Source organism: Pseudochaenichthys georgianus, chromosome 13 (assembly GCF_902827115.2).
Source record: "Pseudochaenichthys georgianus chromosome 13, fPseGeo1.2, whole genome shotgun sequence".
NCBI classification, from domain to species: Eukaryota; Metazoa; Chordata; class Actinopteri; order Perciformes; family Channichthyidae; genus Pseudochaenichthys; species Pseudochaenichthys georgianus.
In genome coordinates, this window is record NC_047515.1 from 5,476,943 (window position 1) to 5,737,517 (window position 260,575).

General features: G+C 42.0%; 2 protein-coding genes across 5 annotated transcripts in view; both read left to right on the plus strand.

Moving 5' to 3' along the window:
• The first annotated feature begins 36,498 nt into the window (after window positions 1-36,498).
• Window positions 36,499-240,931, plus strand: fat3a (FAT atypical cadherin 3a). 4 transcript variants are annotated; one of them, XM_034097344.1, is made up of 31 exons: window positions 36,499-36,739; window positions 123,194-126,520; window positions 147,991-148,314; window positions 167,543-167,604; window positions 178,353-178,667; window positions 179,151-179,361; window positions 182,544-182,612; window positions 186,411-186,550; window positions 194,748-195,023; window positions 196,573-196,783; window positions 196,905-199,633; window positions 199,749-201,120; window positions 206,854-207,050; window positions 207,347-207,500; window positions 207,957-208,190; window positions 208,799-209,191; window positions 211,201-211,415; window positions 214,758-214,895; window positions 217,758-217,901; window positions 218,663-218,860; window positions 220,169-220,970; window positions 225,867-226,001; window positions 226,309-226,463; window positions 227,419-227,664; window positions 228,750-228,996; window positions 229,966-230,119; window positions 231,151-231,851; window positions 232,119-232,232; window positions 233,371-233,430; window positions 234,355-234,390; window positions 238,126-240,931. In XM_034097344.1, the coding sequence occupies exons 2-31, from the start codon at window positions 123,211-123,213 to the stop codon at window positions 238,755-238,757; spliced, it is 13,974 nt and encodes a 4,657-aa protein (XP_033953235.1). In that variant the 5' UTR covers window positions 36,499-36,739; window positions 123,194-123,210; the 3' UTR covers window positions 238,758-240,931. The 4 variants fall into 4 exon arrangements, with proteins under 4 accessions (XP_033953235.1, XP_033953236.1, XP_033953237.1 ...); XM_034097345.1 differs by lacking the exon at window positions 182,544-182,612; XM_034097346.1 differs by lacking the exon at window positions 182,544-182,612 and having other exon boundaries at window positions 208,802-209,191.
• A 15,752-nt stretch (window positions 240,932-256,683) lies between these two features.
• The window catches only part of mtnr1ba (melatonin receptor type 1Ba), a 47,338-nt gene continuing 43,446 nt past the window's right edge, over window positions 256,684-260,575 (plus strand). Inside the window, exon 1 of the mRNA XM_034097627.2 lies at window positions 256,684-257,136. Within this exon, the coding sequence (XP_033953518.1) occupies window positions 256,941-257,136 (196 nt within the window). The 5' untranslated portion in view covers window positions 256,684-256,940. The remainder of the gene's footprint in view (window positions 257,137-260,575) is intronic.

A 260,575-nucleotide genomic window follows, 5' to 3' on the forward strand; every position in this document is an offset into this window, starting at 1 on the left:
TCGTTTTAGATGATTTGCTGAGTGAGGTGGAACTTGTTGCGTTGAGTAGGAAGAGTCATCTGTAGAATTGAGAATTTGTTCACCAGTATAATGTCCCTCGCTGTTTGACTCTTTTTTAAAAAGTTCTTTTTCATCTATCATTTTCAACCATGCAGCAAGAGGTCAAATTTAAGAATAAGTAATAGTTTGTCACGATTTTACGGGAAATAGTCAGAGCGCGATGTCACATCTTAAAGACAGCTTGAACTGGATAAATGGTTAGTCTTTTTCAAACACACCGTACGTTCTGCATGTTAGTATATCTGGCCAATCGATTTAGACCCTACTGCCCTAGACGCATGCCCTCAATAGGGAAGTCACGCTTTGGGAAGAGGTGTTTCATTTCACAGATCCACCTTGATTGTTGTTGTGAGGGGTGAAGGAAGAGGGACGGGGGAGGAAAATTCAGAGGATGAAGAAGCAGAAAACATAACTTGTTTGTAAAACGGACAGCACGTCAGTTTCAAGAAAGATGACACCGTGTTTATGCATGACATGCAAAATATCTTGAAGCCCTACAAAAAAAAAAAGGTACAAGTATATTGTGTTGAAAATATCGCAAAAAGTCATAATATTGTATAATGTATTAGTTGCATGTTGTATTTAATATTGTCAAAAAATATAATGGAAAAAGGAGAGAAAGACAAAAACAAAATATCACAGTATGTTGAAAAAATATGAAAAAAGTAATGTTGTGTTAAAATAACATGAAAGAAATCAAAGTAAAGCATCTAAAAAACATATATTTAAAAAAGTAATGTTAGTCAAGTCAAGTTATCAAGACTGCTGTGTTTCATCGAAACAGTGTTAAAATCACAAACTTGCCTTTTAGAGAAACATAAAAGAAAATGAATTCCTAACAAATTAATGAATATTTTACCCGGTTATAAAGTTTTGCATCCATTAAAGTGTGACTTGCTTGACTCTCTCCACAGTGACTTGGGACTTGCTTGATACTTGTAGGTCAAGACTTGAGACTTGCTCATGACTTGCACATGTAGGACTTACTCCCACCTCTGCCGGTTAGTAACCGCCATTCTTACGACAGCTAAAACCTTCACAGGATCACCAATAGGGTATTTACTGACGTATTTCCTGTCATTGAACAAAACATGAACATTGTATGCTGCTATTACCAACAGATCTAATACCTGCACCACTTACAGAAAAATAAAGTAACATTACTTTACTTAAAATGCATTAAAAACTAACACTGAGAGCCTAAAAACAAAGACGCCTGCTCTAAAATAAGCACAGGAGGCTGAACTTATGCCAAATGAGACATTAATGAATGTGCATGCACTCACTGATGACCCAGTCCCAGAAACACCTCCACTGATGAAGTCCCAACAGGGGCCGGTGTGCCTGTGCCTCTGGGCTTCTCACCTTGAAGGCTATGGCCCTCTCTGACCCAAAGGTGAGTTGTTGATGTTTTTTCTGCAGCTAGCTATGTGTGGGATGTTATGTGTGAGAGTGCAGGGAGGCAGAGGGACTATATTTGTGTTTGCAGTGCGGCTGTTTCCCCCTCTGATGCTGTTGAGCTGTGTCATCACAGAGTTGTGGGATGATGTGTGCTTCCATGTTAATCATGCTCGGACAGAGCAGGGACTGAAAGGGGAATCTGAATGTTGTGAGGGGGGGGAAAGCCATGGGGAGGAGAGGAGGCAGAGATACAAACACAAAGCAGTGCTGCAGAGATGACTGTAGACAATGCTATAAGATAAGAGTGTGTCAAGAGAGAGAAAAGGCTGTGTGTTACCTTCACAATGTTCACATGGTTCTGTCCTGCCCTAACCAAAACAGGCAACACTGCTGAGATTCCTTAAAGCGCTACATTTGCTTTTCGGCTCTCTTACACCATGTCTCATGTGTGGAGATCTGCCCCTATTTGTTTATTTGATTTACCGGACCTTATCCTCCTGACTCCAAAGGCACCAATGAAGTATCCACCTTATCTTCCATCTTATTTCCTTGTTTGTTATGCTAAATGAGTAATAATATGTGTCCTTTTGTTACATGGAGAATTCATTTGTCTGCAGTACTTGAAAATCAGTCCTGCATAATGCATGTCTGTCTATTATTTTAAGGTACGCCAAGCAAAGCTGATGCTTCAGTGCATGATTTGATTTAATCAGTTGAAACTTAGAATTGTGGTGCTTTTATTATGTTAAAAATGACTCTTTCATATCACATACGGAGTCCGACATCATCTCAAAGGCTGCTGGTAACACCGCACCATGTTTCTACAATAGCCCAGAAAAGAAAAACCACACGGACTCATTGACAGACGGTAAGGTTAATTTGATACCAACAAGTACATTTGGCCGGAGCCAAAGGACAGTCTCCGAGGTGAACCAAGAAGATCTTATCTGTTAGATATAACTGGAGCCATTTGAGGTCAGTACCTGTGTTTCCACATCGCGTTCAAGGAGTTGATAACAGGATCCAATGATTCATGGTGTCAAGGAAGAGGTCAGGTCTAGAAGTGCCTGACTAAAAGTTCCCTGAGTCAACAGTGAAGAAGGATCATTAAGCAAAGTTAAAACTGCTGTGTCAGTACTCTGGCATGAAAAGCTAGACAGAAACTTCCTAAAGGTCATGGTCATCTCAAAATGTTTTCTAGGGATGAAAACATTTCTGCCATGCTATAATGGAAATGTACTGAAATGTCGTAGCTGGTCTTCTGTGGGGAAAACATTGGTCCAGAAAACCAATCAGATTTTCTTTCTATTGACAATGAGGCATCTATCAATATCATTAACATTTAAGGAATTATTTTGGTATTTCTAACCATTCAATAAATACAAATAACACTAGCCCCAGTGACATCACTATGGCCCTATCATTTGTCAGACTTCAGAAAGCTCCATGGAGAAATAACGCAGCAGTAGCTGTTTCTGCCTTAGAAGGAGGGACAGCTGTTTGTGTGAAGCCAGTAGAGAGCCCCTTTAAGAGGAGTCTCCATTATTACCTGTCTTAAGTGCTCTTGGTTGGTTTTAATAATGCTTCTTAACTTAAATTGGTGTTTAATCAAATGACTCCACAATAAATCTGAAGCCCTGTTGTCTTCCAGAAATAATATACACATCGTACAGAGATAGGTAGCTTTACAGAGCTCTTCCATAACATCTGGAATGCTGTATTTTTACTAATAGATTAATATTTTTTCATTTAGTCGTTTATTTGAACCGGGACAATGCACATTAATGAACATTTTAAACAAAATAATGCTTTGAAATGTAAATGGGCCGGATTTGAGCTTTGAGCTCATTTCCATCCGTAGTCCCAAATATAAGTGTGTTTTTTCCCTTTGGACAGAATTACGGAGTTCATTCAATCACAGTGAGCAAGTCTGGGCAGGCTCCGGTCAATATGAAAGCCACATTTATCCATAATAAACGTGAATGATAACAGAATCATTTTAGAATATAATTTCACAACCAATATGGCTCATATGCACAGGCAATGCCATGCTCTGATGAGCACAGAAGTTACTGATGATAAGCACATAGCAAAGTGAACACACACCCACACACACACACACACACACACACACGCGTTAGCATTTTAGCACTTCCAGGGCCCCTCGTCTCAACCTCAATGGTTTTTTTTAAAGAGTTTTTGGTGAAATCTCTGGAGTAACCCTAACCCTATTCTTCAGCATGCCATACGTCAGTGAATACTGAACTGATGAAAGTCTGAAGCTTTTACATCTGAAAAAACAGCTAAAGGTGGCTAATGTTTGGCGTGTAGTAGTCTTATTCAGCCCATAACTTTGACCCAGTTTATCAGTACTGTCCTGACTGAGCACACGCACCTCGTAACCTTGGCTGCTGTGCTCTCAGTGTTCTGTCTCCCTGTTCCTGCCTGTTGGCGTCAGCTGATAGAGGTGTTATGGTTCTATGTTCCTGCCTGTTGGCGTCAGCTGATAGAGGTGTTATGATTCTATGTTCCTGCCTGTTGGCGTCAGCTGATAGAGGTGTTATGATGTTATCTTGTTATGCAGCATGTTGATGATGCTCTCGGAACTAGCTAAATACACGGGTCTGGGGTGGAGTTCTTCAGAATTGACGTGGCAACTCTACCGTGAAGTCAGAACCTCTGGCTCTTGGACTTGTGATGTGAATTCTCCGGCCGAAGCTCCAAATAAACCATCAGTGTTTGACATCAAAGCTCCTGCTCTTCCCGTGTCTCTTTCGTGAGTCGGTGACTCCCACTGCATTGCTGCTACACAGAAGTTTCCCTTACACATACTACACGCCAAACATTAGCCACCTTTAGCTTAGCTGTGAAGACGTGAAGCCATTCAATCGTGATGTTGTTGACAAAAGTGGTGTTTTGTGCCATATTCCAAAACCCTAAGGAAAAATCCCATTGCTTTAAGTCGAGGGAGCCCTTGTGATTTATACTTCCAGGTCAGCCGACACAAATATGTTATAACCACAACACTATGATGAGCGAGCAACATCCTCATGCAAACTGTTACTTCAGTCTGCTGTGTTGCTTTGATAAATACTGTCTGGATTTGGGGCAGAATGCGTCACATCCAGCCTGTCCTCCTACAAAAAACGACCATATAGGCTGATTGTTCATGCCCTTATTACGACCCAGAGACACGTTTTAAAGTGTATGTTGTTTCTTACACGACCACTAGAGATGCTCTAGTGGTCGAGTAAGAAACAACATGCTCCCGACCCGTTCATTGCAAACGCTCCGGAGGGACATTTATTCACAAATAACCCTCTCTGGAAAATCCTAAATTGTAGAATAGTTTGGCCATTAAAATGCTTTTTGATTAGATTTCTAAGAAGTGTATATTGTACTCTTAGAATCCACGTCCAGTGGATGTGTAGGATCTATAGTTTGATAGATATTACGAAGATGAGGTCTCGCCAGGATAACGTGTATGCAGCTTCCATGTAAAGTTAGCATCAACCCTCACGGGGTGAAAACAGTTTTTCCGGTCTCAAAGTTTTCATAATAAAACCGGATATATTCCCCTCACTGTCAAATGATTATACAGTGATATCTGCATTACTCATCCACTAAAAAACATCAGTTTATCCCCCCCCCCCCCCCCAGAACTACACATGCTGGCTATTGTGTGTTTCGCAACATGTTCTATGGCACCTCTCTTTACAAGACGTTTTCGTATTTCCCACAATTAGAAGTTGCCAGTATTAAACTGTGTACACCCTGGAGGTTTAGGGGATACGAGACACAGTGGTGTTATCAATTGCAAAACATACAATTAATAAATGGGTGAATTAATATACCCACATGACACCTAAGGTCAGAAGAGCTTTATTTAACAGCTGGTCTTATGTTTGTGATCCCTCCTGTTGTTCAATGATAAGCCTGAAACATGCACTTGTCAAGGTTCAGAGGCACATTTAGCAAATATGGCAGTAGCCATCGATCATCTTAAGATAAGATATACTTTATTGATCCCAAGTTGGGAAATGTTTTTTGTTACAGCAGCATGTACTACTTTGTTCTACTCCACTACAATTCAGAGGTTAGCCTGGTATTTTTACTCCACTACATTTATTTGAATTACTTTGCAGATTCTGATTAATGATGTGAAATATATACAACCCTTAAATCAGACGTTAGTTCCACCTGAGTCAAATTCAGGGAAGGTGATTGTCAAGTGCCAACATAAACTATGCAATATATTGGACGTTAAGTACTTTGTCAGACATCATATTTATCTGTGGATACCCCCAAAGTTTTTTTCTTATTCAAAAGAAGACCTTAACTTAAAGTAATCTTTAATGATTGAATAAAGCCTTATTAGTTGGTCTGTTTTGCACATCCTCCTGTTAATATCTTTGGACGTCCTGCACTAGCTGTTTTATTGTAGAGATCACTACAGTATCTTCTTGATATTTTCAATTTTGTATGTAAGCTACTCTTAATATTTAAATGTTTTCATCAAATAAAACGTATTCAACAACTAAATTCAATAACGTGCTTTAACCACTAGGCGGCGCGGGTTAAAAAACCAGTGGTGTAGTTAATAAAACATAATAATATCAAACTTAATATGACTATTAACTTTATTGTGAAATTAAAACAGAACGGTAAATGAAAATACAGTTTCAGTCTCTCGATGTGAAGCTTATGCATTGTACCATGAACCTGTATAGACCTGTAACAGTCATGTAACAGCATGAGGAGTTGGAAAGGTAGTAAATAATATCTTTAAAAACTACAAAAAAATCCCTTTCTATCAGCTGTGCACCGTTATGGTGTAAATACAGCCTATCTACCAATTGGATCAAATATAAAAGTCAGCCGAATTAGTGTTGATACTGCAAGGAGACGTATTGTGTGAAAAGAAATGGAAGATGTTGTTTAATTGCTAATATATTTATGATCCACGTCACGTATTCAGTTTTGGCGGCATTTCTTACAGTTTGTCAAAAGGTCTTCTGATCAGGGCTCTATAAATAAAGAACTACGGCAGATATGTAATATTTAATGCAGCCGAACCATGTATTACAATGCCGTTATGTGATGACATCCAAAGAGAAAAGCAAGAACACTTTATTTAAAAAAAAAGTTTTCCCGATTTCATATAATATAAAGACCATATCCCAACGTGCATTGCGGCTAAAACAATCGATGTTTTAGTTTATCAAAACCTCTGAAAAAAGAAAGGTGTCTCTCAGAATCAAAAGAGAAAAACCTATATATATCGAGAATTAAAAAACTAATGTCACAACAGGACTTAGAAAAGCTTGTCCTTGCTTTTATTTTCAGTAGACTCGACTACTGCAATAGTGTCTTCACAGGGCTGACATCACTTTGCCGCTGCTTTTAATTTTAATTTAATTTTAATTTGTAATAGTTTTTTTATTTTAGAGATGCTCATATTCTAACTACAGTATGCCTTTTAAACATGTATTGTATACCTGTGGTGTTTATTTTATTATCTTTGCTTTGTAATGTCTGTTGTAAAATTGTATAATGTGTTTTTAATGTATTTATTCCTAAAAACTATTTTAATTTGTTTTGTAAAGCACTTTGAATTGTCGCGTACAGAAAAGTGCTATATAAATAAACTTGCCTTGCCTTGCCATGGGAAAAACACAAAAGCATTTTACACAATTTAAACCAATAAATGTCGTATAAAACAAGGATAAACTGATGTTTTTTAGTTGATGAGTACTGCAGATATCACGGTTAAATCATTTGATCATTGGTTCTATTATGAAAACGTTGACACAGGAAATACTGTTTTCAACCCGTAACTTTACATGGAGGCTGCCGCATACCTCATATCATCTTCGTAATATCTATCAAACTATAGATCCTACATATCGACAGGACGTGGATTCTAAAAGTACAATCTACACTTCTCGCTAGAAATCTAATCAAAAAGCGTTTTAATGGCCAAACTATCCTACAATTTAGGATTTTACAGAGAGGGTTATTTGTGAATAAACGACCATCTGTAATGTTAGCATTCAACGGGAGCACTAGAGGGCGAACACTTTAAAACGTAACTATAGGACGTATTTGGTCGTAATAAGGGCCTGAACAATCGGCCCATTTGGTCGTATGAGTTGGAGGACTTGTTGGTCACATCTGTGTTTGAAATGCCAACACAAAGCCATAGTACAGGGATGGCCAACCAGTCAGAGGTTAAGAGCCACATTTGTTCTATGTTACTGCAAAGAGCCACATCAAACACACAGTCACTGATACCGCTTGTTTCAGTTTTTTGTTTTCTGGAGACAAGATTTCAACCACGTCACTGATGCGTTTGTGTGGCATTGGGATATATATTCTTTAAATCCTCTGGAGCAGAGAGAGGAGCTGTGGATTATTGTTATTGATTAATGCATCAATGTTTCTTAGGGTCAAAAACACTAAACTCACAACTTAAGATGAAAGTGTTTAGTTTATTTAATAAAAGAGCACATGTTCAATGTGAAAAGTGACAGTAGTTATAGATTATTTGCAATTTGGTGCTATATATATTTAAAAAAAATTATATATATATATATAACACCTTGAATTTCAGGGGGGGGTGCGGGGCTCCGTTGGCGGGGCGCAGCGCCCCTCCAAGACAATGGTAGGGGAAACACTGGATAGTGTTTAATCAACGATAGGTTTCCCCCCCCCCTCAAAGGTGATTGGTTCACTGCATTGCAGGTATTATTGTAATTGGCTCTTGGGCCACATCAAAATTAGACGCGCTGTCATCCTCTCATACTGACACCTGACACCACACATACACACGTAGGGAGAGCCGGGACGAAAGTAACACGGGACGAAAGTAACACGGGACGAAAGTAACGGAGCGATTTTATCCGATCCCAAACTACTTTGACCGGCCAGATTACGTCAGAATTATCAGCATTCAATACTTAACAGACCTACAACATATCAGATTTAACTGTCAGGAGTAGTGTTGTCACGATCCCAACATTTTGGTTTCGATACCAAGTCAAGAATTACGATTCCGATTCTTTTTCTTAAAAAAGGGAAACAGTCTTAAATGTAATTATTGTGCTTTATTTCACACCAGAACCATAACCATAACACAAACTTTTAAACAATGAGAACAATAAATAAAATAAACGACAAGAATTCGTATTAAATACAATTAATACATTTCTTACAGGCAGGCCTCATGGTGTCCGTAGGCTTGCTCTCGCTGTCAGAGATATAGCTAAAGTACTTCCAAATTTCGCTTCTGGCGTTTTTTTTGTCAACAAGCCGAGGCGCAGCGGCAGCCATGCTTCTCGTTTTCTCACATGCTCTGGCAGCTAGCGCGTGCACGAGAGAGAGGAGGGACTTAGAGCGTGCTTGAGAGGGAGGGACTGCAGGCACGGCTGCAGTGCAGGGAGTGGAAGCAGAGCGCTGAACACACACGGCTCTTATTAAAACGGCGCTTTCTCACCGGAGTACTTTCCCCCGTCATTCTTAAAGTACCGATACGGAGGAATCGTAACGTTTTAACGGCAGGGTATCGCGGTATGCCTTTCAAGTATCGGTACACCGTGCAACACTAGTCAGGAGTCAGTGTCTCTCCCCCAAACTCACACATATAAAATTCGATATGAACTGAAGAGCCGCATGAAACTAGGCAAAGAGCCGCATGCGGCTCGAGAGCCGCGGGTTGGCCACCCCTGCCATAGTAAGTCTGGCACACAGACTGCTGCTTACACCCCGTACTCAGGAGTTTGAACTCTGCTTGGCACTGCGAAGAAAATATGTTTAAAATTGGCTTAATAATCAAACACCACGAACCTGAGTGCAACCTAATTAAGCTTTTGGCATGGCTGTAGAATGATAGTCTTGTCCAATATACATTTTCTTAGTTTAGATTGTCATGGGGTGGAGTAATTAAAGAGGACATATTATGCTTATTTTCCGGATGATATTAGTATGTAGTGTCTCTACTGTGACATGTCTCCATGCTTTAATGTTCAAATAGTGTGTGGGAGAAAGGTTTCGGATTGTAGCCTTTGCAGAACATTTACACGCACCAACAACCAATAAAACACACCACAGGAGAGGGGAAACCCCAGGTGAGGTTGGCAGGGAACACATCAGTTATCGCTGAAGAAATTCACTGAACTGGGTGGATAGACGAGGAAACAACTCAAAGGAAAGAGAGGCGTCTTTGTACTTGTCATGCCTTCAAATCAAGTCGGGACAGAAAGAGAGAGAGAGAGAGAGAGGCATGTCCTTTTATGCAGCTCTTTCTCCAGTTGCTGTGGCTTCAGCTAGCACACAACCAGCTATGTCAAACATGACAAGGTAATGCAGGGCTTTCTGCACCATTTACTGAAAATAATGATAGTGCAGACAAAAATATCATTCAAAGGTCACTTCATTTTACCCTGCTGTTTTCCAGCAGCTCTATTTAAAGACCAAGATCGCTGACTGAGCTGCACATAAATCTTTACTGGAATCTGTTGGCAGGGATAATGCTCATATTAAACAAATCAAGCTGAGTTTGTGCTGTGCCTTTGTTATTAAACCACATGAAGATGAATACAAGCGAAAAAAGGGCTGTCTTTTTAGTAGATTGAATGAACTGCTCTACATCAGTGTATTGTAAGCGTATTTCATACATGGGGCTCTTTGTAAAGAGGAAACTAGGCCTGGGGATGGCATGACTGTCAGACCATCCAACAGTCAAAATATCAACAACTACTGAAACGATTACCATGCGAACTGCTGTGAAAACATCTGCTGCGTACTATTTGATATATCAATGTTCTGTTCCACGAGAATCACCATCTTTTCACCAGAGCAAATCATGATTCTTTTATTTTTCAAAACCTTCCTACAAAAAAGCCTCAGGCATCTCCTGAATGTGCGTCCTGTGGTGTATCTGAACAAAATTGTTCTCAACAGAAATCTTTCAATTTAGTTTCCCAAACTCTTACCTTGCAAATATTCCTCTTAAAATGAGTCAAATACCCACTTCTTTGTAGTACACCTATCAGTCTCTTCAATTTCAATGTATTTTTTATTTTAAAGGGTTGAATGGGACTATCTTTTCTAGGGAATATTCAACTTTGGTCAATCTTAAAAATGTCCTTTTGGATTTAATTGCTTCATGCCTGTTTTTTATGGTTTGACTTTAAAAGGCATCTAAGCCCCTTATTTGAATATCACCAAGCAAGCGGTGTAGATTTATCCAAAACAACAACATGCCATGTACATACATGTAGGCTTAGCAAAAAAATCCTGGCATATTGATGGAAATTAACAATATCAAATAAAGCTTTTACCTAGGGGAAGAACAGATTTGTGTAGAAACTGTAACACATTCAATATATAAAAACAGTGGTAGAAGAAGTACCCAGATCTGTTACTTCAGTAAAAGTAGAAGTACCAGAGTGTAGGAATACTCTGTTGCAGGTAAGTAAGCAAGTCCTGCATTCAAAATGTAAGTACAAGTACAAAAGTATTATCATCAAAATATACTTAAAGTAGCGACAGTAAAAGTAGTCATTGTGTAGATTGGTCCATTTCAGAATAATATATATGATATGTTTTATAATGATTGATCATGAAAGTGTTCTCAAAAAAGGTGCAGCTCGTTTGAATGACTTTGTATACTGCAGCAGGGTAGCTTGTGGATTTACTCCAGGTGGAACTAAAGTCTGAATTAACACTTGATTAGATTTCACATCATTCATCCACATCTGTGAAGTAACTAAAGGTAGGCCTATTAGATACATGTAGTGGAGGAAAAGTACACCATGTACCTCTGAATTGTAGTGGAGAAGAAGTAAAAGTATAGTATAACATGGAAATACTCAAGTAAAGTACAAGTATCCCACATTTGTACTTAAAGGTGGGGTAGGTAATTTTGGAGAAACCAGCTCGAGTGTGCTAGAATTTGAAAATACACAGCCGGAAAAAATCTGCCACTTCCTTACAGAGCCCCTCCTCCAACACACAGGAACACGCACATGACCAATGAGGGCACGAGATAAGTGTGTGCACAGATGGAAGGCTGACAGGCAGGTAGGCCATCCAGTTACTTTAGCCGGGCCGGCTCAGATGATTGGTCGTGCTTTTTACAGCGCCACGGCTTCCACTGATGATATTTTGTTATGGATTTTTTGTCAAAGCACTTCAGATATTCATTGCTATCGGGATGTTAAGAGCATTCCATGGAATGAGTAAATCTACTTAGTTACTTCCCACGTATGTCGAGTACAATTGAAGAATGTCATTTTCGATATATATTATATATTTTTTGTCAAGTATAAATATAAGTAATTATTACATGGCTTAGTTGAATACTCGATTCTGATTGGTCAATTCAGAACACGTGACACGTTGTTAATACCGAACAGACAGACCGCTGTCAAGGACTTATTGACCGTTGTTAAAGGAATGGTATGCTCATGACACTCATTTTTTAAAAATTATCATCCGATAAAACAGACCAGTCTCTGCCAGTCTCTCTTTTTTTTTTTTTAATCCGATGACATTATCAGTGATTTTAAACTGATTATATACCGAAATAACATCAACACTGTGGGCGCCGCCATTTCCCGGACGTGACGTAATCCATGCGTTTGGTTTTCGAAGACACGTTGATCTCCATGTTATTTACTGTAGTTTCTCTCTTCAAATATGCCTCACTGTATCGCGAAATATTGCCATAATTCTGATAGGAACAATCCACGGAATGCTCGGTTCCACCTGTTGCCAAAAGGTAAGCATAAGAAGTACATTCGGAGGCAGTGGCTAGCGAAATGTGGCCGGCCCGAACCGAGAGATTTACAGGCTCATGTATGCAGCGAACATTTCACATTTCCGGACGACTACTCTGAGAGTATGATCAAACATAACATGGGATTTAAAGAACAACCATTACTCAATGGAGATGCAGTACCATCGGTCTTTCTGGTGTCATCACCGACCAGGACACCAGTTCGGCCAGTTGAGAAATCGCCCTCTGCAAGTGTGAAGCGACGGAGGAGCAGAAGTAGTGCTCGGAGTAAGAATAAGGTATGTTATAGCGCATTTCCATTGCAGCGGCTAGCCCCGTTTTAACGTCCAGGCCAGGACAGTTTTTGGTGGCCTTTCCATATAGCGTAGTACCGACTAGTGTGTATTTTACCCCCGTTTTTTCCGGCCCCATAAAATCGTGATTCTATGGCCAGGGACAACGAAGCTGAGTATGCTAAACTAGAGAGGGAATCGCTAGCAAGGGTGGTACTACATGCATACATATAGTATCTTATATCATCTTCCCATTATACACACATGCATTTCCAAACATTTGGACTACCTATGTTGCAAATGTATTATCTTTTCAATTTACACACGGCATCTATTGCACGTCTGTCCGTCCTGGGAGAGGGATCCCTCCTCTGTTGCTCTCCCTGAGGTTTCTCCCATGTTCCCTTTAAACTGTGGGTTTTCTTCGGAAGTTTTTCCTTGTACGATGTGAGGGTCTTAGGACAGAGGGTGTCGTATTGTCATACTGATATGTATGGCTGAATTCCCCCATCCAATCTCTTCACATTGGTCAAAACTTGTTCCTCTGCTGACGAGTCCGAACTGAAATACTCCGTGTGTTGACAAAGTGAACGCATGGATGACGTCACGACCATCACGTGACTACTGAAAATGGCAAACATGGCGGCGGCCAGACGGAATATACAGGTCTTGATAAAAAAGAGCTATAAAATCATTATTTACCGGGGAATATCGCTGATTTCTTCAGGGTATGGTTTAAACATAACGTTTCACTAAATACTGAAGTTTTGATTAATTATCTAATGAGTGGACCATTCCTTTAAGGACGCTCACATCTTCAGAAAGAAGTCCGGTCGATTGAACTGTATACAGTTGGGCCGAAAAGCAAACTGCATGCAGTTTGCTTTTGGAACTGGGACAAGAAAAACTGCGGAGAAGTAACGGGGCACAAACCCTCCTTTTTACGCAGCAGTCCAGACATAGACATCAAACGGCGACACATATTCACTTGCCAGTTACTTTGTCATTAGGGCAGGGATATCTAGATACTTTCCAAGGTTTGACATCATGAATTGTGCTACTTTTAAAGCAAGGAGCGATGTTTTCAAATCTGTAATCAAAAAGCTCCTCAAAAACGCAAGCAGGTCCTACCGTTGGCTTTTCAAACTGACAAGAGACGCTCTCACTGTTTTTCAAATGTAACAGTTTGAAAAGCAAGCAAACTGTCTGATTGTCTTTAGTTTTCCGCTGTCGTGTGATAGCAACATGGAGGATTTTAACATTCATTTTAATATATTTGGAGAGCACAGTAATTTGGAGTAATGGTTAGTGGCTGATGAGTCCCCAGTGAAGAAAAGAAAAAGACAAGAGGGACAAGAAAACAGCGGAGAAGTAACGGGCAGAAACCCTCCTTTTTACGCAGCGGTCCAGACATATACATCAAACGGCAAAACATACAGTGTGCAGTTACTTTGGCATCAGGGCAGGGCTATCGAGATACTTTCCAAGGTTTGACATCATGAATTGTGCTACTTTTAAAGCAAGCAGCGATGTTTTCAAATCTGTAATCAGAAAGCTCCTCAAAAACGCTATCGAAGCAGTTCCTGCCGTTGCTACGTTAGTTCAAACAGTAACAACGGACTATTTTTCTTCGCAGATGCATGTCAATTTAAATCAATACAACTATTTTTTAAATCATTTTCTAAATCCATAAAAGCATTTCAATTAATATTAGGAGTCATAACGTTACTTTGTTGAGAATGTGGCCATGTAATAAGCGGGATAATGTGCAGCGACTTGGTCATTATGGGGAAAAGAACACCTTCATGCCGATCTAGATCCCTCCGCTTCGCGTCGGGCTACTGATCGGCCTGTCGGTGTTCTTTTCCCCATAATGACCGCATCGCAGCACATTATCCCTTACATATTTGTTCACACTTGGCTGATATGAAAAGGTAGATTTATCCAAAACAACAAAATGCCATGTACACAGGCTTACCAAATAAATGTGGTATTGATGGCTATTGACAATATCAAATAAATCAGTTAGTGTGCTGATATTTGCACAACATTAAGGGATTAAAACAGGCCTCCATTCTATTGTGTTGCTCATTTCTGGAAATTCTGTGAGATGTGTTCTACATTTAGATGAAAACAGAGAGTATCCCAAACAGTCACAAATATGGCGTATTACTTTGCTTGCATTGCTGTTTATGAAGCAAAATGAGTTCCTGATACTTTTTCTGGATTCAGCCGGAGGCCATGTTGTTCTGGTTGAAGCAGAAGGCCTGCAGGCTGCTCCCATGAGAACACAGTGATGTGGCTCACGATAGAGATGCAAGTCAAAGGCTTTTATATTCACCAGTCAATAGTTTGGCGTAATTAGGCATAATTGAACGTCTATTATTTATTTAGACTTATCTAAGGGATAAGTCTCCTGTTTCAGTCAATAACCATTAGGGTGTAATGGGCAAATAGATCCTTTCAGGCAGTGGCGGCACCAGGGTATGGCTGGGGTAGGCTACAGCCTTACCAAGAAATGGCTTAGCCCCACCATGAAAAATGATGTTAAAGGGATAGTGGAAATCCGCAAATTTTGGGTTTAACTTATGTATTTTTATTAAAAATAAGCATAATAAACAATTTTTTTTAATTTCATGCGCCTAGTTTCATTTTATTTTCAATTGTACTGCTCCCGACCACGACCTCTCAATGAAACGAAATACTTCGGTAATCGTCGGGAATCTTCGGGTGATGACGCAAACAAAGGACGACGGGCACAAACCATGGCGGACATTCAATAGCATTTTCATGTGAATAGCCGACATTTATTATGGTGAATAGATGTGTTTTGTATGGCTGTAGTGCGACAGCAAATGCAGAGAATGGCGTTTCGACGCATGCGTTTCCAAGAAACCCAGCCATTCGTCGTCAGTGGGTGAAATTTGTTCAGATAACACGGGCAAACTTCACGGAGACGAAGCTGACGAGTACTTCTGCAGTCGTGTGCTCCCGTCATTTTACTGACGATTGTTTCGAGAGTCCTCTGTCTCTAGCTCAAATTGAAAGTGGAATACATAAGAAGTGAGTATTTTATTATGTTTTCTAGCTGATTTAATGTATCATTAGCCTGTACCATTGTGTATTGTGTACAACGCCATGTATTGCCTGGCTAGCCTAGGATTATGAACCTACTACGTTAAAAGACCGATTGGCTCTAGCTGTATATCATGCTAGTATACAATTCATTTCAATGTATTCATGTAATTAATGCCCATAAAGCTGTTACATAAACAATAATAAATGTGACAAGATAATTTATGTGAACCTGACCCTGGTATGTTATGAAATGTACCCTACATGCAGTCATCCTCGGGCATAGCCATATGCTACAGTACATGCATGCCAACTTTTGCAATATATAATGGCGCGTTTCCACTGCAGCAGGTAGCTCGCTTTAAGCGTGCCGAGCCGTGCGGGGCCCGTTTTTGGTTGCGTTTCCACTTGGCCTAGTTGTGGCCCGTGGCTACTTTTTCACCTTTTTTCTGGCCCGACTAAATCGTGGTTCTTGGGCTAGGAACAACCCGGCTGAGTCGGGCTGAGTATGCTAAACTAGAGAGAGAATAGCTGGCAGGCAAGGGGGCTACAACTACAACAAGATGAACATATTTGACCGTGATTTAATTATAATACACGTTTCAAAATGATGCCGAAGTAACAACATACTGATACCGGTTAGTAAAAACCATGAATTAATGCTTTGACAAGTCTGCAGACAGACGGCAGGCGAAAAACCCTTTTAAAATGCGTGTTTTCTAAATGTAGCTTGGCTAAGCTAACGTTATATATGCTCCGACTGTCCACACTCACAACAACGGCCTATACAGACATAAATAAACCAGCGACTGTATTCGCCATGACACAGGCAGTCTGTGGTTTGTACTTGTTTAACTTTTGTCTAGTTTCTGAACAGATATGAGGAGCTGTGAGCTCTGAGTGCTAAGAGCTAACGGCTCTCATTGAAGATGACGCCTACACTGCGTTACTATAGTAACTATCCCAGTTCCTAAACTGTAATGGAAGCGCAGCATTATAACGCCTAGAGCCTACTCCTAGTTACTGTGCTTTTTTCTGTGGGACCAGTACTACTACTACTCAGTCTAACTGTCTAGGGCTTGGATGGTGGCCTTCAAAATGTCATGAGGAGTTCAGCATTAGGCCTGCGCCTACAAATGATTCCAATCCAAGGCTCAAATCCATGCTGCATTCAACTGTCCAATAATCATGATAATTAATAGCTAACACTTCAAAGTCTAGTCACTAAGAATACTATACCAAATACATGTAGTACCATACTCCATGTTAACACCATCAACTTTTTAGGTAGGTATAGCTTTTTATTTAATTTGAATTTGATAACTTTTGAATACACCCCCTAAAATTAAAACATTTTACCCCCTTTTCTATATGAAATGTCCATGTTCACACAGTCTATAGCTTAGAGTTTGCGTGTCTGGAACACGTGGCTGAATTTTCTTTATGAATATAGTGGTTGGAATTTCCTCAAATTACAGGAAAAATGATGTCTCCCAAATAAAATATATGGGGACCTGGGGAAAAATATTATATCTCCTCCGTCTCCCTCTGATGGATTAGCCCATACCTACTAATAAATCACGTTTACGTTTCAGGCAGACCAAAAAAACTTGTCCACACAAGGGCCAAGTCGATCCAATGCGAGTTGGTGCCATTGCCACCACTCACTCTACTCAGACCGTTTGGGGAAAGTACCGTCAAGGAGCACATTGTAGCAGAGGAAACTGAGTTTCCAATGGTCATGGAAGAAGAGAGCGACTGCGACAGCAGTGATGACAGTGACATGACTGGTGAGCCCGACTCCGTTGATCCCGAATGGTTTCCACCAGAAGACATTGAAGAAGAGGACGACTACATGTGAGTTGAGTGTGGACCAATGCGCATACCCTATCGGCAGAATACAGTTCACCCTCATTGCGAGATATGCACGAAAGGCTGGCGATTGGTTACTCCCTCACTGACTGGTCACTCCCTAGCCTCCCTGTCAGCATTTCATGGAGAATTGGGTGGGCTGATGGGTGGGGGGGGGGTCAAATCTATAAATTGCCATAGGCCTCGACTGTGTCTGCCTATCTTCTCTTAATTTTTTTTGTAATTTCAAGAATGATTAATGATGTAGGTCTATGGGACCTACATACATGATGGACAATACATAGTGCAGGGGTCCCATGCGCGGGTTGGCTGCGGAATGCACAGAAATTCAATTCCCTGCATCAAATGTGCATTATTACATTCTTCAGCAATTTCAGAAACAAGGCCAACAATATTTTTTTTAATGTAGGCCTATACAGTACAGTACTCACTCAAGTACTACTTGAGTTTTCTGAAAGGTATGAATCTGTTTTATTTAGTCTTTCACAAATTAATGGCAGTCTGAATTTGTTATTCTGACCTCGGGGTTAAATTGGTTAACTCTTCTTTTTTACATTTATTTCTATTCCACTTTCAGGGAAGAACTTTTACCAGGTGCATCACCACAACACCAGAAGTATGTTGTCGATGAGGAGAGGTTGCTGAACCTCTTCACAATATGTAGAGTGTGCTGTGTGCGAGGAGCAACAAAATTCATCTCTGCAAAAAGTGGAACCATGATAACCGTGGAGCAGTACTGCCGATTCTGCGATACCACCAGCAGCTGGACCAGTCAACCAAAAGAGGGCTTGATCGCGGAGGGAAATATTTCTCTATCTTGTGCTATTTTATATGCCGGTGCAGTGCCACACAAAGTTATCCGTGTGCTTAATTTCTGGGGAGTCCAGACGTACTCAAAAGAAACATACTTCTACCACCAGAAGCAGTACCTCCATGGTGCTGTAAGACGAGTTTGGGAGAAGCAGCATAGCGTGAATCTCTCACAACTGCATAAGCATTCCTCGTTTGCCGGAGATGCGAGATGCCAAATATGGCAGTTACAGCCTACAAGACACGCGTAGGAACAAACTGATTTGTACAGAGTTAATTCAGGTAAATCATATCTTTGGCTACATGTAATTGAAGTGTTTGTTACACTTATCATGCTTATGATTTATATCTAGTGAATTCAAATTATAATAATGACAATTGGGAGTGAATCAAAAACCCCTCGCCACATCTGGTACACTGCTAAAAAAAATGATCATTCAAGCTCCGCCTAAAGCCAGGCTTATTATATTTGTTGGTTTACAGATTTTTTCAGCAAAAACAAAGAACAGGTGGTCGAAATACAAATATAAATATATTCCTAGTTCGATTGAGATTGATTTTTTTATTGCAAAACTTCCTAAGTGACCAGACGATGACCAAAAATGGCTAGACAGTAAAAAAAAATTAAACTCTTATTTTTATGTTTAGAAAGTAGTTTATATGAGGTCAGTTTGTATGAATTTAATGCATAATAAAGTTTCCATTCCAGGCTTTGATGTACTTTTTGTGTACTTACCTTAACAAATTGTTGTTGTTCAATTTATAGAGTACAGAGGTAAAGTCAAGCTACCATATGGAGCTGGAAGGGTTGAGAAGATCCCTGCTAAAGGTGGAAGAGGCTGTGCCTGATATAGAGCCTACACTCACGACGGATGGTCACCTCCAAATAGAAAAATGGTTGCGTGATAACAAACCGAAGTTGACCCATTATTTGGATGTATGGCACGTTGCTAAAAGTAAGTACCGGTAGGCATATTTCAGTGGCTGTAATGAACCCGCGTACAGGGCCAAAATGCTGGCCTGTGGAACTGGAGGTCTTGATGGCAAAGACAAGACACAGTTTAGGTGACTGCTGTAGTACAATTTTTGTAAAAGTAATTCATTTCCTACTCTTGCAGATCTTCAGAAGAAATTGGCAAAATTGGCTGGCTTGAAGAAATGTGCGCTTGTGGCCGAGTGGATGCGAAGTATCCTATACCATTTGTATTGGTGTGCAGCAACCAGTGAGGGCGATGCAGATATGCTCGAGGCAAGATGGAAATCGATGTGCAATCACATCGCCAATATCCATGTGCATGACAATCCATTGTTTGCCAAGTGTAAGCATGGTCCCATCAAAAGAAAGTGGTTTGAACCAGGTAAGAAATTCAAATTCAAATATTTTATTAATTAAAAGGCCCACTAAAGGTATTAGGTAAAATTATTAAAACCCACTTTCGTGGATTGTAAACAATGGATTTGCCTACCAGTTACTTGCTTCAAACATGATAATTTGGCACTAGCACTCTCATAACTGCTCCATCCATGCCAAGCTCGACCTTCAGGGTCAAGTTTGTTTTAGAGTCTTGAATAAAATCACAAGGTCCATGTAAACATGCCTATGCTTTGTTTTATACCATCCATGCAAGTGAACTAGACTCAAACATGGGTTGGTTGGACTTAGTACAACTATTTAGCTATTTCCCAATGACAAATGCATAATTCGTTCTTTTGATTTTCATCAAATTCTTGACAAAAAGGGGCTACACTATTGCCAGGTGTTTATTGAACTGGTACTGAATTGTTTTTCCAGGCACAGAAGTTTATGAAAAACTTACAGATATTCTCCTGTCGAAACGCTTCATGAAATCGGTGAGAAAGTTAAGTCCCGATAGCCAGACATCTAGCCTTGAAGGATACCGTGCGACCATCATCTACAGTACTTTGCACCCAAGATGTACCATTTCGGATATGCGACGATGATAAGCAGGTATGGTATCTCCACCATGATGTCTCCACCATAAGGCGAGAATTGTTTTATTGGTATTTGTATTGGTATTTTTGATGGTCGCGAACCTGGGAAATATTTTGTGATCCCTGTTACTAAGTGAATATATTCCAAGCAATTTTAGCTAGATCCAATTGATTTTGAATGTTTTGGTGTCTTTTAGTGCAAAAGTGGTATTATTTGGTCCTGATATAGGTTTTATACAATTTTCAATCATTTTAAAAACAAATTCTAGAGATATACGTACTGTAGTCGTCTTATCACTGACACACTGACATTTCTTTACAGGTTGCAGTTGGCAGCACTCCATTTTAACGAAAATGGTGGACGGGATCAGGCAAAGGGGAAACATGGGGTGCTTCAGTTCAATATTGCATATCCGAAGTACAAGAAGAAGGATGGGTATTCTCTTAAACGAGTCTTGACCAAGTGTACATTCGGTGAGTACAACCAGACTGACAGTCATGATGGAAGAAATATTTTACTTGGCAAGTCAGTATAGATGGAGTTTACAAATATGCACCTCAACTTGGTGAATTTGACACTGATCACTGAAGTTTCAAGTCTTCGGAGCCCCCCTCACCATTCCAAAAACATATTTGCTGGGATTTGGTATGCGAACGAGGGGGCAATACCCCTTCGATCCCTGGGGGGTTGTGGGGTGCCACGAAAACTGGCCAAAACTTGGGCTCTCCTGTGCTTTTCACAAAAATGCAGTAAGTTCACCCCCTTTCTGTTTATGGTTCAGGGCCATTCTTAGTGGCCAGGAGTATCCCAGGGCAGTTTGGTGAATAAAGTGTTAAAAGTTTCTCAGAATATCTCTAAAACCGTGAATTACACAAATGATATTTTTGACACAATATGGATCAACTTGTTGAACATAGGATGGTGCTATTTTAATTTAATTTTGAAAGTGGGAAAAATGTGAACGTTTTTAAATGTTTATCATGGCACCATCCTATGCCCGGCAAGTTTATCCGTGTTTGTTAAAAATGTCATTGGTGTAGCGCAAATGGTTTTGGAGGTATTCTGGGAAACTTGGTGTCTTTTTACTTTTAATCAAGACTCTATACGATAGAAAACCTGGTTTTCATCCATTTTAATGTCTTCATTCCAGGCTATGTAAGGGAACTCCAGACTGAGCTGTACCAGATGGTTCGTACAGGAACAACCTTTGAACCAGAGAAAGCACCACCACTAGTCTTTATCAGCATCCATCCAAGCAAGAGGTCATTGAACGACATAAAGAGCTACATCGGTACAAGGAAAAAATGGACAAGAGGCTGACTTAGTCGATGTAGTTTACTAGACTTTACATTACATTGTTTTTTGAGTTTCCGAGTAACACATGGCCAACCAGGACTTCATGATTAACAGTTTGTATTGTAAATGTCAATAATTATATGTCCTGAAATCCATGGAATTGTGCATTTTCTTCTAGTCCTGGTGGTAAAAAATGAGCACGAATGCAGCTAACTGCACATGAAGGGAGCACAACGCGGACATCCTTTCCCAGGAAGCCCCAACACCACCTTGCTAATTGCCTGTACGCAATATGCCGCCACTTTTGGTCGACAGGGCCTTCAAATGCATTGTGTCCATATTGCTGTCGGTACTGATACCAAGCCACTTCAAGCACATATCTATCGAGACAAACAGTCTTGAATCCTTGGTGATCGGTAATGCAGTCCGTCTCTGGCTCCTCCATTGCCTTCTCCGCAACACGCTGCACCTCCTTGCAACATCGACACTCTCTCTCCGTTGGCATCCTTTGGCAGTTGCCGCAAGTGCACCTGTGAAGAAAAAAAACATTAACAGATTGAAGCTGTGTATACATGTATATATTTTTAATTTTAACCTTGTCCATTTGTAAGCAATAATTGAATAAAGATGACTCTATTATTTATATATAATACATGTACATAGTTTGTTTATTACATTCTGCATCTAGTAGTAGAGGGGGGGGGGATCATGGCCTCGGGGAATCAGAGGAATGTAGGTGAAAATCCCCCCAATTATTTTTTTCATTGATCATTATTATATTAATAAACTGATTATTATAACATGAATAATTGATGTAATTATTTTGGTTTTGTTTTGAGTGAAAAAAGAATTTGGATTTTTACCAGTGGGGTTTTTACTGGGGGGAATTTTACCGTGTGGAGTGTCCTTTTGGAGCAGGTTTTTGGGAAAATGTTACCCAAGAAGTCCTAAAAAGTATGAGGACCCTTAGAACATAGAAAATATCATAGCCTCCTCCAGTCCAAAGATCTTGGTCAACATCAGTCAAAGTTCCATAGAACATTGTTTACATTGTTTAGAAACGGGCTCTGATTTTAGAAGGCAGACTGGGTAAAATGACTGAAGTAGCTAGCCCTTGCCTGGGGCCCAGGCATTATTTATTAGGCCTACCTACTCCGCTCAAAACGTTGACCATTGTAGCCTGTGCGGTCCCAGCCTGTGTAATGTTTATCAAAGTGCCGGCCTCTCAGGAAAACTGAACTATGAAAAGTTGACATTATGATCGGACATATTGAAAAGGAAAAGGCCATTGAAACACGTCTGTAAATAGGATGGATGGCCGTCCCAATTAAAACATATACTATATGCTAATTAACAATGATTAATATTTGTAAAGGCTACAAGTGATCTTAAGATGCGTGAGCTATGCTTAGAGACCTACCAGTCAAGATTAGTTGTGCGTAGGGGTGCATCATCTGGCGCCTGGTCCTGGTCATCCTCGCCATTGCCCATGCCGTGAACTAACTCCATCACCTCGGGCTCGGGCTCGAACAAATAAGGACGTAATGGTCCATCGTCTGGCTCAATATTCTCACCATCGTCACTTACTGAACCGGATTCAGATTCAGTTCCTAAAAGTACATTTTCGTAGGAAAGCCGAGAGGATGTTTCTGACTCGCTATCATCACTGGATACCTCGTACAATCCTTCTTTGTCTGGTATATTTGCCCTTCCACGTTCATTCTGCATAGACGCCATGGTTTGTTATCGTTTTGTCTTCCTGAGTTTTCGTCACTTCCGGTTTGGCTAAAGCGATAATTTCGTTTCTAAAAAAGTTCGGGGAAGCTGCAATAAAGTGTTTCTAACATGCGTAAGGCAATTATTATATTTTTGTAATCAGGTGTGATTGTTTTGGTACGTAATTATGCTTGTATATAAGTTAAAACGAAACTATTTGCGGTTTAATTTCCACTATCCCTTTAAAGTAAGCAAAATAAAGTCCGCCAACTCGCGCGGAGTAAATTGCACAGACAGCAGTTAGTAAGATTGATTTCAGTAGCCACTTGTCTGGAAATACCGAAGACTAGAAACGGTTTTGAAAACTTTTGTCACGTAGTGATCGTCTTCTCAATAGAACATCTTTGATAATGTCTTCTGGCCATTCAGAATCACGATAATGGCGTGGTGTTGTTGCAGGAAGTCCCGACGGAGAATATTTTTGCTGTAGTACATCTCTATATACATCGATACAACATTACCTGTTGATAGAAATCAACACGTAATGAAATAAGACCCCACGGTTTGATGATTGATTGATGTGTGGGCTGTCATTCATTTTGACACACAGAACAATGGGGGCTATCCACCCTTATCCACAATGTAAGTAATTCACACAGCCTCTTCCCTCTTCTCTCTGTGAGGAGCAGCAGGTTCAGCTTTCAGAACAAAGTAACAAAAAACTAAAATGGCATTCATTTTTTTAAATGTGTAGTAATAGATTTATTTATTTTTCTTCTCAAGAGAGTACCAGAATGTGTATTTTATGTTAGTATTTCAAAAAATCTCCTGGGGGAGAATCCCCCCAGACCCCCCTGCAGGGGTTGGGTTTTCAGCATGTCAACTCTTTCACTAGTGGGGAAATGGCAGGATTGGCTCTTGGTCGCCCTTTTTATTTACTACAAGACAAATGTGCCTTTTTATTTCATACAGTTCAATTTGGATTGACACAGGGAAATAATCTAAACCTCAAATGTGGCGTTTCACTGTCAAGGGGGGCGATATAGCGTGTATGTAATTACATTAGGATACAGTAGTTATTATTCATGTCGGTGGTAATGATGATGGTTTATGCCAATCAGAATGCACCAAACTTAATGTGGATTCGGTGTGTAGTTATGCTAAAACAATGTCGGACACCGTAATCTTCTCTGGTCCCCTCCCCAATCTGATCAATGATGACATGTATAGCCGCATGTCATAATTTCAGCGCTGGTTGTCTTGGTGGTGCCCAGCAAACAATGTGGGCTTCGTAAATAATTGGACAGCCTTCTGGGGAAAACCTGGTCTGATTAAGAGAGACAGCATTCATCCTACTTTGGAAGGTGCAGATCTCATTTCGGCAAACATTTCAGGGCTTTGTGGACTTAATCCATGACAAACTGGAGTTGAGACCAGGAGGCGGAGTCGCAGTCTTACACGCTTCTCTGCGCTCTCTCCTAGGCAGTCATCCATAGGTATCCCGAACCCAATAAAATACCCAATATTAACGGTGTGTGTGTCTGCCCAAGGACAATTTAAGGTAAAACATAATAGAGGTGTCATACATAATAACCTAATAAAAGTAAATTTAACAACTACTACAGTGGAACAAAACAGGAATATTAAATGTGATCTCTTAAACATAAGATCTCTAGCATCTAAAGCAGTGTTTCTCAAACTTTTTCATACCAAGGACCACTTAACCAATAAAAAAACACTCGCGGACCACCTAACTCCACAAATATCCAAAAACACATTGTTTTTTACAAATCGCCTGAAAATTGTACAAACAAGTGGCAACATGTGTGATGAAGGTGCTTATCTGGGCTATATCATGCAATCGAAAGTGAAACTTAAGCTCGTTCCATTGCGGAGATATTCCCGCGAGAGTGCGAAAAACTTAAATAAATGTATTTATTTCAAATGTGAAATTTTACCAATATACTCACGGACCACTAGGGGGCGCTCACCGACCACCAGTGGTCCGCGGACCACACTTTGAGAAGCACTGATCTAAAGCAATATTGGTAAATGATTTAATATCAGATAATAATAATAATATTGATAAATGCTGTCTCACTGAAACTTGGTTGAGACATGAAGAATATGTCAGCATAAATGAGGCCACTCCACCCAGCCATATCAACACTCATATTGCTCGAGGCACGGGCCGAGGAGGTGGAGTTGCAGCAATCTTTGACTCAAGTTTACTTATCAATACTAAACCAAAATTCAAGTCTTACGCATCCGACCTGGAAAACTTTGCAGCCAATCTTATTTGTTACAGTGTATCGTGCACCAGGTCCTTATTCAGAATTCTTATCAGAATTCTCTGAGTTTTTATCAACTTTGGTTCTTAAAACAGAAGTAATTATCGTAGGTGACTTTAATATTCATGTTGACGACGGTAAAAATAGCCTAACTGTTGCATTTAACTCTATATTAGATTCTGTTGGTTTCTGTCAGAGTAAATAAACCAACCCACTGCTATAATCACACTCGACCTTGTTCTGATTTATGGTATTGAAATTGAGCAACTATTAGTCGAACCGCATAATCCTGCTTTATCCGACAATTTCTTAGTAACTTTTGTAGTACTGTTACTAGACTACAAAGCATTAGTCAAAAGCTCCTGCAGCAGAAACCTATCTGTTAGTGCTATAGCCACATTTAAGGAAGAGATTCCACCAATACTTAACTCGATAGCATGTCTGCATGTAGGGGAGGAAACTAAATGTACACCACCCCAAATTGATCATGTTGTTGATAGTGCTACAGATGCGCTGCGAATAAAATTAGACTCTGTTGCTCATTTAAAAAAGAAGAAAATAAAACAACATAGCTCCATGGCATAATGCCGAAACCCGCAAAATAAAGCAAAAGTCGAGACAACTTGAAAGGATATGGCGTTCCACTAAACTTGAAGAATCTCGTTTAATTTGGCATATTACTCTCAATGAATATAAGAAAGCACTGCGTAAAGCGAGAGCAGCCTACTACTCTTCATTAATAGATGAGAATAAGAATAATGCAAGATTTCTTTTCAGCACTGTAGCCAGGCTGACAGAGAGCCACAGCTCGATTGAGCCTTCTATTCCCATAGCACTCAGTAGTAATGATTTTATGTGCTTTTTTAACGATAAAATTGTTACTCTTAGAAACAAAATTAATGACCTCTTGCCTTTGACCAGTATAGTGTTATCAACAGCTCCCGGAAATGTAAGTTCTAATATTACACTAGATAGTAAACTAGAATGCTTTTCAGCCATAAGCCTTGAACAATTACATTCAATGATTCTCTCTTCTCAACCATCAACGTGTATCTTAGACCCAATTCCAACTAAGCTGTTGAAGGAAGTTTTTCCATTAATTAGCACTTCTTTATTAAATATTATGAATATGTCTTTATTATCAGGCTATGTTCCACAATCATTCAAAGTAGCAGTGATAAAACCGCTTCTTAAAAAGCACAACCTCGATCCAGAGGTTTTAGCCAACTATAGACCTATTTCTAATCTTCCGTTCCTCTCAAAGATTCTTGAGAAAGCGGTCGCAAAACAGTTGTGTGATCACTTAAAAAACAATGATTTATTTGAAGATGTTCAGTCTGGCTTTAGAACACATCATAGCACAGAGACAGCTCTGGTTAAAGTCACAAATGACATTCTAATAGCCTCAGACAAGGGACTTGTCTCTATTCTTGTTTTGCTCGATCTCAGTGCTGCATTTGATACTATCGACCATGATATCTTATTGCAAAGACTAGGGCACTTAGTTGGCATACAGGGAACTGCTTTAGGCTGGTTTAGGTCAGGGTCGGCTCCAGAACAAATCGAATGGGGGGGCAATCATTTACCAAGGGGGGGCACACACTGCCGTCAACAAACAACACACAAACACCAACGCAACTTCAATTTAAAAAACATGCTGTAAAGTCTATTGTCTTTCACACACATTGCAGTGGTGTAGTGATTTGTATAGCGCACCTATGACTTGTGCATACATGCACGGTTGTGGCACGACCACCAAAACAGAAACATATGGACATAGGCCACCATATAAAAGTGTGCAAATGTATTTAGTATCCTATCCATGTGAACATGTTTTAGGTGGGGGTGGACCTAACCACCTCTAGGAGGGTCTGGGGGCATGCTCCCCCGGGAAGATTATTTTTAAAATATTGAAGTTAAATGCATCAATCTGGTGCACTTTGAGAGCTAAATGAAGAGATCTATGGATAGCCTACATCTCTCAGCATCCATATGAAACAGAACTGTACACAGATTTACTTTTTCTTTATGGATATTTTACTAATCACTCCCCTTTTAAACTGTATTCTTGTGTTACTGTCCTATAGTATTTCATACCCGTGTTTCATTTATTCTCTTATTCTTTAATAACTATAATGATCATATAAAGGTATTCCTCGCAAATACTTGTTTACATAAATGGTGACCAAACCGTTTGAGACCCACTAAGATAACCTACACTAAAGTTAACTCTAAACACTGAGAGAGTCCTTACCTCACTGAGCTGAGGTTATACGATCCTCTCAGTCTGACAGGAGAGGACTCTCCTCCACCTTGGTGTAGAAACAGCTCTTTATATCTCTTAGCATAGCTAGCTAACCAGATGCTAACAACAACATTCCACGTTACCACTCGCGCACTCACAAAATGCGCTTGTGCCACACACACACAGAGCCGAGCTTGAATGAAACACAGAGACTCAGAAGTAGGCTACTTGTACTGTACTGTATATCATATTATTTTCGATGGCTTTACTGTATAATCAGTGTAACAGATGAACAGATCGCCACTGGGCTTTCATCTAAACACACAGCCACGTAATGATAACAAAACAAAGGTCGGGGGTCATTGGTCAAGCAACACACCAATCAGAGAGCAGCAGTGAGCACACCTCAGGCTGTGTTTTATATTTGTATTAGGGCTGTCAAGTTAACGCGTTAATAACGCAAAAAAAAATGTACGCCACTAATTATTTTAACGCGATTAACGCATGTGTATTTTTTTTCCTCGACCGCCCCGTAGTTTCAGAGAGCATCGAGTTTAAAATACCATTTACAAGCTGATGCTGACAGCCCCGCTCCTGCCGCCCGCTTGTGGCAGACCACACTTCCACGCTCACCGGCAGGCATCGACTGGCCATCGGGAGGACCGGGAGGGTGTGTGTATGTGTGGCCCGAGCGAGCGAGAGAGAGACCTTACGTGCATTGTTGTTGTTAGCATCTGGTGCTAGCTAGCTGCGCTAATGGATATAAGAAGCTGTTTAAATGAAAACAGAGGAGCGCTCTATCCACACAACTGCACCGAGCACTTGACTTTATGCAGGCAGCCAGACAGTGGGACATTGTACGAAAAGTCAGCACAATCAGCATGGATAGTGATCCGTAGATGATTGCAGCGTCCAGGCAGCTCCCGTTCGAGCATAAGCCTTGAGTTGCACATAGCACGATCCATCACACACACACAACAAATAAAAAACAAATGCATTCGTCAGCTCCACTGTGAGGCAGGATCTGTGCGCACACACACCGAAACACACACACACACACCGAAACACACACACACACACACAATTTGTATTGTATTATTGTATGAGAGAGGTTCCAGGTTGAATTGAGGCGAATATTTGTAATGTTCAGAGGTTGATTAATATTCATGAGAATATGTGTCATTGTTCAAATGATAATAAATATTAGCATAACGCATATTTGTCCACTCATGTGTTGATAAGAGTATTCAAAACTTTAAAAATGTTCCTCTAAGGTACATTTAGAACAGATCAAAGATGTGGGATTAATTTGCGATTAATCGCGATTAACTATGGACAATCATGCGATTAATCGCGATTAAATATTTTAATCGACTGAGAGCCCTAATTTGTATTCTTTATTTCTGATGTATTTCACACAAAAAACCTTTAGTGGAAACGTTTTCCCTGATATGATTAAAAAAAAAAACGACAAAGTGACAAGGCTTGCCCACCCTGCGTTGGGGGGGCACAGTGACTCATTTGCGGGGGCATGGCCCGCGAATGACCCCCCATGACGCCGACCCTGGTTTAGCTCCTATATATCTGAACGCTCTCAGTTTGTACGTGTCAACGATGAATCTTCCACGCAAACCAAAGTTAGCCATGGAGTGCCACAGGGTTCAGTGCTCGGACCTATTTTGTTCACATTATATATGCTTCCGTTAGGCAATATTATAAGGAATCATTCTGTACATTTTCATTGTTATGCGGATGATACTCAACTATATTTATCAATCAAGCCTGATGAAATTAATCATCTAAATACAATTCAAGACTGCCTCAAGGACTTAAACACGTGGATGACCTTAAACTTGTTGATGTTAAACACGACCAAAACTGAAGTTATTGTACTCGGCCCGAAGAATCTACGAAACAAATTATCTAAAGATATACTAACTATGGATGTCATTAATTTGGCCTCCAGTGAGACTGTAAGGAATCTTGGTGTTATATTTGATCAGGATTTATCCTTTAACGCCCACATAAAATCAATTTCAAGGACCGCCTACTTCCATCTACGTAACATTGCAAAAATCAGGCATATCTTGCCTCAAAACGATGTAGAGAAACTAGTCCATGGATTTGTTACTTCTAGGCTGGATTGTTGTAACTCCTTATTATAAGGGTGTACCAAGAAGTCAGTCAAGTCGCTTCAGCTGATTCAAAATGCTGCAGCTCGTGTACTAAGCAGAGTTAGGAAAAGGGACCACATTACTCCTGTTCTGGCTGCCTTACACTGGCTCCCTATAGAACACAGGATAGAATTTAAAATTCTTCTTCTCGCCTACAAAGCCCTTAATGGGCAGGCGCCATCTTACCTTAAATAACTCATTATACCCTACTGTCCTACTAGGGCATTGCGTTCCAAGAATGCAGGATTGTTGGTTGTTCCTAGAGTCTAAAAGTACAATGGGAGCCAGAGCCTTTTCTTATCAAGCTCCACATTTGTGGAATCAGCTTCCAGTTTGTGTTCGGGCGGCAGACACCCTATCCGTTTTTAAGAGTGTGCTTAAGACCTTCCTTCTTGATAAAGCTTATAGTTAGGGCTGATTAGGTTCAGCCCCTAGTTTTGCTGATAAAGGCTTAGTTTGTTCAAATACAGCCACATGTTTTTCTTTTTACATTTCATTGGCACAGAGTCAGCAGCTGAAAAGACTCCATCTGCTCAGGTCTGGGCAGGTTTGAAGCTGTGCTGGCTTTATCATTTCAAATAAAGTGGAGACTGCTTTATTGTTATAGCAGGTGCCCCGATTCTGTTAAATACACACACATATAGAATATAGTCAGAATGCATGTACAGACATGTTGACTACAGAGATCTGAACCACCTACTCTTTGATTGAAGGACAACCACTGTACCTCCTGAGCCATAGCCGCCCTAACACATATGGCCTATGCATCTAAAGTGCTGGTTTAAAAAATGTTGTTAATGTTTGGGCTAACCATAGTTGCATCTACTGACTGCAACTGATGTCACAAGGATTGATTTTTTCTTTAGCTACTGTGGCTTTGTATCAAGCCATGTAGTTGTAGAGATCTATCTTTAAACATTATGATTTGATGTTAATCATAAAATTGAAAAGAATGGAGTCAACCAACCCTCCTTCTGTGTTGAAACCTTGGCCATGGTTCCTTCAATTTGACGTAGGCTTATGTGAAAACAACAGAACAAGGGGCGGTGTTCCAGTTTATTTTCCATCAAACATACGAGGAACGATGGCTTTACGTCCTTTTATTTTCTGGTAATAAAACGTATACCTTCCGGGTGTCCAACCTTTCATTTTAGATGCATCAACACCACACGCTAGAATGTGGACCAGAGATCTTTGCGTGAAACAATGACAAAATAAATGATAGTGACATGAACTTTTTGCAGTATTTTATATAAATACCGTCTGTAGCTTTTGCCATGGAGCCATGATATATTTCACTATAACTGCTTTAGCTTCATCTTTCCTGAAAGTTATTTCCATAATTATTTTAGAGCGTGTTTAGCTAAAGAGTCAGCCATGTATTTCCCTTCAATGCCTCTTTGAGCCGGGATCAACACAAACCTAACCAATCTCTCTTTTTATGATGTAGTCTGTTTAGCCATTCATAGACTTCAAAGAGCATATCTGGTCTGTTTTCGCATGACACAGACTTCAATGATACCGATGCTAATAATGAATCTGAACAAACTATGCCTTATAATCAGATGTTGCTCTATCCACTACAATTCATTGACAATGTGTTCTTGCCTGCTGTTGTTCTCTTATTGCTTATCCCTAAATCTGTCACAACAAAAGCTAACCAGTCCTTTCACCCAGACTCATTTGATCCATCTATATATCCAGTGGCGTTGTTATATGTACAAAAGTGGTGGGGCACAAAACACTTAGATGTCTAAGCTTCTGCAGTGACGTGCAGTGAGGTTCATGGCTGGTGAGGCACTGGCACTGACTCCTCAGGTTTACAAATATTATTTTTTGACCTAAATCAAAATATAATATTATTTTCAAAAGCTTTTTTAGTCTGATGCTTTGATTAATTTTAAACAGACAGTTCAACAAAAGGATACCCAAAAAATGTAATTTTATCAGTTAAATATTGAATTGTTCTCTCTTAGTAAGATCCCATTTTCAATAAAATGGTGGTCTTACCTTGACTTGAAGATGAAGTCCATTTTCCTATCCTTCTGGACAAAAATCTCTATTACTTTTTTGTAAAAGTCCTCCATATCTTCTTGTAGTTTCAAAAGTCGAATTATAAATCTAATCGATAGATTTATGATCGATAGATTTATGATTAGAAAAAGTAGGGTAGACATGTGGATATTATTCGGCTGAACAAAACGTGCATTGATCTAACAGATGTAACAGATCTTATTTCGAGCTATTTTCTAAAATCCTATGGAGAAATCTCATTGCTTTTTGTCGAGGGAACTCATGCGCAGCTTACTTCCGGGTTTTAGGACGCGTCACTGCACCACTCTATGCGCTGCTCTCTCGTCTCCTCTTCACACACTACACTTTTCGTGGCACACGTACTTACAGCCAATCAGCTCTGAATTATGAGATAACGTTTGGTAGGCATGTCAGCACAGTGCCCCTATGGTGATTATTTTTTTGCAGCACACATAGTGTGGCGAAGTCACGCCCATTACTTCCGGTCCATGGGACCTTATTTCAGAAAAATGATGTATTGAAGTCAATGGAGAGAGAAAACGTATCTTTCGATCCCGTTTGAATTGTGCCATGAATTACATGATGTTTGTCAATCTTAAAAAATAATAATTTCCATGTCAAAAAACTATGAAAAATACGCAACTAGAAAGACTACAAATCCCAGAGTCACGTAAGTGATGTCACAATTGTTTTCCTCCACTAAGAGATAGCTAAGATCAGCGCCATATAGATATAATCTATCTATATGGCGCTGGCTAAGATAAGATAACTTTAACAAGATGCCTGTGTGCTTAGTACCAGGTTGTTATCGTACCAGCAATGGGTCTTGCTCGTTCTTTCACTTCCCGTCTGATGAAAGGACCAGGAGTGGCTGGATCAAGTTAGCTACCTAGCTAGTAGCTAGCACGTTAGTTAGCATTACAGCCTTGTCATTTTTATTGGCCTTAATATAAAGTAACATTAAGTAACCCAAAATGTTAAACAGTAAGAGTAGTAGGCATATTTCGTGAACCCTTTGAAGAGTACTGTCACCGGTGTGATCATTCTATAATACACAATTTAAGCCCGGGGGAGAAATGCTAACGCTAGCATCGGCAATCGCCAATCTTTTCTACTTCATGCTATCTGCACAAATGGTTGACATTAAACATTAACAAGACCAGGCAGTTCAGAAAGAATCAAAGGAAGGCAGGCAGGCAGCTTTGCATGACATTCTTCTGGACGTGTTTCATTGTGGTGATAGTGAGGGGAGTCAATCCTTTTGTTGACAAGACAGTAGTGACAGCCATCTTGGTGATGTGTGTTGTTGTGAGACCGGAGCTGTAGTTCATTCAGCGTTTCATACAAACAAATGTGTTACTTCACAGTTTTACGACACATTTTATCTTTTTGACTTGCAAAATTATCTTTTAAATTGACAAACATCATATGTGTAATATGTGGCACAATTCAAACGGGATCGAAAGATAATCTTTCTCTCTCCATTGACTTCAATACATAATTTGTTCGATATAAGGTCCCATGGAGGTCCACTGGAAGGGGAGGGACTTCGCCACTCTATTGAATAGAAAAAGACTGAGCATGTGCAGTGTAGTTTTTACAGCACCCATTCACTTAGACAGTGCCTATGTCTTGGCGAATGCTAAGGGCGTATCAACCTATGGGGGGCGCCAAACTTTTTAATTTAAATACAATTCTTTTTTTATTTAAAGTGGACCTATCATGCTATATTTGAATCCTATATTGTAGGGCCATACCTATATAAAACATGCCTGTGAAGTCTTTTTTTCAAAATACCAAACAGATCATGCATTTTAGCCATGCCTCATTTCGCTCTATTTGCTGCATTCCAGCCCTGTTTTTGCAAGGGCTGATTCTGTGGCAAATGAGCTGCAGCTGACCACGCCCCCCTGCAAAGGAGGGGGGCGAGGCACGAGCGTCATGTTACCATGATGTTACCATGCTGTTACCATGCCACAGCAACCTCTCATTCCCCTGATAGGAGGAGAGTTGCCCATATAGGCGGAGCTCCTTGTTTCTGACGTCAGAGATATTTCAAATCTGTATCAGTCTGTATCAGATCCGTTGCAGCCCCGTTTTTAGAGATTTGGGTATGGAGGAAAAGAAAGAGGGTTGTGTTTTCTGACACTAGGTGAGTTCCCTGACACACCGGGGACACATATTCATGCAGGGACGTGCACAGACATTTGGAGGGGCTATTGCTCTAAAGTGGAAAAAGGGCCCCCCCCCCCCCCCGAAAAATGATTATTACATTAACTAATTTGAACAGTAATTCACATTATCATCTCATAACAAAATAAGCTAAGGCAACTACTTGCATTCAGTGACTTGATTGTTAAAATGAAAACCAGTGACATTTTTTGTTTTGCGGTCCATATCTCATTAAAATATCTAATGTTAGTAACTAAAGAAAAAATTGAGACAATTCAATGTAGTTTGACCATTGTAACTGCTGTGCAGACATACTGATAAAATAGGGCTTCTATAATTATTAATGAAACCAGTTCAATGCGCATTATTCTTATTCTTTATGAGCACAGTAACGGTAAGGTATCTAATGACTTATTTATTTAGTATTCCATAACTTAATAACAGAGATGGTCAAATTAAAGTAGAGACATGGCAAAAATCCTACAATGAAGCGGGCAGTGAAGTGTTCTCCTGAGAGAGGGCGATCAAGAAAAGAGAGCGAGCGGCCCTGTTGAGGGAGTTTACCATGGATGTTTAATAGGAGTTTACGGAGCAGATGAAAAGTCACAGAAAGACAGAAGCACAAGAACAAGTATATGTAGGTGTTTTTTTGTAAATAACCGATGGTGCCAAGAGGAAGTAAAGTCCCTGCCATGAGAAAACTCAAAATCCATTTTCCAAAATCCGACACTAGAGGTGGTCTTAACGCACCGGCACCAATAGGCCTACAGTAGTCTATAATAAATAATATATAAGCCTAACATGTGTAATCACACACTTAGCGATATAGAACATAAATAATAAAAACGTAGGCCTACGTGGTTTTAAACACTTTTGTGGTCATCCTGTGGAATGAGTTCACACTGAAACGAGTTCTTCATTCAAAATGTCGTGGGCAAATACATGTAAGAAGAAGGAGAAGAAGTAGTAGATTAAAAATGAAGCTGGTGACACTACAATACTAATTGTGGGTTTATCATGTTGATTCGACCACAACAGAAAGAAAAAAAAAACCTCTCACTCTCTCCAGAGGGGCAGGTCAGCCAAAAAGGGAAACCAACATTAGCCCGTACCTCTGCACGTCCCTGTATTCATGTATAAAAGACATACAAAAGTGCATTTTGCATGATAGGTCCCCTTTAAATTTCATAACAAAACAATTTCCCGATTTTGGATCTACAAAGTACATCCTATTATCTTATCTGAACAGAACTACACCTATATTGCATACAGCGCCCCCCCCCCCCCCCCCCAAATCAGGTAAATTGAACTGCCAGCTGGTCTTGTAGGGGATCCGAGTAAATACAGTGGCAAGCTTTGGGACAAACTCCCCTCTCTCCAGCAGAAACAGGGGATGCCGTAACTGTATGTAACAACAGTTTCAAATCAGCATCTCTTAAGACGAAAAAATTATAATTAATAACTCAAATAAAACTCCAAACATCTTTCATTGTGTTACTTTTTTGTAAAGATCTTTTAGTTTTAAACCTGATGTTTATAAGCTTCTTAGTTGTTGCAACAGTCTAAATATACACAACTCTATAATAAAATGCACACATTTACCTTTTTCTAGACTAAACACAGGTACGATCCTAAGTTAAAACATATGAGGTTATCATGAGGTTGTTAACATAACAGTTTATCAGTGGATGTTTGCTGGAACTACTTGTAAACAGCGTGTTTCCTGACGGACACACACAGCGTTGAGACCGGTCAGGTAGAGACCGGTCTCAAGTCAGCACCGATGCAGACTCGCTGTTTGAGGGCTTGATAGCCCACTCCCCCTCCACACCACTTAATGTGGCGGACCCTCCGTGTGAACGCACAAACAGAGGGGTAGTGTGTAAGGGTAGGGTGTAGGGCGTGGTTTGGGATTGGGCCTAGATTACAGCCCTCTCTTCACTTGATTAGGACAGCTCCCTCTGCTGTAATTAATGTAAATTACAGTAAAGACCAGAGGTTTATGTGAAATTGTTGTTTTTTGGAAATAATGTTTTTTGTGTCCAATTATAGGTTTTAATTTTGTATTTGTGTTAATTTAAATAGGGGGGGGGGGGGGCGCCAGCTAAAATATTGCCTAGGGCAGCAAATTGGTCAGGGCCGGCCCTGAGCACAGGTATGTAATTGAATTCCTGTATAAACAAAGTCTACTGTGGCTCCGGGAGGGAGCGCTGTTCCTGTATACCCATGCGCGCGACCTTGCCGCGTCAGGAGCGCGCATCTCCAGCTCCAGCAGCAGCAGTTGTGCAGAGAGCGCGCAAACGGAGCCGTCAGTCAGCACAGCAGTGTGTCAGTGTGGAAGCGACTCTGCTGGTGTGGATGGTACGGAGTGGGAAGGACTTTTACACCGGGATATTCCGCAGTATGGCCGAGTGAGTCCCGCGACACGAGCAGCAGTCCCAGCTGAGATACCGGAGCAAAGTTAGAAGCGTGCGGACAAACGCGCGGTGTGAATGCGGGGAACGAGTGTCCACAGCCCGGGATGCGTTTTTGCCTTATTCCAATCTGCGAGACAACGTGAGACGAGGTGGGTGCCCCAAGTCATGTAACATCTGGTGTGGTAGTAGTTTATGGGATATGCTGCAGCTGTTTGGCTCCACTGAGAGTGGAGGGTCCGGGGCAGCTGGGGACTGCAGGGCTGCGGGGCTCCTGCTGCGGGGCTCCTGCTCCCTCTGCCCGGGACGAGTGAGAGTCCCAGTCCCAGCTGCAGTCACACGGACCTAATCGATACACACTTGTCATTGCTTTCTCCTTGCTTTACAACCTGCATTACTGAACACGAATGTGGTGACCAGTCGTAAACACTCAGCTTTATTAATGGCATTCGTGGAGACAGGTGCATCGATTACGCATCTGAAAGGGCAACTTCAGCTTTTGAGCAAAAAAGCCTCTTAAAACAGGCCTACTGTACCTTGCTCATTTCCATTGCAGCCTACAGTGTAGCAGTACCACAGCTGGATAGCTCTGGGAGGGAAATAAAGGGATCATAATGAGTGCCATTTCATCAGCTGGAAGCCTGGAAGCACTAGAGGACACATCACTGGATCTTCTTTGTCAGAGTCCTGCAGGATGAGTGTGATGGCAGTGCAGACGTGTTAGAGTTCAGAGGTGCACGTGGGTCTCAGAGAGAGAGAGAGAGAGAGAGAGTGTGTGTGTGTGTGTGTGTGTGTGTGTGTGTGTGTGTGTGTGTGTGTGTGTGTGTGTGTGTGTGTGTGTGTGTGTGTGTGTGTGTGTGTGTGTGTGTGTGTGTGTGTGTGTGTGTTGCTGCAGTCATTGATGGAAGGGCTGGTTTGAAGTGTCCCATGAGAATTCAGTTGAAACAAGTGTGCATGTACTTAGCAAAAGGTGTAAAAAAGGAGGCTGCATGATAAGGGTTAGCAGCAGTCAGTGAGGGTGGAGCTCCATCAACTGTCCTTGTATTGGGAGGTGTCTGAAACAGGACGCAGGAGAAAGGGATTTGGGATATTCAGTGTATGGAGTGTGAGGATCTGTTCACACACATTCAAACACACGGACCTCTGCACATACGTGTGTGTGTGTGTGTGTGTGTGTGTGTGTGTGTGTGTGTGTGTGTGTGTGTGTGTGTGTGTGTGTGTGTGCTTCTCCTCTCACCTTTCTCCGGCAGGCAGGCGGCCAAACAACCTTACATCTGTCTTTTCACTTGTCTGTGCCTGCCTCCTCCCCCTCACCTCCTCCCCCTCCTCCTCACCTCCTCCCTCGGCTCCTCGTTGCCTCTCACTCCTACACCTCCTCCCTCCTCTTCTTATCACCTCTTTCCCTGGCACCGCCTGTTCTCTCTGCTCCTTATGCCTACACCTCCACTGTCTTCTCCTCATCACCACTTATTCCTAACACCACCTCTTCAGTCCCTCCTCCTCCTACACCTCCTGCTCCCACCACCTCTTATCCGAACACCTCCTCCTCTCTCTGCTCCTCATCATCCCTCTCCTAACACCTCCTCCTCTCGTTCTGCTCTTCATCACCTCTGATTTTCCCATTTCCTCCTCCCTCCGTTCCTCATCACCTCTTATCCAAACACCACCTCCTCTTTCTTCTCCTTGCCATTTCCTACCCCTATTCCCCCGACTCTATCCACTCTTCGTCACCTCTTTCCCCAACATCTCCTCCTCCCTCGGCTCCTCATCACCTCCTACCCCTGCACCTCCTTCTTCATATCCTTCTCTTTTACCTGTATTTCGTGAATTGGAAATCAGTCATGTAGACTGTCATGTCATTCTGTTCCGTTGGAGCCATTAGTGCTGTTGTTATTGTACATTGTAACTAAGGTGTTTTCACTCGTGAAAGACTGAACCAAAGTCATTAACACATAGTTGTGTTGGTATCCTGAATACATTTTATTTAGCAGGACACAATACTTCTCATTTGGTTTTAGGTTCCAATAACTGTGAACATTGCCGATTCTTGACACCAATTCGATGTTAAGCAAAAAACAACAACAAGCGATATGTTCAGTGTTTCATTTGGACACATCACGATGAAGTCATAATTCCCATTCGTCCAACAGTCATTTTCGTTAATAAGGGCCTAAACGCTCAAAAATGAAACGCAATTGATCGTCCCTATGTGTGGCTTGCTCTCCTGCAGATCTTAACACATGTTCATAATGTAGGATTACCGGGGAGAATAGCGTGCGTCCCCTGGATGTGTTGACACTAGTGGGTTTGCTGTTTTCCAAATCCATGGTCTGTCATCCTGGGGGAAAAGGGACATGATTAGTGTCCAGCCCAGACGAAACCTGCGGCACTGTAGAAACGTGTTGGCATGTGTGTTCCTGCTTATTTGGCTTTAAAGGTAATATCCCCAATCCCCTGCGAGACCTGCTTTTGCTATCCTGGATCCACAATGGTGAGAAGAGCTGATATCAGGACAGCAGAGAGTCTACACATGTTCTGTCACTGAAAACCCAACGGTTTACTGACTGAACCTTGGCCAATAAAACGTATTGGCTCATTTGAAGCCAACGCATTACCACTTTGGCTTATTCAAAACTAATGTACTTGCAGGATTCTTGCTTTCGTGAGTTTGTATATTCATAGTTGATTGCACTTACTGCAAGTCACTCTGAATAAAACATGAATTGTAATATAATGTATTGAAACAAGCATACTTTATGCAAGATAAAGAGTGATGACATGTATTGAAACTTCGAGAACACTTCCCTACACATAGAGAGCATAATGATGCAAGTCACTGAAAACCAATCGAAAGAAGAAACCTGGAATACTAAAGGTCATGTGTACGAATAGAAATAAAAAAAGAGACCGTTGTGTCAGGTTTGAATCACATTGTAAATGTAAGCAACAACATTTCCAGCTGGCGAATGGAAATAAGAAAATCGCAATCATGATTTGGGATTTTTAGACAAAATCACAGATGTCTAAAATGAAGGTGTCATACATTTTTGTCAGTCATCGTCAGTCACAGGTAGAGTAGCGGTACGGGTATGTTCAAAGTCTAATGGTGCGTTCATTTTGGATACGAATTGAACTTTTTACATGGCAGGTTTACATATAAAGTTAATGCAAAGATGCTTACCGATGCACTCACCATCTGGTATTCCTGAAAGGTTACATGTTTTAACTCAAGATCAGATTAACTGGAGATCAATCAATCTCGTGATATTGTATTGCGAAAGCCAATCAGTGCTGGGGTTTTCCTCCTGTTGTCTCCCAGTGTTGAATCAGAACATTAAAGTAAGATATCAACCACACAGGAGGAACATGGCACTGTCACTTCTCCATCAATTTGATTTACGTTTCATAATTTTTCTCCACAATCTTTATGGAGCCAGGCCTAAAGCTTCCCCATGATTCCAGTCTTAGTGAAACATCTTTTTATTTGGATAAAGCATTTCATGAAAACCTCAAAAAGTTGACATGCAGCATGATATACATATCTTATATTTTTGGAAACATTGGGATTTCCATTTAGCTCAACTGCACAACATGGGACTGTTGGATCTCGAGGGGCTCAAGAGGTTAGCTTTGATCAATTGGACAATAATGTCACTTTTCCTGATAGCCGTTACAGAATGTGATACAGTCTGGGCTCCACCCTGCTGTCTGGACTGTGACTGCACCGCTGCAGATAACATGCACGACATTTTGCAAAGGAGCTGCTGCACTGCTTGCGTTGACCTCCCTGCCGAGCACAGTGACCTCCACATGGAGGGGGAGGGGGAGATGGAGGCACTCCCTCCCTCCCTCCCTCCCTCATTTTGTTCTCCTTCTCCCTGTGCGCCCTGCTCCACAGGCTGCTTGCTTGAAAATGGCAATGCTGCAACCCCTCCTCCTCCTCCGCCCTCCCCCTCACTTTTCCTTCATCTCTGGGCTCCCGAGGGTTTTTGTGGAGCGTCTGGTTCGTGCCAAATGCCAGCACTCTGTAGGACACGCCCCGCCTCCCTTCACTCTCTCTCTCTGTTGAGAGGGAGATTTCTTTGGATCCCCCTCTTCATCCAGGCTGGGGGGTTGGGGTTTGTGTGCTGGTGCTTTACCCCAACTGTCGGTGTGGTGTGTGTTTGTGTGTGTGTGTGTGTTGTGTGTGTGTGTGTGTGTGTGTGTGTGTGTGTGTGTGGTGTGTGTGTGTGTGTGTGTGTGTTGTGTGTGTGTGTGTGTTGTGTGTGTGTGGTGTGGCCCTGCTATTGTTGTCAGCGACCCTTGGAATGCTGTTGAATGGTGGTTTGTGTTGGCCCAGATGCCCAGAAGTATTGTCTGTCTTTGTCATTCTCATCTGTGTTTGGTCCTTCTTCTTCTTTTGCTCTGGTGTGTGTTGTGTTCGCCTGATGTCACGGCCAACCTGCCTCTCCGCTCACCGCTGTAGACACATTGTCTGCATGTGGACAGGAGCCAAACACGCTGTTTGGCATCTGGAAAGCTAATAATCCAGAGTCGGCCTTGTTTGAGCGACGATTTCAAGGTGCTGTCTCAGTTTTACCATCAATAAATCATGTCACACCATTATTCGGAGCCATTAACATGAGATCATTGTCTTGTATAGTGCTGCCAGTAGACACTGTTGGCCTCCACTCTGTGTCGTGCACCGTGTGCCAACAGGTCCGATTTTTAAGGAAATCTACTTTTTATTTCACGTCACAAAAAAGGAAGACGGTATTATTGTTCCAACAGCTGTAGAATTAAGACTTGACACTTGAACCCAAGTTGTACTCACAAGGTGGGTTGGTTCAAATTTAAAAAAGATGATTAAAGGTAACCACCCCAATGACTTACTGTAAAAGGCCCATATAGTTATGTCTGCCACAGTTTTCCAAAAGTATAATTATCCAAAGAAAAATGGCTACAGTTATACAAACATTTGTAGACATTGTTGTGGCGCCAGGTATAAAATGGCCATCTTCTACCAAGTGTTTAAACTGTCAATTGATGTGCATTGAAGCGTTAAAAGGACTTGAGGTGCCATTTCAAAGGTAAAAGTGTAATCAGCGAAAGTCTTTAAAAAGCCCATGTGCGCATTTGAACTGCCAGTTTGTTTGGAAACACAAAGCAGATGCAGCGACTGTTTAAGAGGAAGAGTTGAAAGCAGGTGAACTTTCAGTTTACCCACAGCAGATGAAAGCAGACGAAGTGTCACTTCAAGGGTAAAAGATTAAAGCTGTTGTGCCACATGAATTTTAAACGATGAAAGCACTTGACATTTCAAGTGGCTTATGTATATGAATTGATTTGAGGACCTGAAAATGGTACGGATAAGGTTCCACTTCAGCCTCTTTTGAAATTGGGACTGCATAGCTGTGTGTGTCACAGTCAACAACGGGTGAACATTTTTGGTATAGTAAATCAAATCAAATCAAGTTTTATTTATATAGCACATTTGTCGAGCCAAAGTGCTGTACATATAATAAAAATAGCCTACAGTAGAGACACTTTACAGCAAATACAACAGCACAGATTGTTCAGAACATCAGTATGAGAAAAACGACACCCTCTATCCTTAGACCCTCTATCCTTAGACCCTCACATCGTACAAGGAAAAACTTCCAGAGAAAACCCACAGTTTAAATGTAACTAGAAAATGCATTTCCTGCTGGAAATACGTGTGAATGCTGTAAACTGTGAACATTTGTACCTGAATTTAGCTGTAAATGCAGAAAAAGCTGAATATGTTATTAGCTGAATGGTAGCTGCTTTTAGCTACAGAAACCAAGTCAGTGTGTTGCTGAACTTAGCGGAGAAATACAGAAAAGTGAAATGATTTGAATCAAATTGTTACAGCTCAAACGCATTGCAATGACTTTGTTGGAAACTTGAAAGTGAAATGTTAAACTGGAAGGGTAGGACAAATAGTGAAGAAGCTTAATATTTAAAAGAAAAGGTTTTAAGAAGGTATAAACAACAAAAATATATAACCTCAATGTCCGGAAATAGCTGAAAAATGTAATAGGTTGAATGGTTTCTGTAGCAGAACATAGGCAGAAGGAGGTTAACTATTAAATGTAAGTAGTAGTGAATGAATGGTGTATTAAGAAGAGAAAGAAAGTAAAAATGCCTTTGAAAAGCAGCAGAATATTTTAACTGCAAACTTTTGAACTAAAACCATACATCACCAATAATGTATACCATATGTGGCAACAGTGTTGAAGTCAGTATGAAGTCTCCATCAGACAGAAAATAATAGGCTGAGACAGTCTTTAAACTCCAGTCTGTTTGTCAGTGTTGTTTTCTGTGCTGAGCACCAAATCATAACACCTAATCATAACACATAAGTGTGAGCCCAGAGATCAAAGGTTACCATGGTGAACGACGGTTATCAAACACCTGTGTACCAGGGTTTCCGTAGCCGGTAATTACCGGTTTTTAGCTGGTAACATTTATTAAAAACCGGTAAATTCAAAACCTGCCGGTCAAAATGTCTGGTAATAACTAGGGAGGCTCCGATCGATCGGCCGCCGGTCATTATCGGCCGATATTCACTCTTAATAGTTTGATCGGTGCTCTCTATAAAGGCCGATCAGGAGAGCTCGATCTGATCGATATGGACATAAACGCGAGTGAAGTTTAACCGGACGCGAGAGAGAGATCAGATCAGCTGCTGAGTCTGACCGAGACACGCAGCTCTGCATGATCACCTGAAGCCCCGCCCTCTGTTTAGCGAGCTGCAGGAGCTGCTTGAGAAACTGACGGGCTGTCAGGAGAGAGAGGGAGGGAGGGAGAGAGGGAGAGAGGAAAAGAGAGGATCCGTTTCTCCCGTGTTATTGTTCAAAGTTAATTTAAACTTTTGAATAATGTACGTTATCTACTACAAGAAGTTTGTTTGAATGTAATAATTATGTTGTTTGTTGGTTGTGGAATAATTTATTGAAAAATGAATCTGAATTTTTCGATCCGTTACGATTATAAACTGAAGCAATATAAAAATGAGCCCGTGAACTGAGTTTTAAACTGGAGCATATCTGCTCATAGTCCGGTAATAACCTGCTAACGGAAACTCTGTTACACAACTCTTATTATTATTATTGAAACATGACCGGTAAGTTTCAAATGTGTCCGGTAAAATTAATTCTGCTCGGACATTTGACGTGTTAAAAAAAGAGTTTAAAAAGCTGAATATTTAAAAAATTGTAAAATATTTTGAAAAAGTGGAAAGTTTCCCATCATGTGCTGAAAAGGCTAAATAGATATTTGAATGGTTTCTGTAGCTGAAAGTATGCTGAAGTTATGGAGAGCCAAAGTATTGGTTGAAATAAGAAGAGGAAGATTAAAGATTCGAAGAACAGCATTCACACTAAATATTTCAGTTGCCGGCCGCTGTCGAACATAACGTTTATTTGGGAAATGAACTATGAAAAAGAAAATGATGTAATCAATGTTCTGTGTTGAAGCCTTTTTCCTCTTTACCAGCATAACACTACTATGACTTTTCCTATTGTAATTGTGCACACATTCTTCCCTGCTTTGGTTGTTAGCCAAGCAAAAGTTAAACACTGAGTGAGCGTGTAGCCTGTGTATTGTTATGGGTCGCCCCGTCATTAAGAGGTTGGACTAAATGTGGAAGTGATTAAGAAACAATTGCAGGTAACAAGCATACTTACCTTTGTGGATGCTGATGAGGTTGCTGTTTGAACTTGACCTATGCAGGATCTACGTTAAAGCAAACGGTCCCAGATTATTTCTGCAGAGACTAATGTCGTTTACGACAGCATCTGTTGTTTCCACCTGTTCTTCTTTCTAGCAGAATTCTATTGATTCTATTCCGCTTGTTGATGATGAGTGAGAGAGTATACATATGATATGATACGGTGGTTTTATTCTGCTTTGTTGTGTTTTTAATAATATATATGTGTTTAATCTTGTAGTAATGTTTTCATATAGTAAGTCACCTTTCTGTCGGCGACTGCTGCTATCTTGGCCAGGACATTCTTGAAAAATAGGTTTAGGTTGTCTTGATCAAGAGATCTTCTTTTGGATATTTTAGGAGATTGCTATACACCTTGTGTTTTTCTCATTCTGAGCAAAGTCTGCACACTTATTCTCTCCTGACCACGTCCACGAGCCAAACCTGGAAATGAAGCTTGAATCCACCAGGTTTAAATTAATTACGGCATCAGCCTTCAAAAGGAACCCTATTTCTATGGCAGCTGTCTAATCAGCAAGCAGAATAATTAACAGGGAGCTCTTTGTCATGTTAAATAATGTCCACCGCTATTCATTTACAGTGTCAGATTAGCTGACACTGTGCCAGGAGAACCCTTTTTTACACGTGAACAGAAAAAAGTATATGAAGTACTTGCCAGTGTTTGCAGAAAACATCCATTTAGTGTTCATTCCCTCTCAGCCAGTCTGACTGCTGACATTACCCAGTCATTACTGGTGATTAATTGCACTTTGGCTAATATAATTTAAAAAACATTATTTAAGGAAGCATGTGTTTGTAGGCAGTACCCTGTTCGTCCCCCCCACTCTTGTGTATGTGTATGATAGCAGCAGAAGGCACAGCTCCTGATCTGCTAGATCCATATTCATGTGCATACAACAGGAGGGCAGTTAAGGGATCAGGTAACCGGCCTGGAGGTGTGGGTAATTGTGCCGAAAATCCAGATCCTAGTAATCAACGAGCAGGAATGTGAGCAGGAGGGACAATGCTTATACAGTGTGAAGAGAAGTGGGGTCGTACTGTCAAGTGCTCATATATTTGGACATTTGTGTGTTTTTGTACTTAACCCTCATTACTTTCCACATCACGTACCATGGTTTTTTCCCCCTATCAGTTTCAACCGTGTTGAATTCACTCCATTGGTTTGGTTCTTTCTTTCTTTCTTTCTTTCCCTCATTATTATTGCAGCAGCCCATTACATTTCATTTATGGTAATATTATTATTGTATTCAAAGAATTCAAGAATTCAAAGACTTCAAGTCCACCGCCGTTATGAGTCTCCGGCTGTAACAATCCACTACCGCCCGCGAGAACCCAGGTTCGATCCCGGCCTGAGGTCCATAAAATGTAAAAAAATGATAATCTCCCGTTCATCGTGTCCATTCGCGACCCACCTATCACATCTCTGCGCCCTACCAGTGGGGCGCGCCCCACACTTTGAGAAACGCTGCTTTAGGGGCTCCGTACAGGCTCCTCCAAAAATGCAAATATACTTTAAATGAAAAAAAACAGACATTTTATTATGCAATAGATAAAATCGTCAAGAAAAATAGACAAAGGAGATGGCCAGACAATGGACTTCTGATGGGTATACACACATTTGTTCCCCAGCCAAAGCTGACCCTGACACCTACACTGCAGCATGTTGCCGTGTGTAACCAGACTGATACCGCGGTGCCTCTACATGCTCCTTTATACCTGCCATGTGTGCCTGCCTGGCACTCGTGCCGCCAGAAAAGATGGGTATTGATCCCTTGTGTGCTGGGTTGGCATGTGGGCGAAAGGAGTCAATCAGACATTTGGACGGCCTCAATAAGAAATGCAAACACATTAGCGTTGCATGGGTTAGAGCTTTGACGGCAAGAGATTGTTTTATGTCAAACAAAACGTGACCGTTACAGTGAAAGGAGGGTTAGGTTTTTTTGGCCGATGGATGTGAGTTAAGATCCATATATACTGCAAAACAGTTCATTCTGCATAGGGGCACAACATGTTTTGGACTATACAGTCAGCTATGTCGATTTGGGCTGTCTATAAGGTACCCAGCAGAAAAGGCGATTCAAATGTATCACTTGGACCATCACAGCAACACACATTAGTACTGACTAATCTCAGTACTTTTTTTTCGGACTTTACAGAAATGAAGGTTGGCATTGTCTAGGTAGACCTTACATCGTTGTTTGTATATATTGATCGCCAATATGATGTGATTTTCGAAAGTTCCTGAAGACAATATGTCACATTTGCAAACATGGTTGGGTTGTCAGATGTCTATGTCGCAAAATAAATATGGGTTAAAAAGATTAATATGCCAATTATTTCATGATTAGCTGATCATTATTCGGTTTGTAAAATGCCAGAACATATTGTGAAAAATGCCAGTCACAATTCTTCAGAGCCCTCGCGAGGCCTGTTCAACCAACCACACGGGTACAGCTAATGGAATGAATCAAGTTTTAACAACTTAGAAAGAAACGTCCTCTGGAGTGTTGCCATATTGACTTTCTGTTTCATGCATGATATGGAATTTTCAAATCTGATTTCGACATGTGAGAGTTATTTTTGCCCCTATGTGTCAATGCTGATATTAAATTAACAGCTGGCCAATGTATTTGTAAGGCTTGATTACAAGGTTGTAAAATACAAGTAAAAATTCCCCATGCTTACACTGTAGCATATTGAAATTGGCAGTGTGCCATGGATTCTTATGCATTTCAATCTACTGATTTCACGACCTGTTATGTAGTGCCATACTCATGGAAAGCTGGTGGAGTAGTTAACACAGGGGCAGTATGTGTGTTGCGTACAACAGGAGTTCTATAACAGTAGTTTGACCTTTTCACAATCAGGCATCAGATTAATCAGACAAAGGTATATGTCTCAACAAACCTAACCTGCATTTTGGATTTGTATTCTTGGCTCTCAGCCTCTCCTAGTATTTGAGAGAAATGAATTCCTGTAATACTTTTGTCTGTTCAGTGCCATGTGCTCTGAAGCTATGCTGATATGCCAGTGAAATGGAAAAGTCAAGATGAAGCAGCTGCGTCTCAGCAGAGTAAGTCTTTCTGTGGCATCATTTACCGACTAGCAGACACTCTCATCACCCTCTCATTATGATGCACGGATACAGAAATAGAGGCCTACTGAGAAGAAATACAGAGACAGGTCTTCACATTTATGCCTTTAGAAAAAAGTTTACATTTCAGTGCAGAGCCGTGGAGCAGAGCCGTTGAGCAGACTTTAACAAATAGACTGTGTGACATCGTGTGGCGTCTTGGTGATGCAGTGCGGTCCAAACTGATTGTGACTCTGGCTCTTTTTCTTCTAAGCAGAGCTGTTTGTCGGCACCGACCTCTCAATCAATTTCTGGTTTGTCGCCGAAGGTGTTGTTGACCAATCGGCCGGCCCCTGCAGTGCCGGGTCCCTTCCTGCCTTTGATAGATGCTGTAGCTCAGAGCGAGAGACCTTGTCGGCAGGAAATGGGAACATTTCTGTGTAGTAGAGTGCGGTGGCGTTGTTTGGATCGATAGCTCATTAGGGTAGAACTTGACCAGTTTCAGTGTGGAACGTTATTCAGCTATGAACTGAGAAATTAACTCGGTTGCTCCTTTGACTCCTTTAGTCTTTAATTTCTTGAATAAATTAGAAAAAACAAACAATTGCAGGGAATGTCGAAGCTTTTTTTCACTCACCTAACCACAGCTGTCCATGGGGGTGGCACAGATTCTCGTAAACTGTCAACTGGAGGGCGCCTCGCTGCGGGGAAGCTGTGGACCTCTGTTGCCTGTCAGCGCAATTTACATTATGCAGTTTAAACACAGTTAAATAAAGAGCGGTGCCGGCCGTCAGCGAACCGAGCCCGGCTGTCAGCGAACCGAGCCCGGCCGTCAGCGAACCGAGCCCGGGCAGGCAGTGAACCGAGCTGGTCGTCAGCGAACCGAGCCCGGCCGTCAGCGAACCGAGCTGGTCGCCAACGGCCGGACGTACTGTGATTCTCCAGAACACACAGATGGCCAGTCCGCCCCTGTGTAGCATATTATTTTCGATGACAGATGAGCAGATCGCCACTGGGCTTTCAACTAAAGACACACAAAAACTGCGGCATGTACAGCTCCTTATGGGTAATGCAATGTGTGAAGTGCGCTACACCCCTGGTCGTTTCACCATGGAGGAAAGCAGCAGAAAGTCGACTGGAGTTAAAAAGAGCGGGGCCTAGAAGTTATCCAAATACAATTGAAATATTTTGCACACTTATTCCTAGTGTGGCACTGGTTACGGTCCCGCGTGCCAATGGTGGCAAGCGTGCCAGGGGTTGCCGACCCCTGGTATAAATAAAGGGTTTACACAAACATGACAAGTCATCAACATTTGGCAATAGAAACCTCAGCTTGTTGGTTCCTGGGCCAGGTATGATATTTGGAGCAGGGACAATGATTTCTGATTAACTGGTGTCTTATTTGGTCCTCTCCTCCTGGTAGGTTCACACTAGTCTGGAGTTCAACATGAGTCACTGGTGTGTTGATGTGTGAAATAGGGGACACATTCTCACAGAATGAGCCCCTTTACACTCCATCTCTGTTTGTGCTGACGAGCACACACCAAATGATGACAAACAGGCATTAGTGCACACAGTAAAAAGGGTTTTGCTTGATGGCCATTTTTGTTCAGTGGCCCGTCAGTGTTTTACCTTTTTATCTCTTTTTGCCCACTGCTCTCCTTCTATTTTATGTCCTTCACTCTAAAACAAAATACACCGGCTCTACTTAAATAAATTGAGGTAACAATTTGCTTTGATCTTTTTAAGTATTTCCAATTTAATCGATTATTAAGTTAATCCGAGTACCCATTTATAATCTGACTCAATTAGTTCAGTACTACAAACATACATTTTCTTTCACCTTTAAAAACTAAATTAAAGGTGGGGTAGGTAAGTTTCAGAAACCGGCTCGAGATACACTTTGTTATATTCTGTCTACTGTAAAAAGTACAACTCGTGCCCTCATTGGTCATGTGCACGTTCGTGTGTGTTGGAGGAGGGGCTCTATAAGGAAGTGGCAGATTTTCTCCGGTTGTGTATTTTCAAATTCTAGCGATCTCGAGCCGGTTTCTCAAACTTACCTACCCCACCTTTAAGTTGAACCAACTTCATTTTAATCGTAAAGATGGAGTGATATTAAGTTGCATTTTGTTTAATTTAAGCTATTGTAAATTATGTATTTAAGTCCATACTACTCAAAAATGTCCATGCAAATTGTTACCTTAATTTGTTTGAGTATTAGAAAAACAAATTTCTTTGAGTCAAAAATAATAGACACATTTAAGTTCCACTTTTTAACAGTTTAATTAAAATGTTCTTTACACAATGACCTTTTTATAACAAATGTTCTCAAATAGAAATACAAGTAAATACAAAAATTAAAATAAAGGCATGAACCTGCTTCCAACGTTTTAACATCTCTTTTGGGTAGTTTAGTCAGTGCGATATTAGCCTATCAGCATGCACAGGCTCTTGTCACATCTGAGATTTGAAGAAATTCTGTTCCTTCAATCATTCTTGCATCCGCAGCCCTGGTCAAGACAATCTTCAGCACCTCATTGCTAACTTCCACTCACCATCCTGGAATAAGTAGATTAGAAAATACATTTCAGTTTTTTGGTGCAATCAGATTTGAAAACATTGCATTGTGTTTCAGGTTAACACAATTACAGTATGATTTAAGCATCGTCTTTACTTACTTAATTTTCCTTGAAGAGACCCTCCTTTTCACGAAGACACACACCAAGCATGGATAGCAACCTCTTTTATTCTTTCCACCGAATCATCCTTAAAAGGAGAACATTTTATGTTGAGAAAGAAAAACAAAGGCTTGTTTGCAAAAACTGAGCATGCCGGGCATTGTCAGTTGCTGTTCATATTCATTTTAAATCAGTTTTTATCAAATGTAATGTTAATTCTAACAATAAAAAAAATATATATAAATAATACATACTGTATTACAAATAATAACTTTGACTGCAACTGTGAAACAAAGGATACAGGAGGATACAAACAGCTAGCTAATCAGTATGCTATGCATGCTACAGTAGCTTAAAACAAGTAGCTAATGACTACCTTGCAGCTTGTGTTACACTGTACTGTATATGCAGTAAGCAGCTGTTGTAAATTAAACTGAACAACAATGGTTTACCAGATAATTTGCTTCAAATCCTGTTGTTCCACTGCTATCAAGTGTTCCGCTTCCAGGATTGCAGATTGCTCCAACTCCACATGCGGTCTAGCAGAGTCCAGGCGTGTATTCAATTTTGAAACTATACTGTTGAAACTAAATAGATATGAGTTACTCTAACTTAGTATATCCCTATAGTTGAGTGAACCCAGAAATATCTTTTCAAAATCATTACATTTGTTTGTTCCATTTTTTTTGTTCTTTTTCAGTTTGACCGACTGAGTTGTAAACTAAAATAAGTTGAGGTAAAAAACAAATGTTATGTTGAAAAAGTATTTATTTTTAAGTGGAATCTACTAACCCCATGAATCGTTTTTTAGAGTGTTCTTTTTTGACATATCTCACCCATCTTTCCTCTCAAGAATCACTCACACTTGCTGTGTTAAGCATCTACAACTGTCCTCCAGCACTGACACCATTATGTGCCTCTATTTTACTCAAAGCTTTATTTCTGTGGGTTGCGTCTTACTGTAGTTAGTCTTTCTCACCCAGCCTGTATTCTTCTTGTTTGTATTATTTGACTTTGCTCTGGTTATTGTTCTCCAGTGATTTGACTTTGTTCTCTCTATGATTGTATTTCGATTTCATACGCTGCGCTCCTTCTTTCATGTGATATTGACTCTTTTCTAGCTGCTCATTGTTCCCCGGCAACTTATGTGAGTGAAAAAAAAGACAGGCATAGAGATAATGAAATATAGTGAAACCAGAGTATTGTCATGTGCTGTAAGACTTACAGTACACGTAATGCAGTATGTGCTTGCCTGTGTGTGTTTGTGTGTGTGTCACATTGATAACATAGTTTGGTGGTTTTAAAAGTCCAACTGAAAACGTAATACAATTGTTCTAATAATTAATATATAGACTTGGTTGGGTTTGTTTTGAATAATGTACTGTTATGATCAGAGTGACCAAAAAGAAGACATGTAAATGCAATGCCTGACTGGCTTTGGTAAGAGCTTGAATAATATGTCAAGTATTTTTTTTTAAGTGGTCTGCCCAATTCCACAAAGTTTACACTTTTCAGATTATTCTGTGGTGATGGCGGTGACTATTTAAGCTGCTTCTTCTAAGTTTCCCTTTTGCTGTTGAATGTTGTGTCATGAGTTGTGATAATGTAAATGTAGGTTAGGTTAGCAGAACTTGAGAAGATATGAAATCGCGAAGTGTTCAATCCACTATAAAACATAACAGTCATATTTGCATTGAGGGTTCTTTGCATGATGTCAGTCTAAAGGCCCTGACACATCAACCCGATTTTGGGAGTCAGAGGCCGTCAAAGGCCGTCAGAGGCCGTCAGAGGCCGTCAGAGGCCGTCAGAGGCCGTCGGGCATTCGCGGCGCCCTACTCAGGTCGGTGTGTCCCGCACCGTCGTCTCTTTACGGCGCAGCTTCACACCTCCCGCCAAAGAAAGTCGGCCAAAGAAAGTCGGCCAATGAAATCACTCTGATTGGCTGTTGCCTCTTTTGAATGACGAATACACACTACCGCTACCTGCTGGTAAGGACAGTTATTGCCACTCGTCGACTAAAGTCTTTGCGGTGTGTTCGTAGGCGGGCGGCGTAGGCGGCGCAGGCGACATAGCGGATATAAAAGTCGGGACGCCTTCGGTACGCATTCTTTGGTCTCAGATTGGTGTGTAGTGGCCTTGAGTCAGTTCATTATCAGTGGAATCTTTGGTGAACGATGAACGATCCTTGAACGTGTTAGGTCGTTTCTTCCATTAATTACTTATCTTAATGTGTTAAAGTTTCCACCATATTTTTTTATCTTCGAACTACAAGAAAGGACAGTTGAAGGTTTTTACCTCTCAAACAATACAAACAGCATCTGACTCTATACCCACAGTTAAAATAAATACATTATAAAAATGTTTGTGTGTGATAAGTGTAAATATTTCATCCAATCCCTGAGATTGAATTGTCTTTTATAAAACTTTGTAATAAAAATCGAGTTCACAAAACTAAATGAAGCTGCTTAAAAGAAAAGACCATACCTTGCCTGCAGACAAAACCAGTTTGAACTTGTTTAGCTTGAATTGCAGATGTCGTGCATAGAGTTTCCCATAGTCTCGCACTGAGATGTTAAGTTCATCAACATGAATTTCATCGGCAACTATTTTAACACATTTTTCATGCTTAAATAAAGAAACAGCTTTTATCAGCCTCTCAAATTTGGAGATTTACAGTTTTTTTTGTTTTACCTCATATTAAAGTGAATATCTTGGGGTTTTGGAATGACCAACAATACATGTAAAGACCTCAGTTTAGACTTTGAGATGTACATTTAACCTATATTCTGACATTTTATAGACCAAACAATTAATCTAGAAAATAATCTGCAGGTATTGACACAAAACCTTAAAAACAGAAGAAAAGTTTCATAGTCCTTTGTATTCCTTTATTTTTTTGGAACTACTTTCTACCCCAAACGCTTTTTATGCCAGTAGTGTTATCATGACAATAAATGTCACCATATACAGTACCTCATATATTCATATTTCCTAGCTAATAAGTAAATAGAAATATTCAAAGTATTTATTAACTCAACACCCCTACAGGTTGTCTGCTATGGTGACATTTTGTGTTCCGACTTCATTTTCACTTATTCTGCAATGTGAGGACAACTGCCAGACATCATTATGACAGTACATATTTCACTGGAATATTGCTGGAAGTTACAGGCTACTGCTGTAGTATTAGATTTTTCTATAACAGATATTTGGCTTCAGAGTTTAATCAACACTCTTCTTTATAGGAGCCCATCCACACATGTTTCTGTTGAATATGGTTTTTGGAGCTTTTTTAGAGTCAGTCATACCTCCCTGCAACCTGCCTCTGTGGTCGTGTAGCCTGAAGGCTATGGTGTCCTTTCCTTTCTCTTTGGATGTGATTATGTGGGACAGCAGCTGCCCAGAGATCAGAGAGGCTTGTGTCCAGAAGATTGTTGGATGCACTCCCAAGACCTGCCATTTTCTCTCTTGTGTGAGCTGAGTGAATGTGAATAAGGGAGTGGGTCGATGTTTAAAGGCCTGCCGGTAGTGTCTCAGTTTTCAGCCGCCTTGCATCACTGCACCTCTCCTCAGTGTGTCCGCTTCCTCCTCATCCCTCTGCAGACTCAGGCAGCATGGGGTGTGCTTCTGCTACACTACATCCACTAGGTGTGATGGATTACTACAGGGAGTGTGTGTGTTGTGTATGTGTGGGTGGATGAGACCCGATTGCCGCCTCTAACCAGGCTCCAGGGACTGGAGATGTGACTTCGGCGTGGCTGGCTCTGATAACGGTAATACCCATTGTTGGATTCTGTATATTCCCTACTATTGCTGCTCGACTTAGCTATTGGCTGCCTCGGACAACATACACTCACACAGACACACAGAAACACAACCACCCACAGTATTAAGCTTTTTCTGACCTTTTTCCATTTACTACTCTGGCTGAAAAAGGCCCAGCCAACCAATTATTCAGATTTGTGTAAAAGCCCTCTAATGGTCTTCATTGACTGGGCCTGTCACAAAAATGAACGTGTAATTTAAAAATACTTAAGAACAGTGACACTTACACATGCAGTTTATTGCCTTAAAAGATTGAAAGCATTACACAGTATGCTGTAAGATCGCTGTTGCTTTCTTTAACTATTGTTAAAGACATTACACACATTATGACTTAATTGTGTTGTGAGACAGCCCGAGGGGGGAACACTTGCTTGAGTGCTTAAATTGACGCCCCAAACTACTAACTTCTTAAACATGTATATGCTCCTTGTCGCATCCAAGTTCACACTGACTTTTGGCCAAACCAAAAGCTATGGTTAGGGTTCCTAGAAGGTGACCCCCAACCTGAACCCTACGGTGGAATAGTGCTACCTGTTAGTCTGTGGTTATTTGGTTGAACACAAATTGTGTCAGTTGTACTTGTACAAACAGTCACTTGGAATGCTGTATATAGTATCCTGGGTTTGTATTTTTCTAGTTTTTACAGTAAGAGACGAGGCAGACAAAACCTGGCCGAGGTAAAGAGATGAAAGAAACAGTTCCGGCAAATGTCAATGTCCAAATCAGGCAGGAGGGGATAATCATGTCTTGATCACAGTTGCTTGCAGTAGGGCATGGGCCAGGTATCCTAGCCTAATGGAAATCCAAAAGCAGTGTCCTTACAAAGCAGTGCAGCCAAGCAACGTCTGGAAACAGCAACGAGGAGAGTGAGGCAGTTTAAATTACATCCTGTACAGGAGAGCCTGCAGACTTTGTTGGCAAATGGGCCTCATTTCCAACCGTTGTACCTTGACCACCACACACCAACACACGCACGCACGCACGCACGCACACACACACACCACCACACACACACACACACACACAACACACACCACACACACACACACACACACACACACACACACACACTTGCTGGTTTCACACTGTCCATGTCCTCACTGGTTAAGAGAGTGTATTGATGGAAGTGATGAACATAGGACAACAGGAGAAAGTGTAATGGACCAGAGTAGAGCAGGAAGAGAGAAAACATTCACTCAGCCAGGATAATTCAGACAGTTACCGTCTGAACAGAACTTGACTTTGCTCATATGACAATGACTCTGACTTGGTGCTGTTTCACAGTTGGTAGCAAACTGATTTTTAAAGTAACTTCATTTGATAAACATAATAAAAAAGAAAATTCCTTCATCGTTCGAGGATGTCTAATCACAAGTGTCTAAAACAGATCTAGTAATCATACTAACCAATTCCTTTTGTTGCAGTAGAGATGTGTTATTAATAAACAACATCATGATTTTGACCAGAAGACACGATACCTGATACTCAGCGCTACAGACGCACCCCCGTTCAGTTAACTTCCTGCAGTGACATTGTTGTAAACAGACTTTTGGATGAACGTGCCCTTGACGACCCACATGTGTCCGGGGTGCTGCTGGAATGTCGATGTTTCTCAGACCTTGACCCTTGTTAAAACATATTGAATTTAATTTGGAGTTACAGCAACATTTATTTTTCAAGGCAAGCTATCTGTCGCCATCAACATGTGTTGACTCACAAACCGTCATGTAGATGTCTTGAGTAAGACATCTAATGTAAACTGGTAAAGTAACATTTTGAAGAGTTTGCGATATTGTCTAATAATACTAATTCATTATAGTAGGAGTCCAATTATATTATTGTCACTTGGTTACTTACAGAGAATAATATTGCTCTGCCTTCATGGGAAGTTCAGTTGCAGTGTTTTTTGCAGAACATGTGTTGGTCCATTCAGCTGTAACCAAAGGCCAAACCACTTTTCATGATAATAACACAATCAGCCAATTTACAGACAACCTACTCCAAGAAGAGAACCCAAGGTTCAAGTTCCCACTCTGCTAAAGTGTCCTTAATAGAACAATGAAGCCTTACCAGCTCTCGGCCTGCGCTCTGTATCTGTCTCTGACCTCTAACCAGCACAAAAGAGGATTTATTTATATTCATCCATTTCATTTAGTGGTTTGGTGATTTTGAATGTGTTTGGGGAATAGATAAGGGCTGGTGTAACGTCAAGGAAATGGACATGAAAACAGCGTGGGGACAATGACCACCGCCACGGAGACAGACAGTCTCTGTGAGCTGTTGACATTTAAGTCTCACTGCACCTTCAGATAATAATATGTCACACAGAGTATTTGAAAAGCAGCGGACATATCATCTCTGTGTTTTTAAGCAGAAGAGAGAGAGAGTCCTGTGTGTGTGTGGCTGCATTCATGAAAGTGAGCGCAGAGGTATCAAAACCTGTGAAGAAGAACAGTCTTTGTTATCTTTAAATGCAGAGAAAGAGGAGCTCAAAGGGGTGAATTCTAAACAGCAGCTAAACCCCTGACAGGATGTAAAGGATAGTGAGCCTCGCTCTAAACTTACTTACAATTCTTATCTATGTTAAACGTTTTTTTTTGTTAGCAGCGTTGATAAAGCTTCTTTAATACAAAGCAAATGTCGTCAAAGCCAAACAGCAAATCCAGCTAGCCCTGACAGAGAAGACCACACACACAATGCTTTATTGTTGATGTCATAGTTACCAACAGTTACCAAAAGTTGGAGTTAGACCTTGGTGCCAAATGATGGAACTAGCTCCAATTTGTTATCTGGACAGCAGAAAGTCAATACAACTTCCGTCACTGACTGAAAACCCACCTGTTTTGTCTTCACCTTGGCCCCATCAAATACAAAATAAATGTAATTTCTGTACGGGAATTAGAAATGTTTGGCTTATTTAACGCCAATGCAACAGCACTTACATTGGTTGGGCTTATTGGAAGCTAATGGACTTGCAGGGTTCTTGCTTTTTGAGTCTGTATCTTCCTGGTTGAATGCACTTATTGTAAATCGATATGGACAAAAGCATCAGCTGAATAAAATGTACTGTAGTTGTAATCAAAGTGATCATTGCCAATCTTATATCAATGTTGGTCATTGTGTCCTTTTCCACTTCATACATGTTTTTTATTGAAATCTTTAGCCAACTCAAAGCTCTGAGAAAGATGAGGGTGTCAAATGTTGAAAATACCTGAAGCACAAGAAAGTGTGATGTTTCAATGCTTAATCCACAATATAGTAAATCTTTTAGTTTTCACACACAAGTGCAGTCGAAGTCTTGTTCAGAAGAGATGGACAAAACCTGTAAACTTGATTAGAAGTTATTGTCGAACAGCTGTCTTGTCTTAAAACGTGCTCTGTTATCACCACATTCAAACAAATACTTGCCCCTTCTGTGATTGATGGCTTTTTCCCCCTATCTTTGAGGGTCTCTGTTTGGAACAACGATAAATATTGTTGTCTTCCAACACGGTCAGATCATTCTGAAGCATTGCATTGGGTCATTCAGCTGACGCTGTATCTGAAGCGACTTGCATGCGCTTCAATACCTTAGATGGCTACATGCCTACGGGATCAATCTGGGGTAAAGTATTTTAACCAAGGACATTTTGTCACATTGACTGCAAGGGCTGTGGATCCAACCACTGACCCTCTAAATCAGGGGTGTCAAACTCAAGGCCCGGGGGCCAAATCCGGCCCGTGACTTCATTTCATGCGGCCCCACAAGAGCTTACAAAGAATATCATGTTTATTATACAGTTACAGGCCTCTTTACAGAAGCACATTGCCCATAAACTACATGTCCCACAATGCATCTCAAATTAGACTTTTTTCTCGGAAATCGACTTTTTTTTAAAAAATGTCACTTTTTTGTTTTTCCAGAATTTGTCTTTTCTTTTCAAATCATTTTGTGACATGCACACTGAAAGAGACTTGCAATTGTTTGCACTAGGGATGTCCCGATCACCTTTTTTTTGCTCCCGATCCGATTCCGATCATTTGATTTTGACAATCTGCCGATACCGATTTTTCCCGATCCGATCTTTATGCAATGCATTAAGAGAAAAAAAAGGTAACGGATAACGGCTGGTCATCCAACGCGATACATTCAGCTATCTTGGCTGTTATTGTGTTATTAAATCCCGATCCCCGATTTTTTTCTCCCGATCCCCGATCTTTTTAAAATCACGTGATCGGCTCCGATCCCCGATCACGTGATCGGATCGGGACATCTCTAGTTTGCACTAGACTTCTGCTTTCAGACGTAGTTAATTATGAAGTTATTACCCTATCCGATAATAATCCAATGCAGAGGCAATCATGTAATATAATACATTATTTTATATATATTAAATATTTATATATGTATATTTATATCGTCTTAAAGTTACAACCGGCCCTTTGAGTGCAACCATGATGCCAGTATGGCCCGTGATGAAATTGAGTTTGACCCCCCCTGCTCTAAATGGTAGATGCCGATTCACCCTCTGAAACACATCCAACCCTATCACCCTAACATCTCTGCCAGGCCTCAATGTGACCCTCATGGAGTGGACCATTTTAGTAAATCAAAAAACAGATGGTAGAAAATCGGAGAAATCTAACCTTGATCCCTGGTGTCAACGTCCTGTGCCTATACACCCGGTCATCCACCCTATGACATCATCCAGGGAGGAGGTTTGTTTCCTCTCAGATATATTCTTGAAAGAAAATTAGTAAGAACATTAGAGTTAGATTCGTATCAGAAATGTAGAAGACAGTTGTGACCACATGGCAACAGGCTCTCCTTCAGACTACGGTACCAAGATAACGATAGCATATTACTTTATGGAAACAAAGAAATAGACATTTACCATAACATTGCAAACACAGATGCTGATATGTTCAAGACGCTTTAACAAACAGTTGTTTTGGGATTGAACTATGTATTTAATTTTAGGATTGACTCGTGCTGTAGTTATGTTATTTAATCATGGGAGCCTGTATTTCCAATGTGATGGTAGACTAGTCATTGCTGACACTGTACCGACGTTTTGCCAGTAGAGTTAATGATTGGTTTGTATGTCACTTCAAATACAAGATATTGTCAAAGAGACAGGTGTTTGCCATTGCTAGGATGATGATGATGATGATGATGATGATGATGATACTGTAGGAACCTGATAGAAAACACACACTTCACCAGCTGTCGGTGACACAGTAGGTGGAGGATGAACTGAATCTTCAAGAACTCTTTCAAACGTTGTATTAGCTGACTGTGTCCCCCGCTCTTGATTGTCTCTTGAAGTTTAAGACGATGTAGCTAACTCCTTATCTCTTGGGATTGCAATCACCAGATGAGCACATATAAGGCATTCTAAAATTACTGCTCACCACACACCACACACACACAAACACACACACACACACACACACACACACACACACCACACACACACACACACACACACACACACACAGCACTGAAGCTGCTGAGTCATCCGTGTCCATTTATATTCAAATGAGTGTGTTTGACCCCCGAAGTTCCCCCAGAAGCAGCCCTCTCTCTGTGTCTCTGTCTCCCCGTCTTTGTCTGAATGGATTCATCAGGCTGGAAGCTGTTGTCACATCCCACTGCCCTCATTAACATTTCACTGCCCCTCTCTCACCCCCTCTCACTCTTTTTAAACCACACACACACACACACACACACACACACACACACACACACACACACACACACACACACACACACACACACACACACACACACACACACACACACACACACACACACACACACACACATATGCAGCCTGATGGTAACCATGGGCTCTTGAGTGTCTGACAGGCAGTTGAACAACACTGTAGGAAGAAGAGTTCCTGTCTTCTTCCTGTACGGTCTTTCTCTCTCTCACGTTTGTCTGCCAGTAATCTCCACCCTAGCTGCTGGATACGTCTCTACACGACACTAGTGTCCTTGTTTATTATCTAGTTATCCGACAGTAACAAAACCCATCCGTGGGACTAAAACGTTGTCCGGCACTAAAATTCAGCTGTAGCAATACACACATAGAAACTGTACAGCGACGATGGATAACATCTTGAAACTTGACGAGAAAGTATTTTTTAAATGTCAGTCCCAAAAGCACCTGTAGGTAAGATATTGTTTACTCTGTGAAGAACTGTTACTGGTGCAAAGAACTATAGACGAACAAGAATGTCAGACGTAATTATGTACAACAAAGAAAGTTGTTTCAATTGACCTTACGGGCATGTGGAAGTAATGTGAACACAAACACACAGCAGTCTTGGTATGTTAGTCACATGACTACAGCATGTTCCAAGCTATGTGATTTAACCTAGACACCAAGGCCATTTAGAAAAGACTTGACACTCACACATATTTCTGACTCGGTTTAGTGTACCGCTGAGGTAGACTACATTTAAATAAAACCTACCTTATTAATCCCCTATGGAAAATCAGTATTTAATTTGCTGACATCACTGGTGGAAAGTAACAAGTATCAGTACAAGTACAAGTACTCAAGTTGTTTACTTAACTTGAGTATTGGATTTTATGATGGTATGATACTAGTAAAAAAGTACTTCTTACTTCTTGACATTTAAAACAATGATTTGTTACTTTGCAGATTCATATTAACGAAAATGACAATAGGCGCATTCACACTGCGGTACTTTTCCCCACAAAGGTTCATTGCGAACTTAGTTCATGAGAACTCTTTTATCGCGTTCACACCAAAAAGAGCCGGTACTAAAATTAGTTCATGCGAACCTTTTTACCCCTTTTGTGAGAAAAGAGCTATATTCCTGATTGGCTGGCGGATTGCAAACCACGCCCCGTAAAACTCCCAAAAAGTTTTGTGAAGCCGCCATTTTATTATCCTCGCATTAGCATTATTAGCGTTAGCATTAGCCCAGCGCAGAAACGCAGAGAGACTAACTTATGGCAACACAAAATAAAACATGGGAGCAGTGGAGATGAGGAGGTGTCGGCGTTCTGGCGATTTACTCGGAAGGCTTCAGTAGAAGCTGCTGGGACTCCCAGCAGCTTCTACTGAAGCCAGTCCCCAACTCCGGGGACTTCCGGCCGGGGACTTTGGGCGGCAGTATACGCCGTGAAGTGGTTTGCGGCCTGCCAGTAAACCCAAAGCAGAAGAAGTGACGTCAGCGGCTTCATTTGCCTAATCCTCCCTCAGGGGCTTGTTCTGGTGTGAACGCGATCTGTACTTAGTTCATGAGAACTAAAGAGTTCGCATGAACCTTGTGGGAAAAGTACCGCAGTGTGAATGCGCCTATTGTCTGTTGAATTATGACTATGATGGATTAAGATACCTGGCAGTATAAGACGTTATTTAAGGTGCCACATTTACCAGCTGCAAATTAAATTGATGATATCATGAATGGATCAATAAAGATAACCTCTAACACAATATAAATCGTTCCAAAAATGGCCATTCTTCATAATGAGCACGATACGTTTTAGTGCTTTACGTACATTTTTCTAGTAGATTTTCCTTCTAGCAGAGTATTTCTACACTGTGTTTATTATTTGTACTTCTTCCACCACTGGTGTGTGACAGTTGACATACATGCAAAAACACATGCGATAATGGAGAGAGCTGAAGGACACCTTGGCGGTGAACTGGCACCTCTCCAGCTACCGGTCTAACCGGTTCCCAATGAGCTACTTGCCTGCCACAAGAAACCTGAGGGATTCTGGGTGTGTGGGCTGTAGCAGTGTTACCCCTTAAGCTTTGTTTTGATGTATGTGTTTACTACGCCACGAGACTAACAGATTGTGTTGCAGCATCAGAGCAATTGAGACTGGCGAATGCATTAACAAAGGACTGCAACAGCCCTGATTCTGTTCAGATGTCCCCCGATGTTGTCGGGTATTTCTGTTGAGTTTCCCCTCCCGCTAGTTTGAACGTGATATATTAGCACACACAGATGCAATCTTATCACATCACAGTGTACTCTGTCAGTGTGTTTCCCAGCATGCTGCTGTTAATTGTCTCCATTCAAGTCGGATGGCAGTGATAAGCAATGGCACACTCTACTGCAATATATTTCAGTGATGTTTTCACCAGATGTCACCACTGCTATACATGTCATGTGTCATTCTCACTTTAATTTCCTATTTTTATAGAAATATTTCTTGCATTCTAGTTTTTCATCTGACATTTTATTTTAACTTGTTATATTGTATCAATATATTTATTTGATTTCTTCTTTTTAGTGCATATTTTTACTATTATATTTAATTCAATAATTAAGCAATTGGTCACGAAACCCATTGTCCTCCGGAATAATTAAGCTTTTCAAGGATTCGGATTGTGATTCTCATTTGACATTTCGATTTGGTTTAATTGGAGTTATTGAGCAGAATTCAGGCTAAAGCAATATTCAACCTTTTTAAAGGTATGTCTGGTGTGTGTGTGTCTTTGTGTGTTAGGATGATGGGGCAGGTGTGAGGCGTGGGGTGCACATTTAGGAGGAAGAGAAGAAGAAAGTGGGACTTGGTAAATTGGATAAATTGGCAATTTCTCAGCCGAGATTCTTGTGGAACACCATCGGTCCACACAGCAAAGTGAAGAACATATGTAGATAATAGAAATGGAAGTCTATTTGGAGTCTTTTATTGGCTGCACTACGCTGCACAGTCCCAGCTGACGAACAACTGGTCGAGGCTACCATCTCTGGAGGGAACTTTAATTTGGAGATTGGATTTGGAGATTTAGACTGTCACATCTAGCTAATGTGATGGCTAAAGCTGCAGCTCCGAGGTAAGTGCACTCAGACTGGAGAGGAGGGGTGATACTGATGGCCTGTGTATGAGTTTAAGACTCAAATTTAAACTGTGGCACTACAAATGCCAATTGAAACTCTTGACTTGAAGCTTGGGCCGGACATAGTGTGGCTTGTTGGCCAAACAGTTCCACTGCATGGTTACTGTTAAACCTAAAGGCTTATGTTCAAAGCAAACAGTTAAGTTATTTAAGGTAAGAGGTTGGCTGGATCTATTAAGAGAACTGAATACAGTGTTCGTAGCATGCTTCGCTCATTCCTAGGAAAACTGCTCAGTAACGCATGAAACCAAAATGGCCTGACTATCGAGTTAAAAATAGCTAGAAAGTCCAGGGATATTCGAGCAATTGGGCCGATAGAGAATGTGAACTTGGGGATTTGTTTTTCCATAAGTGACTGACAGAAGTTGTATAACCACCAGTTGGCTAATACAAAATCCCCACCAACAGCTATCATTAGTTTTCCTTTAACTGTTCAAATGTTTCACACAACTCACAACCTTTTTTCCACACACCTGAAAGATCATTGAATACATTCGATCCGGTTATTTTAGATGTAACATTGCAATTATATGTGAGCGCTGTACATAGAGTACATGACATAGCTATGTTGCGTTGTCATCGAGTACTGCGTCTCCCAACGTGTAATTGATTGCTTTGTATACAGTCTAGTGTTTGGATTCTGCTGCTGTCGCCGGGCTACTTGCTTATTTGGTTTTGTTGAATTGTTTTCCTTGTTGTGGTTCTGACTTGTAAGCTGCTTCAGTAGTGTAGAAGTCACAGGGACTTTAGTTGGGTCTTGAGGAGCTACTGTTTCAGGAGACAGACTCAAAGCTACACTTCCCACCACAGGATAACTTGACTGCTTATTTCACCTCCAACATTTGTAGGTATTGGAACTGAACCCATATAAGTGGCAGATCAGAACACATTCATCAATATCGCTGTGGTCATATGCATTTTTAGTTTCCCCTTCTTATTCACGGGATCATGTGACTGGCCTGGATCTCTGGCTAAATGGGCCAGATCTCCACCTCTAGATGATACACATATGAGAATGAGAATGCTTGAATGGAATGCTGGTAATACAAGCTTTGAGGACAGCATTGCTTTAAGCGGATAGAGCAAGTTTGCAATTATGGAAATACATGTGGTCTAAGGCATCACTTTGAGGCAGGGGCTAAAGAAATAGGGCTGGATGATGTTCCAAATAGAGTCCCTCGATCAGCGCATCCTTATGAATGGTCTACTATCGGGAAGAGCAGACCACTGAATACCCACATTGACCAATCAGAATACAGTATTTAACCAAACCGTGTAATAATAATGTTTATGCTTCTGTTTTACCTTACCCTCTGGTGCTACTTCTGCTCAGAGTTGTTGTTTATTTCCCCTCAGCTTTTTAGACAGTCAAAATAAACACTTTAGGAAGCCCGTGCATATGTCCTCTCTATCTATGTCTGCCTCTACTCTTATCTCCCTCCTTCACTCCCTCTGGCAGTCTCCCACACACTCCTTCTATCCTATCGACTTCTCCCTCCGTGGCGTTGTGAATGAGATGCTCTCTCGCCACGGTGTGACTCCTCGCTGTCCAGCAGAAGTGCCAGGAGAGGCAGAGGGAGAGACACATGGGGAGGATCAGGTCTAACGGGAGGAGGGCCGGCCAGCAAGATGAGAGAAGGGACTAACCAAAGGAACTCATGCTGCCTCCACGCTGATGGTGACAGATTAGGGCTGCTGGAGGGAGCTGGGCTGAGCATATCAATGAGATATTTAAAAACATGAACAATTGGCCCCACATTGTAGCCGGTGGTGGGCCCTCGAAGCCGTTTGCAATCCATCCTGGAGGCTCACAGTGTGCCAACAGAGGTCTGGCCGGGTGATTAGGAGGAGCTTCAATCTCTGACCTCGATGCACCTCTGATGTGGAACTGCACACAGTGAGCTGTTTGCTGTGCGTAGGAGTGTGTGTGTGTGTGTCTGGGCTCTGTGTGTCAGGGGACACATGCCTGCCATGGGGTCAGTAGGTCGATCCCTAACACTGTCAACTTGATGAACTCGATGTGTCCTTGGGCAAGATACTAAACCGAAAATGTTAAATGGATGCATCTCAATTGCGCTTTTTGAGCCTTTTCGAACACTTTTCAACATGAATGACCTTAGTTTCATCTGTTGGGGAAAACATCGACCGCGGGGGCTGGGATCAAACTCAAATCCTTCTGATTGGTTAATGACCACTACCTCACAGCCACATAGGACATGTAGAGGTGCTCTGCAAGTCGCTTTGATGAAAACATCAGCTAAATCAAATCTAAAATCTAATGTCCAGTGTATTTTTCACTGGATGGGTTCCTCCTACAGGAGCCAGTTTTTTTGGAGCCACTTTTGCGCAGACGTAGTCTACCAATCGAAGCGTTCGACTTCCCGCCCCTGCAGTAAACATGTAAAAGAGTCCTAGGCATGTCTGCAGTATTGAGTGTGCGTAAACCTCTTTGGATTAAAGTGTCAGGTAAATAACACGTAATGCATCTGTTCTGCAATTACCTGCGTGAAATTAAATACAATACAGTTTTTGAATGGCGTGATTTAGAAATGAGGCCAGGGCACCATGTGTGTACTCTGTTGTGTACGTGTGCAACCCAGGAGTGTGAGCATCACTTCCCAATGCGTTTATGTTTCGTCACATTGTAAATGTCAGCTCACTCAGCAGGCCTGCGTGCATATTGACATGGTGCTGCCGTGCGGCCCGGCTCTCCAGCTTGTCGTGGATGTTGAAACAGCCACTTAGCAACTGAGAGGCTCCCAGCAGAGCGGGGGAGCAGGCTGACAGACAGACAGTCAGCCTGCTCCGGCCTCTCTCTGTAAAATGCTTCATGAAGTCACCAACATGAATGTAGTAGTACCGTGGCCATGAATAATGGAGCGTGGACAGAGCCCGAGTGCATTGGGGAAAGTATTTGTATTCTTGTAAGTGAGAGGAGCGTGGTTTGAGGCTTCTTACTTCGCGATGCGAGGTAGTTTGAAATAAGATTGGAAGGTTAATCCAAGAGTAGTGGTCTTTACTATCCTTAATTAAACTTACATTCATTTCCTTAGTTCAAAATCCAGTTATTCGGTTGTCGACACAATACAACGACATGTTTATATTTACTGCAGCTACTTGCTGTCAGAGTCTTATTTTCAAACCAGACAGAGATAACTCAAAGTCAAGGAAACTGCAAAAAAAGGTTGCATTATATTTATTAATAACAGCTCCCTCTTCCACGCATTTGGAAGATGTGGTAGTGTACATCCAAAATGACATGTGTCCTTTCTCCTTGCCTTTAAATCCACATCTGGGTCTCCTGGTGTGGCTTTAAAGACTGACAGGACTGGCTAACGCACTGTCCCAAAAGCCAGACGTCCTAACTCTCTCTAAACTATGATATGATGTTGATAACAGGTCAAAATAATTCTCACGCATCTCTACTGGACTCCAGAATTAGCATTAACTAGCTGCATGTTGTGGGGACTAACAACTGGTTAGGACATCGGCGGATTCCAACTATAAAAACATGTAAACCGATAGAAAATGGAACTCTTTCTATTCTTCTAATTTTGGTAAGAAACAATTGATTGTTCAACTCTAATAGCTGTCCATCTGTGTGGACTAATTGTGCCTCTTTGCAGGCCATAGTATAACCCATAACGTGGACAGAACAGCCATGCCTGAGATGTTGTAAAACATTGTTAGAATAGGGTGTTATGTGATAATCATCTCTCAAATTGGCACTAAGACTGTTTTGAAAGTTCCCGATATGCGGACAAAGAGATTTGAATGGAAGGAAAGCAGCAGGAAATCCAAAAGCAGTGTCCTTACAAAGCAGTGCAGCCAAGCAAGTCTGGAAACAGCAACGAGGAGAGTGAGGCAGTTTAAATTACATCCTGTACAGAGAGCCTGCAGACTTTGTTGGCAAATGGGCCTCATTTCAACCGTTGTACCTTGACCACACACACACACACGCACGCACGCACGCACGCACACACACACACACACCACACACACACACACACACACACACACACACACACACACACACACACACACACACACACACACACTTGCCTGGGTTTCACACTGTCCATGTCCTCACTGGTTAAGAGAGTGTATTGATGGAAGTGATGAACATAGGAAACAGGAGAAAGTGTAATGGACCAGAGTAGAGCAGGAAGAGAGAAAACATTCACTCAGCCAGGGATAATTCAGACAGTTACCGTCTGAACAGAACTGACTTTGCTCATATGACAATGACTCTGACTTGGTGCTGTTTCACAGTTGGTAGCAAACTGATTTTTAAAGTAACTTCATTTGATAAACATAATAAAAAAGAAATTCCTTCATCGTTCGAGGATGTCTAATCACAAGTGTCTAAAACAGATCTAGTAATCATACTAACAATTCCTTTTGTTGCAGTAGAGATGTGTTATTAATAAACAACATCATGATTTTGACCAGAGACACGATACCTGATACTCAGCGCTACAGACGCACCCCGTCAGTTAACTTCCTGCAGTGACATTGTTGTAAACAGACTTTTGGATGAACGTGCCCTTGACGACCCACATGTGTCGGGGTGCTGCTGGAATGTCGATGTTCTCAGACCTTGACCCTTGTTAAACATTTGAATTTAATTTGGAGTTACAGCAACATTTATTTTCAAGGCAAGCTATCTGTCGCCATCAACATGTGTTGACTCACAACCGTCATGTAGATGTCTTGAGTAAGACATCTACATGTAAACTGGTAAAGTAACATTTTGAAGAGTTTGCGATATTGTCTAATAATACTAATTCATTATAGTAGGAGTCCAATTATATTATTGTCACTTGGTTACTTACAGAGAATAATATTGCTCTGCCTTCATGGGAAGTTCAGTTGCAGTGTTTTTGCAGAACATGTGTGGTCCATTCAGCTGTAACCAAAGGCCAAACCACTTTTCATGATAATAACACAATCAGCCAATTTACAGACAACCTACTCCAAGAAGAGAACCCAAGGTTCAAGTTCCCACTCTGCTAAAGTGTCCTTAATAGAACAATGAAGCCTTACCAGCTCTCGGCCTGCGCTCTGTATCTGTCTCTGACCTCTAACCAGCACAAAAGAGGATTATTTATATTCATCCATTTCATTTAGTGGTTTGGTGATTTTGAATGTGTTTGGGGAATAGATAAGGGCTGGTGTAACGTCAAGGAAATGGACATGAAAACAGCGTGGGGACAATGACCACCGCCACGGAGACAGACAGTCTCTGTGAGCTGTTGACATTTAAGTCTCACTGCACCTTCAGATAATAATATGTCACACAGAGTATTTGAAAAGCAGCGGACATATCATCTCTGTGTTTTTAAGCAGAAGAGAGAGAGAGTCCTGTGTGTGTGTGGCTGCATTCATGAAAGTGAGCGCAGAGGTATCAAAACCTGTGAAGAAGAACAGTCTTTGTTATCTTTAAATGCAGAGAAAGAGGAGCTCAAAGGGGTGAATTCTAAACAGCAGCTAAACCCTGACAGGATGTAAAGGATAGTGAGCCTCGCTCTAAACTTACTTACAATTCTTATCTATGTTAAACGTTTTTTTTGTTAGCAGCGTTGATAAAGCTTCTTTAATACAAAGCAAATGTCGTCAAAGCCAAACAGCAAATCCAGCTAGCCCTGACAGAGAAGACACACACACAATGCTTTATTGTTGATGTCATAGTTACCAACAGTTACCAAAAGTTGGAGTTAGACCTTGGTGCCAAATGATGGAACTAGCTCCAATTTGTTATCTGGACAGCAGAAAGTCAATACAACTTCCGTCACTGACTGAAAACCCACCTGTTTTGTCTTCACCTTGGCCCATCAAATACAAAATAAATGTAATTTCTGTACGGGAATTAGAAATGTTTGGCTTATTTAACGCCAATGCAACAGCACTTACATTGGTTGGGCTTATTGGAAGCTAATGGACTTGCAGGGTTCTTGCTTTTTGAGTCTGTATCTTCCTGGTTGAATGCACTTATTGTAAATCGATATGGACAAAAGCATCAGCTGAATAAAATGTACTGTAGTTGTAATCAAAGTGATCATTGCCAATCTTATATCAATGTTGGTCATTGTGTCCTTTTCCACTTCATACATGTTTTTATTGAAATCTTTAGCCAACTCAAAGCTCTGAGAAAGATGAGGGTGTCAAATGTTGAAAATACCTGAAGCACAAGAAAGTGTGATGTTTCAATGCTTAATCCACAATATAGTAAATCTTTTAGTTTTCACACACAAGTGCAGTCGAAGTCTTGTTCAGAAGAGATGGACAAAACCTGTAAACTTGATTAGAAGTTATTGTCGAACAGCTGTCTTGTCTTAAAACGTGCTCTGTTATCACCACATTCAAACAAATACTTGCCCCTTCTGTGATTGATGGCTTTTTCCCCCTATCTTTGAGGGTCTCTGTTGGAACAACGATAATATTGTTGTCTTCCAACACGGTCAGATCATTCTGAAGCATTGCATTGGGTCATTCAGCTGACGCTGTATCTGAAGCGACTTGCATGCGCTTCAATACCTTAGATGGCTACATGCCTACGGGATCAATCTGGGGTAAAGTATTTTAACCAAGGACATTTTGTCACATTGACTGCAAGGGCTGTGGATCCAACCACTGACCCTCTAAATCAGGGGTTGTCAAACTCAAGGCCCGGGGGCCAAATCCGGCCCGTGACTTCATTTCATGCGGCCCCACAAGAGCTTACAAAGAATATCATGTTTATTATACAGTTACAGGCCTCTTTACAGAAGCACATTGCCCATAAACTACATGTCCCACAATGCATCTCAAATTAGACTTTTTTCTCGGAAATCGACTTTTTTTAAAAAATGTCACTTTTTTGTTTTTCCAGAATTTGTCTTTTCTTTTCAAATCATTTTGTGACATGCACACTGAAAGAGACTTGCAATTGTTTGCACTAGGGATGTCCCGATCACCTTTTTTTGCTCCCGATCCGATTCCGATCATTTGATTTTGACAATCTGCCGATACCGATTTTTTCCCGATCCGATCTTTATGCAATGCATTAAGAGAAAAAAAAGGTAACGGATAACGGCTGGTCATCCAACGCGATACATTCAGCTATCTTGGCTGTTATTGTGTTATTAAATCCCGATCCCCCGATTTTTTTTCTCCCGATCCCCGATCTTTTTAAAATCACGTGATCGGCTCCGATCCCCGATCACGTGATCGGATCGGGACATCTCTAGTTTGCACTAGACTTCTGCTTTCAGACGTAGTTAATTATGAAGTTATTACCCTATCCGATAATAATCCAATGCAGAGGCAATCATGTAATATAATACATTATTTTATATATATTAAATATTTATATATGTATATTTATATCGTCTTAAAGTTACAACCGGCCCTTTGAGTGCAACCATGATGCCAGTATGGCCCGTGATGAAATTGAGTTTGACCCCCCTGCTCTAAATGGTAGATGCCGATTCACCCTCTGAAACACATCCAACCCTATCACCCTAACATCTCTGCCAGCCTCAATGTGACCTCATGGAGTGGACCATTTTAGTAAATCAAAAAACAGATGGTAGAAATCGGAGAAATCTAACCTTGATCCCTGGTGTCAACGTCCTGTGCCTATACACCCGGTCATCCACCCTATGACATCATCCAGGGAGGAGGTTTGTTTCCTCTCAGATATATTCTGAAAGAAAATTAGTAAGAACATTAGAGTTAGATTCGTATCAGAAATGTAGAAGACAGTTGTGACCACATGGCAACAGGCTCTCCTTCAGACTACGGTACCAAGATAACGATAGCATATTACTTTATGGAAACAAAGAAATAGACATTTACCATAACATTGCAAACACAGATGCTGATATGTTCAAGACGCTTTAACAAACAGTTGTTTTGGGATTGAACTATGTATTTAATTTTAGGATTGACTCGTGCTGTAGTTATGTTATTTAATCATGGGAGCCTGTATTTCCAATGTGATGGTAGACTAGTCATTGCTGACACTGTACCGACGTTTTGCCAGTAGAGTTAATGATTGTTTGTATGTCACTTCAAATACAAGATATTGTCAAAGAGACAGGTGTTTGCCATTGCTAGGATGATGATGATGATGATGATGATGATGATGATACTGTAGGAACCTGATAGAAACACACACTTCACCAGCTGTCGGTGACACAGTAGGTGGAGGATGAACTGAATCTTCAAGAACTCTTTCAAACGTTGTATTAGCTGACTGTGTCCCCCGCTCTTGATTGTCTCTTGAAGTTTAAGACGATGTAGCTACTCCTTATCTCTTGGGATGCAATCACCAGATGAGCACATATAAGGCATTCTAAAATTACTGCTCACACACACACACACACACACACACACACACACACACACACACACACACACACACACACACACACACACACACACACACACACACAGCACTGAGCTGCTGAGTCATCCGTGTCCATTTATATTCAAATGAGTGTGTTTGACCCCCGAAGTTCCCCCAGAAGCAGCCCTCTCTCTGTGTCTCTGTCTCCGTCTTTGTCTGAATGGATTCATCAGGCTGGAAGCTGTTTGTTCACATCCCACTGCCCTCATTAACATTTCACTGCCCCTCTCTCACCCCCTCTCACTCTTTTTAACACACACACACACACACACACACACACACACACACCACACACACACACACACACACACACACACACACCACACACACACACACACACACACACACACACACACACACACACACACACATATGCAGCCTGATGGTAACCATGGGCTCTTGAGTGTCTGACAGGCAGTTGAACAACACTGTAGGAAGAAGAGTTCCTGTCTTCTTCCTGTACGGTCTTTCTCTCTCTCACGTTTGTCTGCCAGTAATCTCCACCCTAGCTGCTGGATACGTCTCTACACGACACTAGTGTCCTTGTTTATTATCTAGTTATCCGACAGTAACAAACCCATCCGTGGGACTAAAACGTTGTCCGGCACTAAAATTCAGCTGTAGCAATACACACATAGAAACTGTACAGCGACGATGGATAACATCTTGAAAACTTGACGAGAAAGTATTTTTTAAATGTCAGTCCCAAAAGCACCTGTAGGTAAGATATTGTTTACTCTGTGAAGAACTGTTACTGGTGCAAAGAACTATAGACGAACAAGAATGTCAGACGTAATTATGTACAACAAAGAAAGTTGTTTCAATTGACCTTACGGGCATGTGGAAGTAATGTGAACACAAACACACAGCAGTCTTGGTATGTTAGTCACATGACTACAGCATGTTCCAAGCTATGTGATTTAACCTAGACACCAAGGCCATTTAGAAAAGACTTGACACTCACACATATTTCTGACTCGGTTTAGTGTACCGCTGAGGTAGACTACATTTAAATAAAACCTACCTTATTAATCCCCTATGGAAAATCAGTATTTAATTTGCTGACATCACTGGTGGAAAGTAACAAGTATCAGTACAAGTACAAGTACTCAAGTTGTTTACTTAACTTGAGTATTTGGATTTTATGATGGTATGATACTAGTAAAAAAGTACTTCTTACTTCTTGACATTTAAAACAATGATTTGTTACTTTGCAGATTCATATTAACGAAAATGACAATAGGCGCATTCACACTGCGGTACTTTTCCCACAAAGGTTCATGCGAACTTAGTTCATGAGAACTCTTTTATCGCGTTCACACCAAAAAGAGCCGGTACTAAAATTAGTTCATGCGAACCTTTTTACCCTTTTGTGAGAAAAGAGCTATATTCCTGATTGGCTGGGCGGATTGCAAACCACGCCCCGTAAAACTCCCAAAAAGTTTTGTGAAGCCGCCATTTTATTATCCTCGCATTAGCATTATTAGCGTTAGCATTAGCCCAGCGCAGAAACGCAGAGAGACTAACTTATGGCAACACAAAATAAAACATGGGAGCAGTGGAGATGAGGAGGTGTCGGCGTTCTGGCGATTTACTCGGAAGGCTTCAGTAGAAGCTGCTGGGACTCCCAGCAGCTTCTACTGAAGCCAGTCCCCAACTCCGGGGACTTCCGGCCGGGGACTTTGGGCGGCAGTATACGCCGTGAAGTGGTTTGCGGCCTGCCAGTAAACCCAAAGCAGAAGAAGTGACGTCAGCGGCTTCATTTGCCTAATCCTCCCTCAGGGGCTTGTTCTGGTGTGAACGCGATCTGTACTTAGTTCATGAGAACTAAAGAGTTCGCATGAACCTTTGTGGGAAAAGTACCGCAGTGTGAATGCGCCTATTGTCTGTTGAATTATGACTATGATGGATTAAGATACCTGGCAGTATAAGAAGTTATTTAAGGTGCCACATTTACCAGCTGCAAATTAAATTGATGATATCATGAATGGATCAATAAAGATAAACCTCTAACACAATATAAATCGTTCCAAAAATGGCCATTCTTCATAATGAGCACGATACGTTTTAGTGCTTTACGTACATTTTTCTAGTAGATTTTCCTTCTAGCAGAGTATTTCTACACTGTGTTATTATTTGTACTTCTTCCACCACTGGTGTGTGACAGTTGACATACATGCAAAAACACATGCGATAATGGAGAGAGCTGAAGGACACCTTGGCGGTGAACTGGCACCTCTCCAGCTACCGGTCTACCGGTTCCCAATGAGCTACTGCCTGCCACAAGAAACCTGAGGGATTCTGGGTGTGTGGGCTGTAGCAGTGTTACCCCTTAAGCTTTGTTTTGATGTATGTGTTTACTAACGCCACGAGACTAACAGATTGTGTTGCAGCATCAGAGCAATTGAGACTGGCGAATGCATTAACAAAGGACTGCAACAGCCCTGATTCTGTTCAGATGTCCCCCGATGTTGTCGGGTATTTCTGTTGAGTTTCCCCTCCCGCTAGTTTGAACGTGATATATTAGCACACACAGATGCAATCTTATCACATCACAGTGTACTCTGTCAGTGTGTTTCCCAGCATGCTGCTGTTAATTGTCTCCATTCAAGTCGGATGGCAGTGATAAGCAATGGCACACTCTACTGCAATATATTTCAGTGATGTTTTCACCAGATGTCACCACTGCTATACATGTCATGTCATTCTCACTTTAATTTCCTATTTTTATAGAAATATTTCTTGCATTCTAGTTTTTCATCTGACATTTTATTTTAACTTGTTATATTTGTATCAATATATTTATTTGATTTCTTCTTTTTAGTGCATATTTTTACTATTATATTTAATTCAATAATTAAGCAATTGTCACGAAACCCATTGTCCTCCGGAATAATTAAGCTTTTCAAGGATTCGGATTGTGATTCTCATTTGACATTTCGATTTGGTTTAATTGGAGTTATTGAGCAGAATTCAGGCTAAAGCAATTCAACCTTTTAAAGGTATGTCTGGTGTGTGTGTGTCTTTGTGTGTTAGGATGATGGGGCAGGTGTGAGGCGTGGGGTGCACATTCAGGAGGAAGAGAAGAAGAAAGTGGGACTTGGTAAATTGGATAAATTGGCAATTTCTCAGCCGAGATTCTTGTGGAACAGCATCGGTCCACACAGCAAAGTGAAGAACATATGTAGATAATAGAAATGGAAGTCTATTTGGAGTCTTTTATTGGCTGCACTACGCTGCACAGTCCCAGCTGACGAACAACTGGTCGAGGCTACCATCTCTGGAGGGAACTTTAATTTGGAGATTGGATTTGGAGATTTAGACTGTCACATCTAGCTAATGTGATGGCTAAAGCTGCAGGCTCCGAGGGTAAGTGCACTCAGACTGGAGAGGAGGGGTGATACTGATGGCCTGTGATGAGTTTAAGACTCAATTTAAACTGTGGCACTACAAATGCCAATTGAAACTCTGACTTGAAGCTTGGGCCGGACATAGTGTGGCTTGTTGGCCAAACAGTTCCACTGCATGGTTACTGTTAAACCTAAAGGCTTATGTTCAAAGCAAACAGTTAAGTTATTTAAGGTAAGAGGTTGGCTGGATCTATTAAGAGAACTGAATACAGTGTTCGTAGCATGCTTCGCTCATTCCTAGGAAAACTGCTCAGTAACGCATGAAACCAAAATGGCCTGACTATCGAGTTAAAAAATAGCTAGAAAGTCCAGGGATATTCGAGCAATTGGGCCGATAGAGAATGTGAACTTGGGGATTGTGTTTTCCATAAGTGACTGACAGAAGTTGTATAACCACCAGTTGGCTAATACAGAAATCCCCACCAACAGCTATCATTAGTTTCCTTTAACTGTTCAAATGTTTCACACCTTTTTTCACACCTGAAAGATCATTGAATACATTCGATCCGGTTATTTTAGATGTAACATTGCAATTATGTGAGCGCTGTACATAGAGTACATGACATAGCTATGTTGCGTTGTCATCGAGTACTGCGTCTCCCAACGTGTAATTGATTGCTTTGTATACAGTCTAGTGTTTGGATTCTGCTGCTGTCGCCGGGCTACTTGCTTATTTGGTTTTGTTGAATTGTTTTTCCTTGTTGTGGTTCTGACTTGTAAGCTGCTTCAGTAGTGTAGAAGTCACAGGGACTTTAGTTGGGTCTTGAGGAGCTACTGTTTCAGGAGACAGACTCAAAGCTACACTTCCCACCACAGGATAACTTGACTGCTTATTTCACCTCCAACATTTGTAGGTATTGGAACTGAACCCATATAAGTGGCAGATCAGAACACATTCATCAATATCGCTGTGGTCATATGCATTTTTAGTTTCCCCTTCTTATTCACGGGATCATGTGACTGGCCTGGATCTCTGGCTAAATGGGCCAGATCTCCACCTCTAGATGATACACATATGAGAATGAGAATGCTTGAATGGAATGCTGGTAATACAAGCTTTGAGGACAGCATTGCTTTAAGCGGATAGAGCAAGTTTGCAATTATGGAAATACATGTGGTCTAAGGCATCACTTTGAGGCAGGGGCTAAAGAAATAGGGCTGGATGATGTTCCAAATAGAGTCCCTCGATCAGCGCATCCTTATGAATGGTCTACTATCGGGAAAGAGCAGACCACTGAATACCCACATTGACCAATCAGAATACAGTATTTAACCAAACCGTGTAATAATAATGTTTATGCTTCTGTTTTACCTTACCCTCTGGTGCTACTTCTGCTCAGAGTTGTTGTTTATTTCCCCTCAGCTTTTTAGACAGTCAAAATAAACACTTTAGGAAGCCCGTGCATATGTCCTCTCTATCTATGTCTGCCTCTACTCTTATCTCCCTCCTTCACTCCCTCTGGCAGTCTCCCACACACTCCTTCTATCCTATCGACTTCTCCCTCCGTGGCGTTGTGAATGAGATGCTCTCTCGCCACGGTGTGACTCCTCGCTGTCCAGCAGAAGTGCCAGGAGAGGCAGAGGGAGAGACACATGGGGAGGATCAGGTCTAACGGGAGGAGGGCCGGCCAGCAAGATGAGAGAAGAGGACTAACCAAAGGAACTCATGCTGCCTCCACGCTGATGGTGACAGATTAGGGCTGCTGGAGGGAGCTGGGCTGAGCATATCAATGAGATATTTAAAAACATGAACAATTGGCCCCACATTGTAGCCGGTGGTGGGCCCTCGAAGCCGTTTGCAATCCATCCTGGAGGCTCACAGTGTGCCAACAGAGGTCTGGCCGGGTGATTAGGAGGAGCTTCAATCTCTGACCTCGATGCACCTCTGATGTGGAACTGCACACAGTGAGCTGTTTGCTGTGCGTAGGAGTGTGTTGTGTGTCTGGGCTCTGTGTGTCAGGGGACACATGCCTGCCATGGGGTCAGTAGGTCGATCCCTAACACTGTCAACTTGATGAACTCGATGTGTCCTTGGGCAAGATACTAAACCGAAAATGTTAAATGGATGCATCTCAATTGCGCTTTTTGAGCCTTTTCGAACACTTTTCAACATGAATGACCTTAGTTTCATCTGTTGGGGAAAACATCGACCGCGGGGGCTGGGATCAAACTCAAATCCTTCTGATTGGTTAATGACCACTACCTCACAGCCACATAGGACATGTAGAGGTGCTCTGCAAGTCGCTTTGATGAAAACATCAGCTAAATCAAATCTAAAATCTAATGTCCAGTGTATTTTTCACTGGATGGGTTCCTCCTACAGGAGCCAGTTTTTTTGGAGCCACTTTTGCGCAGACGTAGTCTACCAATCGAAGCGTTCGACTTCCCGCCCCTGCAGTAAACATGTAAAAGAGTCCTAGGCATGTCTGCAGTATTGAGTGTGCGTAAACCTCTTTGGATTAAAGTGTCAGGTAAATAACACGTAATGCATCTGTTACTGCAATTACCTGCGTGAAATTAAATACAATACAGTTTTTGAATGGCGTGATTTAGAAATGAGGCCAGGGCACCATGTGTGTACTCTGTTGTGTACGTGTGCAACCCAGGAGTGTGAGCATCACTTCCCAATGCGTTTATGTTTCGTCACATTGTAAATGTCAGCTCACTCAGCAGGCCTGCGTGCATATTGACATGGTGCTGCCGTGCGGCCCGGCTCTCCAGCTTGTCGTGGATGTTGAAACAGCCACTTAGCAACTGAGAGGCTCCCAGCAGAGCGGGGGAGCAGGCTGACAGACAGACAGTCAGCCTGCTCCGGCCTCTCTCTGTAAAATGCTTCATGAAGTCACCAACATGAATGTAGTAGTACCGTGGCCATGAATAATGCAGAGCGTGGACAGAGCCCGAGTGCATTGGGGAAAGTGATTTGTATTCTTGTAAGTGAGAGGAGCGTGGTTTGAGGCTTCTTACTTCGCGATGCGAGGTAGTTTGAAATAAGATTGGAAGGTTAATCCAAGAGTAGTGGTCTTTACTATCCTTAATTAAACTTACATTCATTTCCTTAGTTCAAAATCCAGTTATTCGGTTGTCGACACAATACAACGACATGTTTATATTTACTGCAGCTACTTGCTGTCAGAGTCTTATTTTCAAACCAGACAGAGATAACTCAAAGTCAAGGAAACTGCAAAAAAAGGTTGCATTATATTTATTAATAACAGCTCCCTCTTCCACGCATTTGGAAGATGTGGTAGTGTACATCCAAAATGACATGTGTCCTTTCTCCTTGCCTTTAAATCCACATCTGGGTCTCCTGATGTGGCTTTAAAGACTGACAGGACTGGCTAACGCACTGTCCCAAAAGCCAGACGTCCTAACTCTCTCTAAACTACGATATGATGTTGATAACAGGTCAAAATAATTCTCACGCATCTCTACTGGACTCCAGAATTAGCATTAACTAGCTGCATGTTGTGGGGACTAACAACGTGTTAGGACATCGGCGGATTCCAACTATAAAAACATGTAAACCGATAGAAAATGGAACTCTTTCTATTCTTCTGATTTTGGTAAGAAACAATTGATTGTTCAACTCTAATACAGCTGTCCATCTGTGTGGACTAATTGTGCCTCTTTGCAGGCCATAGTATAACCCATAACGTGGACAGAACAGCCATGCCTGAGATGTTGTAAAACATTGTTAGAATAGGGTGTTATGTGTATAATCTTCTCTCAAATTGGCACTAAGACTGTTTTGAAAGTTCCCGATATGCGGACAAAGAGATTTGAATGGAAGGAAAGCAGCAGAGTTAAACAGTGAACTCATTACATGTGGGTTAAACAGCAGTGGCCTTCTGCAGAGTGTTTATCTTGCACTGCAGGCTGTGTGTGAGCGCCGTGAGCATGCAGAGGGCACTGATTGGTGGGCTTGGTCCTCTGAGGTATGTGGGGAGAATACTTAACCCTGAGAGGCTGACTGGACTGGACATGCAAACTGAATTTAGCCCTGTGTGTGTGTGTGTGTGTGTGTGTGTGTGTGTGTGTGTGTGTGTGTGTGTGTGTGTGTGTGTGTGTGTGTGTGTGTGTGTGTGTGTGTGTGTGTGTGTGTGTGTGTGTGTGTGTGTGTGTGTGTGTGTGTGTGTGTGTGTGTGTGTGTGTGAGAGGAGTAAAACTATGTGACGTGTCAGCGTACGGCTAGTAACACCTGTCCATCATGTGTCAGAGTAGCTGTTGGCTAGTCAAGCCTCCAGACATACGGCTCTACTTGTGTTCCTCTGAGGAGCTAAACGTTCCACATTGTGATGGCAGAGGTGAATGCAAACATGTTGTCCTAGTTTGTCCAGGCCTCTGGACCACATCAACTAATACTCAACATGGATGTTTCAAGAGGTCTAGAGTTGGAGGCAGGCCCCCGTTCATTCCTAGGAAGTAGATCCACAAGGATAACAAAAGCAAAGTGGGCGCCTGACAGGACCTAAGCAAAAGGCAGCACCACAATTCATGATTCAGACGTAACCTTTAATAGTGGCAACCTGCCAGCTGAGGGACACACAACAGCCACAGAGTTTTTGCTGAGGTAGTAACATGAATGTATTTACTTGAGTGCATACAAAGAGAGAAAGAGGTGAAGGAGAAAGAGGTGAAGGAGGAAGAGGTGAAGGAGAAAGAGGAAAGTGCTCAAACAGTAAGCCTATAGCAGCATATAACTGTAAGCTTGATTAAAATACAGAACCATTGGCTGCTGTACAGCTCAGTTGCTAGAGTCCCCATGCGGAGTAGTCCGGCTCGGGACCACGTGCTGCATGTCTCTATTCTGTCTCTACAATAAAGGCACTGGTTGCCCAACAAAAGCAAAGCCATTGTCACGATCATCAGAAAAGTGATTGGGTTTGGTTACGTATCAAATGCATGTACTTTGAATTGATGGCAGCAGACGAGAATGTGCTCTGCTGTGGGCAATGGCTCAAAGAAAATAGTCCTCATGAACCGAATCCATACCTATTAAAGGTCACCTTCTCAATGCTGGGAATGGCCCACGAGAAAGAGCTTGTTTCTTATAAACTACAATCTCTCACCGAGGCATAGCGCCTTTCTCTTTCATTGTTCAAACAGTCACTCCCCTTGACTTTCCTGTCAGAACTGGCACTGGTATTTTGAAAAAAAAAGAAAAAGATGAAGTTAGCTTGAGTTTGCAGACAGGCAGTAAAGCAGCAGTGAATCGGTAAGAGCAACTCAAAGGCACTGTCAAAACAAAAAGAGCAAACACAGAGTGGGTGGAGAGGGTGTGAAATATGAGCTCCACTTCCCCCAAGGCCAACTACACTGATCCGAAGCTAAAGAAGTGTTCATCCCTCGGCAGAGATCACGGCACGCCGGCTATTAGGATGCAAGCTCTGCAGTTGTGAATGAGTGACTGAATTGAGCTCAGCAGCGAGCTTTGATCTGAATCAACACTCTGCTGCCTTGCCACAGCCAGGAGCGTGGTCGTGCATACTAAACGCCGGCAGAGAACAGCCCCCTCACACTCCCATCGCTCACTGCCGTCTGAGCTCCACGGGTCATCTTCTCGTGGAGGCCTGCAGGCTACGGTTAGGATCATTACCCGTGTCTGCAGGAGCACACAGGCCTAGCCTTTCCACACATCTGTGTTTTTACCTTCTTTAGGAATGAAATTCAAAGAAAGTCCTGTGATTTGAACATTCGGTCATAATGGTGGCCTCCGCATGTGTTTTGAATGTGTGTGAAGGGGCGTATATGGACAAGCACTCTTAGGCATGGTAAGGACGGTAAAGGTGCTATGAAACGCTTTCTAGATCATCAATTGTTTTTTCAACATCAAGAGAAATACACTCATCAAATGTTCTACACAACAAAGATAAGACCATTGCTCTCTGGTTGCTTTCGGTATCCGTACTTTACTCTTTCAACTAGGGGTGGGCGATATTGAAAAATATATTATCACGATATTTTTCACGCAGTATCACGATAGACGATATATATCACGATATTTTTTCATGTCGGTTATTATGGTTATTTTTCAAGTTACTCAACAGTACAAGCACCTACAAGGTAACAGAAACTAAAACAAAAAGGAGTAACAGACCAAAATAGCATTTCAAGCTGGTTTTATTTCTGAAATGAATCCCTGAATGAACAATTCAACATTTTGATATGGCTTCAAGTTTCTCAGTATAACAATGAACTTTCTGAGGTAGCACTAGCAGTGAACATCAATAAACATGAAAAGGAGGGTAAACATAACTAAGTAAAACATAAAACATCAATGAGGAAAAGTCAGTGCCAAACAATTAAAATGTAAACTTTAGACTTGAAGTGCAATAAAAGACTTTAGCATAACGGAAGGGAAATTTTTTTTTTTTTTTTTTTTATCACGATAGATACGATATCTCTGAAAAAGCATATCGTGGAGACCTAATATCGTCACGACGATATATCATCATATCGCCCACCCCTACTTTCAACCGTCTCATAGTGTTAACAAAATATTATTCACTTTTTGACACATGAAATCAGTACCTACCCATTCATTGGTGAATAAGACAGTAATATGTATCGGGTCTGCCATGGCTGAATAAATGCCATTCAAAGTAGGAACAATGAATGTAATGACATTAGCAGAGAAACTTCATTTGAAGAGGATTAGTCACATCTGGCTTACAGCTTATCTACTTCACCAGGTCAGTACTGCTGCTGAAATGATCCAATGAATTGGATCTCTGATGTTGAGTGGTCCTGCATGTTTTGGAAGATGTGGAAAAGGTTAAAAAGAAATGTAAATCTCCCAAATCGTTTTTTATGTTCAGAATGTTTTCGGTAACCTTTCAGAAGCTTTATACGATCACCCTCCGGAACCTTACCTTTTTGGGAAATGCTATTTAATGATGTGCTGTGCTGTGGCATTCTTTTTTACAATCTTCTTTTCATTGTAGGACCGACGGGGTCAGCATGTAAAACACGCAGTGAAGCATAGAGCCCTGCTGTGGGGGATGAGCAGCTCAAGCTGAGAAGCAACGAACATGTACATTTACCGCAGCTTGGTCGAAAACAGCAAAGTACACATGTGTTCTTGCAGAGACAAAGACCAGCAACAGCAGCTCTAACGAGGTTTACATAAGTGGTGTATATTAGTCCATTACATTATGAGAGCACTCCAGCCCTGTCAGCACCATGTGATTTAGAGAAGGAATCGCCATGTGGCCCTGAGTGGAGGGCTGATGAGCTATGGAACATCTCATTATTCCCGGCCTGATGTGCTTACGTACCCTGCAAGCCTGTGTCCCCGCTCAGACCCAACAAGACAGCTAGAAGGCGTCAATGCCACAAACATGACAGCCTCATGGTTTCCATAACAACTGTTGCAATAGAGGAACCTGGTAAATGTCTACCTAGGTTTGAGGTACCTTTATGAGCTGTTGTGGTAAGAGAGCGATGAGAACCAGCCACAGGAAATCTGTTTTAGTCATAATGGGGTTTATAAAGGACCCACTGTAATGTATAGTCTACAGCAGCTGCAACATGCTCCAACGGTTCAGGTCCTCGTTTAATCATTTTGGGAACCTGGAAGATTGATATCATCCATTTTAAGTTATATTGCTTTGGAAAATGTACTCTTTTTTGTCTTATTCCATAAGGGAGATATGAAAGTGATTTATTGAAGTTTGCCCTTTCTTCTGTGCATTTTTCAGAACTGCTACATTTTCGATTTTCAATATGTTCTCTGTGCTATTTCTCAACAGTGTGGAACTTGCTTTGACACTTCATAACCACAAATACGTTTTCCCATAACTGCCCACAATGGATCATAATTACATATCCCGATTAAGTTCCCAGTCTCTGTGTTGGCAGTCAGGGGGATTTGTATGTGCTAAAACATTGGCGTGGCTGTCTCAGTCCTCTTGGTCTCCACCTGCTTCATGTCAGTCAGCTCGACGCCTTCAAAACTCCAATATGGAAACAGGATCAGCTCACTTTGCATATGGATTAACATGTAGCTGCACATTTAGCCACAGATTCAGGGATTAACAGCAATACACTCAAGAAAACAAGTACAGGTGAGAAATCAGTTCCCAGACTTCATCAATTTGTATTTTGATCTCTCCTCTTCCAATGACTCTTGGTTTAAAGTTTAGAAATGAAAGTTGGTAACCATTCTAGTCAGATTGCAACCCCTTCTCTGTTGGAAGATCTATGATTTATGTACGCGCATTTTCTTTTAAATGTGAACAAGAAACTGGCAGCGCTTTAGTTTGGTAATGTTTTGTTGAAAACGTGGTTTGTATCGTCAAATTGATTCTAGGGTGTCATACCTAAATCTAGAACCAACTCTAAACCAAGGCCTTAGGCTAGGTTGGCTGAACTGAAACTCCGACTCCAAAGGAAATTCAAACTGGCTCTCAAACAAAGAAGCACCACACACACACACACACACACACACACACACACACACACACACACACACACACACACACACACACACACACACACACACACACACACACACACACACACACACACGCACACACACACACACACACACACACACACACACACACACACACACACACACACACACACACACACACACACACACACACACACACACTGCTGTTGACTCATGTGAACTGGATGTGGAATGATGATGTCACTGCTAAACAGTTAACATGGTAACGTGGGGAGATCCAGTCAGCCTTTGTCCGTTACTGACTGTTATTGCAGTTGGCAAGAGGGGTTAGTGTTGGGATGTCGGAATGCTCGGCAGTGGGTACTGTCCAGAGCGGTCCATGGCATCCACTGCCATGGCAACCCCCCCTCCCCCAGACCTCCATTTGTGGCTGTACTTAGAAGGATAGAAGAGACGTTGGAAAGAAAAGACAAAAGACTGATGGACAAGCTGAACAACTGATAGAGACAGAGGTAAAATAACGGTCAGTTTCCCAGTCCCTCTCACACTGGAACCGAGGCGGAGGTGTGTGTGTGTGTGTGTGTGTGTGTGTGTGTGTGTGTGTGTGTGTGTGTGTGTGTGTGTGTGTGTGTGTGTGTGTGTGTGTGTGTGTGTGTGTGTGTGTGTGTGTGTGTGTGTGTGTGTGTGTGTGTGTGTGTGTGTGTGTGTGTGTGTGTGTGTGTGTGGGCTTGTTAGTCTGGGAAAATGCATGCCAGTGTGAAGCTGTGTGGTAGCCCTAACTCTCAGGCAGACTTTTTCTCAGCCACTGAGCTGCCATTAATCTTGGATGTTTGCCTGTTTGTTTGTAACGGATTATAAGGCACTGGAACTAATGAGTTTTAGACCTGAACCCTGAGATCACTCTTGCAAGGGCAGGGGGAAGTGGAGTGCTGGAAGAGGAGTAGAGAGGGCTGTACAAAGTGCAACACAAAATGTGATAAGATGGATTGAAGAAGGAGAAGGAAAGTGTATTAGGTGTGAGGTCTGCAGCACGACCCAGCAGAGCCAACCCAGCTAGAAATGGTTGGTTCTAAAAACATTCTGACAATGTTACCATTCACTGTTCTAGGAATGTTTTATTTTGGTTCCCAGAATGTTCTTCTGAAAGATAGGATAACGTTCTCTAAAAACATTCTTAGAATGCTTGGTATTAACCTTTTTAAAATGTTTTTGATAACATTGTTAGAACACTATGCCCTACTATTCTTAAAACGTTTTCAGCTGCAAGTTAGATTTTTTTATGTTGCCAGAATGTTATTATTTTAGAGTATGATAACGTGCTTTATCGTTCCGATTTATCAGAAGTCTTTTCTTTTCTTTCTAAATGCGACCAGCAGCTACACGTCACTGTCGGTGTCACGTGTACTGGAGGGGACCCAGAATCAGACTCAGCTGTGAAAGTAACATTTGTTTAATTAGAAAAGGGGAGCTGGGAGTGGAGGTTGGTTATGGCGGCAGTGGGAAACAGTTGTTCCAGGGTGGGTGGAGAGGCCTGGCTGGTCTTGGGAGTGTGGAAGGCCTTGGGTTCCTCCTGGGAGAGACATCCAAATGAGTGTGAGGCAAAAGCAGGCAAAGTTGTCAAAGAATATGCTGGCAAAAATCTAGAGCGGCCGCAGCAAACCGTTCACGGCAACAGTCCGGCAGGGAATGAGTGCAGGCTGCAGGCTTTCAGAGTGTGGCCGATGAGCAGGTTGCAGGTGTGGTTGATTGGAGATCGCTCCCAGCCGTGTCGAGCAGACCAGCAGGCAGAGAGAGAGACACACAGTAGAAACAAACACTAACAGGGGTTTCAGGGACGGTCCGTTCTTCTATATGTGTGTCGGTCTCAAATCTAAAGGGTGCAATAACGATGTGTATCCAATATGCATAATTACTGTATACGCAGCCCTCACAAACCACACACGGCGAGATAGCTTATCTAACAGTTAGAACCTACATACGAGACACAACCTTTATAGTCTGAAAAAAGTGTGATTATTTTCAGATATTTTACACAAATGATATTCTGAATACTGTGGGCCGACATACCTTAGTGTGATTATAAGTGCATGTGAGTGAATATTGGCATACATTCGTTTTTATACGTCCTATTCATTGTCTCAATGCGCTCATACATCTTAAGAAGGTTATCACCAAAAATATTAAGAATGTTTTTAGAGAAAGTTATCCTACCTTTCGGAAGAACATTCTGGGAACCAAAATAAAACGTCCCGCTGAAAACATTCCTAGAACAGCGAATGGTAACAAACATTTCCAGCTGGGAACTCACACATGCCACCGCAAACATGCAATGTCTGCTTACAGCTTATCATGGAATACGTGCTTGTTTGTTTTTTTCAAAAGGAAAATGTGGTGACATCAGATTTTTTTTAAAACATCCTTTTCAAACAAAAGCAACAAGTTTGTTTTTTAAAGCGCTCTAGAAATAAATCTGACGTTGACCATGACTGTGTTAATATTTGGCATCACAGGAATGTTGTATAAAAAAGAATAACATCCTGAAAACATTTTCAGAATGTGTTTTGGAGAATGTTCTTCATTTGTTATCATGTAACATTGAGGGAACGTTTTATAAAGAACATCTGTAATGTGTTACCCAACAACGTCCAAAACACATCCTTAGAATGTTGCAGACAAATCGTTCCACCTTTGTTAACACATCACATTAAAGGAACATTTTATAAAAAACGTTCTGTCCTCTCAGGCCTCAATAACATCCTGAAAACATCCTCTGAATGTTGCAGTTAAAACTTTATGTCTTAGTTAACCTTAAACCTTATAGGAACATTATTTGAAATAATAAACATCCTAAAAAGGTTCTTTGAGCATCAGATTAAAACGTTTCTTTAAAACATTATTAGAACCTGTAGGTAACGTTAGCCAAAGTTGTGAGAACGTTCCCTGCTAGCTGGGAATGCTATGCAGGTTATTGTGGTGTTTGGCTGCAGGTTTTCAGACGGAATGGAAAGAACCACAGACATGAGATGAACACAGGAATTCCATTGGTCGGCGGCATCGTATGAGCCAGCACAACCCTGGCTAAACAGGATTACTCCAAATGTACTGTGTCCATACCAGACGGCCTTTGTTTTCAATTTGAGCGTGACAGTAAAGTCGGTGCAAAGGCTCAGTCAAACCAACAGTATGACAGCCAAGTCTCAAAATCGATTTCATTTCAGTCAAATCACTGCAAGCAATGTATTCGCCCAGGAAGGTGAAGTGAATTCATGTATTTGCTTTTGAGGTCATCAGGGAAACTTCTGGCATTGAGCGTACAGTTTCCCTAAGCATGATATTGAGTAATATAGCCCAGACAACGTACTGCTGCCAGCTCCTCTAGGTGTTCCCCGGACGAGAGGGTACATAATCCCCGCACGTTCTTTTGGGGATTGCTCCGAAGTAGCCTCGTAGTTTGGCTGGTTTAGAAACCCAATGAAGGTATGCGTTGTAGAAGTATCCTGATCAGATGTCAGAGCTTAGTCAACTGGCAGCTTCAGATAAAAAACGAGAAGCAGTTGAAACTCTTTCTGCATGGCCGAGGTCAGACTCCCTCCAAAGGAAACTTATTTTTGGCTGCATGTATGTGCGATCTTATAGTCAATCCCTTACACTGGTGCCGTGATTATATAAAAAAATAGCTGGGATGATACATGTTGTTTTCTTTATCCTAAACTCTCGTCTAACCATAACACAGCCTGAATTACTGCTGATGCCAAAAACATTTGCCTTTGAACAGTTGCAAGTCTTCTAGAAGTGTTTTTAAGGAATCAGAATGTCCAAAAGGACGAACACAGAAGAATCTTTGTAATATGACCCCCAGGACATCAGTGCACCACTAATCTTCTAACACCACCTAATTTCCAGAAGTATGTGTAGGGTCCACTTCTGGTGTAGTTAATAAATATGCTGTTAACTGTGTGGTTTGCCAGTTCCCATATCTTGCATCCTTTTGGAGTGTTGAACGGATGCGTCCCCCGAAATAAATGTGTGTCTGCAAGATGCAATTATGCTCATGATTGGTGATGGCAGGATATCGGGATGTGAAGAAAGGTCAGCAGCAGACTCTGAACAAACAACAGAAAATAGCTGAAAGTTTTTAAGACAAAGTGATGTATTCTGGCAGCTCTGCCACTTTGTCCATGTCCAACATTAACAACATAGAATGACCTTGGAGTAATGCCATGTTTAGTTAAGATTTGGCCCCATTCTGTTGCCTGGTATACACTGTTATTCAAGCTCTCGAACACAGTGTCAAATACAAGGACGCACACATAGTAGATTATCTTGTTTGACAGTCAAGCACAATTGTTTGGTGAGTTTCACAAAACACTTTCACTAGCAACTTTAAGTTTAACCCAATATAAAATAAACACACTTCTTGTTAGGGATACCATTTACATTATGACTAAGTTAATATAATTCACGGTCATGCACAGTAAACAGCTCAAACTATTGCTTTTCAGACAAAATCGTTAGTCGATTCACAGATAATTAATTCAACATAAAATCATTTCCCGCCTTTTTTGATAACTAATTGTGACACGTTTAGGTTTTTGAACTTTTTTTCACACAAGCAATTCAAAGACCTCCTGTTGGGCTTCAGGACTTTCTTATAACATTTTCTAGGCAAATAATCCAAATATGAATACAACAATATTCATAATGAATTTCCAACGAAGCTTTAACCAATTACCAATGCTTTAAAATCAGTGCTTAACAGAGCATCCAGGGAGATATCAGTTTTTGCGCCACTACCATTTTAAACTCGCCTGCTTCTGCTTTATTGAAAATTAATAATTTATGAGCTATTTATGAATGGGCCATGTGTTTATTATAGCTGTAAGCAAAGGTCAGAACTGCACAGGAACATTTCCTCTAATGAGTTATTTGGCTCAGAGCTCGAACATCCACTCCTCTGCCACTCATCCATGCAGATGCTCTTCAGCTAGTTTCCTATTCACTCTGTTCCTAAGTGCTTCTATGAAACAAGAGCAGGCACTAGGCTGGAAATTACCCTCCAGTTCCCAAACTCTCCCCTGAAGGAAGTACGGTCGCAAGCAATGACACCATCACAGATGAACGGACCTCATTGGTTCATTTACGTAGTGGACATACATGATTCATGAAAAACTCAGTGTAGGAAAAGCCTCCAGAAAACAGTGCAAGGAAACAGAAAACTGCGACTCAAAGATAAAGATTGCCACTGAGGTGAACCTGGAATATTAAAGTGACATTGACAGGTGGCTTTCGGTCCATATGTAAGGCTAGCAGCTGCAATTAAATCACTACTGCCTTCATGTCAAGGGTTGTACGTGACTTCCTATGAATTGATGGTAGCCTACTAAACGTGAGTTGAGATGAGCCGTACCATATGGTGGACGCAGCTTTAAAGTTGTTTTAATCCATGAGATGTCGATGTGTTTACATAGCTTTTGTTCGTTAAGTTGCCGCGTGCAATGATCTTAATGATATGGCAACAAGCTGTGGTTGGTTATATTTGTCCTCAGGTGGTTTGACTCCAAGTGCTTCCTGTCTATGTGTCAAAATGTCCTGCTGCAAGAAATGTAATCCAACATGTCCTGATGTGTGTATGTAGGGGAACATGAACTGAAACTGTCGACGAATATTCCGTTTCTTTGACATCTTCCATTATCATGACCTCATTCTAAGCAGCCCGGCTTTGATCAAACTCTCAGGGACGTTATATCCGTTATTATTCCAGAAATTGTTTATTAACAATGGAAAGCGACAGCACGTTTAACCGCGCACATTTCTCCTCATTAGTCCTCACTGTTTGACAGTTTCACACATGTGTTCTGTGCGATGCTGACATACCAAGTATTCAGACCCAGATTGCCTTTTTTGTTATGGCTCCATCCTTACAAATGGATATATTCTAGATGTGTTGCGCATCCGTTTGTTAAAATTCCTCAACATTAAGCTAACATATTTTTGATTTGGAAACTTGAAGATCTGGACTAGAATATAAACTAACTTTCTGTGGGTTTGACCAGTGCTTGGCTGTGGTTGCTGATGGACCCCACTAGATACTCTGGCATGGTTGAAGAGGTAACACGGAGAAAATCATGCTTCAGTAGCTTGATATTTGACTTCCAATCCAATGTTCCCTGCACTTTCCCTCAGGCCATAGTCTGTCCATTCCAACTTCTTACAAATAGTGTATATGGGCAGTGAAAAGAGTCCCTGCTATCAGATGCCACTGTTTGCCTCGCACTATTCCTCATCTTCTTTTCCCCATCCGGCTGGCTGAGATGAACGTGAGAATGGTAAACAGCAGGATATTCTTGTGTGGTGGTTTTGTTGTGTTAGCGGCTCTGAATAACCAATGAGCCAATTCAAGCCTTTGTGTTGATATGTTGCATAATGCGGTGGCATAATGTAGTTGTATTTTGTGCTGGAATTGGACGACTGGGGTTTAGATGCCTCCAGACTGCACACAGGTTTGAGAACAAAGAGGGTCTTTCTGATGTGGAATATGTATGTCATGTTGCAGATTGGGAAACACGATCTCTGAGTGATGGAGGAGGTATCGACACCAAATGACATGAACACATGCACACACACACACACACACTTTAGATGGAGGCTGAAAAGAAGGTTTTTTTTGTACCTGCAGTTAAGTTCCTGTCCAGATGTTCCTGCTCAATTATCCTCAAAGAAAACATCTGTTTTTACATTCACAGTGTGGTAATGTATGTGTGCTAGCATTTGTGGGAGTATCTGTTTTATTATATCTGTACAAACCCCGGCAATAACTAAGAAGCAGGAGCTTTCTCTTAACAATAGCAGCTCCTTCAAGTCAGACCATCATGCCTATAAATACCTGCCTGGTTCTGCCTGCATCGACTTCACAGGAGCTCTGTCTGAAGCCTTCAGCCTTGGCTCGATACCACAGGGACTAACCCTCCTTACTGCCGAGCCAGCAGTTATGTTGATGGCTCTAATTTACACCCAGGAGGATATTGAACCCTCAGATCTGCTCTGCCTCATGGTTGGCGTCGACATTTTTTATCAAGAACCAAACTCAAGAGTATCTGGTTCTCTCCCGATATATTTGTCTTCTCCTTCCCTCCTGGCATCTCACTCACTCCATCCATCTCACATCCAGTCAGTTGTCAGCCAGTCCCGCTCGGCCCCATTCGTCTTGTCTCACCTTAACACATTATGGCTGCTATGGCTGCAGGCTCCTCTCTTCTGCACCAAGCAGCCTAGTCAGGAATCCACCCACACTTAAGGCTAAAATAGGCATGCTATTGCCTGGCACAGTCTTTAGTCTTCATAGTGTAGAAAAAAGGCTTTAATACTTCTAAACTAAAGTCTGTGAATGTGGTTATACAAGCTCCGTGTTTATCTCTGGACTGCAGCCAGTCTCTTTACGATTGAAATAACCAGCCAACCCTTACTCAATTCAATTGCAAGAAAATGTGACTTGTGGGCATTGTTACACGCTACTTTTGTGTTCACTCTTCACTTCCTGTTTTGAGCCAAATCCTGGACCAATATTTGTAAATGTAAAGATATTTTAACACCGTCGCTAGCAGACATGATATCCATTATCAGAATTGCCAGTTAATTATCAACTGGAATCGGTGTTCTACTCCAGCACAAGGACATGCTCTCCTCACTAGCTTCCAACCAGCCAACTCTCCAAGTGCCTTTCTTGGACGCACAAGCAGGAGCTATTAATGTATGGAAATCAATTCTGGCTCCTCACAGAGGTGGATGAGAATCTTTCACCGACAATATGCAGATCGGTGCTCAGCAGCTCAGTTATGTGACGATGGCAGGCTCATCTCATGCACATTGTAATCTGATGGCACCACATTGATTTCATTAATGTCCCTGTCTCCGAACAAGCTACCGCCAGCTCATTAAAGAACGAGTTCACTTGCCGTACTGAACAAGTGAATATCAGTTGGATTGTGTGTGTGCGGGTCGACTGGCATTATGGAAAAGTAAACTGTTACGTGATGCATGCAGTGAGCTGCTGATCAGTTCATGGAGTGGTGCTGTTAGTGGGCTTTCACAGTTGCTGTTTCGCTGGAGAGACATGTTTGGGAATATAATTGGCTGATCTGAAGACAGAATGTGTCCCCAGATGGAGCCCTGTCTCCAGAAACAATGTGATCATATGGAGACCAGGGCCATAGCCAGGGAAATACATGAATGAGATTGAATTTTAATGGAGCTTATTTACTGTATTTTTGAATGCACACAAACATTACCAAATAACACCTACCAACACAACCCAAGCTATATGCACACAACACTCTTTAGGGTTGATTTGCCACACAAAGTTATACGTGAAATGCTTCATACTGCATCAACATTTATAACACAATTCACACATTAGTTACATCGGGTTTCTGGTGAGACCGAATCACTGCTTTTCTGACGGCACAGTTCTGCTTCAGATGAAAAGCCCTCCAATAACAACCAATGACATTCTGTCCACAGACATGTCGAGGGCTTTTGTTTTGAAACCAAGACAACAAGTGTTGAGTTCATTGTTTATTTTAAAGGAGACCTATCATGCTATATTTAAATGATATAGTGTATGACCATACCTATATAAGGTATATTTATACATTTTATTTTTCAAAATACCAAACAGATCATTTTTTAGACATGCCTCGTTTCGCTCATTTTCGCTCTATTCCAAGCCCGTCTTTGAAAATTCTGAGCAGCAGCTGACCACGCCCCCCTGCAGAAGAGCAGGCATGAGCCGGCGAGAGTCACGTTACCATGCTTGCTGTGATTACGAGTGTCGAATAAACATGTCATCTCAGAGCAATGCATGTGTTCAAGCATATTATCAATTTGATCCAGAAACTGACCCTGAAGCAGCGGAGGTTTTGGTGGAGGTGCAAACATCTCGGTTGCAGCAGGACGTTTCTGAATGGTTAGCTGACAAGCTGTTGTCCCTATTTATTTTACTCTGTTACGATGCTTGCTCCTTATTCCGTTCATATTTTGGCTAATTAGCAAGAATGCAATGTGTACAGTTTGTAACGCAAAAACAGCGAAATATATATTTATAAAGGGAGACATTCATATTTTCAGCATATATACAATGGCCTCATTGCGTTTATTAATAGTTTAGTCCTTTTCTTCCAACATCGTGCAACAACCGTTGGAAAGTTGAATAACTTAGGATGATAAAAAGTATAACTCCAACAACACCTCAGTTGTCAGCAATGTGTGTAGTTTCATGTGTTTTTAAAAGCTCAGTTATTGACTTCTTTGTGCAAATTGCGCCACGACGTCATTGTACTATTATATACTACACAGCAATGGCATAACACACCCATGTGTACGACAAAAAGGTCCACACACACAACCTTATGCTTTTGAAATCAGAATATTCTTTACCCATCCAAACATGAATAATCACGACACATTTTGATATCAACTCAGAACTTTATTGTCAAAATCAACAGTTAAAAAAACCCATAAAAAACCCCCCGAAATGTAGCCTACTTGTATTTTGTATAAATGACACTAAATATTTTTACAGAAGCTTTGTGAGCTGGTGCTGGGGCTTCCTTGGACGCAGGATCAGAGTGGTGATTCCGGCCTGCGTTGTCCTCAGGATACGCAGGGAGTTTCCTGATCCGTGAAATGTCGATGTTGGGTTCAGACAGCAGCCAAAATGAACCGTGTAGCATACCCGGCGATGACCTCCTCCCTGTCAGGTCGCTCATAATGGTGCAGGGTCCACAAAGACTTGGTCGAAGATGAGGTCCATCAAGTTGGCCACGTAGGGCTGTGCAATGGTAAAAAAAGCACAACAAAAAATGTGGTTTAGATTAGTATATGCATGTAAAAAACTGAAACTTCTTAGCAAAGCTCTCTATTTAGCAAAGCTCTCTATTTAGCAAAGCTCTTTGCTTAGCCTTTTCCAATCTGAGTTAGTTTTGAACCGTAACGTGCATGCTGTGTTTCTGACTCAATGCAGGTGATGTGTTGGAGAGGGGCTGAGCTCAGTAGACTGACTGTAATGCGTGCTAGCCACTAATTAGCCTGTTGCTAGAGGTAAGGCCTTGTCAACAACAACAGACAGACGGGGCTTTAGCTCAGTTTTACTCGTGGTGTGTGTCCCCCCTCGCATACATACAGTGTTGTATCCTAACACACCCCCATTTATATTCATGTGCGCAAACAAGTAAACACACAAAAGCTTTTACATATAACGCTGCAAAACACGGCATGTCTCATTAGCGTAGCTTAGCTTAGCTTACAGATCGATGATATCTGATCGTTCTTACAGACTACAATCACAAAAGCGTTTACATATAACGCTGGACAAAACGGCACTTGCCTACAGAAGATTACGTTTGTTATTATAACTTACTCAATATGATTTTAGAGGATACAAAATACTAATAAATAGGAGAATAAATACTTGTGTTATCGCCTAGGGCGTGGCTTTACAGCCTTCACACAGATCGCCATTACGGCAGTATGTCTGAACATGTTAGCAAATGCCTGATAATTCAAATGACAAAGCAAAGACTGCGGAGTGTACAAAATAAAATGCTACAAAAATATATAAACACCTAACCGATTACTATTTGGGTTTGAGGCGACATTGATGCGGCGAAGCTACATGCTACAAGCTAGAGATAGCTTTATCAGGAAAAACACCGCTAAATAAAAACTTACAGCTTCAACATTGGATGTGTCCTCACTGGCCTGGTCCCGGATGGTTGGTATTGATCCCGGGTTTAGCATTACTTTGGAGGCATGTCCGTGTTGGACTTGAGAGAAGTTCATAAACATGTCCGTGGTAAAATGTTTGGAACACACAAACAGAAATCTTCCGTGGTCTTCTGGCACATGTCCCTTGTAAATGAAGTCTAGCCACAGATTCATTTATTTTTCCACTGATGGCATTGCATGCAGTCCCCTGTCCCGAGTCTTGCAGCCAACAACAGCACAACGTTTAACTGGCTTAGACATCCTGGCAAGAGCAGGCAAAAACACAGATGTGACTGGGGTGTTGATTATTTAGCCTGCTGATAGCCTATATGCGAATGAGAGGTTTGGCAATGCACGTGGCCGTGGCTCATTCCCCTGATAGGTGGAGCACTTCTTTGTGACGTAGAAAAGTATTGGAATGTGGATCCGTTTTTTTCAGATCCGTTGCAGCCCCTTTTTTAGAGATTTGGCGAAGGAGGAAAATAGAGAGGGTTGTGTTTTCTGACACTTGGTGAGTTCCCTGGAACACCGGGGACACATATTCATGTATAAAAGACGTACAAAGGTGCATTTTGCATGATAGGTCCCCTTTAAATGTTAGTGAAATACTCATAATACAAATAAATACTACTTTGTTTTTCAAAGATGTTAAACTTGTCTTTTTATTATTATTATTATTATTATTGATTCATTTATTGTTCGTAGCTGTCTGTGAACCAGATGACAGAGATCCCTTATGTTAAACACTCAGGAGATGAGTAATGGGATGGAGTGAGAGTTGTATGCGGGTTACTTGTCGGGGCACATGCCGTTATCAGGGCGAGAATGCACGTTAGGTTACGTGTGTGTGTTGTGTGAGCCTCTATAAATAAGTCAGGTCTGCAGGGTGTTTTCTGACTGCTGCTTGAGCGCTTGCTACGCAGCAATCTGGGACTGCTCCATGCATACTGCTCGCTTTCATTTAAATCATGCTACCTATGTATTCCTGCTGCTTTAGTGTAGCGTGTGTCTGTGTTGAAGAAACAGAAATATGGTGAGTTTCAGTGAGAAGTATCTATTTTAGGATTAGCGAGGAAACACACGAGTGGGTGTGTGTGTTGCTCCGGATGTGTTACTCTCATCTGTTTCTGTATGCGAGTAGTTTCCAATGCCTACATTGATATCCATAGTGTTTGTTTGTGTGGGTCTTAACAGCAGAGCGGCAGACTCCCATAATGCATTATTAATAGAATTAGATTACACACAGATGCAAATTGAGGCATGTAGCAATGAATCTGCTACCTATTCAAGCTCAACATGTTTCTCTGCTTAAAACATTAGCTCGTCTGCTTCAATCGGAGGGCGATGCTGGGAGATGTTGCCGCCCCCCTTCATCCACCCCCACGGTCCCAGACACAAACAGAACTTATGGGAAGAAGATAAGAGTCTGTGAACGAGCACCCAAATGCTCAGAGGTGTCGAGGTCAAACTCTTCATGATATGTGACACAGATGTTGTCAGATGGAGAAATACTGGCCCGGAACGTAAACACTTACTTAATGGACTGTTCTCTCAAAAGATAAAGACACCGTTTATTTTAGTCCTATCCATTATTGGAGTGTGCAGTACAAGGTATGCATGGGTGTGCAGACCTCATGTATCTCTCATGGTCGTAGAAGTGGCTCTGGGACGTGACAGGCTAATTCTGTACTTACATTTTTTTTTTTTAATGCGTCCCCTTTGGAAATATAGCAAAATAGACTATGAGCACTCATTCAGTCAAAAAGTTAAGTGTGGATACTTCTCACACTCAATGACTGTTGTCTTGGCTACGTAATCATAGTCACGCGACCAGCTGCGATTGCGGTTGCTTGGTTAACACAGCACTTTACACATCAAATGTTTAAATGTGGTTTTCACTATGTAGGTAACAACCAACATACTGGTGCCAAAAAGAAGCTAGCATTAATGTTATAGTGTTAGTTTAGCAGTCTGTAAAGACCTGAACCTGAACCTGATTGTCGCTATCTAGCTAGCTAGCTTAAAGCTGTGATTGTCACTTACGGTGAAGACCTAGTTGCCGTGTCCGATTTTGACATTGCGAAGAAATTCCACACTAATAACTGTTCAGCGTGCACAACATGGCGTGGTATGGGAACTAGCTACATTGAGAACAAGCAACCTTCATATTCCTGTGTGTATTTAGAAAATGGATTTGGCTTTTATCTTTTCTATATTTAGTTTTTGAGTGTTGACATTGTCTTCTGGAATGACAATTACCCTTACTGTTTCATTATCAGCTTTAATTAACTTTCAGTTGGCAAGCTGTCCACTTACTTTTACACTAACAGGAAGACTTAATGAATGGGAAGTACTCTCAGAGACAGATTCATCCACACAGTGAGTATTTAATGGAAGAAGACAGTGTATTTGGGATTCAGACAAAGTGAACTACTGTGTGTGTGTGTGTGTGTGTGTGTGTGTGTGTGTGTGTGTGTGTGTGTGTGTGTGTGTGTGTGTGTGTGTGTGTGTGTGTGTGTGTGTGTGTGGTGTGTGTGTGTGTGTGTGTGTGTGTGTGTGTGTGTGTGTGTGTGTGTGTGTGTGTGTGTGTGTGTGTGTGTGTGTGTGTGTGTGTGTGTGTGTGTGTGTGTGTGTGTGTGTGTGTGTGTGTGTGTGTGTGTGTGTGTGTGTGGTAATGCAAGAACATGTCACCCAGTGCAACAGCGTGCCTCGGTTATGTATTTTTACCAACAAGCTCTATGGCACAGAGAAAATAAAATATCCCAGGATAGAGGACTTCAGAAGATGTTTAGGTTTTTCCATCTGACTGCTGTGAAATGAGAATCCTAAATACTATCATCTGCTTTTTCCTCTGTGAAACATGGAATTTCGAAAAAGCAATCAACATTGACCAATCACATGAGCATGTGATTGTGTTTTGTCTTATTAGTATGCCACATTACCATGTGCACTTGCCTCAGGCTACAAGGACATGCTGTTGCTATTGCCAGCTAGTTCCAGTAGGTTGCATTGCCCGGTCTTTGAGCTGGTACACTAACCACTCGCATCAGTGTAGCATTTGTTTGTCCCCCGAGGGCCCAGTCAGCAGTACATGGCTGAGTTCCTCTGTATGAAAATATAATAACAGCTCAAACGGACAAGCTGTGAGCTTTGAACTTTAGTTAACTTTCTAAATCCAAACAACATTAACAATATAATGGACTTAAGATGGATATTATCATTATCAGGAAATGTCCGGTTGCACTCATATATTATAGTATATTAAATACATTTTTAATCTCAGCTCTTGGGCTGCAGGAATCATTCATCATATGGTGTCAGAGAATGTGGAAATTACACTATGGCTCTTTGTCTATTAATCAGTGTTAATGTTTAACAATATTAATTATTTATATGACCTATTTTGCTTTACATTATTTTGTGAACAGAACAAGGCCTCGAGCAACAATATGGTGATTTACAATTTCTAATATGCTATAACCCCAAGCTCACGGGGAAACATGATGAATGTGTTTGCAGTAGTGACCGCGACTGGGAATGTTGCTAAGTTTGTATATGTTTGGAAATGTTTCATTTGGACATTCATGAAAATTCAACGTATACTAACCACGATATACTTCCATATGCCATATTAAATATTCCAATAATATAATATATTACTATATAATATTTGATATTCCACAATAACATCTGCATATTTCTGGCTAGGCCACATGATAAGATATATGTGTTGATATTGTTTTAGTTAGCTAACAGTGGCAATTGTCTTTCTGGCATGGGCACAGCCACCATGTGCGATTGGAGACAACACTACACAGTACAAATTCACACACTGCACAAGTGTTCACAGTGTACATCGTGCTAAGAGAAGTATCCTGACTGAGACACAGCACCAGTCTAATGGGAGGGCCACTTAACGGTTTTTGAATACATTTCCATGTATTTATATTCCTGCCTGTCCGTTGACAGATTTTGATCTCACTGAGATTCCAATGGATTTTGATTACTTAATTGGGCGTAAAAGTCTTCCACTCTATGTCCAGGGAAGCCTTTCTGTTTACTTCCCCAGCTGCTTCTTCACAAGCTGCATTGTTGATCATTTATCAGACGAATCATTTGTTTTGTTATGAGTGAACACACACACACACACACACACACACACACACACACACACACACACACACACACACATAAACCAAGCCTTGGTGGGTGTCTGTCATAATTTAATAAGTTTGCTGCCATTTTGGAATGTCAGCAAGAATAATGTATTGCTAATTAGGTTGCAGCTGCACTTTTGACCTGCTACCCTCACCGTGTGTATGCACAGCCAAAATGTCAGCAATACACGGGAGGTGGTAACACATGCTCCTATAAAGCATCCAATAGTGTACACACACACACACACACACGCACGCACGCACACGCACGCACGCACACACACACACACACACACACACACACACAGTAGCTGTGACTGCTCTAGACACCAGCCTTGAAGGTGTGCAGCAGGCAGGCTGCTGCTGGACATCCTATCAGCTGAAGGTTACTGCACACTGTAGGTCAGCCTTGATGTGATTACTGTAAAATGTTATAACGTGTATAATGATCCACATATTGTGACCATGTGTAAATTAGACTGTTAAATAGCTTTTATGATCATCTCCTGCTTTTCATGGATAATTGAATACACACTTTCAAGGTTTCGTTAGATGCTCTACTTATTCAAAAATGTTCCTGAAGAATATGATAGGGCTCAGAATTAACCATTTGAAACAAATTATTACATCAAGCATAACACAGATTATTTTCAGAACCACAACTCGATATCATCTCATTCACCACTTGTTGTTAACAAATAGTTTGAATCAACACAATTTACTTGTTGAAGCTATTTTGTAGGGCTGTACCCGAATATCCGAATATTCGTCTGCCTACTATTCGGTTTTCAATTTCGTTATTCGGATTTTTTTTTTTTCTTTCTTTTTGCACTGCGGCTGCCAAACTGAATTGATTGAAATCTCCAATATCAACGTAAGAGCTTGTGCCTCTTCGGGGGGTGCTAACACTTAACCTTAAACTTGATCCTTTACTTTCTCATTCTTTATATGTAGATATTACTTTTTCCGTTAATCTCCGCTCCTTTTCTCCGTCACGTTGTTTCCGTAGCAACAACAACTTCCTGTCAACAGCGTTAACTCTCCTTCAAAATAAAAGCATGTCCATACAAAATAGAGTGGCAAAGTCATGCCCATCTTCCTGTCCATGGGACCTTATTTCGGAAAAATAATGTATTGAAGTCAATGGAGAGAGAAAACTTATCTTTAGATCCCGTTTGAATTGTGCCATGAATTACACATATGATGTTTGTCAATGTTAAAAAATAATTTCCTTGTCAAAAAAGTCACAGTTTGTCGTAAAACTGTTGAAATATAAGACTATGAAAAATACGCAACTAGAAAGACTACAAATCCCAGAGTCGCGTAAGTGATGTCACAATTGTTTTCCTCCACTAAGAGATAGCTAAGATCAGCGCCATATAGATATAATCTATCTATATGGCGCTGGCTAAGGTAAGATAACTTTAACAAGATGCCTGTGTGCTTAGTACCAGGTTGTTATCATACCAGCAATGGGTCTTGATCGTTCTTTCGCTTCCCGTCTGATGAAAGGACCAAGAGTGGCTGGATCAAGTTAGCTACCTAGCTAGTAGCTAGCACGTTAGTTAGCATTACAGCCTTGTCATTTTTATTAGCCTTAATATGAAGTAACATTAAGTAACCCAAAATGTTAAACAGTAAGAGTAGTAGTCATATTTCGTGAACCCTTTGAAGAGTACTGTCACCGGTGTGACCATTCTATAATACACAATTGAAGCCCGGGGGAGAAATGCTAACGCTAGCATCGGCAATCGCCAATTACATTGCATTTAGCTGACGCTTTTATCCAAAGCGACTTACGATAAGTGCGTTCGACCAACAAAATACAAACTTGAATAAAACAGAATCATATAATTACATCAGGTTTCATAGAGCAAAAACATTTCAAGTGCTACTCAACTGGCTTTAGGTAAGCCAGTCCATAAGTGCTTTGTTAATAGTTCTATTGCTCGAAGTGGAGTCGAAAGAGATGAGTTTTCAGTTTGCGCCGGAAGGTGTGTAAGCTTTCTGCTGTCCTGATGTCAATGGGGAGCTCATTCCACAATTTTGGAGCCAGGATAGCAAACCCATGTGTTTTTGCTGATGGGAACTTGGGTCCCCTTTGCAGCGAGGGTGCAGCGAGTCGTTTGGTTGATGCAGAGCGGAGTGCACGTGCTGGGGTGTACGGTTTAACCATGTCCTGGATGTACGAAGGGCCAGATCCATTCGCAGCATGGTACGCAAGTACCATTGTCTTGAAGTGGATTCTAGCAGTTACCGGAAGCCAGTGGAGGGAGCGGAGGAGCGGCGTGGTGTGGGAGAATTTAGGAAGGTTGAAGACCAGACGAGCCGCTGCATTCTGGATGAGCTGCAGAGGTCGGATGGCACATGCAGGTAGACCAGCCAGGAGGGAGTTGCAGTAGTCTAGGCGTGAGATGACAAGAGCCTGGACCAGAACCTGCGTCGCTTTCTGGGTCAGCTGGGGACGTATCCTCCTGATGTTGTAAAGCGTGTATCTGCAGCAGCGGGTTGTAGCAGCGATGTTTGCAGTGAAGGACAGGTTGTTATCTAGGATCACACCCAGATTCCTTGCAGTCTGAGTCGGGGAAACAACAGAGGTGCCAATATTGATTGTTAGGTCAAGAGTGGGACAATCTTTTCCCGGAAGGAAAAGCAGTTCAGTCTTGTCAAGGTTGAGCTTGAGGTGATGAGCAGACATCCACTGAGAGATGTCAGCTAGACAAGCAGAGATGCGTGTGACGACCTGGGTCTCTGAGTGGGGAAAGGACAGAATTAATTGGGTGTCGTCAGCGTAGCAGTGGTATGAAAAACCATGCGGGCTAATGACAGATCCGAGCGAGTTTGTGTACAGGGAGAAGAGGAGGGGACCAAGAACAGAGCCCTGAGGGACCCCTGTAGTTAATTGACAAGGGTCGGACTCTGACCCTCTCCAAGTAACCCTGTAGGTGCAGTCTTTGAGTTATGAGGTGATGAGGGAAAGTGCAGAGCCTGAAACTCCAAGTTCTTGGAGTCAATCTTTTCTACTTCATGCTATCTGCACAAATGGTTGACATTAAACATTAAAAAGACCAGGCAGTTCAGAGAGAATCAAAGGAAGGCAGGCAGGCAGCTTTGCATGACATTCTTCTGGACGTGTTTCATTGTGGTGATGGTGAGGGTAGTCAATCGTTTTGTTGACATGACAGTAGTGACGGCCATCTTGGTGACGTGTGTTGTTCTGCGAGACCAGAGATGTAGTTCATTGAGTGTTTCACACAAACAAATGTGTTACTTCACAGTTTTAAGACACTTGCAAAATTATCTTTTAAATTGACAAACATCATATGTGTAATATGTGGCACAATTCAAACGGGATCGAAAGATAATCTTTCTCTCTCCATTGACTTCAATACATAATTTTTTTCGAAATAAGGTCCCATGGAGCTCCCCCGGAAGGGGAGAGACTTTGCCACTCTATAGGAAGCCAAGCCAAATAAAAATTAAGACTGCAACGTTACAACTGCAATGACAGTAACAAACACAATATCCTTTTCAATTTCAAAGAACATAAATTGGGTTATATACATTAACAAATAACTATAAAACAACAATACTGTAGAATAACAAAATGAATGCCTTGAATAAACCCGAAATACACGTGAAAGACGTGTACCCCCCTGCGCGGGCGCGCGCCAAATATCCGAGTATTCACTGCTGATTACTACCGAATATCCGGAGCCCGAAAAATGGTATTCGGGACAGCCGTACTATTTTGTAATGTTATTCAAAGTGCTAAATCTGCTTGGAAATCAAATAACAAAGATGATCCTTGATCCACCAGCCTCAATGAAGAGACCTACGTTGGTAGACCACTGGACCAAGTAACTGTTTATAAGGTAAACATTCAGTATATTTGGATACTAACTATTGTATTTTTATTTTAAAAAGAGTATTTCTACACTGTGGTAGTAATTAGCTAAGAGGCAACTCAACAAAATATTCCTATAGTAGCTATCCCCAAGTAATGGAACAATCTGAGTAATGTTAACTGTAGGACAACTATCTGGCAATAAGGTCTATAAGGCTGCATCAAAAACCTGCCAACGTATTTATACTCCTGGGTGTTTCACTGTGCATTTATCATAGCAATGAGATGGAGGTTGCTAGTTCTTCAGTTGCACTCCTCCTCCTCCTCCTCCTCCTCCTCACATTTCATCTCCCCATCCTCCATATATTGTTTTCTGTGTCTACTGCCCGCAGACCTCTGGGGAAAGAGGAGGGACATGGTGGGGATAATTTTACACGGTGAGCCCAAAACTAGTGAAATACAGTAAGCTGCAACTGACACACACACACACACACACACACACACACACACACACACACACACACACACACACACACACACACACACACACACACACACACACACACACACAGGGCCGTATCCAGGATTTCCTAAATACCGAGGTCCAAACATGTTAGGGGGGTTCGGGGGATACCCCCCCTGAGATTTTTGGGATTTTCATGATCTAGTTAGGTGCTTTTTAAGTCCTGTGGGGGGTCACAAATGGATAATATATTGATTTCAAACCATGTCAGTGGGCTGCAGCATCCATTGTTTTTGAAAGTGTAATGCATAATAATCAGTTGATTGTTACTATTAATGATCTGGACATGCAGAAGAGGCTAAAATGATCACAAAACATTGTCAACATTCATTTTCCATGAATATTTCCTTTCCATAACCTGCAGCCTCTCTTCCATCTCCTTTAGTCTCTCTGTCTTCTTCCTGTTCATTACTCTCTCTGTCCTCTACTCTTTCTCTTTGTTCAATCTCTCCCTCGTTGTTCACTGTTTGCTCCTCCTCACTTGTCGCTCCTGCCAGTGAATTAAAAGCAATTCAGCAATTTAGTTGATTTCAATTGTTTGTTTGCATTCTTTTTTAACTTTAAATCAGTTTTGTTTGATAGCGACGACAAGTGACTTACTCGAGGGGAATTTAAAGTGAAATGGAATTGGTTACAAAACCTAATTCCACATCTCCGGTTTGGGAGTATTTTGGATTCAAGCCAAATGAACGAGGCCAACCTACGGATTTGAATGAGCCGGTATGTTGCATTTGTTTAAAAAAGGTAGCAACAAAAACTAGTAATACGACCAACCTCAAACCGCACCTGAAAAAACACAAGCACCCCATTCCGTTTCCCCAGCTGGGGGCAAACACGGCAGCTGGAGATGGAGAGCCCCCATCTTCCCGACAGTTTACAATCAAAGATGCATTTGCCCGACAATGCAAACATGTTGGTGTTCCTTGCTCGAAAACTTTGAAAAACAGATTTGGATATGGCCTGTTGAGGCATCTGGGTCTTTGTATGGAGGGTGGACTGTACACTTGACTGTTGTTTTAAGAAGGTTCCAGCCTGAGTCTATTTAATTTATTGTTTTGGTTGTGTGTGATTTAATTAGTTTTCTATAATTTAATTAATTTGTTTTATTTATTATATATAATTTATCTATTTGAATATTATTTCACATTTCATTTGCAATGTTGAATGTTCAATCAAAAGTTATGTTTGAAAGGATGTACTTGAATTAGTATTATATATTATCATTATGTCAGTGGTCTAAAATGGTCTTACAACGGTGCCGACTATATTATCGTTTATCGCAATAATTTCCGGGAAAATGTATCGTCCAACACAATTAATTATCGTGACAGGCCTACCTACCCACACACACACACACACACACACACACACACACACACACACACACACACACACACACACACACACACACACACACACACACACACACACACACACACACACACACCCTAAATGGATCATAGCTTCCAGAGCAGAACACATGGGCCCGGTAGGAACAGAAGCAGAGGCGAGGGGTGGTCTGGACCGAGCTGGAGCTCTCACGCTCAGTGTATACAGCTCTGCTGGGACACACACACACACACACACACACACACACACACACACACACACACACACACACACACACACACACACACACACACACACACACACACACACACACACACACACACATATGCACTTACTCTGAGAAAGGTCAGGTTGATTGGATTTAGTTTCATATTGTGTGGGGTGGAGCAGAAACACACCTGTTTTAGTGCTTGATGGTTCACACACACACACACACACACACACACACACACACACACACACACACACACACACACACACACACACACACACACACACACACACACACACACACACACACACACACACACACACACACACACACACCACACACACACACACACACACACAACCCCAGGCTGTCCCCATGCTTTTCTTTAAAACCACAAGTAAATGGGGTGTCGAAGTGAATCTTATGCAATTATTTCTGCTTCTCTGCAATGCACCCACTCTGCGTGTACGCGTGTGTGTGATTTTGTGAGTGTGTGTGTGTGAGATAAAGTATATCTCCTCACATCGGAGCAGCACCCACGCCTCTCTGGTGAAAAAATGGATGCTTTCTGCACCACTGAAACATGGCAAGTGAGAACCATCCCGTGCACACACACAGAAGCAGAGCCAATATGAGTTAGCGGCTGCACAGCATGAATATGTAGAGTGGGAGCCAGATTCTCTGATTCAACACATGCATGGATCGGAACATTGCCCGGCTGAGGGTGGGATGCTGCTTATCCAGCTGCCAGATGACCATGAGCACAGATAGCATTTCCTCAGGTGGCTTCAAGGTCAACGCTGCTGATTTCTCGCTCCATGTGTGCGTCTTTGTGTGTGTGTATATTTATATTACACACTTAACACGTGTGTTCATCTTACTGAAGTATGGAGGAGATAGTAGCAGTTGTCCTTGGTGTTCAAGTATCTTTTCTCAAAGAGCAAAGCCTTGGAGACACAGATATGGTTGCTCATTTAGTTTCATTATCTGTGTGTGTGTGTGTGTGTGTGTGTGTGTGTGTGTGTGTGTGTGTGTGTGTGTGTGTGTGTGTGTGTGTGTGTGTGTGTGTGTGTGTGTGTGTGTGTGTGTGTGTGTGTGTGTGTGTGTGTGTGTGTGTGTGTGTGTGTGTGTGTGTGTGTGTGTGTGTGTGTGATGAAGAAAGTGAAGAGGCGATCTATAAGCTGTTTTCTGTGATGCTCTCTGCCTGAGACGGTGCGTTAGAGCTAACTAATCTTTTTTATTTGTATCAACAAACATACATGTAAATTAGGCTAAAGTAGCAAATCAAACTGTGTATTATGTACCTATTGTATATTATTCTCTACATTTCAAGACAATTTGTAGTGCTGAGAATGCTGATTTGCCATTCCGCTATGAAAATCATGGCAAAAAATGGTGCAGCTTTCAGTTAGCTATACCTCTAAAAGGTAGGGTCCTGGATGGATGTGACTTTGACAGTAAACAGTGACGGTTTCTAGCATCATTACCTCATCGTCCTCATGTCAGCCTGCTGTATAAGATGTGGAACACAAAGATTTACCCAGAGGAGATGAACAAATCAGATGAAAAGGGAGTTATTCTTTTTTGTCCATGCTTTTGGAAGAAAACTGTTTGTCAGATGTATTTCTGTATAAATGCTCTGTAGCTGATCTGACTGAAATTGTGATTTTAAAATCTCAAAACCACTACAGTATCTGTCAGGCAGAAACTTGGGACAAGTAATTTGACTGAAAACCTTAAAACTGAACTAACTGACTGCTAGGGTTAACTTTGATTTAAACATTTGTAGAATACTAAGAGCTTTATTGAGTAGGTGTAACTGTATTAAGGGTTAAACTCATAACTTTATAACTTAGGGTTTAATGTAATTGTACAACCATTGGGCCACTGAAAAGACACAATAACAACTCAGGAGGGAGCCAGTCTAAGGCCCAATCCCAAACCACTCCCTCAACCCTACCCCTCCGTGACGGAGTGAACTCCGTCTGTAGCCACACTCGCAGCTCAACGAGGCTCCCTCCTGTCAGATGGAGGGAGTAAATACAGCAGCAAGCTTTGGGACGGCCTCCCCTCTCTCCGGCAGAAACAGGAAATGCCGTAACTGTATGTAACAACGGTTATTCGCTCTTCTTTTTCTGACTCACCTCTACTCACCGCTGGGTCACCAGACCCTCCTTCCACCCACACACTAACCTCCTTTTCCCCTCTCTCTCCAAGTGAGGTTCTTACCCTCATTACCTCTGCCCGCCCTACCACCTGTCCTCAGGACCCTATCCCTTCAAACCTCCTTCAGACTATCGCTCCTGATATTCTACCGTTTCTCACCCATTTCATCAACACTTCTCTAACTTCTGGTCACTTTCCACACAGTCTCAAGGAGGCAAGAGTAAACCCTCTCCTAAAGAAACCACTCTCAACCCGTCTGATGTTATAAACTACAGGCCTGTCTCTCTCCTCCCGTTCCTGTCTAAAACACTCGAACGTGCTGTCTTTAGACAACTCTCCTGCTATCTCCATCAGAACAACCTTCTGGATCCGCAGCAGTCTGGGTTCAAGGCAGGCCACTCCACAGAAACTGCCCTCCTTGCTGTCTCTGAGGAACTGCACACTGCTAAAGCAGCCTCCCTCTCCTCTGTCATCATCCTTTTGGACCTGTCTGCTGCATTCGACACGGTGAATCATCAGATCCTCCTTCGCACTCTCCAAGAACTTGGAGTTTCAGGCTCTGCACTTTCCCTCCTCACCTCATACCTCAAAGACCGCACCTACAGGGTTACTTGGAGAGGGTCGGAGTCCGACCCTTGTCAATTAACTACAGGGGTCCCTCAGGGCTCTGTTCTTGGTCCTCTCCTCTTCTCCTTGTACACAAACTCGCTCGGATCAGTCATTAGCCCGCATGGTTTTTCATACCACTGCTACGCTGACGACACCCAATTAATCCTGTCATTTCCCCGCTCAGAGACCCAGGTCGTCGCACGCATCTCTGCTTGTCTAGCTGACATCTCTCAGTGGATGTCTGCTCATCACCTCAAGCTCAACCTTGACAAGACTGAACTGCTTTTCCTTCCGGGAAAAGATTGTCCCACTCTTGACCTGACAATCAACATCGGCCCTTCTGTTGTTTCCCCGACTCAGACTGCAAGGAATCTGGGTGTGATCCTAGATAACAACCTGTCCTTCACTGCAAAGATCGCTGCTACAACCCGCTGCTGCAGATACACGCTTTACAACATCAGGAGGATACGTCCCCAGCTGACCCAGAAAGCGACGCCGGTTCTGGTCCAGGCTCTCCTCACCTCAAGCCTAGACTACTGCAACTCCCTCCTGGCTGGTCTACCTGCATGTGCCATCCGACCTCTGCGGCTCATCCAGAATGCAGCGGCTCGTCTGGTCTTCAACCTTCCTAAATTCTCCCACACCACTCCGCTCCTCCGCTCCCTCCACTGGCTTCCGGTAACTGCTAGAATCCACTTCAAGACAATGGTACTTGCGTACCATGCTGCGAATGGATCTGGCCCTTCCTACATCCAGGACATGGTTAAACCGTACACCCCAGCACGTGCACTCCGCTCTGAATCAGCCAAACAGCTCGCTGCACCCTCGCTGCGAGGGGGACCCAAGTTCCCATCAGCAAAAACACATGGGTTTGCTATCCTGGCTCCAAAATGGTGGAATGAGCTCCCATCGACATCAGGACAGCAGATAGCTTACACACCTTCTGGCGCAGACTGAAAACTCATCTCTTTCGACTCCACTTCGAGTGATAGAACTATTAACAAAGCACTTATATACTAATAAAAGACTGGCTTATCTAAAGCCAGTTGAGTAACACTTGAAATGTTTTTGCTCTATGAAACCTGATGTACTTATATGATTCTGTTTTCTTCAAGTTTGTATTTTGTTGGTCGAACGCACTTATTGTAAGTCGCTTTGGATAAAAGCGTCAGCTAAATGCAATGTAATGTAATGTAATTTCACAACCTTCTGAGATTTTGGGAAATAATCTCGAAACTAACTTTATCTTCATAAAGCACTGGGTGAAATGAGTCCGTCTTGTCTACAGAATAACAACTGACTTCCCTTGTTGGTGTTTGACAGGTAGCATTGCTTTGTCACATATGCTCACCTTAATACTTACATTGATTGATAAGTATGCTATAATGACTGGCTTGCTGAATATTATAGCGCTTATTATCTACTTTCTTAATAAATCAAGTTAGACACAAAACATTGATTTAAAAATGAATGCTTCATCTGAGAAAAATATTACTGCCTAGGCTGAAACGGTGGCGATTGTAACATAACATAAAATGACAGCAGCACTAATCGAGTTTCTCCACCTTTTTTCATGTTTTTTTGGCCACATCTGATGTTAAATCAACCGGACTTCTTTCTGCGGATTGATATGACTGCACTTAGTCCCTTGATCAGAGCGTCCTTAGCAGAAAGAAAAGATCATCACATAGGCTCCGGTGTAGGGAATATGAATGCCTGCTGAATAAATGCCGCACTAAGGAAAAAGACCACACCACTGTAAGTTCAAAATGACCAATCCCGATCAAGTATTCAAATAGACATAAAACAAATAAAAAAATAAAACAGCAGTGGGAACTTTACAGCCATTTCATTTGAGCTATTAAGCCGAGTCTTGTACAACAATCAAACATGAACACTGAAGTATCCCGGTCTCTTAAACATTACTGCCATATACATCTCAATTATTTCCCATTTAATTGAAACCACTTTGTAGGAATATGTTAAGTTACTTAACTTTAACCATTCAGTCTATAACCTGTAAAAGTAATCAACCGTTTGGAAATGTCCCATCATTTTCTACTTATAGCTCGCAGCTGTTCGCCTTTTGTTTCCCTTTTTAAAGCTGTTGTAGATCTGCCTCTCCCATACCCAGCCGCACGAATCATAGGGGATTAGAGACCCTAAACTCCAGATTTGTATTTGATGTATGTCTGAGCCAGTAATTCACTAGGATTTTTTTTATGTTACAGGACATGGAAGCATTAAGGTATTGGAATATTGGAACATATCTCGACTCCTGAGTAGGTTCGTAATGTAAGCTGTCAGTTAACATTAGATCTTTGAGTATGACTTTCATAAATCAGATATGGCGGCTGGCTAGATCCATTGTAATGCAGTAAATTATAGTTATTAGGTTTTCTGTATGAAGTGAAAAATGTTCAACAAGTTAGGACATAATAATTAAGAATAACACAGCTGGAGCAAGATGGTGATTATCTGCTTTTGACGTGTTTGATTTACAGAAAATATTTGTACTATTATTTTTATCCAGCTATACGTCTATGAGACTGATCTGAATCATTCATCTTAGTCATTAAAAAGCAATACTTAGCCTGTGAAAAAAATAAAGAGGAACATTAAAACTTATTAAGTATATAAGCAAATCAAAATACAATACTTATGGATTATAAAGTTTCCAATAGCAGTAAATAAATATATGACTTGCATTTAAATTGAGATTTCATCATTTAATTTGTCGCAAAATTACAGTTATTTCCACATCATTTCCTAAAGAGCCATAAAATAAGGCATAATGAATAGCCTATAATTACCCCTATTTCCAGGCATGTCTAAGAACAGAGTGTTCGGGCTGTGCAGGTAACCAGAGAAGACCCCGTCTGTTCATTTCCCCCATTCCTCCATCCTGTTATGTTCAGCTGTAGGGCAGGTAAGTGATTTAGCAGACCTGCACACTAATCTTGCACTATCCATTCTCTCCCTCCTCTCTTTCAGAGTGCTGCTCTGGGTAAATGGGGGGCTTCTCATGTTCCACAGCAGCTGGATGGGGGAGGAGAAACAGTGTGAAACAATGCTTAATTCTCTACTGCCATTTTGTCCTTGTAGCAGCATTATTAATATTGTCTGTGTGGGATTTCCCACATAATGCAGTTGTGTGGTTTGGGAATGCAAGGCTGACACACAACTCCTTCAACCCTCCCTCTGGTTGGCTGTGGTAGAACTAAATCCTGAATGACAGGGTGAATCGATATTGTGGTGTAACGGAATGCCATTTTAAACTGCAAAAGCAGAGATACTTAAAATGCTAGACAGTCTAATCAACAGAGGGCCGAATACACTTTGTCCTGTGGGCTTCACATGTACTCACTCTATATGTTAGAAAGAGTAGAGTAGGAAAATACTACCGTGTGAAAATGCTCAAGAATGGAGTCATGTCTCAGTTCAGATAATACCCCTGGTACACTGCATTGTAGTACCCTGAGAACGCTAATGCGGTGCGCACATTTTATTGAATTGCACCTTTATAGTATCGTCTCAAATCGCAATAGCAACAATATGAAAATATATTTTTTATATATAGTTTAAATATACTTTTTAACGTTAGAATAGTGAGATAAAACTAGTTGGCTAGCTTATGACGAACCCTTACGAACCCTCACAAAGTTGGCTAACCAAAAATTGCTACAAAGTGGAAACATTTAATGTAAACTTCTGTTCAGGACAGAAATGAGAGGCCCACCTACAAACAAACATTCTTACCACTAAATGACTTTGAAAGCTTACCAAAGAAAAGGTTTCATGATGTATGAGCAGGGACGCAGGAGAAATACAGTAACTACCACCAAGAGCGACTCTAAGAAACATAAGGCGCGTTCACACCGCAGTACTTTTCACACTTTAGTTCCGAAATGTCGCGTTCACACCAAAACAATCCGGAACTAAAATTAGTTCATGAGAACCTTTTTATCCTCTTTTCTGTCCCTGCTAGAGAGCAGGGACTTTCGTGGGAGAAAAAGGTTCCTGTGTCTGATTGGCTGGGTGGAATGCAAACCACGCCCCGTAAAACTCCAAAAAAGTGTTGTGAAGCCGCCATTTTATTATCCTCGCATTAGCATTATTAGCATTAGCCCAGCGCAGAAACGCAGAGAGAATAACTTATGGCAACACAAAAAGAAAACATAGGAGCAGTGGAGATGAGGAGGTGTCGGCGTTCTGGCGATTTACTCGGAAGGCTTCAGTAGAAGCTGCTGGGAGTCCAGCAGCTTCTACTGAAGCCAGTCCCCAACTCCGGGGACTTCCGGCCGGGGACTTTGGGCGGCAGTATACGCCGTGAAGTTGTTTGCGGCCTGCCAGTAAACCCAAAGCAGAAGAAGAACAAGTGACGTCAGCGGCTTCATTTGCCTAATCCTCCTCCAGGGATTTATTCCGGTGTGAACGCGATCTGTACTTAGTTCATGAAAAACAATAAGTGTGGCTTGATATTGAGTAAGAAAAAGGTTGATGAACGCTGTGAGAATGGGTCTGCAGAGAGAATTTTGCCGTGATCCCAACTGTCTGTTATCAGCCTGCAGCGAGGGAAGGAAATGCATGCGTTATATTTTAATCCTCCATGGTTGTATCTAGTAAGAATTAGAATGGAATTTAAGAATGGTAAAACTGCGCCCCCTGGGTTGTCATTCCTAAATTATGAATGACAGCTTGTGGAAAGTTTGCTAGATTACTGGTTGCATGGCAACTAGGCATCTCGCGAGTTGCGGTAATTGGTTAGTACAATAAAGAAAGGATTTGTCTTGGAATTATTTTGTGTTCCGTTTTTTCTTGGGCGGCCCTCAATCCAATAGTGGGTACCTAAATTGGCCCTCACTCATCAAAACGTTGAGAACCCCTGCCTTAAAGCATGTCGCAACACTGTCATAACAGCCTTAACTCAGTATGCATTGTATGCAGGGTTCGAGTTATGTGGGAGCCAATGGGAGCTGAGCTCCCATAAGGAGGGGTCTGAGCTCCCACGGACGCAGTGAAATCATACATCTGCGGGGGTCGCTAATACATTACCAACAACCATTATTTTTAATCACAAATAATGCACGTGTCAATGTAATGAGTTTTATTTACGTTAACGAGGTAAATAGGCTAAAAGAAAAACATGTTTTCCAAAAGAACAACACATCTCTTGAATAACAATATGCCTTCACTGCACCTCCAAGATACGCAATACATTATTGCACAATCTATGCCTGTGAGCGTGCTGCGCGAGCCGAGATGATGTGTGTGTGCGTAGTTGAACCTTTTCATATTTAAGTTTGTAGCAAGTAGAGGGCTGCTGGCAGGCCCGGACTGGCCATCGCGAGGCCCGGGAGGTTTCCCGATGGCCTGGCGATTTTTTAATGTAGGGTATTGTGAACGCAACACTGTGCAAATGTGGGTTTGCCTCACACAGGGTGACTGTCTGTCTATGATGTGGCATCTGTTTCATATGGGTGTTTCCATAGATCTAGTCTCTTTATTTTCCCCTCAAAATACACCAGATTGATGAATTTAACTGCAAAATAAAAAAAATATGTTATACATATAATATATATGTTCACATGGATAGGTTCCGAAATACATTTCCACATTTTTTAAGATAGTGTTAGTTTCAAAGACCCCCATAGAGCTCAGTTTATAACTCGAACCCTGATTGTATGCATATATGTGACAAGTTCTGATGAACCTTTGTGGGAAAAGTACTGCGGTGTGAAAGCGCCTATAGCTCCGCATTACAAGAAAGCAACCTTGTAGAAGCATATATCAAAGTCTGTAGTGGTTGCTCAATGAATGTCAAAACGAAAATGATGAAATTATAAAGTGCTAGTTTATGCTAAAAACATATTAGCTTAATGCCAGTGTATGTCCCATAGCAACGGCCCACACGGTTTCTTATTGTGTCTTTAACTTTCTTAATGCTACTCCATAAGTATTTTATGAAAGCAATATCTCACTTCCAAATATCTGATCACATAGCTGTTGTCATTAACTCGTTAATCTTGTCAGACAACACTGCAATTATAGAGTACTCTCCTGTTGGCGGCGATGCAGTTGAATTGCTTGCCAACGCGAAAGAGGATGAAGAAGAAGACAGATATTTTTAGTTTGATGTTGTCTAGGAGTTTCACTGTGGACACAACTCTCTCCGAAACAACTTGGAAACACAACTGGAACCAAGACATTTTCACATGTCTTGTATTTCTTTTAAGAACAGTCAAGTGACATGTTAGCTGTCAGACTTGATTAAATATCAATAATTTAAGAAGAAGGATTTGTTTTATTTTTTGTAAATAATAAGAGAGCAGTGTGACAGGGCAACACGTCCCTCTTGTCTCGCAAGACATTCACTTGAGCAATACCGGGCAAAACTGGTAAACCAAATAACTGGACTGGTTCTTGGTCTGTAAAGGACCAGCACACCGCCCTCTGTTGGGTCCGGGGCAGTAAATCACATGCAGGGTGGCTGCTGGAGGGAACACCGTCTGTCAGTCGCAGTTCACACAGTTGTTCTGGGAGCAGCCGGATGGAAATGTGATCCTCCTCCTATTCAACCCTCCCATTGATTCTGTGAAGCCTCTAACCTCCCTCAGTGGGGAGGGGGGGGAGCTAGCCCATGTTAATCAGGAACACACACACACACACACTCTTTTTCTGTGCCTCTCGGTAGTTCCTTAATAAGTGTTTGTGTGTAGATAAGGAGATAAGGAAGAAGCAAACCTGGACGCCGCACAGAGAGGAGCCAATTAAAACCATTAGAGCTCAGTCTTGACTGGACTTCCACAGGATGAAGAGGGGGGGGGAGATGGGGGAGTAGAGTGAGGGAAAACAAAAGAGTGAGGGAAACAAAGACTCATTTAAATCCAGATTTCTCTACAGAGTTGGAGAATGTGTTAATATCACCTGTTTTCACACACAGGGTGAAGGGGGGCGGGGCAGAGTGCAACAATTGAGCAGAGGGGGAGTGAGAAAAAGAGGGGAGGCAGGAGAAAGTGTAACGAGGTTAAGGGAGAAGAGGAAAATGGTGAAGGAGGGATGAAGGAGCAATGAGATGAGGAGAGATAAAAGGACTGCTCAAGGGGACCGGACTCACAGAAGCAAACGAGGGAGGGTGAAAGGGAGGAATGGGGGGGAAATAATTGATGGGGAGGGAGGTGGAGATGGAGTTATGTGTGAGAAAAGGGGAGGAGGAGGGATCGAAGAAGAGGAAAAAGAAAAAAAGGAACGTGGGAGATTAAGGAAGAGTGATGTGACACACATGGAACGAGAGCAAAGGAACACATCTGACAATACAAGAGAGTGACGGCACTACAGTGTGTGTGTGTGTGTGTGTGTGTGTGTGTGTGTGTGTGTGTGTGTGTGTGTGTGTGTGTGTGTGTGTGTGTGTGTGTGTGTGTGTGTGTGTGTGTGTGTGTGTGTGTGTGTGTGTGTGTGTGTGTGTGTGTGTGTGTGTGTGTGTGTGTGTGTGTGTGTGTGTGTGTGTTTCAATGCTGACAGAAAGTATTCTTTTGTGTCTCTCCCTGTACCAGCACTGTGGAGCTTTCCTATTGGCTGAGAGGATGTTAAGAATAAAGCATGTTTCAATGTGATTGGTGGGGGGGTCTAGCCCTTTCCCAGGGCTGCGGTCGAGTGTCCAAAACAAGTCCTATCTCTTTACCAAAGCACTTCTCCTTAACCTCTGTGAACAAGTCGTGGGGTTAAGGAGAGTTGAAAGTCCCCATTACGAACATGATCCATGTGTGTCATCACGTTGGTTTCTGTGAGGCTGAATGGTGCAGACTTTAAATGACGTGAAAGAAAGTAATTAAGCTCCTTTCCTATCATTTAGAAAATTCAAACATGGCCGATTCTTAAGTACTTCAGGGTCCTTTTACTCCGTTAGGAACCTTCCCAAGAGAACAGACTATTCGACCTCAACCCAGATATTATTTTGTGTTAAACAGAAAAACACAACACTGTTTGTTTTTTCCCAACAGTGAATGATCGTGCAGCACGGCCCGCCTCACTGTTCATTTCTCATCCATTGCTCTAGAGCAGGGGTGTCAAACTCAAGGCCCGGGGGCCAAATCCGGCCCGCGACTTCATTTCATGTGGCCCACAAGAGCTCTGAAAGAATGTAATATGTTTATTATACGGTTACAGGCCGATTTACAGATGCACGATGTCCATAAACTACATGTCCCACAATGCATCTTACATTAGATTTTTTTTTTTTATTTAACTAACTTTTTTCCAGAATTTGGCTTTTCTTTTAAAATAATTTTGGGACATTCTCACTGAAGAGACTTGCACTTATTTGCCCTAGACTTCTTCTTAGACGTAGTTATCTATGAAGCTTTTACCCTATCCGATAATAATCCAATGCAGAGGCAATAAAGTAATATAATACATTATTTTATATATATTAAATATTTATATATGTATGTTTATATAGTCTTAAACTTACAACCGGCTCTTTGGGTGCAACCATAATGCTGATGTGGCCCGTGATGAAAATGAGTTTGACTCCCCTGCTCTAGAGCTAGATTACATACACACCAAGGACACTGCCTGGTTATTAGTGTGTGTGAGTGTGTGTGCGTGATTGTGACATGAATAATCATGGTCATACTCTCTGCTCTCTCATTTATTATACACGACCACTTGTTTTTGTCACCATCACTCCGGGGCTACTTCCACCTGATGGCATATTAGGCGAGAGCTGTGCGCATGTTGTCCACCGTCAGTCTAATTAAGGAAGCGTCATTTCCCTTACACCATAAAGGACGAAAAGCCATTATAAGACGTAGTGTTACATCCACAAACACATTGAGTGCTAAGGCTTCACTTGGCTCATTCTTCCCTGTTGTCTCTCTGGTACCGAGGACGTTCACAAAGCATTGCATTAGGTCCTGTGTCCACAGAGCCTTTGTTCTGGCAGAAAGGTGCTGGGGAGAGCATCCTTCCATCCAAAACCCTCCTAGTGCTTATTTTATTGCATTTATTATTCCATATTTTTCCTATGTGTCACAACAGTCGTGTGCCGCTTGCAATGTCCTCGTGGCTTTTATTATCTGTTTATGCCACGATATATTTGTTTGACATGGTTTGTTCACCATTACAACCCACCAAAAGAGTCTTGCTCTCGCACTTTGACGAGCTAGTCCCCGCTCAATCTGCAACATCTAGTGTCCACCAAGGAAATCCGCTCAAACAAATTGGCCTTTTGGTCTTTGTTATGTTTGTATATGTGTTAGTCTGAAAGACATGGTCGAATACAAGATTCTCCAATAATGTAAAACATGTTTTTAAAAAGACGCTGGCACACAAGAAGAGGCACTTGGGGACGTAAGGTACAATATTGTACACTAACACCAATATTCATTTTCAAGTCTTTGTATATTTCTCATTATGTCATATCGGCCATTTTTTTATTTTTTACATGAACACATTTTTCATAAGGATCTTCGATGATGTCATTAAATAATGATGACATTTGACAGTTGTAATATTAACTTGGCAGTGCTCTCTACAGCCAATCATATTGGTAATGTCCATGTGTACAAATGGCCTGGAATCATTTGGAAGTCTGTCCTATAGAATAACTAACCCAAAAGAAACATGGTGGACTAACATAAACAGTAATTGTACAAGCAAACCATTTCCCCATCATCTTTGAAATCCCTTCACAACCTGACATCGCTTAAACCTGAACGACCAAGCGCTGTTTTCCTCTTATATCCATCTACTGTACTGCCGCGGTGAAATGCTCTGTAAATGCCCCAAAGAGCTGGCAGCCTTCTTAGTAATGGTCTTGTTTAATTGGTAATTATCCAAATGTGCCAGCACTAATGATGAGAGCAGATTTGAGGTGGCAGCATATGGGTTGGGTTATGCTGGAAAACGACTTATTTGAGGTGGGTTATCAGACACACTCATAGTGTTTTACTCTGATGTACACGTTAAAAGTGTTGGACAAGTGAAAACAAGAGTCTTTTCCCTTATTCTGACATTGGAAAGGTGTAAGGCTTCCAACCATCCAACATGCTGGTGATGGTACCTTCAGGGATATATGATATGACTTAATATGTTTATCTTAATCTGTACAATTAAAAACAACTTTTTATGACTCATTCTTCCCCTTACCTTTACATGTTTTGATTTTGCGGATAAACATTATGGGTTGTTTCCGGACCCACTCCGATTCTGTGCTGGTCGTTGAAACTTCTCCCAAATTGCACCCAACTCTTCTGCTACTTTCTAAATTGAACACTCAGGATTGTATTACTAAATATGCATAATGCACTTTATTTGACTTTAAAGCAAAGTAAAGGCAGTACAAAACTGAGTATGGGGTGGGTGCTATGCAACCATACTGAACATTACATCACATTGCATTTAGCTGACGCTTTTATCCAAAGCGACTTACAATAAGTGCGTTCGACCAACAAGATACAAACTTGAAGAAAACAGAATCATATAAGTACATCAGGTTTCATAGAGCAAAAACATTTCAAGTGCTACTCAACTAGCTTTAGATAAGCCAGTCTTTTGTTAGTATATAAGTGCTTTGTTAGTAATTCTATCGCTCGAAGTGGAGTCGAAAGAGATGAGTTTTCAGTCTGCGCCGGAAGGTGTGTAAGCTTTCTGCTGTCCTGATGTCAATGGGGAGCTCATTCCACCATTTTGGAGCCAGGATAGCAAACCCACGTGTTTCTGCTGATGGGAACTTGGGTCCCCTTCGCAGCGAGGGTGCAGCGAGTCGTTTGCCTGATGCAGAGCGGAGTGCACGTGCTGGGGTGTACGGTTTAACCATGTCCTGGATGGAGGAAGGGCCAGATCCATTCGCAGCATGGTACGCAAGTACCAGTGTCTTGAAGTGGATTCTAGCAGTTACCGGAAGCCAGTGGAGGGAGCGGAGGAGCGGCGTGAACAATAGTGTTATTGGCTGACACCCATGAACAGTACTTCTAATATCCCATAAACTAGGTATGATTTAAAGACTTAGCAGGTATAATGTAAAATGAGAATAAGATAAATTAAGCACTCCAAATAAATTAAGCTTAAAGACTTGCAGAGACCAAACCATATTGAAAACAAATGTGCTACTTCATTGCAAGTAGAAGCTGTTTAATGTCTGATGAATAAATCATGGCTCCACAATGATGTAAAACTGAATGGGTTACAGGACATTTCATGTTATTGATACTTCTTCCAAACCAATGCAATAATGTCCTTACATTTAGCACTGAGCTTTACAGTAACCATTTACAGTAACCATAATAGGACATTACACTTTCATTGAGCTTCCATCCAAGGAAGCGACTTACAATAAGTCCTTTCAAACTCAATGAGATAAACCATTGTAAGTGCTGCTGCATTATATTCAAGTGCTAAGTACACAAGTGAGGCCTTCTATTTGATGTATTCTTTGTATTGGCCAAGGTGCAGTGGAAACAGGTGCTCAATCTGCGATGGAAGATGTGTAAACGTTCTGCTGTCCTGATATAGATGGGGAGATTGTTCCCCCATTCTAAAGCCAGACAAGTTACCATATCCTACTGCGGACACACACTTGCAAATAGATAGGTACTAAATTAATTCAGTTATTGCTTTCTAACACCAACTATCATCTGTTGTCTTTATCTGATGCAGTTTTAAGCGATATATTTTGAAATGTTAGCAGAAATGGATCATGGCTAAATGAGGTTTTCTGGCCCAATGGATGCCCTTCTGCCGATTGATGCGTTCACCGGAGTCGGCAGCAGTGACTGTGGGCACCATTGTGCTGTATCTCTCTGTATGGGTGAGATAATGCACCCTCCCATCTCTCTTCTGGCTCTCCTCCTCCTGTCTTGTTGGGCTGTTTGTTTTGTCCTCCACCTCTCATGTTCTCCGTTTCAGCTCGTCTGCCAGTCTGCCTTTCTGTGTCTTGCTACTCTCCTTCCAGAAAGAGGACACTGTAATTATCACAGTAGCATAGAAAGCAGACCTAGTGTTTTGCTGCATAGAAGGATGTGGCGGTGCGGCCTCTTAAGACAAATTAAATAAAAATAACCCAATTTATGTTAGGAACTTCAATTTTGTAAAAGCATCAGGGCATACACAACACGTGACAAGACAACCAAGGAGTTGGCAACGAACAAGTGCAGCGTAAAACAAGGGCTTGACTAAAGCTTCACAATTCTTTCTTGTGTATGATTCTGTGTCAGGTCATGGTGTTAATGCGTACATCACATTTGACTTTCAACTGGTTCAGATCTAATGTGTATGTGAATCAGTCTTTTTTAAATAATTGCTTACATACCCCTTTTCCACCAATGCGATGCCAGGTTCGGTTCAGAGAGTGTGGCCGATTGCAAACAAGTGTTCTGTTCTTCCGCTGTAGAGGAATGCGTTCACGAAAACTAGTTCAACTTGAGGCTGCAGCAAAGCAGCAACAGTTTGCGGCAACTGTAGACATTTGTGGCAGAATCAGTAGTGCCAAAATCACAATGTAGCAAGAAAGCGATTAAACGCGATATATATAACCGTTGCGCAATAATCACCGCGCTTTCGTGTGGCATATTATGTATCATTCACCAAACAGCTGCGACATTGAGATATATATATTATGTGTGATCGCATTTTCAATTAAACACGACAACAAACTAAGTATTCTTTTGGTTTTATGGCTCTAAATGTTGTTATTGATTAGTCGGACTGGGTTCGGTGGCGAGGCTAGCATCCATGTAATACAAGAGAAATGTATTTAAATCCTTATTTATGGTGTTATGGTGCCTAACAGCCAATTAAAACTGAAGAACATATATATGTACAGTATGGGGTAATAAGCATCTGTCCAACTGTGAACAAACTAGCCCGAACAAGGCACTAGAACCAAACTCATTTGAGTGGAAAAGGGGTTGCAGTGATTTCATCAGAGGGCATTTCTTGTCAGTCAGCAGCGTTTTCAACGAAGTCTCCAGCACCCTCTGGTATCAGCGTGGGGCTAGACTTGAATATAGATTTGAAGATAGATATTGTGGCAGCCATTGTGGATATGGTGCCCATTAACATTATTGGAGCTTCCCTACAGAGGTTTATTGTAATCGTGCTGTATTCACATGCTCTCTGTTAGCTGTGGGTAATTATGTTGGTGGCTAAAGAACCGTTTGCAGCCTCCTGCTATACATTATTCTGCTGCATGTGTCAGCCCACCGCTCACAAGGTGAATGCTACTTCGTCAGCAGGTGAGCTGGGAGCTAAGAGAGAATAGCTGCCGACATATAGCTGTGTATTAGCAAGGTCAGAGCCAGCGGTGTGTCGGGGTGTGGAGGCTGCCGGCTGCTGTTTGCAACACAATTCAAGGCCAATTAGCCTGCGATGAAAAGCTAATGAGAGGGTGTTTAGAGCTGACAGTAAGTAGGGCTTCTCTGTGGAGAATGATAGTGTTTTTGTGTGTCGCTTTCCCTTGTGGTGTGTGTGTGTCTGCTTGTGCAAACATTTAGCAGACACAGGCTTGTGGGGTGTCCTTGTATAGAACAACAGTGCAATTATGCACTTAAGACACATTTAAATGATGTGAATTCCCAGGGGTGCGGCTGTCGAAAGAACATAACTTTTAGAGATCCATTTTTTAACACTTTAATTTGTCTGGAACCAAAAAGAGTATCTATCATCACACCCTTGAAGTAGTATTGTATTGCTCAAACTTTATTAAACCACATACAACTTTACTCTGAGTTATTATAGGCATCTTAAAGGTTCCAGTGACTCTGTATGTCAGTTTGACAATATTACCTCATTACACTCCACTTCTTCCCACCGGATAACATCGGGAATGTAAGAGAAATGTCAAGGACATTTCAGACAAAGACTTTCTGAAATGTTATGTATTTAAAGTGTGGTATACATTTTGTGTTTGATATGTATGTGTGGATATGTGTGTTGGACTGTATGTGTCCAGGAAGAATAGCCAGTGCTCATGCTAATGGAGATCCTATGAGTATCGCTTCTCAGCTATGCGCTATACCTTTTCTATACATAGTTCAAAGGTTAATTCAATAGTGTATCATTCATGTATTTGAAATGCAAACTAAACCCCCTCTCCAGAGCAAAGGAGCGCAACAAAATCAAGCATCAGGATTTTTAATGATGTGCAGCACAATGACAGTGTTCTATACACTCACACACATTCATAACACTATGGTGTGCTTTGAAAATTACAGGCAGCAAAGCAAACAAGAGAAAATATGATTTGGCCTAAAATATGTAATTATCCAAACAGTACTGGTGTCTACATTCCCACCAGAAATAACTCAATCAAAACATGTAGGCCTAAGCTTAATTATCTCTATCTATGTGGATTTACAAGTCACACAGACCCACACATTGGATTAAAACTGTAAAACATTAGCTGCAGTGTGATGTGGATAGATCCAGCTGCCCATGGCTTCTCTCTCTAGTCGATAGTCCTTGTGAACACTGTCTCTGATCTCAATTCTAGTATCTAAAGGGGAGAGCCACGTACCATGTACACGTGGTGCACGTCAACGCGCCGCACACTGCCCGACAACCAGCGCTCAGCGCAAACTGCTACATATGGGGACAGGAATACACTCATATGGCCACAAGTATGTGTTTGTTTGTGTTTGTATATGTGTGGTGTCAAACATAGCACAGAACACTTTTCCCAGACGCGTGTTTACGGTTCCTCCAAATTTGGAAGCCTCCCGGGTAATGTTGGATTGTATTCATTGAAAATAATAGCCGGCTCAATTCAATCGGCACAGCTACTACAGTATAATGAGCATGTTCCAGACATATGCCATTTCTTCCAGCAAACGCGTAATAAGAAGCACCATAAGGGAGGACATGGACTTTGACTCGTTGGTTGGTCTTGCCGGTTACGCAATCTTTAAGACTTAGCTCAAAGACATGTTGGGGTACACAGTAGTCATTTGGCAGTTAAGGCTCTGATGTTAGGCCAATGGGGTTTTATGTAAATGTGACATCCACTACAAATACACATAAGACAAAGGGTGATCACGTTTGATTTACCCACATCTGTTTATCAGGAAAACACAACAAATGCAATGAATAAAGATATTTCTTCCTTAATGTAAACCCCAGTAATCTGGGAAATGTCCCAAAACAAACATTTGTTCGAGATCTAATTGAAAACAAATGCCAGTCCCATTGCTCTAGAAATACACATTCTTTGCAGCACTTTTAAACCTTGGAGAGCATAAGATGTGTAGCAGTACCCGTTTCTATACAATTACTGACCCTAATGGGAATAAGAAAGTGCTCAAAGAGTACCATCCTTTGCAGCATATAAAGGCCAATGACCTAAAATAATTTTCAATCCAAGACATATTGAGCATGTGTTATGTTTTTGATTGAATAGTGAAAACTGAACAAAATCACAACGTGGATTCAAAGGGTTAATGCAGTGTTTTTGCATCATTACTGTGCCTCCCCGCTGGCTCTAGATTTTCAAAGGAGAGTTGTCCTGACCCAGATGACTGAAACTGTTCTCAGAGACTCCCAGTAGGAAAGTCCTCAAAACCTCCACAGTGCCAAAGCCCCACATCCACCCTCGCTGACTGAAGTTGACAATAAGATGACAGTTTAAGGTCAGACGAAAACTGAAGTGTTGTTTTTGGCATTTCACTCGTTCTAGCCTTTCTTCCCTGAATGACTGTTGAATTGCAGGCTCAGGCATCGGTTTGCATTGTTTCAGATACGGTGGTTTTTGGTCACACTTTCAGAGCCAAACTTTTGTTTATCTTCAGTTGGAGGTTAAGATTGGACCAGTTCTCTGTGTACTCTTGCAGGAGCTGTGTGCATGTGATTGTAAAGTTGAAATGTGTAGATATCGCTCTTCACTTCAGCAGTGTGTTATTATCTGTGTACTCACACACAGTCTGCCTATTCCCGCCCCGTCCCTATGTGGTGGAAAATGCAGAGTCATCCACATGTAGACCACTGTGGCCACAACATGGCTTTTACCGGATCAGGCCCCAAAGCCCAAAATGGCACATATTTGTGGCTGCTTACTTTCAGAACACATTTCCTTTCTTCCTGAAAAAGAGAACACAATCTCAATACAGCAGCTACTTGAGTTCCATTTCCAAACCATAACTGCTTTGCGTCTCGAGATATTACATGGTTTTAAAACACAGGGCTGCAGTTTTCATGTATTTCAGGATACGGGTCATGATAGGGTCATGGTACGACGGCCCATCATTTTTCCCTTTGCACTTTCTTTCTAGTGTTTGTCTTGGTGATGTTACACTGCTCTTCCTAGCCATACAATTATTTTGTTCCTTCTCAAACCACAGTTGGTTTTTCTGAAACTTGCAATTGACTGTTGACACTTATCTTAGTGTCCAGAGGCCACACAAGGATGATGTCAGCCTTCATTTTGGTTGCCTGGTAACTGTAGACCCCCCCCCCTCCCTACTTCCAATCAATGTCGATAGTCCAATGGACAAGAAAAGTACTTAAAATAAGTAACCTGTTATGTTATGTTATGTCCTTCTCCCTGTTGCTAACCTTTTCCCCCCTGTTTCTGTCTCCCTCAGGATGGAGTGATGATGGGATGGATGTGAATATGGGCCAGAGGGCAGGCATGCGAGCCCCTCTCCTTGGCCTGGTCCTGTTGCTGCCGTTGCTGCTTTTCAAGCCACCACCCTGCTGCGGCCAGAATACCCAGGGGGGCCTTCAGGATGGACCTCACTTTGGCTTCACTCAGGCTGTCTACCACGCTATGGTTTACGAAAACTCAGCAGCACGCACCTATACCATGAGTAAAGTTAAAATGGGCATCCACCTGGCCCAGCGCTCCTGGGATGTGCGTTACAGAATCACTTCTGGTGATGACGAAGGGTTTTTCAAGGCAGAGGAGTATGTGCTGGGAGACTTCTGCTTCTTACGCATGAGGACTAAAGGTGGCAACGCAGCAATCTTGAACAGAGAGATTCAGGATAATTATGTATTGACGGTAAAGGCGTCTGTCAAGGGAGAACCCCTCCTTGAGACCTGGACTAAAGTCAGTATCCAGGTCATGGATATGAATGACTTGCGACCCTTGTTCTCACCCACCACTTACTCCGTCACTATTGCAGAAAGCACTCCTCTCAGGACTAGCATAGCACAAGTTACCGCCACAGATGCAGACATTGGCTCCAACGGGGAGTTTTACTATTTCTTCAAGGATAAAATGGAGCTGTTTGCCGTACACCCAACCAGTGGAGTGGTTTCTCTCAGTGGAAAGCTCAATATTGATGAGCAAAACCGCTACGACTTAGAAATCCTAGCTGTGGACCGCGGCATGAAGCTCTATGGAAACAATGGGGTCAGCAGCACAGCCAAGCTTTTCGTCCACGTAGAGCGTGTGAATGAGCATGCCCCTGTCATGAATGTTGTCACCCATAGCCCCTCGTGGCTTGATAAAAACCCTGTGCATGCCATGGTCACTGTTGAGGACCTAGATGAAGGTTTAAATGGGGAAGTAGACTCAGTGGTCATTGTTGGTGGAGATCCTTTAGAGCAGTTTTTCATAGAAAGGTTTGTGGAGGGTGAGTTTGCCATCAAGGCCTCTGAGTCAGTCAATTGGGAGACGTACCCTTATGGCTGTAACCTGACTTTGCAGGCTAAAGATAAAGGAGTCCCACAGAAGTTCTCTGCCGTCAAGGTTGTTCACATTATGGTCAAGAAACGGCAGACAGTGGAAGCTACTTTTGAGAAAGAGTTGTACGATGTAAGCCTCAGTCAAATTTCACCACCAGGAACAACCGTAGAGGCTGTTAAAATCAATCCAGAGCCCGATGATGCAGAATACATCCTGACACCTTCTGCAGACTCAGCCTTTTTTCAAATGAACACCCGAACAGGTGTAATCTCCACCACTCACTGGTTCACTCAGCTGACCCAGGATGTCTTTAATCTTGAGGTAATGGAGATAGATAGTGAGCTCAAAGTTAAAGTGAGGGTTAATATTGAGGATGCCAATGACAACATACCAACATTTGATCAGTCTTCTTATGAGGTTTTGGTCAATGAAAGTGTACTCGTTGGGACCAATGTATTAACAGTCTCCGCAGTGGATGTGGATAAAGGAGAAAATGGATACATTACTTACAGCATTTCCAGCCTTCAGCCATTACCCTTCAAGATCAATCAGTTTTCTGGTATCATCAGCACCACTAAAGAGTTGGACTTTGAATCTTCATCAGAGAGCTATGTGCTTGTTGTCAGAGCCTCTGACTGGGGGTCCCCTTACAGGCGAGAGAGTGAAGTAAATGTAACGATCCACCTGGAAAATGTAAATGACAACCAGCCATTGTTTGAGAAGGTCGCATGCCAGGGAGTGATCTCCAGGGATTTCCCAGTGGGTGATGTGATAACCACAATGTCTGCCATTGATATCGATGAGTTGGAGCTAGTCAAATACAAGATCCTTTCAGGGAATGAATGGGGGTACTTCGACCTCAACGCAGATTCAGGGGTCCTCTCATTGCAACATTCCCTCGACGCAGCCAGTCCAAAGAACGGTGTGTTTAATCTCAAAATAACTGCTACAGATGGCGAGAACTTTTCTGATCCTATGTTTGTTAACATCTCGGTATCTCACGGGAAATCTCCTCCCAAAAGTTTCAATTGCAGAGAGACAAGGGTAGCCCAAAAGTTAGCAGAAAAGTTACTCAAAAAGTCAAAAGCTAGCATGAAGCCCAAAATCGAGGACGGATTTATTGATCTTTTTTCTGTCAATCGGCAAACACCCCAATTCGACAAAGCTTTTCCGACAGATATTGCTGTGCGGGAAGACCTAATGATAGGTTCCAGTGTTTTTAAGGTCAATGCATATGATGGGGACACAGGTTTCAATGGTCAGATTCTATTCTCTATTTCAGATGGAAACACTGACAACTGTTTCAACATCGACATGGAGACTGGTCTTATCAGTGTCTTCTTGCCTATGGACAGAGAAAAAAGGGATCGATATCTCCTCAACCTTACTATGTATGACCTTGGCCTGCCACAGAAAACTGCCTGGCGTTTGCTTACTGTTTACATTGAGGATGCTAATGATAATGCACCCCAATTTTTGCAAGAAGGAGGCTATACAATTGTCATACCTGAGAATACTGCTATAGGAACAGATGTCATCCAGGTCGAGGCCACTGACAAAGATCTTGGACCCAATGGGGAGATTGTGTACTCTGTTTTGTCCAGCACCACCCAGTTTGGTATCAACTCTACTAACGGGATAGTGTATGTTGCTGGCCAACTCGACAGGGAGTTTGTTCCGGTATTCAACCTAAAGATCGAGGCCCGGGACAAGGCAGAGAAAGGGAGCCAGAAGTTTTCAGCGACCACTTTAAAAGTAATATTAGAGGATGTGAATGACTGTCCCCCACTATTCATCCCCAATGTCTACAAAGCCAGGGCTCTAGAGGATCTTCCAGTAGGAACTGTTGTGGCCTGGTTAGACACCCAGGACCCAGATCTGGGGTTGGGAGGCCAGGTCCGTTACTCACTAGTCAACGATTATAATGAATGGTTTGAGGTAGACAGGGCCAGCGGGGCTATTCGACTGACAAAAGAGCTAGACTACGAGACTCGGCAGTTCTACAACCTTACTGTGAAGGCCAAAGACAAGGGAAGGCCTGTTTCTCTTCTTTCTGTCACCTCTGTGGAGGTAGAGGTCGTAGATGTGAACGAAAACCTCTATGCTCCATACTTTTCCCAATTTGCCTTGACGGTATCAGTTAAAGAGAATGCCCGGATTGGAACTACCTTACTTCAAGTCACAGCCGAAGATGAGGACACTGGCAGAGATGGAGAAATCCAGTACTCCATTCGTGATGGGAGTGGGCTTGGACGATTTTCCATTGATGAAGAGACAGGTACGTTCATTCTTTAAATGTCATATGAATCATGTTGTTAATAAGTATTGCACTGGGGTCGTCACATATATATTTGTTACATATGTGTACTTTTCTACATATGTGTACTTTTCTAACTGTAACAGTTGGATGTTAAGGTACTTGTTAGGTTTTTCTCTTTAAAGTAAGTCTCAAGGCTCTATGTCCAGAAAGGTGACACTCTGCACTTGACTGATATGATGTCAAAGATACATGTTCTAAATGTAGGGGTGCAATGGTCGATATGGCACAAAATACAAAATATGCAGAACAATTCAAATTAAATATGACGTCATTATGGCTTATGGTTCAAATAAGCATTAATATATCTCAGCATAAAACAAGCTTTTATTTATTTGAATCACTGATTTACCACACAGCGAGCATTCTTAGTGAACCAAATCAAACACATCAAAGATGTTGTAAAACAACAGTGCTGAGTCTCAGGAGCAAAGAGAGACAGAGTAGCTGAGTGGACTGGTGATGCTATGCATTGACAATGAATGAGAAAAACAATTTGCATAATGTGTGTAACTCAGTGAACAGGGAAGGATGCCCACATCGGCATTGCCTTGAAACCCAGCCTTTTGATTTCATGTGTGTATATTTGGGTTGTGTATTTGTGTGTGAAGTTTATATCATGTACACTTCTCCGTGTTGGCTCCCTTGGTCAAGCTTCATTTGGCTGTTTAAGTATGGGCTCAGAACAGTCTCATAATACACACATGCACACAGAAGGATTCACACTTGTATTTCCGGACCCACACTTGTGTTTTTCAATGCACACACAAATGTGTTCCGTTTCATATACATGTAAATAAAATCCAAATACAGAAAAAAGTTTGGCTTAGAATGGAGGAGACATCTGATTGGCTATAGATAGAAAAAACTACAAGTACGAATCGGCTGACCGTCAGGGGAGTCTCAAAAACCCACACACGAATGCACAGCGATCCATGCACAGAAAGCGGTTTGTGTTTGCAGGTTCAGGGGATTCAAACGGAAAACAAATGTGTGAGGATCAAAAATATATATGTAAAACTTTTTTCTGTATTTGGATTTTATTTACATGTATATGAAACTGAACACATGTGTGTGCATTGAAAAACACAAGTGTGGATCCTTTTGCGGAACATGAAATACAAGTGTGAATCCTTCTGTGTGCATGTGTGTAATATGAGACTGTTCTGAGCCCATATTAAAGTGGCAACACATGTATTTGCTTTAGTTTAATGCTTGTCTATGCATTCATTTTAAGTCATAGTGGTCAATGATAGTCCACGTTTTCTCTTGGTCTTTTCTGGTTAACTAACTCAAGTGAGAAAGGTGAACATACAGTATATATTTATATTGGTTGGATAATCAGTTGTATTCTCACTTGTTTCACTAGTTTATACATTGACATGTTAAATATAATTGGTCTTCATTTTGTACCTCAAGGGTGCTCTTTGATGGAATACTTAATTATAAAACATTATCACCACCATGTGGGAAATTTGAAGCCAAAGCAGATGTGTTGTTTTGGCTTCAATTTGCCGTGCCTTTACGTTGTATTCACTGGTTTATAGTGACTTTGGTGTTCATATGTTTAAAACTCTATACTATACCACATACACCATCCCACCAAACCAACAATCTTGCCTTACAAAAGACTACTTGCTAGACTATAGCAGCAGCACACTACAACCTGTTGCATCCACCAAGCCAAGTGTATCGCTGTGACACGTTCAAGTCATGGCCAGTGGAATTGACTGAAGACAAAATACCTAGCCACTCAACTCCCTCCCCCCCTCCCTCCCTTTTGCCAGCCCAGGCTGAATCCCTCACCTGTCCCCGATTGAAAGACTGAAGGTGGCCAATAGGAAATGTTTGACTTATTATATATCTAACACACACACACACACACACACATGCACGCGCACACACACACACACACACACACACACACACACACACACACACACACACACACACACACACACACACACACACACACACACACACACACACAGTCGTTAACCCAGCGTGGTTGTCCCAAGGTGATGAACAGGAGCAGAGTGGGGGGGAGGATTTATGGCCCTTGTTAGGCGAGCCTTGGCAAGCCCCATAAATCAACCCCAAGCTGCTGAGAAACACTACAAACACGATTACGACTTAAAGATAATTACTCTGGCCTTCACACACACTCATATGTACACACACTCACATACGCACTCACACTCTGTAAACCATAATGTTGAACATTTATGTTAATCGAATATCTAAACTTGTTAATAGGGGCGGGGCTTGGTAGGACAGGGTGGAGCAAGCAAGTGAAAACCACCATGGCACTGTGTGAAAGGCTACAATAGCTGTCAGTCAGACAAACAATCCTCAACCTCAGTCAAAATGACCGATGCTGTAACCACATCACATTTCACTTAAAATAATTGGACCTTGCATATTGGTAATACTCGCGCATGTAAAAAAAGCTAGCAGCGTTACACTGATTGGTACTTAATGATGTGTATGTAGCCTGATATCCAAAGTAGACTGATCACATTATAACAACATCTCTGTAATTGATAGTCCTGCATACCAGTGTAAGATTTGACTGGCTTCTATATAGTCTTGGCTGGTAGAATGTGCTTCTTCTTATTGGCCAGCTGAAAGAAAGATGGTTTACCATCTGCAACGGGGAGGAAATGTAGTGAAGTGTTGCCGTATGTGAAAACGTAAGGATGTTAAACACCAGAAGCACAGCAGGATTAAGACCTGCATGTGACTCTTTATAAACTCTCGGCACTTTATGTTCCTAGCCCCAAGTTGCCTATCCATAACCATACTGTAATGGCATTGCAACAGATACTGTAGAATGCAGACATTTAGACATATTAATCACGAGACAGGGTTTTGCAGATATGCAATATTGGTGTACTTCTTGGATGATTCGATGTTGGCAGGAGATGATAGGATCTGTGGATTATCCCTTGGTCTGCATGCCTAGAAAGGAACGGGGAGATACAAATCTGTCATTCACAGTTTCTGTGATGTGTTTTGTCAGAATGTAAGAATCACCACAGTGTTGCCGATGGTGATGACCAGGTCTCTGTGTGAGCCTTGAAAGTGCACGGGGTAGGTATTGTCCAAGGGTCGGCTATGGTTCTGGAGGTTTAATGGGTGGGTGGTTCGATCCCTAGCCCCAGAAGTCAATCGATGTTAGGCAAAAACTCAAACGTAAATTGCTCCAGTCCCAATGTGTAACGGTGTCTGATTGTGTGTGAACGTTAGTCTCCTTGTTAGGCACCTCTGTAAGTTATCTGTGTGAACAGGTGAATGCTGTCTTGGATATGTAAAAGCACTTTAATGGGTTGCAAAGACTAGAAAAGCACTTTATAAATGCAGTCCATTTACTGTCCGTGTCAGAATCACAAAGTATTGCCAAAGGTGATGGGCAGGTCTTGGGTTCAGCACACAGGCTACGTCTTGTCCAAGATGTACAAGAACTGTCCAAGTGAGAATTACCACACAGCAGGCGGTGCCTTGACTTCCAGACGGCGCCATCTGCCAAAGTGTGATGCGTTCCTTAAGTTCTTGTGTTGTCGCGAATGGATACTGGGTACTAGCATAGCAGTGGCATCCAAGTTCAATACGCCATGGACCACTTGCAGGGATGTAAAGAAAGTGAACACTATTTGCAGCCGCAGAACCAATATCCCAGTGCCAGCCTCCAAAGGGTTTAACTGCATCGATCCTCTTGCTGCGGATCCACCTGGTCCCCCCCGCCTTGAGCTGAAAACCTCTTTGTTTGGTGTTGAAGTGTGTACTGCTCACTCTCTGTGTAGGCGTTTTTTTCTCTTATGTTTCGCAACCGAAAATAATGAGGTGGTGGGCGACGTTGTGCTGTTGTTATGTGGGTTAATATAGACGTGTTGTAGTCTGCCAGTATCTTCTGTAACTGAATAGGCTTAACATTAGACACCCGCCTTTACTTCCCACACACACACACACACACACCTTGAAAGACTAACCTTTCCATATCGTTCTCCTTCCCGCTGTGTTCAGCAGGAAGCTATGCACAGCAAGACTCTTAATCACAGTGTCACCTCTCCCTGGGAACTGCCTGTGTTGTGGGAGAGAAGCAAAGGAAAGAGAAGGAGCTCGAGGATCATTTGTGGCTCCCAATTCTACAGTGATTAATTTCTAACAGGCAGGGAGGCCCGCAGCTTTGTTTCCCAACAAAACGAGCATTGTGAATAGCCTCACATGTGCAGCAAGGAGTTAACATAGAGGCAGATAGATGTGGGCGCGCACACACACACACACACACACACACACACACACACACAGTGATTGAAATGCATTTGGTTGAAGATGGCAGTGAGTCGTACTGCTCTTCAGGGAACTCTTTTCAGTGATGCCTGTGGAGGATTGATAGATATTTAAAAAAAGACAGGGTACTTATTATTTCATATACTGCCTTTACTGTACTTACTGAATCCATGTCGACATTACATAATTAATGAAAATATTATAGTGACATTCTGTGAATATGCTATAAACTGTAAATAAAGTGACAACTGCACAGAACAGCCCGGTGTTTGAAGAGTTAAATTATAAAAACTCTTCAATAGGAGCCATCACTCTATTGAATTCAATTGTGTGGTTCAAGTGACTGCACTGAGAAACTCTTTTAATGGTCTACATCAGGGGTGTCGAACTCAATTTCATCGTGGGCCACATTCGCATAAAGGTTGCACTCAAAGGGCCGGTTGTAACTAAATAAATATATATATAAAATAATGTATTATATTACATTATTGCCTCTGAATTGGATTATTATCGGATAGGATAATAACTTGGTAATTAACTACGTCTGAAAGCAGAAGTCCAGGGAAAATAATTGCAAGTGTCTTCAGTGCGCACGTCACAAAATGAGATGCGTATGTAGTTTATGGGCAACCTGCTTCTGTAAAGTGGCATGTACTGTAACCGTATAATAAACGTATTATATTCTTTGAAAGCTCTTGCTGGGCCACATAAAATGAAGTCGCGGGCCGGATTTGGCCCCCGGGCCTTGAGTTTGAGACCCCTGGTCTACATTGTTATGAACACTCCCAGAATGCAACTTGCCTGAAGGTGCTGTAGCATTGTGAGGTGCTCAGGGATGCCTTTTCACTTGTTGGCAGGTAAAGTCACTTCATTATAGTAATTCCAGGGAAGTGTTTAAAGTGTCCTGTCTTTATAGTGGAAAACAGTCACGTTGCAGTTTGTTAGGTATGCACACACACTCATGTTATGCTTTCTGAGGATTTGAATGTAAGAAAAACCCTTGAAAGCAATTGGAAAACCAAACCATATTCCAAAGTGATGTGTGTGAACACAGCCTTCCTTCCTGCCAGAGCTTGTGCCTCAGTGTCAGCCAGTGAGAGGTTCTTTAAAGAGCACAGCATGATGTTGGACCCTCAGCACACACTAATCACACACTCTGAACATTACGCAGAGCCGCTCTCCTTCTGTTGCCGTGATTAGTGAATTAATGACTGCATTTATCATAATTGCCGTCTGAGAAGGAGTGTCTTTTTGAGCACTCTGCTACAAAGAGGTGTCCGCTGGGATATGGCGAGGGCCTCTGCGTATTGTATTGTATTTTGAGTGTGTCAAGGCAATTATTCCAAAATGTAGCCGTGGGATTGAAAACTCCAAACTGAAAACACACATCCACGACCACTGTTTCACACTGAAGTGGACTTCCTTGAAGATGGAGATGTTTAATGTCAGTAGTAGTTGCTGTAACTTTCTGACACTTTCTCCCCAGCCTTTGGCCATGGAGGGTGCTGCTTGACGCTAACGTGGTGTAATGGGCTCGACACACAGCGGTGTCAAAAAGTGATCTGTGGTCCTGTGGGAATGGGCAACAGTTCTAGCAAAGAAATAAGAAAATAACCTGATTTGAAAACAACACATACCTGTACTGTATGTACTGTATATAGATGTCTATACGAAACCTGGGTATGCTCCCCACACTATGGCATATCTAGGACACACAGAGGCTATGGTTGATACATAGGTGAACGTTTAAGTTCACAACGTCCAATAATAAATAGAAACACTGAATGTAATACCAGGGCGGATCACCAGAAATAAGATCAAGCACTCGTGCATTTAGCTTTGATTTCCTCTGACTATCAGTTACAACTATTATTATGTTTAACCAGGAAGTGGCGTTCCTTTTTATTTTAACCAATGCTTTATATCTTCGCTGCATCTCTTGCTTCTTTTGGGCTGAGGTTGGCCTGCCTGTGGAGAACACCCACACACACACACACACACACACACACACACACACACACACACACACACACACACACACACACACCCACACACACACACACACACACTCCTGCGCTGAGGAGAAACATAACATTGGTAATGATAGCCTGTGGTTGCCCTCACTGCAGGGGCAGCCAACACACACACACACACACACACACACACACACACACACACACACACACACACACACACACACACACACACACACACACACACACACACACACACACACACACACACACACGTACACTGGTCCCGGTGGTGTCTAATTGCAGTGACAGAGCAATGCGGCTGGGAAAGCAATTAGGATTAAACCTGTGTGAAAAGCCTACACACCTCTTGCGCATCACAAAAGACACACACACACAAAACAAGCATGCATTCATACACACACACATTCAGAATGTATCGTCAACACTGCCCTACAACTCTGCGTCCTTACTTCACCCACAGAACAAACAATACACACACACACACGCACGCACGCACGCTTATTATATCATTGTGTTCCTGCCATCAAACACAAACCTTCGGGTATGGTAATATGAATCAGGGAGCTTGAGACGTGTGTGTGTGTGTGTGTGTGTGTGTGTGTGTGTGTGTGTGTGTGTGTGTGTGTGTGTGTGTGTGTGTGTGTGTGTGTGTGTGTGTGTGTGTGTGTGTGTGTGTGTGTGTGTGTGTGTGTGTGTGTCCTAGTTTAGAGTTACATAATAAAATAACAAACTGTTGTGATTCCCCGTTGGACTCTAAACTCATTAAGTGTAAGATCTAATGAAGCCAGTATTTCGAGCTCTGAGCTGCAAAACAACATGGAAGATCTTTGACACAAATATCCTTTTTTTATTTTTTATTACGGACTATGGTTTGCTTTTTAAGGTCATCCTTTGATGGGTCTATTGGTTTGATTAAGCAACGGGAAGGGAGCACAGTTTCATGGAATCTGCTTCCTGTATTAGCGGGTGCATTTTATTAAGGATGTAGTAATCGATGTTATCTGTTTCTGCTTCCAGACTAAAAGAGCTGATTTCATTTAGAGTTATGTAGGCCTGGGTTCCATCTACTATGACAGTGTTATCTTGACAACACATCACCGCTTGTGTAAAACAGACTAGCCTTTAATCCATCTACTTGGACTACTTTATAATGTTTGACATTGTTGTTTCCCCGTGAACACAAAGCGGAAGAGTCTTGCTCTCACACTTTGTATGGATGAGCTCGTCACCCATCACTTTGACGTAGAACTCGAAGAAATGGGCTTTTAGGTGTTGTTATGATTCTGAAACCCACTACCTAAAAACAGCTACTCCTCCCGTGCCTACAGCGACGCCATTAGCGCAATTCTGAAAATGTAAAACCATGTATTAAACTCGAAGCACTTGGAAGTCCACGCAAAATAAAGACAGAGCACTCAGTGCAGCGTTTTTTCATCAAGATGTCCGCCTACGACATGTGCTCTGAAATCACTTAACAATTAAAAGAACATGCTGGCACCCAAAAGCACTAGGTCTGGAACATTCTTGCAGTCAATGTTGTTTAGGAAAGACATGACAATCCAATTCAACAAACCAGTTTGAGTTACACATAATGAGCATCAAAGCCTATCAGATGCCCAAACCTGTTAGATTACTGGGAGACATATGTAAGAAGAGACAAACTAGTCTGATCGTAATGTGTCAGGTAAACAGCTACGAATGCTGCGTCTACTGAAAAGTGACCTTTAAGGAAGGTGTTCTTGCACTTTATTTCATTAGCTGCTGCTGCTGCTGCCATTTGCCGACTTTATGGATGGATTCTGGGATATATACCACTCTCTGTCCCTCTCAGAGCCTGAAGACGGACAGGTGTACTTTCCCTTCATCGTTAAAGGCTGTCTGTCAGCCTGAATCACAGGGTTGGGGCTGGCCAGCTGGAAAGTAGCCAGGAATTGGCGAGCTGTGAAAACACGTTGTTTTCCTCTGTAAGGAATGTTCATGTTAACCAGGTTACCCGTATATTCCCAAATGATGTGCTGTAATTTCACTAATGCTAATGCTTCTACCTGCTGCTCTGCAAACAATCAATGTGCCCAGCCGATTGGATCCGTGCTCCAAAGCCGAGAGATCAGATGAAGGACAAAGGCTCATTTCTTTCCTGCTCCCCTCTTAATGCTCTCTCTGTTGCTCTCCATCACTGTCAGTGTTAACACACACACTGCAGCTTTCATCTCATCCATTCTGATGGCCGCTCAAACGTCTATCAACTTTCTGTGAGTTAGATTTTGTCAAGGCCATCTCAGTCTGCCGGTACTGGGAATGGATTCAGCCAGATGCTGGGTCTCAATTCGGACCTTTTCTTTATTAAATGTCTTGCTCTTAACACTTGGGCAGTGCGTACATTTTGAGCGGGCAGTGTTAAATCAAAACGGTGGCTGTGGCTTTATCTGAATGGACGATTCCGCTGTTAGCTCGTATGTTTTTTAACTAGTGAAAAAAAAACATATGAAACTTTTATTAATAATAATAATAATAATTTCAATTTTGATAGCGCATTTCAAGAGACCCAAGGACGCTTATTGGTAGAGTTGTGTTCACTGGAGCAAGCACTTATTTTCTCTGGTCGCCATGATGTGGGAGAACATCGGTTAGGAATCACAACCTTTCAATAGGAAGCCCAACAGGGAGCCCACTGTGCCAACAAGTCCCACAGGGGAGCTTATTACTCAGGCATGGAGGTACTGGAGGGTATCTATGCTGCAGTGAGGTGGGGTCAGAGGTTAGATTCAGGTGCAGGGCAGATGTCTGATGCCCAGCGGTTATCAGGGTACCGACAGGGTGTTGAAATGAAAGAGAAAGCTGGAACTGAAATAACAATGATTTCTTGGAATTTTAACAGAACTAGAAATATTTGAGGATTTTTGTGGTTTCTGTCAAAGTACACATCTTAGGATTTATATTAAAATTAGTTTATTTACGAAATAAAACAATATTTCTGTTGAAGATAAAAGTGATAGCAGCACAGTGATATGACATAACTGTCGTTGTACTAATATATTTAGTTCTCTGAAAATGTTGATTATAATGACTGTATGAAGACGGCAGGTCAACACGGAGGAGGCGTTGAGTATGCAATAGCAGCATCCACATTATAATTGCTAATGCAATCACATCATAAAACAGGAAGGCTTTTATTACCCCCCCAGTAACCTGGCTGTCATAGAACCCATTCAGGCATGGAGTGTTTACCTTCTCTTTGGGTCATGGTACATAGATCCGTCCGTTAATCCTCCCCCAGGATCCTCCTCTTTACGTTTAGCAACTACAAAGCCAGACTGCAGCTCTACAATCTTCACAAACACACATCTGTTGGCAGGCGTGATGCCCCACGTTTGTTTTTTTCCCTTACACAGCAATCACTTATTTTGGACTAACAATGCACAAATGGTCTTGGCTCTACTTTGAACAAACAAAAGCTAAAAAAAAGACCTAAAAGATTCCGTTTCCGTGTTAGTCCTTTACCTCAAGTTCATACTTCGTTACTGCCTCTCCTCCACTGGTCTAAAACGCACTTAGCTCACCCTCTCTGTAAATCATCTGTCATATAATTAAATATCTGAGAGAGAAAGACATTTCCATTTTATTGCTTGGTCTTTTAATGACCCACCATTACAAATCACCATGGCAACAGCTAATTAAAATGAAAGCCACCAATCAGGTTAGTTACCTTCAAAGAGTAGGAAATTAAGGTAAAGGTGAATTAAAGTGTGTGTATGAAGGATTAAGTAATTCATGTGATTAAATTAGCTTTTTAATATATAAACTTTCTTTAATGAATATAACTGTTCAGTGAGCTCCCTTTTGTGCATCAAGCCTAAAGGCAAACAGACTTTTTACTGAAGTGAACATTGTGTTTTTGAAAAGATAAACGCCAAACAAAATGGATTCAGGCAGAATATCTGTTGGATTTTGGATGATGTACATCTATCTTTCAATACAATCTGATTTTTGGACTTAACACTCTTGGGTTATTAAACAAGTTTGGATAGAGATAGAGATAGAGCTTTATTGTCTCCCTTAGGAGAAATGTGTCTTGGGCATCGAGATAATAAACATAAAACATTTGGGTCAATCAGTCATAGATACAGAACAGAGATCACATGGCAAAGAAACAAACAAGAAACATGCAGGTACAGCACTTTCCCTATTGCACATACATACATCACATATTGCATGATTAGATGATACACTGTTTGGCATAATTACATTTTTGGTTTAGATATCGATGTCAATGTTATGAATGAGGTTTCCAACCATTAGGAGCTGCCTAAAATACTGTCTCTTACCGTTTCTCTGAGAAAAATGAACACATTTTAAGCAATGAATTGTGCCATATAGGAAGTTAACTTCACATTATATCTTAATGCAGCTTGTTCACGGTAACTACATGTATGTTGTTTAACTAAACAAACCTCCAATCATTGAACGTAATTGGGGTTTTCCGAATCTGCCAACATTATTGTCTAGCATTAGGGTTTTATATATGTCAATTTCCTATTGGTTTTCAAAATGCATCCTGTTGCGAAATGGTTGAGTAAAGTTAGGTTAGGACTCAAACTCAAGTCACACACACAGATTAGTAAAGGTAAAGAATCATATGTTGGTTGTTGATCAAAATGGGGCCAATCCAGGCAACTAACTCCAAACATCACATTACATTACATCACATTACATTACATCACATTACATCACATCACATCACATCACATTACATCACATCACATTACATCACATCAAATTACATTACATTACATCACATCACATCACATCACATTACAACACATTACATCACATCACATCACATTACATCACATCACATCACATTACATCACATCACATCACATTACATCACATTACATTACATTACATCACATTACATTACATCACATTACATCACACATCACATCACACATCACATTACATCACATCACATCACATTACATTACATTACATCACATCACATTACATTACATCACATTACAACACATCACATTACAACACATTACATTACAACACATTACATTACATCACATTACATTACATTACATCACATTACATTACATCACATTACATTACATCACATTACATTACAACACATTACATTACATTACATCACATTACATTACAACACATCACATTACATTACATCACATTACATTACAATTACAATCACAATCACATTACATCACAACACATTACATCACATCACATTACATTACATCACATTACATTACATACATCACATTACATTACATCACATTACATCACAACACATCACATCACATTACATTACATCACATTACAATCACATCACATCAATCACATCACATCACATCACATCACATCAATCACATCACATCAATCACAACATTACATCACATCACATCACATCACATCACATCAATCACATCACATCACATTACATCACATCACATTACATCACATCACATCACATTACATCACATCACATTACATCACATCAAATTACATTACATTACATCACATTACATTACATCACATTACATTTAGCTGACGCTTTTATCCAAAGCGACTTACAATAAGTGCGTTCGACCAACAAAATACAACCTTGAAGAAAACAGAATCATAAAGTACATCAGGCTTCATAGAGCAAAAACATTACAAGTGCTACTCAACTGGCTTTAGGTAATCCTTCATAAGATTGCAGCGAGCCGTTTGGCCGATGCAGAGCGGAGTGCAGACAGGTATGAGCAGGAAGTTAGGCAAAAAACTATAAAGAGTGGAAAGTTAGGATAACGAGGTGAAAAAGGCTGGGCGAGGTGGAATAGTCTATTATACACTAATGCAGAGGACAATAGCTAGAGGATTATAAAATGTGATGAGGACATTGGGAGCAGGTGGGGGTTAAGGGGGTGTGTGGTGTGGGGGTTAAGTGGTGAGGAACACAATGGGTACTGGACATAAAGGAAGTGCCAGGAGCCGATATGCAGATAACAGATGTAAGAGGAGATCATGTCATTCATTGAACACTACCTTTAGATTACATTGTGCTGGGGCCAGGAACATATATGCTTTTATCTTCTTTGTGCTGAAACAATATGCTGAATTCTGGTCCTTGGAGAGCATGCTCTGAGTAAGTGCTGTTTTATTGGGTTAGCTTGGTTTTGTTCTTTGTTTCGCTTAAATGGCGCTGGTACATGGTGGGTTCGTCCCTCTGACACAAGCTGCAGAGAGCACACTCCAGATAAGATTTGCATTTTGTAAACAGAATAGCCTGTGTATTTTACATTGGGGATGTATTCTGATCCTTACTTATAAATGTAATTGTACTACCCGTCAAGCAAAGAGACAGCTTCACCATGTGTATTTACACTAGTTGCTTTTCTCCCAGTATGGACCAATGGATGTATTACATTTGACCAGTGCAACTATCATGTTTCCGCCACACGAGCAGTATGTAGACAACGCTCCTCCAGTATAGTGCAATGCCCTGAAGGGAGACTTTAAAGGTAAGGGGACTTAGTCTCCAATGCTCAGTTAATGCCAGTAAGATTGTAATGTGATAAACTGCAGCAGCTCTGCAAACTAGACCCTTTTGTATCTCCAGAAGATATAAGGTAGATGACCCTGTCCAAAGGGTGCAAGGCTTTTAGCGTAGATGCACCACTTCCATGGAATGAGTCCTAAAGCCAGACATGAGTTAGCAACTTAGCAATTCCAGTTTCCCACATCTCGAAGTCAATGTTTTTTTAAATAGTTTTGGATAGATTCCTTAATTAAGGGTTGTGGTTTAAACAAGCTTACTAGATTTGTATGTTTTTAACGACATAAAATACATTATCAATACCCCACCTGTGGGTGTCTTAAGCTTTTACATATCTTAAAAACTATGGTTGCTAATAAGTGGTTAAATGAGACTACTAACAGCCTCACGCTGACACAAGTGCGCCGTTAGCTTAGCGGTGGTGACATGAAGTAATATGACTATCATGTAGTTTGTTATAAGCATTATTAGCTATTTACTTATCAAAAGCATTCACGCTTCCTGTGGGAGCCCTGAAGATGCTCACTGGACCTCTCTGTTGCACTGGCTTAGAGGCTTGAAAACTAAATACACACAGCTATCCACAGGAGCGACTCTTTATCATGAACATTATCACAAATCAAGCCTTTTCATTACCAACGTGCCCTTTCTTCAGTCCCTTGTTTTTAAAGGCTTAATTGTTATTTCTTCGTTGCTGCACCGTACGTTTCTGCAGAGCACCAGGAGAAGATACTTGTTCCTGTGCTAACCCTAACATCACTCGCTGTTCCTCTCCCCCATGCTGATAGAGACATCTCCTATCCCCACATTGTGGCCCAGCACGTTATCGCTCTTATAGTAGACTAATGCGGGTCTTACCTGCGGGGTCTCAGATGCTAATCCCTGCTCTTAGCTGAAGGGCTAGCTGAGGACTCATTATGCGACAGGAGCCTGATAACGGCTTCCTGCTGCTCATTGCTCACTAATAGCCTCTCCACAATCTAACGCGGCGGACCCCCCTCACACCTACAGCCTTCCCTTTCCATGCAGCCGGTCGAGATTCACCCATTACCTTGCCTACCTCCACATGAGCAGGTGGCTATTTAACCTATTTTATTTGTTGAAGTTTGGTGGTGGAGTTCTGCTCTCACTTTGTGTGTCTCCTTCCCTTCTCTCTCTCTCTCTGCTCAGCGTCCCCTCTCCTCTGGCCTTTGCAGAATGATGAATGAGGTGGCATAAAGAGCTGACTGTGAAACAGGCTGAACCAATCCCTCTACAACCTGAATGTTTTTCCTCATTGACTTTATTGCACTTCTGAGAATCCACAACACACACCAGCACCGGAGTGTAGAAGACTGACATATTATCACAGTGCCGCTAATCATATGAAGAGAGACACATACACTATAACATCTACTTTTGAATATATCTACACTTACAGGCCAGACTGCCATGGAGTCTGTTGGCATGGATGGGCATGTGTGTTTAACGATGGCAATACGTTCCATGAGTTATGGAGTGGATTATACACGACACGTGTCATGGCCATCATATAACCTGATATTGGCTCGATGCTGTTTTCTTGCTAATGGAAGCGTTCTAGCTAGTGGTGCTTCCTCATTGCATGTTACTTAAGCTCCTGCTAGATCTGTGGCAGTGGGCACTGGATATAAAATGCACCGGACTCACTGATTGAATTTGACTAGATTACGTCATGTTGTGTTCAAGAATACTGGACATTTCAGAGAGGCAGGAAGCAAGACATCCCATCTGCTCAGCACCAAGTCAGGGTATACTTAAAGTGCCTACTAGTCTGCACCACCTAGTGTTCCTAAAGCTCAATGGTCAACCCATGGCACCAATTGGCATACAGTAATGGCCACTGGAAAACTCATTATGGGGAATCAGATGGAAAACAAGCACTAGGAGTGACTGCTCACTAGATCTGTTATATTGTGTCTGTAAGTGGAAGACAACTAATCATAACAATAGTCCATATTTATATATGTGTTCAGCACTTCAAAAGGTTCCAAATTGACTTAATGGTAAAAGAAAAAAGAAGTAAAAGAAACAGTGAAACCACAGGCCGGCTGCAGCCCAGGTGGAGGGTTGTCTAATCAGAGGGTCAGCGGTTTGATCCCCGGCCCCTGCACTCAACATGTTGATGTTTCCCTGGGCAAGACACTTGACCCAGAGTAGTCCCAATGGCATGGCCAACGGTGTGTCGATGTTTGTGTATGTTAGTCTCTTGAGCAGGTGGCACCTTGTGTGGCAGCCTCTGCCTCTGTATAAGGGAAATGGTGATTGCTGACTTCTAAAAAGAGCTTTGCGACTTTGCAAAGACTGGAAAAGCGCTCTAATCTGCAAATACTGTCCATTTACCATTTTCAACAATACCAGTAACGGTTACAGTATAAAAGAAAAAAAAGAATATGCCCAAAGACTCTGGAGCGCCTCATGATGTCTTCATGTTGTGTTTCCAAAGTGGATTGCCTCTTATACCAATCACTTAACGTGATGACCAGTAGGAGCACAGAGTGCCCTTCAGCCATGATCATGGAGTCATGGGAGACAGATGATGTTTTATTTCATTCCTGGGAACCTGGAACCATCAGGTCCTGTGGGTGTGACGTCACTCTGCACACATGTGTATGCTTCTCACCTACTCTCTCAATCACTCACATATTGGGAAGGGAAAACATGAATGATCCATTGGCCAAGAAGGTGGCGTCCAGTGTTGACGTCTTCTACCCTTAAAAAACATCCCTAGTTATATACAGACATCTTGGATGTTGGTGCATGTAGAAATGGCGATATTGTCCAATGTCAGGTGAGTGTACTGTGATATTACAATATAAATGAACTGGCATTGATTACTGTACACTATAATGAAATAAAAAGACTTGTACAAAAGAAAAGAAAAAAAAGTCCGATGTTCATCATTTCCCGAAGCAAATCATAATCATTATGACTCGTTGATCGACTGTGAATCTGACACAGCCACCATCTGAAGACTTGTGAAGAGATTGGAAATATAAAGTGACATACTTAGGTTTTTGGTGTGTTGTTAAATTGAGAGGTGGACCCCTCACCATGTAGGGGTTGGGGATTGCTTGTTCAACACGTCACAATTGCACTGCCCCCTTTCTTAAATAGCGAAAAAATTGCACTGACGAATAGAAAGCTTCTTTTTTTGTCCAATACTTTGTTTCATGACCAGAAACCTATAGAATGTATGAAGTTGACATCAGCCTCACCTGTACTTTGTGATGAGTGCTCTTTTATTAAATGAATGCTCGCGTAAGCAAAGTTAAGTAAAAAGGTAAATATTGGACTTCTGAAGAAAATCGTGTACATGTCGCCAAATTACAAACAGATGTTCTTTGTACGGCCTCACGGGGCTGCGAGCATGGCTTTGGACTTTTAGTAGTTTTGGTTCCTCATGGTGTTTTGTCGCCGTGGGAACCAGCTCTGTGGGTGAAAGCTCTTACTTTCTAAGCCACACCTTGTGTTTGAAGCTGACTTTCTCTGTGTCTGTAACCGTTTCCATGGGTATATTCTTCCTGCGTTGTCCTTTCCAGGTGTTCATATGTAGGTGTGTTGGCAGTGGGATCAGCCAAGCCCTTGACTTTTGGGGGCATTGTTCGACTCAATGTTTGAAGGTTTGTCAGCATTGCAGTTTCCTGTCCTTTCGGCTGAAGCAGTTGAATACTCTGTTTACAACCCAAACCCATACATGTGACCTTTTCACAGGTTTTTTTCAGAAGAAAAGGCTTGGTTTGACTTGGTCAGCAGAGTAAAGTAAGCACAAATAAACTCTATGGTCATTTCTCAACTCTGCTGATAGCTCAGTTTATAAAAAGACAAAAAACCAAGGAGAGTTGTTGAGCCAGGCACACTGTTGGGTCAGCTTGGGCTGAACACCTTGGGTAAGGTATCTCAAATATGAACAGAGTAATTCTACATAGCTCTGGAATTCCAGTAAATAACCCTAACCCTATCCCTAACCCTTGAACATTTGCCGGGGGCCTAGATACTGCAGGAGAACTGTAGGTTAGGCTCGGCATCCTAGACCTCCTCTCCCCCACAATATATCCTCACTGTGTTTAGAGCATTTATATACTTCCCGACAGCAGCTGATTTGATCAGGTTATTCAACTTCTCCTGCACTTTTGCTATTGGTGACTCCTTCAATGCTAGGTAATTGTCCCATTGTATGCATTGGAAAGCCTATGAGAAAAATAATGGGTATGTTTTCCACTTCACTTCGCCTTGGCAAATTAATAGGCATTAGTGTTAAGGTATTTTATGATCCGTTCTCTATGAGTCTATGGGACCTCGCCTGCATAATTGAAGCTGTATATACAGTATATATGTTATGTAAGTTAAAAACACGACAACACAAAATAAGCAAACATGGACATATGAATACCATATTACTGTGTCGACAGGAGTGTTTTGCCATAAAAAGCCCATTATAGGTCCAATTGAAACAGTAACTCAGAACATTTTATTGTCTGAACTAACACAGATATAATGGCATCTCCGAACAGGTGCACTCATCACTTCACGACATGTACATTAACACATGCTCAGTTTAAAAAAATTAGTGAAGCAAAATACAGCAGATACGCTTAGGAACTTATTCGAAGTTCATTAAAGTCCGATTACAGAAACTACTTTTATGCTCACACACACACACACACACACACACACACACACACACACACACACACACACACACACACACACACACACACACACACACACACACACACACACACACACACACACACACACACACACACACACACACACACAAACTCACTCACCACTAAGTATTGGCCTCCAACTTGAGCCGTGCAGTAGGTAAGAAATAAAAGACAGTGAATGCCTGTCTATTGAATTACAAGAGGTCTCCACTCCCTTGGATTAGTGCAAATGCTAATCACTGCCTTAATTAATCTTCCCCTAATTCCCAATTAAGCCCTAGACTCACTTTGTCTGGCTCGTTGCAATGCACTTCTCCAGATACCCAGCAGCCCTCAGGCCAGTCAGGCTCCAGAGCTCCTCCCTCACTGCAGCTAGAAACAAGAATTCAGGTATTACAAATGTCCTTTTCTCAGAAATTCACTTTAAACTTCCCTGTTAGCTGTCTGTTGTCTTGGCACGTTCATTTAAACCGTAACATTTTCTTGGATCCTTGTTAATAAATTATATTTGAATATACTGTAAATTAGAGACAGTGTAGAAGTCGGCCTGTGTTTTAATGTGTTTTTCTAATGTCCTGCGTGTTCAGGTAACAGATCCAAAGCACTATTTATATTGGCATCAGACATGATATCTGTTGTGCTGTGTCCACAACAGATTTAGAACATGAAGTCCAGTATTAACTTGAAAGCAGTGCAGTCGAGTATGTGGACACGAATCACTTGGCTCGTAGCTCAAAGACTCTAATATTTCAGAATATTTCCATTCTGTGTCACACAGCTTTCCGTGATTTTGCTGCAGCAATGCAGCAGCTCGGCTTTGTTTCTGCTCTGAGCTGCGAGGCAGCCGATTGGTCGGTGAGGCACCCTCTGTCACTCCCAGCTCTCCAATGTGTTTTATGTCTAGCACTCCTGTGATATGTGTAGTTAATTCCACACTCTTAATTGGAAGGCAGGCTTGTAAGCAGGAGTTGGGCTATCAGAAGCAATGTGGTAGCCGGTGCAGAGGTATTCATGTGGTGCAGCAGAGGGTCCAGAAGAAAGCAGAGATGAATGGACGCAGAGGCAGAGAGAGCACAGCACAGGACAGCTCTGAATTAATTACAGCTAACCTTGAACATTCAAATGTCCCACAGGACAGGAACAATGAAGCATGGTTCGTGTGTGTGTTTACGTGTGTGTGCTCATGTGTATCAGAACATACTCTAAGAGGTAGAGAAATATAGTGTGTATCCTGGCGGCCTACCACCCACTTTTCATGTATTTGTATTTGTCCCGCTCATGGTACGCAAAACCAAATGTACAATAATTGCCAACAAAACATGACAAAACACCATCGAGCGAAAAACAGACATTGAGCGAAAAGGAGCAGGGAGAAGAATAAAATCTTATGTGACCTGCCCCTTTCTAAAAAAACTAAATAAATACAAATGGATGGTCTGCCCTTCATAATTATTTTTTTCACAGCCAAACATAACAGTATCTTAGGATACTAAGAGAAACACAAAACAACTTTCACTTGAAAAAACTTTGAATGTTATCAGCAGATTGGATGGCTGTTATCAGTGGTAATCACTCCCATATATTGGTTATACACACACACACACAAACATACACACACACACACACACACACACACACACACACACACACACACACACACACACACACACACACACACACACACACACACACACACACACACACACACACACACACACACCCATGCAGGAAGTTTAATTCAGGGCTTAATTCGGGGAAGTAGAGGGACAGGGATACAGTAGCAATGACTTCTCTAGAGTCATCCTGGAAGTTACAGCTGCATGAGACCACGGATACCGACGGGCTGTCAGGAGAGGGGGAGGAACAGAGAGGCTCCGTCCTCCGTGTGTTATTCTTATATTCTTACATAGAGTCGTTGTTCATTTGTTTTAAGCTCAATAAATAACAAAGAAGACCTTTGGCCGGCACGTTTCTAATTTTGTCCAGAAGATTTCAACTTTAACGGACATGTTAACCGGCGAAACCCCACCTCTGCTGCTGAATCCAGTGCGGAGAATAAACAGAAGGGCAACCATGGCAACCATGGCAAGCATGTATGCGCGAGAAGTCTTGAGCTTCTCCAGTTGTGTGTGTGTGTGTGTGTGTGTGTGTGTGTGTGTGTGTGTGTGTGTGTGTGTGTGTGTGTGTGTGTGTGTGTGTGTGTGTGTGTGTGTGTGTGTGTGTGTGTGTGTGTGTGTGTGTGTGTGTGTGTGTGTGTGTGTGTGTGTGTGTGTGTGTGTGTGAGAGAGTGTGTGAGTGTGTGAGTGTGTGAGTGAGTGAGTGAGTGAGTGAGTGAGTGAGTGAGTGAGTGAGTGAGTGAGTGAGTGAGTGAGTGAGTGAGTAGCAGCAGCAGCCAATGAGAATTTGAATGGAAAACCCTCTATGATGAAGCTACGGTTAGTAGACAATACAACAAGTAAATTCTTCCGTCGGAGTTGGCTAATCAAATGGCTAACCCCCCCCACACACACACACACACACACACACACACACACACACACACACACACACACACACACACACACACACACACACACACACACACACACACACACACACACACACACACACACACACACACACACACACACACGTAAACAAACTAGACACACACAAACCAGACACATACATGCAAACACTCCATATCGACCCAGACAGCCCATCGGAGAGCAGACACACATATGATGTGGGAGGTTGCAGTCAGTTCTGACTAGACTTACCGCTGGTGAGGCATCACATTATTACATCAGGTGTTCATATTATAACAGATAGCTTTTAGTCACACAGTTTTACAGGCTGTGGTCTGGCTGGGACTTCACTCACCCAGTCTGTTTATTGAGTAAAGGAAATAGAGTGCTTTATTAGAATGTGTGGTGGGCTGCTCGCTATCACTCAACACCACATGTACATCTCCATCATGTAGCCACCTCATCAGATCTCCAGTCAGTTTGAGTATGTGTGAGAAATGATCTGTAACTTCAGAGTAAAAACAGATGAAAGGATTTCAAAATGAGACCACCTGCTGTGCAGAATAATTGTTAGGTATTTATGATTATTCACGGTTAAGTGATACACACACAAATAAGTAACGGTTACAAGTGGGAAACATCAATTAGACTCTATGGCTAGGCAATAAAGGATGCAAAGCAACAGGTTATAAACTATTATAAATAGCAGCAGAGAGACGATTAAGTATGACAGCAGGGTGATACTCACAACTTGTCCCTTAGTTACTTCACTGCAACTCCAGCTCCTTTAGTTAGACACATCAAGGCATTACAACTTACAACATACTAAAGCATTTAGAATGTACAACATCATTTCCTTAGGAGAACACGTTTTTTCACATAATGTTTCACACATGGCAGGCAACCAATTTCTTTTTTCTGTTCTTCTTTTGTCTTTTTATTGGTTTAAAGCAACAAAAAAAGGAACAATTCAGCTATTACAGTGTCAATCAATACATGCAATGGGTGAAGACATGGGAAAAACTCAAGCAGATGATGCAATGAAATGAAAAGATAATTACAAGGCAACCAATTCCTCTCCTCCCAAAAGACTCCACTGGTTATTCGCGTAGGAACTACTTTTTATCAAATAAAAAGTCCCTATAGAAACAGTTGACAGGGTGTTCTCTGGGATTTTTTAGAGCAAACTGAATATACCATTCAACAAAAAGGCATAGCTAATGCTGCAGTGAAAAACATGACTTTGCTTAGCACTGTTGTCTTTCACTTGGTGTGCTCTACAGCCAGTTCTCCAATGTCTCTCAGCCGTATCTGGATAATGAAACATTTAAAAGACTTAAATAATCCGAACACTAATTTTCTCTTTTTGTCTTTTTTCAACCAGGGGTGATCTACACCACCGACACGTTGGACCGCGAGACCAAGGACTCTTATTGGCTGACAGTGTATGCCAGCGACCATGGCGTTGTGCCTCAGTTCGCCACCATCGAGGTTTTTGTCCAGGTGGAAGATGTTAACGATAACGCGCCGCTGACCTCAGAGCCCCTGTACCGGCCCTCAGTGCCTGAGAACTCTCCACGGGATGTTTCTGTGATCCAGATACAGGCCCAGGACCCCGACGCAACCCCCCCTGCTGCAGCTGACAGGCTCAACTATCGCATCGTCAGCGGCAACCCGCAGAACTTCTTCACCATCAACACCCGCACTGGTGAGTAATGGTGTGCATGTCACCCAGGAGATTGCTGTTTGTGTCAGTTGTTAACCTGTTAAGCCCAGCTTTTTTTTTTTCATGAAACTGTGTCTCAGGGCTTCTTAACATTTAACAACCTATTAATGTGTCATACCCACTTAAAGGTGGGGTAGGTAAGTTTGAGAAACCGGATCGAGATACACTTTTTGTTATATTGCATGGAACGCTCTTAACATCCCGATAACAATGAATATCTGAAGTGCTTTGACAAAAAATCCATTAAAAAATATCATCTGTGGAAGCCGTGGCCCTGTAAAAAGCTCGACCAATCATCTGAGCCGGCTAAAGTAACTGGATGGCCTACCTGCCTGTCAGCCTTCCATCTGTGCACACACTTATCTCGTGCCCTCATTGGTCATGTGCGTGTTCGTGTGTGTTGGAGGAGGGGCTCTGTAAGGAAGTGGCAGATTTTTTCCGGCTGTGTATTTTCAAATTCTAGCGCACTCGAGCTGGTTTCTCCAAAATTACCGAACCCACCTTTAACGGGAAAAAACTCAGCTAACTGACAATATGAACCATTTTTAGCGAAACAAAACACAAGTCTCGAAAAAAGCGTCGAAATGAGCCCTGAGCGAAGAAATGCTAACGCACTTAGCACATAACCCACAGTATAAATACTTTATTACTTATCGGATCTGCACAAACAAGATATCAGCTATATAGCTGAGATTCCACATATGCTAGAGGTATAATCATCACTGTGCGACTAAAACTCGCCGCAGCTGAGGCAAACCCAGACATCACACAACATAGCTTTACGGAGCCAAAGCGACAAATACGTGCAAATACTTTGCTGTTTTTCTGATCAAAAGTTGTCTTCAATGGCATTCAAATGATAAAAACGCTGCTGAAGGTTAATCCATAGGTTAATCCAATGTGTCTGTGTCACTTTGAAATGATTACTGATAATCCATCATCATATTTATGTCAATAACGGAGTTTTCATATTAGCTGCTATGATAGCTACGAGAGTGTATGACAGCTTCCGGTTTTGGGCATTCTGGCTACGCATCACTCATTCACCAATGAGTAATGTTTAGATGGATTTTACGTACTTCCCCCCGATTCTATTGGCTCTAATGGTTAAAAAGAGATGTCAATCATCGAAATCGACCAAGTGGGGCCAGAGATATGGAAAATGCACCCAAATGACCCCAGAAGTTGTTTTTTCTAAATCTCTCTACAAAGGTCAAATTTCACTTGTTTTGCATCAATCTTGATACAGGGTACTTATTATATGTTATAGTTTGGGATTCCTAAAGCTTTTAGTCTACTAACCCTTCATTCAAGGGTGGTTTTCACTATAAGTAATGTTTTTTCTTTTTGACGGACACAATACTTGACATTGTTTTACTATGTTCAATCTGAATTTACTTTAACATAAAATTGATTCTGACTTTTCTTGATCCAACTCACAGGTTTATCATTGCTTTGAGAAAAAAGATTATTAATTTAACCCTTTTAGGAGGGAAGATATGGTCATTTGTTCTGGGAATGTCATTTTCGAGCCTGAGACCTGAAAAACCAACCTGATCTCACCAGAATGCGTGACTCCACCACGACTCCTTAACACTGCATTGCGTGGTGGACTCACGAACTTTGTTACATTTACGTGTCGGCACCACGCAAACAACCCCAATGTAAAGTGAATGAGGCTCCTTTGTCGTGGTGCACACACGCATTTCTACAACGTCCTGCAGTGAGCTTTTATTCTATAAAACGTTTTTAAAATCTACTTTATAGCTTGTAGTAACTAACGGGAGGCTTCTTTTATTTTATTTGTATTCATAATAATTTTTATTTTTCGTCAGAATGTATTATGGTGCATCAGTTACGATTTTTTGTTCTCAAAAAACAGTGCATTGTGTGTAATACAACTGTGATTTTTATTAAATAAGTTAGTTTTTAAGGAAGGCCAGAGCTTCAGCTGTGTCCAATAGATTGTTCCCTTTAGTTAACGTTTTTTAAAAGAACATTATATTCCGATTTGATCATGTCCCCTTTATTGTATTACGGAGAGCAATGTGAGCGTCCATTCCCATTGGATAACGCAGGATTTTACACCCGGAAGTAAGTATTCTCCTTACTGTCGATTGATTTTACAGTGATATCTGCACTACTCATCGACTCAAACACATCAGATTATCCTTGTTGATTACACAACATTGATTGGTTTAAATTGTGTACAATGCTTTTGTAATTTTCCCCTTCGATTCGGAGAAACACATATGTGTTCAGTTTAGGATGGCCGAAGACACTACACTACCCAGAATCCTCAGCTATCGTTTGGGACTACACCATGTACTTTGCTTGACAAACCCCGGTTTGTCCTCAAGCTCTGTGATTGGATGTTGGAGTGGCAGTGCGCTGAGCGACAAACAGCATTTTGAAATGGAATGAAACCCATCGACGGCACACTATTCAAAACAGGAATCGAACGTCTCCTACCCCCCCTCCCCTTCGGTCACAGGCTCCTCCAACAGTGCAACACAATAAAACAGATACACAGAAAAAATAGTGCAAGTCAATACAAAAAGTAAAATAGTAAAAAGTGAAATAGTGCAATAAGAGTCTATACAAGTGATTGGAATATGATATATTAGACAAATCATTTCTAAGTAGCAGCCAGATGAATGTTATGGATGTTATTTCAAAGTTCAGGTGTTTAATAGTCTTATGGCCTGTGGGATGAAACTGTCCCTGAGTCTGGTGGTTTTAGTCCGGATGTAAGATAAGATAAGATAAGATGGTACTTTATTGATCCCAATTTGGGACATTGTTTTTGTTGCAGCAGCATAAAAGACAAGGCATTTTACAATAAAACAAAGCCACAAATAAACAAGAATAGAAAGAAAAGAAAAGAAAATAGAAAATATACGTGTTGAAATAGAAAACATACATGTAGATATTATATATTCAAATATACATATGCAAAAATATATGACAATGGAATATGGAATATCAAATATTGAACAGATTATATGTGTAAAATGTACAGCGAGGTTGTATTATTAGAGAAACTATGGAGCAGAGAGTTCTCTTCCAGCCAGAGGTGATTTATTGTACAGAGTTATTGCAGTGGGCAGGAATGTGTTCCTGTATGGGTCCTTGTGACAGCGGAGCTGCAGCAGTCTGTTGGAGAAGGAGCTCCGTTGACTGTCCAGCTGCAGGTGGAGAGGATGGGTGGGGTTATATGTCTGTCCAGCTGCAGGTGGAGAGGATGGGTGGGGTTATCCATCATGGACAACAGCCTGTTCAGTGTCCTCCTCTCCACCACAGCTTCAAAGGGGTCCAGCTTGATGCCGATGACAGACCCAGCTTTCCTGATCACTTTATTGATCCTGCTGGTGTCACCGGCTCTGATGCAGCCCCCTGCCCCTCTGATGCGGCCGTTTCTCTGGCTGCAGTCACCACTCTGTGTACACGAGCAATGTCCCGCCCACAGCGCTATCTGATAGGCTATCACTGAAGATTTTCCGGGCGGGAGCCAGCCAGAGAGGCGGGACCTTCTCAGGTTACAGGCAGGTGCGAAAGAACGCAGACACAGACTGAAGCAAGCAGCAGCGCTGAGCGGCAGAATCATACATGTGTTAAACCGAAGTTCAATAAACATCCCTATCCCCTATGCTGAAGTTGCAAAAACACCACGATGTTATGATCCAATTCTATCAGTTTCCCAGTTACACAGGGACGCGGGAAGGCAGTCAGAGTTGGGGGTGCGTGCAGCGTCTCGCAGCGGAGTAACTGTGGTGCGGGGGGGGGGTTTCAGGTTGATATGTGAAGCTCATTAGTTAGCCAACATGTATTTAGCAAATGTTTAGCAACATATTAGAAGTGACTAGACTAACGTTAGGTCTACTGTAATAGCCTCACTTTTAATAGTTTGCAAAACATTAGCTAGCACTAGTGTTTTGCAGTTGCTAGCAGCTTATTGGGATTGTATGCTAGATAGACAGATATAATAAATTAAGCATTATTGTTAGTTAAGCATGTCAGGCTGCAGCCCCACTTCTTGTCTCTCTCTCTAACTCATTGCAGATGACTGCACTAAAGAAAAGGGCACAGAGAGGAAACCAGTTGTAAGATGTTTAAAAGTTAATTAAACATAATAGGCTATGCTTAAATGCATGTCAAAGAAGTTGTGTTGAGTTGTGTTGGAGTTTGTGTTATTCTACATTTTGACACCAAGATTTTCTTTTAAAGAACTATGACAGATGTGTAATATTTAATGCAGCCAAACCATTTATTACAATGCATTCATGTGATGACTTTCAAAGAGTAAAGCAAGCACTGCTGAATAAAGTATGATTTATCTTTTACGAAACGTTTTTTTCATATGGAATGCAGTTGGAGGTCAACCAATCACAGAGCTTGAGGCAACGAGGAACAATAGCTGAGGATTCTGGGTAGTGTAGTGTCTTCGGCCATCCTAAACTGAACAAATATTTGTTTCTCCGAATCGAAGGGGAAAATTACAAAAGCATTGCACACAATTTAAACCAATCAATGTTGTGTAATCAACAAGGAAAATCTGGTGTTTTTGAGTTGATGAGTAATGCAGATAGCACTGTAAAATCAATCGACAGTAAGGGGAATACTTACTTCCGGGTGTAAAATCCTGCGTTATCCAATGGGAATGGACGCTCACATTGCTCTCCGTAATACAATAAAGGGGACATAATCAAATCGGAATATAATGTTGTTTTAAAAAACGTTAACTAAAGGGAACAATCTATTCGACACAGCTGAAGCTCTGGCTGTGTGCACGACAAAGGAGCCTCATTCACTTTACATTGGGCTTGTTTGCGTGGTGCAGACACGTAAATGTAACAAAGTTTGTGACTCCACCACGCAATGTGGTGTTAAGGAGTCGTGGTGGAGTCACGCATTCTGGTGAGATCAGGTTGTGAAAAACAGGCTCTGGGGCCTCATTTACTGTATAAAGGGATATACGCTCAAAAAATGGCATACGCCAGTTTCTACGCAATGTTTGTGATTTATAAAATACTAACTTGACGGGAAAACGTGCGGTCCTCCACGCAAACTCTAACCCATGCGTACGCACTAAGCACAAAAACGGGAGAGACGAGAAACTGCGACAGCGTTGGCAGAAGGAAGAATGGAGAGAAATGTGTGGAAATAATACCATAAATAAAATGTTACCTCTCATTTATCATTTCAAGAATTCATTTTCAAACATTGATTAAAGCCAATCTTAAAATGATTAAACAAACGCCTGTTTGAGACTCCTCAGTGCACACAAAAACATAACTTGGAGAAATAAATAAATACGGATATGTTATTTAAAACCACCTCGAATATGTTGTGTTAATGTTATGAAATGTTTTCTCATAAATGATGCCGTTTTGCATTTCTATAGGTTGTAGATACGAGCATGGTTTTATATACTACCATGTTTAATCATGTTTTATGCCGTTTGCTAAGACTTGATAAGTCGCTCATAAAACACAGGAGGTATGGGAACTAAGAACACCATATGTGGTAAATTGTACAGCTAATATAACACAACACATTAGTTGTATTTCCTTTAACTGGTGGATATAGAGTTGCTGCGGGGGGGGGGGGGGGGGTGCAGATGCACAGGCTGCAGTGGAGACGCTGCGCACAGCTGATCGACAGCTGGGACACAAACCACCAAATACAAAAACATAATTCAGATCCAGTCGTCATGACTCCACTCCGGAGGGATTCCCCGATCACTTCTTACAGTCTCTCATCAAGGGGGGTCTCCTGTCCCCGGTACAAACACACTGCCTGAGGAAGGCTATGTGTATTGTTTTTGTCATGAACCTTTTTCGGACCACTTATTTATCGAAAAATGTCGGAACATTTCTGTACCTATTTTTTGGATTTCTATTACGTAAGCAACCTTCCCACGTGAATCCTACGCACGGCGTTATAAATGAGGCCCCAGGGCTTAACAGGTTAAAACAAAGTATAACTTCACTTATACTATTACCTTTCTTTTGTCAGGTAACCTACGTACTAAACTAACATATTTTAACCATCACCACAATCTTTCCTAACCAAGTAGTTTCATAGTGTAAGTAAAACTACACAAACCCACACCCACAGACTATGAGCATTTCAATAGTAGAAACTGTTTCCTTTGAACACATACAGTACATTTATGTTATGTCTCGAGCCGAAAACCAATATGCTTTCCCTGGCACTTCCAGAAGTTTTGCTATGCGTACCCTTCGCAACATAGTTTGAAGCGAAAGGAACCAGACCTTGCCCTTGGTATTGTATCATTAAGAAGTGAAGTGTTATGAGAGTAGTAGTAGTAGAACTTTATTTATCCAGGAAAATCAATTAAGAACAAATTCTTATTTACAATAATGACCTGACAGGAGGCAAAGGCTTCCTGAGGGGATGGGGTTTGGGAGGAAATAAAAAGACACACTCCGGGCACTACAGAACCCAGGAGACAACACAAACACATAGAGCAAAGATGACAGGCATAGCAGTTGAACATATAAAAACTCTAAAACAATATTGCTGTGGTTCAATCAGTCATTAAAATCAGCATCAGGCAAAGCAGCTACATGTGTGTACCAGGGTGTCAATAATAGTGACATTGAAGGTGCGGGGGGGAGACAAAGGTTTTAATTTGTAATGTTTTTTGAATGGTATTCCAGCTATCTGCCGCTGCAAACTGAAAGGCGGAGCGGCCAAAGGATGTATGGGCTTTAGGGATCTTTAGCAGGATGCTTGTAGCTGACCGGGTGTTGTGCGTTGGGGGTGTGCGGAGTTGCAGTAATTGTGTGAGGTAGAAGGGGGTGAGGCCTAGGAGTGTTTTGTAAACAAACATCAGCCAGTGGATGTTGCGTCTGGTCTCAAGAGAGGGCCAGTTAGCCAGAGAGTACAGGTCACAGTGGTGTGTCCTGTAGGGGGCATTGGTGGCGAAGCGGATGGCGGAGTGATACAGAACGTCTAAATGATCGAGAGCTCCTTTACACGCCGAGCGGTAGATGGTATCACCGTAGTCGAACAGAGGAAGGACCGTCATCTGGACCAGAGAGAGTTTAGCAGATGAAGTGAATGAGGAGCGATTCCTGTATAGAAAGCTGAGTCTAGCTTTAACCTTGGTCTGAATTTTGGAGAGATGTTCTTTGAATGACAGATTACTGTCAATCCAAAATCCAAGGTATTTATAAGATTTAACTATTTCGAGGTCCCGGCCATCGGCGGTCACAATAGTGCCAGTTTGGGAGGCACCACTGCGGCCAAACCACATGATCTTGGTTTTAGTGGTGTTCAGGACCAGGCCAAGGGCAGAGAGATGTGACTGGATTCTCTGAAAACTATCCTGAAGAGTTGTCAGGACAGTATCCGGGGAAGGGCCAGCAGTGTACAGAATCGTGTCATCAGCATATAGGTGGATAGAGGAGTTGCCCACTGATTTCTCCATGTCATTTATATATAATGAGAATAGGATGGGTGCTAGAATAGAGCCTTGTGGTACTCCCTTAGAGATGGATAGGGGCTGTGTCATCAGATTTTCAGATTTTACACACTGGGTGCGCATAGACAGGTAGTTTTCAAACCAGGCTATCGATTGGTTAGTGACACCAAGAGAACTGTGAAATCTTGAACATTTGAAATTCTAGCATGATACTAAACAGAAATAGACACGCACCAATACGTTTGCAATCCAGGAACCAATTGGCTATTGGCGGAGGACGCCAAGCCTCCAGTAGCAAGAAACAATCTTTTTAGTGTCCGGGGTAGATTGTGGATATTTGGTCCAAGAGGTTCTCTTCGTTTGGCGTCCATTATTTACAGTCAAATTAGCAAATAAGATCTCAACATCATAGCTGGAGCTTCGAGACAATGTCTACGTCGGGATGTTTCATAAATAGCCAATTAAAAAGCTAATGTCAAGCTAATGAAAACATACATAGTTGTCAGATGCATCTCACTGCTCTCCACACAGACAACAGACAAAGGTCTCAACAACCTTAAATGGTCAATAATACTTGGTCTACAAACAAAAACCAGAATGCTTCTTTTATCAAAATCTTGCCCACAGAGTTGCAGTATTGGCAGATATATGTTCATAAAGACAAATACGGTTTTCAATGCCAATTTACACTTTAATGCTTGCTATAAAGAAGAAACAAACCTGATAAAGACAAAAATAACATGAACAGATGGATAGACAGCTCAGAGCTGTTGTTCTACACTTAACTTAAAGCATAGGGTCATGAAATAATAGCTAGCTCAGTTAGCATTCATCTCATTTGCACGTATGAACAGTCCTAAAGATGTCAGGACTCCAGCTCTAGTTTTCTGGGGTGTCTGGCTTTCCTCATTACTGGCATTCAGTTGTGTGATGATAACGCTAAGTACATACATGTAGTTATAGGGACTAAGAGCAGTGAGGGAAATTGTACAATAATAGCGTCTCTATAGTGTGTGTTGGATGAAGTAAAGGCAGGGTAGAGAACGAGGAGAAGGAGGTTGCCGGGAGAAACAAAAACAGCAGCTGCATGGTCTGAACACACACATCCCCTCGCACGCGTCCTCACACAGTTTGTTCTGCAGATAAGGTGGAGAGAGGGGGAAATATAATTGGCTGCTGTTATATTTATCTTTTCTTTAGTCGAGACCTCCTTGCTTTGCATTTGATTCCTTTCCACCCATTTGTCTCAGGCTACTGCTCCTCTCTCTGCCTTTATTAAAGTGATTATTGCACTTTGCTTTTTTCTATTGTCATCTCTCATCTCATCATGTCCTCTCTGTCTGTCATCCTCTCATGCGCTCTGCCTCACTCCGACTATCTCCCTTCTTCTCTTGATAGCTCGTTCCCGATGTTTATAGCTGCAAATCCGTCTCCTCTCTCTCTCTCAATGGCAGATGTTGAATATTTGATTTAGTCGTAATGAAACTTTGATGAGGGACTGCAGATCATCCATAAAGCCTGCAGCACTCTTCCTCTCTTGTTGTTAACTTCCTCTTTCCTTCTGCCTGATTGTCTCTCTTTAGCTCTCTGTTTATTCATCTATCACTTCTCCTCTCATTCTAATCCCATCTCTGTTACCGTGGGAACATAGAAGCCCTCAACACAGTCCACCGGGATGTTATCCGGTTTGGATGGTTACTTACAAAATGTATTCAGTTTCAATTACAATACAACATATGTAATCTATGAAAACATAATGTTACCTGATTAATCTCATCAATATCAAATGAAATGCAAACAAAAAAAAGACCAATTTAAGTTTAAGGAACCCAAGATATTCTCTATAAAAATGTGTTACTTGCTCAGTGGTTTTTAAAAGAGCTTAGTCTTTAGAACACCTTCACTAAGCAGGAAGTAATATAGAGCAATACAAAAGTGCACGACTCATATAGTGCAGGACAAAATATATAAATGAAATCTAAGCAAACACAAAATGCTCCAATTTAGTTGAATTAGTATGCACACTATTTTGAGAACACATGGGTTCTTTATTTTAAAATCCATGTAACATTACAATCTGGCTTTTAGCCCCATTTGTTAGAAATGTAACAACAATCTGATGAAGTAACCAGTTAAGCCCCATGCCCCCGGCACCGGGGGGCAAAACGCAACATCTTGCATGAAACAGCGGTTGAGGGCTTCTTAACATTTAACAAACTATGAATGTGTCATACCCACTTAACGGGAAGAAGCTCAGCTATCAGACAATATTAACCATTTTTAGCTAAACGAAACAAAAGGGTCATATCAAGCCTCTGAATTAACAAGCGTTAACAAGATTCCAGAAATATAAGTATCATGGATCAGAACTCGCGACAGGGGAAGCAAACCCAGACATCACACAACGTAGCTTTACGGAGCAAACACGTCTTACCTTTTGCTATTTCTGATCAAAAGTTGTATTCAATGGCATTAAAACATTAAGAGCATTAAGAAATAGTGCTGCGGAAACACGTTAGAAAATGGCATTTAAAAACAGTCGTTAAAAAGCAAAGAGAATAAAATAAGCATAAAACATGAATAACAAAGATATAAAATACATGAAAAAACCTGTCTATAAAAGCCTCCCCGAGACCTTTTTAAGTTTCCCAGAAACTTCCCTTTCGTTTTTAGATTTCCTGTACCTCGGATTTTAAACACATTTGTTTAAAATCTAATGAGTTTAAATACACACATGAACAAACAGGACCTTTACAATTTAGGCCCGAAATGCAAACCTGGATAAACACATGCATTATCGAAGACGTATTGGAGGGAAGGGATTGGCGTAGTTTGGCACCCTTGAGCAGTTGGGGGGCTCAGTGCCTTGCTTAAGGACACCCATGCAGTACCTAGGATGTGAACTGGCACCTCTCCGACCCTGATTGACAATGTGACTCATACAGTATGTACTTTAAAGGTCCCATGTCATGCTTTTCCGGTTATCACCCGTCCCCTTGTGTGTGATGAAGGTTTTTCTGCATGTAAACGATCTGCAGAGTCACAAACCCTCAAAGTACACCCTGTAGCGAGTAAAACTCTAACACAGAAAAGACCTGTCTGTGCTGCCCCAGAACGCCTCCTTGGGGATTTCTCTTTTTTCATTGTTTACTTCTTGGGTACACGACGTATTTCGGGGATAGTGACGTAACGCAACGTCCGCGAAGTCGTTACGTGTGGACCAATCCGCGGACTTCCTCACACACACACACACTGTGGGGGGGGGAGCTTGTTGGGGCTTGTTGGCAAGAGATCCAACAAGCCGTGTAGGACAGAGAGTGAATACACATACTATACGGAGATGCTGTATGAGAAACCAATGTGAGTTTGGAATAGTACACAATCTAAATGTATTTCGTATACCTCAACAATGAAATTATGATCAGTAGAAATAGCCTTGACATGGGACATTTAAATGACTCACCAACCGTATCTCACATGGTGTCTAACGTCAACCTGCTGAATGTCCTTGATCGACTCATTAATGAATTGATATCTTCATTTATGAGCTGGTTAAGAAAAGATTGAGAATGCCAGGACTGTCAATCTTTGGTAGATCAAAGAACTGAAGGATTACTTGTTTTCCCTAAGGATGTTCTTTTGCTTCCTGAACAAAAGGAGATATGGAAGTCATTTCTTTCTAAAGGGTGAATCCCTGACATCCCAGACGTCATTAGTGTGTATAGCAAAACGTTGAAGAATATGAATTTAGTCCGCGGTGCCATCACTTTGGGTCATTGACCTTTATACACCTCTGCCGTCTCCTCTCTCCGCGCATGTTTACTCTGTAAGTAAATTGTAGGTATTGTGGAAGCTTTAAGCCTTTCATTCATCACACAAGCTTCAGTAACCCTATCTATATGGTAATCAACACACAAACACACACATTGGCCGATGTGTACCATTGTTGTGTTCCCGTTGTGTTTTAGTATTTCCACCTCATCACCTCCTGTCATTTCTCGATACCCTACTTACCAGCTTCCTTTGTCCCTTCATGTCTTCTTCATGTGCTGCATATATTCCGTTTCCCCGTGTTCTTAGCTAAATCCAATACAAATGTGGGATAGGGCGGTGCGATTAATCACATTGTATTTTCAATTAGGATTCTGGCTTCCAATGATCACGAAAACAAGATAAGCCAGATAAACAATTCAGTACGCCACATTCCGTTTCTCAATGACCTCGTTATGTCTGTGTTGTAAATCCAGCTGTCGCCCTGTTTTGCCTTGTCACCACCTTTGATATCTTTAAAACCAACATGTTTAGTGTTAGATTGTTAAACGTAACTACGAGAGCACAAGATTCTTCAAAGATATAGCCTGTTAAGGTTACTTTTAAAGTGCACCAGAATGAGGAATCCTGCCTTAAAGGGGCCATATTATGCTTTTGGGGGGCTCTCCCTTCTTTTGAGTGTGTTATATGCGATGCTGTGCATGTAAATGTGCTGCAAAGGGTAACATCCCAAAGCTCCCTCCAGAGGGACCTTCTCTCCCACACACTCCCCCCCTCCCTGAAACGCCTCTATTGGACTCCTTTGTTTACTTGATTAACATAGTGACATCACTGTCTAACACTGGCTCTTCTATTGGCTAGTGCTCAAACACATTGTAAGTGATAGGCTAAGGGGTGGGGCATATCTAAGCAGTTGACCAATCACAACAGAGCTAGTCAGCTAACCAATCAGAGCAGACTGGGCTCTGGTTTCAGACAGAGGGTGAAAAGAGGTGCTGCAGCACAGGCAGTATGAGAAGATGGAGACATGTCACCGTAGAGACAGGAAATACAATGATGACCCTGGAAAGGGGCATAAAGGGGCCCCTTTAAAGCGACTTTCTACATGCATGATCCCTCAACGAGCAATCATGCCAAATAATAGTTTTCTCAATATTGTTCACATCAATCTGTAACGTTTGTGATTCTGGACATTATTGACCATCCCTAATATGGCATTTAGTCTTTTGCTGTCAATATTCCAGCTACCATTTGTATATGTTTTATTTATGGGAGACCTCCATTAAATCAGCAGCTTAGCTGACCCAATTCAAGTCAACAATAATTGGAACCGGTAGGTCCCGCGTCGGGTCTTTGATGCAAAGACCAGAAAATAGCCAAATCTTCATGGGAATTTCATTGATCTCCTTGATAGGAATTCCTCTCTTCTCTCCGCCCTCCAGCTGGTCGCTAATTGAATCTTCAATCCTCTAGATGATTGGTATAATTAGCCAAGATATTCTGAATTAAATGTCCACTTATTCATTACTTGTAGAGCTTTGAACTGCATTGAATGGCCTTCATCAGCAAATGGAGATTGCTCCATAATCACCATATGGCCTGAGTATATACAGAACCATGCTTACATGATAACAGGATGTTGGTGAAGTTGTTAACTCTTGTCAGATGTTCTCTGGTGACAAATGTCAATGTCGTCCATAAACTTATTATCAAAAGTGTTCGGATAATTTTAATTCTTTTTCAGGAACAGGAGATTTCAAATGTTTTTTATTTACCTTTACACAAAAACAATATATTAGTATTTCAGAATATTATTTTCCACAGTAAACTCATCGTTCTTAATCTTAATTTTCCTTGCCGCAACCAAATTTGCCAACATGTTCCACTATTGTATTATTATTTGCACAGTGTTGCTGATAGTCATTCTTTTTGTCAAAGCTGTTTGATATTCACCTTATAAAGCCTGATTACATATAGCTCAGTTTTATAAACTTGAATACACTACATTTTAGAACCTAAGGAGATGAAGTCATTGAGTGGTTGAGGTTAAAGCAGTTTTTCATTAGGCTTATTGAACAGTGTCAATCCAATGCATCCCACATATGTCACTGTCTTTAACATCATTTCAACTTTCATTTTAACTTTCATAATGATTTCACTGAGCCTGTGGGACTCATAAAGGAATTATGATACACCGACTAGTATTATACTACACCACAGAATTTCTATTTGTTATGGTTACTTTGCAACAGCCAGGTGCCTATTGTGTAAGGTGTAATCAGTAGGAACCACAGTGCATCTGGAGTATGTAATTGCCCTTTGACACTATGCGTCAGTCATATTAGAGAGTGCAGATGGAACACATACCTGCAGCCTTCAGATGGCTGTACACAGAGTTAATCAACTGGAACTGAAGGCCCTCAGGCAGACTGCTGTGATGACAGATGTTGGGAACAATTTGATATTCAAATATTCAACTTTACTTGATTTGCTCTGTACATGTACATGTGTCTCCTGTTGAAGGAGTAACCACATCATGAATTATGGGAGTTTTATAAATGTTGCTGAAGGTCGGTCTAAACCAAATAGATGGATCAAAATAGCACATGGAGCCCTGGAACCCACAAGTACTATTTATATAGATGGAAAGTAAGGCTCTGTGTCCACATAGCCTCTTTTTCTGGCAGGAAGGTGCTGGAAGGGCTTTTTTTTAAATGTTTCTATGACAACGAAAACTTGACAACATATCACCACTTTTACAAGACAAACCATCTTCATCCCCTTGCCATTTATCTACCTATTTCATCTACTTTATATTGTTCAACATTGCATTGTTCTCCATGAACACAAACCTGACTTGTGTTGCAACAAAGATTAAATTAATCAGAATCAGCATCAATCAAAAACCTATATCTGGTGTTTTTATTTTTCACGTCAAATGTGTTTTTCCTACCTTGCTTTCTTTTAGGAGCCATTATTTATCGTCACAGCCGTATTCACCTGCTGACTCAACACGTTTGTGCTGGGGTCAACACAATGGTTGACCCCAACGCAACTAACTATGTCTTAGCGCAGGGGTGTCAAACTCAATTTCATCGCGGGCCACATTAGCATTATGGTTGCACTCAAAGGGCCGGTTGTAACTATATAAATATACATATATAAATATATATATAAAATAATGTATTATATTACATTATTGCCTCTGAATTGGATTATTATCGGATAGGGTAATAACTAACTACATTTGAAAGCAGAAGTCCAGGGCAAATAATTGCAAGTCTCTTTTTGGTGCGCATGTCACAAAACAAAGTGCATTGTGGGACATGTAGTTTATGGGCAACCAGCTTCTGTAAAGTAGCATGTAACCGTATTATATTCTTTGCAAGCTCTTGCGGGGCCACATAAAATGAAGTCGCAGGCCGGATTTGGCCCCCGGGCCTTGAGTTTGACACCCCTGTCTTAGCGTTAGCATGGCTACTCACTGCATTGTAAGCAAGAGGAACACAAAGTCACTCTGATTGGTGCCCTCCGACCATATGTTGATGTTGGAGTGTTTATGCCAGCGACCAGCACTGGAGACACATTTGCCAATCATCCCACTACCAAAAATACATCAGGGCCCCTAGGAGTCTGGGCTATTGTGGTAGTTGCCTCCTTCACCCCGGTTTTTAATACAACACATACATTCAAAGTATAAATAAATGAAAAGCAGGCAGACAGCTGGTGGACAGTTTGGATTGGACCAATATCAAAAACCTTGTGAGCACTGGTTTAAATTGTTGCTATATAAATACACTTTATTCATGTTTAAATTGCTCTTGACCATGAGTGGCACAGAGACAACATAATTGGCCTAACAAAGATGGAGGGGGGCATGGTGAAAATAGTCCATCCCATTCAAAACTGTATTTATTTTGGACCCATGCACTTTCAGGCTTAACATGCAGACGCTCTGAGTCTGAAAGGAGGATGCAGGTGACGAGTAGCATGGGCCCACATGGGATTAAGCAGGCAGAACATGTCCTGTTGCCACACAACAGCAACGGTCACTAAAAGCAGGCAGTCAGATACACGGCTGGAACTATAAGTAGGAGCTACTTTTCTACCGTTAAAATACAAAGTCTGGAGAATAACATGTTGTCATGAGGTGAGTGGCCAATGAACACACTAAGCAATGTTGGTAATGGCCGGGACGGAACTCGCCTACTTACAGTTTGAGGGCTAATGATTGGCATTTCTCTGCCGGAATTTCTAAAGATGATTGATTCTTCCTCCCTCTGATTTGCAACCAGTTTTGTGACAAGGGGTGAGGTCATTGTGTGACAAGGGGAGAGGGCATCTCCAAGCATTTCCCACATAGCGATAGCACAGAGCTGGTTGTAAACCCTAACCCTAACCCAATCTGCTTAACCTAACCCTTAAACTCAGACCTGCCCACTTTGTATCAATTGAGTTATCCTATGAGTGTTGCCAACGTGGTTCGTGTGCTAATATGCAAATCAGGGGGTTACCGGTTCAATCCCATCCACTGCAGTCAACAAGTCAAAGCGTCCTTGAGCAACATATGTTACACCAAATTGCTCCCCTTGGCATGTCTGCAGTATTGAGTTTTGGACATGGACATGTTGACTCAGACATGGTATGTCAAATGTATGTATGTGTGTGTGTGTTGCGGACATGATGCATATCAATATTGTCAAGTGTTGATTAGGCTCAAATTAGACAAACGTAAATGCATCTTATCTTATCTTCAATACAACATTTGAACCTTAATAACTCATAACATGCCTTGATGCAACTCAACAATATGTAAGGTTGATGGTGCTTTTTATTTAGGTTGCTGTCGGGGGGGAATTTTACAACAGATTATTTGTGTAAGGCAAAGGAAGGAACTTGTCTGAGTGTATTCTATGTTCGTGATGCATGTCTCTATGTGTTGTAATAATGCACATGTGTGTCTCGGGGGCTTGAAGTATACATTAGTGTGTCATTCGCCGGATGTTAATATTGTGTGTGTGTAATGTTGTGGGTTTTGGGATGTGTGTACTGTATTGTCACCTGTGAGTGTGATGCTTTGACATAACAGCTACACAAAACGACAGTAGTTTAAAGGCTGAGTGTGCGTGTGTTGTGTTAGTGTTGAGTGCTGTCACATGCCCTTCCTTGTTACAGTTAATACATTGGCACTAACAGATGCAGGAGCCGCCGTCAGCTGCTCCTGGCTTGTTAGCATGTCAGTCTGCGCGGCTAATGTAGCATAAAGCCCAGCAGTTGTGTTCTAATTTCTCATCAATCAATAGTGCTTTTCTCTTGATAGTTAAGAGTGCATGTATGACTAGAACAGTCCACAGCTTAGCAGTAAGTATAGCGTGTGTCAGCTTGATCAATGGTATCAACAGGTTGGACCCTGAATGTGATGCCTGGGGTCAAACTATGACACACACACGGGCCCAAGCCTTTATGGGGCCCAAAGTCAAATGTGTTCAGGGCCCCACTGCTGGAGGCCTGGCCATTTGTATTCAATGCGCATCATTCATTGTATTTCAAAGTGGTCCATTCTGCATTAAATGCTTTTGTTGAAAGTCGGAGGGGCCCCAAAGGGAGTAGAAGAAGAAGATTAACGAGTAGCAAACGTATTAAGCGTATGAGGGATAGGTTGGCAGTACTCGTGTACGTTTGTAATCAGGAAAACTTCACAGGCCTGATGGAATTGATCAGTTCCGATATTGTGTTCAGCCTTCCCATTTATTTCAGCAACAAACTAAAGTTCTTACGGTGATCAACTCTGGAAATACGATTCCCGCTATATTTCTGATCTAGAAACCAAGCGACGGTACTACTGATATGTCAAATGTTTCACTTTTTATGGCAAATATGGTTCACTTCTTTTTGTGTTTTTGGTTTATCTTTAGATGGAAGTATATTTGACTAATTATTTAGGGGCTCTGATATAAGATGATATAAACAGTTGTAACTTGTATCAATCAGGAATGAATGTATTTTATGTGGATACATTGTTATGCTATAAATTGTTATGCTATAATATATATATAATATATAGATGAACTCAGACGATTGCTAAAAAACATCAGGTAGGATTTTCTGTGAAATGGCAAGATGGGTGGGAAGAGGGGGGGGACGGGGTGGCATGGGAAAGGGATTCCCTATATATATATATTATATATATCTATATTTTTTTTTTTTTTTTTTTTTTCTTTTTCTTTTTGTATTGTCTATATCATTTGTATCTGTATAAGTCCCTTTTGTGAGGGCAAAAAAACAAAAAAACAATAAAAAGTTGGTCACAAAAAATCAGAAGGATTTCACTCCTCTAGAATTGTGAAATCACGTTGGGTTGAATTGCATTCTGTTTATCTTGTACACCTTATGGCAAACAAGTAACCCAGACACCAGACACTTGTTCCCTGTCGAATCCCATCAGTGTTCTGGTTCTGCCCTGGGATCTCCTTTGTTGTTTGATGTGTCAGAAATATCAGAAAAGTTGTCCTGTTGTTCAGATGCTTGAACCACTACAACTTCTGAAATGTGATGAAGAGTAGCTATACTTGAAACTCTTTCAGAATGCCTGACCTCCTGATATTTAACTCAGACGGCCTGGCAGGAAACTAATTGTGGCCGTTTGGCACGATCTCCTTCGATGACTCATTACCCAAAACTAAAGACCATAAGCAAGGGTTGGAATTTAGATTGGCCATAACAGCAATACAGCAACAACTCCATCTCACCTTCAACCCCAAAAGCCACTTAAACCTTTCTACAAAGAACTGTGACTCACTCCCGACTCAAATTCTGAAATCAGCTGTTTTCATGAATCATACTATGGTGACAGACGTACTGCCACAGTACTGTATGTGTGTGTACATGTGTTTATGAGTGTTGATTATGCCACCATTCCTAAAGTGCTGCGAGGCGCTGTCGAAAATTGTGAAAACCAAGCGCCCCCAGGAGCACTTTGGTTAGCGACTGCATTAAGCCATAAAAGTGCAAATTGAAACACATTAAACAATTGAAAATAAAGCTGGGCCATGCCCACTAACAGCCACTAAGGGACATCTGTGTATTACTTATTTCCCGACACCGAGCACTTTACTATGCCATTATGTTACCGGTGATAGAAAAAAGGATTGAACACATCGCAGGTGTATCCATGTGTACAGTGCAGGTGTCTGGAGAGGCCATCTCTGTGTGTCTCGGCCAGTCCAAACCTCGACTTGGTTCCAAAGTGTTCATCGAGCATGCACATTTCATGGAGCTTTGACTCTTTCATGTGAGTTGTTCCAGGAGCATTGCTACAGGCATGGACTAAATATAAAACCCCATATTGAGAGGCACGAGCACATCCATTCATCATGTTGCCGTGGAATAGCCTCAACTTGTAAGTGCGAGGGCAAATGCATCGAAGACCTGATGCAGAAATGAAACTGATATCTATATTCTCGACTAACATGTAATGGTATTTCCCTTCTCCTGAATGGTTTCTTCCAACAGAATAATCTCTCCCTTCGTCTAACCTCTCTCCCTTTTTTAAAGCCCTCTTTTTAGTTCAAGCAGCGAGGTAGACCTGTCACCACCTAACAGCCAGTCAGGGCCAACACCACATGATGTTGTGATCTTCGGAATACTAAATATTCACTTTGAATAATATCTCAACATTGCATTGGTATCTCCTTCTGTGTCTTTCTCTCCCTTCTCTCATTACATGTAATTAAAAGGAGCCATCGTGTCCGACACCCGACACCCACAACTAAGTACCATGTCACTTTGCTCATGTGGCTTACTGGCATCTCAGTGTGTGTGTGTGTGTGTGTGTGTGTGTGTGTGTGTGTGTGTGTGTGTGTGTGTGTGTGTGTGTGTGTGTGTGTGTGTGTGTGTGTGTGTGTGTGTGTGTGTGTGTGTGTGTGTGTGTGTGTGTGAGTGTGTGTTTTTTTCTTTAATTGTTTCCTCTTCTGCTTTCTGTCTCAGGTCTGATAACCACAACTTCAAGGAAACTGGACCGTGAACAACAAACAGAACATGTGTTAGAGGTGAGCAAATTGTGACGTGATGTGAGTCTGTGCACGCACTACATTCAACAACATCCAGTGGATATCTTATTGATAGTCTGCGGATACTGGATATTCAATAGAACACTTTTTTTTACATTTACATTTATATGAAACGGAACACATTTGTGTGTGCATTGACAAACACAAGTGTGGATCCTTCTGTGTGCTTGAGTGTATTATGAGACTGTTCTGAGCCATAGGCAAAGACCATAGGTGTAGTGCTGCCGGAGGGCACAGAAAGATCACTCCGGGACAAATGTTTTTGCTGTGAAAAAAAAGGGGCTGTACTAATTGTTTACATGCTAAAGTTCACTGTCCACGCGCCTATTGTTAACATCGCAACCAGGGCAGCACGGCTGTGCCCTGCAGAGTAAAACAACTGTGAAACCTTTTCAGCTGGAAAAAGGCTATTAAGATAAGATTAGATAGGACTTTATTTATCCCGAAGGAAATTGTTGTGCCAGAGTTACAAAAATACAACAAACACAGCAGCATAATAATAAAACTGTACACTAACAGTGCAGTGAAAATAGCAATTAAATAACTACAAGAAACATACACGGTCACTTAATTAATGTAAAATACTGTGCGGTGGCGAGCAGTATTTAGTAATGCAAAAAAAGCAGTGGCAGATACGTAATGTATATACGTATCATGCCTCCAATTGACGAATATGAAGCAATAATCAAGCATCTGATATGTCTCCGGGTGGTTATAATGAAGCAGCTTGATGTCATTTTAAGCAGATCTGCCCGCTGGCATGGCACATCTCAGAGGCTGCACGTGTATCATGCTTTCTCCCTCACATGCTGCAGGGATTTCATGACATGGCGCTTGTTATTCTGGAAAGCAGCTGTGGGCAGCCAGTCATCTAAGAAAACAAATGCATTCGGTCAGTGATCAATGCAAACTGGTTTTGTCCTGCTGTGTCCATTCTGGCTGGAGAGTATTAAGTGACAGTGGTTACATTACTTTCCAAATCACAGAAACAAATAGTCCTACGCCCCTGGTACTGACCACCATATATCCTATATGATGTCACGTATTGAAAGATGGCATCAAATTGTGGTCGGACCTGCAGTCATCTTGACCTATTCTTTGATTCGGCAGTTACAGATTTGACCAAATGTGTGCTCTCATAAGGATGCTTATGTTCAGACACTATTCAACATCTGATATTTTGTACATGTAAGTTCATTTCTGCATGCATGACCTTTAACATTTCCCAAGAGTCTTAAAGGTCCCATGTCATGCTTTTCCGGTTATCACCCGTCCCCTTGTGTGTTAGGAAGCTTTTTCTGCATGTAACCGGTCTGCAGAGTCACGAACCCTCAAAGTACACCCTGTAGCGAGTACAACTCTAACACAGAAAAGACCTGTCTGTGCTGCCCCAGAACGCCTCGTTGGGCATTTCTCTTTTTCCATTGTTTTATTCCTGGGTACAGTGACGTGCCCACACCCAAATGGACCCATTCCGTGGAGCCGTTATGTCACACACACACACACACACACACACACACACACACACACACACACACACACACACACACACACACACACACACACACAATCTTTTCTCAGCTGCAGCTCCGCCGATTTCTCTTCCCTCCAATTTGTCCCCATAAGGGAAGCCAGTCCCCACACGTGACTATGTAAACAGATTTAGGTCCCCACAAGTATAGTAATGCTAGACCACACACACACACACACACACACACACACACACACACACACACACACACACACACACACACACACAGTCCCCTCTGCTCTTCGCTGTCCTCAGTGAGGTTTGCATTAGCTCGGTAATAGAGTCGGTGTGAAAGCGGTGTGCGTGCGGTGGTCTCTGTTAGACAATAATGGGAACCTGTCTCCACTCTGCTCTAGCGTGATTAGAGATAAATTGTGACACTGCTGGCTTTCACATGACTCATAGAATCCAGTGTGTGTGTAGACTGTGTGCTTGTGTTGTGCATGCTGTTTGTGTATCTGTGTGTGTGTTGGCTGTGAGCAAACTGGGGACAAGCGACAAAAACATGGTACATTGCGCTTTCGTTTTCGCCTGGTTCGTGTTCACATTGACGAACAAAAAGGACTTAAGCGGGCAAAAACCTGAGATTATTTTAAGCTAACCTGACAGCTGTGGTTTGGAAGCACTACGCACTTATCGTCATAGCGTCTTTTTCTGGCAGAAAGAAAGCTCAACATTCATAGGCAGCAACATCCAGGGATCTGGCATTGTATACCTATTTGGGCTACTTGAAATTAGTTTGACGTAATGTTTTCTCCATGAACACTACGGAAAATGTCTGACTGTTGCTGTGAGTTATAGTAGAAATCTTATGATCGGAAGGTCAGGGGTTCGATTCCCATTCCCTGAAGTCAATATGTCGATGTATCCTTGGCCAAGAGGCTGTGCTATCAGTTGCTCCCGATGGAATGGCAGTGTGTGAACATGAGTCTCCCTGAGCAGGTGACACCTTGTATGGCAGCCTCTGCCTCTGCATGAATGGGCATATATGCTGACTTGTAAATGTAAAAGCGCTCTGAGAGGTCGTTAAAGCCCCTGTCACACTGTCCCGAAATGTACACACGAATATTGAATTGTGAATTTCGCACGAAGATGGCCCCGAACCACACACGAAGGCAACATTTACATTACATTTAAGACATACAACTGCAACGAAAGTAACACAAACAATGATGTTAAATTACTATGATACTGTACGGATATTTTCAGACTTTGTTCTTTACTTTATCCATCTTCATATGTAGAAGATATTACGTTTTCTCCTTAATGTTGTTTCCATAGCAACAACAACTTCCTGTCAACTCGGCTTCAAAATAATATATTATATCAATTTGTGTTTCACAGAACACAAATTGGGTTATTTACATAATATGTTTACATGATTTTGTTGTGCAATAAAACAACCCGATGGACACACGATAAAGGAAATGTTCAAATTCGGCTGTGATCGTAGCAACATCGGGCCATTCGTGAGGGCATCTTAAGCCATCGTATGATCGCTGATGGAGTTTCTCAGGCTCCGGCAGCAACTTCGTGAGCGGAGGCAAAATCTTTGGCATGCCAAAAAATTGTCGAAGGACCTTGTGAAGGTTCATTTTCGTGTTGAATTTGTGTGTCCATTTTGCCATCGTGAGGGCATCTTGTTATCATCGGTGCCATCGGGCATTCGCCCCGATCAGAGTGAGCGTGAATGCACCGATGATAACACGAAGATGACACGACTTGACAAGATGCCCTCACGAGTGCCTTACGAAGTTGCCGCTCACGAAGTTGCTGCCGGAGCCTGAGAAACTCCACCGGCGGCCATACGATGGCTTAGATGCCCTCACGAATGGCCCGATGTTGCTACGATCAGAGCCGAATTTGAACATTTCCTTTATCGTGTGTCCATTGGGTGTCAATTTCGGGACAGTGTGACAGGGGCTTTAGACTGAACAGCACTATATAAATGCAGTCCATTTACAAATTGCTCTCACACTTCGTATGAAGGAGCTTGTCACAGCTCAGTCTGACAGCCGGTCGATGATCTTGTACGGAGATAAAAGCTCAACACTCATCGGCAGCAAAATCCAGCTTGTAAAACCTGATGTGAGCACTTGCAGAAAAGAAATCTGAGCTTGTGTGCATACCTTTACACTTGTATAAAATATCCACGTATATATGTGAACCAAATTTGAAGTCACAGAAGGAAAAAAAATGTGTGTAGCTTGTAGAAAAAAATTAACTTAGTGATGAAATGTTCACTTGCAGAAAGATATATTTTTTTGTAATATATTTTCCATTACAACTGCAACTTGATTATTACAACCTCTCAAATCAGTCATTATAACTTGACGAATCTGCTCTGGCAGTATAAATCGACGAATCTGCGGTCTTGACTTTTGCTACACTTCTTGCGATGAATGTGTCGCAAAAGTAATTTTCACCTGTCGATGTCGGGGGAGGAACATGGGGAGAAAGGGGGGTTGGAGTGAAGGGGCGGAGCTATCAGAACGACGAGGCGCAAGCTCGGGTCAGTCACACACCTACTGTTGCCCCTTTCACACGCAGCTCCCGTTTTAGCTCCGTGCTTCGCTCACAACAACAACAATGGGGGACTGCGTCGGGTCGATGATCGTGTTACTTTTAATCATACGAAGCCAGATTCAATTAAATAACTACTTCTCCAACCTTATACTTTTCTCCAGAGTGCCGGGGTTCATTGTCTATTAATGTGTTACAGCGGCATGTTCCGACCGCTGCAGTTTATTCACTCACAGCAGCGGCTGTTTAGTATTCACTGTCTGACTGTCACACAAGCAGCTGATCAATATCCCCAATTCCCAGAGGTGGGGACTCGAGTCACATGACTTGACTCGAGTCAGACTTGACTTGAGACTTGCTTGACTAACATTGATAAAAGACTTGACTTGACTTTGACTTGGTATTCATGACTTGAGACTTGACTTAAGCTTGAGATAGATGACTTGAAAGGACTTGACTGTTTAAAATTAAATATTTGCGTTTGTTTTTGTATTGAGATATTACGTTTAGTTTTTTCGAAAAACGTGATTATCGCGCCATGCGCGCAAACCTGGCAACCCACTAGAAGGCAGGAGTGTCAGTTAACATGGCAGCGGCTAGCTTTACTCCAAAAATAGTCAAGTTTGGATTCAAGGATTATGTTGTCGATTACGCTAATAAGAAAAGAACAGCGGTATGCAGGGTCTGCAGCATAAAGATCAGTGACAGGACCACCACAGCATCCAACTTAATTCGTCACTACAAAAAAACCCACAGAGAAAGGTAGGCTACGTGCATGTGTTAGCTAGAAAGCTAACGTTAAGTTTAAGCTACGTTAGACTTGGTTTCAAATCGATTAAGCATGGCAAAGAGAAGACAAAATGGTAAATGAACTCTAGAACCGCCAAGGGATTCATTTTGAGCGTCCACACTACAGCTTCAAAAAAATCTTGGAGCTGGGCGTGTCTGAAAGCTTGGGGATTTTTTGCGAGCAATATATATATATATAAACTCCCCAAACCGGCGAAACCCTACCAGTTTCACCCACTGTCTCTGCCACCTCCCTCCATGCCTGGTTCCTCCGGTTTGTATCCCGTTAATAGTTCTGGCCGTAAAGAACCGGGTGATTTGCTACCGTAATTTCTCATTTGGAATATGAGGAAATTAACTGCGGTCTGGCTCTCCCAGCTTACATGCGGTTTGATTGGCTAGCGCTTGTACTGACAGATTTGCATAAACGGGATTTGATTGGCTGACGCTTCCAGCTCAGCTTCAAAAGTTGAACATTGCTCAACTTTTGAATCCTGAAAATCCTGGAAATCTTCGCTTCGCTCCCCCACAATGCAGTTCGGCGAAAAGCGAGGCAAAGTGACGTCATCCCCATTCAAAGTCAATGGGCAGAGAAGCGTTGGAAGCGGTGGAAGATTCGTCTAATGGCCCGTCCACACAGCGGCGTGCGCTGACGCTTGCCGGCGGGCGTGTCTGAAACTCGACCAACAACCAATCACATGAATCTCCCGCCCCTGACACACAAGCAGCGGTTTGATTGGCTAGAGCTTGTACTGGCATATGATTCGATTGGCTGACGCTTCTGCCGAGGCGTCAAAAGTTGAACATTGCTCAACTTTTGCAGCGAGCCACGCCAGCTACGCTCCGCGTCGCTTCCCACGATGCATTTCGGCTAAAAGTGATGTCACCCCATTCAAAGTGAATGGTGAAGCGTCAACGCACGCCGCTGTGTGGACGGGCCGTAAAGCTGCTGTGTGGACGTACCGTAATGAAACATTGATTCCTCTCTTTCGGCTGAAACTGGGTTACAATAACGAATGGATTTAATGCCTGTTTTGTCTTGACTCCAGTCTAGTGCCTTGACATCAATTATCTGTGTTGTTTTCATTTTATCCTTTGATTAATATATTGAAAACTGATTTTGGCTCTGGTTTTTCACGGTCTCTGAAGATGCTATTTTAAGGAGCTGACACACAACATATGTTGTCGAGTGAAGGGCATCACTTGTTTTTTAATACATAAAAGGTAGACACATTAATGTACACACACACACACACACACACACACACACACACACACACACACACACACACACACACACACACACACACTGATAGTACTAAGAGCTTTTAAAGAATAACATGTATATATCTTACTCTATCTTCCTCCTCCTTTCTCCCATTTCCTATGATTATGTTTTCTCCACCTGCTTTTCCTTCTATAGTCAGTAATCTTGTAAGCCAGGTTGGGGATAACTCTTTCTTCACAATCACTGCAGTTCCTCATGTCTGGCATTTTCTAAAATGACAGATGGTATTCGTAAATGAAGGCAGCCATGAGCACAGGGGAAATGAACTGCTGCTGTGTCGTGAATCGGTGACAAGCTGCAAAGTGATTGCACTTCCAGCTAAATTAATATAAATTTAGGACACAGACGAAAAGCGTGCTTTGTAGCTTTCATTGGCTAGCTCCGCCTCTCAGTGATTACCTTCTTTATCATTTCAGAAGAACAAAAGCAGAAGTAGCTTTCGAAAGATAGGAAGACATATTTATACATTTTCATCCTACTTGTCAGAAACGGACAGACAACAGAAGCAAATAGAGTGTGATTAGATTATATTGTATTTGATTGCACTTTATTGTCCTTGCACAAGTACTGGGGAAATGAAATGCAGTTATCATCAGCGGAAGTGCAGACAAAGCAGTAAAATGTAGTGACTTTAACTTTTTGACCAACTAATGTCGGATCTAGCCTTCAAATAAGCAAAACACTTGAAGTGCTAATGTTATTCATGTATTCATTTTGATCGCATGAATTAAATATGATTTCAAATGAGCCATTGACTGGTGGAATGTATTAAAGTGCATGTACTCAAGGACTGTACTTAATTACATTTTTGAGGGACTTTACTTCAAAAGTATTTTCAATGAATTCTGCTTTAAACTTCCCCTCAATATTGTTTTTATTTTATTTATTTGTACTGCATTTAACCCTGTAAAGCCCAAATATAGAAAAACATTTGAATGTATTTGTTGACCTTTCAGATGTTGTTGTAGGGAGCCTCCGGAGCAGAAATGAAAGAGTTTTCATATTTTTTACGTGTTGGTAAGTTTTTAGGGAAATGTTGTAATATTGCTACGTTGGCCTTAGCTGGGAGCAGAATTCCTGTATTTCTACTCACATTGTCTGAATACATATATTGAACAACTAAGGTTGATTTTCAGGATTGATTGCTTACTTAGCCCCATATCAGTATAGCATGAATAATAATCACAGTCACATTTTTTATGAATAGTCATTTATTAATTAAATATGAATACAATGGTAGTCCAAAAAACAGTTCCTATCGTCGGAAAAGCACAGACGAACGTCACACTTGGTGCATTGTGTGTTTGTGTACCCTTTACTGCAGTGTCTGCAGCGTCCTCTCTTTGTCTTCACTGGAAAGTGTGCGTTCATCCAGTGGAGGTTGTGATCTCTGGATGGACTCCCATCACCTGAGGATGGTCTCTTCTGAGCATTCGACGGGCTCCTTGATGTCACCGTCGCTGCTGGGCTCCCCTTACCTGAAGATGGTCGTCCCCTCTTGGGTGTTTTCAGAGGAGTTGTGTTCACCTGATTAGAACAGAATCAATTTAGATACATGTCACAAATACATTAGGAAACAAGTAAAACATATTACAGTGAAATGTAAAAAAATATTACATACGGCAAATAGCAGAAATGCATTCTTACCAGGATGAGAGAGATCTGCCTGAAACTGTCTCCTGTTCAGGATCTCCGGCTCCATCTTTAGAGCGCTGCAGTCCCGCTGGTAGAGGAGCCAGGCGTTGATCACAGCAAGGAGGATGGTGTGCCAGAAGATGTACGCGTACCAGCGTCGGGACTTCATGGGGAACTTGTATTTGGCCGTAAACGAGTCCAACAAATCCACACCTCCCATGTACTTGTTTTAAGTACCCACAATGGAAGGCCTCTCAACTTCTACATAGGTTTTGTTGGCTTTGTCCCAGCGTTGAACGTTCTGCACAGGGTCTGGTCCAGCGAAGGATGAGACAAGTGTGGCCGCTCTGCTGTCATACCATTTGACAGCACAGATGTTGTGGTTGGCCTCCACTCGGATGTCAAAGCTTCCTCTCCCTTGTTTCTTCAAGCTCTTCTCCTCTTGAAGGTTACAGTTGGGTAAGCGCACCTGCCTGGCTATTCCCACGTAATGAATCCCACGATCAAGGAGCTTCACTACCAATGGGACGCAGGTGAAGTAGTTGTCTGCGTAGATCTTGTAGTTCTGACCTTCTGGAAGCGTGGAGGCAAGCTTCATCACAACATCACCTGACAATCCAAGTTCAGACTTGGCTCGTATCTAGGGATGCTCCGATCGATCGGCCATCGATCTTTATCGGCCGATATTCACTGTCTGCCGATCGATCGGTGCTCTCTATAAAGGCCGATCAGGAGAGCCGATCGGCCGATGACACTTTTCTCTGTGCGCGGCAAAACAAGCTCGCCAAAATGGCTTCACCAGTCTGGCAGTATTTTAAGGTGTCTGAAAAAATGACAATAAAATAGCGGTATGCAACGTGTGTGAGGCAGAGATCCTGCCTCTTCTTTGTGGAAGCGCCAGTAAATGAGCCCCATTAACTGAGTTTTAAATATCACTTTACATGGAAGATCCCAATAGCCCCCACCCACTCGATCGGATCGGCGATCGGCCCCAACATTGGCGATCGGAGCATCCCTACTCGTATCCCATTGAGACTGCCTTGGTACACATCAAAGTCACAGATCATTCCAGAGATTCCAGTTCTCGCCCACACTTTGAACCCCCATAGGTGTGGCTTGCCTCGCATGGATTGCTTGATGCTACTGAATTTCCCCTTGAAAGGAATCACCATCTCCTCCACAGAGTTGTGTTCTTCTGGTACCACCTGCAGGCTTTTCTCTCTGAATGTATCACGCCAGGGTCTGAGTTTCCAGAGTTTGTCTTTCTTTTCCATCTCTGACACTGTCAAGTTGTTTACAAAATGTAATGATGTCAACAGAAATTGGAATCTGTTGCGTGCCATCACATCAGAAACAGGGGAATACCGTGTGTCTGTCTCCCAATACATACGGACTCCAGACATTTGTACTAGGCCCATCTTCAGGTACATGCCAATCAGTTTCTCAATTTCCTTTGTATTTGTGTTGATGGATGTTCCATTCTTTTGAAAGCTGTACTCATTTGTGTTGGTTACCAAAGCCTGAATCATGTCTTTTGACACAAACTTCTGGAAGTACTCCAGTGGTGTGTGGAGGTAAATGACATCCTCTGTGGTGTCTGGACCAGAAAAGTCAATATTGGGACTGATGAAATATGTTTTCAGCCAGTCACGGGGCTTGGTGGGTTTATGTTGTTGGAAAAAAAACACTGACACATAATAGTTATCCAGCAGCAGGATACAATATAATTAAAATGATCTCCACTATGACCAGCTGTTATATAGACACATTAAAGCAATAATCAATAATTATAATCCAGTTATTTAATATATATCATTTTGAAATGGGCCATTACCCACAACAGGCAACTTGAGTAAGATTTTGAATACAGTACTTTTACTTGTAACAAAGTATTATTGCTACTTTTACTTAAGTATAAGATATTCCACCTCTGTCCGTTGAACAATTGATTATTCATTGATTATTATTTACCAATACGCTAAGGTATTTGAGCAAAGGTGTTCTTTCCGCCTCTGCTATCCTAGCCTCATCCTGGCTACATCCCACTTTGGCCAAATGGATGATGAACAGTTCTTCCCCTTGACATTTTTGACAACATTTAAATTATTTTCAAGTTAAGGTTCTAGACAACAGTGCCCTTGATTTATCTTTCACAACTCCCAACGTCAGAAATGTTCGAATCACCACCTGGCTTTGACTGTACCATCAAATGGCCAAAGTCCAAATGTGCATAAGCGATAGTACAGCTTTTAAAAGCACCTTTAATACCTCATTCACACCAATGGTGTTTCAGGGCCGGTTCGGAGCTGGAGCTTGAAAAGGGTTTTCCTGTTCACACCGCAGCGGAGCAGCCTCTTAGCTCCGGCCTCTTAGCTCCGGAATCCGGTTTGTTTCAAGCACCAACAAATTGTCCGGCTGGAGCAAAAGCACCGCATATGTCACGCTTACGTTGAGGCGAGGGCAGGGACAGGGGCGGGATCAACTCCTGAACAACAACAAGAAGCCGGCGTTTTATCCAGTTTGTACACAACGATGGAGAAACTTAACAGGCAGCAGTGGTCCACTGAAGAGACCAGCTACCTACTGGGAATCTGGTCTTCCGAAGAGGTACAGAGGAAACTGGAGCACAATCGGCCATTGTTGTTGTTGTTAATGTGAGCTGTGAGGGGTTTCCGCACGGTTTGGCTTTATGAAGCAGGCACGCAAACGGTTACATCATGACGCAATGAAGCAGCACCAGTCGGACTCTGGGCGGTGTGAAAAGAGCCGGAGCTAAACCGAAGAACCGATTCTGAACCTGAAAAGCTCTAGCACGGAGCTTGGTGTGAATGAGGTATAAGTCCTCTGTTGGTTTAGTCTTCCAGAGGCCTTGGGTGCCTCCGCTTTCACGTCTTCATATCCCTGAATTGAAACACATGTTCTGCGTGTGTATTTGTATTGAATCTGTCACTTCCCCTGCAGGTGTTGGTGTCAGACGGGGGTCCAGGAGCCAGGCAGAGCACAGTGTGGGTGATGGTTCAGGTTCTGGATGAAAACGACAACAAGCCCACGTTTCCAGAGAAGGTCTACCAGGTGAAACTCCCAGAGAGAGAGCGCAGGAAGAAGGGCGAGGCCATCTATCGGGTGTTCGCCTACGACCGCGACGACGGGCCCAACAGCGACCTCTCCTACAGCATCGTGGACGGAAACGAGGACGGGAAGTTCTTCATCGACCCCAAGACTGCAGTGGTGTCTTCACGCAAGGCCTTCACTGCCGGGAGCTACGACATCCTGACTGTACGACAACCTTTAGCAGTTATTAGGAAAATGTCAGCTACGTTACGAACAAAAGTTTGACTTAATATCTAAGTATCGATATTGTGGTTATGATGTCATTTCACCTAAGCAGACATTTCCAGAACTAGAATCATTAGAATCAAAATACTTGAGTTATCCCAGTGGAAATGGGTTTTTGTTAAATGAATGAAAAAAAAGATAGGCATTAGATAGACAAGATAGACATTAATATAAAATGTCCAAATAAATATCAAATAAAATAAAATAATAAATATAAACTCAAGAAGTTAAAATAAGGCGGTGCAAATAGAGGTTAAATATAATAGACATTAATATAAAAGTAAAATGTCAAATAAAAGATCAAATATATTAGATTCAAAATATTTACATATAAGAAGTAAATACATTTGATTCTTAGAAATGTTGATACGTCTTTATTTGTTGTTTCAATAAATGCTTCAATCTCTCATTCCTGCTATCCAGGTCAAAGTGACCGATAACGGGCGTCCTCAGAGATCCTCCACGGCTCGCCTGCACATCGAGTGGATCCGTCGACCCCCCCCCTCCACGCTCCCCTTGCTCTTCGATGAGCAGTTCTACAATTTCACCGTCATGGAGAATGACAAGGTGTCAGAGATTGTGGGCGTGGTCTCCCTGCAGCAGAGCTCCGCCCTCGTGTGGTTTGACATTACAGGTAAACACCCCCCTGTAGGTGAGGGCGATCCTCTCTCAGCCGGTGGAGAGCTGTGTGTCGTGTGAGGTAGGGCATGGTGTGTGTTGGTGTGTGTTTGAGGTGCAGCTCAGATACTGTGGCCTTGCTGCATGATCTGTTATGCTCTGCCCATCCCAGTCGCCACGGCGGCAGCTTCTCCAGTTGTCCGGACATGATATGGATTGAAATCGCGACTGACCAAAAAGATCTTCATGTCGTCCTGAATCTATTTGGAAGGGATGTTCCCTTTTAAGGGATTTCATCTTATTTATAAGTATATTACTCTATGACTCATTTAGTTCCTTTCATAATGTCTCTGCTTAGAGAACCCATGGGCTCTCGATACATGCAGACACATTTTAAAGCCACTGTGACATTCCCCTTTAAATTGGGAAATGCCCAACATGGCGCACTTAAATCCTTTGAATCCGTCAAAGTTCACTTTCACCCACTTGAAAAGGCTTAACAAGATGATGTCATGCCCAGTGCGCTAAACTCAATTATTTACGCATTATGTATGTTGACGATTCTGGGGTTGTAAAAGTGATTAAAGAATTCTAATAATCAGTACTTTTGATTATAATTCCATTAGTTTCTTTATATGTCAATATGTAAACAGAGTTCCCCAGCCTTGATACATGCACTGAGGGCTCTCTGCGCCCACATTATCAGTTAGGACTGCAGTCCCCACAATGCACCATCCGTTTTCCTTTTTGTGTCACTGAGCAGTGACATGGGTGTGTATCCAGCTGGAGATACCTTCTGGCTCGTGCTTCAGGCTCTCCATTGCTCTATCTTTTCTCTCTTCCTCATGATGTCTCTGTCCGTCCCTCTCTCCTTCCCACTCCTTCACTTTAACTAGTATTAATGAGGCCGTTCACAACAGGAGAGAGACTGCATCATTCCAATGTGTGTGCAAAAGCAACAATAATTAATAACAACAGTATTAATATGAAACAAATATGTATGTATACATTTGTAGTCATGCATAATAAATACATACATAAATCATTCATATTAATGAACTGAATGTGAATGTAAGGCTTATGCACACTTACAGTTGCCAGAAAAAATGTGAACCCTTTGGAACGACCTGGATTTCTGCATAAGTTGGTCAGAACATGTGTTCTGATCTTCATCTAAGTCACAACAACAGACACACACAGTCTGCTTCAACTAATAGCACACAAACAATGATATGTTTTCATGTTTTTATTGAACACACCACGTAAACATTCACAGTGCAGGGTGGAAACAGTATGTGAACCGCGAGGCTAAAGACTTCTTCAAGAGCTACTTGGAGTCAGGAGTCAGCCAGCCTGGAGTCCATCAAGGAGACGAGATTGGAGGTGTTGGTTGAAGCGGCCCTGCCCTATAAAAAATACACCAGTTTTGAATGTGCTATTCTTAAGAAGCATTGCCAGATGTGAACCATGCCTCGCTCAGAAGAGCTCTCAGAAGACCTACCATTAAGAACTGCTGACTTGCATAACGCTGGACAGGGTTCCAGAAGTATCTCTGAAGCCTTGATGTTCATCAGTCCACGGTGAGACAAGTCGTCTATACATGGAGAAAGGTCAGCACTGTTGCTACTCTCCCTAGGAGTGGCCGTCCTGTAAAGATGACTGCAAGAGCACAGCGCAGAATGCTCCATGAGGTGAAGAAGAGTCCTAGAGAGTCAGCTAGAGGCTTAAAGAACTCTCTGGCACATGCTAACATCTCTGTTGACGAATCTACGATACGTACAACACTGAACAAGAATGGAGTTCCTGGAGGACACCACGGAGGAAGCCACTGCTGTCCAGAGAAAACATTGCTGCACGTTTGAAGTTTGCAAAAGAGCACCTGGATGTTCCACAGCACGACTGGCAACATGTTCTGTGGACCGATGAAACCAGAGCTGAGTTGTTTGGAAGGAACTCACAACGCTATGTGTGGAGGATCCAAAGGGTTCACATACTTTTACTTGCAACTGTATACAAGTGCAGTTTTAAGGCGCGTTGAAGAACAAGAGTATATGCATAATAGATGCATTGATCAAAAAAGTCTGATATGTTCATCATGATCCTGTGTCGCAGTCATGTGTTGCATGTGTTATGTATAGGCTCAAAGAAAAATCTATATATTACATTAATACAACAAATAGTTCAACGTATAATATCTAATATTTCCGCTTAGAACTCTATATGTTGTTGAGTTGTGTTATAACTTTCAAAGCTAGAGTAATGTGAAATATTTTTTATCAAAGTGACGGTGTGCTTCTTCGGGCCTCGATGAATCAAGCTATCAGTAAAACAAGCTAACGTTAGCCTTTAGCTCGTAGCCACTCAGTCCCGGGGAAACACTGCAAACAGACCAAAACATGTTGATTGCGATATATAAAGGGTGTTTACCAAAGGTCACTCTGTCTTAAGAGAAAAAGAAAGAACATGTCATGTCCATAACATTTTTAATTAAAAGGTGGGGTAGGTAAGTTTGAGAAACCGGCTCGAGATACACGTGTTGTTATATTCCATGGAATGCTCTTAACATCCCGATAGCAATGAATATCTGAAGTGCTTTGACAACAAATCCATTAAAAAATATCATCTGTGGAAGCCGTGGCGCTGTAAAAAGCTCGACCAATCATCTGAGCCGGCCCGGCTAAAGTAACTGGATGGCCTACCTGCCTGTCAGCCTTCCATCTGTGCACAAACTTATCTCGTGCCCTCATTGGTCATGTGCGTGTGTGTTGGAGGAGGGGCTCTGTGAGGAAGTGGCAGATTTTTTCCGGTTGTTTATTTTCAAATGCTAGCGCACTAGAGCTGGTTTCTCCAAAATTACCTAACCCACCTTTAAGACTTCGTTCCTCAAAAATGTGCATAAGTGAAGTTAAACCCATCAGAAAAAAAGCATTTTTGAAATTGGCTAAAAGGACAAATGTCCCTAATAAGACATTAACCGTGTTGTTTTCCGTAGAATTCATCATAGCATTAAATAGATAGAGGTTCACTTCTTTAAATCTTTCTCTGTCCTTCCTCCTCCTCCTCCTCCTCCTCCTCCTCCTCCTCCTCCTCCTCCTCCTCCTCCTCCTCCTCCTCCTCCTCCTCCTCTCCCTCGGGCCTGTCTGCCTCCCTGTCTCACCTTCTCTTTCCTCTTTCTCCTTAATGCTTCATGCCTGGAAGGTCCCAGGTCTTTTCGTGAGATGTTCTATATTCTGCAGAGCGCTTGTGGCAGGAACTGTTCCTCAGAAGGTATCTCGATTCCTATTTCCTCTTCCTGCTGTCCTCTTTTTTCACTTCCTGTCCTTGTTTTCCTCCATATTTTTTCCTTTTCCTTGCCCTTTTTTTCCGGTGCCCATCACGTCCCGTGCTTCTCATTGATGCTGCTGACATATTGAGTAAACTGTGTGTGTGTGTGTGTGTGTGTGTGTGTGTGTGTGTGTGTGTGTGTGTGTGTGTGTGTGTGTGTGTGTGTGTGTGTGGTGTGTGTGTGTGTGTGTGTGTGTGTGTGTGTGTGTGTGTGTGTGTGTGTGTGTGTGTGTGTGTGTGTGTGTGTGTGTGTGTGTGTGTGTGTGTGTGTGTGTGTGTGTGTGTGTGTGTGTGTGTGTGTGTGTGTGTGTCAGCAATGGACTACATTGAAGCCAAGGTTCATTGGTGGGCAGAACGGTTTGGTAAAAAGGTATCGCAACCTTTTTATCTGCTCCCATGGCAACAACCACCAGGGTTACAGCTCTGTCTAATGACCTGTGTTAGCAGCACCTGTACACACACTCCTTATGGAATGAAGGCATGCCTTCTTGCAGCACTTTTTAAAGGCAGGTTCACAGGGGCACACTCGTCTCCGTCTCTCTGCTGACCCATTAGCTTAACAAATGGCTGCAATCCACTGCTGGGCAGCAGGTTGGGGCTGAAGAAGACAACACAGCCTGCAGCACCAAACACACGGCGCTTAAACACCATCGTCAGCTGAAGCACCCGTCCGTTTAATCCACACCAACTCTGAAAGATGTGCCGAGATTGCACTCTGCTGACACTAGTAAAAAGAAAAGTAAAAAATACTGGGAAGTGGAGTGAATAAAATGCAGACTCCGAGCGGTGTGTTGGATGTGTGTGAATATAAGTGTAGCTCTTCTGTAAGACTGATACACAACAAACTCTTCAAAAAGCTGGTGTTGTCCTCAGGATTGGCTAGAGAGAAAGAGGAAGCAATATTTTCTAAGCAGCGTATCTGAGAAAAAACGTTATAGATGGAAAGAATAGATGTGCACATACACAGAGAAATACACACATTTAAAATGCAAAATACAAAGAGTGCATATACAGACAGACTACACATACACCCACACAGACCAACCACACCTTAAACACAATGACTCATTATTCTGTTGACATTACAGAAGCTCTGAAAGGCATACAACCTTCTGCTGATCCAACTGATGTTCTGTCCTGAGTTGATTTGACTGTTCTTTTGATGCAATACTGATTCTGGCCACAAGGGGCTGAAGATTCAAGATGCAAGGCGTTATTGTCATATGCAAAGATTCTACAGTGTATTTATCAGAATCAGAAATCCTTTATTATTCCCACAGCGGGGACATTGCAGTGCTACAGCAAAAGTTGAATAGCAGGAAAAAAAAAGAGACATGAAATAATCAAAAAAGTAAAGCACACATTAGTAATAAAATATAAATAAAGACAAAATAGTTCACAACCATGGCTCAAAGATGAGTAGCAGCAATTTAAGTAACCTGATTGTCATAGATATAATTTAAGTATTGTGACCTTAAAGGGCTTGGGACATTTATAAAAATAAGTATTTTCTTCATTAAAGTGATTATAGCGCCGTACAATTGCAGATATATTGCAGATGTATACCTGTTATTGAGTAAAAGTATTTCATATTAAAGATGTCATCCAGTGCGAACAGGAGCTGCTAGTAACTGCTACTGTAGCTAGTGGAGGTGCAAAAGTGTCACTGCATGGATGACAGGACAGCAGCAGGGTGGAGGTTAAGAGGTTAACTCTGATCACACTACGTTATTACTAGCAGAGTGAGGTGAGACATCACCATGTTCAGTGAACTGTCCATCTGAACCAATGAGAATGGACTTGGCCTCAGACAGGCAGTGGAAACTAATTTTAGACCCGAACAGAGGCTTGTTTGCCTCCCCCTGTTTTGCGGAGTGCTGGGTTGTTTCTCTCTGTAATTTGGCCGTCAGCAGGCGGGAGGCTATTTCCAGCCTCAGTAGGACTCTTGCCAGAGCCTTTTCTTCTGTATGCCCTCAATAAGGATGATAAGGTCGGAGGGCTGACGTGGCTGTTTGAAGCTGCCCGTCATTAATATGTTATGGTGCACACAGAACCATGTCCACATTGCCACATGTACTCTTCTGTCTGTTTGAATACTGAGCAGTCCAAGGTCAGATAGCCTTTCTTGCTTAGGAAGGTTCCTAACAGAGGGAGAAGACTCCGGAAGAATCAACCATGATAAAAGCTGTTCACATCATTTAGATGTTAGGAAAGGAGCTTTATTGGTTCCCTTGGTATCTCCATATGAAACACCGGACCATCCTTTAAGAAAGGAGAGGAGATAATGTTGTCCCACAATTCCTTGTGCCCACAACATTGTAACCTAACTTTTACTAACATGACCTACACATGTTGAAAGCAAAACCTACAGATATTAAAATATATATATTTCTAAAGGATTCAAAGCCGATGTATTGCAATGTCCGGACATCAATTAGATGAGTGCAGACTAACCCATTGATGGAAGTGAACACACACACACACACACACACACACACACGCGCACACACACACACACACACACACACACACACACACACACACACACACACACACACACACACACACACACACACACACACACACACACACACACACACACACACACAGTAAGCCATGGCTAAGTGGTAATGACTGTGTTCATAAATTATTAGAAAGATTTGCCATCGAGGAATCCCTTTGAGCCTGCAACACCTGCAACACACACAGACACACACACACACACACACACACACACACACACACACACACACACACACACACACACACACACACACGTTTAATTAAATGTGGCTGGTGAGATGAGTATTAATGCCTGATAACAAGCACAGCTCCACCTCCAGAACAGCTTATTCTGTTCTATAATAATACTGTGACAATGGTAGTACAGTTGTAAGTGTCTCTATCCTAATTGTGAGATACCTTTTTATTTATTTAAAACAATAACTCAATCAAGCATGAGACAAAATAACCTTTTATGTCACAATAACAATATTATTCCAAAACATCTTCAGCATATGCTCAAAACGTATAAAGTGATGTCATGTTAGCTAGGGTTAGGGCTGCTGTGTGGGATTAGGGTGTTCGGCTTTATAAGCATTTAAGCAAGGATGCACAAGTAGACATATATTTCATCTGGTGATTTAAAAAAAAAAAAGTAGTTAATTTCCCAACTGGTGTGTTTCCGCGCCTTGCTTTTCTTATTACAGTTATGGTAATGTCCACGGCTTACTCATTAACATTTCTATATTGGGTTGGGAGTATCCTTTGGCCTTCAGTGCAAGAAGTGTGCAGTGTGCAAACACACACACACACAGATGGTCGCTTGCATGTCCAGTGCTAAAGCTTCATTGTGTTGCAGTGAACTTGTGCTTTGTGTTTGTTTGCAGGAGTTTGGAGAGTTGGTTTGTGTGTGGATTGTGTGTGTATGTGTACCGGGTCGGGGGGTTAACCCTGTCAGCAGCCATCCCTCCCTCATGTATATCATAACACACTCCCGAGGAAAACCAATGGAGAGTGTGGGCAGCAATGGTCTCCAGTCACGTGCAGCATGCAGAGCACCACATTCACCCCTGTGCCATATTCAAAGTGAAGACGCTTCTGCACATGAATGAAAACCATCGCTCCATAAATAAAACTGTCTGTTGTGTGTATTCACATATTCATCCCACCAATGTGTATTGTCTGTATGATTGACACGTTGTGCACCTCCCTCCTCCTATGACCTTCCTCCCGGAGCAGGTGGGACCAGCGACAGTGTGTTTGACGTGGAGAAGTCTGCGGGCACCATCATCATCGCCAAGCCTCTGGATGCAGAGCAGCGCTCCTTCTACAACCTATCAGTGCAGGCCACAGACGGAACTAACACTGCGTACACACAGGTATGGAAAAAGTAGCAATGGTCAATGGGCTGCATTTTGTATGAATGGACTGGATTTTATAAAGCGTTTTCCCCGTCTTTGCAACCCCTCAAAGTGCTTTTACATACAAGTGTACCCATGCACACAGTCATACAGAGATACCCCGTTGAACATGCCATCAGGAGCAATCTGGGTTTAGGTATCTTGCCCAAGGACATGTTGACAGCGTGGACTGGGGATCAAACCACCAAACTTTGGATTGAAGAATGACCATCAACCTCCTGAGCCACGGTGGCCCCAATGACTAGTTCTCGTTAAAAGAATCTTATAAGTTCGGTAAAGAATTGGCTAACGTAGCCAGGACCCTAAATGCATCATTCCACTCCATTACAAACCTCCTTCTCTGTTTTTCCACACCTTGCCCTCAATCCTCCGTTCCTCTTCAGCTCGTTCTGGACAGCCAGGAATTCCTCATGATCCCTAACCGTGACAGTCTTCGTCTTTCTGTTGGGAAGTGTTTTGATCTCCTTGTCAGTCCAAAGTTCGTTGTTTGGGAAGTAGCTGCCTCAATAGATATTTTTAAGGGGCAGTTAAAGACCCACCTTTTCCGACAGGCCTTTGGGTCGTCGGGGGAGGTGAGGTAGTGGCTGTCTTTTACTGGTGTTTTATCCTATGTTTTACCTGCTGCTGTTTTATGCCTTTTATTCTACATTTTATAGTTGTACTTTGAATTGTGTCCTGTGTACTGTACTGTAAAGCACTTTGTACATCCGCATTGAGACGGGTGCTATATAAATAAAGTGTTACTTACTTACTTACTCTTTTAGAGGGTATAATGCTGTTGACCTCACAGAAACAGATGCAATTTAATATCCTCTTGGAACAATTCCCAGTTGATGACATGTGAACACTTTTGTAGAGTCTCCTTGGTGCCCTTAGACCAAACCTTCAGTCTTTGTGCAGTCCTTGTTGCCTTACCAATGGATTGTAGGGGGCTTCCAGCTGTATCAGTTGTTGGTCTGTCTCCAAAAACAGGGAGGGAAAAAGAGCTGTTTGGCCCCTTCACATTGATATACAAGGGGTCCAGCACATGTTTGTAGGCTGACACAGAAGTCGGCATCGCAAGGGCTCCAGTGACTAAAAGCAATGGGATTTTCCCAGTATATAGTTGGTGGCAATCACACGTTTATGATGCTTGCACTTTTGTTCATCAGGATAATCTCGACATCTTAACACCAATGTTATATTAGTTGAATAGTTGAAGCGTAAATCCAATCACCCCAAGTAAATATCTAACGTTAGGCTTTATAGCAACTCCATGACTTCACTTTACTACCGCTAAGTTGAAGGCGGCTAATATTCGGCGCGATGACATTAAAAGTCTAATTCGCACGACTCTGTTAGAAGTTTGTTTTGATTGTGATATGATTATGATTGAAATCAACACAGATTCTGCGTTTAAAGTCCAGCAACTAAAAGATGTGGATGATGAAACTCGCGCTTGCCAAATCAGAAGGTAGTGGACTATCGAACGCAACAATGGTGCACAAGAACTCCCATGGTCTCAACGCTACTGCCTTCCCCTTGATATCAGGAGTGCAAATGCATTCCTTTACAATTATCCGTTGGAGTTAGCAGAGTGAACAAGACCTCCTCCCCCGCTCTGTTTCTCCCGTCTGTCCATACCAGCATGAAGTTGGCTAGTTCAAGCAGGCTGTCTGGTATATTCCCATCAGCCATGTTTCTGTGAAGTGGAGCAAAGTGAACCCTCTGTTAGCGGAGTGGCCGCTCACCGAGGCAGCCAGTTCATCCGTCTTGTTGGTCAGTGACCTCACGTTGGACATAATTGTCGAGGAAAGAAATGGTTCTCTATCCTTTCTCATCCTTTGATCCACATCCTTCATTGGCTCCTCTGTCAGAGCTCCACCAACACATCCTGCCAATGAACACTACTTATAACCTTTGTTGACTGAATTGAGCCGACTTTGACCTTTTCATTCAAACTAACTATTGAATTTAAAGGTTATTCTTGGAGGACATTGTTTTTCCCTGTGCTTGTTGAACTTTATGATATCAAATGGAACTATTTCAATGATTGGCCTTCCTATCGGTAACTATAACACTGTACTGAAAAAAGTAATTGCAATTTAGAAACAAGCCAACTGTTTATTCGAAGTTACACTTATTTAAACAACGAAAATGTCGCTAATAATCCCTCATTTAGAAAAACAAAGGTAAGTACATGAGGTCAAAGTTAAAGAAAAAGGTGATTTTGTAAACAAATTCATTTTACCATCCACCTTAATATACTCATTGAAATAGCTTTAACTACTGTAAGACCCAAGAGGTAACAAAGAAAGAAATACACGTGTTCCCTACTGAATTAACTTACTACATTGCAAAATTCTAGAGGGGTTGAATAATACAAATAAATACATTAAAAGAAGAACAATCCTATTCAATGTGTTCATCTACAAAGTCATATGAAACCTATTGTGTTTTCTAGACACCGTGTCAGTGAGTTGCTGAAGCGACTGTGTAGTCATTGTCGTGACCATAGTCTGTGTTGTTGTAAAACTAGATTGCAGCTGTCAATAAAATGTAATTGTATCCTCACCTCTGTGACGCGGTGTCAAGAGGTTAGCTTATGATTCTGAGGATTCCAACCCGTGTCTCTGGTTATAAAGATTTGTTGTCGTTTTGCTTTTAATCCCGTTTTGTTAAGAAGGATACATTCTTCACATACTGGCTTCTATATTTTTTCACAGTTTCAGACAAACTCCCTATTCACACACAGATACAGAGACACACACACACACACACACACACACACACACACACACACACACACACACACACACACACACACACACACCTGTAAGATGGGAGGAAGGCTCCCAGATGGAGAGTCAGCATGGCGTATGCCGCCAGGGAATGTCTCCACAGTTGAGCAACAGAAGGCCGACTGCTGCTGCATCAGGGTTTAAATTTAGACTCTTCGCCTGGCAGCACTCGACTCAACTCCTGTCTTCGTTTCCCTTCGCTTCTCTTTATGTTGTCTCTGGATAGGAATCGGAACAAATCTCAGAGTCTTTTTTCTGGATGTGTGTAAAGAGCACGTTGTCATTTCCCTCCTCCGCGAGGTCCTACTCCTGGTCCTGCTGCCATCTTGCACAGTACTTTGTAATACTTACTCAGTATGTGTATGTTGGCAGGGATAGAGTGGGCACAGATGCTCAGTGGTTAACACTGTCACCTCACAGCAAGATGGTCCTGGGTTTCAATGTAGCCCTTGATCTTTCGTTTTTGCTAAGGGTTTGGAACTTTCTACCTATTCTGTTGGTTTCTCCCACACCTAAAGTTGTACTTTGTGTGCTGTCATCTTAACTTAGAATAAGTTGCTAGAGAGTCATGAGTAAGGCAATAAAACACATTTTATTTTCAATAGATCCATGTCATGTGACCATGTAAATCCAAATGAAAACAGCTTTGATATCGGAACACTGGACAAGAGAAACACATCTTTAAATTGGATTTTATTTTTCTAATTAATGACAATAGTCTATATTTCAATCAGGAGAGACGTGATGTATGTAATACATGTTTATTATCCGTCATATTATATAAATGAAACATAATGATAGTTTATAACAAGAGAACAAAATGGTGTTTGGCGATTAGGCCCAGGTTTTGTAGCATATCATTCGGGAAGGGAAAGGACCGTTTCCGATGAACCCCCCCGGGTCTAGACACTGGTGATGGTGATAAGTGGTTATGTCCGGTTGGAAGGGAGGAGGTTAAGCTTGGCCCTGAGTTGGAAGCAGGAGGCGAAGGGGTGGAGGAGGGTTGCGCGTTGACACCTGAAAGACAGCTGATAGAAAAGGGGAGAGCATATATAGAGGGATTAACAGGTGCGATAATTAGGCTTGTGAATGGAGGGAAGTGATAGGTTGGCTAAGGAGTGGCGCTCTCTCTCATCTAGTGAAGGGAGCGAGTATTGCCATGACGTGCAATACGGAGTGATGGGTCTTCCTGTCTGAACTTGCGCTGAGCTTCATTAAGTTTTTTACTTTTAGTATATTTTCGAATAAAAAACGACAACAAGGTGGTCTAGGTCAATTTAATTATACGCTGTACGAGTAGAACACACCTCTTTTAAATGTATTTTAGTGTTCTTTATTTTATCTTATATGAATATTTTAGTGAAAATCCAGATTTGTTTTTGCTTCAATTTTATTTGCTGGACGAGAAGGACATTCAAATCCTCATTCAAATTGGATTGTAGTATATTTTATATGTTATATTAATAATCTATTGAAAATTCAGAATTGTTTTCAATAGCTTTAATGTCATGTGACCAAGTCAGGTCATAGGGTTTTGCTCATTAAACGTGCCGTCCAAAAATGCCTGAAGGTCAACATATGATTAGCTGTTTGAAATGGCCTCGAAGGCAGTGCAAATGATTGCCATTGTACCTTTCTCCTGAAACACCCTCCCTGTTTTCTCTCCAAGAACTCTGTGTCTTTCGATGTCTTTGTTGTGTTGACACGGTGAACTGAACAAATGCGGGTAATGGCGCACAGTTAAAAACGGTCTCTCCTCAGGGGTGTTTATGGTGTGGCTGTTCACAAGAAAAGTAACACAAGAAATATTTGTTTGAAGAATGAGAAAACAGAATAGTTCATATAGTCACCTCTGTACGCCTGTAAACTTTGGAAAGTGGGCGTAAGAGCAAAGTGTTTCACATGACTCGATCTGACAGGCCTTTTGTTTGAAGCGCACTGAACCCCATTTCAACAGCTTGATCTCAAAACTGTTTCCTGACCCAGGAGTACAGCTGTCCACTGCTTCCAAAAACTCTAAAATGTGTTGTGGGAACCCATAGAGGAAGACACTTGGAAAAAGAGAATCACTTGATGATGGATTTGTTCTCATTAAGCCAATACAACGTAAACTCTACCCGTTAAGCCCCGAGCCTGTTTCTCAGGTCTCAGGCTCGAAAATGACATTCCCAGAACAAATGACCATATCTTCCCTTCTAAAAGGGGTAAATCAATCATCTTTTTCTCAAAGTAAAACCTGTGAGTTGGATGTAGAAAAGTCAGAATCAATATAGTTTTTTTTATTTTAAAGAAAATTCAGATTAAACACAGTAAAACAATGTAAATTATAGTGTCCGTCCAAAAAAGAAAGGTACTTACAGTATAGTGAAAACCACCCTTGAATGATGGGATAGTAGACTAAAAGCTTTAGGAATCCAAACTATAACATATAATAAGTACCCTGTATCAAGATCTTTGTAGAGAGATTTAGAAAAAACAACTTCTGCGGTCATTTGGGTGCATTTTCCATATCTCTGGCCCCCCTCGGTCGATTTTGATGATTGACATCTCTTTTTAACCGCTTGAGCCAATAGAATCAAAGGGAAGTTCCTAAAATCCATCTAAACATTACCTATTGGTGAATGAGTGATGCGCAGCCAGAATAACCAAGGAACCGGAAGCCGCGATACACTCTGGCGGCTATCATTAGCAGCTAATATCAAATCTCCGCTTTTAACATAAAAATTGAATGATGGATTATCACTAATCATTTCAAAGTGACACAGACACATTGGATTAACCATTGGATTAACCTTCAGCAGCGTTGTTATCGTTTTAATGCCATTGAACACGACTTTTGATCAGAATAACAGCTAAGGTGAGACGATCTCCCGTGAATGCTCCGTAAAGCTATGTGTTGTGATGTCTGTGTTTGCTTCCCCTGTCGCGAGTTCTGATCGCTCAGTGATGATACTAATACCTATAGAATCTGTGGAATCTCAGCTTTAATCTAAATATTTTGTATGTGCAGTTACGATAAGTAATAAGGGTATTTTTACCTTGAGTTCTGTGCTAAATGCGTTAGCATTTTTTCGCTCATGGCTCATTTAGACGCTTCTTGTGAGACTTGTGATTTGTTTCGTTAAAAATGGTTCGTATCGTCAGTTAGCTGAGTTTCTTCCCGTTAAATGGGTATGACACATTAATAGGTTTTTAAATATTAAGAAGCCCTGAGACACAGTTTCGTGAAAAAACTTCCCGCAGGACCGGGATTAGGGTCCTCTCGGGTTTAACAGGTTAATAATCTACACGTATAATAATCTAGTTCTTATTTCATAGGTTTCTTTTTGACAAATTTAATAATTTGCCAAGTTCATTGCTGACATCTTCAAACATGGCAGCATTGCTAAAGAGAAATCAGAAGGGTTAAGACTTCAGACTCTGCTCCAGCCTGCCTTCCTCCTCTCCTACCGGGCATGTTCTCTGCTGTCCCCAGCTAGACTGCAGCAGATCCTGACCTCTTCCCCCTGCTAAGTGCCTCACTGTAGCAGCAGCTTGCATCCTATTGTCCCTGGCTTCCAGCCCCGGCCCCTCACCTGAACCCACAGACACATTTCCACAGTTTGCATAATGCTAAACTCAGAGTTTCTCGACATTTCTGGTCAAGACGTTTTTGTATCTCTTCCTTGAAAATTAGATTTGGGGTAATCTTATTTACCCAGGCATTATTAAGCACCATGAAGTACCTTCAGGGCCAAAGTACATCTACTTACACACTCTACAGCAGCAATGCAGACCGGCTGACCACATCCAGCCAATTTCTGGCAACTGGTTTCAAATGAGAATAAATGAAAATGAAAGCTAGCAACAAATTACAAATGGACTTTCAAGTATGCATAAAACATTAATGCAAATGTGACAATTAACAGTCCAGTCATTTGGATTTATTTTTAATATAGTAAAAAAGTAACTGTAACTAAATATATATATATTTAGTAATAAGCACAACCCTGGGCTTCACATTCTTGACCAAAGAGTTTTAAAAAAGAAAAAGGCATTAAGAATCACATTTTCCACAATATGTCACCTTTGGAAAATCAATCTTAGCACCAGGCAATTACATCCTAATGGGGAAGGCAAGACTAAATGCCTAATAAATGTAAATAATCAATTGTCAGATGTGTGCAATCATAAACCTATCATGTATTTTCCTTCATGTTCTCTTTGCTCCACCATTCTGTTACGGCGCAGCTTCGCCTCAGGGTTTTAATGAAATAAAATGTACTCTTGCTTTCATTTCCTTTTGTGTCTCTGCTCTTGGCCTCATGTCCTGTCGCTCTCTGCCTCTCGTCCTATTTTCCCTGACTCAAGCTGGGTTTCATCACCAGTCATCTGTGACTCAGGAACTTTCCATGAGTCATGACACGCAGCAACCCGAAACACTCTGCGGGACTCCTGTGCAATCTGCACCCTGGCACACTCTCAACTCTGCTCACGATTGCTCAGTGTACACTCTGATACATCACGCCATTAGCACAACAAGAAGTGCAGTGATATGAGTGTTGTGAAGAAAGCTTGTCTTTTTAACACTCATATGTGTCCTATAGTTGACCTCTCAAAGAAAGCACTACAGCTATTTACATTGACTATATCATTGAATACACTAATGCAGCAATCCTATTAATATACATATAGATTTTTCTTAAATGTCTCTCGTATGAATGTTCGAAAGAGGGTAAAATAGTTGTGCAAAAATACCCTTTATGTCGCTCTCTGAGGGAAACACTTCAGCCCTCTTGACACAGCAAGAACATCTCAAAGTTCTTGGATACCTGTAATGACAGACCATACAAAAGCCCAAGAAGAGAGATTATTCCAGTGGTTTCCTGCTGCTGTACAGACATATCTGAATCCACTATAGCATGTCTGACAACAGACGTTTTTGATTCAACAATAATGGTGAAGAGATGCGGACAACTGAAGTTCCTGAGAACAGATTCCATAACCCTATCTCCTACAAATTCAGCGATGCAGGAATGAGCACTAACTCCGTAAATGAGTTAGCATTTTAGCACTTTGGGGCTCCCTCTTCTCGAAGTCAATGTATTTCTTTAAATTAATGGTTGGCTAAATGCCCGAAAAAAGGTCTTTGGTTCATTCAAGCTTACGGGACTTTAGCCCTCCTACCTAAAGATGCGCCACTGATGATTATATGAAGCATGTTCGTGTCTCAACAATTTGGTTGTTGGTGTACAACAAATGCGGCATTGTAATTAACATGAGGAGGAAATGTTTTTAACATGGCAAAATGTTCCCTGCCATCATAAAATATTCATAACTCTGTTAATGATGTATTTGCTCATTCCTCTCTTCAATTTAAATTCTCAATGTTCCAGGTTCACATCACCATTATGGACAACAACGACAACACTCCCATATTCTCCCAACCGACCTATGATGTCACTATTTCTGAAGACACGCCCCCTGACACTGAAGTGGTCCAGGTTCTGGCGTCGGACCGGGACGAGCATCACCAGCTGACCTACTCTCTGCAGAGCTCCATAGACCCCAGTAGCATGCGTCTGTTCCGCATCCACTCCAGCCTCGGTACCATCTACACCACCCAGAGGCTGGACCACGAGGCCTGCGCCCAGCACATCCTGACTGTCCTTGTAAGTGTTTGCCATTTACTTTTATTTAGGATCTCGTGATAACAGCTGTGACTCTTTGAGACATATTTTCCACTGAGAGGATCCAGTCTTGTCTGCGTGCTTGTGTCAATAGAAATATGTTCTTATTTTAAGGTCATTCAGTCCTTGTTTAATTTATCATGCTGGTGGTTCCCAGACAATTTTGAGCAGCAGGCAATTAAAGGTACAAGCTGCAAGCTGTGCTTATTTGTTTTGCTGCAGAATAGAGGTACACAACATTCATGATTTGATATTTATTTCCTTGGGCTCACAATGGAAATTTGTAGCAGTCAAAACAAACTTGAGGCATGAAATCAAACTTACATTTAAAAAGTATGTTTTGCATGTTCCAACATGTAGTCCTAATTGTATTGTAATTCAACAATATAAATATCAAGACATGGATGACTGAACTGAAGCAAGTTGCGTACTAAACTGAAGGTCTTGGAGATCCAATGACTACACGGTTCGATATTGTTATAATACTTGTATGATATTCAATACAGTATGTAAAGTTGACTCTTTAAACCTTAGTCCTTTCAATGGGCTTGAATTTGAGTAAACCAGCCAAAAGACACCAGTTCTGAAGCACTAAAGCGCTTCTAGTTGGACCTGATACACTAATACACTGATCTGTTTTATTGACAAATATCTGGAGAGCGCAGTGATTTTTTTATGTTTTACTATGGTGATGGAGAACACATTTTGATTTTCTTGCAACTTCAATAACCAAGGCCGGGTCTGTGGTTATTATACTCTTGTTAGTTATAAGTATTGAGTGGATAGGACAAGAGAAGCCCCTTAAAAGAAGAAATGGTGTCTCATATGTAGAGCCAGAAGCAATCTATAAGTCTGTGCTATCATTATATTTGAACTCATACATTTGCACGGAAGCTAATTAGCATGCGGTAGCAGTATGACTAGGCCTGCAAGATATTGGGAGAACTGAAATTGCAAACTGTTTTTCCGCAGTTTATATTGTATAATGGAAACAAATAGGAATATTGTTTTGAGGTTAAACGAATTCATCTTTAGTAAGGTTTACAGGGCTATTGCAAAGGTGCGGATTTCACTGTCAAAGCTAAAACAATATATCTTTCAGCCGTAATCTACAATAATCAAAGGACAGGAGATTGGATACGTTTATACTGATTTGCTTAACACTAAGCCAACATTTTTAACAATGTGACATTTTGGGAAATGCATGTGGCAAAGGAAAGTGTAATCGCAAAGGTTCTGGTGTTGTGATATTTTCAATGTTGTTTTTGGACAATGATGTCACTGTGCACATTTGAAATTCTTAAGTTACATGATAATCAGATGGTACACTCTGTAGTGACCTCAAATGTCTATAATTATGTATCCTGTAAATATAATGTATAATGTCCTTTATTGTTTTATGTTTCATGTGGAACCTATATGCTGCAGGTCTCCCTTGAAAAAGAGATCTATGATCTCAATGGGACCAATCTGGATAAATAAAGGTTTGAAATGAAATGAAATGAAAGGATGCCTTTTTTTTAATTCACAGGTAAAGGACCAAGAGTTCCCATACAGAAAGAACCTGGCTCGTGTGCTAGTAGAAGTGGAAGATATCAATGACCATGTACCAATCTTTACCAGTGCGCTTTATGAAGGCTCAGTCTACGAGTCAGCAGCAGTGGGATCGGCTGTGGTTCAGATTACAGCCCTGGACAAAGACAAGGGCGAGAATGCAGAGCTACACTACTCCATTGAAGCAGGTACGCACCTCTGAAAGCAAAATACTTGCTCTTGTACTTTGATGTTTTTTAAATACTTTATAAATAATTACCCTACCTATTAACCACTACATTGATAGAACTGTTTTTGATTTTCCAACAGGAAACACTGGAAATGCTTTCCATATTGAATCCGTTCTGGGCATAATCACTGTTGCACGGGACTTGGACTTGTCCAGCATAGGCCATTATGTTCTTACCATTAGAGTCACTGACAATGGCTCTCCTCCCCTGTCCACCACCACTATAGTGCGCATAGCTGTCACTCTCTCTGATAATGCCGGACCAAAGTTCCCCCAGCCTGAATACCATGCTGAAATCACAGAAAACGCTGTGGTTGGGACCTCTGTCAACACAGTCAGTGCAGTCAGCCAGTCCACCCTCACTTATGACATAAAGAAGGGCAACGCAGATCGTGTCTTTCAGATAAATCAGTACAGTGGAGTGATTACTACTCAAAAGACTCTAGACTATGAGACTACAGCATCTTACACCTTGATAGTCCAGGCTACAAACATGGCTGGCATGGCCTCCAATGCTACTCTGTTGATCCAGGTAGTGGATGAGAATGATAACCCACCAGTTTTCCAGCAGCTTCACTATCATGGCAGCATCAGCGAGGCAGCACCAGTCAACAGCGTGGTCCTGAACTCAGATGATTCACCTCTCGTAATTAAGGCCACTGATACTGACCACAACCAAAATGCTCTTTTGGTCTACCAGATTGTCGAGGACACTGCAAAAATGTTCTTCACAGTGGATTCTGGGACTGGATCCATCAGAACAATCGCTAATCTAGACCATGAGACATTTGCCACCTTCCACTTCCATGTCCATGTGAGGGACAATGGCAGGCCACAGTTGACAGCAGACAGTCCAACAGAGGTCACAATACAAGTCATTGACACAAATGATTCACCACCTCGCTTTACCCAGAATGCCTATGAGACAGTACTGTTACTTCCGACCTATGTGGGAGTGGAAGCTCTGCAGGTTTCAGCCATTGACCCCGACAAAGACGTCCCTTCAGAGCTCACCTACTCTCTGACTGATGGCGTGCTGGAGCACTTTGCCATCAAACCTTCCAGTGGAGTCATCACAGTCAAAAACAACAACTTCTCCAAAGAACGTTTTCGCTTCAGTGTCAAAGTTTCCGATGGGACATTTTCCAGCACATCTTTAGTTACCATTCTGGTCCGAGAGGCTCTGGACTCTGGTCTGAGCTTCTCTCAGAGCCTTTACTCTTCATCTATTCAAGAGAATGTATCTAATATCACCAAAGTGGCTGTTGTCAACGCTGTGGGAAACCGTCTAAATGAACCATTGAAGTACACCTTGTTAAATGCTGGGACAAGTTTCATAATTCGTCCAACTTCTGGTGTGATCCAAACCACAGGTATACCCTTTGACCGTGAAGAGCAAGAGTTCTATGAACTGGTCGTTGAGGCCAGAAGGGAGCACGACCATCTGCACGTGGCAAGGGTTATGGTCAGAGTCCAAGTTGAGGACATAAATGATAATTCCCCTGTGTTTGTTGGACTGCCTTATTATGCAGCTGTTCAAGTAGAAGCTGAGCCAGGATCACCCATTTTCAGGGTCATGGCGGTAGATGGGGACAAAGGCATTAATGGAGAGGTGTCTTACTATCTAAAGGACAACCATGATCACTTTGATATCAACCAGCTGACAGGTGGTCTAAGCCTCAAGAGGGCTTTTGAGTCTGACCTGTCTAATATGGAATATCAGATGGTGATATATGCCAGAGATGGTGGTTATCCACCCCTCTCATCTACCATAGAGTTCCCCATCACAGTTGTCAACAAAGCCATGCCTGTCTTTGACAAACCATTTTATTCTGTTTCTGTGAACGAGGATGTTGCTGTGCAGACACCTATTCTCGGCATCAATGCCACTAGTCCTGAAGGTCAAAGCATCATCTACACCATAGTTGATGGAGACCCGTCTTTACAGTTTGACATTGGTTTTGATACTGGAGTCGTAAGCGTCATCCACTCTTTGGACTACGAAGCAGCATCGTCTTATCATCTGACCATCAGAGCCACAGATTATCTTACCGGTGCCCGTGCTGAGGTGGCTGTAAATGTGGTTGTCCAGGATGTAAACGATAACCTACCAATCTTCCAAAAAATGTCCTACAGGGTCATTTTGTCGGAAACAGCCATGATTGGAACTCCAGCACTTCAAGTTATTGCCGCTGACAAAGACTCAGATAAAAACAATGTTGTTCGTTACCAGATCTTCTCAGATGTGCACAACAGAACAGACTACTTTCATATTGATAGCAGCAGTGGATTAATCCTGACAGCGCGTATGCTGGACCATGAACTCGTCCAGAAGTATGACTTCATTGTCAGGGCCACTGATAATGGCTTCCCCCCATTGAGTAGTGAAGTATCAGTCATAGTTGTAGTTAATGACATGAACGACAATCCACCAGTTTTCAATCAGCTACTCTATGAGGCCTATGTGAATGAGTTAGCACCCAGGGGTCACTTTGTAACCTGTGTCCAGGCCTCAGATGCCGATAGTTCTGATTTTGACAAGTTGGAATACAGCATTTTGTCAGGAAATGAAAGAATGAACTTTATGATGGACAAAAAAACAGGAGTCATCACATTGTCCAGCCACCTTAAGCAAAGAATGGAGCCTGCCTACAGCCTCAACGTTTCAGTGTCTGATGGGGTGTTCACCAGCACCGCACAGGTTCATGTCAAGGTGTTGGGGGCCAACCTGTTTAGTCCTGTGTTTGGACAGAACATGTACGAGGCAGATTTAAGAGAAAATTCTGCTGTGGGAACTAAAGTTATACAAGTAAGTGTTATTGAAATTATTTTAGACATTTTATATTCAATTGTATAGTGGAACAATACTAACATATAAGTGTAATTCTAAAATACTCATCTCTGCCTTTACTTTTTCATTGCAGGTAAAGGCAACGGACGCAGACCCTGGAGTGTTTGGTCACATCACTTTTTCATTTGTAAATGATGTGGGAAACGACCAATTTAACATTGATGCCAATGGCCAGATCACCACTGTAGAAAAGCTTGACCGTGAGGACCCAGCCAATAAGGACATTGTTTTGACAGTGGCAGCCCAGGACTCAGGAGGACGTGTCTCTTACTGTACAGTACACGTTACTCTGTTGGATGATAATGATAATGTTCCTCGCTTCCGTGCTACCGAGTACCGAGCTTCAGTGAAATCTACTGTAGCTAAAGGGTTTATGGTGACACAAATTCAGGCTTATGATTCTGATGATGGCACGAATGCCAAAGTAACATATTCACTTTACAGTGAGGCCCATGTCCCTGTGGTAGACATTTTGGAGATAGACCCAGACAATGGATGGATGGTGACTAAAGGCAGCTTCAGCCACTTGAGGAACTCCGTTTTATCTTTTTTTGTGAAGGCAGTTGATGGAGGTAATCCAGTACGGCACTCTTTAGTGTCTGTCTACATCCATGTTCTTTCTCCAGATGCCTTCATTCCTTCCTTTAGCCAACATCAATACTTATTTAGCCTACCAGAGGATACCCCCATAGGTTCAGCCATAGGGATGGTGCACCTTAACACTTCTCCTGGGCATGCCTTGCTCTCAGCTACCTTTGCCCTGGTCAACGGAGAGACGGGAGAAAACAACCAAGATGGGATGTTTGTGGTGGAAAAGGATACAGGTGTGATCAAGCTTGATAAACCCTTGGACCATGAGGTGATAAAAGGTTACCATTTCAAAGTCACTGCCATTGTACAACAGGCTAAGCTGGATTCTGTCACTTCTGTTGATATTGAAATCAAAGTCTTAGATCTAAATGACAACAAACCAGCTTTTGAAGCCAATTCATATGAGGCCACAGTTATGGAGGGAATGACAATTGGAACCAGAATCATTCAAGTCCAAGCATTAGACCCAGACTCAGGGGCAAATGGCCAGGTAACATATAGTCTTGGGACATTAATCCAGTCAGAAGCAGAATCAGATGCATTGGTTGGAACCTTTAGCATTGACAGTAACACAGGCTGGATCTCCACACGCAAGGACCTGGACCACGAGACGAATCCATCCTACACATTCACAGTGATTGCCTCTGACCTTGGGGAGACCTTATCTCTTTCCAGTACAATCACTGTGACCGTAGCAGTATCAGACATCAATGACAATCCGCCCATGTTCCTGGAGCAACACTACTTTGGTTCAGTTCAGGAGAGCGACCCGCCAGGCCAGGTGGTGGCTGTGCTGAACACCAGAGATGATGACAGCTCTGCTGTTAACCGTCAAGTCAGCTACCACATCACTGGTGAGTACCAATGCCTAAATGTCTGTCATTGCATTGAAACCATATGAGCAGACAAAGATGTTGATATTTAATGATTCTACATATCCCAGGATCATATCTCATTACGTTTTTTTTGTTTTTTTTGTATCCCATCTAAGGCCATTGTTTTGGTTTATTACTTCTTACTTTCCACATTATCTTTGCATGATCCTTTTGTGTTGTTAACATTAGGAACAGTTTGTTTTTATGTCAAGTAAACGTTTGTTAAAGTGTGGTTAAGGGACAATAACCTGTACGAACTATTTCAATCTGGTTTCCGCCCCCATCACAGCACAGAAACAGCACTGGTGAAAATCACTAACGACCTCCTCATGGCAGCTGACTCCGGACTATTAACTATCCTCATCCTCCTTGATCTTAGTGCAGCTTTTGATGCCATTTCCCACAGCATCCTCATTGACAGACTGACCTCCATCGCGATCACTGACACACCCCTCCTCTGGTTTAATCATATCTCTCTGGCCGCACTCAGTTCATCCAACTCAAAACCTTAAAATCACAGCCACTTCCAGTCACGACCGGTGTTCCCCAGGGCTCTGTCCTGGGGCCTCTTCTTTTTATCATCTATTTACTTCCTCTTGGCAATATCTTCCGTAAACACAACATCCACTTTCATTGCTACGCGGATGACACCCAGCTCTACTTGTCCTCCAAACCAACCACCATCCTCCCTCCATCCTCCCTGTCTGACTGCTTACAGGACATCAAATCCTGGTTCTCCTCTAACTTTCTCAAACTTAACGACAGTAAAACCGAGGTTCTCCTCATTGGCACAAAATCCACCCTAACCAAACCTGACAGTTTCTCCATTACTATAGACAACTCTTCAGTCTCCCCCTCCCCTCAGGTTAAGAGTCTGGGTGTCATCCTCGACGGCACACTTTCATTCAAATCACTCATCAGTAATATCAGTCGGTCTGCCTATTTCCATCTACGCAACATCAACCACCTCCGCCCGTCCCTTAACCCTAAGACCACCGCCATTCTTGTTCACACCCTGGTCACTTCCCGCATCGACTACTGCAACTCCCTTCTCTTTGGTCTCCCTCTCAAATCCATCCACAGACTTCAACTGGTTCAGAACTCTGCCGCCGGCATCATCACCAGAACCCCCTCCATTAACCACATCACTCCTGTTCTTCAGCAACTTCACTGGCTCCCCGTCAAATCCCGTATCGTTTTTAAGATTCTGCTCCTCGCCTTTAAGGCCATCCATAACCTCACTCCTCTGTACCTCTCCGGCCTCCTGCACATCAACACACCCATCCGCACACTCAGATCTTCTGCTTCCCTCAGCCTCACTGCACCCCCCTTCCGTTTAACCACCATGGGATCTAGAGCCTTCAGCCGCTCTGCACCCCGCCTCTGCAACTCCCTCCCACCTGACATCCGCAAAACACTGACTCTCTCCCCATTTTCAAATCACGCCTCAAAACATATCTCTTCACACTTGCTTATCCACCCTGATCATTATCCATCACACATCCTCTGTTTTTATTTATTTGGTTATGTGATTGATTGATGTACTGCATTGTCTTGTTTATGTCTCTTATGCTGGTGTTATGTATTGTGTATCTTGTTTTTTATGCGTTTGTACGGCGACCTTGAGAGCCTTGAAAGGCGCCTATATAAAATAAATGAATTATTATTATTATTATTAATCGTAGCTAAGGTTAGAAAGGTTGAATGCTAATTGCAGTTAATTTAAGCAATAAAAACCTGATTTATTTTAGAAAATCTGACCCTGTAAATAGGCCTCCTTCACCCAGAACACCACAACCTTCATTTAGGATTTAGACACATGGACTGAATTTGTTGGGATACTGGGCTGTGTATCGTGGCTCATCTGTCTGCAATCTGAATTGTGTTTTCTTGATGTCTTGGCCAAGTGGTTTACCCAAGCTACAGTATCAGACTTGTTGAGTGAGAAACAGGATATATGTGATGATATTTTCATGGCGTATTAGCATTAAACAGCCTGTGACATTTACCCAGTTGCAGTTCTCTAGAGTAGATTTAAAAACTGCAGCACATGTAATGAAAGCTGCTTTAACCATGTTGAATGTTATCTTTTGCATTTTGAATAGATATGGAGATCAGTTGTTTTACATAAAGACATACATAAGTAATAAAATAGCAACAAGAAAAAGGGAAGGCAAGGTAAATTGTGAAAATGCAGTAATAATCTGGAAAGTGATCAAAGGACTGACTTAGTTAATTTGCTGGCTGCTCATTGACACACCAGGCAGCTTTAATGGAGTGAGGCCTTCCCAGGAGACTAAGACAGAGGACTACCTTGCCAACAGGAGATAGAGAGCTAATGAATGACTTTTAATAGGAAGGAATCCTTCCCCTAATGGCATTGTAATAAGTATCAGACAGACAGCTCTAGTGAATGATAGACATGTGAGTGATGTGACCTTATAGATGATAGTTAAAGAGGAGGGAGGCAAGGAGGAATGAGCTACTCTGAAGTGCAGGGAGAGAAAGAAATTGTGTGTGTATATATATATATATATATATATATATATAACAGATATGTCAGTAAAACTAAGCGAATAAGCCTTCAAAAAAACTGACGAACGTGACCTTTTTTACTTTTTTACCAATTCATGTTCTTCAATATTAGAGTGCCAAAGCAAATCAAGACAGAATGTAGAGACACACTCATATTTGCTATGAAACTAATGCCTCATTCAGTTTCATATATAGTGATAATGATACTGACAGATGGGAATATATTTGATTTGAATTGTGCAATTACCTGCTCTCTTTTCACAGTATTATACATTACACTAGATTTATTATGGGCTCAGCAGTTCCCTTGGTGATATCACACCTTCATGGAAATCAAGAAAGTGTGAAAGACAGACAAAATCCCATTGCTTGGTACGGAGGTTGCCCTTTAGGACAACATTAATATTTTTATATTACTCTTTTTATTTAACAAATTAGGAATATTTTAAACACTGCTGGTATACACTGCTCTAAGCATGTTGGATCTGTTTCCATTCACCATACAACAGTGGAACAATGTAAACACACCCTTTTAGTCTCATACACAACCATTTATATTTCTGTTGTAGCTGACCAGGAACCTGCCTACAGTTTTTCAAGCTTAGTTCCTTTTGCCCTCGCCATAGTGTCACTGATCAAATGTCAATTAGCCTGCTGTGCTAACATTAGCATATTATGCTAGCACTGTGCAGGTAAAAGTTTCCCTGTGGAACTTCACTTGTGATTTTTGGTTTTGCATTATGTAAATCAATCTTAGTTGTTTGTACATACACAATTCTGCATTTAACCACCCGCACACATTCATACAGAGGCAGAGACATTCACACACCGTTGGTCATGCCATCTGGAGCAATTTGGGTTAAGTATCATGCCTAGGGACACATTGACACGTTTACTGCAGGTCAGGCTGGGAATCACAACACCATCACGACTGGTAGACGACCACATTCACCCTCACAGCCACAGCTGCCCCAGCGTAATGTGACGATATCACACATGCCACAGCAACCCAGTCTCACGGCATTTCGTGTTATAGTCACGAAATTAATTTAATCTATTGATTCGTGTTCACCAACACGATTTTCGCCTTTTTTTCGTGTCACACAGAACGATTTTAAAAGAAATGTATTTCTATTGGTAGCATGTTTCGTGTCTGCACCACGTCTTTTTGTCTGGTCGGGTCTTGGAATACCAGAAGCTGTGTGGTTCATAAAAACATTTTCTTACTCAATATCTTACCCTAAGCCTAACCCTATCCATTTAATTTGAAAGTGGACCTATCATGCTATATTTGAAACATATATTGTAGGGCCATACCTATATAAAACATGTCTGTGAAGTTTTTTTTTCAAAATACCAAACAGATCATGCATTTTAGCCATGCCTCATTTCGCTCTATTTGCTCTTTTCCAGCCCTGTTTTTGCAGGGCCTGATTCTGCTTTTGTGGCAGACTACAGCGCCACTTACAGGCCTGACATATGTACTACAGTGTCTCCATTACTTTCGAGCGGTCTCTCATTCCCCTGATAGTTGGAGAGTTGCCCATATAGGCAGAGCACCCCTTTTCTGACGTCAGAAAAATTCTAATAATAATCAGCTCCGTTGCAGCCCCGTTTTTAGAGATTTGGGTATGGAGGAAAAGAGAGAGGGTTGTGTTTTCTGACACTTGGTGAGTTCCCTGACACACCGGGGACACATATTCATGTATAAAATACGTGCTAAAGTGTATTTTGCACGATAGGTCCCCTTTAAATTGTATAATGTCTGAGTTTGTGTTGCCGTCCGCAAGGAAAAGAAATGGGGCTCAGAGCCTCAGAATACTGAAATCTGTATTTTGTTGTTATCTTTTTGTCCTTCTAATTTGATATTATTTGGTGCAGTCACAAAACATACTACCAATAGAAATACATTGCTTCTAAAATCGTTCTGTGTCAGAATACTGAAATCTGTATTTTTTGTATCTGTTTTTCCTTCTAATTTGTTATTAATTACATTGCTTTTAAAATTGTTTTTAAAATTGTTTTAAAAATTGCGAAATCGTGTTGGTGAACATGAATCAATAGATTCATTTTGTGACTATAACACGAAATACAGTGAGACTGTGTTGGCCACAGAGAGGGTTAGATACTAACACACACAGCTGTGTATTCGGGTTCTCTTTCACACCTGTGTTTGTCAGGCTTAACGAAGGCAAGGCAAGGCAAGTTTATTTATATAGCACCTTTCAACACAAGGCAATTCAAAGTGCTTTACAAAAAACGAAAGATATTAAGAAAATGGCATTTAAAATCAGTCATTAAAAAGAAAAGATAATAAAAGAAAATAAACATTAAAAGAAAAAATACATGGATAAAAGTTACAGTGCAGTTTAAGATGTAAATAGTTCAATTAAAAGCAGCGGCAAAAAGAAAAGTCTTTAGTCTGGATTTAAAAGTAGTCAGAGTTGCAGCGAAGAAAAAGAAACATGGTTTCCTTTTTGCTCTGGCCTTGCAAACAAACCAATGGGAAAGAACAAGCTTTAATATGGATTAGGAGGTAGTTGTTCACTTGATTGCATTGAGCCTTTAACATCCTTTGTAGTCTGTCAAACAAATGTGACTGTCAGTTGATCATCTTTTATAATTGCCACTGTAATAGATATACAACACTTTTTTTCACTGTTCACACTCTTCCTTCTGAACCCATTGGTCTGTGAGAGGACAGTGCTGCCTAGAGATCGATGTGTGGAGCATTGTGCTTCTTCGGCTTGACAGTCCAGTTAAATGGGTCAGCAGCCCCCAGTGCTCCTATAAATCCTCAGTTTTATTGTGTAACCTTTATCCACTGCTGCAACATTAATTTCTCTGTACTGTTCACATACAGTAAAGCAGCCGCTATTATTAATTGCATAACATATGTTTTTTTTACTTCAAGAGTGCAGTGGGTCAAAACATTGTCTCTACAGTTAATGTTTGCACTTTAATATTGGCTTTATGTGAAGCCATTTGCCTAGTTTACCTAGAGGTGTGTTTAGAATAAGAGAAACACCACAACAGAGGTGTGGCCTGAAGCCACATGACTTGGACTTGAGTGATGACTCAGTACTTCACCAATTTGTATAAGGCCTTGTGATAAACTCCATGTTGACAGTCATACCTGAAATGTTTTCACTGATCCTGTGTTTGTGTGATCTCCAGGTGGAAACTATCGTGGTGTGTTTGCACTGGGTCTGGTTCAGGGTGAATGGAAGATGTATGTGAAGTGGCCCTTGGACAGGGAGGAGCGCAACCTCTACATCATCAATGTCACTGCTAGCGATGGACTCTTTGTTTCCCAGGCAACGGTGGAGGTGACAGTGATAGACACTAATGACAATAGCCCCATCTGTAACCAGGTGAGGAATAAATTACCATTCAGTCGAATTACAGGGATGGTTAACGACAGTGGCACGGGGCAGGAAGTTTGAGATGCTTTGCCAGTGTCCCACATTTATTTTACTTAGCTAATTGTGTGTGTGTGTGTGTGTGTGTGTGTGTGTGTGTGTGTGTGTGTGTGTGTGTGTGTGTGTGTGTGTGTGTGTGTGTGTGTGTGTGTGTGTGTGTGTGTGTGTGTGTGTGTGTGTGTGTGTGTGTGTGTGTGTGTGTGTGTGTGTGTGTGTGTGTGTGTGTGTGTGCGTGTGTGTGCGTGCAGGCTGTATACACTGCCTCTGTTCCAGAGGACCTTCCAGTCAACAGGGTGCTGCTGATGGTTGGGGCTACAGATGCAGATGTAGGCATCAGTTCCTGGATCCAGTACTCCTTACATGGTCCTGGATCCCAGGACTTCATCATGGACCCAGACACCGGTACTAAGCATGGCTTTGAAAACATACTCATACTTTTATTTTGGAACAACACTTAATACATAGTCTTTCTTACACTGAACTTACATCAGTTGTAACTAGCCTCAGTCCGATATTGAGTGAAAAGGGATAATATTCATGACTTCAGGGTAATTCAAGAATCATCAACACGTCGTGTTTTCTTTCGCTAATTACTAAATAAAGCAATAATGTTGATATAAACAAGATTTTAATGATTTCAAAATAACGCAAAGCAATGGCTGGAACTGCAGCAATCGTGATGTAACTTAACAACACTAATCGAGGTATTTTCCATGAACCAGCCTTTAAACTATCCCTAGCAACAGTTGTCTATCAAAGAGAGCTTACACAGTTAACCAATCGTGTTTTCTGTGGTGCAATTGAGTTGCACACTGTCATGGCTCTAAATGTGTCACCGGTTGTTTCTAACCTGTCTAGGTGAGGTCAAGTCATCTACGACTCTCGACCATGAGATGACACCCTACTACCGGCTTGTTGCCCAGGCAACTGATGGTGGTGGGCGATGGTGCCGTGCTGAGGTGCATCTGGACGTTACTGATGTGAATGACAACCCGCCCATCTTCACGTCGACACACTACACCGCCAGCGTGTACGAAGATACCGCCCCCAAGGCCCTGCTCACCCGCATCCAGGCCATAGACCCTGATGAAGGTGATACTGTTGTACTACTGCTTCAAATGCTACTATGCTTTTTAATAAAAAGAAAGAAACCCTTGCATTAATCTAGAAGACCAGATGGCAAATGAGGAAGATACAGTTGAAAAGTTGATGGAAGTAATAGCAGAGGCATGTACAAAGACAAAGGGCCGAGAGGAGTAAAAAGTAAAGCAAATGAACAAGGAACAGAGAAATAGGTGATAATAAATACCTAAAATACAGTTCAAGTTAAACGTATATTGTATGACAACTCTGTGTCTGTGTAGTCTTGACTAAATTAAATACATAAATGGGAACAACAAAGGGTTGCACTTGGTTGTTCACAGGAAAATTGACGGAGATAGTTGTGGGAGGAATGGGAGGAATGGGAGGAATGAAAGAAGCGAGCCTAACACAGAAGTTCAAAACACAGACTAAAATCACTACGATTGTGTGGGATTGTCATATGTTCTTTGTGTGCGGTCGAGACATTTGGGATGTTAGCCTTTGTAGACCTTATTCATGGACAAACACCTTTTCAACACACTGCGGGAAAGCAACAATCCCAAAAGCACAATAGTCCCCGTTCAAATGTTACTGACATCCCTCCTCTGGCTCTGCAGCAGGTCCCGGTCGTATGGTGGCGTACTCCCTGTCTGAGTCTGCAGGAGGCTCCTTCTCTATCGATAAGTCCTCTGGCATTGTGGTCCTTGAACGCATTTTGGACCGGGAGGTTCAACCAGCCTATCAGATAGTAGTCCACGCGTCTGACCAGGGTTCACCACTGCCCCTCTCCTCATTGGTCAACGTCACCATCACTGTGCTGGACATCAACGACAACCCGCCTGTGTTTGAGCGCCGCGATCAGCTGGCAACAGTGCCCGAGGACGTGGGAGTGGGGACGGAGGTTCTGAGGGTCTACGCTGCCAGCAAGGACATCGGGACCAACGCTGAGATCACTTACAGTATCCGATCAGGCAACGAGCACGGGAAGTTCCACATCCACCCACTCACTGGTCAGTAGGCTAAACATATCTCTGCAGTAGTAATCCCATTGTTGTTTATTCTTAATGTACATTTGCACATGTTCTTTTTTCATATTGTCATGAACACTGCAAGCTGTCCATTTTAGAATTTAAGAAAGTGAAATGGTCAGTCATAAATACAGTTTATTCTCCGTTTCCTGAAGTTTGATGTAAGCATCTGGGAATATTTTAAATAATTAAACTGGTTAAAGTCCAAGTGTGCAAGTATGTGGTGGTTTTAGAACTGTCTTTACTTCATCCAAAGCTTATCCTTTCCGTATTTTCAAAATAGAGATCCATGTGTTCATGACGCAAACTGCTAATCACTTCTCTGGGATCACATTTAGGATTGTAGCCTTTGCAGACCATTGACATGCACAAAAACACAATACAATAAAAAAACCGATTTTCCATCAAAGAGACTAACTGAAATGTTAACTTAAATTGTGATGTAGCCATAAGGTGTGTCTGTTTTGGTAGTTACAGCTCTTCTGATGTGCCAGCTAAATATGAATTCAACATTTGGGTAAGTTAGTATTAGACTGCTATCAGTAGATACAGAACATTTAAGCGATCTAATCGGATCAGGGCAAAACAACTTGAGTGAGACATCTCTAATTCAAAGAATGCCTAACACAGGAGCTTTCGTTTGGCAATATTAAACGTGGTGTAGAGTTGGACGGTAGCATTCATGAACCTATGCCCATGTTTTAATCAACTGTGTCTGCCTGCACAGGGAAGGTAGAAGACGCCGTTCCTTCAGCTCTTACTTTCTCTGTTCTCTTTTTAAATGTGTATGACAGTATTGGTTAGGAAGACTGTTCAGACTTGGAATGATCTGCCAACAGGAAGAGACAAAATATGTGAATGACAAGTATCTTAAATCCGGTGGAGGTGATCGCAGAGGGGGTTTGCGCTCATTAGAGTGCTGAGCGTCAAAGAATACTTGACTTTCTTGGGAGAGCAATGACTGGGTCTTTTTTTGTTTCTCATCCTGGATTTATATTTGACTTTAACTTTGAATGCAAGAATGCATTAACATTGTATGCCACCATCAAATCTGAAAAAGTCTCCTTGCGTCTGCGTAACTGATTCCTCGACTGGTCATAAACCTACTACCTCTAATGAAACACGGCTAGATTCCAACAAAACAAAGGCACAACTTGAAGATTGAGAAGCTCCAAAAGTAAAACAACGTTCTAACTGACTGGGTTTTGACTAATGCAGGAGCTGAGCCTAATACTTATCTACCAAGGTGTTTTAACTGCCGGGAGTCACCATGTGAATAAGATACCGTTCCTTGTGTCTTCAATGAAGAATCGGCAGGCTCATGCGGTTGTAGCATAATACAATCAATGTATGTTCTCATCATGTATAGCATATCAGTTAAAGGGGCTCTATTAAGCTTGTTGGTGTCTTCCCTTTCCTATAGTGTCATACGGTATGGGTTTGTGTGCATGTAAATGGTCTGCAAAGGCTCAAATCCCAAAGTTCCTTCCAGAGGGAGTGTCTCTCCCAAACACTGCCACCCAGCCTGAAACGCGAACATCGGGGGTTACAAGCCATATTCCATACTGGGGTCAGACACAACAAATAATCTGATAGGACACTACTAAGTACCTGTGCCTTAGGACATAGACCCTACGGCACACACAGTAAAGGACAGACAGTAGTGACGGATTGAACCTAAACATGACCCTTCATTAATATGGCTCTTCCAAGGACGTCACAGCTGTTCTTATCTGCCTGGTGTAACCTAAGGCCTGCTTAACTGATTGCTAAGATGAATTGGACATTCTTTTATTGTAATGAATGTATAGAAATAGAATTAGTTTTAAAATGACTTAACTGATTGAACCAGGACCTTCAGTATTTGGATGAAGTAGCTTGTGATAAATAAGGTGCATCAGATTGTACAGCTCTCAGAGACATGGCTCCTTCAATTAAACAACTTTCACTAAAGCATCTTTCTGTGTCTTCTCTCTCCTCACCGTGCTCAGGTGCCATTTTAGTGGCCCAGCCTCTGGACTATGAGACCTGCAGGGACTACTTCCTGACCGTGGAGGCTCGTGATGGCGGCACACCACCGCTTAGCGCCATCACAACAGTGAACATAAACCTGACGGATGTCAACGACAACGCGCCGATGTTCAGCCGTGAGCCGTACACTGCAGTGGTGTCTGAGGACGCTACCACCGGAGAGTCTGTGGTCCAGGTGGGTTCCAGGCCTGCATGCTTCCCTGTTCAGGTTATGTTTAGCATGTATCGGCGATATGTCCTGGAATATGACTGAACATTCAGGAGGATGCATTGTAACGTTTGAAAGGACCTTCTGACCTTTTCTTTAGCACCAATAAATAGTTCTCTTTTTGCAAAAGGAATAGAAAACAGCTAAAAGGCTTTTGGCATCACATAGAATAGTGCATCACACTCTTGCTAAACAACGTGTCATCAACGTTTTCCATTTCTGAGGTAGGTGCTCACACATTCTGGAAATCCATCTTTCAATGTCCTCAAGTATTTTAAATGTTATTACAACTGGTGACTGGTTTGAAACTCATACCATAACATATTACTGTCATTCATTTTGGAGGATGGGCATTTCCATACACCTCTCCATGAGCTTTTCTCCTGCGCCTTGTGCAAATTAAGACACAACGTACCCTGGTGGCGATGTCCATAGGGACTTGGCTTGGCAACTGGAAGGTCACGAGTTCAAGTCCCGGCAAGACCAAGTGCTACCGAGGTGTCCCTGAGCAAGGCACCAGAACAGGCGCTGCTCTGGCTGCTCAGGCACTGCTCCCCGGGCGCCGTACATAATAATGGCAGCCCACTGCTCGTAACACTAGGTTGGGTCAAATGCAGAGAAACCGTTTTGTCACTAGTACTAGTTCTATGTAATGACAATAAAAGTAAAAGTGAGCGCGCCTCTATATTCTCATGCCTTTTCAGTCGATGGTGGTATACAGTGCATCAGGGTGGATGTCATGGCCTCCATGAGAGTGGAATAATGGCTGTGTGGGGGCTTTCATCAGCTCCACCACCTAGATGTTGGCAATTATTGAGTTGCTGACGTGAACTGGCCTCCGAGGGATTGATAGGATTTAGTGGTTCAAGCTTTTATTTGGTGAGCTTCACGGAGAGAGCAGGTGGCGAGCCGCAGCCCTGAGACCATTTTCACCTGGTAAATAGACTCGCACTTTTTACGTAAATTGCGGCTTTGCATATTTGCTTTGTTCCTATACAAGTGCAAACAAATTGAAACATCTATCCAATAGAGAAAGGTTGGTGCTTGTCACAGGTCCAGAATATGTTTAAATGAACGTTCACCATAGACACTGCAGTTGTTAATACCGTTCATTATTTTGAAATAGGTTTTATTTGGAAAGCGATGAGTTTATCGACTGACTATGTTAGGAAGAATGTGCAGTGAGTCGGTCATGAAAGCAACACATCTTCCATCAGCTTGATCAATCGCTCATTGCATGGCAACTCACTGAATAAATCAATAATTGGTTATAATAATAACATATTGATTTTAACATGATTTCATTGATTTAAAAATGAAAGCTTTGCTTCCGTTCGGAAACAATTGTTGTTTTGCATAGCAACCGCTGGAACTGCGATAGCAATACAATGATGGCAGCACTGATCACATTTTGTCTGTAACTGCCCGAGCCTGTTTACATTTCCGTTTCCATTCGCCAGTGTTTGATCACTGCCAGAGCCCATACTGTGTCCCTTTAGGGATTACTTCCTGTTGGTTTCTTCTGCCGATGTCTCTGTCCTCATGCTCTCTGAGGCTGGGTTACTGTTCTCTGTTACTTATTGAACTGGAGATATTTCAGCCGTCATGAATCCAAAGTCGCATGCTTTCCACAAATATAAAAATGTTCAAATATTCAAAAAGTATTCCTTGGTGTTTTCTGATCGATTAACCGAAACAAACATGTTTTTTTGGCCACAGCTGATGTTAAATTGACCGGACTTCTTTCTGCAGATTAATATGACTGCACACGGTCCCTTGATCAGAGCGTCCTCAGCAATGCTCTGGAACTGAAAAAGAGCAATGCCCAAACTGACCAATCAGAATCCAGTATTCAATTAAGCCGTGGTATAAATAAGGGATAATGGACTGTGGATATGACTGTTCAGCAGCGGTGTGTATTAACAACCTCTGAAAGGTCCAAAATTAACCAATCAGAATTGAGTATTCAATTAAGCAGTGTAATATTAGGCAGGTGAACTGACCAGTTAAACATTTATATATATTATAATGATATAACTAATTTCTTAAAATGTGTTGTTTTTGCTTCTAAAAAATATCACATCTGAGGTTTAGTTAAACATATTTTACCTTGAAATGTATCAAAACTCACTTTGGTGCCAGCAGATTAATATTGTAAATTAATTAATTTAATTCAGATTATAGAAATACTTCTATAACTTCTTTATCAGTTATTTGAAGTATATAGCAACTCTTACAGTTGTAGCTGTCAAATAAAAAAAGGACTAGTTCAGTTTTTTAAAAGCCGAATGTATGAGTCCTGAACTGCTGACCATTTCCCAAAGACTAGCTCAGTGTTTTTTATGTTATATGTATTTTCCCAGCATTCCCGGCAGCCAACAGACATCTGTACTTCTGTTTGTGTCACGCCAATCCATTTACTTTATGATTACCAATAATGTAGCATTGTCAAAAGAATAAAGGTGACTAAATGGATCAGACACTTCAACATGTTTCCTCTTCCTGTTATCTGGTTACCATAATGTTCGCACTTTAATCGCATCTGATGCTTGCCTGGATCATAATGAAACACTTTCACAAGACGACAGAAGGTTTTGGAAAATGGCCAACTTTGAGTGAAAGAACAAACTGGGAAAATGGGTTAAATCATCCATAACTAATGTAACAGAGCAGCTTCAATCGGCACTGAAATACACTTTAATATGTGTGAAATGTCTCTAATCATGAATTGTAATAGGAATCATCGAAATGCACTGCTTATTTGAGAAGGCTATATTAATATTATTATTAATAAACCAATCTTCCAAAGCAAAGCAGCCCTCTTTAAACTCTCTGAATACTGCACATGCAGCTGTTATCTGGCTAGTCTGATGTCTAATGTACAAATATAGTCTTTTTTAACAGTTCCATCGTGGAACAATCCTTCAGAACAGAGGAGGCCAATATGTATTACAAGTGTTTTATCCAGCAGTGTGTGTGTGTGTGTGTGTGTGTGTGTGTGTGTGTGTGTGTGTGTGTGTGTGTGTGTGTGTGTGTGTGTGTGTGTGTGTGTGTGTGTGTGCGTGTGCGTGTGCGCGTGCGCGTGTGTGTGTGTGTGTGTGTGGTCATCATTTATGTAAGTATTTCCAAGGCACACCTTTATATGATCATGTACAAATGTTTCTGATGCGTGTGTGTGTGTGCGTGTGTGTGTGTGTGTGTGTGTGTGTGTGTGTGTGTGTGTGTGTGTGTGTGTGTGTGTGTGTGTGTGTGTGTGTGTGTGTGTGTGTGTGTGTGTGTGTGTGTGTGTGTGTGTGTGTGTGTTTTCAGCTGGTGGCAGAGGACGTTGACAGTCAGCTGAATGGAGCCATCCTTTACTCCATCATCAGTGGAGACCGAGACAACCAGTTCTTCATGGACCCGCTCCGTGGGGTCATCAAGGTCAACAAGCCACTGGACCGTGAGACAGTAAGCACACAGACACACACACACACAGACACAGACACACACAGACACACACAGAAACCCACACGCACTGTTCTGAAGACTATGGAAAGGATTCACTCAGCATCACTTCCTTAGCACTAAACCGACTCAACAGAATTAAAAGCTTAAAAAACTCCTAAATGCCATATATGTGTTGTTACGTAACTGCTTTCCCTTTAGCATACATACACACGTGCTCATCCAGCTTAACACCATAGTGTCTTTTGGCCTTTTTGCAAGTTTTTTCCAGCATGTATTAGATGTAGTCTGCAGCCGGAAAGCTGACAAGTCACTTCTTGTAATAGTAATAAGATGAGCAATTTGCTAGCCTTATAATCAAATATGTATATTATCGACCTGGAACTGGAACCACCACGATTGAAGGTATATGGAAATGATTGCATCACTCCAGGATTAATGATCACACTTTTCATTGGCTATTTCAGCTCCTAGCAAACTGAGAATCCACTCAACATCTAGAAACTATTGAAATATTATCTCACGCCTCGTGTTTCTGGTGAATTGCTACAGTGCTGATATTATGAGAGCTGCTGGATGATGATCTCCTACGGGCAGCCATATTGTAACAACCGGTGTTTATGTGACCGGTAGTCACTCACGGTAACGCCCGCCCAGCCAGTGATTCGCTGAATGTTGGGTGTTTACAGTGAGATGTATACACCTTTGTGTAGCCACATCTGAAACGTCAGGGGAGAGAGCTGACTGGCACCCCAAATAACCTAAATAAGTAAACTGCCACAATATGTGATGTATTGGGGAAACAGTTGAAATGGTGAGACAGAGGGGATGGTCCCGTGTGGGATCTGAACACCAGACTGAGCCCCACTTAATGAACCACCAGCCTTAACTTAAGTAAAAGTAATACCACACTTTAGTAATACTCTGCATATTCTCATGCAGGATAGCTACAGTGTAGTTGTGGCAATGGCCCAGGCTCTTCAATGCAACATAAATATCTATAAGACATATAACAGTAAAAAAAAAGTGCATGAAGAAACAGCAATACAAATAAAATAAGTGTAAGAGAGTTTGCAAGTAGAAGTTACATATACGTTAACTATATGTAAAATAGCATAAGATAAGCTAAGACATGATGTATACCTGTGCAGTGGAATACAAAACTGCTTATTGTAAAAATAAAGTGTGGCCACCAGCTCTACCTCAGTCAGCTACGGCGGCCATCTTTAATGTAAAGAGCGAGCCTGCTGGCAGCTGATGGGCTCACTGGGAGATGTTCTGCTGCGAGACGGATCCCCGACCAGGTGGCAGCTAATGACTCTTCAACAGGAAGCGCACGCAGACAGCAGCTCTGGATCTGAGCTCTTTAATTTGCAGCAGGAACAAAGATGGAAGGCACGAACCCCCCTGCTTGCCTTCCCCCACACCCCCCTCTCCTCTGAGCTGTTTCCCACTATGTTTCTTTCTCCTTTATCTTTCCTCGTCTCCTTCTCCTCCACAAAACTTCAGAAATGTTCACATTGCTATCATAAAGTATTCAAGAGTGCAGCCCATGAGCACGCTCAGTAAGAGGGTGCAGGGAAGTGTGGGGGATCAAAGCTTGTGGCTGATGAAAGGGTGTTTGTGTTTATCACACAGAGAGCAGCAGCGTCCTCCATGTGCAATGCTGATGTGTCTGTCCATGTGTGTGTGCATTACAACGCATATGGGCGTTTACATGTGGTCTCATTTCCATACTGTTGTTCCTACTCCCCTCGCTTGTCTCTGTAGAGCATGTGTTTACTCACAGGTCTCAGGCAGCAGGATATTGTGTTGCTGCTGCCTTTGCATTTCTTCTGAGTGTGCTTCATTAGCTCTTCACTATAAAGCAATATGGAAAAATGGAAAAGATATCCTGCTGCGAGTTTAGGGAACACTGAGCAGCATGCCAGGGTAACTAGGTGTGGGAACTTCTCAGCCTTCCTTCAGACAACCACATCAAAAAGCGCTTCTGTAATATGAAAGCTTTGATCCAGTGAGTCATGTCAGAGCGCTTTGGAAGGATCAAAGGCAGCGAACCAATCAGGAAGCTGCCACTCAGTCAAGTGATTGTAGACTGGCAATGAAAAGTCATTTTTGATTAGCATCTGTTAATATTGCCTTATTTCAATCTGTGTTCTCTGTATCCTATTATCCCTGAGAAAATAGAATCACTACTTTGGGCTTAATTGCACCTTTTTCTTTTTCCTCAAAACTTTCACAATGTAATCAGGCAAGTTAGAAAAACTAGCTGACCAAATGTCAGAGCTAACGGCTAATACAATTTTATAAGAACTGATAAATGAATTGGCAAAAAAGTGAAAAAAGGCCAAAAGTGGTGCTGGATTTGGCCTTTTATCGGAACAGAGTGGCAGCTTGAACCCACGAAATGCAGCTTGGACCAATGTTTCAAGGGGTTAGGGTTAGGGCCTACATTTAAGATCCATAGTCAAAGAACATCATTCGGGCATTCTATCCACTTGAAAAGTGTAAAAGGAAGACTATAAGAAGATTTCATGAGTACATGTATACCTTTTATATTTGAACAAACCTTTGCCTATCATCTAGTGCCACCCTGAGGACAAAATGTACATTTTCACCAGGCTGTAATAATAGTAGAATAATCTTCCTGTGGATGTTCAGCACTTTTTCAATGTGTTATGCAAGGAATAAAACATCCACTTAGCCTTGGTGGGAATTTCCTCAAAAATGAGCAGAAACTGTGATGGTTGGTATATTTGTATCCAGCCCATAAATCAGAACATCTCTTCAGTCTCACATGTGCTATGTTCATAATATTATGATTTTTAGATATATTTATATCTGCCATTTTGTTTTTCCTTCTAGGTTCCCAGCTACTCTCTGGCCATCAGAGCTCTGGATAGTGGAATCCCCCCCATGTCCTCCACCGTGATAGTCAACATAGACATCTCTGACATCAATGACAACCCCCCCACCTTCTCCCCGGCCAACCTCACTACTGTCATACAGGTACACCGCCCCTGACGTGATAATGACTTAAAGGGGCCCTATTCTGCTCATTTCCAGGTTCATATTAGTATGTTGTGCCTCTACTGTGACGTGTCTCCATGCTTTAATGTTCAACAAACCTCCTTATTTATTTCTCATACTGCCTGTGCTGCAGCACCTCTTTTCACCCTCTGTCTGAAACCAGAGCCCAGTCTGCTCTGATTGGTTAGCTGGCTGTTAGGATTGATCAACCTCGTAGAGATGTGTCGGAAATGTCCCGCCCCTTAGCGTACAATGTGTTAGAGTGCTAGCCAATAGAAGCGCAAGTCTAACATAGTGATGTCATGATGTTACAGAAGTAAACAAAAGAGTCCAATTGAGGAGTTTCTCACGGGGGAGAGGGGACTTTGTGATTTGTGCCGTTCCAGACCATGTACATGCATGAATACATATCACACTAAAGGGGGGGGGGGGGGGAGGGTCTCTTTATGTTACACTTTTTATTAAAAAAAGGGTTGGTTGTCCTGGACAATCATTGGGTAAAGTGCAGGCCATGCCTTTAGGATTTCCTGAGGGGACTGATTAAACATCTCTACAGGGATAGGCTGGCTAAATCCCCAATCCCAATGTCTACGTTATATGTCCAGGAGCTCAAATCTATGGCTTTTTCAAAGACCTGAAAATGAAATGACTATTCAGTTCTCTCTAACAAACAATCATCACAATGTGATGCATAATATAGACCCAAACAGGTCGGTGTTCTAATACTGTGTTCCCTCCAGGAAAACAAGCCAATCAGCACCAGCATATTGCAGCTGTCCGTCATCGATCAGGACTCCTCCCACAACGGCCCGCCCTTCGACTTCCGCATCCTGTCAGGAAACGACGGCGGGGAGTTTGTGCTGGAGAAAGATGGAACGCTGTTGGCCAACCAAGTGTTCAGGAGGGACCTGGCAACGGAATACGCTATTCTGATTCAGGTGGAGACAAACTGCTGTTTCATGGTGGATTTAGAATTAGAGGATAGCTTTTTAGCCTCTCAAATACAGTGTAGTCACTAATCCTAACACCTGTGTTTCACCTACAGTATAAGCATTGAAATACACACTGGTCCGTCAGTTTAGAGCAGTGCTTCTCAAAGTGTGGTCCGTGAGCGCCCCCTAGTGGTCCGTGAGTACATTGGTAACATTTCGCATTTGAAATTAATTAATCAATTTAAGTTTTCCGCACTCTCGCGGGAATATCTCCGCAACGGAGCAGAGTTAAGTTTCACCTTCGATTGCATGATATAGCCCAGCGCAACACCTTCATCACACATGTTGCCACTTGTTTGTACCATTTTCAGGCGATTTGTAATCTGTTCTAGAAAAACGATGTATTTGTTGGTATTTGTGGAGTTAGGTGGTCCGCGAGTGTTTATTTATTGGTTAAGTCCTTGGTATGAAAAAGTTTGAGAAACACTGGTTTAGAGGAAGACTTCAGTCATGGCTGGTTGAGGAGCTTCTTCAGACCTTCTTTGGTTATAATAGTAGTAATAACTTAAATAATCTACTCAAGCATTATCAAAATCTATGCTGCATTCAATTAAATGACTATTAAATTGACTGCGCACTTAGCAGAGTAAATTTAACTTGTCAACTCTGCAAATGAGTGCTGTGATCTGCGTTAATGCACTTCCTAACGTTGTGAATGTGATGAGACGAGTGATGTTAGCACTGTCTCACAGCAAGAGCTTTCGAATCCTGCGTTGGATTTTTATTTAAGTTCTCCGGAGTCCAAAGACATGCAGATTAGGTGTATTGCTGTCTCTTGTAGGTGTGAATGTGAGAGACAGATTGTCTCTATGTGTAAACTGATTGTTTAGTGACCTGTCCAGCAGTGGCCTCTTGCCCAATAGAGTGCCACAGTGACGCGTCCTAAAACCCGGAAGTTAGCTGCGCATGGGTTCCTTCGACAAAAAAGCAAAGCCATTTCTCCATAGGATTTAGGAAAATAGCTGGAAATAAGGTCTGTGGTTGAAACACATTTAAGAGACGGATAACGTGTTGTTCAGTCGGATAATCTCCACATGTCTACCCTACTTTTATAATGTTCGAATCATAAATCTAATCGATAGATTTATGATCGATAGTATTGGCTGCTTGTAGAGAATAAGTGGTTACATGTAGTATATCAATGTACAGAATGTAAAGAAAAGATGTCAACAAATAGACATGTTACTAAGACTTTGTACTGATTCATTTCCTTATCTAATTTTCTTTTCTGTCCCGGGTTGTCCCTCCTCTCAGGTGACGGACTCGGGGAAGCCCCGCCTCTCCTCCTCCTCCATGCTGACGGTCAGGGTCATTGAGGAGAGTCTTCACCGGCCAGTTGCGTTGCCCCTGGAAGTTCATATCGTCACTATGGAGGACGAGTTTCCTGGCGGTGTGATTGGCCAGCTGCACGCCACCGACGCTGACCCTTACGATGTGCTGACCTTTGGCCACGCCCCCCCTGCCCAGCGCAGTCTCTTCAAGATCAGTCCTCGTGACGGCAAGATCATCGCCCTGGGGGGCTTGGATGCAGGCAGGTACTCCCTCAATGCCAGCGTTAGTGACGGCCGCTTTGCTGTGCCTGTGCCCGTGAGCGTGCACGTGGAGCAGGCGACACCAGAGATGCTGCGTGAGGCGGTGACCGTGCGCTTTGAGAGTGTTTCACCGCAGGACTTTGTGGCGCTGCACCTGAAGAGCGTGCTGAAGGTTCTGCAGCAGGCCGCCGCCTCGCAGCAGCAGGACAAGCTGCACCTGCTCAGCCTGCAGCCTGTCGGGGGGACCCAACAACTGGACATGCTTGTTGCTGTGGAAACAGCAGCAGGGGAGTACTACAAGGCAGCTTACCTCACCCAGAAACTCAGTGCCTCACGTCGGCAGCTGGAGGAGGTCCTCAGAGTGTCGGCTATCCTGGATAAGAACTGCTCGGGCCTGGAGTGTCGCGGCGCGCAGTGCGAACAGACCATCGTCCTGGACTCACACAACCTGGCTACATACAGCACGCCGCGGGTCAGCTTCGTTTCACCACGCTTCCATCGGACCTCACGCTGCACTTGCAATGGTAAGTGATTTAATGTGGAAATTGTGTCCAGGGGCCTCATTTATAACGCCGTGCGTAGGATTCACGTGGGAAGGTTGCTTACGTAGTAGAAATCCAAAAAATAGGTACAGAAATGTTCCGATTCACAAAACATTGCATACCGGCGAGGAAAGTGCGTACAGCACTTCCTACGCCGGTTTCCCTTTATAAATCACAATCGAATCGAAATGCGGTGCAGCTTTTGCGGGCTTCACGTAACGCCCAGATTTGCCTATAAATAGTCAAAGAAACGCCCATTCATTCATTCTGACTGACTGCATGAAGAAGATCGCAGGAAATGACGACAGAACAGCTAAAAAAGACATCTCACACCGTGTCAGATTTTGGTTATTTTGGGGAGGTCGAGATTGGTGGATGCAGTTTGAACAAGAGTAGCAGCATGGAGGTCGGATCGTCACCAAAATAAATAAATAAGTGGTCCGAAAAAGGTTCATGACCAAAAAAATACACATAGCCTTCCTCAGGCAGTGTGTTTGTGCCGGGGACAGGAGACCCCCCCTTGATGAGAGACTGTAAGAAGTGATCGGGGACACCCCCCCCCCCCCCCCCCGCAGCAACTCTATATCCACCAGTTAGAGGAAATACATAAGTCTTAGCAAACGGCATAAAACATGATTATAAGTGACAGTATATAAAGCCATGCTCGTACAACCTATAGAAATGCAAAACGGCGTCAGTTTAAACGTAATTCTGTCCTCCTGCTTACCGCATTATTTATGAGAAAACATTTCACAACATTAACACAACATATTCGAAGTGGTTTTAAATAACATATCCGTATTTATTTATTTCTCCAAGTTATGTTTTTGTGTGCACTGAGGAGTCTCAAACAGGCGTTTGTTTAATCATTTTAAGATTGGCTTTAATCAATGTTTGAAAATGAATTCTTCAAATGATAAATGAGAGGTAACATTTTATTTATGGTATTATTTCCACATATTTCTCTCCATTCTTCCTTCTGCCAAAGGTGTCGCAGTTTCTCGTCTCTCCCGTTGTTGTGCTTAGTGCGTACGCATGGGTTAGAGTTTGCGTGGAGGACCGCACATTTTCCCGTCAAGTTAGTATTTTATAAATCGCAAACATTGCGTAGAAACTGGCGTACGCCATTTTTTGAGCGTATATCCCTTTATAAATGAGGCCCCTGGTGTCAAATTCTAATTCTGTAAGTTGTTCAAAAGTAGGAAAATCCTGCCTGGAGCAGAGCCTCAACAGTCTGTTGTTTGGCTTCCAACATTTTGCAGGCTAAATGTTGCAGCCTTAACAGAAGAGGTCATGGGTTACAGGATTACTGACTGTGGCAGGTGTCAGCCAGGTGTCAGGACAGTGGTAGCGGCAGCAGTCATCTAACACCTGTCAACAAACGACTGAGCTAAATGCCACTTCAGTCAAGACACTGTTCTCTCAACTGGACTCGCTGTCAATTAGAATGGAGCCACATTTCCTCCGCATGGTTTGCTGTTCCAGTGTTTGATGGATATTGAAAAGTCACTTTATCCTTTTTGTTTTTCATTCATTTAAATAATTATTTCAACCATAGATGTTATGATTTTGCCCGTTTAAAACAAAAAAGGAACAGCAATACCTATTTAGCTGATTAGCTTTCTGTAATAGCAGCAGGACAGAGAAGACAGAACGAAGACAGTAGAGGTTAGGCCTAAAATCTGGGGGAAATACTTTAGAAGTGAGCATTGCTGTAAGTAATTGTTTTTAGCCCACTGAACTGATTACCCAAGATCCTCAGCTATGGTTTAAGCTCGGAAATCTGATTGTTTAGCCGCAATGCACATTGAGATATGGTGTTTATGCAATATGAAATCCGAAAAACATTTAAAAAAGAAAATTTAAATAATAATACTTTAATCCGAGTGTGCTTGCTTTTCCCGTTGGAGTCCAGTTTTGGATAGTCTGCTCGGCGTAACCTAGGCGCACTGCCACTCCAACATCGAATCCCAGAGCTTGAAGATTAATCACAGGGTTTGTCAAGCAACGGGACTGTAGTCCCAAACGATAGCTGAGGATTATGGGTAGTGTAGTGTCTTCGGCCATCCTAAACTCAGACTATCCAAAACTGGACTCGAACGGGAAAAGCAAGCACACTCGGATACATTTTTTTTTTTTTTAATGTTTTTCTGATTTCATATCGCATTAACACCATATCCCAACGTGCATAGCGGCTAAAACATGCAATCACCGAGCTTAAACCATAGCTGAGGATCTTGGGTAATCAGTTCAGTGGCTGTGTATCGCAATGATGCTCGAAATGTCCCTTATAAGCCTCAGTCTGTTTCCGGTTATTTTATTTTGAAATTCAGTTCCTGACGGACGCCAAAAAAGCCTGAGATTATAGAATTAAACAAATAAATAAAAACAAGGATAATTGTGTGTTATTGGTGAGTAAATAACAGTGTGTTATTTAGAAAATAATAACAAATTAGAAGGAAATAAAGATTGAAAAAATACAGATTTCAGTATTCTGAGGCTCTGAGCTCCATTTATTTTCCTCAAGGACGGCAAAAAAAGTCCGACATTATACGATTTAAAATAAAAACAATAATCGTGGCTTGATATTGAGTAAGAACATGTTTTTATGAACCCCACAGCTTCCGGTCTTCCAAGACCCGACCGGACAAAAAGACGTGCTGCAGGCACGAAACATACTACCAATAGAAATACATTGCTTTTAAAATTGTTCTGTGTGACAAGAAAAAAAGTTGAAAATGGTGTTGGTGAACACGAATCAATAGATTCAATGTTGTGACTAAAACACGAAATGCCGTGAGACTGGGTTGTACGGTTGTACCACATCTGCAGGTGCATTGGATGACTACATAGTTAAAGGGGACCTATCATGGTTGCCCTTCTGTTTATTCTCCGCTGTGGCTCTTTTTCTCCCCATAATGACCAAGTCGCTGCACATTATCCCGCTTATTACACGGTCACATTCTCGACAAAGTAACGACATGACTCCCAATATTAATTGAAATGCTTTTATGGATTTAGAAAATGATTTTATTGATTCAAAAAATAGTTGTATTGATTTAAATTGACATGCATCCGCTAAGAAAGATAGTCCGTTGTTACTGTTTGAACTAACGTAGCGACGGCAGGAACTGCTTCAATAGTGTTTTTGAGGAGCTTTTTGATTACAGATTTGAAAACATCGTTGCTTGCTTTAAAAGTAGCACAATTCATTATGTCAAACCTTGGAAAGTATCTAGATATCCCTGCCCTAATGCCAAAGTAACTGGCATCTGAATATGTGTCGCCGTTTGATGTTTATGTCTGGACCGCTGCGTAAAAAGGAGGGTTTCTGCCCCATTACTTCTCTTCTTACTTCTATAAGAATAAAACACGGAGGACGGAGATCTCTTTTGCTCCCCCTCTTCTGACAGCCCAGCAGCTGATCTCAGAGCACGCTCCCCTCTCCTGCAGGGGGGCGTGGTCAGCTGCAGCTCACAGAATCAGCCCCCTGCAAAAACAGCACTGGAAAGAGCAAATAGAGCAAAATGAGGCATGGCTAAAATGCAAGATCTGTTTGGTATTTTGAAAAAATCTATATTTATATATTTAATATAAGTATGGCCCTACAATATATTGTTCAAATATAGCATGATATGTCCCCTTTAAAGGTTATTTAAGCTTCCTCAGGCTACATACAAAGAGCTATGAACAGGCCTTTCTCTGCAAAGGAAAAGCTCATAAACAGCAGCACCCTTCAGGGAGTCTTTGGTGAAAGACAATCATCATGTGACTGATGGGCGTAGCCAAGCTAGCGCTAATGCTAGCGCTAATGCTAGCAAGCTACACCCTGCTCTGATTGCCTTCTTACACTACAAGTACCAGCATTGTTATAAGGATACAAAAAGCATTAAAGAGTTTGAAAGTTGCTACGTTGTCTCTGAAAGGTAGTCAGGCATTCGGATGAAGAAAATACACACATGTTATGCCTTAAGATGTTAGATTGTATGTTTATATTTACATGACCCCTACAGTACATTATTTGACTCTAATTAGGAACTGCACTAAAGCGGTAGACATGAAACTTGGCATGTTTTCTATGCGGCACAACGTGTAACCCAAGCCTCCTTTCATGGGTCAAGTTGAGTATCAGGTGTTATGTAATTGCATTTTCTGCATGAATTCCACTTGTAATATAATGTCACTTAAAAGGGCCATGACATGTTCCTCCAAGTATAATTATGTAATAGGGTATTGCAAATAGTAATGACATGGTAATGATTGAATTATAGTTGTAATATAGTTATAGCCACAACATATGTATCATGTCATTCCAGGATAAGAAACATTTCACATTCAGTGCTCTAATTTGTATATTTGCACATAATGCAGAAAAGCGTTTGACACCATATGAGTCACTGACACTCAAACATATAGCATAGAAAGAAAAGGGATTTGGAAATCTGAAAAAGGATAACTAATGTGTTTAAACTGAATGCCTGATGGATATACCTTAAATAATGCTTTCAGTTATGGAAATGGTTCACATATAACATTCACCTCAGTTTGTAATTCCATTTGTTCATGAGCGCTGATTTTAAGATCACCATCAAACATTTTAAATAGAAAACTATACATTTATTTTATATATTCTATTCCTCATTGTAGTCTGATGAGTGTGTTTTCTATCTTTCCTTGTGTGTGTGTGTGTGTGTGTGTGTGTGTGTGTGTGTGTGTGTGTGTGTGTGTGTGTGTGTGTGTGTGTGTGTGTGTGTGTGTGTGTGTGTGTGTGTGTGTGTGTGTGTGTGTGTGTGTGTGTGTGTGTGTGTGTGTGTGTGTGTGTGTGTGTGTGTGTGTGTGTGTGTGTGTGTGTGTGTGTGTGTGTGTGTGTGTGTGCAGATGCCAGCTGTGCCGTCCTGTCAGAACAGTGTGAGGAGCAGCCGTGTCCTGCAGACATGCAGTGTGTTTCATTGGAGGCCACCAGAGGGCGCTACGCATGCCAGTGTCCACCGGGCAAACTGGGGGAGTGTGCAGGTGTGTGTTTGAGAAAAAAAGGGACTAAACACCAATAATCCTCAAGTCTATGTTGATGTTTTTGATGTATAACACAATGTTATGTATGTATACTTTTGCATCGCTCTGGAATGCCATTGATTAATGTGTGTGTGTGTGTGTGTGTGTGTGTGTGTGTGTGTGTGTGTGTGTGTGTGTGTGTGTGTGTGTGTGTGTGTGTGTGTGTGTGTGTGTGTGTGTGTGTGTGTGTGTGTGTGTGTGTGTGTGTGTGTGTGTGTGTGTGTGTGTGTGTGTGTGTGTGTGTGTGTGTGTGTGTGTGTACGTACAGGCCATTCGTCTCTGAGTTTCTCAGGTAACAGCTACATCAAGTACAGACTGGCTGAACGGCTGCAGACGGAGCTGAAGCTCAGCCTCCGGATCAGAACTCTGCAGAGCAAAGGAATCATCATGTACACACACACTGAGCCCTGCACCGTGCTCAAGGTACATACTCCAAAACACACACATACACACACACACACACACACACACACACACACACACACACACACACACACACACACTACAAACAACAAGGTGTTGGTCTATGCTCTGGCAGTCACATTTTTTTAAACACAACCCGATGTAAGGAGATCAAGGAAAACATATTTGAATGTGTTGGTACTGTATGCACCTTGATAACACTAATATATTTGTAATCAAGTTAAATTATAATAATTATTAGGAAAACATTTTAGTTAGACAGTTGTTCTAACTGTTTAAGAATTTGAAGATAATTATTTGTATCCATATTATGATCATTTCTTCTTTGGTGTTGTATTAATCAGACATTTCTGTTATTTTTCACACTCTAGTGCAGAGGTCGCGTTAACCGAATATTTTCCGTCTATGACGGATTTTTTTTAACAATGACGGACAAATCTGATAACAGCATAACACGGCGCATGTGAACTGCCCCCCCCTCCCCCCGTTGACAGTTCACGAGCATGCTTCCTCCCCCCCCCCCAGAGTTGTGTACCGACGGGTTTTTCTGGATTTTGACGGAAGTTTTACGATCCTGTCCGTCAAAATGACGGGCAGCGAAAAAGTCTAGCGCAATCTCTGCTCTAGTGTATCATTGCTAGTTAGTATCAAAAATACACTTTCCATGAAAATGATCCTAACAGGAGATTGGAACTGTTTGTAGAGTTTGATAGAAGATGGTTTTCATTTAGTGTGTTGCATGATTAGATATGGTTTCCAATATTAACGTGTGTGTGTGTGTGTGTGTGTGTGTGTGTGTGTGTGTGTGTGTGTGTGTGTGTGTGTGTGTGTGTGTGTGTGTGTGTGTGTGTGTGTGTGTGTGTGTGTGTGTGTGTGTGTGTGTGTGTGTGTGTGTGTGTGTGTGTGTGTGTGTGTGTGTGTGTGTGTGTGTGTGTGTGTGTGTGTGTGGGGACAGTTGGAGGAGGGGAAGCTGTGGTTCCAGCTGGCCTGTGGTGAAGGTGAAGGTGGAGGTGGAGACAGTGCTGACATGTTGGGCATCTCCGGTCGTCGAATCAACGATGGCAGCTGGCACACGGTGGCGCTGGAGCTCAATCGCAACTTCAGCAGCCTGGCCCTGGACGACAGCTACGTTGAGCGGCGCCGCGGACCGCCATTCATACAACCATTGGCTCCGGACAGAACCATCTACTTCGGAGCAATGGTCGGTCCATAAGTTATCTGGAGGGGTTAGATGACAACACAATGGCAGCCATGTTAGGGCTCCTCAGATTAATGTTTAACATGTTCGAAGTCTATTGTTTTTGAATGTCCTTTTGGTTAGAAATAGGCTCTGTGCTAAACACAAGCTTAAGAGTGTATCGTGTGTTGTTCTAAAGTACATCAGTAAAGACCCCACTTGTGAATGCCTTAAGCTTGTGTCATAAACACAGAGTTGAATCTAAGATTTCTGAATTTAGAATCAGAATCAGAAACGGGTTTGTTGCCAGGTAGGTTCACACATACGAGGAATTTGACTTGATGTCATGGTGCATGCATAATATATAAAACAAGAAATCTTTAAGGACACTGTAATAAAATATAGTTAAATAGAAATAAAATAAAGCAGTAATTCCCCATGTTTAAATCTGACTACTGTTGGTGCAATTAATGGCTCACCAACTTTAAATGTTAACAGAGAGAGAGAGATCAATAAAACACAAACACACACATGGTTGAGATGAATTAGTATTCAGTTGCGCAACAACAATACTAATATTGGAGTACATCACCTTCTGCCGCAGCAGCCAATCGTGGAAATGCCCCACGAGTAGGCTACAACAAACACACAGCAGATATCGGTTTTCTAAATGACGCACCCACATTTTCCTAAACATGTTTTAACGCACGAACATAGATTAGTATATGTTCCAGATGTCAAAAGGTCATCTCTCATGACGTCTTTAGGAGAAATGCATATCTTATCAGGATATGAATTTCCCAATTAACAAACTATATATACGTTTGCACACGACCACATCCAATTTTCCTTACATTTACTCACAAACTAACTGTTTTATAATCTAATCAGCGCCTTTGTTCTTCCTCTGACATTGGGTCAGTTAACCTAACGTGGGTACATCTGCTGATAATTGCGGCAATAGAGCCTCTCTGACCTGTGGTACCTTAAGCGAGAGATACGCTGTATAAGGAATCTGCCATAACACTACTCTTTGGAAAAAACGTAAATATTGACTTTATCCTGTCTTTGTAAATTCATATAGTAATGTCTGCCCCTTCTCTCCTCAGGTGCAGCACCCTAACTCTCGCAGCCTGGTGGACTCACAGAAAGACCCGCGGGTGCTCAACGGCTTCCAGGGCTGCCTGGACTCGGTCACGCTGAACAACAACGAGCTGCCGCTGCAGAACAAACGCTCTCGATACGCAGAGGTGGTGGGACTGACAGAGCTGAAGCTGGGCTGCATCCTCTACCCTGACGCCTGCCTGCAGCAGCCCTGTCGCAACGGAGCAACCTGCACCAGCCTGCCCTCCGGTGGTGAGTAACAGGAAGTGCAGCCACCTCACACTGGAGGCCCTGAAAGGGATAAAAACTGTTCAGTGAATTGAAAATACTTGGTTGATGTCACTTAGAGATGTCTTTACCCTTAGCATATCATGTACAATGTGTTGGAGCAGTAGCCAATAGAAGCATGAGTGTTACATAGTGTCCAATGGAGGCGTGTCAGGCTCTGGCATGTAGCCTTTGCAGACCATGGCACAAAAACACTATATAACACACTAGAGAAAAGGGAAAACCCCAAAAAGCATTAAGTTGCACTTTTTAGTTTAAAAAAGGTTTGCTTTACTGGACGATGATTGTGTGCTAAACTATATAACACACTAAGGGAACGGGGAAACCCAAACGCTTTAAATAATCATTTGGGATAATGAACCAAGATTCAAGAGATGTTCGTGAAATAGTTGCTGGCGGTTGAAACACCCACACCCTGGAGGGTGAAGTGAATGCACCAGCCTCTGTGTTAGCAGAGTGTGTGTGATGGTGCGAGGCTACAGAACCATTAGGCTTCACTGAACACAGCTGTAAGACCTTCCTCACGCAACATGTTACTCATTTACACCATAATGAGCAAAGCATCCTGGGAATTGCCCACTGTTGTCATTTACACAGCGCTGTGGAAAGGTTAGTGTGTGTCTCTGGTGTATTGTGTACACACAATAAAAATGCAAATTACCCATCGTATTCTCGTGTGTGTGTGTGTGTGTGTGTGTGTGTGTGTGTGTGTGTGTGTGTGTGTGTGTGTGTGTGTGTGTGTGTGTGTGTGTGTGTGTGTGTGTGTGTGTGTGTGTGTGTGTGTGTGTGTGTGTGTGTGTGTGTGTGTGTGTGTGTGTGTGTGTGTGTGTGTGTGTGTGTGTGTGTGTGTGTGTGTGTGTGTGTGATTTCCCAAAGGTGTGTGTCTGTGCTCTGCATTCCTAATGAAGTGTATCTGCCTGTCTGTGTGCGCAGGGTTCTCATGCAGCTGTAACCCCCAGTACACCGGAGGGCGCTGTGAGATGGAGATCACGGCGTGTGTTCCCAACCCCTGTCAAAACGGCGGAGTGTGTAAACCCATCGGTAACGCCTTCTTCTGCAGCTGCAGGAGAGGCTTCAAGGGCCTGATGTGAGTCGAAACACACACAATCTTGTACAAACGTATTTGTTACACGTTGTGTGTGCGTGTGTTAATTTATAATTTATACATTGTGCTTTTAATGGGCATTTAAAAATACAACTCAAGGACCTTTAATTGTACTATTTTCAGTCAATATTTAATAACTAACATTTAAAAAAAAAAATGCAATGAAAAATAAAAATAATAAAACATGTATTGACTGCGTTGCTGTTCCTGACCACAACAAGGCAGCATTACATTAAAGTTCAACCAGAGGACGCGTTAACCGAATATTTTCCGTCTTTTTTTTAACAATGACGGACAAATCTGAAAGCAGTCCGTCATTTTGACGGATTAGAACAAACTCGGAACAGCGCCAAAGCTTCTCCGCAGCGAGGCTCCGGTGTTCTGCCGTGTTATGCATGCCCTCCAGAAAGGAAATCATACCGTTTCCAAACCTCACTGTGCCGTACAGATCGTTGAGATGTCTGTGAGTGTTGGCTTTACGCTGTGCGCGCTCCCGCGAGGTGCAGCAGCCATGCATAACACGGCGCATGTGAACTGCCCCCCCCCCCCCCCCCCCCCCGTTGACAGTTCATGAGCATGCTCCCCCCCCCCCCCCTCGTCAGAGTTGTGTAAAGGCCGACGAGTAATTCTGGATTTTGACGGAAGTTTTACGATCCTGTCCGTCAAAATGACGGGCAGCGAAAAGGTCTAGCGCAACCTCTGAGTTCAACATATTGCCCTCTGCTTTTCATCGTCCTCAAACGCAATACTTAACGTCAAAGTAAAGAACTATACTTATCTTGTCTCTAGCCTTCAGCTTACACTCTCTTTGAATGTGTAAGAAGCCAAATGGCTCTGGCACCGCAGATTGATCAGACTACAGACAAAGGGATAGTGCTGGCATAGGGACTACTATTCGCTCTGTCACTCACAATGAGACCATCTGGGAGCAGGTCATTGATCTGTCAGAAGTTATTTGTATTTGTAAATTCACACCTTTCCTTTTTCCTGTTTCCTCCATCCTCATCCTGCAGGTGTGAGGAAGATGTGAACGAATGTGACCGCAGCAATCTGGAGGGTGAGTGTGAGAATGGCGGCGTCTGCGTCAACACTTACGGATCCTTCTACTGTAACTGCACGGCGGGCTTTGTGGGCCAGCGCTGCGGCCTGCGACCCGTGGTGGTCCCCGACATGCAGGCAGGTCACACCGTGGTCGGTAAAGAGGAGCTGATCGGAATCGCCGTGGTGCTTTTTGTCATCGTCACCCTCATCATCCTCTTCATCGCTTTCCGCAAGAAGGTTTTTCAGAAGAACTACTCGCGGAACAACCTGTCTCTGGTCCAGGACCCGGCTACTGCAGCGCTCCTCAACAAGGCCAACGGTGTTCAGTTTAAGACCCTCCACTGCACACCAGGGGACCCCCTCAACCTGTACTCAGAGCCCACCGTGCTGGGAGTGGGCGGGATGATGTGTCCTCCACAGGTCCCTGTGAGGCCCATGGCATACACGCCCTGTTTCCAAGGAGACCCGCGGTCCACGCTGGAGAAGATGGTGGATGGGCGCGGTGCGGAGCATACGGAGATGAGCACCTTTCACCCCGAGTCCCCAAGGATCCTGTCGGGAACCACCAGGAGGGGGGTGGTGGTGTGCAGTGTGGCCCCCAACCTGCCGCCAGTGTCCCCCTGCCGCTCAGACTGCGATTCCCTATGCAAGAGCCCGTGGGACAGTGATGAGGGTGAGTCTGTGTGTTTACTTCCTGCCAAAGGAAGTGGTGTTTGTCAACGTTAATGAGTTAATTCCATATGGGTAAATAAGTAACCGAGAGATGCTGTACTGGCCCTTTTGTGCTAGGGTTAGGGTTAGGGTTAGGGTTAGGGTTGGGGTTGGGGAAGAGCGCAGGGCTCCGGAGGGGTTTGGGTTAGATCAACAATAGAGCAACCCAATTAGTTGTTTGCCTTTGTTTTGGAATGCGTCCCTCCTGACCCCTGACCTCTCCCTACAGGAAAGATGGTTGACATGGCAGAAGAAGTAACGTGTTTCTCAGGGAGCAACAAAGGCAGCAACTCAGAGGTCCAATCCCTGAGCTCCTTCCAGTCGGACTCCTGTGATGATAATGGTAAGACACGCCACGTGCACTAGCCAAGAATACGGATGGAAATGAGCTCAAAGCTAAAATCCGGCTCATTTACATTTGAAAGCATTATTTTGTTTAAAATGTTCATTAATGTGCATTGTCCCGGTTCAAATAAACGATTACATTTAGAAATTAGTTTTTAGGATAATCAGAATACCAGTAAAAATGGAATTTCATATTCTCATAGTCATGCCTCAGGTCAAATAAGAAACATAGGGCAATTATACGTGTCTCTTGCATCTGTCATTTATCAAAGTTGTTTTTTAAATCATCCAAATAGTTGTTTTGTGATACTACTGGTAACGCTCGAAGATTAGCAACATCCAAAAGATGTTGTCAATCATGTGCAACTGCTAACAATTGTGATTGAATTTCAGTCGGGTATGTATGCATGTATTATCCATTTTGAATTGCTGTACAATAATGCAGGAATGCATTCCAAACGTTTCCAAATACTTTCTTACACGTGTTCATGATGTTAGGGTCACTGAAAGCCTTCTTGACGAAGCTCAGGGGTTCATTGCTTCACACTGTGGTGGTCTTCGTGCTGGAGCTGTTTTTGTTGTCATTTGCATTGCATCATGCTGATTTTATTTGCAACCCATGAAATTAATTGATTTTAATTGTTCCAGAATGATCCAAATACATCGTTTTGGTTTCCAAAATGATGACATTATTTACTGATTTAATCATCAATGATTAAATGTTTGAGTTGTGCTGCAGCCATATTAAAATGGATGCCATTTTCATTGCTTTGCTTGTTTAAGTCTGACTGGTGTACCAGATACTGTAAGTAAGTCCCTAAAAGGAAAAGCAGTATAGTGTAGTGTTTTTGGTTGTATGCTTACATATTGTTTTGTTCTCATATTGCTTTCTTTGTGAAGTTCATTTTCTTTTTTTTTGGCAGTCATTTCTGATTTATTTGTTTCCATAAAAATGTTGCAAATTGCCCCGAACATCAACATCTCGACAAGAAGTCTTGAGTGTGCCTGAGGCAGACCAGGTAGCCTCTCTGCAGAAAGGACTGGCAGCAGCGGGCAGCCATAAGCAACGCCATAACCAACATTTTTGACTTTGGATAACTGTATTTACAAATCTCCTCCTTCTTTCCCTCCACAAGCCTCCATAGTGACGGTCATTCGACTGGTGAATGATGCAGTCGACACAATCGAAAGTGAAGGTACCATGTCTCATCCCCTTTGTATCTCTCCTCTCTCTTTTCTCTTATCCCAGTCTGGTATTTGCAGTAACTCTTCAGTGTTATACCCAAGCTAAGTGGGTGTTACACACTGTACCATTCAGTTGGACACCGGTCATTAACTAGCTGTAAGATGATTATGTTCCCCTTCCCCACACATTCTCAAGTCAGGGTTAGTTAGTCTGACCTCCTTCAGGGTTAGATGTTCTGCTGTTTCTCATTTAGTATATGCTATTCTAAAGCAGTGGTGGCTAACCACATTCCACTGATCACCTCAGTGGGTGATTTTACAAATGAGTTCCTCCATTTTACTGGGCTGTTTGGTTGGAATAAAAAGTGCTCATGATCATTGTAGAGAGTTGTAGATGTTTGGTAGGAACAAGTCATAGGCCGTGTCTCAATGTTCATGTATGTACTTAGATTTGCTGTACATCCCGAGACCATCCCAATACTAGCTATGGCTAACACAATGCACTAACGTATGTGTACCTGAATGGTAAACTAATCAACGCTCAAAAAGTTCAGTATGGACCACTCAATGGTCGCCATCTTGGCTATGTTATGTGTTGTTGGCTAGCTAGTTAACAACATAGAAAGTACAGCAGTTAAGTGCCCGAATTGAGACACAGCAAAGTGTTATACTAAGTGAAATGAGCATGAGAGATAAGGGAATGTTGGGAAGAAGAGGTGAGATTTAACATAACCAGGACCCTGTTAACCAGGCCTGCAACTTTATATCAAGAATTTATAGTGAGTCAAATTATAAAAGAATCACATTAGACAGACTGACATGTTTCCCATAGAACACCCACCCCTTAGTCGTATTCCACGAGTACATTCAGAGCAGCACACACTCACTACCCAATGCTAAAGGCTTCTGTGTTGTGTTGTTCTTCTACCTGACAGTGTCAGTAATGGACCATGGTCAAACCTACAACAGAGGTGACTACCAGACCCTCTCCCTTTACCCCTCCCCCTCTATGTATCTATCTATCTCTCTCTATATATCTATCTCTATCTATCCATCTATATATCCATCTATCTATTTATCTATCCATCCATCCATCTATCTATCCATCAATCTATCTATCCATCTATATATCCATCTATCTTTCTATCTATCTATCCATCTATCCATCTATCCACCTATCTATCCATCTATTTATCTATCCATCTATCCATCTATCCATCTACCTACCTATCTATCCATCCATCCATCTATCTATCCATCTATCCACCTATCTATCCATCTATTTATCTATCCATCTATCCATCTATCCATCTACCTACCTATCTATCCATCCATCCATCTATCTATCTATCCATCTATCTACCTATCTATCTATCTATCCATCTATCTATCTATCTACCTATCTATCCATCTATCCACCTATATATCCATCTATTTATCTATCCATCTATCCATCTATCCATCTACCTACCTATCTATCTATCTATCCATCTATCTATCCATCCATCCATCTATCTATCTTTCTATCCATCCATTCATCCATCTATCTATCTATCTATCTATCCATCTATCTACCTATCCATCTATCTATCCATCTACCTATCTATCTATCTATCTATCCATCTATCTATCCATCTATCTATCCATCGATCTATCTATCCATCTATCTATCTATCCATCCATCCATCTATCTATCTTTCTATCCATCCATCCATCTATCTATCTATCTATCTATCCATCTATCTATCCATCCATCCATCTATCTATATATCTATCTATCTACCTATCCATCTATCTATCCATCGATCTATCTATCCATCTATCTATCCATCTATCCATCTATCTATCTATCTACCTATCCATCTATCTATCCATCTACCTATCTATCTATCTATCTATCTATCTATCTATCCATCTATCTATCTGCAGCGGGTAGACAAAATAATAATCAGAAAAGAATGCTGCTTTAAAAACAAATCATATTGCCATATATTAAAGGTGGGGTAGGTAAGTTTGAGAAACCGGCTCGAGATACACTTTTTGTTATATCCCATGGCATGCTCTTAACATCCCGATAGCAATGAATATCTGAAGTGCTTTGACAATAAATCCATAAAATAATCTCATCTGTGGAAGCTGTGGCGCTGTAAAAAGCACGACCAATCGGCCCGGCTAAAATAACTGGATGGCCTACCTGCCTGTCAGCCTTCCATCTGTGCACACACTTATCTCGTGCCCTCATTGGTCATGTGCACGTTCGTGTGTGTTGGAGGAGGGGCTCTGTGAAGAAGTGGCAGATTTTCTCCGGTTGTGTATTTTCAAATTCTAGCGATCTCGAGCCGGTTTCTCAAACTTACCTACCCCACCTTTAATCAGCATAATAATGATGTCCTGGATGTTTGAGGAGCTATTGTATTAGCAGCTATTCGACCTGCTGCTTTAAATATGATTAAACCATAAATACACCAACTGGCTCCATGCATACACACACACGCCATTTGCTGATTCTTTGATCATTCTAAAAGTAGACTATTCAAATAATAACAATATAGTGATAGTCAATAGCAGACTGTCTTGACAGTGCTGACTGTTGTGTCCAGCTAAGAGAGCTATACTGTCTCGCTCTGGCATGTTAGCAGTTTAATTGCATTAGTTCATAACATTACATGTAAATTAGCTGTTTCTTATATCCAATGAATACACCCAAAGTACTGCTGTTGATGCGATATACATTATTACCAATGGTTTCACACTTTCCTGCTGGTCATTGGTCGAGAGTACTTGAACAATAGTGTTGAACAATGTAGTTATTCACCAGCTAAAGCAGGGGTGTCAAACTCAATTTCATCGCGGGCCACATTCGCATAAAGGTTGCACTCAAAGGGCCGGCTGTAACTATATAAATATATAATATATATATATATATATATAAAATAATGTATTATATTACATTATTGCCTCTGAATTGGATTATTATCGGATAGAATAATAACTTAGTAATTAACTTCGTCTGAAAAGCAGAAGTCCAGGGCAAATAATTGCAAGTCTCTTCAATGGCATGTCACAAAACGAGATGCATTGTGGGACATGCAGTTTATGGGCAACCTGCTTCTGTAAAGTGCTATGGTACAGTGCATCTAACCGTATAATAAATGTATTATATTCTTTGCAAGCTCTTGCGGGGCCACATCAAATGAAGTCGCGGGCCGGATTTGGCCCCCGGGCCTTGAGTTTGACACCCCTGAGCTAAAGTTAGGGAAGAAGAATACATTTAGCTGGTAAACATGAATTGAAATCATGCAGATTTATTTTAAATGGCAAATGTGTATTACACATTAGAGCCATGACCTCCCTATGTTGTGTTGGAAAGTGGCTTAACTACACCTGAACCAGACAACCAATAGCATACCAAAAAATCAAAAAGTTATTTTATCTTGAACCCTCAATTGTGTTGTTGTCTACCCGCTGTATCTTTCTACCTCTGTGTATACCCTGCTGTACTTTCGTATTTCTGTCATGGGTACATTGCTCTGCTCACCCCCTTCCCGAGTTGGAGGTGTGTGTGCGTATATGTGATGTAATGTGACTCCCGACCCCTCCAACAACGCATTGTGCTGTGCTACATTAGCAGCCCAGTGCAGTCCCCCCCTTCCTGACAATTGTATTGCCTGCCATTCTCACCTCACTGCATCCACCATGTTACTTTGTTTGGATTTTTATCTGCAGCCCAGTGATGTTACTGTACCAGTTGTTGCGTGATGAAGTTTTCACAGCCTCTTCCCATGGTTTGTGTTCTGCTTTGATGCATGGATGTGTTCTTGTTTGATTTGTCATTGCTTTGCTCACCCTGTTTTGCTCTTGAATGAACTTGTACTCAGTTAAATGTATCTGCAGAGTTTTTGGTAGATTATCCTTTTGTTCTGAGAAACCTCTGTGATGGGCATCATCATCCATGCTATGTTAGTAGATTGTTGGCTCAAGTGTTCACTGCAAAAACCTTAGCAACGGTCCCATTTCAGACCCCCACCCATTGAGGTTCTATTGGGTCAACCCTTACTAAGGGCTCTGCCACATGTGATCAACATTGCAGCTTAGTTTAGCTTGAAGTTAGAGACAACCAATGAATATAGTGTAAAACCGTACCATCTCAAAATAACCCATATCCTTTCATTTTTGTATTCTTCATTCTGCCATTGGCTGTTGTTCGTAGTCCAGACATTTTCATCACAAACGTACAGTGACACTGTTCGAATGTGGGTCATTTGAGTACAGACGTGTCGTCTAGAGCCAACAAACCAAAGACAAAGCATGGTGTTGCATGACTTTGCTCCGTTGACCAAGAGGAAAATCTACCAGATATTTGATGTACCCTTCTAACATCCAGAATGTGTTTTTTGATCCCGCAATAAGGCTTGAGTGCTGCAAATCTCCATGAAGCTCAGCATGCTGTGACATCTGTGCTCCCTACACTCAGAGGCTCTTGTTGTGCATGTCAAATACCCTTAAAGGTCTAAAAAGTGTTCTGTCCAGGATGTGCTTTGTCTTGAACCGGAGCTTCCGCCACTCTGTGTATTGCACTGTGTATAATGTGCCTGGTGCATACTAAGGCATGTCTGCTGCAAAGCTCTTCATTGTGGAAACTAGTTTGATGTTGTCTTGTTCCACGGACCAGATTGTTCCTAACCATCTCTCCTTCTACTGTGCAGCATACCATTGGGACACATCGGACTGGATGCCCAACACCAGGCTATCAGACATTGAAGAGGTGCCGGGCTATGAAGCACCCCCCAGCAGCGACGTAGCATGCTCAGCCCCACGCCTCGGAGGAAGCACCCGTGAACTTGAATCAGACTATTACCTAGGGGGCTATGACATTGACAGCGACTACCCCCCTCCCCACGAAGAAGAGTTCTTGAGTCTAGACCAGCTGCCACCTCCGCTGCCCACAGGTGAGGAATACCCTGAGGCCTACACGCCGCTGCCCACCAACCCCCCAGTCTCCAAGGAGAGCACCCTGAGTTCAGGCAGCGCTGGGCATCAGCAAGCCAGGCCAAACTTCCACCCCAGCCAATACCTGCCTCCCCACCAGCTCCCCCTTGGAGAGGCCTCCCATGGGGACCTCAGCACTCCAATGAGTGGGGTAACCCCAGGGAATGGGGACACTGATGACTCTGTGTCGCTAAACATGCGGCTGTCCGTTGGTGCATCGTCGACCTCGGACATGTCGGCCCCCGGCGGGCTGGATGACTCTGAACACGGCAGTGACTTTGACAGTATGGACGAGCTCCGTCGAGGCGTTACCATCATCACTGACTCACAGCAACAGACTGAGGTGTGATTGGTCAGTCAACAAAGGATCGATAATGGACCAGAAGGAGCATAACATTGGAAGAAATGGAAGGAAATGCACAAGTGGAGGTTATCGCAGGAAGACATGCTTTGTCATTAATGCTTGGTACTTCTTTAGCTATAACAATGACCTTAAATCTAAACGTTACAAACACATTTCAACTGTTTTAAGTACTATCCTTTGGAAGTGTTGAGTTTACCATACACAACACACTCACTGTGTGTTGTCAGTTTAGTCTCCGCTGTGCAGAACAATCAGAAGTGTCCTTCCTGCTCCAATAGGGAGTCACTTGTAATGTGAAAAGAATGGGGTAGAGAATGTGAATGAGAAAGACTAATCCTAAAGAGATGGAAATGTACAGATGCGGTAGAGAAGATAAGAGAGAAAGAGAAGGGACAATCATGTAAGTAAAAGGGTTGTTGTGTTCCCTGCTCCTTCAAAGAAGCCACTACTTTCTGAAAAGAAATACAAAATAATTACACAAATGCCCGTTTCCTTTTTTCCTCCGGGATTTGTAAACTTTGTAGTGCTCCGAACTTGTACAGACTTTGTAAAATAGTATGCCCTTACTGGTGAGTATGTCTGAAGCAACGTATCAGCCACGTGACGAAGAGCCATTTGTTTTAATGTGGAATGTGCTAGCTCTTTGCCCCAAAATGTTTTGTCCGCCATCAAGTCTTGACATTTCTGCCATGGTTTCTCATCGTTCTAAAATGTTTAATGTATCGTTCAAAGTCCAGCTTTATTTCATCTGGTGCGGAAGCCAAGAGCTGCTATAGTTGCTGATGTAATAAACTATAAATAAATCACAAACTGATACTTATACCCACAGGTAAGACACCGTTTCTAAATGTAGTCTTTAAAGACTATTCTTTTTGGATAAATCATTTCCTCTAATATTACCCCCAACTTAGTTTAAGGACATCAGGACTCAACATGTTGTTCTGTTCTCTCAATACATTGTACTGCTGTTAATAAGAACAGCAGTAAAATGACCTTGTCGTTCTACATGACTATGATGTACACCTGTATGAATATGCTACTATTAAGCCGGTAGCCACAGGGCTGATGAGTGGGCTGGTTATTGCAAATCATGAATGAAGCAGCTGATGCCAAACAACTATAGCGTGACCTCGGGTTTGGCCTGAACTAACGCTATGCTCCATTTGGTGGACTATTAATTATAACAAAGCCTTTTCTATTGTCATATTTTAGGTGAAGAATCCTCATCTACAACTGAATAGAATGCCATGATCTAAATGTGATCATGAGAAAATGTATCTTCAGAAAACAAGGTATTTGAGTATAGCTATGTGATGAAAAGAAATCTGAAATAATTATATTATCAACCACAGCCACTCTTGGCAACAGTCATTTCTTATCTGCTCCTGTAGAGTTAAAAATCTTTGGCACAAATAATCAAAAGCACCAGCCGACCATATTCTAGTTTCTTTGATCTGTTTCGTATCAAAGCATTATTCCAAATATCCATATTTTAGCGGCACTGCATTCCAGTTGTGTCTGTTACTTTGTAGCGTGTTCACCATGTCTCGAGACAGAAGTCAAACCTTATCCCGGCCCTAATGGCTTGGTTCCCTGCGGCCTCGTGGACAGACAGCACATGAAACTGCTTCAGATCGTCACTGTATTGTACTCTAATCTGCCTGATCCACTCGGGCATGCAGCTCCTTTGTTCTTTGTAACAGATGTATGTGTTTAAATCTCTGTACATTGTAAATAGCTAAGTTGTTAAAATGCAGATTTTGTAGATACACAATCCTAAACTTCTTTAAGTTCTTTCTTTGTTCGACTGTTTGATGTGAATGTGGACACTAAGACTGTGGAATATCAATTATTTTCACATCATTCCTGCCCTTTCACTGACGGACTGAATGCCATTTCAATATTATAGATGAGTTTTGCACAGTATTAAATCCAGAACATATTTGTTTTCTTACTTTTGTTTGTTTTATGTTAATGAGGGAATCGTGTTTGTATAGTTCTTTCATCTGGAATGTTTCAATGAATGTCTAATGTTCAAAGACATTAGGCAGTGTCAACAACATGTCCCCTATCTGCAGACATTGTGTACAAAGTGAGTGCTTTTTTTTACTTTTTATTTCAATGCGGTGCAGACAATAAAAAGGCTCTTGCGCACCTTGTCACCTGTCCTAGAATCTGAAAACAATACACCCGCAAATCCTCACAGCTGCTTACACTCCTCATATTGGGGCTAGGGTTAGGGTTACCTTGTGGTAATACTTGGCATTGCGCAGACTCCCACATCTAACATCCTTAATAAGAATCACAAAGCATCATCATTCACCTACTCCTGTTTTCCAAAGATCAATGTCGTCCTGTCGCACAATGGGTACTATCAAGTGAAGGAGCTGTGAAGCACGATGGTTACAAACCCTTTTCTATCATTGAGTCAAGTGACGACCCTTGACTATTGTTAGGTGACATATTGTGTGGATATTTCATATTATATTATATGCATTACATTAACAGCGCCAGTACACATGAAGACCTATAATAATAATAATAACTTTATTTATACGGCACTTTTCAAAACAAAGTCCCAAAGTTCTTAACTAGATTAAGAACAGGCCGTTCAGGCTGCAAAAAGCATGCGGTCATAATTCCCCAAACCCACCCAACACAATATACAGCTTTTCAACCATAGCAGCAGTAATACAAAAAAAGAGAGTAAAACAAATAGAACATGGTTGTCGAGTAAAGCAGAGTGTTGTCATCATTGGTTGAAAGCTTGAATAAAAAGGTGAGTTTTAAGAAGTGATTTAAAAGATGTCACTCAGTCTGCACTCAGGCAGGGAGTTCCAGAGCTCTGACGCAGAACGACCGGTCACCCTTTGTTTTTAGCCTGATTATGGGAACAGCCAGCAGAGCCCCTCCCGAGGATCTGAGATTGCGCACATGTAGGACGTAAAATATTTTTAGGGGAGATTGTTATTTTCAATCGGGGGCGTTTCGAGACACTCTTACCTCATTCACACCAACGGTGTTTCAGTGCCGGTTCGGAGCTGGAGCTTGAAAAGCACCGGGTTTTCCTGTTCACACCGCAGCGGAGCAGCCTCTTAGCTCCGGAATCCGGTTCATTTCGAGCACCAAAAAATTGTCCGGCCAGAGCAAATGCACGTCATGCTTACGTCGAGGCGGGGGCAGGGGCAGGGGCGGGATCAACTCCTGAACAACAACAAAAAGCCGGCGTTTCATCCAGTTTGTACACAACGATGGAGAAACTTAACAAGCAGCAGTGGTACACTGAAGAGACCAGCTACCTACTGGGAATCTGATCTTCCGAAGAGGTACAGAGGAAGCTGGAGCACAATCGGCCATTGTTGTTGTTGTCGGTGTCAGCTGTGAGGGGTTTCCGCGCGCTTTGGCTTTATGAAGCAGGCACGCAAACGGTTACGTCATGACGCAAACGATGACGCAATGACGCAGCACCAGTCGGACTCTGGGCGGTGTGAAAAGAGCTGGAGCTAAACCGAAGAACCAGTTCTGAACCTGAAAAGCTCTAGCACGGAGCTTGAACCAGAGTTGGTGTGAATGAGGTATCTGGGGACCCCAGGCAGAAGAGACCTGGCTCCCAACCAGTAGCGTAGGCAGAAATGTACTTTAGGGTGGGCCTGTAAAAAGTAAGGTGGACCAGATTTTTCTTCTGCGCATCAGAAGCTAACAACAATCCCCGCCGGTCCCGGTGGCAGATTACTTTTAGAATACTTTTGGAATACTTTCTTTTTCCATAATAGATGGGTATGTTTTGGTGAACAGGAGACATGTATTTTACTGTTTTAATGGCTTATCAAGAACTCAAACACAACATCTTGGTGTCATTCTGGACAGCTCTCTCATCTGCACCCCACATAAAAAACATCACCCGGACTGCATTCTTCGTACTGTCTTAAAACCTTTCCTTAGAATATGTTATGAATTGTAAGGTGCTTTGAAAGGCGCCCCTAAATAGAATGAATTATCATTATTATGTATTATTATTATCTGAAACGGTGTAATAACTTTTAAAACTTTTTCCAGTCACTTGCCCCATGATGCATTCAGCAGCAGCAGGCCATTCACTTTGATTTGATCCCGTTATAAATGTCATCATTTCGACAATAAAGAAATGCTACATAAAGTTATCTTGCACATTTTATCTAACCATCTCTGTTTCTAACTTTCAATATATTTAAAAAGAGATCTCTCTCTCATCTGCGTGCGGGGGCGGGGCCTCACAGACACGCTGCATCTCTCTCTCGCTCACAGACATGCTGCAGCGCCGTGCAGTGTGCACACAGTTCTGCCGGTAATGAGTATTACATTTTGTGAGTAAACTTCCAATAATTCCAATAAGTATTCTAAAATGTATTCACTTCAGGTTTACGAAAGTAACTGTAATCAGATTACTCGTTTTTCAAATGTAACGCCAGCTGAATACACTTGATTTGTGTATTTTGATTACGTAACGCCGTTACATGTGTTCCGTCACAACCCAACCCTGTGTATATCTCCGGACTGTCCACCAGCAGATGAAAAACACCCACCTCTCCGCCTCTTCCAAGGGACGAGGGAACCGTGCAGCAGAGTTTCCGTTAACATTTGTTTTCTTCTGACAGCCCAGCAGCAGGAGAGGTGGGGAGAGGGAGACGTGGGGAGAGGGAGACGTGGGGAGAGGGAGGCGGGGCAATTTCATCGTTATCAGAAAATGATAATGATGACGCTGCTAGATGAGGGCAGTGGGGGCTCTTCTTGGAGTCTGGCTTTTTTTTAAAAACCAATGTTCATTAGTGAACTTTGAGCCATCATTTACTTTGCAGGCAGCTCTCTGCCTCTCTCATGTTATTATGGCGCGCGCCGGAACCTATGACCGGAACCAACAATCAGTTACCGTAAATGAGTTTGGTTCAGAGGATAAAACACATACAACATTAATTAAATTCGATATTTGTTCACTTGAATTTAAAAAAAAAAAAAGGACACCGAAGCTTTCTCAGGGTGGGCCAATGAGTAAACTGGGTGGGCCTGGGCCCACCCTGGCCCTATGGTGGCTACGCCACTGGTCCCAACACATCCAGCACCACCCCCCCAACTGAAATTACGAAACTGAAATGATGAAGCTTTTGACAGTGCGCTACTATGACATGTCATTGCAGTGTCTTCTACATGGCAAGAAATGAAAGGGGGTTTCATGTTGCCGTTCCTGTGGTCCAATGTAATCAACCTTCTTTGGGGTATGTCCTTGCCTGTTGGCAAGCGGCGCCTCTGTTTTCAATATAAGAATAGGACTAAAAAAGTCATTATGATCATCTGCTGATGACTTAGCTTTATTGCAGAGATTTTTAAAATACACCTGAACTACATTTAAGCCGCAAGTGGCAGCTAAATAATATGTAATGCGACATGCAAGATATTGCATCCGTGTGCACTGCATTCTCCACAAAGAAAAAATAGGTTATATTTTGCATTCATGACATTTTCCAATCATTAGCAAAAAACTATATTTTCCCCATATGTTTTTAATTGTCCAACTGCATCTCCTGGAAATTGAAAGAAATAATAATAACAACAGCCACCATTCCTGCACTGTCAACCAAGGGTGCACTTTTACCTCTACCTGTTTGATTTCAACCCTAACTAAAGCAAACAATTAAATTATAATAATAATAATTGTGTTGCTATCCTGCAGAAATGGCAGTGAGTCAGGGGGCTCATGCAGTAGCAGGGTTGGTGGTTCGATCCCCAGCCCTTGCAGCCAACATGTTGATGTGGCAGGATACCTAACCCCACATTGCTTCCGTAGGCAAGTCTTTATAAACGCTAAGTCATTCTGTATGTGTCATGACATCCACACTTCTCTCCTGAAAAGTCTTCCAAACCAGATTCGTGCAACATTACAGTTCTGAATGTCCATTTTAGGGTCAACAACATCAAAAAGAACATAATTTAAACTTTAATTACTTTTTGAGGTAACACATTATTGAAATAAAAATGCATGCATGCTGTTAGACTATGGAGCTATTTCAGAGTCATAAGTTTTGATCATTAAAAAAAATACAATTTATTTGAAAGTTTTTATCCTGAACTTTGAAAAATACAATGATGTATTCAAACCAAAAATAAATATTTGAAATAATTGTTCAGGTTGAATATTATTTTTCATTCAGTTCAGCAATTTTTTTGAATAAAATATTTATTTTCAGATTTCACTTGTAGGCTATAGGCTACATATTTTGATATTTGAATCCTTGTTTTTTTCAGTTGCAGATTTTACGTTTTCAGATTAAAAACAATTTTTTTTTCAGTTGCAGATTTTACGTTTTCAGATTAAAAACAATTATTTTTTCAGTTTCAAATCTTGTTTTTTTAGGTTTCACATTGCTTTTCACTTTCAGATCGTTTTTCACTTTCAGATCCTTTTTTTCCGCTTTCAGACTTTTGGCTCTGATGTTGCTTGGGGGCGGGGCTTACCAAAGAGTAGTTTGGCATCCTGAGTGGCAGGCCTCCCTCTGTCATGTTGCCTTCATGGATGTTAAGGCCCTGACACACCAAGCAGTCACCAGAGGACTAGCCGACGCTGAAGTCGGCTGTTGCCTGGCCGTGTTCTCCTGCGTTTTGGCCATGTGTCGCACGGGAACACACCGCACCGACTTCAGTGCGTGAGTGGCAATAACTCTCCTTACCAGCAGGCGGCGGTAGTGTGTATTCGTCATGAAGAACCGCAAGACAGAGAAGAAGAAGAGTATATTTTCTCCGTAATATCATACAGAGCTGGCCTCTCCTGGATCAAGGTGATGAGCAGGTCTTCGTTTGCATCATTCCAGATCGCCATGATGAGATGAAAATGAATAGCAGTCTGTGTGTGCCTTCTTAAATCGTTTGTTTACGTCCCTCACTTCCGCTTCGCTTCTCATGCACTGATTCACTAGCTGAACAGCCAATCAGAGTGATTATTTGGTCTGGCAGTCCAAATAAGGCGTGTCACGGTCGACGGTGCGGGACACACCAACCTGACTACGGCGCCGCGAATGCCCGACAGCCTCTGACGGCCTCTGACTCCCAAAATCGGGTTGGTGTGTCAGGGCCTTTAGGTAGCGCGAGAAATATAACTCGACACTTTCTATACACAATACCCCCGTGATTGGTGCTAAACAAACGGATACCAGCGTCACAGTTCCGTTAAGCGAGCTGCTGAGCATCGTAGTTGGCAACAATCAAGATATAAGAGCAATAAGCTGTGCAAGAATGTGAAATTACGTATCCGCAATCAAGCGTCGTCCTTCCCCACTTCCACGTCGGTCCATGTCGGCTCCATATTGCCACAAACGCAAAGAATAATGAGTTGAATTCACTATTGCAATGGAAGACCTCACATGAAGCCCTTGATATACTGTAAACGGCAATAGGATCGAGTGTCAACAGTCATTTAAAATGTGTTCTTGCTGCTCATACCAGGTCTATTATACACGACTGAAACTAATACAGTATAAATTGTTGATGCGAACATATGTGAACCCGTTTGATTTACACCGATACAACAAAAACATATCAGATATATGCACACAATGCACAGAATCAAGGGGGACATTGTTTCGCTGTATGTGGCAGTGCAGAAAGATGCATGTGTTCTGGGAAGAGGCGAGGTAGAAATATAGAAAATAATTTCAAAGCAGATTTGACTGGATCCAAAGTATTTTCTGTTGGGTATATATAAAGCATAAATATAGTAAACATGAGCGATCATTCATAGACCTCAGCTTGCTCTACGCCAAAACCTGTATTGCAGTTTTTGGAAACAGGCTCACAGCCCATCACTCATTGGTTGGGACTGATGCTGTCAGGACTCCCATTGAGAAGAGATCCTCGATATTAAGAGCTAGACAGCAAGTGTTTGAGATGGTATGGAAGCTCTTCATGGATTATGTGAAGGATCTAAATGTATCTAATGTTCAAGAGGAGGAATAGATGTATTGCCGTAACAAGTTTTTTTTGCATAATGTTTTCAAATGAATGCCTTGTATAATACAGATGAAGCATGTGTGTTGATATTTCATTTTTTTATTATTGTTATATAATTAAAGAAAAACATTGTGGGAAAAGAAACAACACTGGCAAATATGTAGCTAGAATAAAGTGTTTACTGTGTGTAAGGGGAGACTTCGGGTGTAGCAATTGCCGTGGGAGTCACCGACATCAGGAAGGAGACAGCGGAAGAGCAGGAGCTTCGATGTCAAACACTGGAGGTTTATTTGGAGTTTCGGCCGGAGGATTCACATCACAAGTCACAGCAGTATAGCAGCAAAATAACTCCCCACATCCCCACTGTGCAATAATCCTGGTCTGTTTTTATGTATACTGTAATATTTATCATATATATATATTTTATCATAATTCTATTTTATTCATCTATTTATTTATTTATTAATCCTGGTCATCTACTTGACGATCCGAAGCTGTGTGCACTACTTGCTGGTCGTAACTGTCAGACCTTTTATTTTGTGTTTTAATATGTCTGTTTTTAAAGCACTCGCTGGAGCAGCAACCATGAATCTCGTTGTATATATGTACAATGACAATAAAAGCTTTTGAATTTGAAAGCAGTCACGGTCTGACTGCCCGGGAGAGTTGCCACGTCGATTCTCAAGAACTCTACCCCAGACCCGTGTATTTAGCTAGTTCCGAGAGCATCATCAACATGCTGCATAACAAGATAAAATCATAACACCTCTATCAGCTGACGCCAACAGGCAGGAACATAGAACCATAACACCTCTATCAGCTGACGCCAACAGGCAGGAACATAGAACCATAACACCTCTATCAGCTGACGCCAACAGGCAGGAACAGGGAGACAAAACACAGAGCACAGCAGCCAAGGTTACGAGGTGCGTGTGCTCAGTCAGGACAGTAGCCTACTGATAAACTGGGTCAAAGTTATGGGCCTTGGAAAATATTTCCACAACACAAAGCACTTTTTTATCCAAAGAAAGCTACATTTAAAAAAAATAACTCCCCTGATTTAAAAAACTGAAAACAAAATCTGATGTCCTGTAGCCTATACCTTACAAGGCAAGAAATAGAAGTATGAATGTGCCATTCAAGGGATAATAAAGGGTTAAGAGGTTTAAAGACAATACCCATGCAATCATGTGCGTCTTTGTTCAGAGACGGATGTCCTCCTACCTGCTTTGTGTGGATATGAAAGCTGCCGTCCGTCCATTGTAGCAAATCAAACAGCAAACAACTTACTGAACAGGTGGAATCAGAGAGCAACATCTGTCGCTGCAGAGAAGACACGTCAACAGCAGACAACATCAGTAAGTAATTTAATGGTGATTATTTTAAGGATTTAAATGTAGTTTTACAATATAATGAAATGTAACAATATTCATAATAATAATATAATACAAAATCACTTTTTTGTTGCCATGACAATCTTCCTTGCTCGTGTATTTTTTTCTGCTACATTTTTGAAAGTGTTGTTAATTGTTTGTTTCATTGTTGTGTGCGTACAGCTGAATTGTATGGTTTTAACTCAAACGTAAAAATAATGCTAACAATCTATTCCAGAAACTGTGTATGGTAAAAACAATACCTTTGGTAGAGTTGTAGCGTTTAACAGTGAAAAAGTTAGCATTTACAACTAATATTAGTATTAGTAACATATTTCTGTCTCAAATGTTAGTCTTGAAAAAATACAATTATTTTAGTACATGCTGAGTTACACTGCATTTTTGTAATTTGTAATTTTATAAGTATGCTTATTGAAAGCAATACGTAAAAAAAAACCATTTAGTTTCATGCATTTCTTTGTAAAAACAATACATGGTTGTTGTTACTGAACCCATACTAACACAAATATATGTTTATTGTATTTTATTTGAGCAATCAGGATTCCTAAAAAGATGATGAAGACCTGTGTCATCCTTCTTCTTTGCCTTAGTAAGTTTAATAAATCAGATGCAATACACAATGAGTCGTACATGCTGAATGAACATCTGAATGTTATACTGAACCATCAATAACACTGCACCAACCACAGCTGCACCAACCACGGCGTCCTCAGTCCCTGCAGCAACTACTGTGGCCCCTGCAGCAACTACTGTGGCCCCTGCAGCAACTACTGTGGTCCCTGCAGCAACTACTGTGGTCCCTGCAGCAACTACTGTGGTCCCTGCAGCAACTACTGTGGTCCCTGCACCAACCACGGCGGCCCCGGGAGAAACCACAGCGTCCCCAGCCCCAACAGTAACTACTGTGGCCCCTGCAGCAATTACTGCAGCCCCAGCTGCAATGACAGCGGCCCCAGCAGCAACCACAGCGGCCCCAGCAGCAACCACAGCGTCCCCAAAACCGCCCACAATGGCCCCAGCAGCAACCACAGCAGTACCAACCACAGCAGCACCAACCGCAGCGGCCCCTGCAGCAACCATAGTTGTCCCAGCCCCAGCAGTAACTACTGTGGCCCCTGCAACAACTACTGTGGCCCCTGCAGCAACTTCAGCAGCTACTACTGCGGCCCCTGCAACAACTACTGTGGCCCCAGCAACAACCACAGTGGGCCCAGTACCGACCACAGCGGCCCCTGTGCCAACCACAGCAGCAGCAACCACAGCTGCCCCAGTACCGACCACAGTGACCCCTGCAGCAACCATAGTTGTCCCAGCCCCAGCAGTAACTACTGTGGCCCCTGCAGCAACTACAGCAGCAACTACTGTGGCCCCTGCAACAACCACAGCGGCCCCTGTACCAACCACAGCAGCACCAACCACAGCTGCCCTTGCAGCAACCGCAGTGCCCCTGAAGCAACCACATGCACCCCCTGCCCCAGCAGCAATAGCAGGGGCCCCAATACCGACCACAGCGGCCCCTGCACAAACTACAGCTGCACCAACCATAGCGGGCCCTGCAGCAACCACAGTTGTCCCAGCCCCAGCAGTAACTACTGCGTTCCCTTCAGCAACTACTGTAGCCCCTGCAACAATTACTACGGCCCCTGCTGCAACCCCAGCAGTAACTATTGTGGCCTCTGCAGCAACTACGGTACCCCCAGCAGCAATCACAACGGCCTCAGCACCAACCGCAGCAGCCCCAGTACTGGTCACGGTTGCCCCTGCACTGACCACAGCGGTCCCAATACCGACTACAGCTTCCCCAATACCAACCACAGTGGCCCCTGCACAAACCACAGCGGCCCCTGCACCAACCAAAGTTGTCCCAGCCACTGCACCAACCACAGCAGCACCAACCACAGTCACCCCTGCAGAAACAACAGTGGCCCCTGCAGAAACCACAGTTGTCCCATCCCGAGAAGTAATTACTGTGGCCCCTTCAGCAACCACAGCGGCCATTGCTGCAACCACTGCGGCCCTTTCAGTGGCTACTGCGGACCCATTACCGACAACTGCTGCCTCCTCTGCAGTCATCACAAAAACAAGTGTCCTTTTAGTCACTGCCGTCCTCACAGCAGATATCTGGATGTAAAGTCTGAACGGGACGCAGTGTTGGACCTTTCATGCAATATGTATTCCATAAGCCTGACATGTTTGATAACAAATCAGGTCACATCTTATGTTATGCACTGATTCCACTACACTGTAACACATGGTCCTGTCAAATAACAGTAAAGTGCTGTCGGCACGGACGCCAGCACTTTACTGTAATACTACAGTACTCCGTAAACAATGTAATCATTCACAGCAACATTCTGGTTAGGGGGTTGCCAGTAGATTCCCAGCTAGCGGGGAACATTCTCACAACTTAGGGTTGAGACAATGAATAGGACGTATAAAAACTAATTTGCATGCCAATATTCACTCACTTATAATCACTTATAATCACACTAAGGTACACAGTATTCAGAATATCATGTAAAATATCAGATGTTATAGTGTTTTCTGACTATAAAGGTTGTGTCTCGTATGTAGGTTCTAACTGTTAGATAAGCTATCTGGCCGTGTGTGGTTTGTGAGCGCTGCGTATACCGTAATTATGCATATTGGATAAAAGTCGTTATTGCACCCTTTAGATTTGAGACCGACAGACATATAGAAGAACGGACCGACTGCCCGTCCCTGAAACCCCTGTTAGTGTTTGTATGTGTTTGTTTCTACTGTGTCTCTCTCTTCCCCCCCCCCCCCCTGCCTGCTCGTCTGCTCTACCCTCTGTGGCTAGCCCAGTGCATGCTGGGATGCGCTGAAGTGGATAAACTGGTACATATAATGGGAGGATGGAAGTTCTGTAAACACTGCCTGTTATTCAGTGTCTGTTTATTCTGTTGAGTGTTAACAATAGACTAAGATTAGTCAGCATTCATCCCCAAATATATGTTAGAGCCTTTTCAACAGAGCCATTGACTTTTGTGATACTGATATAAATATTCAAGCCCAAGGGATCGAGAACATAGTGAAAGGAAAACACAGACCTTTTTTGTAGGCAGAACAATAAAAGACAGAAACAAAATGGATACTCCGTGGCTTCAATGGGAGTAATGGATTACATGATTACATCAGGATATACATGACATCTATTGTGCGTCTGTCCGATGTGAGGGTCTAAGGACAGAGGGTGTTGGACATACATTCTGTACAAGCTGTAAAATCACTGAGACAACCGTAACATGTGTGATATTGGGCTAAATAAATAAACTTTGATTGATTGATACAAAAAAACGGTAACTGTATTCCCTTAGTTATATAAAAAAAATATGTAATCAGATTACTGGTACATTTTCACAAAAGGGTAATAACTAGAGGACTACAATGTTACAAACGATTTTGAAAATAAATAACTATATATTACGAAGCTAATGCACGCGTATTATTTCACTACTCTCAAAAAAGTAGCTATAGTGAAACTATTGTATAATTGTGGACTTTAGCTTTAAACTTGTTTTCACTGGGTGTAAATGATATTGTTTCCTTTACTCTTATCTGTGCAGCTCAACACGTGCACCTCTGTGTACATTCCACATACTGGCCCCAGTAATAAATAAAACCCCAGTTTGTTGCCAGAAGAACAGCTGCATTGGAATAGGGAGAAGAAAATAGAACCAATTCTGACGGTTAATATTGAGAAAAAACACATACCTGCGTTACACATCGTAGATTACATTGTTATTGTTCTGATATTGCAAAGTGTGTCACGGAAAGTTGCATTTGAACATTAACGGGAAAATGCATGATTTATTTCCTGGATGGCAGCTCTGATATCTGGTGAGCATTGAGCAAAATTAGGGAGAGTACAATTATTTGGGGCAATGGCTCCTTGTAGGATCCTCCAAAGCAAAGATAGCGTGGTGTGCTGAACTAACTGGGACACACCTCAACCCTTTATCCAGTGAGTTGCATCTCACAGTCTTCTATATACAGAGCAGAGAAACCACAATAATGAATACTTTGTAAGCATTTACTTTCAGGATTGGATTTTTTTTTTTTTACTATATTAGGTTTCACCAAATGGTATTGCTTTCTTTCTATTTTTATAGTCATCATTAACTGAAAAGTAAAATAAATGAATGGAATTTAACAGGGTCCAATAAGCAACCTGGTTCTGTAGAAAAAATCTGAAAAAGATTCTGAAATAAAAGAAAGTGAATTGATTCAAATTATGTGATATATGATTTTTTTTTTAACTGGTGTTTTCAACTGTTACACGGCCCAGGTTTTCATTGGAGAAATTGATCCGATTCCTGACAATGACAAAGTAGCATAGATCCTTCTAATTGCTGTTAACGGCTTTCGTGACACTTAAGTAATGCATTCTTCAACATGTGTAAATTAGTTTAGCATTCCTTTAATCTTCCTCATTAGTCTTGTTTTGACAGTGTAACGAAATGTAAGGATGGTCTAACCAGAGTGCAAAACAGTCAGTACATACACAATTATCAGAAGTATGTACCAAATAAATGATACAAAAATAAAGGTAAATAGATAAATACAGTGAATACAGAATTGCGCTTCAGCACAGCACACAACAACAACTAGGCAGTATGGGACAGCGTGGGGTTCGTTGTCAGCAGTCTGACTGCTGAAGGGAAGAAGCTGTGCGTGGTCCTGTTTGTTCCACCCGGGAGGCTGCGGGAGCGTGTCCGAGCGGCAGAACGTGCAGGCAGCCAATTGGGTGTAGTTTCTGATCCAGTCCAGCAGATGGACAATAGAACAAAGAAGGTAAATAATAAGATGGTGTAGGCACAATTAAGATGGCATGGTAGGTCAAGTCTTGGTTTAAATATCCTTCTGTATGAGACCCAACAGAGACAGTCTGATGGAGATTAAGTAATAAGTGGATAGAGTGCGAGCAGTTTCCACACAGATACATATTCACTAGCAGCCCCAATGGTTGTTTATCCTGTATTCAAAACGTTGTGTCCATTAGATGTCATGATACTGTGCTGCAGAAATAAGAATGAATCTGGAATTGATTTAGCATTTTAGCCCTTCCAGTTTACATCATCTCAAATTCAATGTTTTTTTCACTGGTGAATGTCTGAAGCTTTAACAATCAAGTGACTAAGTGTAGCGATAAAGGTGCGTCACTATGTGGAAACTATCCTGCTGAACAAAAGGTGTTCATCATAACCATGTGTTTGCAAAATAGCTGATTTCCCACTAGAATCCAATTTGCTTGTTGTCAAGCAACGTCAGACTTGGCCGACACACATTCACTTGTTCAACACACAGCACCGTGGTGACAATCAGAGGTTCATGTTTTAGGTTTCCTCTTTATATTTCAGAGGGTAATGCTTTAAACCGCCCAGTGGGGAATTTCTTTGTTCTACTTTTTTGAACATGCACACCCAAACACACATGCACAGACAACAAGTTAGCATACTGAATAACACAGAAAGGATGTGTTCAAGGTTAAACACTTGCACATTTCATTTCACCCTGGCATCACTACATGTACTCCAGGTGATGTTATCACAGTGATTTACGGAGATGGCACCTTGTGTAATCTAGCATTATCACTCGGTCAATACTGTATCTTCTCATACATCTTCTTTCCTGAATTCATAGATTGAGTGTAGACATTGAACAAGTCTTTGATACCAAGCTGATCAAGTGATCATGCATTATACATTCATAGGATCTAAGTTTTCTCGAGGACTTTGCTATGTGCTCAGACAGTCAGAGTTCCATTGATCCAACCTCAAATCAGTTCTCTCAAGACAACTTTAAAAAGTGAAGCAAGAGACACATTTTTAAAGTATCTCAAACCTACTTACAGAAAAGTGGAGGAATCGTCCACTCCTCAGTTCTGCATATTTCACATAGCTTTTAGACTTTAAAGCCTCTGTTTATATCTTGTCTTTTATAGGGCAAAGGAACTCTCTGCGGGGTGTTTAACGGACTGCTTGCAAACAGATCAGAACAGCGGCAGTGGGAGAACTTGATTAAAAGTAGGAAGCTGAAGCAATAGTCCTGCATGGAAAAGTACAAAAGTGTAAGCATTCAATCTGAGGTAAGAACAGTAAAAGTAGACATTGCGGAGTGTCCCACTTCAAAATAATACAAACATGAGTAAAATAGTAAAGTCTAATAAGATTACCTTTATTGTTGCTTATTTAGTCAAAAACATGTATTGTCATAGAGCAGTGGCACAAACAGAAGCAGAATGTAACCAAGGTCTGACCCGCCGTACTCTGCCTCTGATTGGTTAACAATCATGGGTCATTTTTAAATAGTCACTACGATAGCGGAACGCCTGGCACCAACTACACTTCTACATGTGGGGAGCTGCTGGAGTGTAGCATTCGGTTATTCAGAGCTCCACACTCCTGGAGCAGCAGAAAGTACTTTGAACACTCCATCACAGCTATAGGCCTGCGAGGCACTGAGTGTTTGATTACAGGGAGACGGACTGGAAGATAAATAGGCTGTCAACAAATGGGGCGTTTTCGGACTTTTGTTTTCGGAACAATGGGCTTTAGCAACAAAGGGCAGTCCCTACAGAACTACACTTTTGATTTGAAGCCAGGGCCTTTAGGCCTCGCATGATGCGTGCATTCTATCTTATAACTCAAAACAATGCACAGAAAGTTGTGATGTTTACTAAATGTTATAATAGTACTTTCAAGTAGTTCTAAAACTCATGTGTCTCATGTTTGCTCCATCTCTCTATAGATTATAATCTACTGGGCGTTAACGTCATACTTTGCTTTGCTTTAGGTCAAGACGACATGACAGTGTGTGCAGAGTGCAGCAGAGAGGTAGACCGGGTGCAGGTCGAAGCAGCTCTGTAACTCACTGACACTCATGTTTGCTTTTTTGTTTGATGCCACTAATGAGGTCTTTTGAGTGTCTGGTACTGGCTTGCCAGCAGACTTCCTTACAGAGCCCCTCCCCCAACACACACGAACGCGCACATGACTAATGAGGGCACGAGATAAGTTTGTGCCCAGATGGAAGGCTGACAGGCAGGTAGGCCATCCAGTTACTTTAGCCGGGCCGGCTCAGATGATTGGTCGTGCTTTTTACAGCGCCACGGCTTCCACTGATGACATGTCTTAATGTATTTATTGTCAAAGCATTTAATGTATTCATTGCTATCGGGAGCATTCCAAGGAATATAACAAAAAGCGTTTCTGAAGTGAATTACCTATACCCTACCTTTCACAAGGACTTTTAACATGTTATGGTGGTTGTTGGAAAGTATTGTTTTCATACTTTGATTTATTTTTATTAAAAGATGGATTTACTTGCATTTATATGGAGCCTTTATAGACTTCAAACAAATCAAAGTTATTTTTACAATATAAATGATTGTACTTGTATAGCACCCAAATGACAGTTTTGAACTTATTGATGTAACCGTTGTAATGATTAGTTTGTAATTCAAATGTTCCAGCATTGCTGTGCAGCCGATAGCAAACTTCATCTGCCCTTGTTGTATTCTTCATCACAACTCAGCTGCTAACATACATTAAAACTTAAACTCTGCTCAAGCTCATAGCTCTCTCCCTTTCTTTTAGTGACATAATGCTAAATCCACAGTTGTAGGAACATGTACAAAAACACACTTACAGTTTAAACCACACATGTTACCTTGTTTTGGAATTTGTTATTAAAATGTAACATTTATAAGTAGGTAGGCAAAATCCCTACTCTACAACTCAAGTGATTCAATAAGAATTAAGTCGATACAATTTTCTGTTTACTTTGTGAACTTTAGGATGCAGGAATGACCACAGAAAGGAGGTACGAACCAGCAACTGGAGCACCTCTGCAGAGTTCTGTAAAGGCTGAGCTAAATTAGTTTTTTTTAGTATGTCTTTTTCTTACAATAGAAATCATATCCCATCATCATGCATATGAAATTCCATAACTCAATCTTGGTCCTTACTTGTCCCAAATGTATTTTTACCCAGCAGTGTTGCAACTGAACAACCTGACTTTAATAATTAAAACACAACAATTCTTTATTTTTAAGTGAAAGTGTATAATATACTATTTTAAAGGCTTGTCATTCGAGCACAGAGAACAGTGGTGAAATCTAATGAAGTACATTTTCTCAAGTTCATTTTCTCCACAACAATTTCACAACAAAGTCAATATTACTTGTCCCTCCACTAGATTTTTCTGACCGTTCTAAAAATCAGGCTATACAAAAATAATTTACAATGCAGTAATTTCCAATATATGGTTCTGAAATCAGTTATCAAAATGACTGCTTTTACTTTGGCCCTTAAACATTTATTTTCTATGCCTACTGGTAAGATTGTGAATGCTTTTTATCTGTATTTTTACAACAGAATCTCAAAGGAGGCTCAGAGTTGCCTCAAGTCCCATTGGCAACAGAGATGGAGAAGGAGGGGGGGGGGGTGTTCTGAAGCATGGTCTGGAGAGGCAGAGAAGAGGAGCTATTATCTGGTGAGACAGAGCAGGGGGAGGAATAGAGGAATAGGTGGAGGAGAAGGTGTGGGTATTCAGGCTGTGCATCTCTGCTCCCACCCCCAGGGTCCCTGCGCTGTCTGGGTCCGGGCGGGTCGCGGTCCGCTCCATGGGGACAGGCTGCGGGGCGGCGGGGAGGCTCCGCATTCTGTGACATGGCAGGGAAATCCCGCAGCCACATTTGTTTTGCTGTCATAGTTCGAAGTATGCTTTCGTCCACTCACACCCACTGTGGGGTGTGAGGGAGGCGGGAAGAGAGACTATGGACATGCTGGAGGATGAGTCGCTGTTGAAGAGTCGTACCGGACAGGGACCGGAACCGAGCCCGGGGGCAGCGCGTCCTGCCTGGGCAACGGCGGTTCTGGCCACCGTGCTGATCTTCACTACTGTGGTGGATGTCCTGGGAAACCTGCTCGTCATTCTGTCCGTGTTTAGGAACCGTAAACTACGGAATGCTGGTAGGAACATTAGAAAGCTATAATATACGGTTTATAAAGTGTGTCTGCGAACAACAGAGAAGGACAGCATGGAGCGTGAAACTCAGGTATCGACCCCCAGTCCTGACAATTGAATTGTCTGCAGTGAAGGTATGACATGACAATACATTCTTAGTGTCTCCACGCGTTAACAAGCAAATTAATTAATGGGATGGGACTACACATTTATGGCTCGTGAGCTCGTGATATAGCCTCAATGAGTTTTTATTCATTCCCGCTCTGAATGAGTTATTTTTAGTCTGCCTATAGGCTATGTCTCTGTCTCACCAAATAGTCAGTCAAATTGAATACTTTCCATTCCATCCAGTGTAGGTTCAGCATTTAGTCTTAGTGCTATGGTTTACTTTTTTGTCATATTTTGAGATAAAAGTATTGAAATTATTAATTTACTGAGAAAGAGGGAATAGATTCATCTCTAAATCTCTACATGCTAAATATTTGTAACCAATGTGGGTTATATTGTTTTTTATTCATCAAGGAGTTCATTATGAGTTACTGCCTTGACGCCAAAACCAAAGGAATCATTTCCATTTAATCCATTGTTTGTTGGTTCTGCAGAACAAAGCCTCTGGCAGGTTAAAGGGTTTCATCCAAATATGTGTGATTTAGAGTTTTATGTCATAGTTAAAGAAGATTTAGCCAGGTTGATAGCCTTCAGCCTGTCTGGGTAATACTGAAGTATTTTAATTTCGTTTTACTGCCATTGTGTTTTGTTTTATTATGAGACAGATTAAGATTAGGGAAAGGATTATCTGACTGTGAAACCGAGAATGAATTCAGGCTATTATTATGTATTGTACCCAACGGGGGAGGTATTGTGTTTCATTCATCAGGGATGTTTAAAAGCTGCCCTGCTCTGGTGCTGGTGTGAGAGATCATCTACATTGACCATCAGAGCTTTCTTTAAAGCTCCCATGTCACGGCCATTTCTACTGATCATAATTCCATTATTGAGGTCGACTAGAATAGATTTATATTGTTCAATTTTCCAAACTCACATTGGTTTCTCATACAGCATCTCTGTATAGTATGTGTATTCACTCTCTGTCCTAAACGGCTTGTTGGAGCTCCTGCCCCCCCTCTCCCTGTGCTCTGATTGGTCAGCTCGCCCACTCTGTTCTGATGAGTCCACCACCGTTACGGCCTGTCCACACAGCGGCGTGCGTTGAAGCTTCCAACGCTTCTGCCCATTCACTTTGAATGGGGTGACGTCACTTTTAGCCGAACTGCATTTTGGGAAGCGACGTGGAGCGTCGCTGGCGTTGCTCGCTTCAAAAGTTGAGCAATGTTCAACTTTTGACGCCTCGATGGAGGCGTCAGCCAATCGAATCATATGCCAGTACAAGCTCTAGCCAAACCACGTGCTTGTGTATCTGGGGCGGGAGATTCATGTGATTGGTTGTTGGTCGAGTGTCAGACACGCCCGCCGGCAAGCGTCAACGCACGCCGCTGTGTGGACGGGCCGTTATGCTACGTTCACACCGGACGCGATGCGACGTTTTGGGGGCGGTGCGATTACATGTAAAGTCAATGCAGAGACGCGATCAGACGCGAATTCGCTCCGAAGGCGCGCATGAAGCGGTGGACGCGGCACAAATCACGCGATTGAGGCGATTGAAGGGGGCCGCGTCAAATGCGAGAGTTCAATTTTTTCAACTCGGGCGTCAAATTCACATGACGCGTTCTCGCAGAAGCCAATCAGCGGTGAGGATCTCAGCCTGCCGTCACTGACGTTCAACCAGAAAACATCAGCCGTTAGCTGTTAGCAGTTAGCAGCACACAGAGCTCACAGCTCCTCATATCTGTTCAGAAACTGTACAAAAGTTAAACAAGAACAAACCACAGACTGTCTGTGTCATGGCGAATACAGTCGCTGGTTTATTTATGTCTGTAGGCCGTTGTTATGAGTGTGGAGTGAGCATATACAGCGTTAGCTCAGCCTGGTCGTCCCGATCTTCATTCAGAACACAAGCATTTTAAAAGGTTTTTCGCCTGCCGTCTTGTCTGTAGACTTGTCAAGCATTAATTCATGGTTTTTACTAACCAGTATCAGTATGTTGTTACGTCGGCATAATTTAGAAACGTGTATTACAATTTAATCACGGTAAAATATGTTCATTTTGCTGTAGTTGTAGCTCCCGAGCCAGCGCGTCTTGTTTGAATGATGCGAGTAAACACAGCTGGCAGCCGCAGTGAAACTCGAGCGACTAGCGAATATTGGCATCGCGTCCGGTGTGAACGTAGCATTACAGCGGAACATCAGTGATTATGTGTTATGATAGCTTTGTTCGTTATTCTCGCGTCCTGGAGAGAAGCTTTAAAAAATAAGGAGACCAATGGAGTCTCTGAGAAGGTTCAAATGGGTACTTTAATTAAATGACACGGTAATGTTACAAGCAGAAGATGGTTCAGAGAGAGCAACAGAGAAAAGCTCCCTCTCTGTGGTCGGCCGAGCAGAAGAGAACCCACAAGCATTCGTCTTTCCCGCTTGCTGGCTGTTCACTCCTCCTCTCTGGGGGCTGTGGTGACGTAGGGGACTTGCTCCCTCGGTCTTCTGTGCATACTTGCCAACCTTGAGAACTCAGAAATCGGGAGCATTTCAAAACTGTATTAGATTAACATTAACATGCTTATTGTAGTTGTAAGTGCACTACCTTGCGGCCTGTCGCACCATCCTTGATGGAGCATATGTGTGGGCTGCTGGACCTGTATTTTTCAGGAGAGGAGTGAGCAGAGGGTCGTGTTGTCGATTCTTGTTCTGTTTTATGTGACTATCTGCCTCACCCTCTCACGGAGCGTCCACACTACAGCTCCAAAAATAGCTTGGAGCTGGGCGTGTCTGGAGCTTGGGGATTTTATTCAAGCAACACGACCAACAACCAATCACATGAATCTCCCGCCCCCGACATACAAAGCAAAAACCCCCGGGGATTTTATGCGAGCAATATATATATAAACTCCCCAAACAGGCGAAAACCTACCAGTTTCCCCCACTGCCTCTGCCACCTCCCTCCATGCCTGGTTCCTCCGGTTTGTATCCCGGTAGGTGAAGAGGGTCTGGTCATACAAAACCGGGTGATTGCTACGGCGATAGTTAGTTTCTCCTCCGACTTTTTTTGAAATATAGAAATGAACGGCGGGATATCTCTCCCAGTTAGACGCGGTTTGATTGGCTACGCTTCAGCTGTCAGATTTTGGGAAACGGGATTTGATTGGCTGGCGCTGGCTACTCCGGCGTCCAGGCGACCAGAAGTTGAACAATGTTCAACTTCTGGTCGCCTGGGACGCCTGAGACGCCTCGCTCTGCTACCCACAATTCAGTTCGGCGAAAAAGCGCGGCTACGTGACGCCGTACGGCCCGTCTACACTACAGCGTCGACAACTCCAATCTGCCCATTCA

Coding starts and splice junctions, on each gene's coding strand:
- fat3a (XM_034097344.1), top strand. CDS start 123,211: ATGGATGTGAATATGGGCCAGAGGGCAGGCATGCGAGCCCCTCTCCTT. Junction 186,551..194,747: donor CTAACACTGCGTACACACAG/GTATGGAAAAAG, acceptor TCAATGTTCCAG/GTTCACATCACCATTATGGA. Junction 231,852..232,118: donor CCCGTGGGACAGTGATGAGG/GTGAGTCTGTGT, acceptor CTCTCCCTACAG/GAAAGATGGTTGACATGGCA.